Here is a 274,970-nt window from a genome sequence, read left to right as displayed (position 1 = left end):
CTATACATTGCCATCTTTTTGTAGTGTCCATCTTTGTTGCAGTCTCTAATTTGAGCCACTAGTTTTGTTGAATTGTATGGTAGTCATAACATTGTTCAAGGGGTTTCTTAACTTGCCTTACTGAGTGCTAAATAGTTGGTAATGTGTTCCATATGGTAATTGCCCTATACATATCTTATTCAGTTTTTTTTAAACTGACCCCTAGTTTGCCTGGTAGTGTGACTATGATCTCCCAATGTATTTGTGTACGGATGAACTGGTTCTTTATAAGGAAACCCACCAAACTGCAGGCTCTCTTCTACTCTGAGCCATGAATGACTGGCATGCTGCAATCTCAGTACTCACGCCTAACCTAATTTACGGTGCAGTGCAACTTCCAGCTAGATGGCTCTTATGCTATAATCAGAGTTGAGTAGGGACACGCTTTGATCTCGCCGCAAAGCAGGTGCCTATGGGATATAGTTCCAAACATTGCTCCTATGGCTGGAACTATCCCATTGAGATAGAATGAGCACTTCAGCATTCCATTGTTACAATGGGAGTCAACGCTAGTGTCGCCACTCTTACTATATTACTCTGGCTATAGTCAGATAATGTTAGATTCTGCTGGCAGCCTAAATGTCTCAGGGCGTGCTTGTCTTTTTAAATTGTAATTTATTTTGGTTTTGACCCCCTTTACGCCTTAATTTAATTGTTATGCTAATTGATCCTGTCCCTGCTGTTGTATATCCTACTGCCAGTGAGCTAGGAGCCCCCACCGGGGAGACGCCTTCGTCCCACCCAATACTCCCTGCTGACAGGTACCGCCCCAGCCTTTAGGAATACGTGCAATGACAATTAGCACCCTACCTACCCCTAACACGGGCACACTTGTGTTCATATAGAGATGCGCTGCAAAGCCGGATGCACCACAGAATCCACTTTTTTAGCTGTTCACATGTACGCAGCACTGTAATTAAAACGTTAAAGATATATATTTAGACCTGAGGACGATTCTACAAATGCCAGTTTTCTGAAAAACCCATCTGAAAATATGTTGTTCCAGGGACCCCCCCAGAAGCAAATATCTGAGTTTTTTTATTCAAAGATTTGTGCCACATTTTCACGATTTTTCTAAAATAGCAGCTCTACAAGCTCTGTGAGAGCTATGAGCTTGTAGATCTGCTATTTTTCAATAGCTAAAGTATAACATAATGCTTAAAACACCAAAAGGGGTTAATAAAGTCAAAAGTCAAGTCGGTGTTCACGGCATAACTATAACAATGGTGAACAATCTATAGTTATAGTAAACTTAAGAGTGGGTGAAAATCCGGATTAGAGAGGAAAGGAACATGCCGAACAGGTCAAATAACAGGAAGGCTGAGGCAAATATACAAAGCCCTTTATGCATAAGGGGGGGGGGGGGGGATATATAAGTTGCATCAAAATCAATTCCAAGATATTAATGCCATAGCACTCATTTACTGTACATGGCAATAAACACTTGCCCCCACTTGTACACTTTTACTTATGTGCAAACAATTAAGTTGCCAATAAATTGACCATACTTGAACAATTGAATAGCCAGCATTGATGTTTCCGCTTCACATTAACGCAGGACTTGATTTGAGGTGAGGTAAAGACGGCAGTAGCCAATGGCAGTGAGGGGGTCTGTCTGTCTTTCTCTCTCTCTCTCTCTCTCTCCCCCCTCTCTCATAATAAATTGGGAGGCAGGGTTTCGACAGGGAGTCTGGGAGGGAGAGCATGCACAGAACCCTGCAGAAAGATTCCCTGGATTCCACCACTACTCTCTGAGAGAATGCCGAGCTTTGACACCATGATACCTCTTAGTGCTTTCTTATCGTCACTGGTTCATCATACCTAAACTATCTTTGGAGCATTAAACCATGGGAATGAAAGGACATTTTATTCCATAGCTGGATCATCTCCACTTAGATCTGCAATTTGAAGATGGTGCTCACATCCTCAACAGCGGGTCCTGTATAACCATTTGAAGAGGGTCCAACTTCGGGAAGCCTCCAACAGCAGCCTTTAACAGCTCGGAGAGCCTACAGAAGGGGGAGGCTCTCTGAAAAAAGCCCATGCCCTCCCCCAGGAGATTCCTGGTGACCTCCACCTCCTTGCCCCTGGCGCTGAGCTGGGGCTCGAACTTCTGCCTGTACCTGGGACTGCTACTCCTTCTCCTCTTGCTCATGATTCTTTTGATCTGGATGATCGTCAGGCAGCTGAGCAACTCGGTCACCAACTGTTCCCTACAGCCAGTGCGCTCGATGAGAGAGCCTTGCTTTCGTCAGAGATGCCACATGCTGTGAAAAACTAAATGGATGCCAAGCAAAAGACAAAGACTTTTGAGACTGTGTGGCTTTAGGAGACAGCATGGTTTCCTGTAGTGATATTGGGGGATTGTTTGTGAAACACTGTGGCACAATTTGTGCCAAAAGATTGGTGGGTTGTTGGATTATGAATTATCTCTGGATGTGCCTCAGTGGGTTCACACAAGAACATATATTTGATTTGTCTATAAATGCAAGCACAATGTTAGAAATGAAATACATTAATTCAATGTTCAACTTCTTTTTTGTTGTTGTTGTGATGCTGTACTTTCTCTAAAGAGCTTGCCATGTAGTTACAGTGGGGTATATCTTATCAGTGATGAAGTACCCAGTCAACATGGAATCCTGTCCTGTATTTTCTTGCTGCTGTCTTTGCACTTGCTCATGTCTCATCTTTGAGATACATTTTACCCAGCACTATCTATAAACACAGTCTTATATTTCCGGTTAAAATAAATAGGCCCCATGCACGTTTATTCATGCTTATTAAAGCAATGCACATAAAGCAAGGGAACTCCTGTCATTTGTGAATTGGAGAGGGTGGGTGAGATTAACGGCACATCGTTGTAGAAAGCGAATTAGATAGACCCATGGGGGAAAGGTTAATAACAGCAGCACAAGACAGACGACAGTGTGTGTAACTGTAGCCTATGTGTGGGTGGTGGCTGTACAGCTCAATATACAAGCAGAAGACCCAAACAATGCATTCTTCTTAAGTTCTGTTTTTTTTAACACTTTCTCGAGTAATAGCATGCTGCTCTCTGTGCACATGATGTGGATATTCAAAAAGAAGGGCTCAGTATAGTTGGAAAATTAATTTAGTTTTCTTGTTTGTTTGTTTCTTCTCCCTCCTCCAGAAACTCCAGTCATTCATGCTAGGCGGAAAGGCTGTCATTGAATAGAATAGAATCGACCTGAAAGTAGGCCCACTAATCTATAGCCTCTTGTCCCCATGGGGTAAGTGTTCATTTATGGTTCAACGCCCTGACTTCAGTGTTACACAATAAAATGCACACAAAAAGCATTACATAGGAATGAATGCCCCAGCAATCGCCCCTTTTTATTTTATTCATCTATTTATTAAACTTTATTTTTTGCTAATCTTTCTTTTATTTGTGTATTTGACTGTTAGACGATACATTCTTTAACAGATTTGAGTTGCAACATCGAGTAGGCGTCCATTACTGTTTGTTGTTCCTAATTATTCATTGACATTTATTTTTCACTCCCATTTAAGTATATTTTGTTTCATAACTTATTTATACCTCATGCGCTCATGATGAATAGCCTACTTTCTGAACCGTTTTGCAAGGGTTTTGCAATCTATCTGCAGAATAGATGCATTTTTAAACTACAGGGACGTGACATGTGTTGGTCTGGCCCCGTTTAGCTACAGTGTCAGGATCTATAGATCAATAAGACCTGTGGATCTCTCTCACACACACACGCGCACACGCACACACACACACACACACACACACACACCCATTACTCTTCTCTGCATGGACAGGATCATTTTTCACCTGTTCATGTTTAGTGTGAACAGGCCGACACACTGGCTCCCCATAACAGCCCGCCTGTGGTGTAAAAAGTAACTGCATGTTTTTATAAGAAAAATTATCAATACTGAAATGTAGAAATACTCTGTTATAAGTAAAAGTCTGGATCTCCGGAAGTACAAAAAGTATGAAAATGCACTTAAAGTACTCGATATGCAGAATGTCCCATTTCACAAGCTTTCAAAAATACATTAATTGTATGAAGATCTTTTGAAAATAGCCGATTTACACGCTCACAATGCATCATGTTGTGTTGTGAGCTTGTAGATCTGCTATTTTCAAATGGACAAAATGTATATAGGGCTGATTATAGGACTATACATATCAGATACAGGTGATGGTATTCCTGCTGGGCATTGCTGCCTGACGCACCTCCCCCAGTGCCTTTTGAACAGGTGTGCTGTGCCACCTCACTGAACACCTCTGTGGGCCTAAACGGGTCATCAGCTGGGGACCACCATTCATCAATATAGTCATAGTCTTTTGAAAAGTTTTCATTTAGTTTTAGTCACCTGGAATGTGTTCTAGTCGACTAAAACTACAGTTGATTTAGTCGAACAAAATGTGCTCGTGATGACGTTTCTTTCCACTTGCTGAAAATAGCCGATCTACAAGCCCACAACGCGTCGCAGCACGGCACGTTATGAGCTAGTAGATCTGCTATTTTCAGCATGCAACCAAGTGTAAAATGACTTATACTGGATCTCTTGTCCACTAGTCCCTTCCTAACATTTTAGTCTAGTTTTTATTTCTTGACAAAATTGTCAGTATATTTAGTCTTAGTTTTAGTCATCATAGCTTAGTTTTCATTTAGTTTCCATTTAGTTTTCGTCAGTGGAAAAAGGTAGAGGTAGAGGAGAGAGAGAGAGAGAGAGAGAGAGAGAGAGGTGTGACATTAATGTCCTCTGTCACCACTTGGTCACCTGTGTGTGGCGCTTAATGGACTGGTTGACCTTTTAACACCAGCTAGCTCCTTTTATCACCTATAAAGAAACGCAGATACAGGAGTTATTAGGCTTGTCACAATTATTACATAATTGCCTAATCGCAATTCTATAAGATAATCACAATTATCTTTGCATAATCGATTCCATGTTGAAACATATATTTTCAAACATTTTCCAAAAGTGGAATTAGCAGATCTACAATCTCACAGCGCTCACGTGAGCTTGTAGATCGGCTATTTCCACTATTTAAAAACTGCCCCCTTTGTGGGTTATTTTGTCCTATCTGCCCTGCGCAACTTCAAAGCGTAAAAGCCAAGCAGAAATGTCATTTAATTGTATTGATAATTATGTTCCAGTCTTCAAAACACAATTAAATCGTTAATTGCAATTATTTTCGTGACAATTGATATAATTATATAATCTTGACAGGCCTAGGACCATGTTCTGTCATTGTACATTCATCATGAATAAAAAATCGAATTGATTAGGTTTCAAAGCTGATATGGAATTCAGACTAGCTTCAGGCAAATTAAAACTATACTATTTGAGAAGCAAGGAGCTGCCTTGAAATCTGCCTATTACACCAAACCTGAATTGAAAGTGTAAAACCTTTTATGTATATTGTGTTATGTCCTTTGCCAACCCACGATCTGTGGAGTCTTCCTAAATTTGAATCCAATATTTGGCATCCCATGTTTGGTTGAGATGCATACCCTGGGAATTTATGGTTTCATGAAAAGGTAATAGGCTACCTTCACCTTATTCTTTATTTGAAATACTAAATAGAGGAGGGTATGCGCATGCATAAAGTGGGTGGCAAAGTGAGTGGCAAAGTGAGTGGGAAACTGGCAAAGTGAGTTTAACGTTGTTTAATGCAATAGGATAGATAGGAGGACCTTTCTGTTTTTTTCCTTTCTGTTTGGAATAGTGTCTCAGCTGTATTGGAAACATCTTTACCGTAACAGACTGACACAACGTTCCAGATTGCTTATAGGTGCGTGTCAGTCAGTGGCGTAATTAGGCTGTATCAGCCATGGGTTCTTAGCAGTGTAGATTTTGGCAGCAAATTTCCATTTTAGTTTTAGTCATATAGTCTCTTGAATAGTTTTAGTCACATTTTAGTAACCTGGAATGTTTTAGTGTTTGTCTAGTTTTAGTCGAGTAAATATCATAAGATTTTAATCGACTTTAATCTACAGTTGATTTAGCCTTGATGCCGTTGTAATGACTGATTTTTCAATTGCTGAAAATAGCAGATCTAAAATAGCATATTTTCAGCATGCAACAAAGTGTAAAATGACTTGTCTTTTACTTATACTGGAACTCTTGTCCACTAGTCCCTTCCTAACATTTTAGTCTAGTTTTTATTTGTTGACGAAATTGTCAGTATATTTCGTCATGATAGCTTAGTTTTCATTTAGTTTCCATTTAGTTTTCGACAGTGGTCGACGAACATTTTTCGTTTTAGTTTTAGTCGACGAAAACAACACTGGTTCCTGTACACGCACGCAAACGTATAGCTTTACCTACTACAAGCTCATTCATTCATCAGCAGCATCACATGTGCTGCAGTGCAGAATGTGAAAGAATTAACTTTCATATCAGCAATTAGCCTACTCACCCAGTGCTGAAATGGACGGCCAGCCGTCGCTTCCTTCTCCCATTACTGACGGGAGGAGGAAACACCGGCCGCCGGGGGCCCCCTAGTGGGGGGGCCCATGGGTTGACAAAACCCACCAACCCTATATATGCAGAGTACCCCTCTGGTGTTGGGTCATCCATGTAGTCCATGTAGTTCGCATGTTTGCTAATGCTGTCTCATGTTTGCTATTTAAAAGATTGGCCCTTGTGTCAACGGGGAAGCTAGAGCTCTGATGAAACAGAGCTATTGTAACTGGATAAGCGGCGATAAGCTCACTCACTCACACTCTCCTCTCACAAGTGCTCACTTTAATTAAGACAGTGACAGTCATATACGTGACCGTCGATATGTGAGATGTATCAGCGACACACACTGTCAATGCCACCACCACACATTACATCATCAAAGATCTACTGTCTACCTGCCTCCACATCATGCTTCGTGCCAAGATTCACCCGGATCAGATAAGCTCGGAAACATGTTTGCTTTTCTTCAAAGGTGTATGCCTGTATGGCACTGAGAGACCCATGTCAACAGATAACAGACTCAAGTAACACACACACACACACACACACACACACACACACACACACACACACACACACACACACCCCTGACAAAAATGACCAAACACTTTGAGGTCACAAAGCTGTTTGAGTGACAGCAGGTGAAATAGAACACTGCATAGATCAGGGAAGTGTGACCAGAGGCTGCTTCCCGGACAGTTTTAGAGGCATTTTAACTCACTGAGTGTCCCGTCTGTCCTTCACCGCATCTCAGAGGAGAAAAGAAAACACCTGTCGGTAAGAAAACAGAAGTAAGTTCCACGGAGACCAAATTATATTTCCATTCATTTTGTTTACAGTGGATATAAAGTAGTAAACATAATATTGTTAGTACGTATAGACATAACGCTCCATGTTAGATTAGTTTGGCTGTTTATTTTTATATATTTTTTTTTTCAAAGACCTTACTCTTAACCTGTGTTGACATTTCTTGTGACTGTAGGATTATCACATCCGTTCCAAATCCCCAGTTTGGGCTGATTCATTCAACAAGAAGCATGGTAAGTGTTTCACCTTGCAGATATCTTGCAGAATTTCTTATGTGTCAGACGATATACACATGAGAAGAAATTGCTCTCTCTCTCTCTCTCTCTCTCTTTTGATTATGGATATTATCTGAAATTGTTTGTTTAGTATGACACAAATTCCAACATGCATATTATTAGCACATCTCCCAGAGACCCACAGCAACATACCTGACCTTCTGTTAATGGTCACTGGCTTTTCAAGCTGATTTTGGGCTTAAACAATTTACAATTTGTAATGTAGGCATTTAGCATTAGCGTAATCCAGAGCGATTTACAGTAAGGAAAACACAAGGTTATAAATCAAATGCATATAGAAATTGTAATCTACTGTAGGTCTATATAGGATCATAGGTGAACCAATAACCTATAATCAGTCTTATCTGTACATTGGAAACTATGCACACTGCCAGATCTACAAATGGCCTTGCAAGCAATATGTGATCAACAAAACCTGGTGATTACAGCAGTTATTAGATATCTTTTCCCTCCTCCTCTCCACGGATTTATTTGAAGTCTCATTTCATGGAAAAAAGATTTCTGTGAGGATGCATTCATTAGTAGAGTTGTATCCACCGGCTCACCCACCACGCAACACACGAAAACACGAAAAACAGCTTGATTTGATTACCCTTGATTCGATTCTTTCCCCCCTTCTCTGCCTCGTACAGACACAATATGCAGGTGGTTTTGATAAGGTTGATGATATCATTTAAAAAAACAAAGCGACAAGGAGCCCACATTGTCTCTGGGATGGTGGTCTATAATTTGTGCCATATTGTGTTACCGTTCACATGGAAACTGCTAGTTGCGTGCATCTCATTAGGATAGAATTTCATCAGGCGGATAGTGAGGACAGAATCTTTTCTTTCAGGTGTGTTAGCCGAGAAGATCAAAGCACATGCAAACTTAGCCTATAATGTAATCATTGCTCACAAAAATAAAAAATAAAAGATCAATTATTCTCAGTAAGATTGGTGGTACAACAAGGATATTCTATACATTTGGCTTTTTTAAAGTTTCTTTGAAATTGGAATACTCCCCTGGTCCCCCTCCAATAATGGCTCTTCTTTAACCCCTGACCTGTGTAGGGGCACTAGCTGGCCACCAATCTCCAGTGTCCCATTGACGATATTCAGTCCGTGGCCATCTTGCCAGCAAGGTGCTACCTAGGTGCAACTCCATTGACAGCCCATTCACCCAAACAGAAAAGTCCTATCTGATTGTATTAAACAACATTAAACTCACCAACATTGCAGCTGTGCAAAAAGCTTGAATTCTCCTCTTTCTATCAGCAAGTGTTTGTTTAATAAAAATCCACTAGCCTATAGACTTGTTATGAGATACTTCCTGTCAAGAAATTCCTTGCAGGTGATTTCTTTCCTATAAGTATTGGAGTTTGCAAGCAACCGCCTGCTGCCTCCTGCATTATGTGCAACTTCAAAACAGGTGGTACGCAGGGCTGTTGAGTGATATCCAACGAGCACTCCCAAACTCTGACACTTAGGAAAAAATAACCTGCACAGAATTTCTTGACAGGAAGTAGCTCATAACATGTCTACGGTGAATTTTTATGAAACAAAACCTTTGCCGTTGTTTAATATAATCAGATAGGACTTTTCTGTTTGGGTGAATGGGCTGTCAATGGGAAGTTGCTCCTAGTTAGCACCTTGCTATCAAGAAGGCCGTGGACTGAATATCGTCAATGCAGGCCTGGCCCTTGCATGAATTATATCACTTCCTTTTTTTTGTTTTTTTATATTTTTTTTATCCCACGATTTTGTAACCCATTTTTCACCCCTGTGTCAATCATCTAATGTGATCCTGGGCTCTACACACCCTCCACCAACCTATATCACTTCCTGTGTTGACATTCATTCAATTCATTTGAGTGATCTATAGTCGACATTAATGTGGGAACACAACCTGACAGAAATCAGAAAGGGTATACTCTACATTCTAGATTCTACAAGATCAACCTCCACACCATGCTGATTCAAATGAATGATCAATGGCTCTTGTCTTGACACCTGCACTTAGCAGTAGAGTAGCCTCCTGTCTTGTGTTTCATTCTGATCGCATGGCTGCTGCTGTGACACGTACCTGCTCTCTGCATTAAGTCAGTGCTTGATAATGAGGATTGGATGATCATTCATTTGAATAAGCTGTGTGGAGAGAGAGACCTTGTATAGAGTAAGTTGCTTGCTGCGTTTGACTGCCTGGCCTGCTCTAACTGTATACTGTAATTAAATGTTGAATTATATAATAATATATATAATATAACATATTTGACCCAAAGGCATTAACGATCACTATGCTTTTAACATAGTCTTTCCCCCCAATTCCTGTATAGCCTTTTCATACGCGCAACACTAAGATTGTCACCACGTGCCACGCGCCACACACATACACAATAATGGAGGGAGGTGTGATAATAATGGAGGTGTAATCCTCGTGGAGATGTGTTCCATTGAGTGATCATTTCTAGTTTTCACTGTAGCAGCAGCCGGTAGCTTGACAAAAGCTACATCACTAGTCGACGTAGTCGTGGAGGAACATCAACATCAAAATAGTGAGTTTGAGTGCAGTATATCCATCTCACAAATAAATAATTCGCCACCTTCATCCATTTGTAGCTTTCACAGTCCTGCTTTATTCAGTCACTCGATGAAATGTCCCCCTCAGCCACATATACCAACCATTACAAATTAGCTTCAATGTAGCTAGCTACTTTAAATAAGTAATTTGTAGTTAGTAGCTAGCTAGCTTCTTATTTAGAAAGAGAGTTTTAGTGTAGCTCAGTTACCTTTTATGAATAATAGTAGCCTACTACTAGCTTAGCTAGGTAGCCTACATTTTTTTACTACAGTATCTTGTAACATCTACTGAGTCCATTGGCCCCATGTGCATTTTTTGAGGGGCGCTAGCCCCTCCTATGCACAGCTTTGGCAGTGGAAGCCACGGGTGTCTTTCTCACAGAATTACCAGTCTGGTAACTGCCTTTCTGACAGAATTACCATCGGATTAATGCATTTCTGATAGAAATGCAGTGTGGTAAATGCATTCCTGAACCCTAACCCCTAACCTCACAGACTCTAAAACGTTATTTTATCATCAAATTTCGAAGAACTATACCAACAAGAAGTTTACTGCAGGAAATAAATATTCTGGTTTGAAACTTAATCAGTTTATGAAGCTTACAGACTAAAGATAAAGACCCCTTTGGTGCAAAATACATTTGAAAAAGCGAATACCTTTTTGTTTTATACTTCTATTGTTGTGCTGATGAAGCTCTAGTCTGATCTCTGTGAACCATTCATCATCATGAACAAAAGCAGAAAAGCATGAAAAGAAACAAACAGGAGAAAGAAAGAAAGAAAGAAGAAATTTAAACAGACATCAGAGAGGAGATTACAAGGGCGAAATTGAAGTTGAGGGGGGGAGAACACAATATTCCATGTGATCTCGCACCTGAGCAGGACTATATGAACGAAGCAAGCAAGGCAGTTGTTTTATTGCTTTTCCCTCAAATGATATTTTCCCTCGAGAGGAAGAATCCAAGTACCAGTGAGGAGAAGGACGATCTGGTGTGACATGTAGTGGTGAATCATTGTTCTCCCACTCCTGGGTTGCAGATGGTTCAGCACATGCATCACACACACACACACACACACACACACACACACACACACACACACACACACACGCGCGCACGCACACGCATACACATACACGCACACACACACATGACATGACCAAACACTTGAGGTCACGAACTTGTTTGACTGACAGCAGGTGAAAGAGAACACTGCTATAGTTTATAGTTACTGCAGTGATGTTTGGAGCGTGCGCTCTTCATCAAACAGAATTGTGACATCAGTCAGTGCCTGATTGATGTGTTGAAGCTGTCTGATGATGTCAACAGCTGCAATGCATCCTATGTGATCATGTTGATTGTTGCGACTGTAGGTCGCAGATTACTAGGCCCGACCCTACCTGGGCCCTCATCAAACCCTGTACACTCAAGACACTGCCCCTGCTGCCACCCTTAGATCTCCATATATGGAGTTGACCTGTTCTGACATTCCATATGTTGATCTGACCTCATCAAACCCTGTACACTCAAGAGACGCTCCATATATGGCCAGTACAGAATTCATTCACTATTGATCTGACCCCCCTCCCCATGCCGAAGCGGTCCAGCCCAGCAGTCTGCCATCACCCAGGCCCTCAGGGCGTCTTACTGGTTTATTTGCTTTCTACTCTCCAAATGACATGTCTCTCAATATACTGTGGAAGGTAATAATAATGAATTGCATTTTATAGCGCTTTTCCATGTGCTCAAAGCGCTTTACAATGGTTCATTGATTCATACATTGGGAGGTGAAGTGGAGAACAGTCGACGCCAGCGTCCTCACTTCCCACATTCACACACCAATGGTGGCGAGCTCACACCGACCGACTCATTGGAGGCAATGTAGGGTTCAGTGTCTTGCCCAAGGACACTTCGACATGTAGACAGGAGGAGCCGGGATTCGAACCGCCGACCCAGGGATCATGGGACGACCTGCTCTACCTCCTGAGCCACAGCCGCCCAGGTAGGCGAGGTAGGCTTCAAAGGGCGAGGTCGCTTCTCGCGACCCACAAATAAATCTGAGACCCACAAATGGGTTCCCGACCCTGATTGTGATTTAGGGATCACGATTTTCAACTTTATGTCTATATATTTGTTGTAAGGGCTAAGGACTGTAGGACTACAACCCTCTCTTCACTTCCCGGTTTTGAGCCACTACCCTCATGACAAGCAGGGTTGATAGAATGGTATCTATACTGTAGTAGGCCATATGGGTGTGTACCGTGTGTCAGTGACAATTGTTTCCCTTTTAACATGTGTTTTCTGTTGATCTTTCCTCTGTAGGCGGATAAGGAATACAGAGGCAGCGTTAGACCCTTTGTCAACTTCAACGCCAAGCACGATGCAGAGATCCTCCACAAGGCCATGAAAGGAATCGGTCAGTTATTTTCCTGATTTCCATATAGGCCACAACGTTTGTCATAAAGTCAGTCAGCATTTGTGAGGGTAGAACACTCCACGCTCATTCAACATTCTTATTATTATTGTGCAACGCTTACTCATAAATATACATCACTATCCTTTTGTTACCATGTGTGACTAGATTTGACTGAGAGCCTGCCATCGTGCAACCTCCAGCTATTCACCAGAGGAGGAAAAACTGAATTTATTTATATTTCTTCCACAATGAGTTAATAGCACAGGCAGACTCTTCACATACCAGAGCATGTCTGAAATAAATGTCAGAGCTGAAATCGACATGTACATTTATGAAATGAATGCTTAAACATGTAGCTATGTGTAATGTAATGTTAGAGTCCACAGAAGTGAACCTTTCAAGCCTGTTTTCTCAACTCGCTGTTTTCTGCAAGACATTACTAAATTAAAAAAGAAGATCCAATGGCAGTCCCTCAGTCAAATGTAGTCACATCTTTTTTATGCCTAACTGTATGCGGCTGCATAATGCAAGCCTGTTTGTTTCATTAATCAATTTTCATTAGTCCACTATACTCTGGTCAGGTCATTACCATCTATGTGTTCCACATTACACATTTTATATAAGTATAGATTATTTGGAATTTACCCAGACTTGCTGCACAAATTCAACCATGCAATCTAAGCAAAAATAGCATAACTTGCACCATCTGTCACAAGTTAACTGGCATAGCCTTGGGTAGGCAACCAGGACTGGGCGCTCAGAGGAGTGCACAGAAATCTGAGAATATTAGAATCAGGCACGTGCAGAGAGTGTTATAGAGAGGCAGGGGCTGAAATCCCATAAGAGGGCACTTGTGGCCCAAAATAGCGGAAATAGCAGATCTACAAGCTCAAAACGTGTCGCGCTGCGACGCGTTGAGAGCTTGTAGATCAGCTATTTCCGGGGCGCAACCCTGCACTCTTTATCTACTGGAGATGCGGTGTGTAACGACATGGATTTCGAAAACAAATTAGTTCAGGAGACTTCGGAGGAAAAAAACCTATTCTCCTGAATGCTGCCTTGTTTAATGGGCAGTTGTTTTACAGATGGGTAAAAGGGCAGGGGCTGAAGCCCCCTTTGATGTCTATGTGTGCACGTCCCTGATTAGAATATTCTATCCAACAACAATAGCAACAACGACACTGATATAGATGTACAACGACACTGATTGCTTTTATAGTGTTTGACCTCTGACCTCTCCATCTCTCAAGTGACCTAATGCCCACTACAGCATACAGAGTGGGAAAGCATAATTACAATATTTTGTCCTTTCACAGTTACTGTCAATCAGCTGGCCCCCCACGTAATCAATGTGGTATAGTTTTGAGTACATGCTAATTCGCAATGCAATGGTGCAGCCTATACTTATACTCACTGTTGGCAGACAATGGTTCAAACCCCATTAAGACCCAAAGCCAATTCTAAAACTATACTATATATCTTTCTGTGGCTCCAGATGATCCCTGTGCTTTAGAGTTTAGACCCACTGTTTACCTGTCTGTCTAGCATCAAATGTTGGATGAGTGAGAACCTTCTCAAGCTAAATGAGGATAAGACAGAAGTTCTCATAATCGGTTCTACTGAACAGAAAGAATCAATATTAAGCAGACTTGGCAACCCGACTGTAGAAAGTAACAGTACAGTAAAGAACCTGGGGGTTATTATTGATTCTGAATTGAATTTTAATTCACACATTAATCATGTTACCAAGATTGCCTTTTTTCACCTTAGAAATATTGCACGAATCAGAGCCTATGTGTCCTTGGACGATGCAAAAACGCTAATCCACGCCTTTGTTTTTTCTCGGCTTGATTACTGCAATTCAGGACTTTTTTCAGGACTGCCTAAGAAAACAACTGACAGATTACAACTTGTCCAAAATGCAGCAGCCAGAGTTTTAACTAGAACTAAGATGAGAGAACATATTACTCCAGTTTTGGCATCACTGCACTGGCTTCCGGTTGTTTTTAGGATTGATTTTAAAATGATTTTACTTGTCTATAAAGCTCTCAATGGTCTCGCACCTTCCTACCTACATGACTGCCTGCCTAAATATGTCCCAAACCGCCCGCTAAGGTCTTCCACTGCTGGCCTGCTCGCTTTGCCTAAAAAATACGGGGAAGCAGCTTTTTGCTTCTACGGGCCGTCGGCATGGAACAAGCTCCCACTGTACCTTCGTCAGGCAGCCTCTGTAGACATTTTTAAAGCTCAGCTCAAGACCCACTTCTACAACATTGCTTTTAATTGATCTTTTATTTTTTTATTTTTTGTTATTCATGTCCTCACTGTATTGCATTACTGCTTGTTTTTTTTTTATGTCGTTGCCTTGCTTTTCTTTTATTCTCCATTGTTCTGTAAAGCACTTTGAGCTGCATTTCATGTCATGAAAGGTGCTATACAAATAAAGTTTTATTATTATTATTATTATTATTATTATTAAAAATGTCTTCTAACAGTTTTGTGAGAGACTTATGTTGCTATATATCAGTGGTTGTCTCAAACCTTTTCATGTCAAGGACTCCAAGGAAAGTCTATATGTATTTGGCCCCGGAGTGGGGTATTTTAGTGACAGGAGCAAAGATTTGAATTAAAACAAAAAGAAAATTGGTTTAAAAAATAAATAATAATAATAATAATAATAATACTACATACTTATACCTATATCAATTACACACCCCATGAAACCTTGAATTGAATTCAATGAATTTTTGTTTTTGTCGAATTCCTAAGCCAATCTTTAGGAATGCAACAAAAACATCTGCATGAATTCAAGTCTTCATGTGGGGTGTGTGCTATAAAATAAGACAAACGACTCCTTTCACTGTGCTGGTCCATATGATCCAATCCCCTTGGAACCTTCTCCCCCACCCATTGTGAACTGTATCTCGTTGCTTACAACCTGTACTGTCAAACAACAGAGCATAAAGAAATCTCCAAAAGAAATCTGGAAGTGAATGGGAGAAGATTGCAATCAACCAGTGAGCTGCCTGTCTTTCTAGGCCTCATAACAGCGGTGTGACCCCCGGCGGTCTGACACGGTGGCTCTGTGGTATAATTATACCTTATGTAACGTATCAGTTTGACCCCCCTGGGGAAATAAATGACACATGGCTTGTTTTTTTTTCCTCCACTGTTCTTCAACAAAGGCGCCAGTGATTTTCTTATTTTAGGCACTATTGATTTCTACTGTAGATCATCAGTTTATCTCATCGTTTCACAACATGTTAGTCCAGGAGACTGCTTTCAGAGAGGTCAGGGCTTTGTTTAGATGTTGTGCACGTCAGTGTTGTTTTTGTCAGCAATTTTGGTTTTAGTCATATAGTCTTTTGAATTATTTTCCTTTTTTTAGTTTTCCTAGTTTTAGTCACATTTTTGTCACCAGGAATGTCTTAGTGTCTAGTTTTAGTCTACTAAATCTACGGCTGATTTAGTCGACTAAAATGTATTTTGGCGGGCCTTGATGCCGTCGTAATGACTGATTTTACACTTGTAGATCTGAAAATAGCAGATCTACAAGCCCACAACTCTGCTATTTCCAACATGCAATATTGTAAAATGACTTATACTGGATCTCTTGTCCACTAGGTCCTTGCTAACATTTTAGTCTAGTTTTTATTTGTTGACGAAATTGTCAATATATTTAGTCTTAGTTTTAGTCATCATAGCTCATTTATCAGATCGCTACAGTGTACTATAATACCCATAAGTACAGAATAACTATACATGCAACTATGATGTATTTATTGTGTAAGTATATGCATTGTTACTTTCTCCAGCATGCAGTTTGCCTGCTTTTGCAAAATGAGACGCAGGATTTAATGCCATTTAATGCCATTCCCCAACATCGATATCGTGTTGTAACACATGGGTCAGAGATGCTATATGCGAAAACAGACGTAAGATGTGTATAACATTTAGACAACAACATAATAAGACACACACAAGTATCCTGTGTGTCTCAGGAGGATCAGCGCTGGACAGCACCAAAGGTGGCTTTCAGTCCGATCAATATGTTCAGCACTGGACAGCGCTGAGGCAGCTTGATTCCAGACAAGCTCCCATATGTCATTGCCTCTCCATTAGGCCAAGGCTCAACAGAGACTGTATATTATCCAAAAAGCACACCACAACTGGAGATGCCAACACATTCAGCACAAACATACCGAATAAATAAATAAACAACAACAAAACAAAGGGTGTAGGAGACCCCAGCCAAAAAAAAACAATAGGACAAAGGATGGGGAAGCTAAATAAAACTTTCCCCATGTCCAACCAGATCAGAAAATAATTAACTACTCAAACTAATGTATGTGTCTGACATTGGGGGGGAGGGGTGCTATAGGTTGATGCAGTGGCTCAGAGAGAGTGCAGCACAGACGCACTTAATGTGGTCTGCAGGTTAATATCAGAATACTGATGTTATTGATTTCAGCTGTTCCAATTGCAATTCCAAACATGCGAACATGACACGCTTTAATTACTTCAGTCTAATGTGTTAATAGCTTAATGACTAGGGGTGGTTAGGGCGCCACCCTCCCCCCCCCCCCCCCCCCCCCACAAAGCAACCCCCGACTCTGTAGCTGCTACAAAATCTACAAAGCTACACAGTACAAGTTGAGCTGCCTTCAGTTCAACTGCATGCTTCAAAGCTACAAAATGACCACAATTCCTGCTTGTAAAGCAGCCAGTGTTCATTGTAAACCACCAGGGTTTATTTATTTAAAAAACAATTGCTCATCAGGCGAGCCTAATATTACATAATAAAAATAAAGCATTCCAGGCTGTGTTGATTTTGGCGGCAAATTTTGATTTAGTTTTAGTCATAGCCTTTTGAATGAAAAATATATAAAATTTGAGTAATATTAGTAATAATAGTTACTCATCTGATTTTTTTTTGTTACACAGTTTATTTTGTCGACTAAAATGTATATTGGCAGATTTTCACTTGGTTGCACGCTGAAAATAGCCGATCTACAAGCCATCTGCTATATTCAGAACGCAACCAAACATAAAAATTCCGTTAGTTCTGGATCTCTTCTCCCTAACATTTTAGTTTAGTTTTTATGTGTTGATGAAATTGTCAATATATTTAGCCGTAGTTTTAGTCATCATTTTAGTTTTCGTCAGTTAAAAGAGGTAGTCGACAAACACCTTTTGTCATATAGTTTTAGTCTACAAAATCAACTCTTCCATGCAGGGAGTGCAATGGCGCTTTATTCATCTCTGAACCTTAATTTAATAATGTACTTTTTTTTCTTTGCACCAATACATTTATATACCTTATTTTATTTCTCTCTCTCTATCATCAGGCACGGACGAAGACATGATTCTCATGATTCTGACCGCTCGCTGCAACGATCAGCGCCAGCAAATTAAGGCGGCGTACAAGAAGGCCTACGGAAAGGTAGGCTGCACCACCCGCTTGGGGACCGGAGCGGATCAATATACGGGCCACTCCTCCGCTCTCAATCTGCCACATGATGACGCATGCACGGCCCGAGGCTGCAGCATGGCGGAGGGCTCGGCCATCCATCCACGGAGGCTCGTTGTCCCATGTGGTGCGCTGCAGGGACGTGCAGAGAGTGTTAAGCCCAAACCACACTATTGCAACTCATTGAGTTGCATTAGTGTGGTCTACCTTAAAAACCGTTTTGCCCCAACCCGACCCTTTGGTGTGGTTTGGGCTTTAGAGATAGCCTGGCTCCAGCCCTGATTCGCTAGCCACGCCCATTAAGAAAATATGTTCTGGCGATTCAGGTCTGGACTCAGTCTCTGCCTATACGGCTGCGTCAAAAATCTGAACGCAGCAGCTGATTGGCCATCGGCCTCGTCACTCAACAGTGTCAGACAACAAACATGGCTGCCCCCACTGCAGTAACTCACGACTGTATCAATCTGGCTATTAAATCGACGTATGATACATAGTTTCAGACACGAGAGGTTTTATAAACAGATTTTACCGCTTTTCTTTACATGCTAGTTCAGTCAGACAACTCACGAATAGATTAAACAATATTTATTGCAGAATGAGTAATGAGTGTGCATATGATATTTGACTTGGCGTTCGGCTCTGCTGGATTTCTCCCTGCTCGGCATGATTAAGCAACATCATAAAACATAAGAGCAGGAAGATAGATATACAATAACCCCCCCATGGGGAGCATAGATAGCATAGCCCACCGGTGGTGCTGGGGTGGTGGTGGGAGAAAACATCACATACAACCGGGAACCATGAGCAGAGGAAGGCAGGAAGAGCATGGAGTCTAGTGAGCTTAAGTAGCCTGCCCACTTAGTCAGCTGACTGCCGCATCGGCGAATGACGTGTGAGACTTGCACACACGTATACTCCCACATAGTAATGCAGCATGTTAACCCCTTGAGCATAGTATGGGCCTTTGAGCATGACAAGAACCTCCCTTGAGGTTGACTGACTGAACTGACTCCGCCGCTCCGCGCGCTGCGTTTGATTAGCGCTCATTGGCTGTGTTTGTTTGGTTAGCAAACGGGTTAGCCATAGCCATAGCCATAGCCGCTTTGACGACACCCATCCCATAAACTGCTGCCGTGGGGAGGGCTTTCAGTCTGAATTATGAAGTGAAACAAATGAAATTCCGACTGAGTGTCAGGCTATAAAGAGGCAAGGGCTGAAATCCCCTAAGAGAGGGTACCATTGGACAAAATAGCTAAAATAGCTGATCTACAAGCTCTCAAGAGAGCTTGTAGATCAGCTATTCCCGGGGGCGCAACCCAGCACTCTTTATCTACTGGAGATATACGACATGGATTTCTAAACACATTTGTTCAACGCAAAATTCTGCGTTCAAGTTCAGGAGACTTCGGGGGAAAAAAGCAATTCTCCTGAACGCTGCCAATACATTTAAACACGTATGGCATGGAAAGGAAAGGAGTGGCGTTTGCAATTCTTTCACACCATCAGTAAATGCTGCATGCATGGTCTTGGGAGGGCAGTTGTTTTAAATACGGTTGAAAGAGCAGGGGCAGAAGCCCCCTTTGATGTCTGTGTGTGCACGTCCCTGTTGTGCTGCTTCCTCGCACTCCAGATGAAAATGCTAAAATGTAAAATAACACAGATGCTTTCCTGGCTTTAATGGTGACACCAGAAATGTTTGAATCACGGTTCTGCCTGGTCCGCTTATTTACACGCACGCACGCACGCACGCACGCACGCACGCACGCACGCACGCACGCACGCACGCACACACACACACACACACACACACACACACACACACACACACACACACACACACACAACCTGCCCCCCCCCAAATCAGTATTCACACTCACAACAAAAACACGTACTGTAAGTGCATGCCCTCATAGTACTGTACAAAGCTCCATGCATATACTGTAGGCCTACACATGCCAATATGAGCCACACAAGAATATGAGCACACACACACGCCCGCATGCATTCTATAGGGACACGTGATTCCTTCTCACTCTCTTCTTTGAGAACACTCAGGCCTCACCACCACCAGGAATGCCCAAATCTGTGATTAACTGCATAAAATCAATTTTAGACGCAGCCCTCAATGAGTGAGGTGATGCTGGGTGTATAGTTTATAGGGCAATACCCTATAGTAAATATTGTTAGGGGGCCATTTTCTAGGTTATGCTTGTCTTAGGGTTAGATGGAAGTACAAATGATGTCTGTCTCTCTGTCTCAATCTCAATCTCTCTGAGCTCTTTAAACCTCAAACCTCAAAACCCTTTGACTTTGGTTATTATCTTTTTTTGAACGATAGCGAAAGGATGCCTTGTCCTAGAACGTTTTAGAGACTGACTACTATTGGTTGTGCATTAAGGAATTGGTGGAAGGATGAAAAAGGATGTGATATTGTTGTACTTTTTCCACAAGTGATCCCATAGTGTCTCCTTCTCCTTCTGGGTAGTATGTGGTAGTAATAACAGCAGCTGTATTTGTGTTGCTATGTTACTATTACTTGTTTTATATTGTATTATATTTCTGCTGTCCGGAGGAAACCTCATAACTCCAAAACGTTCATTTTTCAGGAAATGAAAGATTATAATTTTTTTATAGAAATGAATAAAACCTTAGCCTATATATTTTTTAAACGTTGCAATACTGCCTCGTCAAAGTTGGTGTTGTGACATTAGATGTTATCAATTACTTGTATGAGAAGGAGAGGAGTGGTGGAGTTAGCTGTTTTAGCAGACAGTTTGTGTTTTTTACTACTTTCCATTGGTTCAATATTTCCGAAACAACACACGGACGTAATAGCACTGATTTATGGAAAAAAAACAAATAACCTAAAAAATTGAGTTATGAGGTTTCCTCCGGACAGCAACGCCATCATTAATTTGTCCACAGGATCTTGAAAAGGCTCTGAAATCGGAGTTAGGAGGGCTGTTTGAGGACCTCATTGTGGCCTTGATGTTACCGACCATCCAGTACGATGCTGCTAAACTGCACAAGGCCGTGAAGGTAACTATTTTTAGAGTAATGCTTGAATTATACTTAATTGCGTCATGGCTGTGTCACTCACGGATATAGCCATTCTACAAGCTCACAATGTGTTGATTGAGGCTTGTGAAGCGGCTAATTTTGGCGTTCTACGTCTCTTAATCAGGCTTATCATTATGTTCTTCAAAGTGATGGTCTTTTCCAGGACAAACACAGCATGTTGCCTTATTTCATTTAATGGAAAGATATAAATGAGTACAGGCCACAAATGAGTCCAAATCAAGACCTTCCGAGTAAGATTTCCAGAAAGGTGATAAGAAGATAAACATGACAATGACAACATTTCATTCATTAAATACTAATTTTAGTGTGGAGAGAGATGCAGGACAAATGGATCCCGGAGAACTCGCCAGTTTACCAAGTCGCCGTGGCGGAAATTCTTCATCAATATCTTCATCGTTATGCTAAGATGCTGTCTTCATGTCAAACTCACAGATGTTATAGTTCATTTCCAAAGTGATCAAATTATTAGGTGAATACCAGTATGTGAATACCAATGATAAGTAGGCCTACCATTTCAGGATATTGTTTACTAATGAATTTCATTGTTTCGGTACTTTTGTGTTTAAACTTTTAGCATTCCTATATGTTCTCTAGTGTTAACTCTAAACAACTATCCTCTCTCTCTCTCAATTCAATGCAATTGAAATGAAGGTGAAGTCAAACTAAAATGCACTAAATTAGAGTTGGTAAACTGGCGAGTTCTCCGGATATACCAGACATTGCGGACAAATACATGAAGGCATAATGTTTACAATACACTGCTGCATTGGCAACAAACAATGCAGCACAGTATCGTACATACAGTAGAGTCACAACAACAACAAGCAATATACTGTACGGGTGACGGCAGGATTTAATAATGATGACTTCCCTCTAGAGCACATTGTAATGACAGCCATTATTCATGTGCCTTCAGGACTATGCTGGGTTACAGGTCAGGGCAGTTTGTCTTTGAGCTGCTACAGTACAGTATATTGCCCTCCACTGTGTCCCAAACAGTGGCTCAGGACCCATTTGTGGGTCATGGTGGACACATTTTCTGGGTCGCGGGGCTAATTTCCCTTTATAATTTTGTTTCCCATTATATGTTTTGTTTTTAATTATTATTATTTGGGCGGGCGGGGGAGGAGAAAAGATTTTTCCAAAATAATTTCATGAATAAATGAAAAAAGAAAATCCATAGATAATAATATTTAATGAACAATTTGTATTATTTTGTATTAATTAATAAATAAATAAAAATAAACTTTAATAGTAGAAAATATCTGATCTACAAGCTCACAACATGGCGCAAAGCAACATGTTGTGAGCTTGTAGATCTACTATTTTCACTTTTGGGTCTTGAGCTAAATCATCAGGGAACCACTGACTGCACTGCTCTATTATTATCTCTGTGTATAGGTGGTACAGATGGGGATACCTTATCCAGCTCTGGGCGGGAACCCCATTTGGTGTTTTTAGCATCATGTTATACTTTAGATATAGAAAAATAGCAGATCTACAAGCTCATAGCACGGCACCGAGTGCCGCACTACGAGCTTGTAGGTCTGCTATTTTTTAAGTGTGGCGCAAATCTTTGAATATAATTATATTCTTTCAGAGTGAAGGTTTTTAACTCAAATCTTTGCTTCTGGGGGGGGGGAGGTCCGTGGAACATCATATTTTCAGATGGGGTCGGCGGCCAAATACATATATTTTTGGGCGTCCTTGACGTGAAATATTGAGAACCACTGACATAGAAACATGAGGTTTTTCAGAAAACTGTCAGGATTTAGAAGCCATTTTTTTAGAATCGTCCTCAGGTCTAAATGTGTTATTATGCGACGGTTGGTTTATATGTATTCATGAACTCCATGAGCATGATCCCTGCAGGGAGCTTAATTTGACAACTATGGACTGTATAAAGTCCTACTGTAAGGCCTCTTGTGTGGGAGACGACAGGGGCCAAAATAAAGCAAACAAATCAATATGCAGGTTAAAAGCTAATAAAAAAAACCCAACCATTTGAATGAAAATTGCTGGACGGATGAAAAAGAATGCGATGTTGTTGTAATGACAGCCATTATTCATGTGGCCTTCAGGGCAATGCTGGGTTAGGTCAGGGCAGCTGTTTGTCTTTGAGCTACTCTATTATTGTCTCTGTGTAGTCGATGGGACGGATGGGTTAGTTGGTTCAGTATACAGTATGTGTTTATGTGAGCCCTGGGAGGTACTGAGGATCTGAGGACGATTTTACAAATGTCTTTAAAACCTGACAGTTTTCTTGAAAAATCCACTTTCTATGTCAGTCGTTCTCATACATTTTCATGTCAAGGACCCCCAAAAATATATGTATGTGGCCGTCGACCCCCATCTGAAAATATGTTGTTCCAGGGACCCCCCAGAAGCTAATATTTGAGTTAAAAACGTTCGCTCTGAAAGAATATATATTCAAAGATTTGCACTATACATTTTCACAATTTTTCAAAAATACAGATCTACAAGCTCGTAGTGCGGCACTCGGTGCCGCGCCATGAGCTTGTAGATTGCTATTTTTTAATAGCAAAAGTATAACATAATGCTTGAAACACCAAAAGGGGTTCCCGTCATGAATGGGTTAAAGCATAACACACTGCATTGTCACACCCTATAATATCGCCCAATTTAATTAAACGTTGCATCGACAAACTCCCCCAGGCAGCACCTGAGGTCTTTTACATTTTATCATCTGAACATACAGTACATGATCTGTATATTGTTGGTACGGTATTAGGCAAGGAGGTTTTTTTTTAACAATGTAAAGAATCAGCCATCATGCAAACTCTCTTCTATGCCATTGCAATGTAATATGCAGTTAATTATTTGTTTGTTGCTTTCTACTCTCCAAATTACACGTCTCTCAATACCATTGTTGGCAGGGATTTCAAACTAGATTTCTCAAACTTTCTTTCATTCAACAACCGTGCTAATGTTGCAGGGAGAGAAAGACTGTAGCTCGAAGTCCCTGCCATTAACGGTGCATTTTCGAAGTTTCCGACTGCTCGCCTTCGAGACATATGCAGGTCAAATAAGTAGACAGAAATGGTGTCATCTATAGTAAGCATTAATGAGGACAGGACCGAAATATGGAGATGTGGTTGAAAAAAATATGCGTCACTCGTCTAGAAAAACATCTCGGCTGACGCTCTGCAGATTTCATCCAGATGTTCTGCTTGGTTCTCCAGGGAGCCGGTACTGATGACGAGGTGCTGATTGAGATTCTGGCCTCGAGGAACAATGAAGAGATCAAGAACATCTGCAAAGTCTACAAGAAAGGTACGCTTGTCTTGCGGCTCAGCAGAGGTGGAAAGTAACTAATTAAGCAAACATTAAGCAAAAATAGGCAAACATTTGGCAAAAATACAATCTCACAAGGTGTTGTGAAATTGTGGTCTTGTAGTTTGGTTATTATCAGCGTTTAATTTTGTGTACAGGGAAAAATGAAGTTAGGCCAATATAAACTCTACACAGGGTATATACCATATAGTCAACAACAGTATATAACTTAAGTTATATATATTACATATTATATATATATTAACTTACTTTTATCTTTAAGGGAAACTCTAATGCGTTTGATGTGCATTTCAGTGAATTGTTGATTGTTACCTATTAGAAACAACAATATTAATAGTACAATAATCCATGCAGGCATTTCCCTTTCTGTCTGTGTCAGCGTTTATCTGTGCTCCTACAATTCCCAGCATTGTGTGGGCAAGTATCGAACAAAGTAGTTTTGTCATCATTATTACGAGTGTAAATTTAACTGAGTGTAAAAACAGATAAGAGTTGTTAACCCATTCTGGACGGGAACCCCTTTTGGTGTTTTAAGCATTAAGTTATACTTTAGCTATTGAAAAATAGCAGATCTACAAGCTGGTCTGCTATTTTTGAAAAATCTTGAAAATGTGCCTCAAATCTTTGAATATATATTCTTTCAGTGTTTCAGTTTTTAACTCAAATCTTTGCTTCTGGTGGGTCCCTGGAACAACATATTCTCAGATGGGGGTCGGCAGCATATTACATATAGTCTTTTTTTTTTATGGTACGTTATCAGCACCCTTTTATTTTCCACTGGAATAGCTGAGTAGTTATGTACGTCACTGGCAAATCAAGTGTAATGAAAACCTCGACATTAGCATCTTGGGGCACTATCATAAATATTATATACCTTACGTAACCTGTATTGAATCATGATGAAAACAACATACGATACTGTACCATTGTGGGAACCGCTCTATGCTTTTATGTGACTGGGGGGTGGTGTGTGTGTGGGGGGGGGGGGGTACACAATTCATACTAGCAATGCAACAAGGCACGAGGGGCCAGAGCCAAAAAGACTATATGAGCCGGACAGAAGAGAAGGCCAGGCCATCCGCTAGCCTTGCTAATCGAATATGTGTGGTCGGTCGGAGACCTTCTGAAAAACAGAAGCTTGGCCCACTTGGGTCGATTGCAACCTTTGATGGTTAGTGAGAAGTGTAAGCAATCTTCCTTCCCTTCTTCTCTTGTTTCCTTCCCAGAGTATTCTAACAAGCTGGAAAAAGATATCTGCGGAGACACCTCAGGACACTACCAAAAACTGCTGGTGATCCTATGCCAGGTAAGGAGAATGTGACGACGAGAGGGCTGGGGGGGGGGGGGGGGGGGCAGGGGGGGGTAAGAGGGAGGGCGGTGGAAAGACGTATACGAGGCGGGTGACAGCGATTAAGTGAGAGAGAGGGCGAACAGGAGAGGACAGCTGGAACCACAGATCTTTCCTTTCCTGTTAATTAGAGTCTCTAATCAGGATGCCATTAGAAAGTCATTTGAGGTTTGGGTGGAAATTAGGGAATGAAGGAGAAGGGGGTTGGAGGAGTACGTGCCACTATAACTATGACACTGTAAATGTCAAGACAAGGTGGAAAGGGAGGAGGGGTAGGGAGGGAGTAAAGGGGGAACAGAATTATTAGGAGATGGCAGAGGAAACCTGAGGGTGATGGAGGGAGCAGGGGAGAGAGTGATGATGCACTATACAACCTCCACGTCTCAGGTGTAAGTTGGTATTAGAGGCAGAATGTAATCATGGGTCGTATGCCACTCAGTATAGTAATGTAATCTCCCTTTGGTCGCCTGATCTGACAAGCATGAGATCACTTCACCACATTTCCAATCACGTCTGACCTTCTGCTTTCTGTAGTACATCGGTCAATCTACTATGGTAAATCTGTCTGTTTGTGTCTGTCTGTCTGTCTGTCTGTCTGTCTGTCTGTCTGTCTGTCTGTCTGTCTGTCTGTCTGTCTGTCTGTGTATTGATTTCGCCATCAAGGGCAGCAGAGAGGAGGAGGTAGAAGAAGACAAGGTTGAGAAAGACGCCAAGGTAAGGACCTAAAGCGACACCGTTTTAAATTCAAATTCAGATTTTAGTTTAGCATTTTTCAATAATACTTAAAATGCAGGGGGACAACACAAGGCTTATTTCTTAGTTTTGCATAATCTGACTCATAAAGTCACTCATTATGGTTAAACAGTGCCCCCTGTCACTGTGAGAAACAATCGAACCTCAATGTGATGTCACCACCGCTCCCCCTTAGACCCCTATTAGCTGCTGTGAGGCTCTGCCTTTCAGTTCATTTTTGCTCTATGTCTTCTCGTTTGTGAAGAAACAATACATCAGTCGCTGCCTAGCTTAGATGCCTATAGCTTAACTGTCCCACTCTAAAACAGCAAAACAAAAAAAAAACTGCAGACCTTCTTGTCTGAACTTACGGTGGTCTGAGTTATGGCAGGCTGCTATCAAGACACATGCCCGTCTTCGCTCACTACCTAGGAGTACTAGAAATTGGATTGTATTTCCACCCCTTTGCTTGGTACCGGGATAGTAGGAGGCCAAGGAGCTGCATGGGATGGCTCAATATGCCCCCATCTAGGTCTCTGACTGTCGCTCACAGAGGGATAGTAGGAGGCCAAGGAGCTGGGATGGCTCAATATGCCCCCATCTAGGTCTCTGACTGTCGCTCACAGAGGGATAGTAGGAGGCCAAGGAGCTGGGATGGCTCAATATGCCCCCATCTAGGTCTCTGACTGCTTGGTACCGGGATAGTAGGAGGCCAAGGAGGCTCAATATGCCTCCATCTAGGTCTCTGACTGTCGCTCACAGAGGCCACCTTTTCTGCAAAGGCCGAGGGTTGCGACATGAATGAATGAGCCTGTATGCATATCAAGGCTTCACCTTGCTATATGACCTGCAGGTGTTAAGTGACGTGTGCGTGTGACTGTGACGTTTAAATAGCGTCCCACCAGAGGTCAAATCACCAATGCAACACTGTGAGAGTCAACTCGCAGCTAGTCGTCGCAACTATAGTCGCAAGTCATGTCACCTCTCTGTAATTTGAATTCATCCAGGACCATTATCCATTCCATTCTCTTTTGGACTGCTTCAGGACATATGACAGTATAGCCTATAGCCTATGCCTACAGACTACAACACTTAACAGGTCACACGTGGACCATTGATATGCATTATGCACAAGTCAGCAGCTTGGTAAAAGATGCGGATGGGACAGCCAATTGTTGTCGGAGGAGCAGATTACTTTTCTTACTGTACCTCCGTCTTTCAGCAGCCTAACCTGCACGGGTAAGAGCTCTATATTGACTGGCCCAGTTGCCCAACAGAGAACAGACGCTACGCTTCTGCTTGGCGTATCGTATGGGACGCGTTTACTTGTAAACGTGAGGCGTACGTGTGCGTGCGTGTGAAAAAAATACTGGGCCCACGCCATGGTAGAGAGCCCTCATCCTCAACTTTTGTTTGCGTCTATTCACCTTATTCTCGGCTCTTCTCCAGGGCGGTGCCATTGCCCTTCTCTATACAGCTTAATTAGACTGCAGGTGTAATGTGGGTATAGTCTGTTTGGTGCCAGATTTAGCAGGAAACTAGATATGTTGGAGACAGTGAGAGTGGGTTCATTATTAGGACTATTCGGATTATTACCTCCAAACACAGATGCTTTGCAATAGCTCCACATGCAAGAGAGAGAGCTATTTTAAAGAAAAGAAAGTATGTTTTAAAATTGCCATATAACGATGGCATGGCCAAAAATAATTAAATTGGAAACTCAAATTGGAAACTTTTAAAATGTCAACATGTTATCTTATCAGTAGTGCCAGCTGTTGCTGGAAGCTGGTCTCCAGAGAGCCATAGAGAGGCAAAGGCCATGGGAGCTCTGCATGGGCAGTCTTAGATTAATGAGAGATCAATAGATTTAGAGACGTCCTGATGGAATGGAAAAATTTGTTCAGAACCATTTCTGTGTTATTGAATTTTGATCTGAATACAAAATGTCCTAATTTTTCTATTTTTATATATATATTAGTTGTGCTGAAACATTTTCATTCCATGGGCCCCCAATTTTTATTTGGCTGTGGACCCCCATCTCAAAATAGTTTTTGGAACATGAGGCCGTAAACATTAATTAACTAAACACACAGTGTGTGCGTGTGTGTGTGTGTGTGTGTGTGTGTGTGTGTGTGTGTGTGTGTGTGTGTATCTGTGTTTGTTTCATTTCAGGACTTGTTTAAAGCTGGCGAGGGAAAGGTTGGCACAGATGAGGAGAGATTTGTCAACATCCTTGGCAACAGGAGCTTTGAGCATCTTAGATTAGGTGTGTGTGTGTGTGTGTGGGGGGGGGGGGCGGGGATGGGGGTTGTGCATTCATGTGTGCGTGCCTGACATTGATTGATTGAATAATTGACAGTTTAAGAGTACAGCAGTGTGTTTAAAAAAGCCAAATGCATAATCGCAAAAAAGCAAATTAAAGGCTTGTTTCCTGTGGCCCAGGTAAACATACAACATCAAGACAAGCAACAATACGAAAAAAACACATACAAAATAATATATAGAATATGCATTTCAGGGTCACAGCTAGAAGGTCCTGGGTTCGATTCCCGCTGGGGACGCTGTGGGCACTGGGGGCGTGTTTGTATGTTCTCCCCGTGTCCCCTAAGGTAGTACCCTCACAAAAACATTCAGTAATCCTGGTCTCTAAACTACCTCCCCCTGGCCAGCTGATGGAGGGGAAAGGAACTGGTCGGAATAACGTGTTCCTTCCACGTGCTACGTCCGGCCGGGGAAACTCCCTCCTGTCAGATGAAAAGAAGCAGCTTGGCCTCCTCATGCATAGAAGGAAGCATGAGGTCAGTCCGCTTCCCCCCCGGGTTGGCAGGGGAAGTGTAGCGCCCAGGATTACATTAGATAATTGACACTGGGTGAAAATCGTGATATAAAAAAATAATAATATGCATTTCAATCTATTCATGCCAGTATATAGTGGAGGACATTGTTTTGCTGCAGCTTCACTCTGGATGTGTCACTTATGATCACTTGTGTGGGATTTCACACATTTAGGACATTTTCAACAGAGCACGTTGTTTTTGTATCAGTATATCAAGTGTTCAATTTGTAAAAAATAAATAAATCGAAGGGGCACATTTTCTTCTCATACAACAAAAAACGAAAATAGCTGATCTACAAGCAAAAAAAAAGGAATTGAATTGAATTTTGAACGTTTTTTTCCCCTATACAGTATTTAACTTCCCTATTCTGGGATATGCGTTCAGCAACAAATAACAGTGAAGCTCACAACATGTTGCACTATGACATTGTAAACTTGTATATCGGTGGGACTTCAAAAGCAGAGGCATGAATTTCGCCCATCATCATCATCCATAGCGCATCAAAACCTCATAAGTGTAGTTTAGATCGCTGAGTTGGAATAACTTCCACAGTTCCACACCCGATTCATTGTCTCGTTTCCCCCACAGTGATGGCTGCCTACAAGAAGATATCTGGGAATGAACTTATAGATATTATTGAAGGCGAGACCACTGGGAACTTGGAGAACTTGATGCTTGCTATCGGTAAGACCGTTGTTGTACTACTAGGGATCATGGTAGAGCCATTTACGTTTGTATATTTGAATGAAATACTGCAACTACATTGTTAGCCATTTATTTTATTGGGGACAGTTAGGTCAGTCAGTTATCTGACAAGAAAATCTTTGCACATAATTATCGTCACCCTTTTTTTTTTTTTTTTTTTTACATCACAAAGCATCACAGAAACACATACATAAAAGCAACAACGTACACCCCCCCCCCCCCCCAAAGAAACAAGGACAAACAAAGCCACTTTCAACCCTGTCACAAACTTGGGCATGTTGTGATTTATTTTTTTAATTAGCAAAAAAGATCTACAAGCGTTGTGAGATCGTATAGATGAGCTATATAAGTCTCTACACTGTAGGTTAAAGAGAGGTCAACGTGGCAAACATTTCACATTCAGTATTAATATCGTAACAATGGTTCATTCATTCATTCATTTATCCATTCATTCAATCATTCACATTTCCCACAGTGAAATGTGCAAAGAGTGTCCCAGCCTATTTGGCAGAGGAATTACGTGCTTCTATGAGGGTAAGTATCTGTTTCCACACTATGTTCATATCGATAAGGCTACTATTATTGACCCACGACAAGTGCTAAAGTTGCTGCATTTGTTCCAAAGACAAGTTTAGTCTGATGAAGAGAAACAAAGAAACAGTTGCTGCTCACTCTCTGATTGCATAATTTATTGATTGTATTCACTCATCCTGTCTTCGTCTTATCAAGTATCAAACCAGAGCTCGTGTTAGGTTCAATAAATTATAGGAACATGAGAAGTGGTGTGGACCGTGGAGTGTAAAAGAAAATAATAATCTGTGATTAACGCTCAAAGAACAAAAGTGGAAGATAAGATAACCATGATGGATGATGGCATCAGCTTAGCTGAGTATAGTTAATTCAAGGGGGGGGGGGGGGGGGGGGTTAGGGTTCTTGAAGACTCGTACGCTGAGTTGGCGGTGCTCAGATTTGAACCCATGAACTTGTGATCCAAAAACGAGAGCTTCACCTACTGAGCTATGCAGACACAATCACTTGTTCTATGTTCTATTGTAAACAGCAAAATAATTCAGTGTTTTTAATGTCAATTGTATGTCTCCTGGTTTTGGGGATGTCATTATCCATTACTACAGTGTGTTTGCTGTTCATGTTTTCACACACAAACTTCTCTTCAACTGGGATTTCAGATAATGTTCCATTTATTGTGTATAGAACGTTTTACACAAATTGCTCAAAAATCCAGGCAGAATAAGCATTTTTCAAACTGCTCAAAATGGCGGAGGGCGGAGTTACTGGACAAAGTAACAGATGTGTTCCCCATGAGTCAAGGAACACGTGGGAACAAGACCTTTTGCCAAACGACTGGTTTTAGTGCTATTTGGCATGATCCTCTACCATACTCTAAAGTTTCATAAGTATGTGACGCTGCATGTATTATGGGCAGAAGAAGAATTTTCACAAAACAGCAATTTTCATTGGCTCATAAAACCTTCATTTATGCACTTAAAAATGTACTTTCGATTAGATGTAGAAACTTTCGTGCATTTTCATCAAAGATCCTGGGAGGAGATAGATTTGAACAGTTTTCCATATAATTTAAAATGGCGGGTGATCAAAGGTCAGAGGTCGAAAGCAAGAACACGATACTTGTCGGCATGAGGAGACGCGTGTTTGTATCGAAGTTTCATTGCCGACAGTCAAACGGTTCATGAGCTATGCGCGTTCAAAGTTTGCATCTTCAATTGAGTGCTATATCGCCACCCTTTGGCAAATGGTCCTTCGGGTATGGTCCCCTTAAAAATAAATCTGTTCACTTCTCTGACACTTGTCTTTTCTGTACTTTTCCTTTCCTGTCGATATGCCGGTACTGTCAAATAAAAGCTGCTTCCAGCTGCTGATGTTGTGTTTGTGTGCAGCGTGCCGGGACCGATGACGGCACTCTGATGAGGATCATGGTGTCCAGGAGCGAGGTGGACATGCAGGACATCAAGGCCTACTTCACAAAGACGTTTGGACAATCGCTCTATACCTGTATCAAGGTACTGTACGCCAGACCACAAAGTAATGATGGGTCTTACTCAAATAAAATGGTATGTAATCTCTGGGAATTTACCGAAAAAGTGAGTAATAATTGCAAATGGGTGTAGAATCTCTACTCCACCTCTTTCCCCCCCTCGACTTCCTTGACATCCATCATCTAACCCAATGCATTTCAAATCACTTGCTGGACATAATGGATATGCTTCAGTTCCACACCACTCATGTCAGAGCGGTGATGGAGAGAACAGTTGATTTCTTTCCAAAGCTTTGCTCAGATTTATTCAACAGATTTATTTGTTTTGCCCCCAAGATCAGTGCATAATTACTGTCTCCACCAGCCACGGCATGTGGAGAGTAGGCTACTCCGTCCGTGCGTGTGTACAGCTAATCTCCGGCAATATTAATCCAGTCCATGCCAACGGACGGAGTGCAAAACATACTCTCCCCATGCCTCGGGCTGGTGGAGACAATAAACAAACGCTTATAAAACACTAAAACACAGTTGTCAAAAGCCAATGAATCCAAGTGGAGACTACAAAACTCTCAAGCTGTATTAAAAGATACACGGTATAAACAACGTATGAAAAAATATCTAAAACGATCTTATAACAATATCATATTAACACTAAGATATTATAATAATATATTAACACTAGTATTTGCCCTATTCTTGCAACACTGATGACTCGATCTGTGGTAGTAATTACTTCATAAAACTAGTTCATATATATATATATATATATATATATACAGTATATATATATATATAGGCCTAACCTTATTGTAAGTCAACATTCCTTTATATTAACGTATCATTTCAGAATTCTAGCAGACATTTTTTGGGTGTCAGCTCCACAGTTAGTGTCCCTCTTAAACCTCAACATGTAATTGGTCTCTAAACTGCTTCCCTCTGGCCAGCCGGGGCGCCTGATGGAGGGGAAAGGAACTGGTTGGAATAACGTGTTCCTTCCACGCGCTTCGTCCAACCAGGGAAACTCCCCCCCTGTCAGGTGTAAAGGAGCAACTTGGACACTCAGGCATGAAGGAAGCATGAGTTCAAGTCCGTTGCTCTCCCCATGTCCCCCATATATGGGGAGTGGACTAGGTTGGCGGAGGGTGTGTAGAACCCAGGATCACATAAGATAATTGACACCGGGGTGAAAAATGGGTTTTTCAAATTATATATATAAAAAACATGTAATTGCTACATAAAACAATAAATGTGAAATGAAGAAGACAAGAAGAGGAGGAAGCCTTAAATTGCTTTCTCATTGACTTGTATCTTGAAATGATATAATAGGATGTTGTTAGCTGTCAACAGCCTACAGAGAAGGCCTCGACACATAAGTTGCCTTGTTTGTTTGTCCTGAATTCAAAGTAGAGAGAGAGAGAGAAAAACAAAACGCTGCAGATCTGTGTCCGTGATTACTATTTCTCGTCATAGACATACAAAGCCTCCTGGGACTCATTAGCTGAATCTGTGCCAGCCAGTACAATGGAGACTCAAAATATGTGACAGGTATTTTATTCGGGTCAGTTGCACTTGCAGCGCAGGTACAAGCACGTGAAGATTATGTATAGGCTGCACATTTTCTTTCCTAGAAATGCTGTCGATATGTGTACATATTAGTACATGTTTTTCCTTGGAAATAAACCAAAACTAAAAAGTTCATGACAGCTCGAGATTAATCATGTTGGCAGTCGATAGGTTGTCTGTCATAAATTCAGTTTGCGCTACTTCACTTCACTTCACAATTACCGGATGTTTTACCTCGGAAATAGAGATTAATTAGTACATACACCACTATGTATCAAAATCCCACTTTTTTTTGACAACTTGTCATAAGACCGACATTATTCTTGGAGCTGACAGCTCCTGGCCTGACAGTCTGTCTATCATGATATTTAAATGTTCTCCACAGTTGTTGAGGACAACATGCACTAGCATAGAAATAGTCTGGGTTTTTTGCATTTTTTTGCATTTTTTGCGGTTGACAGCATATCTGTTTGCCATGTAGTTGGCTCCCCTTATGTATCAGAACACGAAATGATGTGCTCCGCTGGAAAAAACAAACAAATAACAAATAGCCCTATCAAATACTAGTTTTTGTGTTTATTGATTTGGTCCGACATGCAGACAAGACGAGATCAAACAAAAACAGTAGACACAACACAATGTTTGTAAATACATACATCAAAGATGCGATTATAATTTATTTCTAATGGATGAAGCCTTGGCCTGGAAGAGAGGTGGTCTAGGTGGCACGGTGGCACAGTTGGTAGTGCTGTTGCCTCACAGCTAGAAGGTCCTGGGTTCGATTCCCGCTCGGGGCGCTGTGGGTGCTGGCGGCGTGTTTCCTCCTCCGCGTCATCAGTGCCCATACCCGAAGGCGGGGTTGGCGAAAGGGCCTTTCTGTGTGGAGTTTGCATGTTCTCCCCGTGTCCCCTAGGGTAGATACCCTCACAAAAACATGCAGTAATCCTGGTCTCTAAACTGCCTCCCCCTGGCCAGCTGGGACGCCTGATGGAGGGCAAAGGAACTGGTTGGAATAACGTGTTCCTTCCACGCGCTACGTCCAACCAGAAACTCCCCCCTGTCAGGTGTAAAGGAGCAACTTGGACACTCAAGCATGAAGGAAGCATGAGTAAAGTCCGTTGCTCTCCCTAGGTTGGCGGAGGGTGTGTAGAGCCCAGGATCACATTAGATGATTGACACAGGGGTGAAAAATGGGTTACAAAATCGTGGGACAAAAATATAAATTATAAAAATAAGAAGAGAGGTGGTCTCCAACCTTATTAGAGTGTTTCAACCCTCAACCACTACACTCTCCAGTTGGCGGGTCAGCAGTGATTGGCCAAGTCACTGCCCCTCTCCTCCAGGCTTCCAGCTATAGACGAATCAGCGGAGGGCCGCATCCTGCCAGCCAGGTGCAGCAAACCAGTGCTGACTACACGCCCCCGCGCATCCGCCCACTGTCCATTATCTCTCTGCCTTTTGTGTTCTTGGGGGACTGCAGGTACTGAGAGGTCTCTAGGACTATGGTTTGCCTCTACTCCTGCCTCCTGCCTGTCCTCCTACGTCTCACCAGACTGCGTCTGTGCGGTGTGCATGCGTCCATCCTTGTCCACGCTTGGCCTTACTCTGGTGTATTTGAGTCAAGGAAGCCTTCTCTGAGACTGTCACAGTCATTGTTGTTGTCGTTGAATCTGTCCTATCGAGTCTCTCTTCCTCCTCCTCTCGGGAGACTCTGGGGGTATTGCTCATTTGTACGTTCTGTAGCTTGCTTGGTGCCCTCTTGCGAGTCCAGCGTCACTGACCTTCCTCGGTTGCCATCCAGACTTTAAACAAATAAAACAAACAAACACGAGATTATGCATGATGAACTCAACATTAATTCATAATTATGAGGATGGTACCAGACACAATTCCAAAGTTGGGCACAATAACAATCAGCAGTCAATCGACAGTCAACACACAGGAGTCAAGATGACACTGAAGGACCCCAGATGTTCTCAAATATTGCTGAATTAGACCCAAAGTTCCTGAGAAGTGAATCTGCGTCTGATAATGTTTGTGTAAAGTGCTGACCCTTTCTGACCCTTTCATTTGGTGTTTTTCTCTTTCTATGGATTGGTTGAGTTACCGCTCCGAATGCGAGAATCCCAACGGTCCGATGCGGGACATGGCTATCTACGTTTAGCGCATGTTTTTATTTATTACTTTCAATCGCCTTTGTACACACCCGGACAATAGATCAAGCAGCCCCGATTCATCCCACAACACTCCGGTCAAAAAAAATTAAAGCCTCTCCCCCTCCCTTCCTGAAAACAGGACGGGAGGGGCGCATTGTGTAGAATAGTCTCTATCAGATAATGGCGGTGCCCATGCGAGCGTACTCCAGTCAACAGAATCAAACTGCATAAATTAAGATTTATTTTGAGGTATGCGGTGTGCTTCTCGCTATAAGAGAATATTTGCTGTCTGCCTTGGAAAAGGTTGGTCGTCCAATGCTATCAGCGTAGTGTCAGGCTGCGGTATCGTTAGCACGCGTTGGGAAAGTACATTTCTCCAAGTTCCAGTTACACCGGCTGAGTGTCGCCATTTCCTGTACCCGTCGTAAAAATAAAGGCTCTCCAGCAGTTCCTATACAGTCCAGCCATGTACAATTTAGGCATTTAATCCAGCTCGATTTACAGTACTCTACTAGGTTTTGACCTCTCTTGGTTTCTTTTCCCTGCAGGAGGATACAGATGGAGACTACTGTAAGGCTCTGTGCTACCTCTGTGGTGGACAGGATTTACAGTACTCTACTAGGTTTTGACCTCTCTTGTTTTATTTTCCCTGCAGGAGGATACAGATGGAGACTACTGTAAGGCTCTGTGCTACCTCTGTGGTGGACAGGACTAATGACCACACCTGGACATTACACGGTGCCTACAGTGTGATGGCCACTGCAAGACAAAGCTATATGTGAGATGAGGCTATCAATTCATAATTGCTAATACTCTCTTGAGTTTATGCTGTTGATTTAATAAGTTAAATTAGGTTGCTTGTAATTTTTGTTATTCATGTTATCAGTAGTTGGAGTGCATTCTATTAAACTCTCTTGATGTGTACTTTGTCTTAAAAATAAATCACTAAACCTGCTCTAAACATCTCTGGGAGAATCTGTTTTTAATATAGTTCAGCACTGTCATTCCAACTATAAAGAAAATTGAATGTTTATTTATTAGTAACATAACTAAGTTGTTTGGCATTCGTTCACTCATAAAGCTGCCATGGCTGCGGAACACTTAATTCCACAAGTAAATTGTTGCCTCAGCATATGCTTTATCAGCATAATGCTTTATCAATGCCTTTACCCCATTGCTATGTGCCTTCATAACACAATACCAAAACAATGTCATCACATTCTCTCTCTCACTCACACACACACACACACACACACACACACACACACACACACACACACACACACACACACACACACACACACACACACACACACACACACACACACACACACACACACACACACACACACACACACACACACACACACACACACACACACACACACACACACACACACACACACACACACACATTTTTGTCATATATTTAGTCAACAAAATTAGCACTGGCTGTTAGCATAATGAAATTAAACGGCTGAATTGACTCAGTTCATTCATACATCAATATATTTATGCATAGCCTACTATAAGGCTTCTCAATAATGGCTTGTACACTTTGTACTGTATGAATGCAATGTGTCAAATGCAAGTTGTTGAATTATTAAAAAACCTCATGTCAACACTGTTCCGGCCCTTCATTAATTACAAATGAAACCTGTCCCGACTTGATTTGCAGTGTGGCTGTCGGTGGTCAGGTCAATAAGTGATGAGATGCTATTTGAAATGGTTGTGCCTCAATTGGCTTCTATTGCCTCTAATCGGGGAGCTTTAGTTCAACTGATGTAAAATGACACTGCTTTATTGACGCAGTTACCACAAGGTGGCAGGAAAGTCTGAGGCAATCAAAAAGCATTTGCTTACTTGGATGTCCCCCATTTAGTGGGCAACATAGTCCAAGATAGTAGGCCTAACATGCTTGTTGTTGGACTAGCATTATGTTGAACATCTGTTTATCTCCACCCGGCCAGTATAGGCAGATACCGGTAATGATGTTTTCGGCTTTCCTTGTTCACCGTTCAAACTTGGACTGGTAAATGTAATATGTGCCTGCATGTGAACGTGTTGAATATGTACAGTGACTTTCGGATTTAAAAGCGAAGAGGATAGGTACAAAGGAAGCTTACCACACAATTAAGGCCTTATAAATAGATAAAATACAATGTTGCTCTCTACAACAACTGCGAGAGATGCAGATGCAGCGTTCAGCGTGGAGAGCGAAGTGTACAGCACATCACCATAGTCAAAGAGTCGCACACGGCACCCCATGTCATTTAAATATTACAATTTGGAGTGGGAGAATTTTGATAGTCCAGCAACACCATATCTTAGTCTATTCAGGAATTTTCAACAGTGCTATATCTTGAATGCATTGCATATAGCTCTGCTCCAGCATGGAGCTCCTCACTTGCATTTAGCCCCATTGTTGTTCTTGATGGATGTTTGCTCAGTCTTTCTTCCCACTAAATGGCTCTTTTCCAGTTTTCCTGCTTGCATGTGCTCGATGTTTCAAGGGAGGGTGACCCACCTTAGGGAGCTCTTTCAAGACTTTAGATCACTGGTTCCCACACACCGGGTACTACATTTGTGGGTCACAGACACCTTTTTTGTTTCCTGCATTTTGTTTTTAATTATTATTTCAAAACATTTTCCAAAAACAGGAAATCATGAATTAAAAACTAATACATGTTTTTTTTCATGAAGAAATAAAGAGAAATCAAAGAAATTTGAAAACAAATGTTTAAGAAGTAAATGGCAGATCTACAAGCCCACAACGTGTCGTTTAGCGCCGTGTTATGAACTTCATAGATCGTTTTCTTTTCATCGATTTCATCGATGGGGAAAAGTTGCAATGCGAAAATGGCAGCCATCGTTCTCACGATAATACAAATCTAAATATTAGTTTAAACTGCTCACAGTGCTCCTATGAGACACAGATTGAGTGGGGGAAAATGGTGGTATTTTATCATGAACATTAGTGAGGACCAATTATATGAAGATAAGTTGAAAAGTAGTGAAATGGTCCTTTAACACATGCCATAGTATATTATTTGAACACCCCAGCCTGTCTCCTCCGTGAGGAGGAAGCCCAAAAAAACCTTGGTGAGGCCTTTAGGAGGGCCATTATAATCCACCACTCCTGAATGAAGTGCCCATGGTGCTGGGAGTCAGAGCCAAGTCCTTCCACGCGCCAGAATCTGGTTCTCCCAGTCCTGGCAGAGTAGTTCCGGAGCAATGGATTATGTGGCCTTGGGTCTTTCCCTATAGTGGGACTGATCGAGGGTTGCTACTGGGACGTAAGTCGGGACTTGATCACCCCGGCTGGGTCACCTGAGTGAGGAGTGTGATGTTGCCAGACCCGAAACCCTGTTGACATTACAGTGTCATGTACAGTAACATCACTGAGGATACGTCCCAGACTCCCAGGTGCATCCATGCGATGTTTTTTAGTTATAAAATAAAGAGATATTAGACTACATGTACTTTTGTGGTAAAATGTTCCATAAATATACGTGATCTGTACGTAAATCCATAATGATTTGCTTGAATTGAACACTATTTCCAAGTGGGTTCTATTGCAAACCGTGAAGCGCAACTTGTGCTCACAAGAGAGAATGTCCAAAGATGTGGGGAATGCAGGTAGAGATTCCTGAAGAAGAGATTATTCAGAAACACCTGCCTATACAGTACCATTACATAAGTACTGTAGTTATTCCTACAAATGTTAAGGCTCAAGCTGGAAACTCCTTTCATGTTTTGACAGGAATCTTCTCCCTGTGGTTTTAGTCTAGGAGACAGCGATGTGATTCAGACAAAGTAATGTTTCGGAGGGGGGGGGGGGTGCTCTTTCTTGCACTCTTTATCCGTTTGTTTTCTGTGCTTGCCTTGTTATTGTTGTTTTGAATACTATGCTATCTATGTCTACTCAGGGACCCCACTTTGAGAAACATTGGTATGCAAGGGATAATGTAGTCATTGTTGAAAAATAATCACAGACAGGGTGATTGTGATTAACATTTTCAAATTTGAGAAATTTAGAATGGGGGTCAATGGCAAAGTTTGCACGTCAAAAAATCTGTTTCATCTAGAAACTCTATTCACACTTTTTATAGTTCAGCTTACTGTGGACACACAAGCTGGAACTTTTTACTTTGAAATGTTTTGTAGTTTCTGAGTTAATTAACTTAAACGCCCAATGCATTATCAATGGCAATAGCACAAACTGTGGCATGCTACTAGTCCTACATACTTACACCTATAGAAACCCCATTCAAACTTTGCTGGGTTCATATTACGGTGGACGTGTTTGCCTGAAAAGGAATCTTTGAAATGTTTCATAGTTTTAGAAATATAGTTCTTTCAAATCTGATACATTTATAATGGGGCTCAATGGCAGCTCTATGGCACGTCAAAAAGTCACTTTCACCTAGAAACTCCATTCACACTTTTTATAATTCAGCTTACTGTGGAGACACATGCTGGAACCTTTTACTTTGAAATGTTTTGTAGTTTCTGAGTTAATTAACTTAAACGCCCAATGCATTCTCTATGGCAATAGCACAAACTTTGGCATGCTACTAGTCCTACATATACTTACACCTAGAAACCCCATTCAAACCTATTTAGTTTCATCTTACGGTGGACATCCCAAAATCATGAAAATATGACATATGTACTATAGCATGCCGTCCGAAACCATGGACTATAGTATGTCATGTTTTTTCATAATTTTCATATTTTTTTCAAATCCTCGTTTTTCATCATTTTTGACCATGGGCTGTAGCCCATCTCAGACGGCATACTATAGCATGCCGTTTTTCATAATTGAGGATTTGAAAAAAAGACGAAAATCACTCCGAGACGATGGGAACGGCATGCTACTGTATAGTATGCCGTGTATAGTAAGCGTGACGAAAAAGCGTGATGAAAAAGCATGACGGAAAAGCGTGACAGAAAAGCGTGACGAAAAACATACTGTCTTTTTTTCAAATCCTCGTTTTTCATCATTTTTGACCATGAGCATCTCAGACGGCATACTATATAGCATGCCGTTTTTCATCATTTTTGAGGATTTGAAAAAATACTAAAATCACTCGAGACAATGGACTATAGCCCATGGTCTCAAAGTGATTTTCATAGACTTTACATAGATTGTGCATTACATTCACACATTCACACACCTTTACATAGATTGTGCATTACATTCACCTATTCACAGACCTTTACATTGATTGTGCATTACATTCACCCATTCACACACACATTCACACACCGATGGCGGCGGAAACCATGCAAGGCACCCCTATACTTCCCTCAGCCATGGTTTGAAAATAAATGAAACACTATATGGATCTGAGCCTGTATGGATCTGAGCCTGTATGGATCTGAGTCTGTATGGATCTGAGCCTGTGATAAATAAATGAAACACTATATGGATCTGAGCCTGTGTGTAAATAAATGAAACACTGTATGGATCTGAGCCTGTGTGTAAATAAATGAAACACTATATGGATCTGAGCCTGTGTGTAAATAAATGAAACACTATATGGATCTGAGCCTGTGTGTAAATAAATGAAACACTATATGGATCTGAGCCTGTGTGTAAATAAATGAAACACTGTATGGATCTGAGCCTGTGTGTAAATAAATGAAACACTATATGGATCTGAGCATGTGATAAATAAATGAAACACTATATGGATCTGAGCCTGTGTGTAAATAAATGAAACACTATATGGATCTGAGCCTGTGTGTAAATAAATGAAACACTATATGGATCTGAGCCTGTGTGTAAATAAATGAAACACTGTATGGATCTGAGCCTGTGTGTAAATAAATGAAACACTATATGGATCTGAGCATGTGTGTAAATAAATGAAACACTGTATGGATCTGAGCCTGTGTGCAGACTTTGTTTGAAATGTATCCATTCTACAAACTGAATAAAAATGTCAATCAATCAAACGCAACATACATTATAATTTGACGACTGGATGACACTATCTCCTTTTCAGACTCATGAAATTATGGAAACTGACCCCATGTATATTGTGTAGGCTTATATTTTATTTGAATCATTTACATATTTTGCAAGACAGTGTGAAGCATAACTGGGATGACCCCCATTATAAATCCTCAAATTTGAAAGCACTATATTTCTAAAACTATGGAACATTTCAAAGATTCGTTTTCAGCAGTGATACTTTTGCTATTTTCTTTTATTTGAATCCTGAGAAGTAGCAGGTTTCCACCCGCCCTTGACGATATACTAGAATGATACTTGTAAATTGTATTAAAACAGCAATAGAGCTAGAGTCTAGACCTACCATAAGAGATGTTCAAGTTGATCTTCCTTTTCGTGGCTTCTTTAGAGAGGACATCGCTCAGAATGGAAATAGTGGAGATGTTGTCTGGCCTGAAGTGGGCTTCTCCTTTGCTGATGCCACAAGAAAAACAGAGCTGACTTGTCAATAGGAATAGGAATAGGAAGAACTATTATAACTTACTATAAATAATACATTTAAAAAACAAACATTGACAAAATAAGAATGCACAAACGAGACACTCTTGTTAAGACACAACATTTCAAAATGGAATTGTGTGAATACAGACTTCATTTTTTGTTTCCATAAAGACAGAAAACTAAATGGTAAAAATGTTCAAATCACATCATTGTGCAAGATACAAATCGCAAGTGGTTGCAATTTATTTGTGCAAGCAATAATGTTTTGGGCTTCACCAGTGTTCTTGGTGTAAGTAGACTACGGTGAATAAATCAAGTATATGTCAGAATAAATCTTTCAATAATTTCAGAATGTGCATATGATAGCAAGTCTCCCAATTATTTTTAACTTTTTTTTTATGAAGCCTAAAAGCTTTTTTTTTTTAAAGCTTTTAGGCTTCATAAAAAAAATAGTTGCACAAGGCAGATGTGACTAATTATAGCCCTAAGCCTAGAATATCTGTTACATATACATTGCAGTATTTCACATACCAGAGCCTGCATAGATCAATGCTGTAGACTTGCGTTTGCAGCGGCAGAATGGCGGCATAAATGTGGTCGGCGCTCCGTGTGTACTCGCTCAATAAATGGATATAGATATGAAAGTTGAGAACCATATCTGACTCCCAAGACTTTGAAATAAAGACTTGGGAGTCCGATATGGTCCTCAACTTTCATGTTAATGTGAAAGTCATTATCATAAAATGTTTGTCAAATATCTCCACTTTTTCACAAGCTGCACCCCGAAGGCTAAGGCAAAGGCACTCGGAATGACAGCTGGACTTAATTTATCAAAACTTCTTTTGACCATCACAAACGTCAGGGAAACGCAAGTTTGGGGCACAATTGGCAGGTGGTGTGAATAATTACCCAGCACCTATTGCAACCCACCTGCCAATTGTGTGCTTCCCTGGTCAATTGGTGAAGGGGTGGGGCCGAGTGGGGGTGTGTTCAGAGTGGTTCAGAGGAAGATTTGGTAAATTCATCCAGCTGTCATTCTGTACCCACCCGGAGCGTGCGTGCGTGCGTTTGTGCGTGCATGCGGTTGAGCTGCGGTGCACGGGATGCGCATATTTAATTCCTCACGTCGCTCACGGCACGCCACCTTTTGGTAAAATCAACACCCACCACGCTGCTTAGTGTTTGCTACGAACAAGCCGTTTGTTGTAATGAATAACTGGTAACATAACATTTAATTGACATGGACATCGAGTAGGCCGTCCGTGTTTTTACCAGGCTGGTGAAAAACAACAAAAAAAGCTTCTACAAGAAGCTGTGGAAACGAAGTTTGAATTCACTCTATCAAAATCAGGTGAGTGCATGTTTGCACTTTGCAGGTGTTGGGCTACTGTTAGCTTATTTAATTAGCTCAGTGATTCTCAACCGTTTTCATATCAAGGAGCCTATTTATTCGGCATTTGAGCCACGGAACCACCATTTGATGACATTTAGCCTTTCAGACCCATTTGAGCCACGGACCACCATTTGATGACATTTAGCCTCTCAGACCCATTTGAGCCACGGACCACCATTTGATGACATTTAGCCTCTCAGACCCATTTGAGCCATGGACCACCATTTGATGAGATCATGAGAATTAGGCAGGCGGCGGGTGCGTTTTACCTTTGGGTAGGCTATAGAATTGCGTTGGGGGGGGATTCTCGCGGCCGAGCGGAGCGAGGCCGCCGCCGCGGATTTATTTATTTATTTATTTCCCAGATGGTCTAAAAATGAGTTATTTAGCATACTTTTACCAATGAATTAGCCTATACACAGACAACGACTTTTGGACGTCTTTTTCTCAAGTCTCGAGTCAGTCAGTCAGTGACAGTGTAGATTACCCGGCGGTGTTGGCGTGTTGCTGCCCCTCCGGGAGTCGCGGCTCATGGCTCTCCACAGACGGCACAGAGACAGCAGTCACTCCACTGAACGTGCCAGTGTTGCTGCAGTGGTGTGAACTGTGAACCGTGCGGGCACTGGCGCTGCTGAGTTCTGACACCTTCTATAATGCTGCGCACATATATTATATATATAAAAAAAATACCCAGCATAATTTTTGGGAAGGCTAAGCCTTCCCTAGCCTTATGCACCCGCCGCCTATATAGCCTATATAGTTTTGGGTCTGAGTAGCCTAATTTAGGCTACTCAGACCCAAAACTATATAGGCTATTAGAATGTTTTGTTGTCGTTGGATAAGATTGATTGAAGAAACAGTTTTGCAGCATGGGTACATTTCACACGAAAACACAACTCAATACAAAGACTGTTACTGTGAACAGCATTACATTAGATTAGATTAGATGTCTTTATTATCCACAAGGCAAAATAGTTTTGCTCAGGTCAATGCATAGGCTACATTCAGGACAATACATACAGGACAATAAATAATTATACAAATACAATAAAACACCCAGCAAAGCACTAGTAAATAGCTTTTTTAAAGCTATTTAAAAGAAAGCAAAGTCTCTCTCCACACCATGGAACTCATAATGTGTGTGTGCGTGCGTGCGCTCAGTCCAGTTCATCTGCCTGTGTGTGTGTGTGTGTGTGTGTGTGTGTGTGTGTGTGTGTGCGCGCGCCTGGCCCTGTCTGTGGCATTGACACAGTGTCCCCCCCGATTGAGTCTGGCCGCGCATGCGCAGACCGTCGCTTTGTATTCAGACAGTCTCAGAGGCACTTAGACTGTAAACACACCCCCCCCCGCTTGGAGTGCCCCCCCCCCCCCCGCTTGGAGTGGGTCCCCCACGCAGGACATGGGGGGACACCCTTGTCAAACATCAGAGAGTAACTGATTAAGTGAAGGTTCCCTGCTAAAGTAATGCTAGTGCTTCCATGCTAGTAAAGTCATTTGCTAAACCAATTTCGCGATAAAATCCGTTAATTGTAACCGATCGTTTTTGAAGATAATACTAGTATGGTACTAACTGGCTAACAGAAATAGCAGAGAAGGAAATATTAACAATGGTATTTTGTAAAAGTGTATTGGCCCGCCTAGCCTACAGAGCTACCGTCAACAACAAAAGATGTTGCCAGATTCTGCGAGAGAAATAAGCAACCAGTTGTGAAAACAACTTCAAGCAAAAATAATAACACAAATCTTATTTATATAGTGTTTTTATTTGTACTCATTTGGCACATTTACACAGGCCTAATGCATCTGAGACTGTTATTTTAATGTTTGTTTGTTCATACAAAATGCCAAATAAATACAGTAGACTATAATTTTTTAAAGGAGAGATAACAGGCAAACGATCAAAATGACAATGGTTCTACATTATCTAATTGTGTAGAAATTAAGTAGGCTAATCTATTATCTCTAATGCAACAACAAGTAACAACAACAATACTATTTGTGTTGTGTGCAGGCAGCTAATGTGTCTGTTTGGTGTGGGGGAAGTTCCGGGGAACCCTTGCTAACAAAGCCAACTACAGCTTCCATGCTAGTGCTTCCATGCTAGTAAAGTCATTTGCTAAACCAATTTCGCGATAAAATCCGTTAATTGTAACCGATCGTTTTTGAAGATAATACTAGTATGGTACTAACTGGCTAACAGAAATAGCAGAGAAGGAAATATTAACAATGGTATTTTGTAAAAGTGTCTTGGCCCGCCTAGCCTACAGAGCTACCGTCAACAACAAATGATGTTGCCAGATTCTGCGAGAGAAATAAGCAACCAGTTGTGAAAACAACTTCAAGCCCAAAATAAGCGAAAATAACAACACAAATCTTATTTATATAGTGTTTTTATTTGTTCTCATTTGGCACATTTACACAGGCCTAATGCATCAGTTTAGTTTTCCATTCCTAGGTGTTCATTAAGGGGTCTGGAACAATGATCTGAGCTATCAATCAGGCCATTGCTATTCCTATTTTGATTGTGGGATGTCAATGGGCCATTCACAACCATCTATCCAGGAGGAATGTAATGTCAATAAGCCATCTCTTGGGCAATTGTGGTGAATATGATTGCATTTTGTATCCAGAAATAATGACAAGAGCTGTAGTGTCACCCAAAAGTGCTTTTTGTGCAAAAGTAATGCTTTTACTGTAGTGAATTAAACAGAGAGGACTGGAGTCAATTGGGTTATATTATTTTTAACACGAATTTGAAGCTGTCAAAATCTGACGGCCATTGTCACGCCCACCTTTTGGTAACGCCCACTTTTTTACCACGCCCACCTTTTGGTAACGCCCACTTTTGGCCACGCCCACAAAAAGGACCCCCCTTGTCATTTTCCAGGCAGGCTCCACTGCGTGCGTGTGCCGGGGGCACTGGCAAGCAGGTCCAGTTGAGGTGAATCAGGTATTGGGGGTCTGTGTTTGTTAAGGAGCCTAATGGCAGAATCTCGATGCAGTGTATCTCCTACCCGAGGGCAGGACCTTGAAACGGGTGCTGAGGTTATGAGTTGTCTCTCTCGCGATCTTTCCTGCTTTCTTCACTGTCATTACACTTATTTACAATAGGGTCCACCATTTTCAATTCATCAGAACATTTAGACTAGAGACTAACAAATATACACTTCGATAAAAGATTTTGTTCTGTATTGATGTTGGTACCACCTATTAGGAGAGATGACAGGCAAACGTTGATCAAAATGACAATCATTCATTTAGCTGGGGACCACCTGGAAGGACCAATGGTGCACTGGCTTAGCTAATTAACTGCTTAAAGGAATTGATGGAATTGCCTGCAATTTCACTTTGATGTTTCTTGATAAAGCAGCTAGTAGTTAGTTAGAAGCATTGTTTTGTGTGATATGAAGCTTTTATTGGCGGAGTATTTCCCATTTTACTTTTGTACTCTAGTGTGTGTGTGTGTGTGTGTGGCGCGCTGCAATATTTGGACAGCTTGTAGATCTGCTATTTGTATGCATTTCTTACAAATCTCCCCCCCCCCATGGGTCCACAGTTGATATTGCTTAATGTGCAACATTGTGATTTGGATTGCACACACACACACACACACACACACACACACACACACACACACACACACACACACACACACACGCATACCTGAGTCAAAATGACTAATTGACATCACCAGCTGCTGGATTGGAAGCTTTGTGTTGCATATGTTTTATTCCTTGTGTACAACATATAGACCATGTTTAAGTAACAACACGAGAGAACTAAATTTTTTTTGAATCTGTTAATTTATTGACACTGTGCAGAAGCTAAATTATTTGTGGGTCACCGCCGTCACCGGCCTGTCTGATCTGCAGTGTTGCTGGCAATCCTGTTGATTGGGAAGGTGCCAAAGCACTGTAGAGGGGTGTTCCTGTTCATATTTGTTTGGTGTTTAGTCTTTTTGAGTGGTGCAACCGCGGCATTCTTACCATATAAGTTAATAGCAAGGTGCTAACAAGGTCAGTGTTGTTTTTGGCAGCACATTTCTATTTTAGTCTCTTGAATAGTTTTAATTTAGTTTTAGTCACATTTTAGTCACCCGGAATGTTTTATTGTTAGTCTAGTTTATACTGGATCTCTTGTCCACTAGTCCCTTCCTAACATTTTAGTCTAGTTTTTATTCGTTGACGAAATTGTCAGTATATTTAGTCTTAGTTTTAGTCATCATAGATAGTTTTCATTTAGTTTCCATTTAGTTTTCGTCAGTGGAAAAAGGTAGTCGACGAAACATTTTTAGTTTTAGTTTTAGTCGACGAAAACAACATTGAACAAGGTGAACAAACTTCCCATTGACAGCACATTCATCCAAACAGAAAAGTCCTCTCTGATTGTATTACACAACGTCAAATTCACCAACATTGCAGCTGTACGAAAAGCTTGAATTATTCCCTTTCTATCCTCAAAGTGTTTGTTTCATAAAAATCCACTGTATACATGTTATGAGCTACTTCGTGTCCTTGGAGGTGATTCTTTTTCTAAGTGCTGGAGTTTGGAAGTGCTTGTTAGACATCACTCAACAGCCCATGCGTACCACCTGTTTTGAATTTGCACATGAAATGCAAGAGGCTTTACTGAAAACGAGTGCTTCCAAACTCTGATGGCAAGATGGCAGCGGTCTGGTCAATTGACCTTTTGCAGATGCCATGTTTCCATCACAGTTTGGAAGCACTCGTTTTCAGTAAAGCAACGTCCTGCTGCCTCTTGCAGTATGTGCTAATTCAAAACAGGTGGTACGCAGGACAGTTGAGTGATATCTAACGAGCACTCCCAAACTCCAGTCCAGCACTTAGAAAAATAATCGCCTGCAAGGACACAAAGTAGCTCATAACAACATGTCTACAGTGGATTTTTATGAAACAAACACTTTGAGGATAGAAAGACGTTGTGTAATACAATCAGAGGACTTTTCTGTTTGGATGAATGGGCTGCCTATGGGAAGTTGCACCTTGTTAGCACCTTGACATTAACATATATGGTATTGTGTGTGTGTGTGTGTGTGTGTGTGTGTGTGTGGTGTGTTCACCACCAGGTGTCACTGTTGCACAGACAGATACAGTACAGTACAGTACCACTCACTTCAGACGGGTCAGATTTTACTTTTTAAGTGTTGGGAGTTTGGAAGCACTCGTTTTTGTTAACTGTCCATGCTGCTGCCTCCTGCATTATGTGCAATGGTATGCAGGGCCGTTCAGTGACTTCAACAAGCGCTACCTGCACATACTTTCTTGACAGAAAGTAGCTCATAATTAGAGATGCGCCGATCGATCGGCCACCGATCATGATCGGCCGATCATGCCTGTATCGGATCGGATCGGATCCTCAAAAGAAATCAAAATTGCCGATCAAAATGCCCGATCAAAACAGACAGTGGGACAGTGGCAAGTGTCCTTTAAGGGGGCGCCTGTTTTTGCAGCTCCGGTCGCTGTTGAGAGCTTGGGAAAAAATAAGAAATAAGTTACAGGTGGAGATGAAGTGAAGTTGGAACGGACAAGCAGATGCGAGCCAAGCTATTAGCTTGGCTTGTTAGCTTGAAGCTAACATCACAACCACTGGCTGGTGAGTGTTTTTAGCCACAGCAACATGTAGCCTGCCCAGTGCTCCTCCTCCTCCCCGGAGAAGTGTGTGGGAGCCCTGGAGACGGAGAGCACGGCCCCGCCCTGCACCCTCCGGCTCGCAGCCTCGCACTGAATGAGAAGAGCAGCCGGGCGATTCCCCGTCATTTGCATTTTGAACGGATCGTTCACGGAAGTGACCGGATCGGTTTCGTTCACCAAAAAGAACTAGTTCTTTTGATTCGTTCGTGACCGACTCATCTCTAAAGTCTTGCCTCCCCGCACCGTCGGAGGTTGGGAGTGCCGGCCCCATGCTGCTGCTGATCCACACAGGCTCTCAAGGCATCGCGTCCTGCCTGTTTCTGCAGCGCAGTTCGCTACGCGTTGAGAGCTTGTAGATCTGTCTATTTTTGCAGCGCTGGTGTCGGGGTTCGTTCACGTTGTCAATAAAAAAATTACTTAGATTAAAGGCGGAGATGAAGTTCAATCAGTGGGTTGAATCAGTAGCTACACGCTAATCTAAGCACTAAGCTAACGATCAGCGAGCCTATACAGTATACAAGTGCTAACACTAGCAGCCTGCTTTTTATTTTAGTCTGTACAGTGAAATGTTCAGTTGTCTGTGTCCGTGCACTGAACATGTACGGTATGTTATTATTATTATTATATTTTTGTATTTGATGAAAGAAGAAAGCTACAGTTTACTCTCCAAGTTGTCTCTAAGGGCGCTTTCACACCGGACATGTTTGGTTCGTTTAAAACGAACCATGGTCCGCTTACCCCTTTGGTTCGGTTGGTGTGAACGTGCATACGAACTCTGGTGCGGATCAAAGAAACGAACCATGGTCCGCTAAAAAAGGCCGGACTCGGTTCGCTTCCAAACGAACCACAGTGCGCTTCGTTACTGGTGTGAATGCATTCAGACTTTATAGAGGACCAAATACAGGACGATAGGCAAAATAGCCGTCGGGCGTCGGCAGTTGTGAGGCTGCATTAATAATTATAGTTATAAAAGCATGTATTTTTTTACGGGGATCATATGACAGCTGACAGTCTGATTTTAATAGTAGACGCATACAGTATATGTCGAGGCGCAGCGCAGCATACGAGGTTCACATGCGCAAAATGTACAAGTTATCGACATGGAATGGTGTACGGTATGGCACACGATGTAAGCTTGTAGATCTGTTTATTTTAAGCATGCGCCGGCCGCCGCCACGCAAAGTTATGACAAAGCATGCGAATCTGCGATGCATGAGTCTTCATGCGAGTTTCTCTTTCAACTCGTGTCCCCTCCTTTTTTTTGTGTGTGTGTGTGTGTGTGTGTGGGCGCGTGGGCGCGAACGCACATGAGGGGACTGGGGGAGAGACCCATATATTTATATGGGAGAGACGCAGAGACAGAGAAATATTTAAAATCATCCATGTCGCGCAGGCCGCAGGTATCGAGAAAAAGCCAATGTTAAATAAGCTATACACAGGTGGTCCCAAATGATTAATTGATTACATCACTATAGCAAAAGACGTAAAACTAGGTCAACTCAATTAGCTGCAGCGGAGCTGTTCTGACTTGAAGCTCAATAACCAACTGACCAAACCATAAGATGACATGGAAATGCCCGCCGGCGCCGATTTGATGCGCAGAAATAACATGGGTGAAGGTGCACACATGGAAGAAAAGTCCTTTTTATCGGGGATACCTTGTTGTAGGCTATAGGCCTACGTCTCCGTGAATTTATGCATCAGCATTCAGCAGCAAGCACATTTATGTTCAAACACCTGCTCCTCTGTTCATCTGTTGCTCTTATTTGGCTAATAACATAATTAATAAGAATGAATGCTATAGCAAGTTGTTGCTGCCTGTCATGTTGCTGTTCTCTTCTCTCTCTGTGTGACTGAAGGTTGCCCCAAAAATTGTAGACAGTGATTTCCCCTCATGTTCTTTTCCCCCTCACTATTTGGTTCGCTTAACATGTCCACGTGTCATTTGTTTACATATTTGGTACGCTTTACAAAGTCCAGTGTGAACACCAAACGGACCAAAATCAAAATGCAAATATTTGGTCCTTGGTCCTTGATCCGGACCTTCTAAGCGAACTTTGGGTGTGAAAGCGCCCTAAGACAGTGGTTCCCAAACCTTTTCACGTCAAGGACCCCCAAATTGACACTGATCACCAGCCCACGGACCCCCATTTGAAAAGATATGCCAGGGACCCCCATAAGAAGATTGTAGCAGTGATTCTCAAATTTCTCCACCAGTTTAATTTCAAGGACCCCCAGTTTGACTACGAACCCCCATTTAATGCCACTTCTATCTCTGAGACCCCAAATTATATTGTAAAATCAATGTTAACCCTGACGGGTCCATTTGGTTCCAAACTATCCTTTTAGCTGGGGACCCCCTGGAACTCCCTCAAGGACCCCTGGGGGTCCACGGACCCCACTTTGGGAACCACTGCATTTTGAGTCTCTACAGTTTACTCTGTAACCTCCAAGTTGTCTCTAAGAGAGTCTAGAGTGAAATATTGCACGTTGCCTCAGCTTGCAAAAAAACGTTCTCATCTCCTAATTTTTATACTTACAATGTCAATGATGTGTAAGAAGAGTACAGTAGAAACTACAGTAAGTATATATGCTACACAATGGAAAAAAATATGGATTTCACGACGCTGTGATCGGTCGGTATCGGCAATATCGGTATCGGCCTGTACTGTTTCCAGTGATCGGTGATCGGCCCCAAAAAACCTGATCGGAGCATCTCTACTCATAATAAATAACATGTCTACGCTGTTTTAAAAATTTGAAATCCGGACCATATTTCGACATGGAACTTGGAAGCATTGATACTTTTTCTTAAACGGATAGTTCACAATGTTTTAACTTGCTGTATGAAATACTTGCCTTTTAATATAGTTGTTGCAACTGTATTGATTGATTGCCAGAGTCTCGTGGTGGGAGTTCTACTCTGGTTTTGGTGAATATTAAAGGGACACTTCACCCTTTTTTGCAAAAACATAATATGTTAATGATTAGAAGATTTAGAACACTTTCCGTGGGGTCTTTGTGTGTAATATGTGGTTTTAATATTTGAGCAGTGGGCCCATTGTCTTTGATGGCATCGACACTGGGCTCACTTCCTTCCTGGACTACAATTCCCATAATGCTTTGTGCACCGCTCCTCCTTGTGGATAGAGGGAGGGCTGTCTTACTGAGACAACATGTAGTCCAGGAAGTAAGTGAGCCCAGTGTCCATGACATCAGAGACGCTGGGTTCACTGCTAAAATCTAAAATATCCAAAACCACACATTACACACATAAAGACCCCCAGGAAAGTGTTCTAAATCTTCTAAACATATATTGTTTTGCAAAAAGGGTGAAGTTTCCCTTCATTTTCCAGTCATTTTGTGGGGGGCACTGGGGTAAAAAATGTGTTTTCTACCACTGCCTTTTCGACCAATGACAAAGCTTCTAGGAACATCTTTGAATGCTGATTGTGGCCCCTAGATGTGTCAGAGAGACTTATCTTTTTTGAGCGTTTTACTCATATCTGTCTGTCTGAATATACAAAAAATATTAAATCAAAAACAGTCATTAAAATTTTGAGAAATATTGCTTCTAGCAGCTTTAATTCTCAGGGCTTCTTGGTAATCCAGTCCCAATGCGATGCCCATATATGGAGTGTCACGGCAGCCTCTGTGTCGCTCTGTTCTCGCTTGTGTCACGAGGCCTGACGGACTGATGCCCGTATATGGTGGAGTGACTGATGGGTCACGCCACGGGTTTTGCAGGTTTTCATAGTAATCTACGGTCGCAATTATTATGCAGAATGTCCCATTTCACACACGTTTTCAAATGTATAAATTGTATACAGATATTTTGAAAATGGCAGATCTATACAAACTCAACAATGTGTCACATCGCATGCTTGTAGATCAGCAATTTTCAAATGGCCGAAGTGTATATAGGGCTTAATGTGGTTGATGTGTGTTTTGTAGTAATGATCTAAATCAGTGGTTCTCAACCAGTGGTCCGGGGACCACCAGTGGTCCTTGAGAGGGTTCCAGCTAGGTGGTCCCCAGCTAAATGATGGATAGTTGGTACCCAAATGGACCCTTATAGAGTGTTGCAGTCCCGCCCCTTTCATGACGACGAGAGACCCGGAAAAGAATAACATTCATTTTCCTCATAGACTTTTCAAAAAGTATTTTTCAAGATGTTTAAGCCACGGACAAAGCCAACTCAAGTGGTCAGAAATCATGACAAACACAATGTTTTGGGCCGATCAAATAATTTGTAAGAAAAACAAAAAGTGTTTTTTCATGGTTTGTCACAACTCCAGGTGGCTTTGTCCACGGCGTAAACATCTTTTAAATGAATACTTTTTGAAAAGTCTGAGGAAAAAAATATATTTTCCGGGTCTCTCGAGGGAGCGGGACTGCGACGCTCTATAGATCTTTTAACTCTTGAGAGCGTAAAATTAAACCAAATATTTGGTTTCATTTTACGCTCTCAAGAGTTAAATTATTGTTAAACATCTGCATTACTACAAAAAGTCTACCCAATTAGATAATATAGAATTGTTATTTTGATCAACATCTGCCTGCTATATATCTCCTACAGTATAATGGTACCAACATCAATACAGAATGGAATGATGGACAAAATCTCATCCGACACCAAAATATTCTTTAGTTTTGGGTCTGAGAGGCTAAATATCATCTAAAAAATCACACCATTTGAGCCACGTGATTTTCTTTTTGAGGGCGGGAACCCCTTTTGGTGTTAAGCAATATGTTAGATCTACAAGCTCATGTGCCGCGCTATGAGCTTGTAGTTCTGCTATTTTTTTGAATAATTGTGGAAAATGTGGCACAAGTATTTTAATATATTATTTCAGAGCGAACGTTTGTAACTCAAATCTTTGCTTCTGGGGGGGGGGGGTCCTTGGAACAGCATATTTTCAGATGAAGGTCCTTGACATGAAAATGTTTGAGAACCACTGACATAGAAACATGAGTTTTTTCAGAAAACTGTCAGGATTTAGAAGGCATTTGTAGAATTGTCCTCGGGTCTAATCCTTTTTTCTTTATTTTTAAAGGAAAACGATGCCTGGTGCCCTTGTCTGGAACCCTTGTCTGGAACCCTTGTCTGGAACCCTTGTCTGGAACCCTTGTCTGGAACCCTTGTCTGGAATCCTTGTCTGGGCATAATGTACAGTACTGTTCACCTATAACGACATGCGACACATAATGTACAGTACAGTACGGCTCACCTATAACGACATGCGACACATAATGTACAGTACAGTACGGCTCACCTATAACGACATGCGACACATAATGTACAGTACAGTACGGCTCACCTATAACGACATGCGACACATAATATACAGTGCAGTACAGTACGGCTCACCTATAACGACATGCGACACATAATGTACAGTACAGTACGGCTCACCTATAACGACATGCGACACATAATGTACAGTACAGTACGGCTCACCTATAACGGCATGCGACACATAATGTACAGTACAGTACGGCTCACCTATAAGGACATGCGACACATAATGTACAGTACAGTGCGGCTCACCTATAACGACATGCGACACATAATGTACAGTACAGTACGGCTCACCTATAAGGACATGCGACACATAATGCACAGTACAGTACGGCTCACCTATAACGACATGCGACACATAATGTACATTACAGTACAGTACGGCTCACCTATAACGACATGCGACACATAATGTACAGTACAGTACGGCTCACCTATAAGGACATGCGACACATAATGTACAGTACAGTGCGGCTCACCTATAACGACATGCGACACATAATGTACAGTACAGTACGGCTCACCTATAAGGACATGCGACACATAATGCACAGTACAGTACGGCTCACCTATAACGACATGCGACACATAATGTACATTACAGTACAGTACGGCTCACCTATAACGACATGCGACACATAATGTACAGTACAGTACGGTTCACCTATAACGACATGCGACACATAATGTACAGTACAGTACAGTACGGCTCACCTATAACGACATGCGACACATAATGTACAGTACAGTACGGCTCACCTATAACGACATGCGACACATAATGTACAGTACAGTACAGTACGGCTCACCTATAACGACATGCGAAACATGTACAGTACAGTACGGCTCGTTATAGCCTGGAGTGAGCGTGGAAATATAGTGGCCCTCTGGAGTGAGTGTGGAAATATAGTGGCCCTCTGGAGTGAGTGTGGAAATATAATATAGTGGCCCTCTGGTGTGAGTGTGGAAATATAGTGGACCTCTGGAGTGAGTGTGGAAATATAATATAGTCAGGGCTGCACACAACTTTTTTAGTCTAGTACTAAGAGGAGTACCTGGAGGAGTTACTTGGTGCTCCTATTTTTTTTTTGCTATGACAGTAATACATGCAATATGGCCCTCTGGAGTGAGTGTGGAAATATAGTGGCCCTCTGGAGTGAGTGTGGAAATATAGTGGCCCTCTGGAGTGAGTGTGGAAATATAGTGGCCCTCTGGAGTGAGCGTGGAAATATAGTGGCCCTCTGGAGTGAGTGTGGAAATATAGTGGCCCTCTGGAGTGAGTGTGGAAATATAATATAGTGGCCCTCTGGAGCGAAGCGTGCACACGCACGCACACACACACACACACACACACACATGTAACCAAATGGATCCTTACAGATTCAACACTGTTTTTTGTTAATCATCGGATGAAATGTGGGAGGTCGGCAAGAAAAAGTTTAAAAAATCAAAGCAAATACCGGTAATTCGAAAATGTTATTTTTGTGCTTTTGTGTTTCTCTTCTTTATATATTACTTTACTGTTGAAATGTAAAATTTACATTTCAACGAAAAGACCTGTAAATGACAACACAAAAACTAAGGCACTGGTGTCGTACTTCTGGTTTACCGGAACGGGGTTCAACTCCCTGCAGTGCCCTGCTCAATGTGTTGTATTTGCATGGTTCATTGGTCCATGGTCTCAGGTCATTGAGCGGCACGCTATAGTGCGCGATTCTTCATCATTGTTGAGGATTTAAAAAAAGGTGAAAATCGAAGCGAAAGGCTATAGTCCATGGTCAAGGTCATTTATACTGGTCAAGGTCATTTATACTGGTCAAGGTCGGGTGAAGGTCATTTATACTGGTCAAGGTCATTTATACTTGTCAAGGTGATTAGTCCATGGTCTCGGAGGGCATACAATAGTATGTCGTTTTTGACTATTTATACTGGTCACGGTCATTTATACTTGTCAAGGTAATTTAGACTGGTCAAGGTCATTTATACTTGTCAAGGTCCTTTATACTGGTCAATGTCTTTTACTAGTCTTATGAAGGTCATTTATACTGCTCAAGGTCATTGATATTGGTCAAGGTCATTGAGAGGCGCGTTATAGTGCACGATTCTTCATCATTGTTGAGGATTTGAAAAAAGGAAAAGCAAAAGGCTATAGTCCATGGTCACAGTAAGCTGAATAATAAAAAGTGTGAATGGAGTTTCTAGGTGAAAGTGATTTTTGACGTGCCAATGTCTGCCATTGAGCCCCATTGTAAATTTGAAAGCACTATATTTCTAAAACTATGAAACATTTCAAAGATTCCTTTTCAGGCAAACATGTCCACCGTAAGATGAACCTAAGTAGGCTAGAATGGGGTTGCTAGGTCTAAGTATGTAGGACTAGTAGCATGCCAAAGTTTGTGCTATTGCCATAGAGAATGCATTGGGCGTTTAAGTTAAATAACTCAGAAACTATAAAACATTTCAAAGTAAAACTTTCCAGCATGTGTTTCCACAGTAAGCTGAATAATAAAAAATGTGAATGGAGTTTCAAGGTGAAAGTAATTTTTGACGTGCCAATGTCTGCCATTGAGCCCCATTGTAAATTTGAAAGCACTATATTTCTAAAACTATGAAACATTTCAAAGATTCCTTTTCAGGCAAACATGTCCACCGTAAGATGAACCTAAGTAGGCTAGAATGGGGTTGCTAGGTCTAAGTATGTAGGACTAGTAGCATGCCAAAGTTTGTGCTATTGCCATAGAGAATGCATTGGGCGTTTAAGTTAAATAACTCAGAAACTATAAAACATTTCAAAGTAAAACTTTCCAGCATGTGTTTCCACAGTAAGCTGAATAATGAAAAATGTGAATGGAGTATCAAGGTGAAAGTAATTTTTGACGTGCCAATGTCTGCCATTGAGCCCCATTGTAAATTTGAAAGCACTATATTTCTAAAACTATGAAACATTTCAAAGATTCCTTTTCAGGCAAACATGTCCACCATAAGATGAACCTAAGTAGGCTAGAATGGGGTTGCTATGTGTAAGTACGTAGGCTTCTCTGTTGTTAGCAAAACATGCTAATGTTTCTCATCCTCCGCAACACCAAATTCAAAAATTCCTAAAACGATGGGCTATAACCCATCGTTTTTTTTTCTTTTTCTTTTTTTTTCAAATCCTCAAAAATGATGAAAAAAGGCGTGCTATAGTATGCCGTACGATATGGGCTATAGCCCATGGTCCAAAATGATGAAAAACGAGGATAACTTTTTTTTCAAAATTTCAAAAAACGATGGGCTATAACCCATGTTTTTATTATTATTTTTTTTTTTTTCAAAACCTCAAAAATGATGAGAAACGGCGTGCTATAGTATGCCGTACGGTATGGGCTATATCCCATGTTCAAAAATGATGAAAAATGAGGTTAAAAAAAAATATCAAAATTTCAAAAAACGATGGGCTATAACCCATGTTTTTTTTTTTTTTTTTTTTCAAAACCTCAAAAATTATGAAAAACGGCGTGCTATTTTATGCCGTACGGTATGGGCTATATCCCATGTTCAAAAATGATGAAAAACGAGGTTAAAAAAAAAATCAAAATTTCAAAAAACGATGGGCTATAACCCATGTTTTTTTTTTTTTTTTTTTTCAAAACCTCAAAAATTATGTAAAACGGCGTGCTATAGTATGCCGTATGGTATGGGCAATATCCCATGTTCAAAAATGATGAAGAACAAGGTTAAAAAAAAATCAACATTTCAAAAAACGATGGGCTATAACCCATGTTTTTTTTTTTTTTTTTTTTCAAAACCTCAAAAATGATGAAAAACGGCGTGCTATAGTATGCCGTATGGTATGGGCAATATCCCATGTTCAAAAATGATGAAGAACGAGGTTAAAAAAAATATCAACATTTCAAAAAACGATGGGCTATAACCCATGTTTTTTTTTTTTTTCATTTTTTTCAAAACCTCAAAAATGATAAAAACGGCGTGCTATTTTATGCCGTACGGTATGGGCTATATCCCATGTTCAGAAATGATGAAAAACGAGGTTAAAAAAAAAATCAAAATTTCAAAAAACGATGGGCTATAACCCATGTTTTTTTTTGTTTTTCATTTTTTTCAAAACCTCAAAAATGATGAAAAACGGCGTGCTATAGTATGCCGTACGGTATGGGCTATATCCCATGTTCAAAAATGATGAAAAACGAGGTTAAAAATATATATCTAAATTTCAAAAAACGATGGGCTATAACCCATGTTTTTTTTTTTTTTTTTTTTCAAAACCTCAAAAATTATGTAAAACGGCGTGCTATAGTATGCCGTATGGTATGGGCAATATCCCATGTTCAAAAATGATGAAGAACGAGGTTAAAAAAAATATCAACATTTCAAAAAACGATGGGCTATAACCCATGTTTTTTTTGTTTTTTTTTTCAAAACCTCAAAAATGATGAAAAACGGCGTGCTATTTTATGCCGTACGGTATGGGCTATATCCCATGTTCAAAAATGATGAAGAACGAGGTTAAAAGAAATATCAAATTTTCAAAAAACGATGGGCTATAACCCATGTTTTTTTTTTTTTCTTTTTTTTCAAAACCTCAAAAATGATAAAAACGGCGTGCTATTTTATGCCGTACGGTATGGGCTATATCCCATGTTCAGAAATGATGAAAAACGAGGTTAAAAATATATATCAAAATTTCAAAAAACGATGGGCTATAACCCATGTTTTTTTTTTTTTTTCATTTTTTTCAAAACCTCAAAAATGATGAAAAACGGCGTGCTATAGTATGCCGTACGGTATGGGCTATAGCCAATGTTCAAAAATGATGAAAAACGAGGTTAAAAAAAATATCAAAATTTCAAAAAACGATGGGCTATAACCCATGTTTTTTTTTGTTTTTCATTTTTTTCAAAACCTCAAAAATGATGAAAAACGGCGTGCTATAGTATGCCGTACGGTATGGGCTATATCCCATGTTCAAAAATGATGAAAAACGAGGTTAAAAATATATATCTAAATTTCAAAAAACGATGGGCTATAACCCATGTTTTTTTTTTGTTTTTTTTTCAAAACCTAAAAAATTATGTAAAACGGCGTGCTATAGTATGCCGTATGGTATGGGCAATATCCCATGTTCAAAAATGATGAAGAACGAGGTTAAAAAAAATATCAACATTTCAAAAAACGATGGGCTATAACCCATGTTTTTTTTTTTTTTTTTTTTCAAAACCTCAAAAATGATGAAAAACGGCGTGCTATTTTATGCCGTACGGTATGGGCTATATCCCATGTTCAAAAATGATGAAGAACGAGGTTAAAAGAAATATCAAATTTTCAAAAAACGATGGGCTATAACCCATGTTTTTTTTTTTTTTCATTTTTTTCAAAACCTCAAAAATGATAAAAACGGCGTGCTATTTTATGCCGTACGGTATGGGCTATATCCCATGTTCAAAAATGATGAAAAACGAGGTTAAAAAAAAAATCAAAATTTCAAAAAACGATGGGCTATAACCCATGTTTTTTTTTGTTTTTCATTTTTTTCAAAACCTCAAAAATGATGAAAAACGGCGTGCTATAGTATGCCGTACGGTATGGGCTATATCCCATGTTCAAAAATGATGAAAAACGAGGTTAAAAATATATATCTAAATTTCAAAAAACGATGGGCTATAACCCATGTTTTTTTTGTTTTTTTTTTCAAAACCTCAAAAATGATGAAAAACGGCGTGCTATTTTATGCCGTACGGTATGGGCTATATCCCATGTTCAAAAATGATGAAGAACGAGGTTAAAAGAAATATCAAATTTTCAAAAAACGATGGGCTATAACCCATGTTTTTTTTTTTTTCTTTTTTTTCAAAACCTCAAAAATGATAAAAACGGCGTGCTATTTTATGCCGTACGGTATGGGCTATATCCCATGTTCAGAAATGATGAAAAACGAGGTTAAAAATATATATCAAAATTTCAAAAAACGATGGGCTATAACCCATGTTTTTTTTTTTTTCATTTTTTTCAAAACCTCAAAAATGATGAAAAACGGCGTGCTATAGTATGCCGTACGGTATGGGCTATAGCCCATGTTCAAAAATGATGAAAAACGAGGTTAAAAAAAATATCAAAATTTCAAAAAACGATGGGCTATAACCCATGTTTTTTTTTTTTTTTTTTTTTTTTCAAAACCTCAAAAATGATGAAAAACTGCGTGCTATTTTATGCCGTACGGTATGGGCTATATCCCATGTTCAGAAATGATGAAAAACGTGGTTAAAAAAAAATATCAAAATTTCAAAGAACGATGGGCTATAACCCTTTTTTTTTTTTTTTTTTTTTTTTTTCAAAACCTCAAAAATGATGAAAAACGGCGTGCTATAGTATGCCGTACGGTATGGGCTATAGCCAATGTTCAAAAATGATGAAAAACGAGGTTAAAAAAAATATCAAAATTTCAAAAAACGATGGGCTATAACCCATGTTTTTTTTTGTTTTTCATTTTATTCAAAACCTCAAAAATGATGAAAAACGGCGTGCTATAGTATGCCGTACGGTATGGGCTATATCCCATGTTCAAAAATGATGAAAAACGAGGTTAAAAATATATATCTAAATTTCAAAAAACGATGGGCTATAACCCATGTTTTTTTTTTGTTTTTTTTTCAAAACCTAAAAAATTATGTAAAACGGCGTGCTATAGTATGCCGTATGGTATGGGCAATATCCCATGTTCAAAAATGATGAAGAACGAGGTTAAAAAAAATATCAACATTTCAAAAAACGATGGGCTATAACCCATGTTTTTTTTTTTTTTTTTTTTCAAAACCTCAAAAATGATGAAAAACGGCGTGCTATTTTATGCCGTACGGTATGGGCTATATCCCATGTTCAAAAATGATGAAGAACGAGGTTAAAAGAAATATCAAATTTTCAAAAAACGATGGGCTATAACCCATGTTTTTTTTTTTTTTCATTTTTTTCAAAACCTCAAAAATGATAAAAACGGCGTGCTATTTTATGCCGTACGGTATGGGCTATATCCCATGTTCAAAAATGATGAAAAACGAGGTTAAAAAAAAAATCAAAATTTCAAAAAACGATGGGCTATAACCCATGTTTTTTTTTGTTTTTCATTTTTTTCAAAACCTCAAAAATGATGAAAAACGGCGTGCTATAGTATGCCGTACGGTATGGGCTATATCCCATGTTCAAAAATGATGAAAAACGAGGTTAAAAATATATATCTAAATTTCAAAAAACGATGGGCTATAACCCATGTTTTTTTTTTTTTTTTTTTCAAAACCTCAAAAATGATGAAAAACGGCGTGCTATTTTATGCCGTACGGTATGGGCTATATCCCATGTTCAAAAATGATGAAGAACGAGGTTAAAAGAAATATCAAATTTTCAAAAAACGATGGGCTATAACCCATGTTTTTTTTTTTTTGTTTTTTTTCAAAACCTCAAAAATGATAAAAACGGCGTGCTATTTTATGCCGTACGGTATGGGCTATATCCCATGTTCAGAAATGATGAAAAACGAGGTTAAAAATATATATCAAAATTTCAAAAAACGATGGGCTATAACCCATGTTTTTTTTTTTTTCATTTTTTTCAAAACCTCAAAAATGATGAAAAACGGCGTGCTATAGTATGCCGTACGGTATGGGCTATAGCCCATGTTCAAAAATGATGAAAAACGAGGTTAAAAAAAATATCAAAATTTCAAAAAACGATGGGCTATAACCCATGTTTTTTTTTTTGTTTTGTTTTTTTCAAAACCTCAAAAATGATGAAAAACTGCGTGCTATTTTATGCCGTACGGTATGGGCTATATCCCATGTTCAGAAATGATGAAAAACGTGGTTAAAAAAAAATATCAAAATTTCAAAGAACGATGGGCTATAACCCTTTTTTTTTTTTTTTTTTTTTTTTTCAAAACCTCAAAAATGATGAAAAACGGCGTGCTATAGTATGCCGTACGGTATGGGCTATAGCCCATGTTCAAAAATGATGAAGAACGAGGTTAAAAGAAATATCAAATTTTCAAAAAACGATGGGCTATAACCCATCTTTTTTTTTGTTTTTCATTTTTTTCAAAACCTCAAAAATGATGAAAAACGGCGTGCTATAGTATGCCGTACGGTATGGGCTATATCCCATGTTCAAAAATGATGAAAAACGAGGTTAAAAATATATATCTAAATTTCAAAAAACGATGGGCTATAACCCATGTTTTTTTTTTTTTTTTTTTTCAAAACCTCAAAAATTATGTAAAACGGCGTGCTATAGTATGCCGTATGGTATGGGCAATATCCCATGTTCAAAAATGATGAAGAACGAGGTTAAAAAAAATATCAACATTTCAAAAAACGATGGGCTATAACCCATGTTTTTTTTGTTTTTTTTTTCAAAACCTCAAAAATGATGAAAAACGGCGTGCTATTTTATGCCGTACGGTATGGGCTATATCCCATGTTCAAAAATGATGAAGAACGAGGTTAAAAGAAATATCAAATTTTCAAAAAACGATGGGCTATAACCCATGTTTTTTTTTTTTTCATTTTTTTCAAAACCTCAAAAATGATAAAAACGGCGTGCTATTTTATGCCGTACGGTATGGGCTATATCCCATGTTCAGAAATGATGAAAAACGAGGTTAAAAAAAATATCAACATTTCAAAAAACGATGGGCTATAACCCATGTTTTTTTTTTTCCATTTTTTTCAAAACCTCAAAAATTATGAAAAACGGCGTGCTATTTTATGCCGTACGGTATGGGCTATATCCCATGTTCAGAAATGATGAAAAACGTGGTTAAAAAAATATATCTAAATTTCAAAAAACGATGGGCTATAACCCATGTTTTTTTTTTTTTTCATTTTTTTCAAAACCTCAAAAATGATGAAAAACGGCGTGCTATAGTATGCCGTATGGTATGGGCTATATCCCGTGTTCAGAAATGATGAAAAACGAGGTTAAAAAAAATATCAACATTTCAAAAAACGATGGGCTATAACCCATGTTTTTTTTTTCCCATTTTTTTCAAAACCTCAAAAATGATGAAAAACGGCGTGCTATTTTATGCCGTACGGTATGGGCTATATCCCATGTTCAGAAATGATGAAAAACGTGGTTAAAAAAATATATCAAAATTTCAAAAAACGATGGGCTATAACCCATTTTTTTTTTTTTTTCTTTTTTTTCAAAACCTCAAAAATTATAAAAACGGCGTGCTATTTTATGCCGTACGGTATGGGCTATATCCCATGTTCAGAAATGATGAAAAACGAGGTTAAAAAAAATATCAAATTTTCAAAAAACGATGGGCTATAACCCATGTTTTTTTTTTTTCCATTTTTTTCAAAACCTCAAAAATTATAAAAACGGCGTGCTATAGTATGCCGTATGGTATGGGCTATATCCCATGTTCAAAAATGATGAAAAACGAGGTTAAAAAAATATATCAAAATTTCAAAAAACGATGGGCTATAACCCATGTTTTTTTTTTTTCATTTTTTTCAAAACCTCAAAAATTATAAAAACGGCGTGCTATTTTATGCCGTACGGTATGGGCTATATCCCATGTTCAGAAATGATGAAAAACGAGGTTAAAAAATATATCAAAATTTCAAAAAACGATGGGCTATAACCCATGTTTTTTTTTTTCCATTTTTTTCAAAACCTCAAAAATGATGAAAAACGGCGTGCTATTTTATGCCGTACGGTATGGGCTATATCCCATGTTCAGAAATGATGAAAAACGTGGTTAAAAAAATATATCAAAATTTCAAAAAACGATGGGCTATAACCCTTGTTTTTTTTTTTTTTCATTTTTTTCAAAACCTCAAAAATGATGAAAAACGGCGTGCTATAGTATGCCGTATGGTATGGGCTATATCCCGTGTTCAGAAATGATGAAAAACGAGGTTAAAAAAAATATCAACATTTCAAAAAACGATGGGCTATAACCCATGTTTTTTTTTTTCCATTTTTTTCAAAACCTCAAAAATGATGAAAAACGGCGTGCTATTTTATGCCGTACGGTATGGGCTATATCCCATGTTCAGAAATGATGAAAAACGTGGTTAAAAAAATATATCAAAATTTCAAAAAACGATGGGCTATAACCCATGTTTTTTTTTTTTTCATTTTTTTCAAAACCTCAAAAATTATAAAAACGGCGTGCTATTTTATGCCGTACGGTATGGGCTATATCCCATGTTCAGAAATGATGAAAAACGAGGTTAAAAAAAATATCAAATTTTCAAAAAACGATGGGCTATAACCCATGTTTTTTTTTTTTCCATTTTTTTCAAAACCTCAAAAATTATAAAAACGGCGTGCTATAGTATGCCGTATGGTATGGGCTATATCCCATGTTCAAAAATGATGAAAAACGAGGTTAAAAAAATATATCAAAATTTCAAAAAACGATGGGCTATAACCCATGTTTTTTTTTTTTCATTTTTTTCAAAACCTCAAAAATTATAAAAACGGCGTGCTATTTTATGCCGTACGGTATGGGCTATATCCCATGTTCAGAAATGATGAAAAACGAGGTTAAAAAAAATATCAAAATTTCAAAAAACGATGGGCTATAACCCATGTTTTTTTTTTCTTTTTTTTCTTTTTTTCAAAACCTCAAAAATGATGAAAAACGGCGTGCTATAGTATGCCGTATGGTATGGGCTATATCCCGTGTTCAGAAATGATGAAAAACGAGGTAAAAAAAAATATCAACATTTCAAAAAACGATGGGCTATAACCCATGTTTTTTTTTTTCCATTTTTTTCAAAACCTCAAAAATGATGAAAAACGGCGTGCTATTTTATGCCGTACGGTATGGGCTATATCCCATGTTCAGAAATTATGAAAAACGTGGTTAAAAAAATATATCAAAATTTCAAAAAACGATGGGCTATAACCCATGTTTTTTTTTTTTTTCATTTTTTTCAAAACCTAAAAAATGATGAAAAACGGCGTGCTATAGTATGCCGTACGGTATGGGCTATAGCCCATGTTCAAAAATGATGAAAAACGAGGTTAAAAAAAATATCAAAATTTCAAAAAACGATGGGCTATAACCCATGTTTTTTTTTTTTTTTTTTTTTCAAAACCTTAAAAATGATGAAAAACGGCGTGCTATTTTATGCCGTACGGTATGGGCTATATCCCATGTTCAGAAATGATGAAAAACGAGGTTAAAAAAATATATCCAAATTTCAAAAAACGATGGGCTATAACCCATGTTTTTTTTTTTTTTCTTTTTCAAAACCTCAAAAATTATAAAAACGGCGTGCTATTTTATGCCGTACGGTATGGGCTATATCCCATGTTCAGAAATGATGAAAAACGAGGTTAAAAAAAAATATCAAAATTTCAAAAAACGATGGGCTATAACCCATGTTTTTTTTTTTTTTTTTTTTTTTTTCCAAAACCTCAAAAATGATGAAAAACGGCGTGCTATAGTATGCCGTATGGTATGGGCTATATCCCGTGTTCAGAAATGATGAAAAACGAGGTTAAAAAAAATATCAACATTTCAAAAAACGATGGGCTATAACCCATGTTTTTTTTTTTCCATTTTTTTCAAAACCTCAAAAATGATGAAAAACGGCGTGCTATTTTATGCCGTACGGTATGGGCTATATCCCATGTTCAGAAATGATGAAAAACGTGGTTAAAAAAATATATCCAAATTTCAAAAAACGATGGGCTATAACCCATGTTTTTTTTCTTTTTCATTTTTTTCAAAACCTCAAAAATTATAAAAACGGCGTGCTATTTTATGCCGTACGGTATGGGCTATATCCCATGTTCAGAAATGATGAAAAACGAGGTTAAAAAAAATATCAAAATTTCAAAAAACGATGGGCTATAACCCATGTTTTTTTTTTTGTTTTTTTTTCAAAACCTTAAAAATGATGAAAAACGGCGTGCTATAGTATGCCGTACGGTATGGGCTATATCCCATGTTCAGAAATGATGAAAAACGAGGTTAAAAAAATATATCCAAATTTCAAAAAACGATGGGCTATAACCCATGTTTTTTTTTTTTTTTTTTTTCAAAACCTCAAAAATTATAAAAACGGCGTGCTATTTTATGCCGTACGGTATGGGCTATATCCCATGTTCAGAAATGATGAAAAACGAGGTTAAAAAAAAATATCAAAATTTCAAAAAACGATGGGCTATAACCCATGTTTTTTTTTTTTTTTTTTTTTCAAAACCTTAAAAATGATGAAAAACGGCGTGCTATAGTATGCCGTACGGTATGGGCTATATCCCATGTTCAGAAATGATGAAAAACGAGGTTAAAAAAATATATCCAAATTTCAAAAAACGATGGGCTATAACCCATGTTTTTTTTTTTTTTCTTTTTCAAAACCTCAAAAATTATAAAAACGGCGTGCTATTTTATGCCGTACGGTATGGGCTATATCCCATGTTCAGAAATGATGAAAAACGAGGTTAAAAAAAAATATCAAAATTTCAAAAAACGATGGGCTATAACCCATGTTTTTTTTTGTTTTTGTTTTTTTTTCAAAACCTCAAAAATGATGAAAAACGGCGTGCTATAGTATGCCGTATGGTATGGGCTATATCCCGTGTTCAGAAATGATGAAAAACGAGGTTAAAAAAAATATCAACATTTCAAAAAACGATGGGCTATAACCCATGTTTTTTTTTTTCCATTTTTTTCAAAACCTCAAAAATGATGAAAAACGGCGTGCTATTTTATGCCGTACGGTATGGGCTATATCCCATGTTCAGAAATGATGAAAAACGTGGTTAAAAAAATATATCAAAATTTAAAAAAACGATGGGCTATAACCCATGTTTTTTTTCTTTTTCATTTTTTTCAAAACCTCAAAAATTATAAAAACGGCGTGCTATTTTATGCCGTACGGTATGGGCTATATCCCATGTTCAGAAATGATGAAAAACGAGGTTAAAAAAAATATCAAAATTTCAAAAAACGATGGGCTATAACCCATGTTTTTTTTTTTTTTTTTTTTTCAAAACCTTAAAAATGATGAAAAACGGCGTGCTATAGTATGCCGTACGGTATGGGCTATATCCCATGTTCAGAAATGATGAAAAACGAGGTTAAAAAAATATATCCAAATTTCAAAAAACGATGGGCTATAACCCATGTTTTTTTTTTTTTTTTTTTTCAAAACCTCAAAAATTATAAAAACGGCGTGCTATTTTATGCCGTACGGTATGGGCTATATCCCATGTTCAGAAATGATGAAAAACGAGGTTAAAAAAAAATATCAACATTTCAAAAAACGATGGGCTATAACCCATGTTTTTTTTTTTCCATTTTTTTCAAAACCTCAAAAATGATGAAAAACTGCGTGCTATTTTATGCCGTACGGTATGGGCTATATCCCATGTTCAGAAATGATGAAAAACGTGGTTAAAAAAATATATCAAAATTTCAAAAAACGATGGGCTATAACCCATGTTTTTTTTCTTTTTCATTTTTTTCAAAACCTCAAAAATTATAAAAACGGCGTGCTATTTTATGCCGTACGGTATGGGCTATATCCCATGTTCAGAAATGATGAAAAACGAGGTTAAAAAAAATATCAAAATTTCAAAAAACGATGGGCTATAACCCATGTTTTTTTTTTTTTTTTTTTTTTTTTTCAAAACCTCAAAAATGATGAAAAACGGCGTGCTATAGTATGCCGTATGGTATGGGCTATATCCCGTGTTCAGAAATGATGAAAAACGAGGTTAAAAAAAATATCAACATTTCAAAAAACGATGGGCTATAACCCATGTTTTTTTTTTTCCATTTTTTTCAAAACCTCAAAAATGATGAAAAACGGCGTGCTATTTTATGCCGTACGGTATGGGCTATATCCCATGTTCAGAAATGATGAAAAACGTGGTTAAAAAAATATATCAAAATTTCAAAAAACGATGGGCTATAACCCATGTTTTTTTTTTTTTTCATTTTTTTCAAAACCTCAAAAATGATGAAAAACGGCGTGCTATAGTATGCCGTATGGTATGGGCTATATCCCGTGTTCAGAAATGATGAAAAACGAGGTTAAAAAAAATATCAACATTTCAAAAAACGATGGGCTATAACCCATGTTTTTTTTTTTCCATTTTTTTCAAAACCTCAAAAATGATGAAAAACGGCGTGCTATTTTATGCCGTACGGTATGGGCTATATCCCATGTTCAGAAATGATGAAAAACGTGGTTAAAAAAATATATCAAAATTTCAAAAAACGATGGGCTATAACCCATGTTTTTTTTTTTTTCATTTTTTTCAAAACCTCAAAAATTATAAAAACGGCGTGCTATTTTATGCCGTACGGTATGGGCTATATCCCATGTTCAGAAATGATGAAAAACGAGGTTAAAAAAAATATCAAAATTTCAAAAAACGATGGGCTATAACCCATGTTTTTTTTTTTTCCATTTTTTTCAAAACCTCAAAAATTATAAAAACGGCGTGCTATAGTATGCCGTATGGTATGGGCTATATCCCATGTTCAAAAATGATGAAAAACGAGGTTAAAAAAATATATCAAAATTTCAAAAAACGATGGGCTATAACCCATGTTTTTTTTTTTTCATTTTTTTCAAAACCTCAAAAATTATAAAAACGGCGTGCTATTTTATGCCGTACGGTATGGGCTATATCCCATGTTCAGAAATGATGAAAAACGAGGTTAAAAAAAATATCAAAATTTCAAAAAACGATGGGCTATAACCCATGTTTTTTTTTTTCCATTTTTTTCAAAACCTCAAAAATGATGAAAAACGGCGTGCTATTTTATGCCGTACGGTATGGGCCATATCCCATGTTCAGAAATGATGAAAAACGTGGTTAAAAAAATATATCAAAATTTCAAAAAACGATGGGCTATAACCCATGTTTTTTTTTTTTTTCATTTTTTTCAAAACCTCAAAAATGATGAAAAACGGCGTGCTATAGTATGCCGTATGGTATGGGCTATATCCCGTGTTCAGAAATGATGAAAAACTAGGTTAAAAAAAATATCAACATTTCAAAAAACGATGGGCTATAACCCATGTTTTTTTTTTTCCATTTTTTTCAAAACCTCAAAAATGATGAAAAACGGCGTGCTATTTTATGCCGTACGGTATGGGCTATATCCCATGTTCAGAAATGATGAAAAACGTGGTTAAAAAAATATATCAAAATTTCAAAAAACGATGGGCTATAACCCATGTTTTTTTTTTTTTCTTTTTTTTCAAAACCTCAAAAATTATAAAAACGGCGTGCTATTTTATGCCGTACGGTATGGGCTATATCCCATGTTCAGAAATGATGAAAAACGAGGTTAAAAAAAATATCAAATTTTCAAAAAACAATGGGCTATAACCCATGTTTTTTTTTTTTCCATTTTTTTCAAAACCTCAAAAATTATAAAAACGGCGTGCTATAGTATGCCGTATGGTATGGGCTATATCCCATGTTCAAAAATGATGAAAAACGAGGTTAAAAAAATATATCAAAATTTCAAAAAACGATGGGCTATAACCCATGTTTTTTTTTTTTCATTTTTTTCAAAACCTCAAAAATTATAAAAACGGCGTGCTATTTTATGCCGTACGGTATGGGCTATATCCCATGTTCAGAAATGATGAAAAACGAGGTTAAAAAAAATATCAAAATTTCAAAAAACGATGGGCTATAACCCATGTTTTTTTTTTCTTTTTTTTTTTTTTTCAAAACCTCAAAAATGATGAAAAACGGCGTGCTATAGTATGCCGTATGGTATGGGCTATATCCCGTGTTCAGAAATGATGAAAAACGAGGTTAAAAAAAATATCAACATTTCAAAAAACGATGGGCTATAACCCATGTTTTTTTTTGTTTTTGTTTTTTTTTCAAAACCTCAAAAATGATGAAAAACGGCGTGCTATAGTATGCCGTATGGTATGGGCTATATCCCGTGTTCAGAAATGATGAAAAACGAGGTTAAAAAAAATATCAACATTTCAAAAAACGATGGGCTATAACCCATGTTTTTTTTTTTCCATTTTTTTCAAAACCTCAAAAATGATGAAAAACGGCGTGCTATTTTATGCCGTACGGTATGGGCTATATCCCATGTTCAGAAATGATGAAAAACGTGGTTAAAAAAATATATCAAAATTTAAAAAAACGATGGGCTATAACCCATGTTTTTTTTCTTTTTCATTTTTTTCAAAACCTCAAAAATTATAAAAACGGCGTGCTATTTTATGCCGTACGGTATGGGCTATATCCCATGTTCAGAAATGATGAAAAACGAGGTTAAAAAAAATATCAAAATTTCAAAAAACGATGGGCTATAACCCATGTTTTTTTTTTTTTTTTTTTTTCAAAACCTTAAAAATGATGAAAAACGGCGTGCTATAGTATGCCGTACGGTATGGGCTATATCCCATGTTCAGAAATGATGAAAAACGAGGTTAAAAAAATATATCCAAATTTCAAAAAACGATGGGCTATAACCCATGTTTTTTTTTTTGTTTTTTTTCAAAACCTCAAAAATTATAAAAACGGCGTGCTATTTTATGCCGTACGGTATGGGCTATATCCCATGTTCAGAAATGATGAAAAACGAGGTTAAAAAAAAATATCAACATTTCAAAAAACGATGGGCTATAACCCATGTTTTTTTTTTTCCATTTTTTTCAAAACCTCAAAAATGATGAAAAACTGCGTGCTATTTTATGCCGTACGGTATGGGCTATATCCCATGTTCAGAAATGATGAAAAACGTGGTTAAAAAAATATATCAAAATTTCAAAAAACGATGGGCTATAACCCATGTTTTTTTTCTTTTTCATTTTTTTCAAAACCTCAAAAATTATAAAAACGGCGTGCTATTTTATGCCGTACGGTATGGGCTATATCCCATGTTCAGAAATGATGAAAAACGAGGTTAAAAAAAATATCAAAATTTCAAAAAACGATGGGCTATAACCCATGTTTTTTTTTTTTTTTTTTTTTTTTTTCAAAACCTCAAAAATGATGAAAAACGGCGTGCTATAGTATGCCGTATGGTATGGGCTATATCCCGTGTTCAGAAATGATGAAAAACGAGGTTAAAAAAAATATCAACATTTCAAAAAACGATGGGCTATAACCCATGTTTTTTTTTTTCCATTTTTTTCAAAACCTCAAAAATGATGAAAAACGGCGTGCTATTTTATGCCGTACGGTATGGGCTATATCCCATGTTCAGAAATGATGAAAAACGTGGTTAAAAAAATATATCAAAATTTCAAAAAACGATGGGCTATAACCCATGTTTTTTTTTTTTTTCATTTTTTTCAAAACCTCAAAAATGATGAAAAACGGCGTGCTATAGTATGCCGTATGGTATGGGCTATATCCCGTGTTCAGAAATGATGAAAAACGAGGTTAAAAAAAATATCAACATTTCAAAAAACGATGGGCTATAACCCATGTTTTTTTTTTTCCATTTTTTTCAAAACCTCAAAAATGATGAAAAACGGCGTGCTATTTTATGCCGTACGGTATGGGCTATATCCCATGTTCAGAAATGATGAAAAACGTGGTTAAAAAAATATATCAAAATTTCAAAAAACGATGGGCTATAACCCATGTTTTTTTTTTTTTCATTTTTTTCAAAACCTCAAAAATTATAAAAACGGCGTGCTATTTTATGCCGTACGGTATGGGCTATATCCCATGTTCAGAAATGATGAAAAACGAGGTTAAAAAAAATATCAAAATTTCAAAAAACGATGGGCTATAACCCATGTTTTTTTTTTTTCCATTTTTTTCAAAACCTCAAAAATTATAAAAACGGCGTGCTATAGTATGCCGTATGGTATGGGCTATATCCCATGTTCAAAAATGATGAAAAACGAGGTTAAAAAAATATATCAAAATTTCAAAAAACGATGGGCTATAACCCATGTTTTTTTTTTTTCATTTTTTTCAAAACCTCAAAAATTATAAAAACGGCGTGCTATTTTATGCCGTACGGTATGGGCTATATCCCATGTTCAGAAATGATGAAAAACGAGGTTAAAAAAAATATCAAAATTTCAAAAAACGATGGGCTATAACCCATGTTTTTTTTTTTCCATTTTTTTCAAAACCTCAAAAATGATGAAAAACGGCGTGCTATTTTATGCCGTACGGTATGGGCCATATCCCATGTTCAGAAATGATGAAAAACGTGGTTAAAAAAATATATCAAAATTTCAAAAAACGATGGGCTATAACCCATGTTTTTTTTTTTTTTCATTTTTTTCAAAACCTCAAAAATGATGAAAAACGGCGTGCTATAGTATGCCGTATGGTATGGGCTATATCCCGTGTTCAGAAATGATGAAAAACTAGGTTAAAAAAAATATCAACATTTCAAAAAACGATGGGCTATAACCCATGTTTTTTTTTTTCCATTTTTTTCAAAACCTCAAAAATGATGAAAAACGGCGTGCTATTTTATGCCGTACGGTATGGGCTATATCCCATGTTCAGAAATGATGAAAAACGTGGTTAAAAAAATATATCAAAATTTCAAAAAACGATGGGCTATAACCCATGTTTTTTTTTTTTTCTTTTTTTTCAAAACCTCAAAAATTATAAAAACGGCGTGCTATTTTATGCCGTACGGTATGGGCTATATCCCATGTTCAGAAATGATGAAAAACGAGGTTAAAAAAAATATCAAATTTTCAAAAAACAATGGGCTATAACCCATGTTTTTTTTTTTTCCATTTTTTTCAAAACCTCAAAAATTATAAAAACGGCGTGCTATAGTATGCCGTATGGTATGGGCTATATCCCATGTTCAAAAATGATGAAAAACGAGGTTAAAAAAATATATCAAAATTTCAAAAAACGATGGGCTATAACCCATGTTTTTTTTTTTTCATTTTTTTCAAAACCTCAAAAATTATAAAAACGGCGTGCTATTTTATGCCGTACGGTATGGGCTATATCCCATGTTCAGAAATGATGAAAAACGAGGTTAAAAAAAATATCAAAATTTCAAAAAACGATGGGCTATAACCCATGTTTTTTTTTTCTTTTTTTTTTTTTTTCAAAACCTCAAAAATGATGAAAAACGGCGTGCTATAGTATGCCGTATGGTATGGGCTATATCCCGTGTTCAGAAATGATGAAAAACGAGGTTAAAAAAAATATCAACATTTCAAAAAACGATGGGCTATAACCCATGTTTTTTTTTCCCATTTTTTTCAAAACCTCAAAAATGATGAAAAACGGCGTGCTATTTTATGCCGTACGGTATGGGCTATATCCCATGTTCAGAAATTATGAAAAACGTGGTTAAAAAAATATATCAAAATTTAAAAAAACGATGGGCTATAACCCATGTTTTGTTTTTTTTTCATTTTTTTCAAAACCTAAAAAATGATGAAAAACGGCGTGCTATAGTATGCCGTACGGTATGGGCTATAGCCCATGTTCAAAAATGATGAAAAACGAGGTTAAAAAAAATATCAAAATTTCAAAAAACGATGGGCTATAACCCATGTTTTTTTTTTTTTTTTTTTTTCAAAACCTTAAAAATGATGAAAAACGGCGTGCTATTTTATGCCGTACGGTATGGGCTATATCCCATGTTCAGAAATGATGAAAAACGAGGTTAAAAAAATATATCCAAATTTCAAAAAACGATGGGCTATAACCCATGTTTTGTTTTTTTTTCTTTTTCAAAACCTCAAAAATTATAAAAACGGCGTGCTATTTTATGCCGTACGGTATGGGCTATATCCCATGTTCAGAAATGATGAAAAACGAGGTTAAAAAAAAATATCAAAATTTCAAAAAACGATGGGCTATAACCCATGTTTTTTTTTTTTTTTTTTTTTTTTTCAAAACCTCAAAAATGATGAAAAACGGCGTGCTATAGTATGCCGTATGGTATGGGCTATATCCCGTGTTCAGAAATGATGAAAAACGAGGTTAAAAAAAATATCAACATTTCAAAAAACGATGGGCTATAACCCATGTTTTTTTTTTTCCATTTTTTTCAAAACCTCAAAAATGATGAAAAACGGCGTGCTATTTTATGCCGTACGGTATGGGCTATATCCCATGTTCAGAAATGATGAAAAACGTGGTTAAAAAAATATATCAAAATTTCAAAAAACGATGGGCTATAACCCATGTTTTTTTTTTTTTCATTTTTTTCAAAACCTCAAAAATTATAAAAACGGCGTGCTATTTTATGCCGTACGGTATGGGCTATATCCCATGTTCAGAAATGATGAAAAACGAGGTTAAAAAAAATATCAAAATTTCAAAAAACGATGGGCTATAACCCATGTTTTTTTTTTTTTTTTTTTTTTTTTTCAAAACCTCAAAAATGATGAAAAACGGCGTGCTATAGTATGCCGTATGGTATGGGCTATATCCCGTGTTCAGAAATGATGAAAAACGAGGTTAAAAAAAATATCAACATTTCAAAAAACGATGGGCTATAACCCATGTTTTTTTTTTTCCATTTTTTTCAAAACCTCAAAAATGATGAAAAACGGCGTGCTATTTTATGCCGTACGGTATGGGCTATATCCCATGTTCAGAAATGATGAAAAACGTGGTTAAAAAAATATATCAAAATTTCAAAAAACGATGGGCTATAACCCATGTTTTTTTTTTTTTCATTTTTTTCAAAACCTCAAAAATTATAAAAACGGCGTGCTATTTTATGCCGTACGGTATGGGCTATATCCCATGTTCAGAAATGATGAAAAACGAGGTTAAAAAAAATATCAAAATTTCAAAAAACGATGGGCTATAACCCATGTTTTTTTTTTTTTTCATTTTTTTCAAAACCTCAAAAATGATGAAAAACGGCGTGCTATAGTATGCCGTATGGTATGGGCTATATCCCGTGTTCAGAAATGATGAAAAACGAGGTTAAAAAAAATATCAACATTTCAAAAAACGATGGGCTATAACCCATGTTTTTTTTTTTCCATTTTTTTCAAAACCTCAAAAATGATGAAAAACGGCGTGCTATTTTATGCCGTACGGTATGGGCTATATCCCATGTTCAGAAATGATGAAAAACGTGGTTAAAAAAATATATCAAAATTTCAAAAAACGATGGGCTATAACCCATGTTTTTTTTTTTTTCATTTTTTTCAAAACCTAAAAAATTATAAAAACGGCGTGCTATTTTATGCCGTACGGTATGGGCTATATCCCATGTTCAGAAATGATGAAAAACGAGGTTAAAAAAAATATCAAAATTTCAAAAAACGATGGGCTATAACCCATGTTTTTTTTTTTTTCATTTTTTTCAAAACCTCAAAAATTATAAAAACGGCGTGCTATAGTATGCCGTATGGTATGGGCTATATCCCATGTTCAAAAATGATGAAAAACGAGGTTAAAAAAATATATCAAAATTTCAAAAAACGATGGGCTATAACCCATGTTTTTTTTTTTTCATTTTTTTCAAAACCTCAAAAATTATAAAAACGGCGTGCTATTTTATGCCGTACGGTATGGGCTATATCCCATGTTCAGAAATGATGAAAAACGAGGTTAAAAAAAATATCAAAATTTCAAAAAACGATGGGCTATAACCCATGTTTTTTTTTTCTTTTTCAAAACCTCAAAAATGATGAAAAACGGCGTGCTATAGTATGCCGTATGGTATGGGCTATATCCCGTGTTCAGAAATGATGAAAAACGAGGTTAAAAAAAATATCAACATTTCAAAAAACGATGGGCTATAACCCATGTTTTTTTTTTTCCATTTTTTTCAAAACCTCAAAAATGATGAAAAACGGCGTGCTATTTTATGCCGTACGGTATGGGCTATATCCCATGTTCAGAAATTATGAAAAACGTGGTTAAAAAAATATATCAAAATTTCAAAAAACGATGGGCTATAACCCATGTTTTTTTTTTTTTTTCATTTTTTTCAAAACCTAAAAAATGATGAAAAACGGCGTGCTATAGTATGCCGTACGGTATGGGCTATAGCCCATGTTCAGAAATGATGAAAAACGAGGTTAAAAAAAATATCAACATTTCAAAAAACGATGGGCTATAACCCATGTTTTTTTTTTTCCATTTTTTTCAAAACCTCAAAAATGATGAAAAACGGCGTGCTATTTTATGCCGTACGGTATGGGCTATATCCCATGTTCAGAAATTATGAAAAACGTGGTTAAAAAAATATATCAAAATTTCAAAAAACGATGGGCTATAACCCATGTTTTTTTTTTTTTTTCATTTTTTTCAAAACCTAAAAAATGATGAAAAACGGCGTGCTATAGTATGCCGTACGGTATGGGCTATAGCCCATGTTCAAAAATGATGAAAAACGAGGTTAAAAAAAATATCAAAATTTCAAAAAACGATGGGCTATAACCCATGTTTTTTTTTTTTTTTTTTTTTTCAAAACCTTAAAAATGATGAAAAACGGCGTGCTATTTTATGCCGTACGGTATGGGCTATAGCCCATGTTCAAAAATGATGAAAAACGAGGTTAAAAAAATATATCAAAATTTCAAAAAACGATGGGCTATAACCCATGTTTTTTTTTTTTTTTCATTTTTTTCAAAACCTAAAAAATGATGAAAAACGGCGTGCTATAGTATGCCGTACGGTATGGGCTATAGCCCATGTTCAAAAATGATGAAAAACGAGGTTAAAAAAAATATCAAAATTTCAAAAAACGATGGGCTATAACCCATGTTTTTTTTTTTTTTTTTTTTTTCAAAACCTTAAAAATGATGAAAAACGGCGTGCTATTTTATGCCGTACGGTATGGGCTATATCCCATGTTCAGAAATGATGAAAAACGAGGTTAAAAAAATATATCCAAATTTCAAAAAACGATGGGCTATAACCCATGTTTGTTTTTTTTTTCTTTTTCAAAACCTCAAAAATGATGAAAAACGGCGTGCTATAGTATGCCGTACGGTATGGGCTATAGCCCATGTTCAGAAATGATGAAAAACGTGGTTAAAAAAAAATATCAAAATTTCAAAAAACGATGGGCTATAACCCATGTTTTTTTTTTTGTTTTTTTTTTTCAAAACCTTAAAAATGATGAAAAACGGCGTGCTATTTTATGCCGTACGGTATGGGCTATATCCCATGTTCAGAAATGATGAAGAACGAGGTTAAAAGAAATATCAAATTTTCAAAAAACGATGGGCTATAACCCATCTTTTTTTTTGTTTTTCATTTTTTTCAAAACCTCAAAAATGATGAAAAACTGCGTGCTATAGTATGCCGTACGGTATGGGCTATATCCCATGTTCAAAAATGATGAAAAACGAGGTTAAAAATATATATCTAAATTTCAAAAAACGATGGGCTATAACCCATGTTTTTTTTTTTTTTTTTTTTCAAAACCTCAAAAATTATGTAAAACGGCGTGCTATAGTATGCCGTATGGTATGGGCTATATCCCGTGTTCAGAAATGATGAAAAACGAGGTTAAAAAAAATATCAACATTTCAAAAAACGATGGGCTATAACCCATGTTTTTTTTTTTCCATTTTTTTCAAAACCTCAAAAATGATGAAAAACGGCGTGCTATTTTATGCCGTACGGTATGGGCTATATCCCATGTTCAGAAATGATGAAAAACGTGGTTAAAAAAATATATCAAAATTTCAAAAAACGATGGGCTATAACCCATGTTTTTTTTTTTTTCATTTTTTTCAAAACCTCAAAAATTATAAAAACGGCGTGCTATTTTATGCCGTACGGTATGGGCTATATCCCATGTTCAGAAATGATGAAAAACGAGGTTAAAAAAAATATCAAAATTTCAAAAAACGATGGGCTATAACCCATGTTTTTTTTTTTTTCATTTTTTTCAAAACCTCAAAAATTATAAAAACGGCGTGCTATAGTATGCCGTATGGTATGGGCTATATCCCATGTTCAAAAATGATGAAAAACGAGGTTAAAAAAATATATCAAAATTTCAAAAAACGATGGGCTATAACCCATGTTTTTTTTTTTTCATTTTTTTCAAAACCTCAAAAATTATAAAAACGGCGTGCTATTTTATGCCGTACGGTATGGGCTATATCCCATGTTCAGAAATGATGAAAAACGAGGTTAAAAAAAATATCAAAATTTCAAAAAACGATGGGCTATAACCCATGTTTTTTTTTTCTTTTTCAAAACCTCAAAAATGATGAAAAACGGCGTGCTATAGTATGCCGTATGGTATGGGCTATATCCCGTGTTCAGAAATGATGAAAAACGAGGTTAAAAAAAATATCAACATTTCAAAAAACGATGGGCTATAACCCATGTTTTTTTTTTTCCATTTTTTTCAAAACCTCAAAAATGATGAAAAACGGCGTGCTATTTTATGCCGTACGGTATGGGCTATATCCCATGTTCAGAAATTATGAAAAACGTGGTTAAAAAAATATATCAAAATTTCAAAAAACGATGGGCTATAACCCATGTTTTTTTTTTTTTTTCATTTTTTTCAAAACCTAAAAAATGATGAAAAACGGCGTGCTATAGTATGCCGTACGGTATGGGCTATAGCCCATGTTCAAAAATGATGAAAAACGAGGTTAAAAAAAATATCAAAATTTCAAAAAACGATGGGCTATAACCCATGTTTTTTTTTTTTTTTTTTTTTTCAAAACCTTAAAAATGATGAAAAACGGCGTGCTATTTTATGCCGTACGGTATGGGCTATAGCCCATGTTCAAAAATGATGAAAAACGAGGTTAAAAAAATATATCAAAATTTCAAAAAACGATGGGCTATAACCCATGTTTTTTTTTTTTTTTTTTTTTTTTCAAAACCTAAAAAATGATGAAAAACGGCGTGCTATAGTATGCCGTACGGTATGGGCTATAGCCCATGTTCAAAAATGATGAAAAACGAGGTTAAAAAAAATATCAAAATTTCAAAAAACGATGGGCTATAACCCATGTTTTTTTTTTTTTTTTTTTTTTCAAAACCTTAAAAATGATGAAAAACGGCGTGCTATTTTATGCCGTACGGTATGGGCTATATCCCATGTTCAGAAATGATGAAAAACGAGGTTAAAAAAATATATCCAAATTTCAAAAAACGATGGGCTATAACCCATGTTTGTTTTTTTTTTCTTTTTCAAAACCTCAAAAATGATGAAAAACGGCGTGCTATAGTATGCCGTACGGTATGGGCTATAGCCCATGTTCAGAAATGATGAAAAACGTGGTTAAAAAAAAATATCAAAATTTCAAAAAACGATGGGCTATAACCCATGTTTTTTTTTTTGTTTTTTTTTTTCAAAACCTTAAAAATGATGAAAAACGGCGTGCTATTTTATGCCGTACGGTATGGGCTATATCCCATGTTCAGAAATGATGAAGAACGAGGTTAAAAGAAATATCAAATTTTCAAAAAACGATGGGCTATAACCCATCTTTTTTTTTGTTTTTCATTTTTTTCAAAACCTCAAAAATGATGAAAAACGGCGTGCTATAGTATGCCGTACGGTATGGGCTATATCCCATGTTCAAAAATGATGAAAAACGAGGTTAAAAATATATATCTAAATTTCAAAAAACGATGGGCTATAACCCATGTTTTTTTTTTTTTTTTTTTTCAAAACCTCAAAAATTATGTAAAACGGCGTGCTATAGTATGCCGTATGGTATGGGCAATATCCCATGTTCAAAAATGATGAAGAACGAGGTTAAAAAAAATATCAACATTTCAAAAAACGATGGGCTATAACCCATGTTTTTTTTGTTTTTTTTTTCAAAACCTCAAAAATGATGAAAAACGGCGTGCTATTTTATGCCGTACGGTATGGGCTATATCCCATGTTCAAAAATGATGAAGAACGAGGTTAAAAGAAATATCAAATTTTCAAAAAACGATGGGCTATAACCCATGTTTTTTTTTTTTTCATTTTTTTCAAAACCTCAAAAATGATAAAAACGGCGTGCTATTTTATGCCGTACGGTATGGGCTATATCCCATGTTCAGAAATGATGAAAAACGAGGTTAAAAAAAATATCAACATTTCAAAAAACGATGGGCTATAACCCATGTTTTTTTTTTTCCATTTTTTTCAAAACCTCAAAAATGATGAAAAACGGCGTGCTATTTTATGCCGTACGGTATGGGCTATATCCCATGTTCAGAAATGATGAAAAACGTGGTTAAAAAAATATATCTAAATTTCAAAAAACGATGGGCTATAACCCATGTTTTTTTTTTTTTTCATTTTTTTCAAAACCTCAAAAATGATGAAAAACGGCGTGCTATAGTATGCCGTATGGTATGGGCTATATCCCGTGTTCAGAAATGATGAAAAACGAGGTTAAAAAAAATATCAACATTTCAAAAAACGATGGGCTATAACCCATGTTTTTTTTTTCCCATTTTTTTCAAAACCTCAAAAATGATGAAAAACGGCGTGCTATTTTATGCCGTACGGTATGGGCTATATCCCATGTTCAGAAATGATGAAAAACGTGGTTAAAAAAATATATCAAAATTTCAAAAAACGATGGGCTATAACCCATTTTTTTTTTTTTTTCTTTTTTTTCAAAACCTCAAAAATTATAAAAACGGCGTGCTATTTTATGCCGTACGGTATGGGCTATATCCCATGTTCAGAAATGATGAAAAACGAGGTTAAAAAAAATATCAAATTTTCAAAAAACGATGGGCTATAACCCATGTTTTTTTTTTTTCCATTTTTTTCAAAACCTCAAAAATTATAAAAACGGCGTGCTATAGTATGCCGTATGGTATGGGCTATATCCCATGTTCAAAAATGATGAAAAACGAGGTTAAAAAAATATATCAAAATTTCAAAAAACGATGGGCTATAACCCATGTTTTTTTTTTTTCATTTTTTTCAAAACCTCAAAAATTATAAAAACGGCGTGCTATTTTATGCCGTACGGTATGGGCTATATCCCATGTTCAGAAATGATGAAAAACGAGGTTAAAAAATATATCAAAATTTCAAAAAACGATGGGCTATAACCCATGTTTTTTTTTTCCATTTTTTTCAAAACCTCAAAAATGATGAAAAACGGCGTGCTATTTTATGCCGTACGGTATGGGCTATATCCCATGTTCAGAAATGATGAAAAACGTGGTTAAAAAAATATATCAAAATTTCAAAAAACGATGGGCTATAACCCTTGTTTTTTTTTTTTTTCATTTTTTTCAAAACCTCAAAAATGATGAAAAACGGCGTGCTATAGTATGCCGTATGGTATGGGCTATATCCCGTGTTCAGAAATGATGAAAAACGAGGTTAAAAAAATATCAACATTTCAAAAAACGATGGGCTATAACCCATGTTTTTTTTTTTCCATTTTTTTCAAAACCTCAAAAATGATGAAAAACGGCGTGCTATTTTATGCCGTACGGTATGGGCTATATCCCATGTTCAGAAATGATGAAAAACGTGGTTAAAAAAATATATCAAAATTTCAAAAAACGATGGGCTATAACCCATGTTTTTTTTTTTTTCATTTTTTTCAAAACCTCAAAAATTATAAAAACGGCGTGCTATTTTATGCCGTACGGTATGGGCTATATCCCATGTTCAGAAATGATGAAAAACGAGGTTAAAAAAAATATCAAATTTTCAAAAAACGATGGGCTATAACCCATGTTTTTTTTTTTTCCATTTTTTTCAAAACCTCAAAAATTATAAAAACGGCGTGCTATAGTATGCCGTATGGTATGGGCTATATCCCATGTTCAAAAATGATGAAAAACGAGGTTAAAAAAATATATCAAAATTTCAAAAAACGATGGGCTATAACCCATGTTTTTTTTTTTTCATTTTTTTCAAAACCTCAAAAATTATAAAAACGGCGTGCTATTTTATGCCGTACGGTATGGGCTATATCCCATGTTCAGAAATGATGAAAAACGAGGTTAAAAAAAATATCAAAATTTCAAAAAACGATGGGCTATAACCCATGTTTTTTTTTTCTTTTTTTTCTTTTTTTCAAAACCTCAAAAATGATGAAAAACGGCGTGCTATAGTATGCCGTATGGTATGGGCTATATCCCGTGTTCAGAAATGATGAAAAACGAGGTAAAAAAAAATATCAACATTTCAAAAAACGATGGGCTATAACCCATGTTTTTTTTTTTCCATTTTTTTCAAAACCTCAAAAATGATGAAAAACGGCGTGCTATTTTATGCCGTACGGTATGGGCTATATCCCATGTTCAGAAATTATGAAAAACGTGGTTAAAAAAATATATCAAAATTTCAAAAAACGATGGGCTATAACCCATGTTTTTTTTTTTTTTCATTTTTTTCAAAACCTAAAAAATGATGAAAAACGGCGTGCTATAGTATGCCGTACGGTATGGGCTATAGCCCATGTTCAAAAATGATGAAAAACGAGGTTAAAAAAAATATCAAAATTTCAAAAAACGATGGGCTATAACCCATGTTTTTTTTTTTTTTTTTTTTTCAAAACCTTAAAAATGATGAAAAACGGCGTGCTATTTTATGCCGTACGGTATGGGCTATATCCCATGTTCAGAAATGATGAAAAACGAGGTTAAAAAAATATATCCAAATTTCAAAAAACGATGGGCTATAACCCATGTTTTTTTTTTTTTTCTTTTTCAAAACCTCAAAAATTATAAAAACGGCGTGCTATTTTATGCCGTACAGTATGGGCTATATCCCATGTTCAGAAATGATGAAAAACGAGGTTAAAAAAAAATATCAAAATTTCAAAAAACGATGGGCTATAACCCATGTTTTTTTTTTTTTTTTTTTTTTTTTCAAAACCTCAAAAATGATGAAAAACGGCGTGCTATAGTATGCCGTATGGTATGGGCTATATCCCGTGTTCAGAAATGATGAAAAACGAGGTTAAAAAAAATATCAACATTTCAAAAAACGATGGGCTATAACCCATGTTTTTTTTTTTCCATTTTTTTCAAAACCTCAAAAATGATGAAAAACGGCGTGCTATTTTATGCCGTACGGTATGGGCTATATCCCATGTTCAGAAATGATGAAAAACGTGGTTAAAAAAATATATCAAAATTTCAAAAAACGATGGGCTATAACCCATGTTTTTTTTCTTTTTCATTTTTTTCAAAACCTCAAAAATTATAAAAACGGCGTGCTATTTTATGCCGTACGGTATGGGCTATATCCCATGTTCAGAAATGATGAAAAACGAGGTTAAAAAAAATATCAAAATTTCAAAAAACGATGGGCTATAACCCATGTTTTTTTTTTTTTTTTTTTTTCAAAACCTTAAAAATGATGAAAAACGGCGTGCTATAGTATGCCGTACGGTATGGGCTATATCCCATGTTCAGAAATGATGAAAAACGAGGTTAAAAAAATATATCCAAATTTCAAAAAACGATGGGCTATAACCCATGTTTTTTTTTTTTTTTTTTCAAAACCTCAAAAATTATAAAAACGGCGTGCTATTTTATGCCGTACGGTATGGGCTATATCCCATGTTCAGAAATGATGAAAAACGAGGTTAAAAAAAAATATCAAAATTTCAAAAAACGATGGGCTATAACCCATGTTTTTTTTTTTTTTTTTTTTTCAAAACCTTAAAAATGATGAAAAACGGCGTGCTATAGTATGCCGTACGGTATGGGCTATATCCCATGTTCAGAAATGATGAAAAACGAGGTTAAAAAAATATATCCAAATTTCAAAAAACGATGGGCTATAACCCATGTTTTTTTTTTTTTCTTTTTCAAAACCTCAAAAATTATAAAAACGGCGTGCTATTTTATGCCGTACGGTATGGGCTATATCCCATGTTCAGAAATGATGAAAAACGAGGTTAAAAAAAAATATCAAAATTTCAAAAAACGATGGGCTATAACCCATGTTTTTTTTTGTTTTTGTTTTTTTTTCAAAACCTCAAAAATGATGAAAAACGGCGTGCTATAGTATGCCGTATGGTATGGGCTATATCCCGTGTTCAGAAATGATGAAAAACGAGGTTAAAAAAAATATCAACATTTCAAAAAACGATGGGCTATAACCCATGTTTTTTTTTTTCCATTTTTTTCAAAACCTCAAAAATGATGAAAAACGGCGTGCTATTTTATGCCGTACGGTATGGGCTATATCCCATGTTCAGAAATGATGAAAAACGTGGTTAAAAAAATATATCAAAATTTCAAAAAACGATGGGCTATAACCCATGTTTTTTTTCTTTTTCATTTTTTTCAAAACCTCAAAAATTATAAAAACGGCGTGCTATTTTATGCCGTACGGTATGGGCTATATCCCATGTTCAGAAATGATGAAAAACGAGGTTAAAAAAAATATCAAAATTTCAAAAAACGATGGGCTATAACCCATGTTTTTTTTTTTTTTTTTTTTTCAAAACCTTAAAAATGATGAAAAACGGCGTGCTATAGTATGCCGTACGGTATGGGCTATATCCCATGTTCAGAAATGATGAAAAACGAGGTTAAAAAAATATATCCAAATTTCAAAAAACGATGGGCTATAACCCATGTTTTTTTTGTTTTTTTTTTTCAAAACCTCAAAAATTATAAAAACGGCGTGCTATTTTATGCCGTACGGTATGGGCTATATCCCATGTTCAGAAATGATGAAAAACGAGGTTAAAAAAAAATATCAAAATTTCAAAAAACGATGGGCTATAACCCATGTTTTTTTTTTTTTTTTTTTTTCAAAACCTTAAAAATGATGAAAAACGGCGTGCTATAGTATGCCGTACGGTATGGGCTATATCCCATGTTCAGAAATGATGAAAAACGAGGTTAAAAAAATATATCCAAATTTCAAAAAACGATGGGCTATAACCCATGTTTTTTTTTTTTTTCTTTTTCAAAACCTCAAAAATTATAAAAACGGCGTGCTATTTTATGCCGTACGGTATGGGCTATATCCCATGTTCAGAAATGATGAAAAACGAGGTTAAAAAAAAATATCAAAATTTCAAAAAACGATGGGCTATAACCCATGTTTTTTTTTGTTTTTGTTTTTTTTTCAAAACCTCAAAAATGATGAAAAACGGCGTGCTATAGTATGCCGTATGGTATGGGCTATATCCCGTGTTCAGAAATGATGAAAAACGAGGTTAAAAAAAATATCAACATTTCAAAAAACGATGGGCTATAACCCATGTTTTTTTTTTTCCATTTTTTTCAAAACCTCAAAAATGATGAAAAACGGCGTGCTATTTTATGCCGTACGGTATGGGCTATATCCCATGTTCAGAAATGATGAAAAACGTGGTTAAAAAAATATATCAAAATTTCAAAAAACGATGGGCTATAACCCATGTTTTTTTTTTTTTTCATTTTTTTCAAAACCTCAAAAATGATGAAAAACGGCGTGCTATAGTATGCCGTATGGTATGGGCTATATCCCGTGTTCAGAAATGATGAAAAACGAGGTTAAAAAAAATATCAACATTTCAAAAAACGATGGGCTATAACCCATGTTTTTTTTTTTCCATTTTTTTCAAAACCTCAAAAATGATGAAAAACGGCGTGCTATTTTATGCCGTACGGTATGGGCTATATCCCATGTTCAGAAATGATGAAAAACGAGGTTAAAAAAAATATCAAAATTTCAAAAAACGATGGGCTATAACCCATGTTTTTTTTTTTTTTTTTTTTTCAAAACCTTAAAAATGATGAAAAACGGCGTGCTATAGTATGCCGTACGGTATGGGCTATATCCCATGTTCAGAAATGATGAAAAACGAGGTTAAAAAAATATATCCAAATTTCAAAAAACGATGGGCTATAACCCATGTTTTTTTTTGTTTTGTTTTTTCAAAACCTCAAAAATTATAAAAACGGCGTGCTATTTTATGCCGTACGGTATGGGCTATATCCCATGTTCAGAAATGATGAAAAACGAGGTTAAAAAAAAATATCAAAATTTCAAAAAACGATGGGCTATAACCCATGTTTTTTTTTTTTTTTTTTTTTCAAAACCTTAAAAATGATGAAAAACGGCGTGCTATAGTATGCCGTACGGTATGGGCTATATCCCATGTTCAGAAATGATGAAAAACGAGGTTAAAAAAATATATCCAAATTTCAAAAAACGATGGGCTATAACCCATGTTTTTTTTTTTTTTTTTTTTCAAAACCTCAAAAATTATAAAAACGGCGTGCTATTTTATGCCGTACGGTATGGGCTATATCCCATGTTCAGAAATGATGAAAAACGAGGTTAAAAAAAAATATCAAAATTTCAAAAAACGATGGGCTATAACCCATGTTTTTTTTTGTTTTTGTTTTTTTTTCAAAACCTCAAAAATGATGAAAAACGGCGTGCTATAGTATGCCGTATGGTATGGGCTATATCCCGTGTTCAGAAATGATGAAAAACGAGGTTAAAAAAAATATCAACATTTCAAAAAACGATGGGCTATAACCCATGTTTTTTTTTTTCCATTTTTTTCAAAACCTCAAAAATGATGAAAAACGGCGTGCTATTTTATGCCGTACGGTATGGGCTATATCCCATGTTCAGAAATGATGAAAAACGTGGTTAAAAAAATATATCAAAATTTCAAAAAACGATGGGCTATAACCCATGTTATTTTTTTTTTTCATTTTTTTCAAAACCTCAAAAATGATGAAAAACGGCGTGCTATAGTATGCCGTATGGTATGGGCTATATCCCGTGTTCAGAAATGATGAAAAACGAGGTTAAAAAAAATATCAACATTTCAAAAAACGATGGGCTATAACCCATGTTTTTTTTTTTCCATTTTTTTCAAAACCTCAAAAATGATGAAAAACGGCGTGCTATTTTATGCCGTACGGTATGGGCTATATCCCATGTTCAGAAATGATGAAAAACGTGGTTAAAAAAATATATCAAAATTTCAAAAAACGATGGGCTATAACCCATGTTTTTTTTTTTTTTTTTTTTTTCAAAACCTCAAAAATTATAAAAACGGCGTGCTATTTTATGCCGTACGGTATGGGCTATATCCCATGTTCAGAAATGATGAAAAACGAGGTTAAAAAAAATATCAAAATTTCAAAAAACGATGGGCTATAACCCATGTTTTTTTTTTTTCCATTTTTTTCAAAACCTCAAAAATGATGAAAAACGGCGTGCTATTTTATGCCGTACGGTATGGGCTATATCCCATGTTCAGAAATGATGAAAAACGAGGTTAAAAAAAATATCAAAATTTCAAAAAACGATGGGCTATAACCCATGTTTTTTTTTTTTTTTTTTTTCAAAACCTTAAAAATGATGAAAAACGGCGTGCTATAGTATGCCGTACGGTATGGGCTATATCCCATGTTCAGAAATGATGAAAAACGAGGTTAAAAAAATATATCCAAATTTCAAAAAACGATGGGCTATAACCCATGTTTTTTTTTGTTTTGTTTTTTCAAAACCTCAAAAATTATAAAAACGGCGTGCTATTTTATGCCGTACGGTATGGGCTATATCCCATGTTCAGAAATGATGAAAAACGAGGTTAAAAAAAAATATCAAAATTTCAAAAAACGATGGGCTATAACCCATGTTTTTTTTTTTTTTTTTTTTTCAAAACCTTAAAAATGATGAAAAACGGCGTGCTATAGTATGCCGTACGGTATGGGCTATATCCCATGTTCAGAAATGATGAAAAACGAGGTTAAAAAAATATATCCAAATTTCAAAAAACGATGGGCTATAACCCATGTTTTTTTTTTTTTTTTTTTTCAAAACCTCAAAAATTATAAAAACGGCGTGCTATTTTATGCCGTACGGTATGGGCTATATCCCATGTTCAGAAATGATGAAAAACGAGGTTAAAAAAAAATATCAAAATTTCAAAAAACGATGGGCTATAACCCATGTTTTTTTTTGTTTTTGTTTTTTTTTCAAAACCTCAAAAATGATGAAAAACGGCGTGCTATAGTATGCCGTATGGTATGGGCTATATCCCGTGTTCAGAAATGATGAAAAACGAGGTTAAAAAAAATATCAACATTTCAAAAAACGATGGGCTATAACCCATGTTTTTTTTTTTCCATTTTTTTCAAAACCTCAAAAATGATGAAAAACGGCGTGCTATTTTATGCCGTACGGTATGGGCTATATCCCATGTTCAGAAATGATGAAAAACGTGGTTAAAAAAATATATCAAAATTTCAAAAAACGATGGGCTATAACCCATGTTATTTTTTTTTTTCATTTTTTTCAAAACCTCAAAAATGATGAAAAACGGCGTGCTATAGTATGCCGTATGGTATGGGCTATATCCCGTGTTCAGAAATGATGAAAAACGAGGTTAAAAAAAATATCAACATTTCAAAAAACGATGGGCTATAACCCATGTTTTTTTTTTTCCATTTTTTTCAAAACCTCAAAAATGATGAAAAACGGCGTGCTATTTTATGCCGTACGGTATGGGCTATATCCCATGTTCAGAAATGATGAAAAACGTGGTTAAAAAAATATATCAAAATTTCAAAAAACGATGGGCTATAACCCATGTTTTTTTTTTTTTTTTTTTTTTCAAAACCTCAAAAATTATAAAAACGGCGTGCTATTTTATGCCGTACGGTATGGGCTATATCCCATGTTCAGAAATGATGAAAAACGAGGTTAAAAAAAATATCAAAATTTCAAAAAACGATGGGCTATAACCCATGTTTTTTTTTTTTCCATTTTTTTCAAAACCTCAAAAATTATAAAAACGGCGTGCTATAGTATGCCGTATGGTATGGGCTATATCCCATGTTCAAAAATGATGAAAAACGAGGTTAAAAAAATATATCAAAATTTCAAAAAACGATGGGCTATAACCCATGTTTTTTTTTTTTCATTTTTTTCAAAACCTCAAAAATGATGAAAAACGGCGTGCTATAGTATGCCGTATGGTATGGGCTATATCCCGTGTTCAGAAATGATGAAAAACGAGGTTAAAAAAAATATCAACATTTCAAAAAACGATGGGCTATAACCCATGTTTTTTTTTTTCCATTTTTTTCAAAACCTCAAAAATGATGAAAAACGGCGTGCTATTTTATGCCGTACGGTATGGGCTATATCCCATGTTCAGAAATGATGAAAAACGTGGTTAAAAAAATATATCAAAATTTCAAAAAACGATGGGCTATAACCCATGTTTTTTTTTTTTTTTTTTTTTTCAAAACCTCAAAAATTATAAAAACGGCGTGCTATTTTATGCCGTACGGTATGGGCTATATCCCATGTTCAGAAATGATGAAAAACGAGGTTAAAAAAAATATCAAAATTTCAAAAAACGATGGGCTATAACCCATGTTTTTTTTTTTTCCATTTTTTTCAAAACCTCAAAAATTATAAAAACGGCGTGCTATAGTATGCCGTATGGTATGGGCTATATCCCATGTTCAAAAATGATGAAAAACGAGGTTAAAAAAATATATCAAAATTTCAAAAAACGATGGGCTATAACCCATGTTTTTTTTTTTTCATTTTTTTCAAAACCTCAAAAATTATAAAAACGGCGTGCTATTTTATGCCGTACGGTATGGGCTATATCCCATGTTCAGAAATGATGAAAAACGAGGTTAAAAAAAATATCAAAATTTCAAAAAACGATGGGCTATAACCCATGTTTTTTTTTTTCCATTTTTTTCAAAACCTCAAAAATGATGAAAAACGGCGTGCTATTTTATGCCGTACGGTATGGGCCATATCCCATGTTCAGAAATGATGAAAAACGTGGTTAAAAAAATATATCAAAATTTCAAAAAACGATGGGCTATAACCCATGTTTTTTTTTTTTTTCATTTTTTTCAAAACCTCAAAAATGATGAAAAACGGCGTGCTATAGTATGCCGTATGGTATGGGCTATATCCCGTGTTCAGAAATGATGAAAAACTAGGTTAAAAAAAATATCAACATTTCAAAAAACGATGGGCTATAACCCATGTTTTTTTTTTTCCATTTTTTTCAAAACCTCAAAAATGATGAAAAACGGCGTGCTATTTTATGCCGTACGGTATGGGCTATATCCCATGTTCAGAAATGATGAAAAACGTGGTTAAAAAAATATATCAAAATTTCAAAAAACGATGGGCTATAACCCATGTTTTTTTTTTTTTCATTTTTTTCAAAACCTCAAAAATTATAAAAACGGCGTGCTATTTTATGCCGTACGGTATGGGCTATATCCCATGTTCAGAAATGATGAAAAACGAGGTTAAAAAAAATATCAAATTTTCAAAAAACAATGGGCTATAACCCATGTTTTTTTTTTTTCCATTTTTTTCAAAACCTCAAAAATTATAAAAACGGCGTGCTATAGTATGCCGTATGGTATGGGCTATATCCCATGTTCAAAAATGATGAAAAACGAGGTTAAAAAAATATATCAAAATTTCAAAAAACGATGGGCTATAACCCATGTTTTTTTTTTTTCATTTTTTTCAAAACCTCAAAAATTATAAAAACGGCGTGCTATTTTATGCCGTACGGTATGGGCTATATCCCATGTTCAGAAATGATGAAAAACGAGGTTAAAAAAAATATCAAAATTTCAAAAAACGATGGGCTATAACCCATGTTTTTTTTTTCTTTTTTTTTTTTTTTCAAAACCTCAAAAATGATGAAAAACGGCGTGCTATAGTATGCCGTATGGTATGGGCTATATCCCGTGTTCAGAAATGATGAAAAACGAGGTTAAAAAAAATATCAACATTTCAAAAAACGATGGGCTATAACCCATGTTTTTTTTTTCCCATTTTTTTCAAAACCTCAAAAATGATGAAAAACGGCGTGCTATTTTATGCCGTACGGTATGGGCTATATCCCATGTTCAGAAATTATGAAAAACGTGGTTAAAAAAATATATCAAAATTTCAAAAAACGATGGGCTATAACCCATGTTTTGTTTTTTTTTCATTTTTTTCAAAACCTAAAAAATGATGAAAAACGGCGTGCTATAGTATGCCGTACGGTATGGGCTATAGCCCATGTTCAAAAATGATGAAAAACGAGGTTAAAAAAATATCAAAATTTCAAAAAACGATGGGCTATAACCCATGTTTTTTTTTTTTTTTTTTTTTCAAAACCTTAAAAATGATGAAAAACGGCGTGCTATTTTATGCCGTACGGTATGGGCTATATCCCATGTTCAGAAATGATGAAAAACGAGGTTAAAAAAATATATCCAAATTTCAAAAAACGATGGGCTATAACCCATGTTTTTTTTTTTTTTCTTTTTCAAAACCTCAAAAATTATAAAAACGGCGTGCTATTTTATGCCGTACGGTATGGGCTATATCCCATGTTCAGAAATGATGAAAAACGAGGTTAAAAAAAAATATCAAAATTTCAAAAAACGATGGGCTATAACCCATGTTTTTTTTTTTTTTTTTTTTTTTTTCAAAACCTCAAAAATGATGAAAAACGGCGTGCTATAGTATGCCGTATGGTATGGGCTATATCCCGTGTTCAGAAATGATGAAAAACGAGGTTAAAAAAAATATCAACATTTCAAAAAACGATGGGCTATAACCCATGTTTTTTTTTTTCCATTTTTTTCAAAACCTCAAAAATGATGAAAAACGGCGTGCTATTTTATGCCGTACGGTATGGGCTATATCCCATGTTCAGAAATGATGAAAAACGTGGTTAAAAAAATATATCAAAATTTCAAAAAACGATGGGCTATAACCCATGTTTTTTTTTTTTTCATTTTTTTCAAAACCTCAAAAATTATAAAAACGGCGTGCTATTTTATGCCGTACGGTATGGGCTATATCCCATGTTCAGAAATGATGAAAAACGAGGTTAAAAAAAATATCAAATTTTCAAAAAACAATGGGCTATAACCCATGTTTTTTTTTTTTCCATTTTTTTCAAAACCTCAAAAATTATAAAAACGGCGTGCTATAGTATGCCGTATGGTATGGGCTATATCCCATGTTCAAAAATGATGAAAAACGAGGTTAAAAAAATATATCAAAATTTCAAAAAACTATGGGCTATAACCCATGTTTTTTTTTTTTTCATTTTTTTCAAAACCTCAAAAATTATAAAAACGGCGTGCTATTTTATGCCGTACGGTATGGGCTATATCCCATGTTCAGAAATGATGAAAAACGAGGTTAAAAAAAATATCAAAATTTCAAAAAACGATGGGCTATAACCCATGTTTTTTTTTTCTTTTTTTTTTTTTTTCAAAACCTCAAAAATGATGAAAAACGGCGTGCTATAGTATGCCGTATGGTATGGGCTATATCCCGTGTTCAGAAATGATGAAAAACGAGGTTAAAAAAAATATCAACATTTCAAAAAACGATGGGCTATAACCCATGTTTTTTTTTTCCCATTTTTTTCAAAACCTCAAAAATGATGAAAAACGGCGTGCTATTTTATGCCGTACGGTATGGGCTATATCCCATGTTCAGAAATTATGAAAAACGTGGTTAAAAAAATATATCAAAATTTCAAAAAACGATGGGCTATAACCCATGTTTTGTTTTTTTTTCATTTTTTTCAAAACCTAAAAAATGATGAAAAACGGCGTGCTATAGTATGCCGTACGGTATGGGCTATAGCCCATGTTCAAAAATGATGAAAAACGAGGTTAAAAAAATATCAAAATTTCAAAAAACGATGGGCTATAACCCATGTTTTTTTTTTTTTTTTTTTTTCAAAACCTTAAAAATGATGAAAAACGGCGTGCTATTTTATGCCGTACGGTATGGGCTATATCCCATGTTCAGAAATGATGAAAAACGAGGTTAAAAAAATATATCCAAATTTCAAAAAACGATGGGCTATAACCCATGTTTTTTTTTTTTTTCTTTTTCAAAACCTCAAAAATTATAAAAACGGCGTGCTATTTTATGCCGTACGGTATGGGCTATATCCCATGTTCAGAAATGATGAAAAACGAGGTTAAAAAAAAATATCAAAATTTCAAAAAACGATGGGCTATAACCCATGTTTTTTTTTTTTTTTTTTTTTTTTTCAAAACCTCAAAAATGATGAAAAACGGCGTGCTATAGTATGCCGTATGGTATGGGCTATATCCCGTGTTCAGAAATGATGAAAAACGAGGTTAAAAAAAATATCAACATTTCAAAAAACGATGGGCTATAACCCATGTTTTTTTTTTTCCATTTTTTTCAAAACCTCAAAAATGATGAAAAACGGCGTGCTATTTTATGCCGTACGGTATGGGCTATATCCCATGTTCAGAAATGATGAAAAACGTGGTTAAAAAAATATATCAAAATTTCAAAAAACGATGGGCTATAACCCATGTTTTTTTTTTTTTTTTTTTTTTCAAAACCTCAAAAATTATAAAAACGGCGTGCTATTTTATGCCGTACGGTATGGGCTATATCCCATGTTCAGAAATGATGAAAAACGAGGTTAAAAAAAATATCAAAATTTCAAAAAACGATGGGCTATAACCCATGTTTTTTTTTTTTGTTTTTTTTTTTTTCAAAACCTCAAAAATGATGAAAAACGGCGTGCTATAGTATGCCGTATGGTATGGGCTATATCCCGTGTTCAGAAATGATGAAAAACGAGGTTAAAAAAAATATCAACATTTCAAAAAACGATGGGCTATAACCCATGTTTTTTTTTTTCCATTTTTTTCAAAACCTCAAAAATGATGAAAAACGGCGTGCTATTTTATGCCGTACGGTATGGGCTATATCCCATGTTCAGAAATGATGAAAAACGTGGTTAAAAAAATATATCAAAATTTCAAAAAACGATGGGCTATAACCCATGTTTTTTTTTTTTTCATTTTTTTCAAAACCTCAAAAATTATAAAAACGGCGTGCTATTTTATGCCGTACGGTATGGGCTATATCCCATGTTCAGAAATGATGAAAAACGAGGTTAAAAAAAAATATCAAAATTTCAAAAAACGATGGGCTATAACCCATGTTTTTTTTTTTTTTTTTTTTTCAAAACCTTAAAAATGATGAAAAACGGCGTGCTATAGTATGCCGTACGGTATGGGCTATATCCCATGTTCAGAAATGATGAAAAACGAGGTTAAAAAAATATATCCAAATTTCAAAAAACGATGGGCTATAACCCATGTTTTTTTTTTTTTTTTTTTTCAAAACCTCAAAAATTATAAAAACGGCGTGCTATTTTATGCCGTACGGTATGGGCTATATCCCATGTTCAGAAATGATGAAAAACGAGGTTAAAAAAAAATATCAAAATTTCAAAAAACGATGGGCTATAACCCATGTTTTTTTTTGTTTTTGTTTTTTTTTCAAAACCTCAAAAATGATGAAAAACGGCGTGCTATAGTATGCCGTATGGTATGGGCTATATCCCGTGTTCAGAAATGATGAAAAACGAGGTTAAAAAAAATATCAACATTTCAAAAAACGATGGGCTATAACCCATGTTTTTTTTTTTCCATTTTTTTCAAAACCTCAAAAATGATGAAAAACGGCGTGCTATTTTATGCCGTACGGTATGGGCTATATCCCATGTTCAGAAATGATGAAAAACGTGGTTAAAAAAATATATCAAAATTTCAAAAAACGATGGGCTATAACCCATGTTATTTTTTTTTTTCATTTTTTTCAAAACCTCAAAAATGATGAAAAACGGCGTGCTATAGTATGCCGTATGGTATGGGCTATATCCCGTGTTCAGAAATGATGAAAAACGAGGTTAAAAAAAATATCAACATTTCAAAAAACGATGGGCTATAACCCATGTTTTTTTTTTTCCATTTTTTTCAAAACCTCAAAAATGATGAAAAACGGCGTGCTATTTTATGCCGTACGGTATGGGCTATATCCCATGTTCAGAAATGATGAAAAACGTGGTTAAAAAAATATATCAAAATTTCAAAAAACGATGGGCTATAACCCATGTTTTTTTTTTTTTTTTTTTTTTCAAAACCTCAAAAATTATAAAAACGGCGTGCTATTTTATGCCGTACGGTATGGGCTATATCCCATGTTCAGAAATGATGAAAAACGAGGTTAAAAAAAATATCAAAATTTCAAAAAACGATGGGCTATAACCCATGTTTTTTTTTTTTCCATTTTTTTCAAAACCTCAAAAATTATAAAAACGGCGTGCTATAGTATGCCGTATGGTATGGGCTATATCCCATGTTCAAAAATGATGAAAAACGAGGTTAAAAAAATATATCAAAATTTCAAAAAACGATGGGCTATAACCCATGTTTTTTTTTTTTCATTTTTTTCAAAACCTCAAAAATGATGAAAAACGGCGTGCTATAGTATGCCGTATGGTATGGGCTATATCCCGTGTTCAGAAATGATGAAAAACGAGGTTAAAAAAAATATCAACATTTCAAAAAACGATGGGCTATAACCCATGTTTTTTTTTTTCCATTTTTTTCAAAACCTCAAAAATGATGAAAAACGGCGTGCTATTTTATGCCGTACGGTATGGGCTATATCCCATGTTCAGAAATGATGAAAAACGTGGTTAAAAAAATATATCAAAATTTCAAAAAACGATGGGCTATAACCCATGTTTTTTTTTTTTTTTTTTTTTTCAAAACCTCAAAAATTATAAAAACGGCGTGCTATTTTATGCCGTACGGTATGGGCTATATCCCATGTTCAGAAATGATGAAAAACGAGGTTAAAAAAAATATCAAAATTTCAAAAAACGATGGGCTATAACCCATGTTTTTTTTTTTTCCATTTTTTTCAAAACCTCAAAAATTATAAAAACGGCGTGCTATAGTATGCCGTATGGTATGGGCTATATCCCATGTTCAAAAATGATGAAAAACGAGGTTAAAAAAATATATCAAAATTTCAAAAAACGATGGGCTATAACCCATGTTTTTTTTTTTTCATTTTTTTCAAAACCTCAAAAATTATAAAAACGGCGTGCTATTTTATGCCGTACGGTATGGGCTATATCCCATGTTCAGAAATGATGAAAAACGAGGTTAAAAAAAATATCAAAATTTCAAAAAACGATGGGCTATAACCCATGTTTTTTTTTTTCCATTTTTTTCAAAACCTCAAAAATGATGAAAAACGGCGTGCTATTTTATGCCGTACGGTATGGGCCATATCCCATGTTCAGAAATGATGAAAAACGTGGTTAAAAAAATATATCAAAATTTCAAAAAACGATGGGCTATAACCCATGTTTTTTTTTTTTTTCATTTTTTTCAAAACCTCAAAAATGATGAAAAACGGCGTGCTATAGTATGCCGTATGGTATGGGCTATATCCCGTGTTCAGAAATGATGAAAAACTAGGTTAAAAAAAATATCAACATTTCAAAAAACGATGGGCTATAACCCATGTTTTTTTTTTTCCATTTTTTTCAAAACCTCAAAAATGATGAAAAACGGCGTGCTATTTTATGCCGTACGGTATGGGCTATATCCCATGTTCAGAAATGATGAAAAACGTGGTTAAAAAAATATATCAAAATTTCAAAAAACGATGGGCTATAACCCATGTTTTTTTTTTTTTCATTTTTTTCAAAACCTCAAAAATTATAAAAACGGCGTGCTATTTTATGCCGTACGGTATGGGCTATATCCCATGTTCAGAAATGATGAAAAACGAGGTTAAAAAAAATATCAAATTTTCAAAAAACAATGGGCTATAACCCATGTTTTTTTTTTTTCCATTTTTTTCAAAACCTCAAAAATTATAAAAACGGCGTGCTATAGTATGCCGTATGGTATGGGCTATATCCCATGTTCAAAAATGATGAAAAACGAGGTTAAAAAAATATATCAAAATTTCAAAAAACGATGGGCTATAACCCATGTTTTTTTTTTTTCATTTTTTTCAAAACCTCAAAAATTATAAAAACGGCGTGCTATTTTATGCCGTACGGTATGGGCTATATCCCATGTTCAGAAATGATGAAAAACGAGGTTAAAAAAAATATCAAAATTTCAAAAAACGATGGGCTATAACCCATGTTTTTTTTTTCTTTTTTTTTTTTTTTCAAAACCTCAAAAATGATGAAAAACGGCGTGCTATAGTATGCCGTATGGTATGGGCTATATCCCGTGTTCAGAAATGATGAAAAACGAGGTTAAAAAAAATATCAACATTTCAAAAAACGATGGGCTATAACCCATGTTTTTTTTTTCCCATTTTTTTCAAAACCTCAAAAATGATGAAAAACGGCGTGCTATTTTATGCCGTACGGTATGGGCTATATCCCATGTTCAGAAATTATGAAAAACGTGGTTAAAAAAATATATCAAAATTTCAAAAAACGATGGGCTATAACCCATGTTTTGTTTTTTTTTCATTTTTTTCAAAACCTAAAAAATGATGAAAAACGGCGTGCTATAGTATGCCGTACGGTATGGGCTATAGCCCATGTTCAAAAATGATGAAAAACGAGGTTAAAAAAATATCAAAATTTCAAAAAACGATGGGCTATAACCCATGTTTTTTTTTTTTTTTTTTTTTCAAAACCTTAAAAATGATGAAAAACGGCGTGCTATTTTATGCCGTACGGTATGGGCTATATCCCATGTTCAGAAATGATGAAAAACGAGGTTAAAAAAATATATCCAAATTTCAAAAAACGATGGGCTATAACCCATGTTTTTTTTTTTTTTCTTTTTCAAAACCTCAAAAATTATAAAAACGGCGTGCTATTTTATGCCGTACGGTATGGGCTATATCCCATGTTCAGAAATGATGAAAAACGAGGTTAAAAAAAAATATCAAAATTTCAAAAAACGATGGGCTATAACCCATGTTTTTTTTTTTTTTTTTTTTTTTTTCAAAACCTCAAAAATGATGAAAAACGGCGTGCTATAGTATGCCGTATGGTATGGGCTATATCCCGTGTTCAGAAATGATGAAAAACGAGGTTAAAAAAAATATCAACATTTCAAAAAACGATGGGCTATAACCCATGTTTTTTTTTTTCCATTTTTTTCAAAACCTCAAAAATGATGAAAAACGGCGTGCTATTTTATGCCGTACGGTATGGGCTATATCCCATGTTCAGAAATGATGAAAAACGTGGTTAAAAAAATATATCAAAATTTCAAAAAACGATGGGCTATAACCCATGTTTTTTTTTTTTTCATTTTTTTCAAAACCTCAAAAATTATAAAAACGGCGTGCTATTTTATGCCGTACGGTATGGGCTATATCCCATGTTCAGAAATGATGAAAAACGAGGTTAAAAAAAATATCAAATTTTCAAAAAACAATGGGCTATAACCCATGTTTTTTTTTTTTCCATTTTTTTCAAAACCTCAAAAATTATAAAAACGGCGTGCTATAGTATGCCGTATGGTATGGGCTATATCCCATGTTCAAAAATGATGAAAAACGAGGTTAAAAAAATATATCAAAATTTCAAAAAACTATGGGCTATAACCCATGTTTTTTTTTTTTTCATTTTTTTCAAAACCTCAAAAATTATAAAAACGGCGTGCTATTTTATGCCGTACGGTATGGGCTATATCCCATGTTCAGAAATGATGAAAAACGAGGTTAAAAAAAATATCAAAATTTCAAAAAACGATGGGCTATAACCCATGTTTTTTTTTTCTTTTTTTTTTTTTTTCAAAACCTCAAAAATGATGAAAAACGGCGTGCTATAGTATGCCGTATGGTATGGGCTATATCCCGTGTTCAGAAATGATGAAAAACGAGGTTAAAAAAAATATCAACATTTCAAAAAACGATGGGCTATAACCCATGTTTTTTTTTTCCCATTTTTTTCAAAACCTCAAAAATGATGAAAAACGGCGTGCTATTTTATGCCGTACGGTATGGGCTATATCCCATGTTCAGAAATTATGAAAAACGTGGTTAAAAAAATATATCAAAATTTCAAAAAACGATGGGCTATAACCCATGTTTTGTTTTTTTTTCATTTTTTTCAAAACCTAAAAAATGATGAAAAACGGCGTGCTATAGTATGCCGTACGGTATGGGCTATAGCCCATGTTCAAAAATGATGAAAAACGAGGTTAAAAAAATATCAAAATTTCAAAAAACGATGGGCTATAACCCATGTTTTTTTTTTTTTTTTTTTTTCAAAACCTTAAAAATGATGAAAAACGGCGTGCTATTTTATGCCGTACGGTATGGGCTATATCCCATGTTCAGAAATGATGAAAAACGAGGTTAAAAAAATATATCCAAATTTCAAAAAACGATGGGCTATAACCCATGTTTTTTTTTTTTTTCTTTTTCAAAACCTCAAAAATTATAAAAACGGCGTGCTATTTTATGCCGTACGGTATGGGCTATATCCCATGTTCAGAAATGATGAAAAACGAGGTTAAAAAAAAATATCAAAATTTCAAAAAACGATGGGCTATAACCCATGTTTTTTTTTTTTTTTTTTTTTTTTTCAAAACCTCAAAAATGATGAAAAACGGCGTGCTATAGTATGCCGTATGGTATGGGCTATATCCCGTGTTCAGAAATGATGAAAAACGAGGTTAAAAAAAATATCAACATTTCAAAAAACGATGGGCTATAACCCATGTTTTTTTTTTTCCATTTTTTTCAAAACCTCAAAAATGATGAAAAACGGCGTGCTATTTTATGCCGTACGGTATGGGCTATATCCCATGTTCAGAAATGATGAAAAACGTGGTTAAAAAAATATATCAAAATTTCAAAAAACGATGGGCTATAACCCATGTTTTTTTTTTTTTTTTTTTTTTCAAAACCTCAAAAATTATAAAAACGGCGTGCTATTTTATGCCGTACGGTATGGGCTATATCCCATGTTCAGAAATGATGAAAAACGAGGTTAAAAAAAATATCAAAATTTCAAAAAACGATGGGCTATAACCCATGTTTTTTTTTTTTGTTTTTTTTTTTTTCAAAACCTCAAAAATGATGAAAAACGGCGTGCTATAGTATGCCGTATGGTATGGGCTATATCCCGTGTTCAGAAATGATGAAAAACGAGGTTAAAAAAAATATCAACATTTCAAAAAACGATGGGCTATAACCCATGTTTTTTTTTTTCCATTTTTTTCAAAACCTCAAAAATGATGAAAAACGGCGTGCTATTTTATGCCGTACGGTATGGGCTATATCCCATGTTCAGAAATGATGAAAAACGTGGTTAAAAAAATATATCAAAATTTCAAAAAACGATGGGCTATAACCCATGTTTTTTTTTTTTTCATTTTTTTCAAAACCTCAAAAATTATAAAAACGGCGTGCTATTTTATGCCGTACGGTATGGGCTATATCCCATGTTCAGAAATGATGAAAAACGAGGTTAAAAAAAATATCAAAATTTCAAAAAACGATGGGCTATATAACCCATGTTTTTTTGTTTTTTTTTTTTTTTTTTCAAAACCTCAAAAATAATGAAAAACGGCGTGCTATAGTATGCCGTATGGTATGGGCTATATCCCGTGTTCAGAAATGATGAAAAACGAGGTTAAAAAAAATATCAACATTTCAAAAAACGATGGGCTATAACCCATGTTTTTTTTTTTCCATTTTTTTCAAAACCTCAAAAATGATGAAAAACGGCGTGCTATTTTATGCCGTACGGTATGGGCTATATCCCATGTTCAGAAATGATGAAAAACGTGGTTAAAAAAATATATCAAAATTTCAAAAAACGATGGGCTATAACCCATGTTTTTTTTTTTCATTTTTTTCAAAACCTCAAAAATGATGAAAAACGGCGTGCTATAGTATGCCGTATGGTATGGGCTATATCCCGTGTTCAGAAATGATGAAAAACGAGGTTAAAAAAAATATCAACATTTCAAAAAACGATGGGCTATAACCCATGTTTTTTTTTTTCCATTTTTTTCAAAACCTCAAAAATGATGAAAAACGGCGTGCTATTTTATGCCGTACGGTATGGGCTATATCCCATGTTCAGAAATGATGAAAAACGTGGTTAAAAAAATATATCAAAATTTCAAAAAACGATGGGCTATAACCCATGTTTTTTTTTTTTTCATTTTTTTCAAAACCTCAAAAATTATAAAAACGGCGTGCTATTTTATGCCGTACGGTATGGGCTATATCCCATGTTCAGAAATGATGAAAAACGAGGTTAAAAAAAAAATCAAAATTTCAAAAAACGATGGGCTATAACCCATGTTTTTTTTTTTTTCATTTTTTTCAAAACCTCAAAAATTATAAAAACGGCGTGCTATAGTATGCCGTATGGTATGGGCTATATCCCATGTTCAAAAATGATGAAAAACGAGGTTAAAAAAATATATCAAAATTTCAAAAAACGATGGGCTATAACCCATGTTTTTTTTTTTTCATTTTTTTCAAAACCTCAAAAATTATAAAAACGGCGTGCTATTTTATGCCGTACGGTATGGGCTATATCCCATGTTCAGAAATGATGAAAAACGAGGTTAAAAAAAATATCAAAATTTCAAAAAACGATGGGCTATAACCCATGTTTTTTTTTTCTTTTTCAAAACCTCAAAAATGATGAAAAACGGCGTGCTATAGTATGCCGTATGGTATGGGCTATATCCCGTGTTCAGAAATGATGAAAAACGAGGTTAAAAAAAATATCAACATTTCAAAAAACGATGGGCTATAACCCATGTTTTTTTTTTTCCATTTTTTTCAAAACCTCAAAAATGATGAAAAACGGCGTGCTATTTTATGCCGTACGGTATGGGCTATATCCCATGTTCAGAAATTATGAAAAACGTGGTTAAAAAAATATATCAAAATTTCAAAAAACGATGGGCTATAACCCATGTTTTTTTTTTTTTTTCATTTTTTTCAAAACCTAAAAAATGATGAAAAACGGCGTGCTATAGTATGCCGTACGGTATGGGCTATAGCCCATGTTCAAAAATGATGAAAAACGAGGTTAAAAAAAATATCAAAATTTCAAAAAACGATGGGCTATAACCCATGTTTTTTTTTGTTTTTTTTTTTTCAAAACCTTAAAAATGATGAAAAACGGCGTGCTATTTTATGCCGTACGGTATGGGCTATATCCCATGTTCAGAAATGATGAAAAACGAGGTTAAAAAAATATATCCAAATTTCAAAAAACGATGGGCTATAACCCATGTTTGTTTTTTTTTTCTTTTTCAAAACCTCAAAAATGATGAAAAACGGCGTGCTATAGTATGCCGTACGGTATGGGCTATAGCCCATGTTCAAAAATGATGAAAAACGAGGTTAAAAAAAATATCAACATTTCAAAAAACGATGGGCTATAACCCATGTTTTTTTTTTTTTCATTTTTTTCAAAACCTCAAAAATGATGAAAAACGGCGTGCTATTTTATGCCGTACGGTATGGGCTATATCCCATGTTCAGAAATGATGAAAAACGTGGTTAAAAAAAAATATCAAAATTTCAAAAAACGATGGGCTATAACCCATGTTTTTTTTTTTCAAAACCTTAAAAATGATGAAAAACGGCGTGCTATTTTATGCCGTACGGTATGGGCTATATCCCATGTTCAGAAATGATGAAAAACGAGGTTAAAAAAATATATCCAAATTTCAAAAAACGATGGGCTATAACCCATGTTTTTTTTTTTTTTTTTTTCAAAACCTCAAAAATGATGAAAAACGGCGTGCTATTTTATGCCGTACGGTATGGGCTATATCCCATGTTCAGAAATGATGAAAAACGAGGTTAAAAAAAATATCAAATTTTCAAAAAACGATGGGCTATAAACCATGTTTTTTTTTTTGGGCTATGTTCAGAAATGATGAAAAACGTGGTTAAAAAAATATATCAAAATTTCAAAAAACGATGGGCTATAACCCATGTTTTTTTTTTTTCATTTTTTTCAAAACCTCAAAAATTATAAAAACGGCGTGCTATAGTATGCCGTATGGTATGGGCTATATCCCATGTTCAAAAATGATGAAAAACGAGGTTAAAAAAATATATCAAAATTTCAAAAAACGATGGGCTATAACCCATGTTTTTTTTTTTTTCATTTTTTTCAAAACCTCAAAAATTATAAAAACGGCGTGCTATTTTATGCCGTACGGTATGGGCTATATCCCATGTTCAGAAATGATGAAAAACGAGGTTAAAAAAAATATCAAAATTTCAAAAAACGATGGGCTATAACCCATGTTTTTTTTTTTTCCATTTTTTTCAAAACCTCAAAAATTATAAAAACGGCGTGCTATAGTATGCCGTATGGTATGGGCTATATCCCATGTTCAAAAATGATGAAAAACGAGGTTAAAAAAATATATCAAAATTTCAAAAAACGATGGGCTATAACCCATGTTTTTTTTTTTTCATTTTTTTCAAAACCTCAAAAATTATAAAAACGGCGTGCTATTTTATGCCGTACGGTATGGGCTATATCCCATGTTCAGAAATGATGAAAAACGAGGTTAAAAAAAATATCAAAATTTCAAAAAACGATGGGCTATAACCCATGTTTTTTTTTTCTTTTTCAAAACCTCAAAAATGATGAAAAACGGCGTGCTATAGTATGCCGTATGGTATGGGCTATATCCCGTGTTCAGAAATGATGAAAAACGAGGTTAAAAAAAATATCAACATTTCAAAAAACGATGGGCTATAACCCATGTTTTTTTTTTTCCATTTTTTTCAAAACCTCAAAAATGATGAAAAACGGCGTGCTATTTTATGCCGTACGGTATGGGCTATATCCCATGTTCAGAAATTATGAAAAACGTGGTTAAAAAAATATATCAAAATTTCAAAAAACGATGGGCTATAACCCATGTTTTTTTTTTTTTTTCATTTTTTTCAAAACCTAAAAAATGATGAAAAACGGCGTGCTATAGTATGCCGTACGGTATGGGCTATAGCCCATGTTCAAAAATGATGAAAAACGAGGTTAAAAAAAATATCAAAATTTCAAAAAACGATGGGCTATAACCCATGTTTTTTTTTTTTTTTTTTTTTTCAAAACCTTAAAAATGATGAAAAACGGCGTGCTATTTTATGCCGTACGGTATGGGCTATATCCCATGTTCAGAAATGATGAAAAACGAGGTTAAAAAAATATATCCAAATTTCAAAAAACGATGGGCTATAACCCATGTTTGTTTTTTTTTTCTTTTTCAAAACCTCAAAAATGATGAAAAACGGCGTGCTATAGTATGCCGTACGGTATGGGCTATAGCCCATGTTCAAAAATGATGAAAAACGAGGTTAAAAAAAATATCAACATTTCAAAAAACGATGGGCTATAACCCATGTTTTTTTTTTTTTCATTTTTTTCAAAACCTCAAAAATGATGAAAAACGGCGTGCTATTTTATGCCGTACGGTATGGGCTATATCCCATGTTCAGAAATGATGAAAAACGTGGTTAAAAAAAAATATCAAAATTTCAAAAAACGATGGGCTATAACCCATGTTTTTTTTTTTGTTTTTTTTTTTCAAAACCTTAAAAATGATGAAAAACGGCGTGCTATTTTATGCCGTACGGTATGGGCTATATCCCATGTTCAGAAATGATGAAAAACGAGGTTAAAAAAATATATCCAAATTTCAAAAAACGATGGGCTATAACCCATGTTTTTTTTTTTTTTTTTTTCAAAACCTCAAAAATGATGAAAAACGGCGTGCTATTTTATGCCGTACGGTATGGGCTATATCCCATGTTCAGAAATGATGAAAAACGAGGTTAAAAAAAATATCAAAATTTCAAAAAACGATGGGCTATAACCCATGTTTTTTTTTTTTTTTTTTTTTTTTTTCAAAACCTCAAAAATGATGAAAAACGGCGTGCTATAGTATGCCGTATGGTATGGGCTATATCCCGTGTTCAGAAATGATGAAAAACGAGGTTAAAAAAAATATCAACATTTCAAAAAACGATGGGCTATAACCCATGTTTTTTTTTTCCATTTTTTTCAAAACCTCAAAAATGATGAAAAACGGCGTGCTATTTCATGCCGTACGGTATGGGCTATATCCCATGTTCAGAAATGATGAAAAACGTGGTTAAAAAAATATATCAAAATTTCAAAAAACGATGGGCTATAACCCATGTTTTTTTTTTTTTCATTTTTTTCAAAACCTAAAAAATTATAAAAACGGCGTGCTATTTTATGCCGTACGGTATGGGCTATATCCCATGTTCAGAAATGATGAAAAACGAGGTTAAAAAAAATATCAAAATTTCAAAAAACGATGGGCTATAACCCATGTTTTTTTTTTCTTTTTTTTTTTTTTTTCAAAACCTCAAAAATGATGAAAAACGGCGTGCTATAGTATGCCGTACGGTATGGGCTATAGCCCATGTTCAAAAATGATGAAAAACGAGGTTAAAAAAAATATCAAAATTTCAAAAAACGATGGGCTATAACCCATGTTTTTTTTTTTCAAAACCTCAAAAATGTTGAAAAACGGCGTGCTATAGTATGCCGTACGGTATGGGCTATAGCCCATGTTCAAAAATTATGAAAAACGAGGTTAAAAAAAATATCAAAATTTCAAAAAACGATGGGCTATAACCCATGTTTTTTTTTTTTTTTTTTTTTTCAAAACCTTAAAAATGATGAAAAACGGCGTGCTATTTTATGCCGTACGGTATGGGCTATATCCCATGTTCAGAAATGATGAAAAACGAGGTTAAAAAAATATATCAAAATTTCAAAAAACGATGGGCTATAACCCATGTTTTTTTTTTGTTTTTTTTTCAAAACCTCAAAAATGATGAAAAACGGCGTGCTATAGTATGCCGTACGGTATGGGCTATAGCCCATGTTCAAAAATGATGAAAAACGAGGTTAAAAAAAATATCAACATTTCAAAAAACGATGGGCTATAACCCATGTTTTTTTTTTTTTCATTTTTTTCAAAACCTCAAAAATGATGAAAAACGGCGTGCTATTTTATGCCGTACGGTATGGGCTATATCCCATGTTCAGAAATGATGAAAAACGAGGTTAAAAAAATATATCAAAAGTTCAAAAAACGATGGGCTATAACCCATGTTTTTTTTTTTTTTCATTTTTTTCAAAACCTCAAAAATGATGAAAAACGGCCAGCTATAGTATGCCGTACGGTATGGGCTATATCCCATGTTCAGAAATGATGAAAAACGAGGTTAAAAAAATATATCAAAATTTCAAAAAACGATGGGCTATAACCCATGTTTTTTTTGTTTGTTTTTTTTTAAACCTCAAAAATGATGAAAAACGGCGTGCTATAGTATGCCCTATGGTATGGGCTATATCCCATGTTCAAAAATGATGAAAAACGAGGTTAAAAAAATATATCAAAATTTCAAAAAACGATGGGCTATAACCCATGTTTTTTTTTTTTTCATTTTTTTCAAAACCTCAAAAATTATGAAAAACGGCGTGCTATAGTATGCCGTATGGTATGGGCTATATCCCGTGTTCAGAAATGATGAAAAACGAGGTTAAAAAAAATATCAACATTTCAAAAAACGATGGGCTATAACCCATGTTTTTTTTTTTCCCATTTTTTTCAAAACCTCAAAAATGATGAAAAACGGCGTGCTATTTTATGCCGTACGGTATGGGCTATATCCCATTTTCAGAAATGATGAAAAACGTGGTTAAAAAAATATATCAAAATTTCAAAAAACGATGGGCTATAACCCATGTTTTTTTTTTTTTCATTTTTTTCAAAACCTCAAAAATGATGAAAAACGGCGTGCTATAGTATGCCGTATGGTATGGGCTATATCCCGTGTTCAGAAATGATGAAAAACGAGGTTAAAAAAAATATCAACATTTCAAAAAACGATGGGCTATAACCCATGTTTTTTTTTTTCCATTTTTTTCAAAACCTCAAAAATGATGAAAAACGGCGTGCTATTTTATGCCGTACGGTATGGGCTATATCCCATGTTCAGAAATGATGAAAAACGTGGTTAAAAAAATATATCAAAATTTCAAAAAACGATGGGCTATAACCCATGTTTTTTTTTTTTTCATTTTTTTCAAAACCTAAAAAATTATAAAAACGGCGTGCTATTTTATGCCGTACGGTATGGGCTATATCCCATGTTCAGAAATGATGAAAAACGAGGTTAAAAAAAATATCAAAATTTCAAAAAACGATGGGCTATAACCCATGTTTTATTTTTTTCCATTTTTTTCAAAACCTCAAAAATTATAAAAACGGCGTGCTATAGTATGCCGTATGGTATGGGCTATATCCCATGTTCAAAAATGATGAAAAACGAGGTTAAATTTTTTTTTCAAAATTTCAAAAAACGATGGGCTATAACCCATGTTTTTTTTTTTTTCATTTTTTTCAAAACCTCAAAAATTATAAAAACGGCGTGCTATTTTATGCCGTACGGTATGGGCTATATCCCATGTTCAGAAATGATGAAAAACGAGGTTAAAAAAAATATCAAAATTTCAAAAAACGATGGGCTATAACCCATGTTTTTTTTTTCTTTTTTTTTTTTTTTCAAAACCTCAAAAATGATGAAAAACGGCGTGCTATAGTATGCCGTACGGTATGGGCTATAGCCCATGTTCAAAAATGATGAAAAACGAGGTTAAAAAAAATATCAAAATTTCAAAAAACGATGGGCTATAACCCATGTTTTTTTTTTTTTTTTTTTCAAAACCTCAAAAATGATGAAAAACGGCGTGCTATAGTATGCCGTACGGTATGGGCTATAGCCCATGTTCAAAAATGATGAAAAACGAGGTTAAAAAAAATATCAACATTTCAAAAAACGATGGGCTATAACCCATGTTTTTTTTTTTTTCATTTTTTTCAAAACCTAAAAAATGATGAAAAACGGCGTGCTATTTTATGCCGTACGGTATGGGCTATATCCCATGTTCAGAAATGATGAAAAACGAGGTTAAAAAAATATATCCAAATTTCAAAAAACGATGGGCTATAACCCATGTTTTTTTTTTTTTTTTTTTTTTTTTTCAAAACCTCAAAAATGATGAAAAACGGCGTGCTATAGTATGCCGTACGGTATGGGCTATAGCCCATGTTCAAAAATGATGAAAAACGAGGTTAAAAAAAATATCAACATTTCAAAAAACGATGGGCTATAACCCATGTTTTTTTTTTTTTTCATTTTTTTCAAAACCTCAAAAATGATGAAAAACGGCGTGCTATTTTATGCCGTATGGTATGGGCTATATCCCATGTTCAGAAATGATGAAAAACGTGGTTAAAAAAATATATCAAAATTTCAAAAAACTATGGGCTATAACCCATGTTTTTTTTTTTTTTTTTTTTTTCAAAACCTCAAAAATGATGAAAAACGGCGTGCTATTTTATGCCGTACGGTATGGGCTATATCCCATGTTCAGAAATGATGAAAAACGTGGTTAAAAAAATATATCAAAATTTCAAAAAACGATGGGCTATAACCCATGTTTTTTTTTTTTTCATTTTTTTCAAAACCTCAAAAATGATGAAAAACGGCGTGCTATAGTATGCCGTATGGTATGGGCTATATCCCATGTTCAGAAATGATGAAAAACGAGGTTAAAAAAATATATCAAAATTTCAAAAAACGATGGGCTATAACCCATGTTCTTTTTTTTTTTCTTTTTTTTCAAAACCTCAAAAATTATAAAAACGGCGTGCTATTTTATGCCGTACGGTATGGGCTATATCCCATGTTCAGAAATGATGAAAAACGAGGTTAAAAAAATATATCCAAATTTCAAAAAACGATGGGCTATAACCCATGTTTGTTTTTTTTTTCTTTTTCAAAACCTCAAAAATGATGAAAAACGGCGTGCTATAGTATGCCGTACGGTATGGGCTATAGCCCATGTTCAAAAATGATGAAAAACGAGGTTAAAAAAAATATCAACATTTCAAAAAACGATGGGCTATAACCCATGTTTTTTTTTTTTTCATTTTTTTCAAAACCTCAAAAATGATGAAAAACGGCGTGCTATTTTATGCCGTACGGTATGGGCTATATCCCATGTTCAGAAATGATGAAAAACGTGGTTAAAAAAAAATATCAAAATTTCAAAAAACGATGGGCTATAACCCATGTTTTTTTTGTTTTTTTTTTTTTCAAAACCTTAAAAATGATGAAAAACGGCGTGCTATTTTATGCCGTACGGTATGGGCTATATCCCATGTTCAGAAATGATGAAAAACGAGGTTAAAAAAAAATATCCAAATTTCAAAAAACTATGGGCTATAACCCATGTTTTTTTTTTTTTTTTTTTCAAAACCTCAAAAATGATGAAAAACGGCGTGCTATTTTATGCCGTACGGTATGGGCTATATCCCATGTTCAGAAATGATGAAAAACGAGGTTAAAAAAAATATCAAATTTTCAAAAAACGATGGGCTATAAACCATGTTTTTTTTTTTGGGCTATGTTCAGAAATGATGAAAAACGTGGTTAAAAAAATATATCAAAATTTCAAAAAACGATGGGCTATAACCCATGTTTTTTTTTTTTCATTTTTTTCAAAACCTCAAAAATTATAAAAACGGCGTGCTATTTTATGCCGTACGGTATGGGCTATATCCCATGTTCAGAAATGATGAAAAACGAGGTTAAAAAAAATATCAAAATTTCAAAAAACGATGGGCTATAACCCATGTTTTTTTTTTTTTCATTTTTTTCAAAACCTCAAAAATTATAAAAACGGCGTGCTATAGTATGCCGTATGGTATGGGCTATATCCCATGTTCAAAAATGATGAAAAACGAGGTTAAAAAAATATATCAAAATTTCAAAAAACGATGGGCTATAACCCATGTTTTTTTTTTTTTCATTTTTTTCAAAACCTCAAAAATTATAAAAACGGCGTGCTATTTTATGCCGTACGGTATGGGCTATATCCCATGTTCAGAAATGATGAAAAACGAGGTTAAAAAAAATATCAAAATTTCAAAAAACGATGGGCTATAACCCATGTTTTTTTTTTTTTTTTTTTTTTTTTCCAAAACCTCAAAAATGATGAAAAACGGCGTGCTATTTTATGCCGTACGGTATGGGCTATATCCCATGTTCAGAAATGATGAAAAACGAGGTTAAAAAAAAATATCAAAAGTTCAAAAAACGATGGGCTATAACCCATGTTTTTTTTTTTTTTCATTTTTTTCAAAACCTCAAAAATGATGAAAAACGGCCAGCTATAGTATGCCGTACGGTATGGGCTATATCCCATGTTCAGAAATGATGAAAAACGAGGTTAAAAAAATATATCAAAATTTCAAAAAACGATGGGCTATAACCCATGTTTTTTTTGTTTTTGTTTTTTTAAACCTCAAAAATGATGAAAAACGGCGTGCTATAGTATGCCGTATGGTATGGGCTATATCCCATGTTCAAAAATGATGAAAAACGAGGTTAAAAAAATATATCAAAATTTCAAAAAACGATGGGCTATAACCCATGTTTTTTTTTTTTTCATTTTTTTCAAAACCTCAAAAATTATAAAAACGGCGTGCTATTTTATGCCGTACGGTATGGGCTATATCCCATGTTCAGAAATGATGAAAAACGAGGTTAAAAAAAATATCAAAATTTCAAAAAACGATGGGCTATAACCCATGTTTTTTTTTTTTTTTCAAAACCTCAAAAATGATGAAAAACGGCGTGCTATAGTATGCCGTATGGTATGGGCTATATCCCGTGTTCAGAAATGATGAAAAACGAGGTTAAAAAAAATATCAACATTTCAAAAAACGATGGGCTATAACCCATGTTTTTTTTTTCCCATTTTTTTCAAAACCTCAAAAATGATGAAAAACGGCGTGCTATTTTATGCCGTACGGTATGGGCTATATCCCATGTTCAGAAATGATGAAAAACGTGGTTAAAAAAATATATCAAAATTTCAAAAAACGATGGGCTATAACCCATGTTTTTTTTTTTTTTTTTTTTTTCAAAACCTCAAAAATGATGAAAAACGGCGTGCTATAGTATGTCGTATGGTATGGGCTATATCCCGTGTTCAGAAATGATGAAAAACGAGGTTAAAAAAAATATCAACATTTCAAAAAACGATGGGCTATAACCCATGTTTTTTTTTTTCCATTTTTTTCAAAACCTCAAAAATGATGAAAAACGGCGTGCTATTTTATGCCGTACGGTATGGGCTATATCCCATGTTCAGAAATGATGAAAAACGTGGTTAAAAAAATATATCAAAATTTCAAAAAACGATGGGCTATAACCCATGTTTTTTTTTTTTTCATTTTTTTCAAAACCTAAAAAATTATAAAAACGGCGTGCTATTTTATGCCGTACGGTATGGGCTATATCCCATGTTCAGAAATGATGAAAAACGAGGTTAAAAAAAATATCAAAATTTCAAAAAACGATGGGCTATAACCCATGTTTTATTTCTTTCCATTTTTTTCAAAACCTCAAAAATTATAAAAACGGCGTGCTATAGTATGCCGTATGGTATGGGCTATATCCCATGTTCAAAAATGATGAAAAACGAGGTTAAAAAAAATATCAAAATTTCAAAAAACGATGGGCTATAACCCATGTTTTTTTTTTCTTTTTTTTTTTTTTTCAAAACCTCAAAAATGATGAAAAACGGCGTGCTATAGTATGCCGTACGGTATGGGCTATAGCCCATGTTCAAAAATGATGAAAAACGAGGTTAAAAAAAATATCAAAATTTCAAAAAACGATGGGCTATAACCCATGTTTTTTTTTTTTTTTTTTTTTCAAAACCTTAAAAATGATGAAAAACGGCGTGCTATTTTATGCCGTACGGTATGGGCTATATCCCATGTTCAGAAATGATGAAAAACGAGGTTAAAAAAATATATCCAAATTTCAAAAAACGATGGGCTATAACCCATGTTTTTTTTTTTTTTCTTTTTCAAAACCTCAAAAATGATGAAAAACGGCGTGCTATAGTATGCCGTACGGTATGGGCTATAGCCCATGTTCAAAAATGATGAAAAACGAGGTTAAAAAAAATATCAACATTTCAAAAAACGATGGGCTATAACCCATGTTTTTTTTTTTTTCATTTTTTTCAAAACCTCAAAAATGATGAAAAACGGCGTGCTATTTTATGCCGTACGGTATGGGCTATATCCCATGTTCAGAAATGATGAAAAACGTGGTTAAAAAAATATATCAAAATTTCAAAAAACGATGGGCTATAACCCATGTTTTTTTTTTTTTTTTTTTTTTTCAAAACCTTAAAAATGATGAAAAACGGCGTGCTATTTTATGCCGTACGGTATGGGCTATATCCCATGTTCAGAAATGATGAAAAACGAGGTTAAAAAAATATATCCAAATTTCAAAAAACGATGGGCTATAACCCATGTTTTTTTTTTTTTTTTTTTTTTTTTTCAAAACCTCAAAAATGATGAAAAACGGCGTGCTATAGTATGCCGTACGGTATGGGCTATAGCCCATGTTCAAAAATGATGAAAAACGAGGTTAAAAAAAATATCAACATTTCAAAAAACGATGGGCTATAACCCATGTTTTGTTTTTTTTTCATTTTTTTCAAAACCTCAAAAATGATGAAAAACGGCGTGCTATTTTATGCCGTATGGTATGGGCTATATCCCATGTTCAGAAATGATGAAAAACGTGGTTAAAAAAATATATCAAAATTTCAAAAAACTATGGGCTATAACCCATGTTTTTTTTTTTGTTTTTTTTTTCAAAACCTCAAAAATGATGAAAAACGGCGTGCTATTTTATGCCGTACGGTATGGGCTATATCCCATGTTCAGAAATGATGAAAAACGTGGTTAAAAAAATATATCAAAATTTCAAAAAACGATGGGCTATAACCCATGTTTTTTTTTTTTTCATTTTTTTCAAAACCTCAAAAATGATGAAAAACGGCGTGCTATAGTATGCCGTATGGTATGGGCTATATCCCATGTTCAGAAATGATGAAAAACGAGGTTAAAAAAATATATCAAAATTTCAAAAAACGATGGGCTATAACCCATGTTCTTTTTTTTTTTCTTTTTTTTCAAAACCTCAAAAATTATAAAAACGGCGTGCTATTTTATGCCGTACGGTATGGGCTATATCCCATGTTCAGAAATGATGAAAAACGAGGTTAAAAAAAAATATCAAAATTTCAAAAAACGATGGGCTATAACCCATGTTTTTTTTTTTTTTTTTTTTTTTTTTCAAAACCTCAAAAATGATGAAAAACGGCGTGCTATAGTATGCCGTATGGTATGGGCTATATCCCGTGTTCAGAAATGATGAAAAACGAGGTTAAAAAAAATATCAACATTTCAAAAAACGATGGGCTATAACCCATGTTTTTTTTTTTTTTTTTTTTTCAAAACCTCAAAAATGATGAAAAACGGCGTGCTATTTTATGCCGTACGGTATGGGCTATATCCCATGTTCAGAAATGATGAAAAACGTGGTTAAAAAACATATATCAAAATTTCAAAAAACGATGGGCTATAACCCATGTTTTTTTTTTTTTCATTTTTTTCAAAACCTCAAAAATTATAAAAACGGCGTGCTATTTTATGCCGTACGGTATGGGCTATATCCCATGTTCAGAAATGATGAAAAACGAGGTTAAAAAAAATATCAAAATTTCAAAAAACGATGGGCTATAACCCATGTTTTTTTTTGTTTCATTTTTTTCAAAACCTCAAAAATTATAAAAACGGCGTGCTATAGTATGCCGTATGGTATGGGCTATATCCCATGTTCAAAAATGATGAAAAACGAGGTTAAAAAAATATATCAAAATTTCAAAAAACGATGGGCTATAACCCATGTTTTTTTTTTTTTCATTTTTTTCAAAACCTAAAAAATTATAAAAACGGCGTGCTATTTTATGCCGTACGGTATGGGCTATATCCCATGTTCAGAAATGATGAAAAACGAGGTTAAAAAAAATATCAAAATTTCAAAAAACGATGGGCTATAACCCATGTTTTTTTTTTTTTTTTTTTTTTTTTTCAAAACCTCAAAAATGATGAAAAACGGCGTGCTATAGTATGCCGTATGGTATGGGCTATATCCCGTGTTCAGAAATGATGAAAAACGAGGTTAAAAAAAATATCAACATTTCAAAAAACGATGGGCTATAACCCATGTTTTTTTTTTCATTTTTTTCAAAACCTCAAAAATGATGAAAAACGGCGTGCTATTTTATGCCGTACGGTATGGGCTATATCCCATGTTCAGAAATGATGAAAAACGAGGTTAAAAAAAATATCAAAATTTCAAAAAACGATGGGCTATAACCCATGTTTTTTTTTGTTTCATTTTTTTCAAAACCTCAAAAATTATAAAAACGGCGTGCTATAGTATGCCGTATGGTATGGGCTATATCCCATGTTCAAAAATGATGAAAAACGAGGTTAAAAAAATATATCAAAATTTCAAAAAACGATGGGCTATAACCCATGTTTTTTTTTTTTTCATTTTTTTCAAAACCTAAAAAATTATAAAAACGGCGTGCTATTTTATGCCGTACGGTATGGGCTATATCCCATGTTCAGAAATGATGAAAAACGAGGTTAAAAAAAATATCAAAATTTCAAAAAACGATGGGCTATAACCCATGTTTTTTTTTTTTTTTTTTTTTTTTTTCAAAACCTCAAAAATGATGAAAAACGGCGTGCTATAGTATGCCGTATGGTATGGGCTATATCCCGTGTTCAGAAATGATGAAAAACGAGGTTAAAAAAAATATCAACATTTCAAAAAACGATGGGCTATAACCCATGTTTTTTTTTTCCATTTTTTTCAAAACCTCAAAAATGATGAAAAACGGCGTGCTATTTTATGCCGTACGGTATGGGCTATATCCCATGTTCAGAAATGATGAAAAACGTGGTTAAAAAAATATATCAAAATTTCAAAAAACGATGGGCTATAACCCATGTTTTTTTTTTTTTTCATTTTTTTCAAAACCTCAAAAATGATGAAAAACGGCGTGCTATAGTATGCCGTATGGTATGGGCTATATCCCGTGTTCAGAAATTATGAAAAACGTGGTTAAAAAAATATATCAAAATTTCAAAAAACGATGGGCTATAACCCATGTTTTTTTTTTTTTTTCATTTTTTTCAAAACCTCAAAAATGATGAAAAACGGCGTGCTATTTTATGCCGTACGGTATGGGCTATATCCCATGTTCAGAAATGATGAAAAACGTGGTTAAAAAAATATATCAAAATTTCAAAAAACGATGGGCTATAACCCATGTTTTTTTTTTTTTCATTTTTTTCAAAACCTCAAAAATTATAAAAACGGCGTGCTATTTTATGCCGTAAGGTATGGGCTATATCCCATGTTCAGAAATGATGAAAAACGAGGTTAAAAAAAATATCAAAATTTCAAAAAACGATGGGCTATAACCCATGTTTTTTTTTTTTTCATTTTTTTCAAAACCTCAAAAATGATGAAAAACGGCGTGCTATAGTATGCCGTACGGTATGGGCTATAGCCCATGTTCAAAAATGATGAAAAACGAGGTTAAAAAAAATATCAACATTTCAAAAAACGATGGGCTATAACCCATGTTTTTTTTTTTTTCATTTTTTTCAAAACCTCAAAAATTATAAAAACGGCGTGCTATTTTATGCCGTACGGTATGGGCTATATCCCATGTTCAGAAATGATGAAAAACGAGGTTAAAAAAAATATCAAAATTTCAAAAAACGATGGGCTATAACCCATGTTTTTTTTTTTTTTTTTTTTTTTTTTCAAAACCTCAAAAATGATGAAAAACGGCGTGCTATAGTATGCCGTATGGTATGGGCTATATCCCGTGTTCAGAAATGATGAAAAACGAGGTTAAAAAAAATATCAACATTTCAAAAAACGATGGGCTATAACCCATGTTTTTTTTTTCCATTTTTTTCAAAACCTCAAAAATGATGAAAAACGGCGTGCTATTTTATGCCGTACGGTATGGGCTATATCCCATGTTCAGAAATGATGAAAAACGTGGTTAAAAAAATATATCAAAATTTCAAAAAACGATGGGCTATAACCCATGTTTTTTTTTTTTTTTTTTCAAAACCTTAAAAATGATGAAAAACGGCGTGCTATTTTATGCCGTACGGTATGGGCTATATCCCGTGTTCAGAAATGATGAAAAACGAGGTTAAAAAAAATATCAACATTAAAAAAAACGATGGGCTATAACCCATGTTTTTTTTTTTCCATTTTTTTCAAAACCTCAAAAATGATGAAAAACGGCGTGCTATTTTATGCCGTACGGTATGGGCTATATCCCATGTTCAGAAATGATGAAAAACGTGGTTAAAAAAATATATCAAAATTTCAAAAAACGATGGGCTATAACCCATGTTTTTTTTTTTTTCATTTTTTTCAAAACCTCAAAAATTATAAAAACGGCGTGCTATTTTATGCCGTAAGGTATGGGCTATATCCCATGTTCAGAAATGATGAAAAACGAGGTTAAAAAAAATATCAAAATTTCAAAAAACGATGGGCTATAACCCATGTTTTTTTTTTTTTCATTTTTTTCAAAACCTCAAAAATTATAAAAACGGCGTGCTATAGTATGCCGTATGGTATGGGCTATATCCCATGTTCAAAAATGATGAAAAACTAGGTTAAAAAAAAATATCAAAATTTCAAAAAACGATGGGCTATAACCCATGTTTTTTTTTTTCCATTTTTTTCAAAACCTCAAAAATTATAAAAACGGCGTGCTATTTTATGCCGTACGGTATGGGCTATATCCCATGTTCAGAAATGATGAAAAACGAGGTTAAAAAAAATATCAAAATTTCAAAAAACGATGGGCTATAACCCATGTTTTTTTTTTCTTTTTTTTTTTTTTCAAAACCTCAAAAATGATGAAAAACGGCGTGCTATAGTATGCCGTATGGTATGGGCTATATCCCGTGTTCAGAAATGATGAAAAACGAGGTTAAAAAAAATATCAACATTTCAAAAAACGATGGGCTATAACCCATGTTTTTTTTTTTCCTTTTTTTTCAAAACCTCAAAAATGATGAAAAACGGCGTGCTATTTTATGCCGTACGGTATGGGCTATATCCCATGTTCAGAAATTATGAAAAACGTGGTTAAAAAAATATATCAAAATTTCAAAAAACGATGGGCTATAACCCATGTTTTTTTTTTTTTTTCATTTTTTTCAAAACCTAAAAAATGATGAAAAACGGCGTGCTATAGTATGCCGTACGGTATGGGCTATAGCCCATGTTCAAAAATGATGAAAAACGAGGTTAAAAAAAATATCAAAATTTCAAAAAACGATGGGCTATAACCCATGTTTTTTTTTTGTTTTTTTTTTTCAAAACCTTAAAAATGATGAAAAACGGCGTGCTATTTTATGCCGTACGGTATGGGCTATATCCCATGTTCAGAAATGATGAAAAACGAGGTTAAAAAAATATATCCAAATTTCAAAAAACGATGGGCTATAACCCATGTTTTTTTTTTCAAAACCTCAAAAATGATGAAAAACGGCGTGCTATAGTATGCCGTACGGTATGGGCTATAGCCCATGTTCAAAAATGATGAAAAACGAGGTTAAAAAAAATATCAACATTTCAAAAAACGATGGGCTATAACCCATGTTTTTTTTTTCATTTTTTTCAAAACCTCAAAAATGATGAAAAACGGCGTGCTATTTTATGCCGTACGGTATGGGCTATATCCCATGTTCAGAAATGATGAAAAACGTGGTTAAAAAAATATATCAAAATTTCAAAAAACGATGGGCTATAACCCATGTTTTTTTTTTCTTTTTTTTTTTTTTCAAAACCTCAAAAATGATGAAAAACGGCGTGCTATAGTATGCCGTATGGTATGGGCTATATCCCGTGTTCAGAAATGATGAAAAACGAGGTTAAAAAAAATATCAACATTTCAAAAAACGATGGGCTATAACCCATGTTTTTTTTTTTCCATTTTTTTCAAAACCTCAAAAATGATGAAAAACGGCGTGCTATTTTATGCCGTACGGTATGGGCTATATCCCATGTTCAGAAATTATGAAAAACGTGGTTAAAAAAATATATCAAAATTTCAAAAAACGATGGGCTATAACCCATGTTTTTTTTTTTTTTCATTTTTTTCAAAACCTAAAAAATGATGAAAAACGGCGTGCTATAGTATGCCGTACGGTATGGGCTATAGCCCATGTTCAAAAATGATGAAAAACGAGGTTAAAAAAAATATCAAAATTTCAAAAAACGATGGGCTATAACCCATGTTTTTTTTTTTTTTTTTTTTTTCAAAACCTTAAAAATGATGAAAAACGGCGTGCTATTTTATGCCGTACGGTATGGGCTATATCCCATGTTCAGAAATGATGAAAAACGAGGTTAAAAAAATATATCCAAATTTCAAAAAACGATGGGCTATAACCCATGTTTTTTTTTTTTTTTTTTTCAAAACCTCAAAAATGATGAAAAACGGCGTGCTATAGTATGCCGTACGGTATGGGCTATAGCCCATGTTCAAAAATGATGAAAAACGAGGTTAAAAAAAATATCAACATTTCAAAAAACGATGGGCTATAACCCATGTTTTTTTTTTTTTCATTTTTTTCAAAACCTCAAAAATGATGAAAAACGGCGTGCTATTTTATGCCGTACGGTATGGGCTATATCCCATGTTCAGAAATGATGAAAAACGTGGTTAAAAAAATATATCAAAATTTCAAAAAACGATGGGCTATAACCCATGTTTTTTTTTTTTTTTTTTCAAAACCTTAAAAATGATGAAAAACGGCGTGCTATTTTATGCCGTACGGTATGGGCTATATCCCGTGTTCAGAAATGATGAAAAACGAGGTTAAAAAAAATATCAACATTTCAAAAAACGATGGGCTATAACCCATGTTTGTTTTTTTTTCATTTTTTTCAAAACCTCAAAAATGATGAAAAACGGCGTGCTATTTTATGCCGTACGGTATGGGCTATATCCCATGTTCAGAAATGATGAAAAACGTGGTTAAAAAAATATATCAAAATTTCAAAAAACGATGGGCTATAACCCATGTTTCTTTTTTTTTTTTTTCAAAACCTCAAAAATGATGAAAAACGGCGTGCTATAGTATGCCGTATGGTATGGGCTATATCCCGTGTTCAGAAATGATGAAAAACGAGGTTAAAAAAAATATCAACATTTCAAAAAACGATGGGCTATAACCCATGTTTTTTTTTTTCCATTTTTTTCAAAACCTCAAAAATGATGAAAAACGGCGTGCTATTTTATGCCGTACGGTATGGGCTATATCCCATGTTCAGAAATTATGAAAAACGTGGTTAAAAAAATATATCAAAATTTCAAAAAACGATGGGCTATAACCCATGTTTTTTTTTTTTTTCATTTTTTTCAAAACCTAAAAAATGATGAAAAACGGCGTGCTATAGTATGCCGTACGGTATGGGCTATAGCCCATGTTCAAAAATGATGAAAAACGAGGTTAAAAAAAATATCAAAATTTCAAAAAACGATGGGCTATAACCCATGTTTTTTTTTTTTTTTTTTTTTTCAAAACCTTAAAAATGATGAAAAACGGCGTGCTATTTTATGCCGTACGGTATGGGCTATATCCCATGTTCAGAAATGATGAAAAACGAGGTTAAAAAAATATATCCAAATTTCAAAAAACGATGGGCTATAACCCATGTTTTTTTGTTTTTTTTTTTCAAAACCTCAAAAATGATGAAAAACGGCGTGCTATAGTATGCCGTACGGTATGGGCTATAGCCCATGTTCAAAAATGATGAAAAACGAGGTTAAAAAAAATATCAACATTTCAAAAAACGATGGGCTATAACCCATGTTTTTTTTTTTTTCATTTTTTTCAAAACCTCAAAAATGATGAAAAACGGCGTGCTATTTTATGCCGTACGGTATGGGCTATATCCCATGTTCAGAAATTATGAAAAACGTGGTTAAAAAAATATATCAAAATTTCAAAAAACGATGGGCTATAACCCATGTTTTTTTTTTTTTTCATTTTTTTCAAAACCTAAAAAATGATGAAAAACGGCGTGCTATAGTATGCCGTACGGTATGGGCTATAGCCCATGTTCAAAAATGATGAAAAACGAGGTTAAAAAAAATATCAAAATTTCAAAAAACGATGGGCTATAACCCATGTTTTTTTTTTTTTTTTTTTTTTCAAAACCTTAAAAATGATGAAAAACGGCGTGCTATTTTATGCCGTACGGTATGGGCTATATCCCATGTTCAGAAATGATGAAAAACGAGGTTAAAAAAATATATCCAAATTTCAAAAAACGATGGGCTATAACCCATGTTTTTTTGTTTTTTTTTTTCAAAACCTCAAAAATGATGAAAAACGGCGTGCTATAGTATGCCGTACGGTATGGGCTATAGCCCATGTTCAAAAATGATGAAAAACGAGGTTAAAAAAAATATCAACATTTCAAAAAACGATGGGCTATAACCCATGTTTTTTTTTTTTTCATTTTTTTCAAAACCTCAAAAATGATGAAAAACGGCGTGCTATTTTATGCCGTACGGTATGGGCTATATCCCATGTTCAGAAATGATGAAAAACGTGGTTAAAAAAATATATCAAAATTTCAAAAAACGATGGGCTATAACCCATGTTTTTTTTTTTTTTTTTTCAAAACCTTAAAATGATGAAAAACGGCGTGCTATTTTATGCCGTACGGTATGGGCTATATCCCATGTTCAGAAATGATGAAAAACGAGGTTAAAAAAATATATCCAAATTTCAAAAAACGATGGGCTATAACCCATGTTTTTTTTTGTTTTTTTTTCAAAACCTCAAAAATGATGAAAAACGGCGTGCTATAGTATGCCGTACGGTATGGGCTATAGCCCATGTTCAAAAATGATGAAAAACGAGGTTAAAAAAAATATCAACATTTCAAAAAACGATGGGCTATAACCCATGTTTTTTTTTTTTTCATTTTTTTCAAAACCTCAAAAATGATGAAAAACGGCGTGCTATTTTATGCCGTACGGTATGGGCTATATCCCATGTTCAGAAATGATGAAAAACGTGGTTAAAAAAATATATCCAAATTTCAAAAAACGATGGGCTATATAACCCATGTTTTTTTTTTTTTTTTTTTTTTTTTCAAAACCTCAAAAATGATGAAAAACGGCGTGCTATAGTATGCCGTACGGTATGGGCTATAGCCCATGTTCAAAAATGATGAAAAATGAGGTTAAAAAAAATATCAACATTTCAAAAAACGATGGGCTATAACCCATGTTTTTTTTTTTTTCATTTTTTTCAAAACCTCAAAAATGATGAAAAACGGCGTGCTATTTTATGCCGTACGGTATGGGCTATATCCCATGTTCAGAAATGATGAAAAACGAGGTTAAAAAAATATATCCAAATTTCAAAAAACGATGGGCTATAACCCATGTTTTTTTTTTTTTTTTTTTTTTTTTCAAAACCTCAAAAATGATGAAAAACGGCGTGCTATAGTATGCCGTACGGTATGGGCTATAGCCCATGTTCAAAAATGATGAAAAACGAGGTTAAAAAAAATATCAACATTTCAAAAAACGATGGGCTATAACCCATGTTTTTTTTTTTTTCATTTTTTTCAAAACCTCAAAAATGATGAAAAACGGCGTGCTATTTTATGCCGTACGGTATGGGCTATATCCCATGTTCAGAAATGATGAAAAACGTGGTTAAAAAAATATATCCAAATTTCAAAAAACGATGGGCTATAACCCATGTTTTTTTTTTTTTTCATTTTTTTCAAAACCTTAAAAATGATGAAAAACCGGCGTGCTATTTTATGCCGTACGGTATGGGCTATATCCCATGTTCAGAAATGATGAAAAACGAGGTTAAAAAAATATATAAAAATTTCAAAAAACGATGGGCTATAACCCATGTTTTTTTTTTTTTTTTTTTTTTTTTTTCAAAACCTCAAAAATGATGAAAAACGGCGTGCTATAGTATGCCGTACGGTATGGGCTATAGCCCATGTTCAAAAATGATGAAAAACGAGGTTAAAAGAAATATCAACATTTCAAAAAACGATGGGCTATAACCCATGTTTTGTTTTTTTTCATTTTTTTCAAAACCTTAAAAATGATGAAAAACCGGCGTGCTATTTTATGCCGTACGGTATGGGCTATATCCCATGTTCAGAAATGATGAAAAACGTGGTTAAAAAAATATATCAAAATTTCAAAAAACGATGGGCTATAACCCATGTTTTTTTTTTTTTTTTTTCAAAACCTCAAAAATGATGAAAAACGGCGTGCTATAGTATGCCGTACGGTATGGGCTATAGCCCATGTTCAAAAATGATGAAAAACGAGGTTAAAAAAAATATCAACATTTCAAAAAACGATGGGCTATAACCCATGTTTTTTTTTTTTTTTAATTTCAAAACCTCAAAAATGATGAAAAACGGCGTGCTATTTTATGCCGTACGGTATGGGCTATATCCCATGTTCAGAAATGATGAAAAATGTGGTTAAAAAAATATATAAAAATTTCAAAAAACGATGGGCTATAACCCATGTTTTTTTTTTTTTTTTTTTTTTTCAAAACCTCAAAAATGATGAAAAACGGCGTGCTATAGTATGCCGTATGGTATGGGCTATATCCCATGTTCAAAAATGATGAAAAACGAGGTTAAAAAAAATATCAACATTTCAAAAAACGATGGGCTATAACCCATGTTTTTTTTTTTTTCATTTTTTTCAAAACCTCAAAAATGATGAAAAACGGCGTGCTATTTTATGCCGTACGGTATGGGCTATATCCCATGTTCAGAAATGATGAAAAACATGGTTAAAAAAATATATCAAAATTTCAAAAAACGATGGGCTATAACCCATGTTTTTTTTTTTTTCATTTTTTTCAAAACCTCAAAAATGATGAAAAACGGCGTGCTATAGTATGCCGTACGGTATGGGCTATAGCCCATGTTCAGAAATGATGAAAAACGAGGTTAAAAAATATATCAAAATTTCTAAAAACGATGGGCTATAACCCATGTTTTTTTTTTTCAAAACCTTAAAAATGATGAAAAACGGCGTGCTATTTTATGCCGTACGGTATGGGCTATATCCCATGTTCAGAAATGATGAAAAACGTGGTTAAAAAAATATATCAAAATTTCAAAAAACGATGGGCTATAACCCATGTTTTTTTTTTTTTTCATTTTTTTCAAAACCTCAGAAATGTTGAAAAACGGCGTGCTATAGTATGCCGTACGGTATGGGCTATATCCCATGTTCAGAAATGATGAAAAACGTGGTTAAAAAAATATATCAAAATTTCAAAAAACGATGGGCTATAACCCATGTTTTTTTTTTTTTTTTTTTTTTCAAAACCTTAAAAATTATGAAAAACGGCGTGCTATTTTATGCCGTACGGTATGGGCTATATCCCATGTTCAGAAATGATGAAAAACGAGGTTAAAAAAATATATCAAAATTTCAAAAAACGATGGGCTATATAACCCATGTTTTTTTTTTTTTTTTTTCAAAACCTCAAAAATGATGAAAAACGGCGTGCTATAGTATGCCGTATGGTATGGGCTATATCCCATGTTCAAAAATGATGAAAAACGAGGTTAAAAAAAATATCAACATTTCAAAAAACGATGGGCTATAACCCATGTTTTTTTTTTTTTCATTTTTTTCAAAACCTCAAAAATGATGAAAAACGGCGTGCTATTTTATGCCGTACGGTATGGGCTATATCCCATGTTCAGAAATGATGAAAAACGTGGTTAAAAAAATATATCAAAATTTCAAAAAACGATGGGCTATAACCCATGTTTTTTTTTTTTTCATTTTTTTCAAAACCTCAAAAATGATGAAAAACGGCGTGCTATTTTATGCCGTACGGTATGGGCTATATCCCATGTTCAGAAATTATGAAAAACGTGGTTAAAAAAATATATCAAAATTTCAAAAAACGATGGGCTATATAACCCATGTTTTTTTTTTTTTTTTTTTTTTTTTCAAAACCTCAAAAATGATGAAAAACGGCGTGCTATAGTATGCCGTACGGTATGGGCTATAGCCCATGTTCAAAAATGATGAAAAATGAGGTTAAAAAAAATATCAACATTTCAAAAAACGATGGGCTATAACCCATGTTTTTTTTTTTTTCATTTTTTTCAAAACCTCAAAAATGATGAAAAACGGCGTGCTATTTTATGCCGTACGGTATGGGCTATATCCCATGTTCAGAAATGATGAAAAACGAGGTTAAAAAAATATATCCAAATTTCAAAAAACGATGGGCTATAACCCATGTTTTTTTTTTTTTTTTTTTTTTTTTCAAAACCTCAAAAATGATGAAAAACGGCGTGCTATAGTATGCCGTACGGTATGGGCTATAGCCCATGTTCAAAAATGATGAAAAACGAGGTTAAAAAAAATATCAACATTTCAAAAAACGATGGGCTATAACCCATGTTTTTTTTTTTTTCATTTTTTTCAAAACCTCAAAAATGATGAAAAACGGCGTGCTATTTTATGCCGTACGGTATGGGCTATATCCCATGTTCAGAAATGATGAAAAACGTGGTTAAAAAAATATATCCAAATTTCAAAAAACGATGGGCTATAACCCATGTTTTTTTTTTTTTTCATTTTTTTCAAAACCTTAAAAATGATGAAAAACCGGCGTGCTATTTTATGCCGTACGGTATGGGCTATATCCCATGTTCAGAAATGATGAAAAACTAGGTTAAAAAAATATATCCAAATTTCAAAAAACGATGGGCTATAACCCATGTTTTTTTTTTTTTTTTTTTTTTTTTCAAAACCTCAAAAATGATGAAAAACGGCGTGCTATAGTATGCCGTACGGTATGGGCTATAGCCCATGTTCAAAAATGATGAAAAACGAGGTTAAAAAAAATATCAACATTTCAAAAAACGATGGGCTATAACCCATGTTTTTTTTTTTTTCATTTTTTTCAAAACCTCAAAAATGATGAAAAACGGCGTGCTATAGTATGCCGTACGGTATGGGCTATAGCCCATGTTCAAAAATGATGAAAAACGAGGTTAAAAGAAATATCAACATTTCAAAAAACGATGGGCTATAACCCATGTTTTGTTTTTTTTCATTTTTTTCAAAACCTTAAAAATGATGAAAAACCGGCGTGCTATTTTATGCCGTACGGTATGGGCTATATCCCATGTTCAGAAATGATGAAAAACGTGGTTAAAAAAATATATCAAAATTTCAAAAAACGATGGGCTATAACCCATGTTTTTTTTTTTTTTTTTTCAAAACCTCAAAAATGATGAAAAACGGCGTGCTATAGTATGCCGTACGGTATGGGCTATAGCCCATGTTCAAAAATGATGAAAAACGAGGTTAAAAAAAATATCAACATTTCAAAAAACGATGGGCTATAACCCATGTTTTTTTTTTTTTTTAATTTCAAAACCTCAAAAATGATGAAAAACGGCGTGCTATTTTATGCCGTACGGTATGGGCTATATCCCATGTTCAGAAATGATGAAAAATGTGGTTAAAAAAATATATAAAAATTTCAAAAAACGATGGGCTATAACCCATGTTTTTTTTTTTTTTTTTTTTTTTCAAAACCTCAAAAATGATGAAAAACGGCGTGCTATAGTATGCCGTATGGTATGGGCTATATCCCATGTTCAAAAATGATGAAAAACGAGGTTAAAAAAAATATCAACATTTCAAAAAACGATGGGCTATAACCCATGTTTTTTTTTTTTTTTTTTTTTTTCAAAACCTCAAAAATGATGAAAAACGGCGTGCTATTTTATGCCGTACGGTATGGGCTATATCCCATGTTCAGAAATGATGAAAAACATGGTTAAAAAAATATATCAAAATTTCAAAAAACGATGGGCTATAACCCATGTTTTTTTTTTTTTTTTTTTTTTCAAAACCTCAAAAATGATGAAAAACGGCGTGCTATAGTATGCCGTACGGTATGGGCTATAGCCCATGTTCAAAAATGATGAAAAACGAGGTTAAAAAAAATATCAAAATTTCTAAAAACGATGGGCTATAACCCATGTTTTTTTTTTTCAAAACCTTAAAAATGATGAAAAACGGCGTGCTATTTTATGCCGTACGGTATGGGCTATATCCCATGTTCAGAAATGATGAAAAACGTGGTTAAAAAAATATATCAAAATTTCAAAAAACGATGGGCTATAACCCATGTTTTTTTTTTTTTTCATTTTTTTCAAAACCTCAGAAATGTTGAAAAACGGCGTGCTATAGTATGCCGTACGGTATGGGCTATATCCCATGTTCAGAAATGATGAAAAACGTGGTTAAAAAAATATATCAAAATTTCAAAAAACGATGGGCTATAACCCATGTTTTTTTTTTTTTTTTTTTTTTCAAAACCTTAAAAATTATGAAAAACGGCGTGCTATTTTATGCCGTACGGTATGGGCTATATCCCATGTTCAGAAATGATGAAAAACGAGGTTAAAAAAATATATCAAAATTTCAAAAAACGATGGGCTATATAACCCATGTTTTTTTTTTTTTTTTTTCAAAACCTCAAAAATGATGAAAAACGGCGTGCTATAGTATGCCGTATGGTATGGGCTATATCCCATGTTCAAAAATGATGAAAAACGAGGTTAAAAAAAATATCAACATTTCAAAAAACGATGGGCTATAACCCATGTTTTTTTTTTTTTCATTTTTTTCAAAACCTCAAAAATGATGAAAAACGGCGTGCTATTTTATGCCGTACGGTATGGGCTATATCCCATGTTCAGAAATGATGAAAAACGTGGTTTAAAAAATATATCAAAATTTCAAAAAACGATGGGCTATAACCCATGTTTTTTTTTTGTTTTTTTTTCAAAACCTCAAAAATGATGAAAAACGGCGTGCTATAGTATGCCGTATGGTATGGGCTATATCCCATGTTCAAAAATGATGAAAAACGAGGTTAAAAAAATATATCAAAATTTCAAAAAACGATGGGCTATAACCCATGTTTTTTTTTTTTTTCTTTTTTTTCAAAACCTCAAAAATGATGAAAAACGGCCAGCTATAGTATGCCGTACGGTATGGGCTATAGCCCATGTTCAAAAATGATGAAAAACGAGGTTAAAAAAAATATCAAAATTTCAAAAAACGATGGGCTATAACCCATGTTTTTTTTCTCCAAAACCTTAAAAATGATGAAAAACGGCGTGCTATTTTATGCCGTACGGTATGGGCTATATCCCATGTTCAGAAATGATGAAAAATGAGGTTAAAAAAATATATCAAAATTTCAAAAAACGATGGGCTATAACCCATGTTTTTTTTTTTCAAAACCTCAAAAATGTTGAAAAACGGCGTGCTATAGTATGCCGTACGGTATGGGCTATATCCCATGTTCAGAAATGATGAAAAACGAGGTTAAAAAAATATATCAAAATTTCAAAAAACGATGGGCTATAACCCATGTTTTTTTTTTTTTTTTTTTTTAAACCTCAAAAATGATGAAAAACGGCGTGCTATAGTATGCCGTATGGTATGGGCTATATCCCATGTTCAAAAATGATGAAAAACGAGGTTAAAAAAATATATCAAAATTTCAAAAAACGATGGGCTATAACCCATGTTTTTTTTTTTTTTCATTTTTTTCAAAACCTCAAAAATGATGAAAAACGGCCAGCTATAGTATGCCGTACGGTATGGGCTATAGCCCATGTTCAAAAATTATGAAAAACGAGGTTAAAAAATATATCAAAATTTCAAAAAACGATGGGCTATAACCCATGTTTTTTTTTTTCAAAACCTTAAAAATGATGAAAAACGGCGTGCTATTTTATGCCGTACGGTATGGGCTATATCCCATGTTCAGAAATGATGAAAAATGAGGTTAAAAAAATATATCAAAATTTCAAAAAACGATGGGCTATAACCCATGTTTTTTTTTTTCAAAACCTCAAAAATGTTGAAAAACGGCGTGCTATAGTATGCCGTACGGTATGGGCTATAGCCCATGTTCAAAAATGATGAAAAACGAGGTTAAAAAATATCAAAATTTCAAAAAACGATGGGCTATAACCCATGTTTTGTTTTTTTGTTTTTTTTTCAAAACCTTAAAAATGATGAAAAACGGCGTGCTATTTTATGCCGTACGGTATGGGCTATATCCCATGTTCAGAAATGATGAAAAACGAGGTTAAAAAAATATATCAAAATTTCAAAAAACGATGGGCTATAACCCATGTTTTTTTTTTTTTTTTTTTTTTTAACCTCAAAAATGATGAAAAACGGCGTGCTATAGTATGCCGTATGGTATGGGCTATATCCCATGTTCAAAAATGATGAAAAACGAGGTTAAAAAAATATATCAAAATTTCAAAAAACGATGGGCTATAACCCATGTTTTGTTTTTTTTTCATTTTTTTCAAAACCTCAAAAATGATGAAAAACGGCCAGCTATAGTATGCCGTACGGTATGGGCTATAGCCCATGTTCAAAAATGATGAAAAACGAGGTTAAAAAAAATATCAAAATTTCAAAAAACGATGGGCTATAACCCATGTTTTTTTTTTTCAAAACCTCAAAAATGTTGAAAAACGGCGTGCTATAGTATGCCGTACGGTATGGGCTATAGCCCATGTTCAAAAATGATGAAAAACGAGGTTAAAAAAAATATCAAAATTTCAAAAAACGATGGGCTATAACCCATGTTTTGTTTTTTTTTGTTTTTTTCAAAACCTTAAAAATGATGAAAAACGGCGTGCTATTTTATGCCGTACGGTATGGGCTATATCCCATGTTCAGAAATGATGAAAAACGAGGTTAAAAAAATATATCAAAATTTCAAAAAACGATGGGCTATAACCCATGTTTTTTTTTTGTTTTTTTTTCAAAACCTCAAAAATGATGAAAAACGGCGTGCTATAGTATGCCGTACGGTATGGGCTATAGCCCATGTTCAAAAATGATGAAAAACGAGGTTAAAAAAAATATCAACATTTCAAAAAACGATGGGCTATAACCCATGTTTTTTTTTTTTTCATTTTTTTCAAAACCTCAAAAATGATGAAAAACGGCGTGCTATTTTATGCCGTACGGTATGGGCTATATCCCATGTTCAGAAATGATGAAAAACGAGGTTAAAAAAATATATCAAAAGTTCAAAAAACGATGGGCTATAACCCATGTTTTTTTTTTTTTCCATTTTTTTCAAAACCTCAAAAATGATGAAAAACGGCCAGCTATAGTATGCCGTACGGTATGGGCTATATCCCATGTTCAGAAATGATGAAAAACGAGGTTAAAAAAAAATATCAAAATTTCAAAAAACGATGGGCTATAACCCATGTTTTTTTTTGTTTTTTTTTTTTTAAACCTCAAAAATGATGAAAAACGGCGTGCTATAGTATGCCGTATGGTATGGGCTATATCCCATGCTCAAAAATGATGAAAAACGGCGTGCTATAGTATGCCGTATGGTATGGGCTATATCCCATGTTCAAAAATGATGAAAAACGAGGTTAAAAAAATATATCAAAACTTCAAAAAACGATGGGCTATAACCCATGTTTTTTTTTTTTTTCATTTTTTTCAAAACCTCAAAAATGATGAAAAACGGCCAGCTATAGTATGCCGTACGGTATGGGCTATAGCCCATGTTCAAAAATGATGAAAAACGAGGTTAAAAAATATATCAAAATTTCAAAAAACGATGGGCTATAACCCATGTTTTTTTTTTTCAAAACCTTAAAAATGATGAAAAACGGCGTGCTATTTTATGCCGTACGGTATGGGCTATATCCCATGTTCAGAAATGATGAAAAATGAGGTTAAAAAAATATATCAAAATTTCAAAAAACGATGGGCTATAACCCATGTTTTTTTTTTTCAAAACCTCAAAAATGTTGAAAAACGGCGTGCTATAGTATGCCGTACGGTATGGGCTATAGCCCATGTTCAAAAATGATGAAAAACGAGGTTAAAAAATATCAAAATTTCAAAAAACGATGGGCTATAACCCATGTTTTGTTTTTTTGTTTTTTTTTCAAAACCTTAAAAATGATGAAAAACGGCGTGCTATTTTATGCCGTACGGTATGGGCTATATCCCATGTTCAGAAATGATGAAAAACGAGGTTAAAAAAATATATCAAAATTTCAAAAAACGATGAGCTATAACCCATGTTTTTTTTTTTTTTTTTTTTTTTTAACCTCAAAAATGATGAAAAACGGCGTGCTATAGTATGCCGTATGGTATGGGCTATATCCCATGTTCAAAAATGATGAAAAACGAGGTTAAAAAAATATATCAAAATTTCAAAAAACGATGGGCTATAACCCATGTTTTGTTTTTTTTTCATTTTTTTCAAAACCTCAAAAATGATGAAAAACGGCCAGCTATAGTATGCCGTACGGTATGGGCTATAGCCCATGTTCAAAAATGATGAAAAACGAGGTTAAAAAAAATATCAAAATTTCAAAAAACGATGGGCTATAACCCATGTTTTTTTTTTTCAAAACCTCAAAAATGTTGAAAAACGGCGTGCTATAGTATGCCGTACGGTATGGGCTATAGCCCATGTTCAAAAATGATGAAAAACGAGGTTAAAAAAAATATCAAAATTTCAAAAAACGATGGGCTATAACCCATGTTTTGTTTTTTTTTGTTTTTTTCAAAACCTTAAAAATGATGAAAAACGGCGTGCTATTTTATGCCGTACGGTATGGGCTATATCCCATGTTCAGAAATGATGAAAAACGAGGTTAAAAAAATATATCAAAATTTCAAAAAACGATGGGCTATAACCCATGTTTTTTTTTTGTTTTTTTTTCAAAACCTCAAAAATGATGAAAAACGGCGTGCTATAGTATGCCGTACGGTATGGGCTATAGCCCATGTTCAAAAATGATGAAAAACGAGGTTAAAAAAAATATCAACATTTCAAAAAACGATGGGCTATAACCCATGTTTTTTTTTTTTTCATTTTTTTCAAAACCTCAAAAATGATGAAAAACGGCGTGCTATTTTATGCCGTACGGTATGGGCTATATCCCATGTTCAGAAATGATGAAAAACGAGGTTAAAAAAATATATCAAAAGTTCAAAAAACGATGGGCTATAACCCATGTTTTTTTTTTTTTCCATTTTTTTCAAAACCTCAAAAATGATGAAAAACGGCCAGCTATAGTATGCCGTACGGTATGGGCTATATCCCATGTTCAGAAATGATGAAAAACGAGGTTAAAAAAAAATATCAAAATTTCAAAAAACGATGGGCTATAACCCATGTTTTTTTTTGTTTTTTTTTTTTAAACCTCAAAAATGATGAAAAACGGCGTGCTATAGTATGCCGTATGGTATGGGCTATATCCCATGTTCAAAAATGATGAAAAACGAGGTTAAAAAAATATATCAAAATTTCAAAAAACGATGGGCTATAACCCATGTTTTTTTTTTTTTTCATTTTTTTCAAAACCTCAAAAATGATGAAAAACGGCCAGCTATAGTATGCCGTACGGTATGGGCTATAGCCCATGTTCAAAAATGATGAAAAACGGCGTGCTATAGTATGCCGTATGGTATGGGCTATATCCCATGTTCAAAAATGATGAAAAACGAGGTTAAAAAAATATATCAAAATTTCAAAAAACGATGGGCTATAACCCATGTTTTTTTTTTTTTTCATTTTTTTCAAAACCTCAAAAATGATGAAAAACGGCCAGCTATAGTATGCCGTACGGTATGGGCTATAGCCCATGTTCAAAAATGATGAAAAACGAGGTTAAAAAAAATATCAAAATTTCAAAAAACGATGGGCTATAACCCATGTTTTTTTTTTCAAAACCTCAAAAATGTTGAAAAACGGCGTGCTATAGTATGCCGTACGGTATGGGCTATAGCCCATGTTCAAAAATGATGAAAAACGAGGTTAAAAAAATATATCAAAATTTCAAAAAACGATGGGCTATAACCCATGTTTTTTTTTTTCAAAACCTCAAAAATGATGAAAAACGGCGTGCTATTTTATGCCGTACGGTATGGGCTATATCCCATGTTCAGAAATGATGAAAAACGAGGTTAAAAAAATATATCAACATTTCAAAAAACGATGGGCTATAACCCATGTTTTTTTTTTTTTTTTTTTTTTAACCTCAAAAATGATGAAAAACGGCGTGCTATAGTATGCCGTATGGTATGGGCTATATCCCATGTTCAAAAATGATGAAAAACGAGGTTAAAAAAATATATCAAAATTTCAAAAAACGATGGGCTATAACCCATGTTTTTTTTTTTTTTCATTTTTTTCAAAACCTCAAAAATGATGAAAAACGGCCAGCTATAGTATGCCGTACGGTATGGGCTATAGCCCATGTTCAAAAATGATGAAAAACGAGGTTAAAAAAAATATCAAAATTTCAAAAAACGATGGGCTATAACCCATGTTTATTTTTTTCAAAACCTCAAAAATGTTGAAAAACGGCGTGCTATAGTATGCCGTACGGTATGGGCTATAGCCCATGTTCAAAAATGATGAAAAACGAGGTTAAAAAAATATATCAAAATTTCAAAAAACGATGGGCTATAACCCATGTTTTTTTTTTTCAAAACCTCAAAAATGATGAAAAACGGCGTGCTATTTTATGCCGTACGGTATGGGCTATATCCCATGTTCAGAAATGATGAAAAACGAGGTTAAAAAAATATATCAACATTTCAAAAAACGATGGGCTATAACCCATGTTTTTTTTTTTTTTTTTTTTTTAACCTCAAAAATGATGAAAAACGGCGTGCTATAGTATGCCGTATGGTATGGGCTATATCCCATGTTCAAAAATGATGAAAAACGAGGTTAAAAAAATATATCAAAATTTCAAAAAACGATGGGCTATAACCCATGTTTTTTTTTTTTTTCATTTTTTTCAAAACCTCAAAAATGATGAAAAACGGCCAGCTATAGTATGCCGTACGGTATGGGCTATAGCCCATGTTCAAAAATGATGAAAAACGAGGTTAAAAAAAATATCAAAATTTCAAAAAACGATGGGCTATAACCCATGTTTTTTTTTTTCAAAACCTCAAAAATGTTGAAAAACGGCGTGCTATAGTATGCCGTACGGTATGGGCTATAGCCCATGTTCAAAAATGATGAAAAACGAGGTTAAAAAAAAAATCAAAATTTCAAAAAACGATGGGCTATAACCCATGTTTTGTTTTTTTTGTTTTTTTTCAAAACCTTAAAAATGATGAAAAACGGCGTGCTATTTTATGCCGTACGGTATGGGCTATATCCCATGTTCAGAAATGATGAAAAACGAGGTTAAAAAAATATATCAAAATTTCAAAAAACGATGGGCTATAACCCATGTTTTTTTTTTTTTTTTTTTTCAAAACCTCAAAAATGATGAAAAACGGCGTGCTATAGTATGCCGTACGGTATGGGCTATAGCCCATGTTCAAAAATGATGAAAAACGAGGTTAAAAAAAATATCAACATTTCAAAAAACGATGGGCTATAACCCATGTTTTTTTTTTTTTCATTTTTTTCAAAACCTCAAAAATGATGAAAAACGGCGTGCTATTTTATGCCGTACGGTATGGGCTATATCCCATGTTCAGAAATGATGAAAAACGAGGTTAAAAAAATATATCAAAAGTTCAAAAAACGATGGGCTATAACCCATGTTTTTTTTTTTTTTCATTTTTTTCAAAACCTCAAAAATGATGAAAAACGGCCAGCTATAGTATGCCGTACGGTATGGGCTATAGCCCATGTTCAAAAATGATGAAAAACGAGGTTAAAAAATATATAAAATTTTCAAAAAACGATGGGCTATAACCCATGTTTTTTTTTTTCAAAACCTTAAAAATGATGAAAAACGGCGTGCTATTTTATGCCGTACGGTATGGGCTATATCCCATGTTCAGAAATGATGAAAAATGAGGTTAAAAAAATATATCAAAATTTCAAAAAACGATGGGCTATAACCCATGTTTTTTTTTTTCAAAACCTCAAAAATGTTGAAAAACGGCGTGCTATAGTATGCCGTACGGTATGGGCTATATCCCATGTTCAAAAATGATGAAAAACGAGGTTAAAAAAAATATCAACATTTCAAAAAACGATGGGCTATAACCCATGTTTTTTTTTTTTTCATTTTTTTCAAAACCTCAAAAATGATGAAAAACGGCGTGCTATTTTATGCCGTACGGTATGGGCTATATCCCATGTTCAGAAATGATGAAAAACGAGGTAAAAAAAAAATGATGGGCTATAACCCATGTTTTTTTATTTTTTTTTTTTCTTTTTTTTCAAAACCTCAAAAATGATGAAAAACGGCGTGCTATAGTATGCCGTACGGTATGGGCTATATCCCATGTTCAGACATGATGAAAAACGAGGTTAAAAAAATATATCAAAATTTCAAAAAACGATGGGCTATAACCCATGTTTTTTTTGTTTTTTGTTTTTTTTCAAAACCTCAAAAATGATGAAAAACGGCGTGCTATAGTATGCCGTACGGTATGGGCTATAGCCCATGTTCAAAAATGATGAAAAACGAGGTTAAAAAAAATATCAACATTTCAAAAAACGATGGGCTATAACCCATGTTTTTTTTTTTTTTTAATTTCAAAACCTCAAAAATGATGAAAAACGGCGTGCTATTTTATGCCGTACGGAATGGGCTATATCCCATGTTCAGAAATGATGAAAAATGTGGTTAAAAAAATATATAAAAATTTCAAAAAACGATGGGCTATAACCCATGTTTTTTTTTTTTTTTTTTTTTTTTCAAAACCTCAAAAATGATGAAAAACGGCGTGCTATAGTATGCCGTATGGTATGGGCTATATCCCATGTTCAAAAATGATGAAAAACGAGGTTAAAAAAAATATCAACATTTCAAAAAACGATGGGCTATAACCCATGTTTGTTTTTTTTTCATTTTTTTCAAAACCTCAAAAATGATGAAAAACGGCGTGCTATTTTATGCCGTACGGTATGGTCTATATCCCATGTTCAGAAATGATGAAAAACGTGGTTAAAAAAATATATCAAAATTTCAAAAAACGATGGGCTATAACCCATGTTTTTTTTTTTTTTTTTTTTTTTTTCAAAACCTCAAAAATGATGAAAAACAGCGTGCTATAGTATGCCGTATGGTATGGGCTATATCCCATGTTCAAAAAAGATGAAAAACTAGGTTAAAAAATGTTATCAAAATTTCAAAAAACGATGGGCTATAACCCATGTTTTTTTTTCTTTTTCATTTTTTTCAAAACCTCAAAAATGATGAAAAACGGCGTGCTATAGTATGCCGTACGGTATGGGCTATATCCCATGTTCAGACATGATGAAAAACGAGGTTAAAAAAAAATATCAAAATTTCAAAAAACGATGGGCTATAACCCATGTTTTTTTTTTTTTTTTTTTTTTTTCAAAACCTCAAAAATGATGAAAAACGGCGTGCTATAGTATGCCGTACGGTATGGGCTATATCCCATGTTCAGAAATGATGAAAAACGTGGTTAAAAAAATATATCAAAATTTCAAAAAACGATGGGCTATAACACATGTTTTTTTTTTTTTTCATTTTTTTCAAAACCTCAAAAATGATGAAAAACGGCGTGCTATAGTATGCCGTACGGTATGGGCTATATCCCATGTTCAGAAATGATGAAAAACGAGGTTAAAAAAATATATCAAAATTTCAAAAAACGATGGGCTATAACCCATGTTTTTTTTTTTTTTTTTTTACCTAAAAAATGATTAAAAACGGCGTGCTATAGTATGCCCTATGGTATGGGCTATATCCCATGTTCAAAAATGATGAAAAACGAGGTTAAAAAAAATATCAACATTTCAAAAAACGATGGGCTATAACCCATGTTTGTTTTTTTTTCATTTTTTTCAAAACCTCAAAAATGATGAAAAACGGCGTGCTATTTTATGCCGTACGGTATGGGCTATATCCCATGTTCAGAAATGATGAAAAACGTGGTTAAAAAAATATATCAAAATTTCAAAAAACGATGGGCTATAACCCATGTTTTTTTTTTTTTTTCTTTTTTTTCAAAACCTCAAAAATGATGAAAAACAGCGTGCTATAGTATGCCGTACGGTATGGGCTATAGCCCATGTTCAAAAATGATGAAAAACGAGGTTAAAAAAAATATCAAATTTTCAAAAAACGATGGGCTATAACCCATGTTTTTTTTTTTTTTTTTTTTTTCAAAACCTCAAAAATGATAAAAAACGGCGTGCTATTTTATGCCGTACGGTATGGGCTATATCCCATGTTCAGAAATGATGAAAAACGAGGTTAAAAAAAATATCAAATTAAAAAAAAACGTTCGGCTATAACCCATGTTTGTTTTTTTTATATTTTTTTCAAAACCTCAAAAATGATAAAAACGGCGTGCTATTTTATGCCGTACGGTATGGGCTATATCCCATGTTCAGAAATGATGAAAAACGAGGTTAAAAGAATATATCAAAATTTCAAAAAACGATGGGCTATAACCCATGTTTTTTTTTTTTTTTTTTTTTTTTTTTAAACCTCAAAAATGATTAAAAACGGCGTGCTATAGTATGCCCTATGGTATGGGCTATATCCCATGTTCAAAAATGATGAAAAACGAGGTAAAAAAAAATATCAACATTTCAAAAAACGATGGGCTATAACCCATGTTTTTTTTTTCCCCATTTTTTTCAAAACCTCAAAAATGATGAAAAACGGCGTGCTATTTTATGCCGTACGGTATGGGCTATATCCCATGTTCAGAAATGATGAAAAACGTGGTTAAAAAAATATATCAAAATTTCAAAAAACGATGGGCTATAACCCATGTTTCTTTTTTTTTTTTTTTTTTTTTTTAAACCTCAAAAATGATGAAAAACGGCGTGCTATAGTATGCCGTACGGTATGGGCTATAGCCCATGTTCAAAAATGATGAAAAACGAGGTTAAAAAATGTATCTAAATTTCAAAAAACGATGGGCTATAACCCATGTTTTTTTTTTTTCATTTTTTTCAAAACCTCAAAAATTATGAAAAACGGCGTGCTATTTTATGCCGTACGGTATGGGCTATATCCCATGTTCAGAAATGATGAAAAACGAGGTTAAAAAAAAATATCAAAATTTCAAAAAACGATGGGCTATAACCCATGTTTTTTTTTTTTTTCATTTTTTTCAAAACCTCAAAAATGATGAAAAACGGCGTGCTATAGTATGCCGTACAGTATGGGCTATAGCCCATGTTCAAAAATGATGAAAAACGAGGTTAAAAAAAATATCAAAATTTAAAAAAACGATGGGCTATAACCCATGTTTTTTTTTTTTTCATTTTTTTCAAAACCTCAAAAATGATGAAAAACGGCGTGCTATTTTATGCCGTACGGTATGGGCTATATCCCATGTTCAAAAATGATGAAAAACGAGGTTAAAAAATATATAAAATTTTCAAAAAACGATGGGCTATAACCCATGTTTTTTTTTTTTTTTTTTTTTTCAAAACCTCAAAAATGATAAAAAACGGCGTGCTATTTTATGCCGTACGGTATGGGCTATATCCCATGTTCAGAAATGATGAAAAACAAGGTTAAAAAAAATATCAAATTTTCAAAAAACGATGGGCTATAACCCATGTTTTTTTTTTGTTTTTTTTTTTCAAAACCTCAAAAATGATGAAAAACGGCGTGCTATTTTATGCCGTACGGTATGGGCTATATCCCATGTTCAGAAATGATGAAAAACGAGGTTAAAAAAAAATATCAAAATTTCAAAAAACGATGGGCTATAACCCATGTTTTTTTTTTTTTTTTTTTTTTTTCAAAACCTCAAAAATGATGAAAAACGGCGTGCTATAGTATGCCGTACAGTATGGGCTATAGCCCATGTTCAAAAATGATGAAAAACGAGGTTAAAAAAAATATCAAAATTTCAAAAAACGATGGGCTATAACCCATGTTTTTTTTTTTTTCATTTTTTTCAAAACCTCAAAAATGATGAAAAACGGCGTGCTATTTTATGCCGTACGGTATGGGCTATATCCCATGTTCAAAAATGATGAAAAACGAGGTTAAAAAAAATATCAAATTTTCAAAAAACTATGGGCTATAACCCATGTTTTTTTTTTTTTTTTTTTTTTCAAAACCTCAAAAATGATAAAAAAACGGCGTGCTATTTTATGCCGTACGGTATGGGCTATATCCCATGTTCAGAAATGATGAAAAACAAGGTTAAAAAAAATATCAAATTTTCAAAAAACGATGGGCTATAACCCATGTTTTTTTTTTTTTCATTTTTTTCAAAACCTCAAAAATGATGAAAAACGGCGTGCTATTTTATGCCGTACGGTATGGGCTATATCCCATGTTCAAAAATGATGAAAAACGAGGTTAAAAAAATATATCAAAATTTCAAAAAACGATGGGCTATAACCCATGTTTTGTTTTTTTTCATTTTTTTCAAAACCTCAAAAATGATGAAAAATGGCGTGCTATAGTATGCCGTATGGTATGGGCTATAGCCCATGTTCAAAAATGATGAAAAACGAGGTTAAAAAAAATATCAAAACTTCAAAAAACGATGGGCTATAACCCATGTTTTTTTTTTTTCTTTTTTTTTTTAACCTCAAAAATGATGAAAAACGGCGTGCTATAGTATGTTGTACGGTATGGGCTATATCCCATGTTCAAAAATGATGAAAAACTAGGTTAAAAAAATATATCAAAATTTCAAAAAACGATGGGCACCCATGTTTTTTTTTTTTTTTTTTTTTTTTAAACCTCAAAAATGATGAAAAACGGCGTACTATAGTATGCCGTAAGGTATGGGCTATATCCCATGTTCAAAAATGATGAAAAACGAGGTTAAAAAAAAATATCTAAATTTCAAAAAACGATGGGCCGTTTTTCATCATTTTTGAGGTTTTGAAAAAAATTAAAAAAAACATGGGTTATAGCCCATCGTTTTTTGAAATTTTGATATATTTTTTTAACCTCGTTTTTCATCATTTTTGAACATGGGATATAGCCCATACCGTACGGCATACTATAGCACGCCGTTTTTCATCATTTTTTAGGTTTTGAAAAAAAAGAAAAAAAACATGGGTTTTGGCCCATGGCCATGGGCGATGGCCCATCGTTTTTTTTTAATTTTGAAAAAAAAAATGGGCTATAACCCATGTTTATTTTTTTAATTTTTTTCAAAACCTCAAAAATGATGAAAAACGGCGTGCTATTTTATGCCGTACGGTATGGGCTATATCCCATGTTCAAAAATGATGAAAAACGAGGTTAAAAAAAATATCAAATTTTCAAAAAACTATGGGCTATAACCCATGTTTTTTTTTTTTTTCTTTTTTTTCAAAACCTCAAAAATGATAAAAAACGGCGTGCTATTTTATGCCGTACGGTATGGGCTATATCCCATGTTCAGAAATGATGAAAAACAAGGTTAAAAAAAATATCAAATTTTCAAAAAACGATGGGCTATAACCCATGTTTTTTTTTTTTTCATTTTTTTCAAAACCTCAAAAATGATGAAAAACGGCGTGCTATTTTATGCCGTACGGTATGGGCTATATCCCATGTTCAAAAATGATGAAAAACGAGGTTAAAAAAATATATCAAAATTTCAAAAAACGATGGGCTATAACCCATGTTTTGTTTTTTTTCATTTTTTTCAAAACCTCAAAAATGATGAAAAACGGCGTGCTATAGTATGCCGTATGGTATGGGCTATAGCCCATGTTCAAAAATGATGAAAAACGAGGTTAAAAAAAATATCAAAACTTCAAAAAACGATGGGCTATAACCCATGTTTTTTTTTTTTCTTTTTTTTTTTAACCTCAAAAATGATGAAAAACGGCGTGCTATAGTATGTTGTACGGTATGGGCTATATCCCATGTTCAAAAATGATGAAAAACTAGGTTAAAAAAATATATCAAAATTTCAAAAAACGATGGGCACCCATGTTTTTTTTTGTTTTTTTTTTTTTTAAACCTCAAAAATGATGAAAAACGGCGTACTATAGTATGCCGTAAGGTATGGGCTATATCCCATGTTCAAAAATGATGAAAAACGAGGTTAAAAAAAAATATCTAAATTTCAAAAAACGATGGGCCGTTTTTCATCATTTTTGAGGTTTTGAAAAAAATTAAAAAAAACATGGGTTATAGCCCATCGTTTTTTGAAATTTTGATATATTTTTTTAACCTCGTTTTTCATCATTTTTGAACATGGGATATAGCCCATACCGTACGGCATACTATAGCACGCCGTTTTTCATCATTTTTTAGGTTTTGAAAAAAAAGAAAAAAAACATGGGTTTTGGCCCATGGCCATGGGCGATGGCCCATCGTTTTTTTTAAATTTTGAAAAAAAAAATGGGCTATAACCCATGTTTATTTTTTTAAATTTTTTTTCAAAACCTCAAAAATGATAAAAAACGGCGTGCTATAGTATGCCGTAAGGTATGGGCTATATCCCATGTTCAAAAATGATGAAAAACGAGGTTAAAAAAAAATATCTAAATTTCAAAAAACGATGGGCTATAACCCATGTTTTTTTTTCTTTTCCATTTTTTTCAAAACCTCAAAAATGATGAAAAGCGGCGTGCTATAGTATGCCATACGGTATGGGCTATAGCCCATGTTCAAAAATGATGAAAAACGAGGTTAATTTTTTTTTTCAAAAATTCAAAAAACGATGGGCTATAACCCATGTTTTTTATTATTTTTATTTTTTTCAAAACCTCAAAAATGATGAAAAACGGCGTGCTATAGTATGCCGTACGGTATGGGCTATAGCCCATGTTCAAAAATGATGAAAAACGAGGTTAAAAAACAATATCAAAATTTCAAAAAACGATGGGCTATAACCCATGTTTTTGTTTTGTTTTGTTTTTTTCAAAACCTCAAAAATTATGAAAAACGGCGTGCTATAGTATGCCGTACGGTATGGGCTATAGCCCATGTTCAAAAATGATGAAAAACGAGGTTAAAAAGAAATATCAAAATTTCAAAAAACGATGGGCTATAACCCATGTTTTTTTTTTTTTCTTTTTTTTCAAAACCTCAAAAAGGATGAAAAACGGCGTGCTATAGTATGCCGTACGGTATGGGCTATATCCCATGTTCAAAAAGGATGAAAAACGAGGTTAAAGAAAAATATCAAAATTTCAAAAAACGATGGGCTATAACCCATGTTTTTTTTTTGTTTTTTTTTCAAAACCTCAATGAAACTCAGGGGGCACGGTGGCACAGTTGGTAGTGCTGTCGCCTCACAGCTAGAAGGTCCTGGGTTCGATTCCCGCTCGGCGCTGTGGGTGCTGGCGGCGTGTTTCCTCCTCCGCGTCATCAGTGCCCATACCCGAAGGCGGGGGTTGGCGAAAGGGCCTTTCTGTGTGGAGTTTGCATGTTCTCCCCGTGTCCCCTAGGGTAGGTACCCTCACAAAAACATGCAGTAATCCTGGTCTCTAAACTGCCTCCCCCTGGCCAGCCGGGACGCCTGATGGAGGGGAAAGGAACTGGTTGGAATAACGTGTTCCTTCCACACGCTACGTCCAACCAGGGAAACTCCCCCCTGTCAGGTGTAAAGGAGCAACTTGGACACTCAAGCATGAAGGAAGCATGAGTTAAGTCCGTTGCTCTCCCTAGGTTGGCAGAGGGTGTGTAGAGCCCAGGATCACATCACAGGATGATTGACACAGGGGTGAAAAATGGGTTACAAAATCGTGGGACAAAAAATATAGGAGTAAAAAAGAATATCAAAAAACCATGGGTTATAGCCCATCGTTTTTTGAATTTTATTTATCCTCGTTTTTCATCATTTTGTATGTAGGACTACTAGCATGCCAAAGTTTGTGCTATTGCCATAGAGAATACATTGGGCGTTTAAGTTAAATAACTCAGAAACTATAAAACATTTCAAAGTAAAAAAGTTCCAGCATGTGTCTCCACAGTAAGCTGAATAATAAAAAGTGTGAATGGAGTTTCTAGGTGAAAGTGATTTTTGACGTGCCATGTCTGCCATTGAGCCCCATTGTAAATTTGAAAGCACTATATTTCTAAAACTATGAAACATTTCAAATATTCCTTTTCAGTCAAACATGTCCACCGTAAGATGAACCTAAGTAGGCTAGAATGGGGTTGCTAGGTGTAAGAATGTAGGCTTCTATGTTGTTAGCAAAACATCATCATGGGTGTTGCGGAAAATGAGAAACAGTTTCTCATCCTCCGCAACACCCATTCTTATACACCGCTATACTTTTAAGTATGTTGCGGTAGAGAACGTCATCATTTTGGACCATGGGCTATAGCCCATATCGTACGGCATACTATAGCACGCCGTTTTTCATCATCTTTGAGGATTTGAAAAAAACTCAAAATTCAAAAAACATGGGTTATAGCCCATCGTTTTTTGAATTTTTGATTATTTTTACCTTGTTTTTCATCATTTTTGAACATGGGCTATAGCCCATACCGTACGGCATACTATAACACGCCGTTTTTCATCATTTTTGAGGATTTGAAAAAAATGAAAAATTAAAAAAACATGGGTTATAGCCCATCATTTTTTTTAATTTTTTATATATTTTTTAACCTTGTCTTTCATCATTTGTGAACATGGGCTATAGCCCATACCGTACGGCATACTATAGCACGCCGTTTTTCATCATTTTTGAGGATTTGAAAAAAAATGAAAAATTCAAAAAACATGGGTTATAGCCCATCGTTTTTTGAATTTTATTTATCCTTGTTTTTCATCATTTTGTATGTAGGACTACTAGCATGCCAAAGTTTGTGCTATTGCCATAGAAAATGCATTGGGTGTTTAAGTTAAATAACTCAGAAACTATAAAACATTTCAAAGTAAAAAAGTTCCAGCATGTGTCTCCACAGTAAGCTGAATAATAAAAAGTGTGAATGGAGTTTCTAGGTGAAAGTGATTTTTGACGTGCCAATGTCTGCCATTGAGCCCCATTGTAAATTTGAAAGCACTATATTTCTAAAACTATGAAACATTTCAAATATTCCTTTTCAGGCAAACATGTCCACCGTAAGATGAACCTAAGTAGGCTAGAATGGGGTTGCTAGGTGTAAGAATGTAGGCTTCTATGTTGTTAGCAAAACATCATCATGGGTGTTGCGGAGGATGAGAAACAGTTTCTCATCCTCCGCAACACCCATTCTTATACACCGCTATACTTTTAAGTATGTTGCGGTAGAGAACGTCATCATTTTGGACCATGGGCTATAGCCCATATCGTACGGCATACTATAGCACGCCGTTTTTCTACATTTTTGAGGATTTGAAAAAAATTCAAAATTCAAAAAACATGGGTTATAGCCCATCGTTTTTTGAATTTTTGATTTTCTTTTTACCTTGTTTTTCATCATTTTTGAACATGGGCTATAGCCCATACCGTACGGCATACTATAGCACGCCGTTTTTCATCATTTTTGAGGATTTGAAAAAAATTCAAAATTCAAAAAACATGGGTTATAGCCCATCGTTTTTTGAATTTTAGATTTTTTTTTGAGGATTTGAAAAAAATGAAAAAATGAAAAAAATGATGGGTTATAGCCCATCGTTTTTTGAATTTTATTTATCCTCGTTTTTCATCATTTTGTATGTAGGACTACTAGCATGCCAAAGTTTGTGCTATTGCCATAGAGAATGCATTGGGCGTTTAAGTTAAATAACTCAGAAACTATAAAACATTTCAAAGTAAAACGTTCCAGCATGTGTCTCCACAGTAAGCTGAATAATAAAAAGTGTGAATGAAGTTTCTAGGTGAAAGTGATTTTTTGACGTGCCAAAATCTGCCATTGAGCCCCATGTTAAAAGTCTCAAATTTGAAAGCACTATATTTCTAAAACTATGACACCTTTCAAAGATTCCTTTTCAGGCAAACATGTCCACCGTAAGATGAACATAAGTAGGCTAGAATGGGGTTGGTAGGTTTAAGTATGTAGGACTAGTATCATGCCAAAGTTTGTGCTATTGAACTTTCTCAAACTAAAATAAGACAGACGTTCTCATATCTGTTCTGGGTCTAGTGAACAGAAATCATATGTAATAAATAGACTTGGTAACCTAACTGTAGGGAGTACTAACACAGTAGAGAAAATGGGGTTTATTATCTATGAAAAGTAGAGCTGGGACTCGATTAAAAAAATTAATCTAATTAATCAGAGGCTTTGCGATTAATTAATCTAGATTAATCGCATTTTAATCGCATATCAATATTCAACCCGAGAACAGCGAGAAACCTTTTTTTTAAATGTTTTTTGGTATCCCAGTGAATCAATGAATAGTGATACCTCTCATTTTCAACATTTTACTGTCATTAATATACCTGTTGTGGAAATCATAATAAAAGTCACCCCATTCTGTGTTGCCTAGAACTGGAGGTCTGAAAAGAAATTAGTAACAGTAACAAGTACATCTCAGTGACATCACAAAGCTGTACTTACTTCATATTGTTACTGTTTTTTGTCAGACCTCCAGTTCTAGGCAACACAAAATGGGGTGACTTTTTATTATTTCCAGTTTTCAGTACTATAGAAAAGCGCCCAGTGAGAAACGTTCCGCGGTGAAAAAAAAGATTAATTTATCTGTAGTTAATCGCGATAAATTTTTCTGTAGTTAATTAATCTAAATTAATCGCAATTAGTCCCGGCCCTAATGAAAAGGTAACACAGCAGAAAATTAAAATAAACCATGTAAATACAACAAATTGAGCAGAGCACTGCAGGGACTCGAACCCCGTTCTGGTAAACCAGGAGTACCACACCAGTGCCAGTTTGTTCTGTTGTAATTTACAGGTCCATTATTTTCATCTTTTTCTCAAATCCTGCAAAATCATGAAAAACGGCATGCGGTCCGAAACCATGGACTATAGTAGTAGTTTTTTAGACTTTTTTTTCAAATCCTCAAATCATGAAAATCACACCCGTGTGAAGTAAGTGGTGCAACTCCGTGTGGGGGTCCCCAGGGGGGTCCCGGGGGTGGGGGTCCCCGGGGGTCCACAGAACTTCCAGACCCAGGACTTCTGGACACCCAGGGCAATGCCGTGACTGACTGGCTGGCAGGCTGGCTGGCTGGCTGGCTGGCTGGCTGGCTGATCTAGAATGGTTTGGACATATAATAATAATACAGCAAATTAATGATATATGTGATTGTTCTTTATAGCAATTTTATGTTTCATGTATTTTTATTTTATTTATTCATAATCCATCCATCTTCAACCGCTTATCCGTAGTCGGGTTGCGGGGGCAACAGCTCCACCAGAGTGCTCCAGACTTCCCTCTCCAGAGCAACATTAGTGACTTCATCCTTGGGGATTCCGAGACGTTCCAAGGCCAGTGAGTCGATGTATTTCTTCCACCTGCACCTTGGTCTGTCCCGGGGTCTCCACCCAGTGGGACGTGCGTCGAGGACCTCCCTACCTAGGGAGGCGCCCAAGAGGCATCCTAACCAGATGGTCTCCTCCTAATGGGACATGATTCTTGGTCTGCCCCGGGGTCTCCTCCCAGTGGGACGTGCTTCGAGGACCTCCCTAGGGAGGCGCCCGAGAGGCATCCTAACCAGATGCTCGAACCACCTAAGCTGGCTCCTTTCCAGGTGAAGGAGCAGCGGCTCTACTCCGAGTCTCTCTCGTGTGACTGAACTTCTCACCCTATCTCTAAGGGAGATGCCAGCCACCCGTCGAAGAAAACTCATTTCGGATTAATATTAATAATTATTTGAATAAATGGTCACCTTTTACTTTGAAATGTTTTGTAGTTTTTGAGCTATTTAACTTAAACGCCCAATTATATTTGTCAATAGCAATAGCACAAACTTTGGCATGCTACTAGTCCTACATACTTACACCTAGAACCCCATTCAAACTCTAATAGTTTCATCTTACGGCGGACTGCTGAAAACGAATCTTTGAAATGTTCCATAGTTTTAGAAATATAGTGCTTTCAAATTTGAGGATTTATAATGGGGGTCATCCCAGTCATGCTTCACACTGTCTTGCAAAATATGTAAATGATTCAAATAGAATACAATATACAAAACATGGGGTCAGTTTCCATCATTTCATGAGTCTGAAAAGGAGATACGTGTCATCCAGTCGTCAGATTATAATGTATGTTGGGTTTGATTGATTGACATTTTTATTCAGTTTGTAGAATGGATACATTTCAAACAAAAAATACATTACATACATTTAAAAATAGTCTGCACACAGGCTCAGATCCATATAGTGTTTCATTTAGAGGGAAGTCCGCACACAGGCTCAGATCCATATAGTGTTTCATTTAGAGGGAAGTCTGCACACAGGCTCAGATCCATATAGTGTTTCATTTATTTATCACAGGCTCAGATCCATACAGTGTTTCATTTATTTATCACAGGCTCAGATCCATATAGTGTTTCATTTATTTACACACAGGCTCAGATCCATAATATGTTTCATTTATAGCGCATAGAAAAGCGCTATAAAAATGCAATCCATTATTATTATCCCACCCTCCGGTTAGTTCCGTACTTGGCTCAGTGAAGGCCTATTCATAGTCTGGATTTTCGGTGGTGAGGTGACCACCGCTCCGGTGGTGAGCTGACCACCGGAGCTGAAATAACGTTGAGCGGTGGTGAGTAAAAACAGAAAGAAGGGCTGGAGCGGTGGCGGTGGTTTGCTCTTCACCGCGGCTCGTGACGTCATGTTGTAGTTCGGTGGTCACCTAACCACCGTAAATCCAGACTATGTATGAGCCTTAAAACAGCCCTCCTCCTACAGTGCACCAAAGCATTATGGGAATTGTAGTCCAGGAAGGAAGTGATCCCAGTGTCCATGACGCGTGATTATGAATCCCACCAACGTTCCAGGGTAGACCCGCCTCACCGTGTGTCTGATTGGCTCCCGGGAACGCATAGTTTTACTGAGGTTAGGCCGTTCAGGTTAGGTTTAGGGGGGTGAATACTTAGTTTAGACTATAGTCATTGGTTAGACATGGATTAAGGTTATATGGCCTAGCAGGTTTACCAGTAGAATTAAGCTTGGAACTTTGACTATTGAACCCACCTGCCTTAAGAGCTCCCATTTCTAAACTCTCGGCTGTAATTCCCAGACCATATCAGGCTCTTGATTTAGAGCCTCGGTTACAACCACACAAAAACACCAGGAAACTGTTTCTTGTCTCCCAAACATCATTAAATAAGAAAAAGACAACTTTAATCGAAAACAAGTAAAAAAATAAATAATAAAATGTAAACATGTAACAAGTTAAAAACACATCAGCTAGGGAATGCAATTTTGAACAGGTGGGTTTTACTATTTACAATTTAGGCATTTAGCAGACGCTCTTAATCCAGAGCGACTTACATTTAAGCAAGAACAAAAGCATGGGAATACATCACATAAAAGCATTTATCAATATCATGAAACATGCGTAAGCTAAGAAAGTAACAGTGGAATATCTATATAATGAAACTATACATACACTATACATATAAACTATACATATTTACTACTATGCTATACATATGTACTATGGCGTGCTATAACTATATACAATACAATTATAGTGCTGTCTACATAACATGCTATAAGTCTGTGTCAAATGCTATCTAAGCCAACAGAAATGCTATCTAAGGGGTTAGGGTAAGTGCTATGGGCCATGATGGAGTCTGAAAAGGTGGGTTTTCAGGCTACGGCGGAAGATTGGGAGTGATGCTGCAGTTCTGACTGCAATGGGAAGTGCATTCCACAGTTTTGGAGCCAGAAGGGAGAAGAGTTTGGGACGTGTGGAGCGTTGGCCCGGCGTTTTCAGTGCGGTTTTGAAGGTGGGGAGTGAGGGGGCATCTCGGATGTGTTTGGGGAGAGTATTCCAGAGGGTAGGGGCGGCCACAGAGAAGGCCCTGTCGCCCTAGGTTTTGAGCCTGATCTTCTTGGGGATCACAAGGAGGCCGGCGTCACTGGACCTGAGGGAGCGGGATAGTGTGTGTGGCTCGAGGAGAGCAGAGAGGTATAGCTAGACACTATAACATTAATTTTGACACTCAGGTTGTTAAAATAACATTACTGTGTAGTGTAGTGTAGTGTAGTGTAGTGTAGTGTAGTGTAGTGTAGTGTGTAGGTGCTAGCAAAAATAATGATTACTTCATGTAAGCACTTGTCTGAGACAGGGTGGGGTTATAGCAGAGGTATTTTTAAATTAAGACACCAAACTATGGTGAAAATGAAAGATTACATGGGCTGTCAAATAAATCTGCAATGTTCTTTTTTTCTCCAACAGTTATATCCCAAATCCATCATCATGTATATTAGAGGAGGTTCATACTTTGGTGGATTGTGGATTAGCAGTGGGTGGATGGGATAACGCCGGCTACATGGAAATAACGGTTCACAACAATAAAGACAAGACTATATTTTCATTTATACGTTTCAATGATTCACTATTCCTCATTCATATAAAAATACCCATACTATCCAGTCATTCCAGTGTAAGTTATTGATTAAGATAGCCGTTTTTTCTTCCCCACACAGCTTCTGTACACATTTGTAACTGGAAGCTTCCCAGGCCAGTAACCATCAGAGCCATTAAATAGAAGAGTTACGATATTGAGGGGGCAGAAACCGAGCGCTCGAGCGCTGTTCATGCAGCCTGAACTGAGACAAGCTGGAGTTGGAAATACATTGTTTTCAACGAGGGCGGCGCAAATAAGAGATATTATTACAGTCCTTTTAACAATCTAAAATAAAGGGATTTAAGATCATTAAAGCTGGGCTGTTGCCTGAGACCAGTGCATTTCTGCCTACTTCCGGTCCAGGACTTGTTGGTTGTCCCCATGCTCAATAGAAGTCTATGTAGGAGAGACGCCATTGGACTGGCCCCATGAAGTGAATGCAGTTTGCGTAACTCTGTCTATATCTAAGGCTGTGGTAACCATAATCCCCCCCCGCCCCCCTCCAGTCAGTGTTTTGATATCTGTACAGTACAGTTATCAAACAGCACTCAGCATTCCTCCAACTCATATATCAGTCAGCTACCAGGTGGCTAATTGGCATACATGAAAATGTCCTGGAATTGGACAGCTGGTCTACCCAACAGGTACAGGCCATGTTGACTGCTGTTACTGTAACGTGTTCATGCTATTATGACACAGTGACATAAAGGATATACATTGGCAGCAGATGACAACCGCGTATAAGTAGCCTACAGTAATAGATTTGGTCCCATTAAGACCTGAGGTCGATTCTACAAATGCTTTCTAAATCAGTACTGTAGTTCTCACACTTTCAAGATTTTTCAAAAATGTTCGAAAATAGCAGCTGTACAAGCTTGTGTGAGCTCAAAGACTCTTAACGGGGTTAGACATGTTGACCAATTTAGGTTGAACCATTTTGAACTGAACCTATACTGTTCTTTCTTACTTATTATACAACAGGTCGTTTCGGGGAATCAATCTGTTTGGTTGAAACAGCCATCTAGCCGTGGTTCAAACGAGCACCACTTCCCAGAGCGCAGCAAACTCAGTGGCTAGGCTAGCTAGTTTCTTGGGACATTTGTGGTCGTAGTGACCATAGATATATATAAAGTCTAGATGGCTCAAGGCGGAATCTCTGACGTAGTTCACCCGGTGGCCATCTTACTTCGGGGCTACAGTAGCCTACAGTATGTTCTATGGCAGCTCAAACAAAATATCATATTTTCGATCAAATCTTGATGGATTTACAAACGGTTTGGTTTATTACAAATGTTGTCAACGTGGCTATGATTCAGGACGCGTATCTGCTTAATTATGTTTTTTTATATGAACGTCGTATAAAAGTACATGCCCCATAGACACAATGTTATGTGGCCCTGAGGTAAGATGGCCGCCACGTAGCAACGTCACTCTCCATTGGCCAGAGCACGGGTGAGCCATCTAGCTTTCTTATATATATCTAGTGACTGTCATATATGGTTTTTTTGCGATTTTCTTAGTTTTAAGGGTAACTGTTGTATAATTGCAATATTACACTCAAGGGTGTGGTTCAACGTGATTATTGTCACTTCAGTGATGCTTGTGGAACTCGACTACGTCTCGTTCCTGGTTTAATGTGATTATTGCCACGACAGTGATGCACACTGTCGTGGCAATAATCACGTTAAACCACACCCTCTCTTGTAATATTACTTAAGTGAGATCCATGCCACAATAGATCAGAAGTATAGACTACAAATATTGACCACATCAACCTATATTATAAACATAGCAGAGCATGTCTAGGCTGCTAGCCTAGGTATTAAACATGGCACCCATAGCGAATGTGGATGCCAAAGGTTCATTGGTGCCAAGGAATGTGTTAATTCTTCTACTGTGTCATTTTCCAACATGCTCTAACTTCGAATCTATTGGCACACAAGTCTTCTGTGCAATTGTAACAGACAGTCAAGGCGAGGGAGTGCTTTCTTTGAAGGATGATGGAAAATTAGGATGGACGGACACACGGACTGGTGGAGACAATACATGGGTACCGAGGCTAATACAGAACGGACACATTATAAAATTAGAATTAGCTTGAAACATTTATTGAGGTAGAACCAACCACCATTACCGCCTCTGGTCCAGAGACCAGAGCTACATTACCATTATGATGAAATAATGCATGCATGTGCACAAAGCTGAACGTTGTTTTCAACTAAAAATATGTATATCCCCAGCAGCAGGAGGCTAACATGCCCACACAATGAAACCCATCATTGCTGTAGATCTGATGGACAGTGGTGTAAAATAATTAACTGTAAGTAGGCCTACCTACATTTACTCAGGTACTTACAGGCTTGTACAGTTTTATGTTTTTTTTTTTTTTGTTACTGGAGTATTTCCAATTTGCAGTATAGTAAAGGCATTTTCTTTTTACCTTTATTCCACTACAATTATTATAAAACGTTATAGTTAGGTCTACTAGTGTAGATTTCGATTATACACATATGCGAAAACATACATCTTCAGCACTACATTTCGGCCATTTGAAAATAGCTGATCTACAAGTGAGCTTGTAGATCTGCTAATTTCTAAAGATTTTGTATACACTTTTTACATGTGAAGTAAATGGGATATGCTGCATATTCCCCAGGCACAGGGATTTCAACACATGTTAATTCGGATGTGTCTGACATGATTGCCATTGGGGGGAGGTGTGCTATTGATGCAGTGGATCAGAGACACATACTTCCCACAGATTACAACCACACACGGAGATTTTGAAAACATGACCAAAAACTCCCATATCTGCTGGGCGAAGTACAACAATGTGCAAACACAGCAGCAAGATTTGTGAGTTGCTGTGATAGGAGGAGGATATCAAATGGAACACAACCACCCCAAAGACTAATCATTGTGTATATTCCTGCACTACCTGCATCGAGTGATCTTGGTACATAGAATTTGATCTATTGAAGATTCTGACCTTCAAATGTACATAATGTTTGTTTTGATTGTATTGCTGTATTGTTGTATTGTTCTTTCTGCTTTGGCAATGTAAACGTATGTTTTCTCATGCCAATAAAGATGCCTTTGAATTTAAATTGAATTGGATCAGAGAGTGGCCTGAACTGAAGAATGTAATCTCTGAGTTCACTTAATGTGTCCCGCATGTTAATATCGGAATCGGAATACTGATATGTTCAATTCCAAACATGCAAACATGACCCGCTTACATGACTTCATGCCTATATTAGTAGCTTAATGACAGGCTACTAGTCTTTTTTATGTCCAATGTATTTGCATTTAAATTCATAATCGTAATTTCATAAAGTTAACATAACATATAAAACTAAAAAAAATGTAACTTTTCAGGATTCCAATTAAAAAATAGGTAAAAAAAATATTCAGGATTCCAATTAAAACAAATAGCAAAACCAAATCAGATCAGATCTACAAGCTCAAAATGCATCTCACTGTGACACGTTTTGACCTTGTAGATCAGCTATTTTTGACTATAGGCTATATATACACAGCATACTACTTTTGGTACATTTTGTTACCAGTAGCCTAGGCTACTTTGAGTATGTTTTATTATTATTCTGGACCACTGCTGATGGGACAGCCATCGCCTATTTCTTTCAGCAGTCACCATTCTGCACCATGGAAAACAAGAACACACACAAACTCGACCACGACCCGTTGCAGTGTTCCTCTGCTAGTTTCTTAGAGTCTGTACAAGCCTTCAGCCCTGCTGCGGGTCGCTGGGGAGAAGTCGGTGTGGTGGTGGTGCCGCCGGTGGCGGTTCTCCTCCTGCCGGGTGCATTGTTCAGTCTGAAATGAGCATCCTCGGGAGCTTTTCTGCACAGCCCGGCTTTCACCAGAGCGCCGCTGTCTTGGCACAGCTTCCTCTGTTTGCTGAGAGCCCGTGAGATTTGCCTCCAATATAATTTCGGGTTTGAAACATACTGGGGACACGCGGCCGGTTTATTGGCGACGTACTCGCAGCTGTAACTCTTCTTGATGCTTTTCTTGCAGGTCACGCCGAGGGTCAAGTCGTGGATACCTGTCGCGACCCACGTACACTGTGACTTGTCTTTGGCGGTGAATTTCCCCTTGACTGGCGACTTGGTGGTGGGACTGTCGCCGCCGGTGTCCTTTACTTTCTCTGCTGTCGCCCTTCGTGAGACGTTTTGACAGCTGGCCAGCATGAAGTGCTGGGAAGCAAGGAGGATCAATAAGGTGGTTACAGTCGTGAGAAGCGCCATGAATGAAGTCTCTCCCAAAAATCTATAGTTGCAAGGAGTAGGAAAAAGTAAATTAACATGTTAATATCCAAAGCTCCTCCAAACCAATGCATTTGATTGAGTGTTTGTTTATAGTTCAGTAGAGTAGCTAAAGTGCAATGCACCTACCTGTTTTTTTTGTGTGCTGTAAAAAACTATTTTATGTTCTGGTCCTTAGGGGTTGACTTTGTACAGGATACTTTATATCGTGCATCCAGGTTCGTTCCCCTGCTTGGATACGTTTTTTCTGCAAGAAATGCTCCTCCCCTTCTTTTGTACACACACACACACACACACACACACACACACACACACACACACACACACACACACACACGCAACAGCACGGCCAGGCTACACCAGGCTTTTCGCGCACGTTTTGTGCGCGTTTATCCTAAAACGCGAACCTCGCGTACGCGCACTTAAAATAGGACTGGACCTAAATTTGCGCGTGCGCGTGTGTGGGTATTCGCGTAAACGCACACTGAAAAGCCTGTTCCCTGACCCTAGCTGGACTGGTAACAGGTCATCTCGCGGCTCTCGCCCCTTTGCCAACTCGCCCCCGCGAAAAGTGAAGTCGCTCGCCCCGGAATTTCGGAATTCCGAATTTCGACTGCTCGCCCCAATAGCTCGCCCCCAACGCGTGGATATCTCGCCCCATGTTTATTTCATGTTTATTTTACCTTATTTCTCATATTAGAACATTTAGAATCAATGTTGTTTGTCAAATGTTGTTCTGGAAATCCATTCTGGAAAGGTGTTCCATTCCTCCATTGTTACTGAAATTAGTTGTTGTTGTTAGAGTTAAAGATTTAGCTAGGCTACAGCGCCACCAACAGGTGGATTTTAAAAAAGGACTCGAATCAAATCATGAAGGCAGCATGCAATTTACGTGGAATCTTTCACAGACTTTCATACTGAGGAATGTATCCCACCCTTTTCACATTGGCCAGTTACAGCGCCACCAACAGGTGGATTTTTGAAAATGACATCTAAAGTGCATGTCCCAGTGACCACTGTCGCTGTCCCAGTGACCACTATACGTGACACTGAAGACCATTTCCATTATCTTTTTGCTGGACTTTGAAACTAACCTATGGGACACTATTTTTTTGATGCTAGTATTTTAGTAGTGTTGTATTTTTGTTCAACTTTTTCTTCTAGTATTGAAGAAGCGTTGTATATATATTTTTTGTTCAACTTTTTTTAAAGTGGCATCTGTATATATTAACTATTATTTCCCTCAAATAAATGGTTACATTCCTACAGTTGATCTGTTGTTGTTCTTGTTGTAGTAACGACCCAGCACACTCAAACAAAAGAGGCTGATGACCCCCCCATTGGGCTTTACTCTCTCTCTCTCTCTCTCTGTATCTGTCTCTCTCTCTCTCGCTCGCTCTCTCTCTCTCTGTTTAAAAGTACAGGTAAAAAATATAGTAGCCTAGCCTAGGCCTACAGGTAAAAATCTCTCTCTCTCTGCTTGGGGCGAGTTGGAAAAGGGGCGAGCCGTCTCGTATTCGGCTAGCCTACATTTCAAAAGCATGTTAATTGTATTGGCTTTTTAGTCTGTCGATGGCTGTGTTTTATTTTTCGTCCATATATGCCTAAAGCGTAGGCCTATTCGATAAATCTAGCTAGCACGCCGCCGTGAGATAGGCGATAATAAATCAGAAATCCAATAACAATCGACGTGAAATAAAATGTCACTAAAGGCGGCATTCAGTTAGCTAGGTTGCCGATACATATTGTTTTAATAGCCTACGATTTAACAATGGGGGACATGTAGACCTATTTATTTTAGTAGCCTACAAAATAACAATATTAAACAACCATAAACCAGGGGGTAAAGTTATACACTTATCCAGAAATGTTTTCGTTTAATATATTCTACACAACATTGCCATCCACTGGCCAGAATAAAATGCTACACTTTTCTCCTAGCATGTGCCACCCTTCCCTTCAACGTCTTTTTTCCCACCCTCCACTCCATGGAAAACAAAATCAATATAAACACACAGCAATTAAGAACACATGTTTATTCATTGAATAAAAAAAATTCTATATTTGTGTCAAACACTCTTTGCTCAAAATGAAAATAATTGGAAATCATTCTCAATAACATAGGCTATAGCTATAGGCCCATGGCTTTTGTATGATCCAATATAATATATGTTAGCCTATACATACAAAAATAAAACACAATAGGCCTACAAAACACAATAGGCCTACATTTGGTGTTTGATTTTGGTTGGTGTTTGGATATTTCTTTCCAAAATGTCCCCCCCTCCCAATAAAAATAATGATAATGATAATAAGAATAATAATACATTTGGCAAAAAAAGTATAGGCCTAAAGTGTTATTAGGCAACATTCGATAATAAAATTGCTCCAAAACCTGTATAGGCCTAATGGCCTTATATATATAGGCCTATATTCAGTGATTTGGGGGAATAAACAAGAAGTTGAAGGATAACATTTAGTCTAATGTATAATGGATGATAGTTCACTTTTACTTAAGATCATTTTTCATTTTGGACAAAGTTTATTTTGACTATATTACATCGAGTGCATGATGTCCATCCGACTGAAACAGCAGCCTATACAAACTCGGCTAGGCCAAAAGAATAATAATAATAATAAAAAACATGACAGTACCCCAGGTAGTACATTTGGAATGATATTCTTACAAGCATCAGGCTTAATATAGTTCTCAATAACACAGTTTTGAAAACAGCTCGGTGTACATAGGCTAATGGTTGCTTTGGCATTCATCCATGGTTAGCCTATGTCATACATGGGCAACTGGTGGCCTGGGGGCCACACGCGCCCCCCCAACCATCACTTAATGCGGCCCGTAGGTTAATATCAGAATAGTGATATATTATTGATTTCACCGGTTACATGACCCACTTTAATTACTTCAGTCTATATGTATAGCTGTTTTTTTCGTCCAATGTATTTGGATGTAGTTCACAAAGTTAACATAACTATAACTAAATGCATTTGAAATTTGCTACTTTTCAGGATTCCAATAAAAAAAAAAAAATCAGGTTTTCAATTCAAATGTAGCAAAAAAATTGCTGGTGTACAAGCTCAAAACGCGTCGAAGTGCGACGCGTTTTGAGCTTGTAGATCGGCTATTTTTTGCTATGACAGTAATATGCAATGTGGACCTCTGGAGTGAGTGTGGAAATATAGTGGCCCTGCATTGTCAAAGTTGCCCACCCCTGGCCTATGTTAAACCGTCCCCTGTAGGGCCTGTAGGGGTCGCAAGAGCTCTTCGATTCACCAGCAAGCTCCTTTGAAAGGAGTTTCTCTCCGGGCATGGCTCTACCTCCAGTCGCAATTCTGAAGTCATCATCTCCAAAAGAAACGCAATCTGTGGGGAAACGCATGGAGATAAGTGGACCGTGGACGCCATAAAAACACAAGAGGAAAAATATATAGAAATTAGACCAATTATTGAAATTTTACAGTTTTAACTTTTAAATGATCATCCTAATGAAGGTGTCAAGGACCCCAAAGGAAACAAGCCATAGGCCTATATGCTTGTGTTTAAATCACTTTCCTGTGCTTTCTTCTGCCAACAGTTAATAGTTTATAGGCTATTCATTCAATCAATCATCAACACTTCGCTTAATTGCATTGGACTATTATCAGTGGTGCATGGGCAATGTAGGCTATGATAGCCTGGTCAAATATTAGGATATAGGCGGCCTATACTCAACTATGAAACAATACATCAGATGAATTGAGTTAAATAGCCTGCAACAAGACAGGAGCATTCCATTCGCCTTATTCAAAAGTACCTACATGCTTTTTAACTTTACCATAGTAGAAATTGAAATGTAGTGGGTAACTATAGCCCCCAGGGCTTTTTCCTTTTTGTGTTATCATTTTAGCACCATTGTAGGCCTATAATCGTACCTTTAGACTACTAGGCTACTATAGTTGCAATTTTGCAAACATGTTAATAAAGTAAAGTAATCAGGTCTATATGCTATAGCCTAGGCTATACTCAATTTTTTTTTAGCCTATAGCGGAGGCAATACCTATTTACTGCTCACCTTCATCGCTAATTTTTAAAGAAACCGATGACATAGCCGCAGACGCCTTTGAGGGACCGCCAGCAGTACTTCTCGGCAATCTTTTTGGCCCCACTCGGGCCCGCCGGGGCAGCAGCGGTGGTGGTCGTCATCGACTTGGGTGTTGTTGCTGTAGTAGCAGCAGTAGTGGGCTTAGTTGTTTTCAGTCGCAGCGTTCTCCTTCTCGGAGGAGTGGGTTTCACAACCAGCTGCTTCTTGTTCTGGCGAGAGTTGGCGCTCGGTTGCGCAGGTGCTGATGGCGATGATGTGGAGGACGAGACCGACGAATAGGCGAGGACCATGCGCGCGTCTTCGGGCGCCTTCCTGCACATCTGAGGCTTGACCACCCGGGGCCCCTGGCACGCGTTCTGCAGCTTGCGCAGGCCCCACATCATCTGCGAGAAGTAGTGGCGCGGGTTGTTGTTGTAGGTCCGACACGTCTGCGGCTTGCCCACGTAGTCGCAGTAGTAGGTGCGCTGCTTGCCCCAGCACGAGATGCGCAGGCGGGTGGTGTCGCCCTGGCCCGTGACGGTCATCGTGCAGTAGTCGTTGGCCTTGCTGCTGAACTTGATGGGCTCGTTCCAACCCTGCGCCTTGACGACGACGGACGCCGGGAGGAGACAGCAACAGGCGAACAGCAGCAGCGGTTGGACGGTGAGCTGAGTCCACAACATGATGGCTGGGGCTCTGTGCTGTGCGTATAGTGGATGCTGAAGAGAAGAGGAAAGTATACCGGAGAGACTCCCGATCCCTCCCCGCTATTTATCGTCTGCATGCCCTCTTTTTTTCTTTACAAAGGACGGAATTCAGGTGGGGGGGGGGGGGGGGGGGGGGTCAGACTAGAAAAGGCTTCCTATAACAAGCAAACTAGTTCTGTCAACCCCACACACACACACACACACACACACACACACACACACACACACACACACACACACACACACACACACACACCCCTTTTCCATGTCAAGGTCAGGACCCCTCGCATTTGAAAATATTTTGTGGCCAGGGAACACCATGGGGATTCATTAGGTTCCAATTTCGAAATTTCAAAACAAAAAAAACCTATTCATAATTGCAGCTCAGATTGGTTATTTTTTTGGTTACACCGATTTTGCTGCTATTTTTTTTTCACAGATAGGGGGACCCCTGCATGGCTGGACCCTCCTTAAGGACCCCATGCGGTGCCCAGATCCCACTTTGAAAACCACAGGCCTATAGGCTATATACTGTACTGTCAGCAGTATGAAGCTGCAAAACGTTAAATTAGAGCTTTTTCCTTTCTTTTTGCCATGCTTATGTGATTGGTAGTACACCGTTTCATTCAAGATGCTTAGAATAAGTTAATGTATGCAGACTGCCCAACTGCATGCTGAATGATGCAGCCTACAGGGCTATACTTTCCCCTCAGAAACTTTAAAATACTCGACCACGAAGTGACATGTTTTAAAACCGGTTGCCCTTAACATACAGACAGGGGCAATCACTGCTGAGTTTGAGGAAGTAATTACCGTGCTAATTAAGCCAGAACAAGGAACAGAGGCGTCTACGAATGTGCCACACTTGAGCCAGAGTGTGTGTGCCTGCATGGAACTAACACAGGCGTGCGTGTGTGTGTGACTGTGTGTGTGTGTGCGGGCCGTGGGGTCAGTAGGCTATACATGTCTTTGGCAGCTTTATTTTCACAGCAATTAAGTCATAATGAGAGGAAAGGGGTCTCATTGTGAGCGACGTGGGGGGACGGTGGGGGTCAGTGAAAGAAGTTATGGCGGGACTCCGGGGAGTGAGTCTAGATAAGAGAACTTTTTCATCAGACAAGACACTTTTTTAAAAGCCAGTCTGTGGACGACCACTTCCTCATGGTATGAGGCATAGTATGAGACGACTCACTTCCTCATGGTATATAGGCCTACCCCTCTTAGTTTGCTTTAAAAGCCAAGCCGATTTAGATGTGATGAATGAGTTGGTATATGAGGTTTCTGTGGCTGTGTTTTTTTGTTTTGTCATTTCATGGGTATAGCTTGCTGCAGTGGAGAAACCTCAGAGCCGCGCTTAGGCTACACAGAATAAGATAATCATCTCCTATTGAAAATAGCAACACACCCATAATGCAGTACTGTGGGTCCTGCCCGCCGATGGCAGCACACCATAACAGAGAAAAGAATGCGCGGTCTTGAGTTATAAATTCTCATACGCCGCCCCATGCGTATGCCAGCTGTCATATGGTCAAAGCTGTTAGGGGAACTTCTATAGGACTGGTTTTGCCCCCCCCCCACCCCCACCCCCACACACACACAGCCCTAAGCTATACATCTCACTCTTTCGCTATGCATATATGGCTATGTCTGTAAATGCACAACTGTATGTGCACACACACCAATAGTATTGTTTTTTGTTGTCTGTCATGTTAATAATTAAATCTAAATTCTAATCATGTCACCCCCAAAACAAACTCTCATTGGCGATTCAGTATTCTCACAAAACATATTGAAAGTGTGGAAATAAAAAGGCATAAGAGAGAATTCAATTGAAATTGAAAGTATATTCACAAATTGTACACAGTTTTCCACCACATAAAAAATAAATTCTCTCCATCCATGCCAATGCCACAGTTCCACTCATTTACCATTGCCTAATAGTGTCCAACTGTCCATTGATAAAAGTGTGTTTTCAAGCACTTGGTAATGAGTAGAAATTGTACATTTTCAGGGTCTTATGAAGACAATGTAAAGTACTACATCAACGATAGTCCTGTCAAAGTGTGCACACAGGGGAAGTTAAGTACATTTGCTGATCTTGATCAAGACAGAAAATCTGTTCGGTAGAATCTGGCACTGCGATTATATTACTGCCAGTTCCCAAAGCAACCCAACTTCTTTGAGGCAATTTTCTTGCATAAAAAGGGGTATTCACTGTATACTTGATAACCTCTGAACTTTTTTCACGATTTCCAAGAAACGTATATAAAACATTACCTAGATTTGTTTTTCATGATAAAAAGAAAGCAGAGTTTAAGAATCAAATGATCATCAAATCTGAAATTACAACGGTAGATATGTCTTAATGCATTTTGATTGACGACATATTTGGCTACTTGTCCCAAGTATGAGATTGTCAAATGTTTTCTCATTATTATTCTGCTGACAGTGATACTGTGATAGTGATATATTTTAGTCTGTAAAGTGAGTGGAAGATGGGTTAAGTCCTTGGAATGGTCTGTCCAGTGTGTCCAGAGGACATTGTTAGCGAATAATACACAATATCACATAATAGCTGCTGAATACATTCATCCTTTTCATGGCTTAAAATGTATCCATAGCGGGGATTGCAAAAAAAGCTGAAACAATATATACAGTATGTATATAATTGAAAGACAACTATGACCTGAGACCTACGGTAAAAATAAAATTTGGCTTGGAAAAAAGTACTTCTCCGCTTGAAAAAGTTTGACATTATCAAAGCAAGAAATATCTTGATTAAAAATGCCTTGTTAGTGAGATTAACATGATATTTTGTGTTACCGTTAATCGATGAAACACCTACAGAACGCGCTTCGCTTCTGACACTGGTTGTCGTGTGGTTAGAGCCTTTCGGCTCCAAATCGAAATGTGGTTTGAAATGTGTGAAGGGCCACATCGATTGAAATGCTACGGTAGACAAGACATACTCTGAAAGGCATCCAGTTGTTTGCTTTGTGCCCTGAAACCAGCAAAGATAACAAAACCCTGGCTGTCGTACAATACTGTCAACATAAAAAAGCATGTTATATTTTTGAAAGTTTCTTTCAAATGATCCCCTTCTGAGCTCAGCTGTAGCACGCAGCTCTCAGCTCACTACACCTTACTGTCAGAACAACTTTGTTTGACCTTTTTAAGACAAAATAACATATAGTCACAAACATATTTCATCACTATATGTTGCGATAGCCAAGAGTGACCATCCCACAACGTACAGATTTTGTTCCAGGTGTCCTAACAAATTGTCCTTCGGCAACACAAGACTCCCACTTGCTCCTCGGGTACAACGAGGAAAATATCCAACATGGGGGAAAATGCATTCATGTTGCATTGAAAAGTCCCTCAAATGTGTGCTGCTCCGAACTATAATGTCTTCTTGTGTCTGAAAACGACACACAAAATGGTCAAGTCTGTCCTCGGTCAATTTGCCATGACCCCGCAGCCACTGTTTCCACAGCACAAACAAGTACAAAAAGTTAAAAAGAGCCTTGATGCGTATTTAGAGTTTTGTCATGTCCTCGCACTGAATGTCTTCTCGGCCTCTTATTGTGTCCAAACTTGTAAACACAGACACCACAGTCTCTCTAAAATAATTAAAAATTGTGTAGAGGACCACTGGCTCAGATTAATTCCATGGAGGGTGTTGTGGGGGTAGAGTGATGGGTGACAGTGTCCAGTGTCCGGAACCTCTTGGGGAGAAATGGGCAGGTGTACTACAATGTGATTTTCTTTTCTTTTTATTATTGAAGACAGTGGAGAGAGAGAGAGAGAAAGAGAGCGCAAGCAAGGGACCAGCAGCAGAAAAGTGGGTTTGGGATCGTCTTCTGCGGACTGGGTGGGTTGTTCTGTAGAATCATCATCCGGTGTCATGGTTTTAAAATGGTAATGGGGAGAAATGGCTTTGGTTAATAAACCCGGAAACACACTTTTTTTTTTTTACAGACTATTTTATACTATTTTATTCTTTGTTTGCGAAAAATACTGTTTTCCTTTGTAAGCGGACAACTGGGAGAGTGAACACTAAATCCTGAATGTTCATTTCATTCTGAACCACAGGAAAGTAAGACCAGTTCAACTCTACATACTCCATACAACCACCTTTTTAGTTAACCACTTTGACCCTGGAGTCCATATTTTGGCCATGTTGTCAATATCGAGGCCACAATTATTTAAAGAATTATTTGCTGTGTGTTTGGTTTTGGTCATGTCTATTATAAACATGTATTGTATTTTAAGCACAGCTGTAAACCACATCTCATTGGGATAATACAATCCTAAACATGAACTAGACAAAATGACAAGAAAAGCTTACCTTCCAGTTTCAGTTCCAGTCTTCGAGGACACTGTGGTATGGCGAATTGTGGGTAAAAACAAAAGACACAACAATTTAATCACCTTCATATTTCAGAACATTGTTGCCCATTGCTGTATGTAATGACACAGTTCTGGCTGGGCTATGAAGATGAAACATATGAAAGTGCAGCGAGTTATTATGCGTTAGTATTGAGAGGGTTTTCCAAGGAGAACATTCTTATTCCCTACATTCTTATTCGCTACACAAATCACTACTGTGTTCTACAGTAAACCCTTTTTTATTTTTAAGATTGTTCAGTATTAAATCGGTTTTGGGAAGAAGCTTTTGTGGTTTATTGTTTAGGATTGTATCTGTATAATTTAGGTTATTACTTGTTATGGAGAACCTTTAATGACAGGCCTTTAGCTTTGCGACAGAAAGGAACATTAAAAGTAAAAAAAACAAAAATTCAAACAAAACAGTTCCAAGGTTTTTGGTTTTGTTTTTACTTTCCTCAGTCACTTCTTAAGCAATCATTAGAATAGGCTTCAAAATGGTCCCTGTAATATTTTTGGTTGCAATATTACTTCAGTTATACGTAGGTTTATTTGACAACGACAAGACGGAAAAAAGAAAAAGAAATGATGTTTCATGCAAAAATATGAGTTGCACTGTATCCATCCATCTATCTATCTGACCCTAACCTCGGAGACCACAGGCGTTTTAATCTGACCCTAACCCTATCCAAAGCACTGTATATACATCCATATCTGACCATAACCAAAGCACTGTACAGTACATCCATCTGACCTATCCAAACCCTATCCAAAGCAAATCCTAAAGTCAGAACAAACACAGGACCAATTATTATACAGCACCATGAGAGAAGAGTCACGAGGGCTCAGACAAACTGTAAAGAAAGGTTAGAAGAACAAACATAATGGGAAGGGGGGAGGGGGGGGGGGGGTCATAAGCATATAAGTACAAAGATACCAAAACAAATCAGGAGATAATAGGTATCCATGGAATGAAGAAAGGCTGATGACAAACAGCGACATGAGACGAGAGCTGTGTGAATAAAGTACGGAGTAGGTGAGTAGTGAGTACAGACAGACAAGACACACACAGACATCAAGTCATTATTAGGGTGATGGTGGTGATGCAGGCAGATGTGGAGAAAAGGAAAACAGATCCCGGTGTGAGTGAGTGACGACGACGATGGCGCAGTAGTAGTTTCTTTAAAGTACCTTTCCGGAGCGGATGTAAAAGGAACGACTCTCTCTACTGTCACCAGTCAATATGCCTTGGTGGAGCAGATGCCCGAGGGAACCTGTTCATAGTGTCATAGGCAGGGATGCTACGGTTGTAACAGACAGACACACACACACACACACACACAGACACACACACACATACACACAGGGGACACTGTCATCATCACCAGCCAGATAGGGCATTCATTCATTCAACTGAACTGCCTTGATTGTTTTGTTAGGGCAACAGTCATGTGATAATTGTACCAGGCAGGGGAAATTGTTCCAACGACTATGTCATGTGTCGACATTCTGAAATGTCAATTTGTTTTTTGTTTTTTTGGCACCTGGGACAATTTTCACATTACACACACCGGCTGCTCTCCCATGAGCCTCAGCATGGCGCAGTTGTTATAGGGCGTGCACAGCAGTCGTAGCCATTTTGTGGTGCCACAAATCAAAAGGTCATTTTTCCCCATAGAGATTTCTGAAAATATTTATACATTTATTTATAATAATTATTTTAAGCCTGGAACCAAGCCACTCAGCCTCTTGGTGAATTGTGGCCATAACACATTTGATTCTGTGTCACCAAAATATTTGAGCCTGGGTGGCTTGTTTCCAAGCTTAAAATAAGTAATGATACAGTACGTAGCTTGCAGAGTTAGTTCATTCAGATATGCCCGAGGGGTTTCATGCTGTGCTCAAAGGGCGCATACATATACTCAAGAGGATAATATGCTGCATTACTCATTCGCTGATGTGGCAGTCAGCTGACCAATTGGGTGGGGTATTTAAGCTCACTAGACTGCATGCTTCTTCCTGCCTTCCTTCTGCATATGGTTCCTGATTGTTATGTGATGTTTGCTTGTTATTTCTGTTCCCCATGGGGGGGTTGTTATTGTAAATCTAGCTCCCTGCTCTTGATTTTGTATCGCATCGCTGAAAAAAATGTAGATGGTTGTACTGCTAGCTAAAGGCTGTGGGCTGTGTTGTTCCACTTCCGAAAGCTCCCACCTTCCTGTTTAACCCGGAAACAAATCAATCTCCGTAGCATCGGAGTGAACCAGCAGCAGAGACTCAGTCAAAGTATTTGAACACTAGATGGCAGTAAAGAAGTTAATTGTGCCGAGCAGGGAGAAAAATGTAGCAGAGCCGAACGCCAAGATAAATTATTATATGCACACTTATTGTATTCTCATTCTATAATAAATATTGGTTACATCTATTCGTGAGTTATCTGACTGAACTATCAATATTTTCAGAAATCTATTGAGAAAAAATAATGGGCTTTCGTTATGTGGAACCACAAAATGGCAGTGCTATGCCCTATAGACAGGTCAGAGAGCAGAACACCTGGTCTCTCTATTCCAAGGGCTTAAGAGTGGTTAAACAGCACCTAATTCAAATTGGAATTATTTTGAGGGTATGCCATGCAATTAGGTTTCATTCCAAAATGCCATACTCTGTACTCTCAAATGCCCCGAAAATGAAAGGCAAAGGTTGCAAGAAGAATCCAAAAGTACCCCCCAACACCACAACCACCACAACTTTCCATCAGAGCAGACATTGTGGAACAAATCACATCAATCCATGCAATAAAACAAAAATGTCAAAACGTCCAATTAGTCGAAGTGATGGAATATAATTATGGGAACAAAAAGCATCTAGTGACTTGGTTTCCTCAGACATTTTCTGTGTGTGTTTTTGCTCTCTGCCTGCCTGCCTTCAGAGTAATTTGTCTAATGATGCTTAGACAGCCTGATCCAAAAAAAAAAGAAAAACATGTTAGAACAAGTAGACAAAACAAGCCGGCATTTTAAGTTGTCACACCAAAGCATTCAGACATGCTTGCCTCTCTCTGAATAAAAGGACCAGGTGTACATTCATTGGAGTTTCAGTTTGCCTGACTCTGGACAAGAGGAAAACAGGAGGATCGAATTTCATTCCACGTGCAGAGCGAGCATGCAGTGGGTTAGTGATGCAGCAAAGACCCCAATACACACTTAATCGATTTTTGCAATGACATATTTGGCAAAACTGAAAAAGGTGATTGTCAGACCAAAAAAGTGGGCCAACTATAAATTCATAGCAAAAACATGCCATATACTGTGGGAGTGTAGTGCGATATTTTGTACAATAACTAAAGAAAATACCAGGCTCGTCGCCAAAGAAAAACACTGGCATGTACGTGTCTGCAAACAACAGATACATTGAATGTATGTTGACTTTTCTGGATGTAAAAGAATGGTTGCATATCAACATTTCCACACATGTCGACTCAATCCTAGATGTCTATATCGCGTACTACTGTATGTGCCATTTCAAAATAGATTATACAAACAAAGTACATTTACTGTACTTGAACAAGAGTATCTGCATTTTACTTTAGTATTTTCTTTGGGGGGGAAACAAGACTTTCACGTTTCAAATACAAACATTGTATTCTGAATTGACGGCACCCCCGATACCAACACTTACATAAGACTAATGACTTGCAGCCATATATATAGGAAATAGTAGATCTATAAAGGTCACAGCGTGTCACATCGCGAAACGCCAGCTTTGAAACCCTGAGGATCAATGTATCTGTGGTTTGAAATGAATCAATACACATACAGTGGCAATGTTTCTTCTGTGGCATTTGGGTTGGAAAATGAAAAGCAGACACCGTTTTCTCATCGGGGGGGGGGGGGGGGCAACTGTTACTTTTTATAGTCTGAGTGTTCCATGGTTACAGCTGTCTTATTGTTCCATGGTTGAGGAGTGAATAAGGATGCAAAACATCGCGCTGACCTCCAGATGTGTGTGTGTGTGTGTGTGTGTGTGTGTGTGTGTGTGTGTGTGTGTGTGTGCTTGCGTGATTAGTAAACCCCCTGTGGGCATGCATTGTTTGTGTATTCATCTGACTCATTAACCCATAAATAAGACCCGAGGCCGATTCTACAAAATGTCTTCTAAATCCCAACAGTTTTCTGAAGTACATATATGTTGACTCAATACTCAAACAATTTCATGTCAACGACCGCCCAAAGCATTTGGCCACGGACCCCTCCACGGCCATATGTTGTTCCAGTGACCCCCCCCTCCACGGGGTGGGGGGGTCACTGGAACAACATATTTTCAGATGGTTTCAGATGGTCCTCAACATGAAAATGTTTGAGAACGACTGATGTTTGAGAACATGGGTTTTTCTGAAAACTCTCAGGATTTAGAAGACATTTGTAGAATCGTCCTCAGGTCAAAATGGGTCAACACATGGCCGATCCCCAAACTATCATGCATGCCCCCACTTCCAAACAACACGCATGCAACTCCATTATACTATAGTATTTACCTTGTTGATTATCAGATTTGGGACACCTTGTTGTAAAGGCTTATTATGATAACCATTATTACCAATTTCCATACTGAAAACACAACATTGTATACAAAAAAAGGGAATGAAAGAAATGCATGATATATGGCATGCTGTCAAAGCTTCTTTTTTTCTTCTCCTTTAAAAAGCACTATAGTACTAGTATCAAGTGTCAGGACATAATAAAGGACATTTATAAAGCCTTTAAATATAATCTATAATATAAAATAAAATAAAAATCTTACACCATCTTACAAAGACAGGCGGATATGGTGCTTTCGTAAGGTAATTATGATTATAAGAGCCCTTGTTGAGTTCAGTAAAGGGGGCACCTTTTCCAAAGATAGCAAACGACAAGAAGCCAAACCACCCACCCAGTTAAGAGCAACATTACTGTAGCATAGAAAACAAAGACATTAAGACCAAGACCAGCACCAAGAAGAGAGGTTCAGTAGTTCTATGTACAACACACAACACACCCAGAGAGAGTACGAGTCACTGACGCAACGAGGCGCAAGAACGGAAGCAGAGAGAGATAGAGGGAGTTGGAAATCGTTTTAACAAAGCTTACGTTTTCATGGGTAATGTCTCAATGCTATAATGATACAACAAAAAAAAGAAAAAAAAAGAGATGTAAACATGAGATGTTCAGTGACAGACGTCATGTACTACCAACACATGTTGCTCTGATGTGCAGCAGTATTGATCCCGTGACAGGGAAAGACGTCACGGATCAGCAGGTGACGTCTCCATTGCATTTGTGCACCGGGGGGGGGGGGGGGGGGGGGGGGGGGGGGATTGGAGGGCCGAGGGAGGGTCAACTGCAGCAGGAGGACCCATGATGATAAACATGCAAATCCATCAACTCCTTTCTTTCTTTTTATAAAGTGCAGAGTGCTTTTGAGAGAGAGAGGAATGAAACAAGAACAATATGAATGCAAAAATAAATAAAGCCACGTCGGATGGAAGATGGAACCGGTAAAAAATGGTTATCACAAAGTGAAATGCCACGTCCCCGAAACAGAGGAACTACAAAGAAGAAGAGTGGAGGAGAGAAGAGATTAAAAAGAGTATACCAACACGTCTACATGGTACACACACACCTACATCAGTGTTTCCCAAACCATTTCATGTCAAGGACCCCCTAATTGACACTAATTAGCCCTGCGGACCCCCCATTTGAAAAGATATGCCAGGGACCACCCATAAGAGATGATTTCTAGCAGTGATTCTCAACCCGTTTAATTTCAAGGGCCCCCTGTTTGACATGCATTAGGCTACGGACCCCCATTTAATGCCAATTCTATCCCTGGCACCCCCAATTTATATTGTAAAATCACTGTTAATTTACAGTTACAGACCCATAAAGGTCCATTTGGGTCCATTTAGCTGGGGACCCCCTGGAACTCCCTCAAGGACCCCTGGGGGTCCCCGGACCACACTTTGGGAACCACTGATCTAGATAACATCATCGTCGCCAAGCAGATTCTTTTTCTGCAAAGCTTGTATAGATCTGCTATTTTCAACTAATGTTCCCCTCAGAATAGGGATGCGAGGGTTCAAGTGAACCCTCGCATATATATTTTATCAAAATAAAAAAAATCGATCACACAAATATTTGGCGGCCACCCTCTCAGTATCTCTGAGGACCCCCAAGGGGTCCCGGGACCCCCTGTTGAAGACCCGTGGTATACACCAACCACTGCCTCCATCTAAAGAACTCATTCATATATTCATATTTTGGATAACATGAACTGTTGATCTACTGTACCTATTATGTATGTACTGTATGTACGATTGTACGTTAGAGTATGAAGCTGGACTTTAATTGCCAAATTGTTTTTTTTGTTTGGACAAAAGTGCAGTCTAAGCCAGTGGTTCCCAGAAAAATCTGCCATTAGGATGGCATCAAGGCCCGCCAAAATACATTTTAGTCGACTAAATCAACTATAGATTTAGTCGACAAAAATGTTATTTAGTCGACTAAAACCTAAAACACTAAAAACATTCCAGGTGACTAAAATGTGACAAGAATAAATGAAAATGTTTCAAGAGACTATGACTAAAACTAAAATAGAAATTTGCTGCCAAAAACACTGGGTCCAGTGTAGCGTATTCATTTACAAAAGAATTAACATGGAAATATGGATATTAAGTTTCTTTTCAACAGCGACGATATAATATTATCACTGAAGAAAGATAGGTAGAGTGAATGCAACTTACTCGTCGTAAACATCCTCCGTGTCCATTCGGCGGTAGTACTTGGCTAGTTTCACTCCCAGGATGATGCTGGGCAACAGGAACAGAGTACTGAAGCCCAGGCCCATCCAAAATGTATTCTGTTACAAAAAACATACACACACATAAAGATGATGACACAAGTGACATGAATCATGATGCCCTCTCGTCGTACAGTATAAGGCCTCACTCACACCTAAGACACACGCAAGACACACTTGTGTCCTGTGTGTCCTGTGTGTTCTGTGCGTCATGGCCGCCTCAATGCATTTCCAATGGGAGTCACATGGTTTGGGGAGGGCAGAAGACATCCATGCAACAGCCACGCAACAAGGTTGTGTCATGAAACCATGTGACTCCCATTGGAAATGCATTGAGGCGGCCATGACACAGGACAAAGTGTGTCTTGCGTGGCCCAAGGGCTCCATTTTCGTCACCCCTAAACCCCTTATCCCTTCAACTTCTTTGCCTTTTTTACTATTTTGAAAAGCATTTTTGAATAGTTCAACTAGCCATGTCATGTCATCCACCTCTTTCACGTATCTACAATGTACTGTCTAATGAAGCACTTTACTTTTTTTATAAATCAATAAATCAATGTGCACATTTATGTCAATTCATATTTCAAATGTTATATCTGTCAGAAACTTAAATATAAGCCGTATAATTAGTTCTTGCAATATAACACAACAGCTTCTGAACCATCTGTGTAAATTACTGGTTTTGTCTTTAGAAGGATTGCTTTGTGGTTTTACAGACACATTCTGTTCCAACTCAATGTCAATTAGCCAGAGGTGGGATCTGTAGGGGCTGGAAGAGGAGGGGGTTTAATGAGCAGCTTCCTGACTCTGTAGACCCCCCCGGTCTACAGAGTCAGGTCTGGGCCCAGGTCTGGGCACCACTTATCTAGGAGGTCTCACAAATCTAGGAGAATTTTCCTGCAGAGCGCTAATAAGAACAAACTGCATGAGGACAAACTGAGCAAAGGGCAGGTAAAAATAAATATAGTCTGCACACTGGAAAGTGACTTTCTCCCGGTCGGTTGAATAACATTTAATTCAACCCACATATATGGGGTCTTCACCAGAATTCTGATGACGACCCCATGCGGGTCGAAATGGCAATAAACTGACCGTGAGCGAGTCACTTCCTTTCCAGTATGTGTGGACTCCATTTCTTTTTACCACCCGCTAAGGACTTGACCCCTTGACTTGCAACTTGACATAAAGCCAGGGCCATTTTACATAACACTTAAGTTAACTGGCTAAGGAAGGAAGCTCTCTCTGTTTATGTCTGCAGTGTGCATAATGTATGTACGTATGCATGTGTTCGTAGGGAGGACATGTGTGGAGAAAGTGTGTATATATGTGGTCCAGAGTAGAGGTCAAAATGTATAGAATCTATTCTGCGCTTTCTCTGTAAGCAAGCAGTGTGTGCTTTTCTGGGAGGGAAACCCCCTTATCCGTCTCTCAAACCACACACCACACATACCATACATACATACAGTACAGTACATACATACTGCACACAGACAATCAGCTTGCAGACACTTTGTGATTTCCACACTAACTGTACATGCAGGAACCGACCCATCTTGGTTTTAAAATATAACATAACATTACATAGGCATCTACTTAACCTATAGTTTCTTGTTACCATATCTGGCTAGGACATTTGGAGGTAAACCATGTGTGTGTGTGTGTGTGTGTGTGTGTGTGTGTGTGTGTGTGTGTGTGTGTGTGTGTGTGTGTGTTCATGTCTGCAGAATGTACATGTGTTATGTCTGGACCTGTTGTTGGAACATGCTGTACTGTACATACAGTTTGAACCCTCTCTAGGAGACTTGTGCCTTTGACTTAAAAACACACAACGCCTCCCGTTACCATAGACGGCGATCTGGGGGCCAGTGGAAACAGAATGCACGAAAAAGGCAGCGAAGAAGAAGAAGTGCGCACACACACACACTTGATGTAATTTTAACGTTTTATGACTGATCATAAACACAAGAACATTGAAGTGGACACAACAAAGCACAACACATGCATTCCTTTCCCTTCTAACCACTAGCAAATCTGTTACTATTCTGCGATCCAACCAATAGCACCGCAATATAAGTCATTTAGACTGAGTGACTATCAGTGTTGTTTTCGTCAAATAAAACTAAGACGAAAAATGTTCGTCGACTACGTTTTTCCACTGATGAAAACTAAATGGAAACTAAATGAAAATTAAGCTAGACTAAAACTAAGACTAAATGTATTGACAATTTCGCGCTGCGACGTTTTGTAAACTTGTAAGATCGGCTATTTTCAGCAAGTGTAAAATCAGCCATTACGAGTTACGACGGCATCAAAGCCAAAATACTTAGTCGACTAAATCAACTGTAGATTTAGTCGACTAAAATCTTATGATATTTAGTCTACTAAAACTAGACTAACACTAAAACATTACAGGTGACTAAAATGTGACTGAAACTAAATGAAAACTATTGAAGAGACTATGACTAAAACTACAATAAAAAAATTGCTGCCAAAATCAACACTGGTGACTATAGAGCTGTGGTTCTAGAAGTTGGGATTCAGAGGATCTCTGAGGTCATTAATTATTATTACCATGGAATCAACCAGGAAGCTGCAGGCTATGATCTCCACCGTGTCCATCATGTTGCTCAAAGGCTTGCAGGCTGCCACCTCCATAGCAAGCTGGAGCAGAACAGGGAAGAGAGAACAGGAGAACAGTCATACTGTATATATATAATGGACATAATATTTTGTGCAGAAGTGTGTTGTGATGGATTTCTAGTGTAACTGTACTGCATGAAAGTCCTGTTTTGGTATTTGTCATTATTCCTACTGCATACCAGACCACGTTAATGGTTTCATGACATTCATTTTCATTTCTTTAAAATTTTCATTTTTCTTTTAGGTTGTATGACCTCAATTACACCCAAAAACCTGAACTGCTGAACATTCAGTGGATTTTCTGTGGTCTGGAGCTTTCTCTGGGGTTTGGAAGCATTTTGAGCTGCAATGAAAACAGGCAAAACAGTGAAAACAGTGACATCTGCTGGCAAATCCCATTGACATAGGATTTGCAGGCTGTGGCATCACAAACAGCAGGAAAATCAGAGCACTCGTTTGTTTTTGGGTGCAATTGAGCTGAGAAAACCTAAAAAAAAGAAAAGAAAAATTATAAAAGCTTTCTCACAATCCCTTTAATTTCTTCGACTAAAAGCATGATAGCTGACTACTTTTTTTCAATGACGAAAACTAAATAAAAACTGAGCTACGTATGACGACTAAAACTGAGACTAAATATATTGACAATTTCGTCAACAAATAAAACGTAGACGTAGAGTAGACTAATGTTAGGGAGGGACTAGTGGAGAAGAGATCCAGTAGAACTAAAAGACAAGTCATTATATGTTTCGTTGTACTCTGTTGTTGTGGTCTGGAAATGGCTGATCTACCAGCTCACAGATAGCTTCGGCATGCAAGTGTGAATCAGGCATTACGACCCCATCCATGCCTGCAAAAATGCATTTTAGTCAACAAAATAACTGTAGATTTACTTTAAAACAATTAACAAACATGTTTTTATTCAGACTACGGCGATTGTGTGCACATCTCAATGCCTATATTTAGGCTGCTGGATGTCAGGCATCAAGGCAAACATCAAGGAAGAGAAAGTTCCTAGAGCTCAGAGACTTACTTTATTTAGAGGCAACAAATTGCAACGTTTTGACCTACAAGGCAAATATCATAGTCATCATTATCATATTTATTTGCCTGATGAAGACTTAGTAGGTGGAAACGTTGCAATTTGTTGCCTCTAAATAAAGTAATTCTCTGAGCTCTAGAAACTAGTGAACTAGGATGTTCTTTTTCTTCCTCAAAGTGAACACTGTTACCAAACCAGTCCTATACTATGGACAAAGCGTGGATTCTGTGAGGTTGAGCGTGCCGCTTTCTCCCCGCAGACAATTGCCTGCAAACTTGGCACAACGTCGGTCATGGACTCATGGTCAAACTGATTACACATACTGACGGATTCATTCTATACCCCAGAACAACTGAACGGCGCAAATATCTTCTGGGTAAACAGCTCAAGATGGCCTTTTTTCAGATTTGTTTTGCATTTTTGCAGCAGGATTTAGCAGAAACCATCATGCCACAAAGCCAAATTCCTGGACTTTATAGAGAGTGACATTGTTATTGGCCTCACTCTATATTTATGCCCAAACATGCAAAGCAGAGGGCGTTTCCAGGAATTACATGTTGGGCAGGCAAGATGTGTTATCGTCGTCGTCTTCCCCCACAATCAAAAGCACTCAAAGAGTGCTTTTGATATATACCTGCCAGACAAGTACGCTACAAAGGCTGAAAGGCATGCATTTGCATTCCAATGGGTGATTGAGGGTCGTGCTCTACGCACAACGGCCAATCAGCTGCCCGATAATAGTTCTCAGGTCTGGTGTTTGTCCTCTCTTTTTTCTCAATGTATGGATTTTGGCCAGGCAGAAATGGATTTGGTCAGGCGGCCACCTGTCGTCACCTTATTGTAGATACGCCACTGATGCAAAGCTCTTTTACCACACAACACACAGACGTGCTATATTCCAGTAATCTGTGGGCACAACATGCATGTTGTACATCTTTTGTGTCGTTATACAACATCATAGCTAGGCCTGTCACAATTATTATATAATCGCCTAAACACAATTATTTGAGATACAGTAATCACAATTATTTGACGTTTTCCATTTTGAAACATTTTCATATATTTTCAAACATTTTCCAAAAAAGATTGCAGAAATATCAGATCTACAAGCTTAGCTCATAGATTAGCTATTTATGCTATTTTTAGATTTGTATAAATGTAGTTACATTATAGTCATATCTGCCCTGTGCAATTTTTGATTACGAAGCCTAAAAGGCAAATATATTTTATTAATTTGTTCCAATGACCAACGCCAAAAAACACAATTAAATCGTCAATCGCAATTAATTAACCACAGCCTGCTTTGTTAATTAATTACTACTCCTGGTCTCTATACTGCCTCCCCCTGGTCAGTCGGGGCACCTGATGGAGGGGAAAGGAACTGGTTGGAATAACGTGTTCCTTCCACACGCTACATCCATCAAGGGAAACTCCTCAGGTGTAAAAAGGAGCGACTTGGACACTCATGCATGAAGGAAGCATGAGTTCAAGTCCGCTGCTCTCCCCAGGTTGGCAGAGGGTGTGTACTGTAGAGCCCAGGATCACATTAGATAATTGACACAGGGGTGGAAAAATGGGTTACAAAATCGTGGGATAAAATTGATTAGAAACGAATTAATTACTACTAGATACTTACAGAGGTCATGACCCAGTCTACGTATTGACGGAAGTAGCCACGGATGGTCTCTTTGTATTTCCCTGTTTCCTGAGGAAGATTGGGAAATATATCAGTGTTGTTTTTGTCGACTAAAACTATGACCAAAAGATGTTCGTCAACTACCTTTTTTCACTGACAAAAACGAAATGGAAACTAAATGAAAACTAAGCTATGATGACAAAAACTGAGACTAAATATAGTGACAATTTTGTCACTATATAGAATAAAATGTTAGGAAGGGACTAGTGGACAAGAGATCCAGTACAAGTCATTTTACACTTGGTTGAATGCTGAAAATAGCCGATCTAAAAGCTCACAATGGTGAGCTTGTAGATCCGCTATTTTCAGCAAGTGTAAAATCAGTAATTACGACGGCATCAAGGCCCGCCAAAATTAATTTTAGTCGACTAAATTAACTGTAGATTTAGTCGACTAAAATCTTATATTTAGTCGACTAAAACTAGACTAAACACTAAAACCTTCCAGGTGACTAAAATGCGACTAAAACTAAATGAAAGCTATTCAAGAGACTATGACTAAAACTAAAATAAAAATGTGCTGCCAAAAACACAGAGTTAAGACTTTATCCCTGCATTGAATGGAATCATTCTTTACTCCGAATCAATCATACCTGGTTGATCAACTGTGTTGCATTTTGAGAGATGAGATACTGGGCGGCATCGATGGCATTGAGGACGACCAAGACCTTATTCTGGAAAATGTAATAGATGAAAAAGATAATTATGTCTGTGTTGACCTTAAAGGAGTAGCCTTCAAAATCGCCTTGAATTAATGGCGATTGTTTTGTTTTTGTCATATTCCTAAATCAATAATTTGAGGTCATCATCGGTCAATAGGAGACTCAGTAGGAGACTCAATGTATGCGAGTCAATTTATTATAATCAAATTATTGGCTTATAGGAATGCAACAAAAATAAAAAAACATCTATGTGAATTCAAGATGTCATGGAATGTGTAATTGATAAGAAATAAGTCATTTTAAGCATAATAAACTATAGAAAAGTGTTGGGAATTTCTTTATCTCCTACTTTTGGAATTATGTTTGATGATGATGTTTACTTAAGCAATATTACACGAGAGGGGGTGGTTTAACGTCATTAATGCACGCCTGCGATGCAGCAGGAACGAGCCCGCAGAAGTGAATTAACATAATCGGTGCCGGGATGCCTTCAAAATAGGAGCTCTGGGGTGCCGGAAAGACATGGCCGCCCCCTTAACCCATTCTGACATGAGATCAGATTCACATGAGGTTTTCACTGGACACACACTGGTCTGATTAACCCATTCTGACCTGAGATCAGATTCTAGAAATGTCAGTCGCTCTTCGATTTTTCAAAAATAGCAGACCTACAAGCTCGTAGCGCGCCACTCGGTGGCGCGATATGAGCTTGTAGATCTGCTATTTTTCAATAGCTAAAGCATAACATGATGCCGACACCAAAATGGGTGCCCGGTCAGAATGGGTTAAAACTAAGAAAATCGCTGATTAAAAAAAATAGACAGATGTAGTCACTACGACCACAAATGTCCCAAGAAGCTAGCTAGCCTAGCCACCAAGTTTGCTGCACTCTGTGAGAACAGAGCAGCTGAATTCTTTGTTTTGATTAGGTGTGGAGTGGTGCTCGTTTGAATAGGGTTGCCACCTTTGAGATATTGAAATAAGAGACACTCTTTACGCCTGCCGCGGCCTTGCGGCGCAGGCGTGTGTGGCAAGGCCGGCAATAAGTTGAAGCAATACATTGAAGCAATACGTTGAAGCAATAAATTGAAGCAATACGTTGAAGCAATAAGTTGAAGTTTCCCTTCAACTTATTGTTTATGGTATGCTATCCACAACTTTTGAAGTAGAATTTTGTTTTCCAAATGAGCATAACAACATCAGCAGCCCATTATAAAATATATGCCAGCGACCCCCATAAGAGAAGATTTTTACACAGTGATTCTCAACCCATTTAATTTCAAGTACCAGTTTGACATGCATTAAGTATACGGACCCCCATTTAATGGCATTCTATCTCTGGGACCCCCAATTCATATTGTAAAATCAATGTTAATTTAACTCTGATGGTCCATTTGGTTCCATTTGTACACTCTCAGAGTTACAGACCCATAAGGGTCCATTTGGTTCCAAACTATAATTTAGCTGGGGACCCCCTGGAACTCCCTCAAGGACCCCTGGGGGTCCCCGGACCTCACTTTGGGAACCACTGGTTTAGGCTACTTTAGGTAGTGTGTGCCTCCCGCTAGAACAATTGTGCTGACTTTAATATTTCCTGTGTTTTGTTTTGTTCATTATTGTTAAATTCAGTGTTGACGTGTAGGGGCTATTTAGGAAAATAAGGAACAAACTGCGTTCCTTATTGGTTCAATAAGGGACGCATCATATAATTCTCAAATAAGGGACGATTCTGTATTTTAAGGGACGGGTGGCAACCCTACGTTTGAACCACGGCTAGAAGGCTGTTTCAATCAAATCAGATTGCTTCCTCGAATCGACCCGTTGTATAATGTACTGTATATATTATTTTTGCACAATGAATTTCACACTAACCGGAAGATCTGAAGCAGTCCTCTCCAGAAACCTCATGCTCTGGTTCAGTGTGCTCTGTAAGAGGACATCATGAACAAAAATAATGCAAATGAACATTACATTAGACCTGCTAGGGAAATTGATGGAAGGAAGCAGTACTTCTCACATTCTCTTAAAAGGATCCCTGGCTAATAAGACAAATATACCTTAAAACATTATACTCGCCCTACAACAAAAATACAATAATAAAAACACCTTAAATATTTTATTTCTTTCATAAACAAAGAATCTTTCACTCAATAGGAACCGCTCCCGTCGCAAGTTGATGTCATATGCCCATTATGGTCTAGTCCTATGGAATGAATGTGCTAATAAAAACAACTTTAATACTTCCTAAGGTTAATATGAGCATCAAAGCAATATTGTAAATGCTTTTTATTAGCATGTGCATTCCAGATATTCCATAGAGCTGGACTACGCATGGACATATGACATCATCAACTTGCGACAGGAGCAGTTCCTATTGAGTGAAAGATTCTTTATTTATGACAGAAATAAACCATTTTGTAATTTTAGTTATAGAGGGTATAATGTATAATGTTTTAAGGCATATTTGTCTCATTAGCCAGGGATCCTTTTAAAGTCAGCTTTCACTAAAGACATGTAGAGCAAAACCCGTTTCTGGTTGGTTCCAATAATGAGGGACTTCCCGTACACATGCTAATTGGTTTCATGCAAACACAAAATACAGCACAAGACTACATCGTACAGCACAACTGTCATATTGTACTGTATACCTGTACATAGTGTAGGTTTCATTATGCAACACACGGTGGAGGGATTACATAATGGAATGGAGGGGACACCGAACACAGTTTGACTCAGGATAGAGCTGCTTACCCTCGCTCTGACATATTTCTGGATGTCGGAATGCGGTTTTAGCAAATAACAGAAACAAACAAAGAAAACATCTGAGATGCAATGCAAATGTTGAAGTCCGTAACTACTTAAACCCTATATATGTGAGCTTAAATAACTTCAATTTCCTCCAAATGTTTGCCTATTTTCGCAAACAAGATAGTGGAAGTATTACAGACCCCTCGGAGATGTCGCTTTTCGGGGACAGACCCACGGAATGAGAAACCCATCTTAGAAGTTAAGTCAGACTTAAAGAAAAGCGGATTACTGATAGGTCCGGACACAAACAGTGGTGGAAAGTAACTAAGTACTTTTACTTAAGTACTGTACTGTACTGTACTTAAGTACAATTTTGAGGTATTTGTACTTTACTTGAGTTTTTCCAGTACTTTTACTTCTACTCACAGAAGTAAAACAGAGCCAAAATGTGTACTTTTACTCCTCTACAATTATTTGAAAACGTTTCTTTGGAGATTTTAATTTTGATTAGAAAACATACATTAACCACTTGGACCCTATACATTTCGGCCATTTGAAAATAGCAGATCTACAAGCTGTGAGCTTGTAGATCTGCTATTTTCAATAGATTCTGTACACATTCTGAACTTGTGAAATGGCACCTTTGTACTTTTACTCAAGTGCATCTTCAATTCCGTACTTTTACTTGTAACGAAGTTCTAAATTGCAGTATTGGTACTTTTACTTAAGTAAAAACAATTGAGTACTTTTTCCACCACCGGACACAAACATCTGCCCTTGTACGAGCTATTAGAAGATTGATTATTGATTACCATGGCCTTCTCCATCGGGAGGACCTGATGACTGTGGATCTGCCGCAAGCTGTTGGCATGGTCCTTCAGAGCGCTCTGCAAACTGCCCTTGGGCTGTCAATACAAAAACACACACACACACAGACACACATACACACACACACGCACAAACACAGTTCATGTAATTTTAACGTTTTATGACTGATCATAAACACAAGATCATTCAAGTAGACCACAACAAAGCAACAACAACATGCATTCCTTTCCCTTCTAACCACTAGCAAATCTGTCACTATTCTGCGATCCAACCAATAGCACCGCAATATACGTCATTTAGACTGAGAGACTAGAGAGCTGTGGTTCTAGAAACGTGGGGTGCAGTGCAGGGACCCTAACGAACTAGGAAACTAGATGAAAACTAAGCCACGATGACTAAAACTAAGACTAAATATACTGACAATTTCAACTAAAATGTTAGGAAGAGACTAGTGGACAAGAGATCCAGTATAAGTAATTTTACACTTGGTTGCATGCTGAAAATAGCCGATCTACAAGCTCACAACGTGTCGAGCTTGTAGATCGGCTAGTGTAAAAACAGCAAGTGTAAAAACAGTCATTACGACGGCATCAACTAAAACTAGACCTTAACACTAAAACATTCCAGGTGACTAAAATGTGTCTGAAACTAAATGAGAACTATTGAAGAGACTATGACTAAAACCAAAATCAAGATTTGCTGCCAAAAACAACACATGGATCCTTGATGGGGGTTCCAAATGCACCCTTTACTCTCAAAGTTATAGTGGGTCCCCTGGGGTCAAAGTTGTTGCCACTGCTATGCCACCAGAATGTGGAATGCCTTACCAACAGCTATAAAAAAGTGTGACACCTAAGCAGTCACACTTTTATATGAGTCCTTTATACTGATAGCTTTTGTTGTTCATTGTTGGTTTGTGAATGGTACGACATGTTCCATCTACGTCTAGTAGTCTACTATAGTTCACATTTACTCTGTCACCCATATTTGCAGGTCGTTCTGAACTCTAAACATTGTCTCACTATCTCGTTTAGATTGTTTTTTCACTGTTGCCCCAGAAAAGTTCCCAGTCTTTGAACACATGTTTTTGGCACATACATGTATCCAGTGTGGCAGCACATTTTGATTTTAGTTTTAGTCATAGTCTCTTCAATAGTTTTCATTTAGTTTCAGTCACATTTTAGTCACCTGGACTGTTTTAATGTTAGTCTAGTTTTAGTCGACTAAATATCATAAGATTTTAGTCAACTAAATCTACAGTTGATTTAGTCGACTAAATTGTATTTTATCGCAATGTAATGTATCGTAATGACTGTTTTTACACTTGCTGAAAATAGCTGCATCTAAGTGTAAAACGACTTATACTGTATCTCTTGTCCAGTGGTCCTTACTGTACTTTAAGTACATTTTGATGCCGATACCTTTGTACTCAAGTACATTTTCAATTCCGTACTTTTTACATCTTGACATTTTTAGATTGGAGAACTATACTGGACGAGAGGCCATGCGGGCCAGGGGCAGATGGACAGCAGATGGACGCCAGCAGGGCGTAGAGGTATAGGGGAGGATGAGGACGAGGAATGAAGAGTGGAGGACACACTTTGAACAGGGAGGGTTAATAGCCCTGACAGGACCCTCGCTCTGGACTCAAAACGACTTCAGGAAATGAACCAGTGCCGTGTTTGTTGCCCCCCCCACCCCCACCAGTGTCACCAGCCCTGAAGGCACGGAGCATTCAAACTGCTCCCAGAGATTAGGTCTGCTTTCCGGGCAGTATACAGCAGTACAGATCACGGAGGCACATCAAGGACCCCCACATTGACCCACGGGGTCAAATACATACTGTGGGAAACAACATCAATCTTCTCTTTTGGGTGTCCTCGCAACAAAATCTTTTCAGAACGGTTCATGCCAAAACACATGAATTTGGGGGTCCTTGACGTGCAAATGGTGGGCAACCACTAGGCTTACACCATCCATTACATGCACACCCCCAAGTTAGTGCAGAAAAGAGGTTTGTTTGGTAACAAGGTGGTCTCACCATGAGGTCTGTCTGAGCCTCTAGCTCATTGGCAAATGACAGCAGGTCCACCTCTGTGACTCCTTTGTTGACCTGGATAAACATTGGAAATAAAGCAGAAACAGGTCCATTTTAGTTTTAGTCCACACAGTGCAAAGAGAGAGCAGCACATTCACACACGTTCCAACATTTGACCCTACAGCAGTGTAGCTTTCGTCGACTAAAACTATGACGAAAAATGTTCGTCGACTACCTTTTTTCACTGACGAAAACTACATGAAACTAAATAAAAACGACAACTAAAACTATGACTACGTATACTGTCGATTTTGTCAACAAATAAAAACTAGATTAAAATGTTAGGAAGGGACTAGTGGACAAGAGATCCAGTATACCGTAAGTGAAAGACACAAGTCATTTTATACTTGTTTGCATGCTGAAAATAGCCGATCTACAAGCTCACAATGCGTCGCAGCGGGACGTGTTATTTTCAGCAAGTGTAAAATCAGTCATTACGACGGCATCACCTGTATCACCTGTAGATCACCTAAATCACCTGTAGATTTAATCTTATATGACCATGACTAAAACTAAAATAGAAATTTGCTGCCAAAAAACAACACTGCCCTGCAGTACCGTATGTGTCAAGGTGGCCACTTGAACTTTAGCAACAAACCATAGCAAAAATAGCAGATCTTGTGAATCGGCTACACTTTCGACAAAGATATAAAAAATAAAAAAAAACCCAAAACATTTTATTTAGTTTCATCCACCATACTCTCACCCTGAAGTGGGAATGAAAGGGTCAAGATTTCTGAAATTTTCTGACATTTTGTTCTATGAACAAAACTACCGTATACCAAACTATACATGTCCCTGTGTCATAGCACAGGGAGTGACAAGTCCCTCCCTGCCCAGTCTGGTCATACAGTATGCTCTCTTTGCTTTGGCAGAGATATACTTTTGGATATAATAATCACGTGTCAGCATTCGTGGACACATGGCAGTGTTGCTGCAGCATGATGCAAGCTGACGGGACGCAGAGCATGTCTAGTGTCTGCTGTGTGTCAGTGGAACTGACATAATGCAGTGATCAGTCACTGGAACTGACAGAATGCAGTGTTCAGTCACTGGCAGGCCTGCTAAAGAGCATGAATTTTAGTGACCTGTCCTGTACCACTAAATGGGCTGTAAGTTGGCACAAGTTGGTGTGTGTGTGTGTGTGTGTGTGTGTGTGTGTGTGTGGCAGTGTTCATTTTGACAGCAGATTTAGATTTATTTTAAGTGTACAGTAGTCATAATTTCTTTTCAATAAAACGTTTTAGTCATGTTCTATAGTCATCTCGAAATCAACACTGGTGCGTGTGTGTGTGTGTGTCACCTCCTCCAGGTAGTCTGCGTAGTTGATGTCGGACAGGCCGGCGTCAGAGAAGGCCAGGAGGTTCTGCCTGCCCTCTGCCTCCAGCAGCACGATTCCCCTCAGATCCACCCTGATCCCATCCAGCCGAGCCACCACATCCCTGGTGAACTGGACACATACCACAGACAATCAGTCATTACTTGATGATTAATTGCCATACTAATTAATTAATTCATTAATTGCAATTAACAATTGAACTGTGGGCCTTTTAGGCCTTGTAAACGATAGGTATAACGCGGTAGATATGACAATAACTTAAATACACAAAGAGGTTACTGACAATGACCGATACCAATAATTAAAATAAATATATATATTATGGCCAAAATACAACAGGTCCATATTGAATATTTTACACCTGAAATATGCGTAAGAAATAGTGGGAGTAAATAGTGTAAATCTACAAGCCCACAATGTGTTGCTTCTCTTCTGTGGCAGAAGAGCATAAAGCCAAAGAACACCTCGGTAGTCGTGTTGCACAGATCTACAACGCCACAGGTCGTTAGCCATTCTTCTTTTTGGCAACAAAACAAATAGAAACCTCGCCCCGTGCTTAACCATTTAGACCTGAGGACCATTATGCAAAAACGCCTGAATTGTAAATTGTTAAATTGTACGGCAAGTCACAGGCTGACCAATTTGACTGACTAAGCGATATGCAATTTCACCACACACACAAACAAAACATCAGTTTCCTTTCCCCACAATAGAAAAGTCAGCCCCCGAGTCAGGTTTTTGCCCGACACTATAAAGAGAAAAGAACAAAATGTTGGCATCAGTTGTTATTTACTTAGATGACAGTGTTGTATAACCCACGAGTCATGCACTGCAATTCTTTTTACAAGCCGCCAATTAAATATCTTCTACCACATGTACAAATCGTCTGAAACGTCCACTTTGCAGAAACCCTAGCAGCAAAGATGAAGCCAATGGCCTAAATGCAGCACAGCAGGGGTCCTCGACAGGGAGTCTGGGACCCCTAGGGGGTCCACAGAGTAACTACAGGGGGTGCACCACGAAAATAGACGTTCTACCTATAAGCTCGGCTATTTTCGGACAGTTGGTAAAAGGAGCAGATCCAAGTACAGAGCCAACGGTCAAGTTGACTAAATCTTGGGAGGGTTGAAAGGTTAACCGTCTGAAAATACACATCAAAGCACTGGGGGATGCACAGTTGTGAACACCGGCCCGCATAACTATAATACAATCTCCACCACACATTATGATAGTGGAAATGACGGGAGCCCACAGCAACTCTTGCACCCAGCGCTCCCTCGGGCAGTCATTTCGTCAGGGCATAGGGCTCACATTCTTCAAGTTGTAGGTTGTTCTGGCTTCGGAAAACAAAACTCCTCATATGTCATGTGTATAAACCGATGACAAATGACCAGTGTTGACGTAGCATCAGAAATGCCAGCCGTTAGCTATGACTCTGTATAACCAACCGAGACATTTTTTAGCAGACGGTACTATCGACTGGCGTCCTTTACAATAACAGAGGCTGGATAATATTTGCAAACTGGCAAAGACCGTTGCTAAACGTCTTTGGTGAACAGATTAGAGCTGGCTTTGAGTCAAGTAAACACTCTAATGAGAGTGTGAGATTAAGAGGTGAAGGTAATGCTATAAATGTTTGTTGTTTTTGGCACCAAGGAGCTGTTAATTCATCACCAGAGACAAAATGGAGAATGTTGTCTGACTCACAGATGGTGCCTGTTGATTATAATACTTGTCTATACTTTCACCCTGCTGTCCATTTCATTGAAGGTGTACACATATTAACCCATTTAAAAAAAGTCTTCTAAATCCTTAAAAGTTTTCAGAAATGTTTCTGTCAGTGGTGCTCATCCTTTTTCATGTCAAGGACCCCCAGAATTATATGTAATTGGCCGCGGACCCCGATCTGAAAATATGTTGTTCCAGGGACCTCCCAGAAGCAAAGATTTCAGTTAAAAACGTTCACTGAAAGAATATATATTCAAAGATTTGTGCCACATTTTCACGATTTTTCAAAAGAAAATCTATTGCAAAATAGCAGATCTACAAGCTTGTAGATCTGCTATTTTCCAATAGATTTTTAAAAGACGTTTAAAAGAATGGTTAAAACACCAAAAGGGGTTCCCGGTTAAATATTTTAATCAATTCAATCAGGCTGGCAAAAGAAGAGAAGCAAACAGCGCCACAGTGCATGGGAGCAAGTGCTAGTCACTGCTCAGAACTATGCACCGTGGGGGTCACGGTGGCACAGTCGGTAGTGCTGTCGCCTCACAGCTAGAAGGTCCCGGGTTCGATTCCTGCTGGGGACGCTGTGGGCGCTGAGGGCGTGTTCTCTCCCCCGCGCCATCAGTGCCCATACCTGAGGCGGGGTTGGCGAAAGGGCCTTTCTGTGTGGAGTTTGCATGTTCTCCCCGTGTCCCCCTATAGGGTAGGTAGTAGGTACCCTCACAAAAACATGTAGTAATCCTGGTCTCTAAACTGCCTCCCCCTGGCCAGCCTGATGGAGGGGAAAGGAACTGGTCGGTAAATAACGCTACGTACGGCCGGGGAAACTCTCCCAGGTGAAAAGAAGCAGCTTGGACTCCTCATGCATAGAAGGGAGCTGCCCCCCCAGGTTGGCAGAAGAAGTGTAGCGCCCAGGATTACATTAGATAATTGACACTGGGTGAAAAAATGGGTTACAAAATTGTGGGATAAAATATATAAATATAATAAAGAAAAACTACGCACTGTGTGTGTGTGTGTTTCACTGACCAGTGTAGCATTGAGGAAGGAGGAGATATTGAAGATCTTGTCCAGTCGCATAGCTGAGTAGATACCTTTGTTCTCCTTGCAGTCACTGAGAATGGCACGTGCACACACACACACACACACACACACACACACACACACACACACACACACACACACACACACACACACACATAAATGATAACAGAGAGAAAGCATTGGTAGTTTCCATATCTGCCGTTGTATTGTAGTCAAATATCTGCTGCCACCCAGTGGACACACAGAATACACTACAGGCATAATTATGATCAAACCATTCTGTCATAAAAGAGCAGAATACACTAGTATGATGAACTTTGACCCCAGGTTATAATAACTCATTACTGAATAACTGAATCCGAATAACTGGTGCGGTAATCATACAAGCAGTATTAATTCCATTGTTAATTAAACATCACACATCCAAACTTTAGTGCTGGTGTCACGCATAAATGCACATCTGGGCCTCCTATGCACAGTGGTATAAATGTTAGCGTTCCTCTGTAAGTGATGACAGAAGCACAGTGCAGAAGCACAGTGGTATAAATGTTAGCGTTCCTCTGTAAGTGATGACAGAAGCAGACTCATTATTTCTCGTAGATGAAATGAAAGATGCTCGGTCACTGTAAGCAGCCTATTAATCCAATTCCTAAAGATGAATATATTTGACATAGGGAATATTAATTAAGTAGTCCCTATATGTCACTGTATTACGACTGGAGCTAGTCTCATCTAAATGTGTATTAAACCCATTCTGGGCGGGAACCCCTTTTGGTGTTTTAAGCATTATGTTATGCTTTAGCTGTTGAAAAATAGCAGATCTACAAGCTATGAGCTTGTAGGTCTGCTATTTTTGAAAAATCGTGAAAATGTGGCGCAAATCTTTGAATATATATTCTTTCAGAGCGTACGTTTTTAACTAAAATCTTTGCTTTTGGAGGGGTCCCTGGAACTACATATTTTCAGATGGGGGTCGGCAGCCAAATACATACAATTCTAGGGGTCCTTGACATGAAATAGTTTGAGAACCACTGACATAAAAACATAGGGGTTTTCAGAAAACTGTCAGGATTTAGAAGACATTTAGAATCGTCCTCAGGTCTAAATGGGTTAATTTATTTGGACAAATACAAGCGCCTTCTCTCTGTATGTGTAAAGTATTGGATAATGATATGTCCATACACAGTACAGTGTGTTTGTTAACCCATTTAGAACTGGTACCTAATACGTTGTTGTTATACGTTTTCATTGTTGTTGCTGTTATTGGACAGAAACCTCACATCTCCAATTCTCCATCATTATTCTAACTTTTTGTGTTTTTTCGAAAATGCGCTCGGAACGCGGTGTGAGCTTGTAGACCTGCTACGTTTGATGATTTTGTGTGACGCTGTAGTAGCTTTTTTATCCCATTTAGACCTGAGGACGATTCTACAGATGTCTTCTAAATCCTGACAGTTTTCTGAAAAACCCATGTGTCTATGTCAGTGGTGCTCAAATTGTCATGTCAAGGACCCCCCAAGATTATATGTAATTGGCTGCCGACCCCCATCTGAAAATATGTAGTTTGCTATATTATATAGCAAACATAATTCTTCACACACACATAAATGATAACAGAAAGAAAGCATTGGTAGTTTCCATATCTGCCGTTGTATTGTAGTCAAATATCTGCTGCCACTCAGTGGACACACAGAATACACTACAGGCATAATTATGATCAAACCATTCTGTCATAAAAGAGCAGAATACACTAGTATGATGAACTTTGACCCCAGGTTATAATAACTCATTACTGAATAACTGAATACGAATAACTGGTGCGGTAATCATACAAGCAGTATCGAGAAGAATCAACTTCCATTGTTAATTAAACATCACACATCCAAACTTTAGTGCTGGTGTCACGCATAAATGAACATCTGGGCCTTCCGAAAACTTGAGTTGCTACAGTATATTACATACAGTACATGGATATATTTGGACGATAGCTAGCACAATTCTGTTTGAGTGTATTATTGGATATCAGCTCCAGTGCTACAGTATTATGTTCAGGTAAATGGGACACTGAATCTGACCTGTACAGACTCTCTAGTGTCAGCTCCAGATCAGAGTCGTTGTACATGTATCCAGGGACAAAGTTCCTCCACCCAGGTTGCACCATATATGGAGTGTCCACCACCTGGGAGGAGGAGAGAAACAGAAAGAAGATGTCAGGTGGCTTACCTGACCTTTATCAAAAAGGTTCCATTAACAACAGATCATCATCACCCTTGCTGAATAGAGCAGCACTAGTTAGGTTGTATTTAGCAGACGCTCTTAACCCAAATTAAAAAAAAAAATCTTCTAAATCATGACAGTTTTCTGAAATACCTACTGTATGTTTCTATATCAGTGGTGCTCAATATGTCATGTCAAGGACCCCAACATTTTTCTGTATTTGCCCCCCCCCCCCCCCCCCCCCCCCCGAAGCAAAGATTTGAGTTAAAAGCTTTTGAAAGATTTGTGCCGCATATTCACTTGCCGCATTTGAAAAAAATAGCAGACCTACAAGCTCGTAGCGCGGCACTCGATGCCGTGCTACGAGCTTGTAGATCTGCTATTTTTCAATAGCTAAAGTGTAACATAATGCTTAAAACACCAAAAGGGGTTCCCTCCCAGAATCCAGAGCGACTTGCACGTAAGCAAGGACAACACAAGGCAATACACCAAATGCATAGAAGTACAGTAGTAATCTATATCATATAGGTAAACCAAGAACCCATCATCAGTCTAGAAACAGTATACTATCGAAAAATCTATAATCTGTTCATTGAAACTATACACAGTGACTATAGGATGCCAGGTCTACAGATGACCTGGCATCTGTCTAAAAAACATGCTATCTAAGTTACATTTTAGCCCTTTGTATAAGCCTGCAACACACACGTTGACTGACATGACTTATACTGGACTCTTGTCCACTAGTCCCTTCCTAACATTTTAGTCTAGTTTTATTTGTTGACTAAATTGTCGGTATATTTAGTCATAGTTTTAGCCATCATGGCTTAGTTTTAATTTCGTTTTTATGTCGTTCTTGTCAAGTGAAAAAAGGTAGTCGACGAACATTTTTCGTCTTAGTCGACGAAAACAACACTGCTTTGAAGCTCTGGTAACCTGCCTGGAAGAGCTGCTTTGTGTGGAACGATTCACACACCAACTTCTCCATGTTGCCACCGACCAGGAAGATGGCCGTCACCACTCCCATCAGCACCCAGGAAAATATGAAGCTGAACCCCACACCGCTGCGGGGATACAAATGCACAGATATGGACCCTAATTAATACATTAAAATGTGCTATATTTTAAATACGTTTGACATGACTTGACCATTATGCATGCGACAAACCTCATGGATCAAAGGATAGCTGAGATCTAGTTACTGTAAGATGTCTCCCAAAATACATGCTTAACCTTTTATCTTTTTAATCTAGCACTTATCTTTTATTGATATTGATTCTTTTTTCTTACTTGATAAAGTTGGCTCCATCCTTTTCTATACGTGAAGCGACTTTGGGAAAAGCGCAATATAAATCTGAGCAATTACTATTATGCTCTTTAGTTTAATTAAACACCGGATTTCCCATGTGTAGTGATACTTTCAACGGATTTATGAACTGTACTGTAGCCTGTTTGCAGAAGTCTGTTGAATGTGTCTACTGAGTTATGTAAAATCTTATCATAATAAAAAAACAGAAATCCCTCTTGTAACTTCTAGTACAACCACTAGTCAACCTTGTTGGTACTAGTTGATAAAAAATAAATAGAATAAAAATCTCGATTTTGTAGGACTCAAGATCAGGTAGATTAATGTACACACACTACATAATAGGTAGTTCGACTAGTCAACTAGTCAAAATGACTAGAAGTGAATGCCCTATAACTCACGCCATGATCAGTGTTCCCCCCGTGTTGGAGATGCAGCCTCTGGTCGTGGGCGAGGCGTGCTTGTCGTATCCCAGGGTGCCGCAGAGGAGGCCCAGGTAGTTGAAGGCCAGGACCAGCACCACCATGCAGCAGAGAGCGATGCACCCGATCCACCTGTGGTAGCACAGTAGCGCACAGTGTTTTATCTTTTGCCAGAAATGTTAAAAAACGGTACTTGAAGAAGATCCACATATTTACCTGTAGAAGTCTATCTGGTCGATTTCCGGATAGTAGTCTTCGATGGTGGAGTGAGTGTGGCTGATGAAGACTGTGAAGTTCCCCAGGCAGCGCTGCAAGGGGAAGACCCTGGTGACGTTGCCGACGTTACCGCCAATGTCCTCGACCAGTTCCCGCACACCTGGGAAGACATGGAGGAGACGGGGGACAGACAGACGTCCATGGGCGGGGGGGACGGGGGAGAGGAGGAGAGGGACGGAGACAGAGAAACAGATGGAGAGAAAGAAAGAACGAAACAGATGGGGGTTGGGGATAGAAAAATAAGGGGGGAAAAAAAGAGGAGAGTTAGTACGAGAAACAGACAAGATTGTGCTCCGAAGGTTTATCTCCGCTTAATTTCAGACTGGAAGGCTTTCTTACCTTTATTTGTAGTTGTTACGTCCCCACCAAAGAGGTCCAGGTGTTATTTTGTGCAAAAGCGCATTATTGGCTGTTTCCCTGAATGAATTGAATTGCATTGAATTGAATGGGGCATTGGGGTGTTGTGCTAATTCGCGTATTTCCATCGCTCAAAAATCTATTTACACTTTACTACTTATTTAGATGGAAATAAGCAAATTAGCAAAAAAAACAACCCCCATCAAGGGCTTATATTAGAGGAAATAGCCAATAATGCACTTTTGCACAAAATAACAACTGGACCTCTTTGGTGGGGACATAACTACAAATAAAGGTAAGAAAGCCTTCTAGCATGGAATTCTCACAAGTTGTTAGATTAAGTGTCAAATTTCCCTAAACACATTCCCTCCCGTTAATATCGTGAGGCCAGCGCCAGTGTAATGCAGGAAATACGCAGAAGAAGAGACCACTTCCGCCCGACCAAGGTTTATAAAATCAGGTTAGGAAGCGAAGACCGTATGGTGGACTCCAAGGAAAGAAACATGAGCAATTGAGACCAGGAAATAGATATGGCACAAATGGCCCAGCAGATGGCGTGATGCCACTGAAAGGAGGGATGCTTGTACATATGTCACGTCATTAACCTAATCAATCATTGCATTTTACCTTTTATATTAAAGTTTTAACAGCAAGTGGGTAAGTAAGGCACAGCATGGATCATCACACAGACAGTAATGTTGGTCGGTACATGACGGGACATATGTACGCCATCTGCTGGGCCATTTGTGCCATATCTATGATTTGTGCATGTACAACTTCCTGGTCTCAATTGCGCATGTTTCTTTGCTTCCAGGGAGCAACATGGAGTCCACCGTACAGTCTTCACTTCCTAACCTGACAGTACAGTACAGCACCACTCACTTCAGACTGGTCTGATTTTATTTTTTGAAGCACATTGAGTCTGAGCTTGTCTTGTGAAATGTGCTGCTATATATAAATAAATGTGACGTGACTTACCTCCCGCAATACTTCTGGTCTGGTCAGCCACCATGGTCGGGGTGTCGTTTAGAGAGGAGTAGCCCTGTGGTGTGTACAGAAGGATATCCACATTAATGTGCTGCCAGGACGGCTAATTTAATGCAGAGATTAAGGATTAATAATTATTTAATGTTGCATAATGTCTTTGAGCTAGACTACACACTATTTGTGGGACTTAAAAAAAATAAGTTAACCAGTATTATCTGTTCTGTCCTATGTGTTTTTGTTCTTTAAGTATAGGGAGACCAATTCTGTTATTCCCCCATAGTTAACATAATGTAATATTTCCCCCCATCATCATGCATGTTTTTGTTTTTTTTATGATCAAGGACTCAGTCATTTCAGGTTTTTCTTGCAGTGTGTGCAACGCCTCACCTTCTGGATGATACTGGACAGGTCAGTCCTCAGGAGGTCAGTAACTCTTCCCAGCTGAGTGTTCAGGTTGTCTAACTGAAACGCAAAACACACTGGTCAGTAGGGATGGAGCTCCATAACTGATAAAAACCCAATAACAAGCGTATTGAGGACCCGGTATCAATAAGCTTTGGGCTCATCAAGCCTGTTATCGAGCATAATGGCCCATGACGTCATGCTTAAACAATCAAGACAAGTCTGAAGAGGCGATCAACAAATAAATGTAATCATCCATGCTGGCACAACCATGTCGGTCTTAACCCATTCTGACCTGAGATCAGATTCTAGAAATGTCTATTACATCCTGACAGTTTCATTATGAATCCATTCTGACCTGAGATCAGATTCTAAAAGTGTCTTCGATTTTTCAAAAAAAGCAGACCTACAAGCTCGTAGCGCGCCACTCGGTGGCGCGCTATGAGCTTGTAGATCTGCTATTTTTCAATAGCTAAAGCATAACATGATGCTGACACCAAAATGGGTCCCCGTTCAGAATGGGTTAAAGTGTATTGATACCTGCCAACCAGCGCTGTCCGGGTAAACACAATTACGCTTTTAAAGTGACATATTAACCAGTTAACAGTTTCTTTAATAGTATTTTATTGGTAAAAAGGTCAAACAAAACCATGGCAAGACATTTTCAGGGACATTCATTATGTTTGTTAGACATCAGTCATTGTAGCATTGATTGTACCATCTGTTGTATATGTCATTGTTAACATTGATTTGATTGTAATTTGTTTGTTGCACAGTGAGGTAATAGTGGTCATTTTCAGAATATTTTGATGGTCAATCAATCGATTGTGTGTTCCGGCTTGGATCAATGGAACTAACGTGGCATACTTTAACCCATTAAAACTGACATTTTAAGATTTTAGCTTTTAAAAAAGTTTGCAAATCTTTGAATATATATATATTAAGTGAACAACATTTCAAGTCTGGGGGTTCCTGGAATGAGATCTTTTTAGATGGGGGTCCGCGGCCAAATATATAATACCACTGATAAATCAACAAAAAATCTCTCATTTTACATTATCATTATTATTATTGTTATATTATCCATAAAATCTTTGTTTATTGCCAAATATTTGTGGGCCCACTTGCAATACCCTCACAGCCCCAGTGTTGTTTCTGGCAGCAAGTTTTGATTTTAGTTTTAGTCATAGTCTCTTGAATAGCTTCCATGTTGTTTTAGTCACATTTTTAGTCACCTGGAAGGAATGTCTTAGTGTTAGTCTAGTTTTAGTCAACTAAATATCATTAGATTTTAGTTGACTAAATCTACAGTTGATCAACCTGCAGTTGATCTTTCAATCTTTCAGCATGCAACCAAGTGTAAAATGACTTATACTGGATCTCTTGTCCACTAGTCCCTTCCTAACACTTTAGTCTAGTTTTCTTTTCTCGACGAAATTGTCAGTATATTTAGTATTAGTTTCAGTCGTCATAGCTTGTTTTTTATTTAGTTTCCATGTAGTTTTTGTCAGTGGAAATTGGAAAAAGGTAGTCGACGAACATTATTCGTCTTAGTTTTAGTCGACAAAATCAACACTGCACAGCACTTTTCCATCGATCCTGTGGAGAGTGCATTGACATTTTGTTTTGTTTTCTGTTATGGCTCATTATCATTGGTCAATAAGAACAAACTCCATAAAACCATCAACGTGTCCAGCAAAATAGCTGGGGTACGATTTGATGAGACCAATGTATGAGACCCGGGTACTCAGGAAGGGGAAAGCTATTACTAGGGACAATACACACCCATTACACAGCCAATACCATCTTTTACCATCAGGGCGACGGTACATGGTACCTTCTCTGCAGGCTAGAGCCTCAAGATCGTTTGTTCCCATAAGTATAAGACTTATGAACAAGCAGGCCCCATCTTAGTTCTGTGCATAAAGTGTGATGTGATGCCTCTTGGAACTATGACTGGTGGCCTTCTGTTGGCATTGTTTCTTTATTGTCAATGTACTGTGTGATCTGTTTGTTTGTATATGTTTTCTGTATCCTGATGACTGCTGTGCACAAGACACATTTCCGAAAGGACAAATAAAGTATCTGCACAGCCCACAGGTTGTGTGAATGACTGCTATAACAGCTTGCTACGTGAACTGTACCACTAGCAACCCTGCAGTGCCGTTACCCGGGAGAAGTTGGCACCGATGTGGAGCTCCTCCAGCGAGCGGCGGATGCCGTTGCAGAGCTGGGCGGTCGTGGTGTCCGACTCCTCGTCGCGGCAGCCCGAGTCGTTGAGGGTGCGGCTCAGGCTGGAGCGCAGTACACTCAGGTTGAAGTTCAGCTTCCCCGTCACTTCCTGGAGAAGCTCCAGGGACACGCTGGCGTTCTCCAGCGCCTCGTTGCTCTCTCGGATGGCTGCACGGCACGGGAAAGTGTTACTTTATAATGAATGATGATCACATTATACATGTTTCCTTTGTGGCTTCAAGACTTTTCTTTGCAACTGCATTCGGACGGAAAATTATAATTATTATCTCACAACACATCATTATTATTATTATTATGTTTTTTTATTATTATATTTTTTCTGGGCAGGGGGGCAATTTCTTGAAGAAACATTACTTTCGATGGGACCTGAATGCAGTGAGCTGCCACAAAGCAATGCATAGTGAGCAAAGACAAGAGAAAGAGGGAAGGAAAGGGAAGGAGGGTAAAAGACAGACTCAGTAGATTATCCCCCCCCCCCCCCACACACACACACACACACACACACGTACGTCACGCACGCAGGTACACACACCCTCTAACAAACACACAATAAACAACCCGCAAACACACACAGATGCACATAAACCTTAATTAATGCGTTATTTACACTTAGTGGTACGACGCGGTCGCAATGTCATTTTGTCGACTAAAACTAAAACTATGGCGAAAAATGTCCGTTGACTACCTTTTTTCACTGACAAACTACAGAAAGATCTAAGCTATGACTAAAACTAAATATATTGACAATTTCGTCAACAAATAAAAACTAGCGCTGCAACAGCAACGTGCCGTGAGCTAGTAGATCTGCCATTTTCAGCATGCAACCTAGTGTAAACTCATCAGTCATTATGACACCATTAAGGCCAAAATACTTTTTTGTCCTCAAAATCAACTGTACATTTACGGTAGTCGATTATTACAGATGACTAAAATGTGACTGAAACTAAATGACCTTTTTATTCAAAAGACTATGACTATAACTAATTAAAAATGAACAGCGTCGTACAACAAAGTTGAAATCCGGCATTAAAACACCACAGAAGGGTAGTACAACTGGGGGCTGGTAGAGAGGGTCTGGCGTGTCGAGGTCATTGTGTGGTGCTATATTTATAGTTCATTGTTGTGTGGTGCTATATTTATAGTTCATTGCTTTGTGTTGCTATATTTATAGTTCATTGTTGTGTGGTGCTATATTTATAGTTCATTGTTGTGTGGTGCTATATTTATAGTTCATTGTTGTGTGGTGCTATATTTATAGTTCATTGCTTTGTGTTGCTATATTTATAGTTCATTGTTGTGTGGTGCTATATTTATAGTTCATTGTTGTGTGGTGCTATATTTATAGTTCATTGTTGTGTGGTGCTATATTTATAGTTCATTGTTGTGTGGTGCTATATTTATAGTTCATTGTTGTGTGGTGCTATATTTATAGTTCATTGTTGTGTGGTGCTATATTTATAGTTCATTGTTGTGTGGTGCTATATTTATAGTTCATTGTTGTGTGGTGCTATATTTATAGTTCATTGTTGTGTGGTGCTATATTTATAGTTCATTGCTTTGTGTTGCTATATTTATAGTTCATTGTTGTGTGGTGCTATATTTATAGTTCATTGTTGTGTGGTGCTATATTTATAGTTCATTGTTGTGTGGTGCTATATTTATAGTTCATTGTTGTGTGGTGCTATATTTATAGTTCATTGTTGTGTGGTGCTATATTTCGGCTAGATCTGGTGATGCCATGAACTTAATGTGGAAAGAAATGCCTGGCGTGCATTAAGATGGCACAATGGGCTCTGATAGGCCCCGTCAGCCTTAGGGGAAAAACCACACGGGAAACCAATCACAGCGATAGCACTAGGTGTCAAAGGTCACAAGGTGCAGAGGGGATGACAGGTCACTGTTCCGTGACTGTTATCGTGTCGTTACCTTTCAAGGCACTCTGCAGTTTTCCTTTTTTGTTTGTATTTTTTAAAACCACAAAAAAATTATTAGGAAAAAGAATGAAAAAAAGAAACGTGGACATTTCTGCATTCCGTAACTCAAATAAAACAGTGGTTCTGAACCTTTTCAGACCCCCCCCATTTTTTTAAATAATAATCATACTTGAACTGGGTACCCCCCAACCTGACAAGGGTTTGACTCGGTTCCACAGATAGATATTTTGAAAATAGCTGATCTATACAGATCGGCAAATTTTCACAAAATTGGCCTCTTTCTTATATTAATTGACAATTTGGACATGTCTTTGGACAAAGTTTTTATAGTATACCCCTCCTCCCCCAATCAAATCAACCCACAGGCTGAGAACCACTGAAATAAAGAATAAGCATAATATGAATAAGTATGGAAATGTAGAGACTTCGTTAACTGTGGCGGTACAGTACCTCCAGCTATACTGAGTGCTCCTTCCAGGGCGGGCAGCACTTCCTTATCCAACTGGTCCTGTATCCTTCCGCCCAGTACTGGACCTATATCTGTAGAATGGGAAAAATCTCGTCTTTAGCAAGGACGTAACATAACGGCAAAAACACACATGCATGCCTAATTATTTTGGGGGGTAATACCCCCCACAGAGGCTGAAATTCACACAAATAAAAAATCTTGTGATCATTAGATGTAATTTTTAATTTATTGTTATTTTAATAATTATAAATGTGCATACAATTTGAAAAAAATAATAATATATTTTTGACATAATTTCCTCTGATAAGTCCTAGTAGTAAAACGTAGTAGTAAGGTTGAAATCTCTTTTTTGCAATTAGAAATTAATCCGGGTTTTACAGGGTTAATGATTATATCTGCTTTGAGTATTCATTTATGATTTATTGTCTCTAATATTAAGGTTATTTCTGTAGTCAGTTTGTATTGGGGCGGGGCGTTTCCGGAGGTCCCCAGCCAAAAACGTTGAGAACCTCTGGGCTAAGGCACCCTGGGCAAGACCTACACTGTAGAGGCTATAATTTCTTTGGGGTGGAAGTTGCGGGATTTTAGCGGAAGTATCGCCCAAGGAAATGACGTTGATGCTTTACAAATCAGTTTTTCTCCACGAAAGTGCTGTGATTGGTCGGAAAAGAATATCGTATCCGAAGGGAAATACAGCTGACGGATGTTCCGGATGATACATCCGCCCATAACTTCTCTGCCTTACGTCGTGACCAGGTTTTTCTTTTCGCAGATAAGTAAGCCTGGGCGGCGGCGGCGGTTCAGGGGTAGAGTGGCTGGATGGTATCCGGATGGTAACCGTTAAGGTTGCCAGTTCGAACCCAGGCTCCCCCAGAGTTAGTGTGGAAGTGCACTTGAGCAAGACACCGAACCCTTAATTGTCTCCACCAGGCCGAAGGCATGGGGGTAGAGTATGTTTTGCACTCCGTCCGTCCGTCCGTCCGTCCGTCCGTCCGTCCGTGTGTGTGTGTGTGTGTGTGTGTGTGTCCGTGAGCAGCTAATCTCGGCCACCGTTAACCCGGTCGATGCCAAATTTTGCACACACACTCCCTGGATGCCAACGATGAACCTCTGCCCCAAACTTTCCAGAACGGCCTGTTATAGTGCCACCAGGAGGCCGCTTTGTGCAAAACAAGTTTTTGCACAGTACACCTACAGATTTTGTCCAAACATCACGCAAATTGGTACACAGTCTCTCTAGAGCCATTCAACGAAACCGGTCTTTCAGATTTCTCACACTCCATCCTGATTGGTTAAGATTGGCTTCCAAAGTTCACAGGAGTGCTCAGTTTCAAACAAAATGCTGCAAATCATGAACACATCGCGTGATTTCCGTGAAATTGTGCACCCACATTCCCACTAGGCCGAGGACGAAATGCCACATGAACAATTTCAACACAGCCTCAAGGTGGCGCTATAACTGGCCGAAAAGTGTTTTTACCTCTAACTGCACGGATCTGTGGATAACTTTGTATGCCAACTCCCTAGAGGCCAAGGAAAAACCTTTGTCTGGAATTTTTCACATCTGCTCTTTATAGCGCCACCAGGAGGCCGACATATGTAAAACACATTTTCTATTATTACTCCTTCAGATTGTATCCAAATTTCACGCAAATCGGTACACATGATCTCCATAGTCATGTGATCAAGACAGGTTTGTTTGATTTATCATATTCCATCCTGATTGGCCACGATTGGCTCCTACAGTTTTCAGGAGTAGCCCGCTTTGTACAAATCGCCACAACTCCTCAACGCAGCGTCCGATTGCGATGAAACTGTGCACGCATATTCCCACTAGGCTGAGGAAGAATCCTGGTGGAGACCTGTGCCCAGAAGGGCACTTTTTCTAGTTGCTCCTGATGTGCTGGTTGGTGCCTTGCATGGTTTCCGCTGCCTAGGTGTATGGATGGGTGTGTGAACGGGTGAATGTAATGCACAATCTATACAAAGCGCCTTGGATAAAGGCGCTATATAAATGCACCATTAACCATTTACATGATTCAAAAAACAGTGGCAGTGCCCCGTCAGTACTTACTATCAAGGTCATATATGACTTGGTCCCGCGCAGTGGCATATTGGGATATTAGGTAATCGATTTGCTGTAAATCAACACAAGAAAAACAGAGCAAAACAGGGTTTAATGATCGACAACGTTGAATAGTTCTGTTGTTAAGAGGCATCTGATTTGCATCCTCTAGTCTACAGTATTAACATGTATACACACACTTCAAACATGTCGACGCAATACAGGCTGAGCCTGCTTTTCACTCTCCCATGTGCCATTCAGACAAACAGGCGGACAGAAAAACATGACGCACAATACTAAAACAAAATGCAGGGGTCTTCAACAGGGGGTCCGGGACCCCTAGGGGGTCTGCCAAATATGTGAGATTTTGTCTCTTTTACTTTTACACTAACCATGCACTTGAACACCAGCATCCCTATTCTGGGGGGAACATTCACAGGAATAAGCAGCTCTACAAGCTGACAGCATGTCACATGCGTGATCTACATTGTAGATCGGCTTTTTTTAGGGAAGAAATTTGATGTAGAAAATAAATAAATAAAATACAAACACCAAGTACAGAGCCAATGTCATGTTTACAAAGTATTGAGGTTTTATAGGTGGTTAAATATAAATACACATTAACATGAATCTAAAATATATATAAACACATAGATTTACACAACACTGATGATAGTGCTGTCAAACAGGTCTATGAAGCCATCTAAAAAGTTTAATCTGCAACACAATTTTATACAATATGCAGTGGGGGTTCCTGGTTCATCGCTCTCTCAGCTAAGGGGTCGTTAGTCTGGCTGAAAAGACATTGAAGACACCTGGTCTAAAGGATTCATCACATTTTAGTGTACTTGAGTGAACTTGTTGCACTTTTTATTTTGTCTTTTTGAGTGGTGCAACCACTCCTATAGACAGTGTGGCTGGCTGTGTCCGAGCATGAAAATAGTGTTCTAGCGTTTGTTCACCAACAAGTGTCACTGTTGCACAGCCTACCAGACAGACAGACAGACAGACAGACAGACAGTACAACAAGTGAGTACAACTCACTTCAGACGGGTCTGATTTTTTACAACCAAATTGGATTACTGAAAAACTATGGAGCCCCTCCTTGCATGTACGTATAAATGATAATGAACCTTTGGATTTATGATCGATTATTCTGGTATGGGTCCCCTGCTGTCATCATTAGCACCATATGGCCTGGAAGGAAAGCATTACTGTGCAGGGAACATTCATACCATCTGAAAATATATTTAAAAAAAAAAGGCAATACTGAAAATAGGGAAGCCCGGGCCAGGCCGTACCATTGGTGTGTCGTTGGCGAACGTATGCAAATCTCTCATGTTGGTGTTGACCAGTCTTCTTATGTTTCTCATCTGAGAACTCAGGTTCTGGTTGGCAGAATACGCAATTAGCACTCCGATCCTGCACACACACACACACACACACACACACACACACACACACACACACACACACACACACACACACACACACACACACACACACACACACACACACACACACACACACACACACACACACACACACACACAGAAAAAAGAGATCAAAAACAGGTTACATTTACCTCAATTCCTCTTCACAATAATCTCAATCATAAATCCTCCAAAACTACTAGGACTATCTGGAGCTGATCCATTTGTCTGAGGTTTAAGAGAGTTAACAGTTGAATTCAAACCTCAAAGCAGCAGCGAGGAGGCCGGCCTCCTATTCCATGTGGTGTTAAATACAGTTCAGTGAAATCATGATGCAAACCAACAGCATGTGGTCCTAAAGCCTCTAGCAGGAAACACTGCTGGTGAATAAATGGAAAGGTTTCCAGGTCACAGAGTTGTACTTATTATGACACACAAACAATGGTGCAGTGCAGTCCATTCACCAGCAGAGATCAGCATGCACCATCACACTAAAACTCCCCAAAACCACCTGTTCGTCCTGCCTAGAGAAGGATGAATCACACACACACACACACACACACACACACACACACACACACACACACACACACACACACACACACACACACACACACACACACACACACACACACACACACACACACACACACACACACACACACACACAACAGCAACATTCATTACCACCTATATCCACTTCTCAGAGGAGAATCCTATCTCACATGCACTACAATAACAGGCCCTTGAGCTGTTACTGCTGGGCGGCTGGATGAAGGATATGCGCCGCTTCATCTGGACCAAAGGGAACCTGCGCTCCCGAATCATTCACAGTGAACACACATTGATATATGTGACTCTTTTTGATACAGAGAGTCACGGCGGCAAGAGAGGAGAGGAGAGGAGAAAAACTTTTTTTTTTTTGTTTCTTTTATTCCCTGCTTTCATATGACATGAAAAAAACAAAATAGAATAATAATCCAATGACTGCATGTCTCCCATTCATGGTGGGTCACATATTTGATTTATTTTCAATAAGTCGTGTTGACATAACACTAACATTATCCCAGACTGTCGGCAAGTAATCATAGATTTTTTTGTTTCGATATACAGCAGAAAAGGTAGTCAGGGAAAAAAAAAAAATAGTTTAGTTATTGCTGCTATCTGTAGAATCCAAAGCCCCTGAGAGAGTGAACACATTCAAATGAAATGCAGACACAAATGATTGCATAATGCACGCCATTAAAAAAGGGCTACACTTCAAACGGACCTGGGAAGCTCGATCGCTGCATTGGCTTAATTAGCTTCAACAACATCAAGGGAGAGAAGACAGCCCATACTGGTAAGCAGTTTCTATGACTCACACTCTCCCCCATCCCTGATCCCAGCCCAGCACCACCTCCCAGCCAGTGCTTGCTTGCGTGGTGCGCGTTTGTGAGTGGGTCCGTCCGTAGGCACTAGGCAGGCACATACCGCATACTTTAAACTAAGCATTTAAAGTATGAGGTATAAAGTACAGCAGCCTTGCGTTCATAAAACAGAAAGATTGGGTATTAGGTAAGACTGACGTTATGTATCTTTCAGGACCTTTCACTGCTTCGTCTCAACCATTACTCAATGGCTCTGGTCTCAGCCACCGCGGTGGATATTTTGACATTCAGTTTTTTTCCGTTAGTAAAAAGCAGGTACAGTAAAAGAGTAACGTTTGAGGCAGACAAACATCAGTCACTCTGCCGTTCACTATAGTAGAAGAGGTGCGCCTGGTGAGGGTTTAAACCAAGGGGCCAGTGAGGCTTTCCAACGTTGAAGCACGGGGCCCTAGTGGTAAGAGGAAGGACTGCAGGCGGACCCGTGGATTCATGACGAGGAAACCCCGTGCAGCTGGGCTTTAACATTGAGTGCTCGGTTGCACTTCCGCATTTGGGCACCAAAATTTGGTGTCCAAATGCTGAATCGGCGAAAAAAGGCGGAAGTAGACGGTCCTTCCGGGTGCTTCAAAACGCCACTGAGCAACTTCCACTGACATGAATAGCGAGAAGGGGGGGGGGGGGGGCGGAGCTTCGCGCCATATCAGTCTCTATCCTATTTTAAACCCCACAGCTACGTCGAGTCCGCCTACAGGAAATACGTAAGCTGCGACCATGAGACCCGTTCCTGGATTCGTATATAGGCCCTAGGCAAAAAAAAGGTGAAAAGCTGCCTCATGGTGGCGCTTTAACAGGCCGTTCTGGAAAATTTGGGGCAGAGGTTCATCGTTGGCATCCAGGGAGTGAGTGAGTGCGTGCGTGCGTGTCCCCTTCAATGCCTAATTCTCTGTGTTACATATGCTCTGTGACAAAACTTAAAAATGAAAAAAAAATGATGCACAAGACACATGAGTAATAGATACCTATTCCAGGCACGTGAATCTATTCTACGTCCGAGCATAGACATGGTAACGCCCCGCCTGCCTCTGATTGGCCTACCGACACTGTCCGTCTTGCCCCCATGGTCTCGCCAGACTGTCCTGTCCTGTCCTGTCCTGGCACGCGCAACAGGCTGCTGCAGCCTTCTAACTCTGGTAACTTTTATTTTTGTAGAAGAGGCAAACTAATGTTGTTTATGCCGTTTGCTTTGATTGAATAATTGATTGAATAGTGTTGTTTATCGTGTATTAATCCAATTATAGTAAACGAATACCATTATCCTAAAAAAGATAAAGAATCAAGGGAAAAGAGACCTTACAGTACAATAATGTTTTCAAGTTTACACATACAAATAAATTACACAATAATCAACAAACTTTATTTATATTAGTAGTAGTACACACAATCAATTATTCCATCAAAGCAAACGGCATAAACAATATTAGTTTGCCTCTTCTACAAAAATAAAAGTCACTGTCGCACGTGCCAAGCTGTCATTCTCTTGTATTAAATTGTACTTTAATATCGTATTATTTCCCATTCCCACCACAGAGTAAAAGTAACCTGGCGGCAGACTATCCTCCACCTCGGAGGAAGGTCTGGTGCGCGGTGCGGCCGGCAGTGTCGCTAGGCCAATCAGAGGCAGGCGGGGCGTTACCATGTCTATGCAGATCTGCTACTTTGTATACTTTTGTGCATTGTTTGAGCACGATCCAGTTGGCATTAATTTACGATGAAAAAAACGGAAAGTTACAAATTATGGAGATAAACCAACGATAAATGATGGTTTTGTGATATGCTTGCCTTGTTTAACAGGATGACGCTCACTTCTGGAGATGCTGAGTGGAATAAGCAGCTTTATGAATTATGTCAGATGACGCACAGACAGGAATAACAATAGCAATGACTCAGGCCCCATTGGGGCTTTGGAAAGCGTAGATCAATTGGAAGATGAATCATTGTGTATGTAAACAAGGTTTAAGTATGCTTGTTTGTGCATGTCATTGCAATAGGGGGGGGGGGGGGGGGGGAGTGAAACAGTTAATCAAAGGAATCAATTAAATCGATTATGACATGTATATTCAATGTTGTGAGCTTGTAGATCGGCTATTCGATTTGTCAGTGGCGGCAGTGGCTTAGGGGTAGAGTGATGATGTTTATAGAACCTGTCGTTTCTGTAAAGAAACCATTTATCATTTGGTCGATTTAATAGCCAGATTGATACGGTCGCGAGTCACCGCAGTGGGGGCAGCCATGTTTGTTGTTTGATGCCAGTGGGCTGACGGCCAATCAGCTGCTGTGATCAGATTTTCGATCGAAACTGACGCCGCCATAGACAGCGTAACCAGACCTGAATCGCCAGGACATATTCTTTTTAATGGTAGCGATTCAGGGCTGGAGCCAGGCTAGCAGTTTATCCCTTTAAAGAATATGTGTCATTTATTTGAGATATTACCTATAGTATAGCACATTGGTTAGATAGTTGAAAAAATAAGTTTTTCAGAAAACTGTTAGGATTTAGAAGCCATTTTTAGACACCGGTTCAGGTCTTAATGGGTTCAATTGATTATTTATTTTGCCCCTATACAACACGAAATAGGCCTTGCCTTTTGCCAGGGTGCATTGTGTGTGTGTGCGTGGTGTGTGTGTGTGTGTGTGTGTGCATGCGTGTCTAATTTCATTATGTAAGTGTGATGTGTAAGTGTGTGTGTGTCGGTGCGAGTGTGTCTATAGGGGTGTGTGTGCAGGACAAGCAGAGTGCAAGGCCAGTTGATTCACACTCACATGTGTGTTACAACGATAGAGCCATCATTCACAGAGCGTTGCTGATGCTGAGGTTTTTACTTTTCAGTTTTCACACCCGTAGACTAACTTGACGCCACTGCACATTTAAAAAAGCATAACATGACTGTCGGGTGGAAACCTCATATGTCCAAAACGGTTACGTTTCAGGAACTTGGGAGAGGTCGCACAACTCGTAGTCCTGGTGCCAAAAAAGACATTTAATTGACCTTTGTCTCCCGTGGTCAGCGCCTCCCTACTCTAGGTGTGTGCTCCTACCTTTTTGTTTGCTTTGATGATTTAGTTACAAGACACAAGTTCTAGTTATTACTTTTTACTGGTTAAATATTTATAAAACCCACAGACAGAATTAAACTTGTAAATGTAAATATGAAATAAATGCTTAAACATGTAGCTACGTGTAATGTTAGAGACCACAGACGTGAACCTTTCAAGCCTGTTTTCTCAACTCGCTGTTTTCTGTAAGAAAGCCACATCTCCAAAACTGGCGGGTCAAACTGAACAACCAATATGTCAATTTGAAGCTATGATTCCCTGCTTTCATATGAAAATGTAATTAATTAATTGATGAATTAATTAAAAACAAAAATCCAATCACAGTCCCTCATATCTGGTCAAAAACTGTATGATGCTAGAGAGAGATGGTAGTATAGCAGTGTTCATTTTCACAGCACATTTTTTAATCAGCTTAGAGTTTCAGTCATCTGAAAAGTTTTAGTCGACTAAATATCGTACGATTTTAGTCCGTCTCGACAAAAAAATATTTTGACAGTGCCGTGACGGCGTAGAATGATGCCAGACTGTACACGTTGTTGCATGCTGAAAATAGCGGGCGTACCGTACAAGTTCACAATGCGTCACATGTTGTGAGCTTGTAGATCTGCTATTTTCAGAGAGAGCACAACACCCAAGCAGTAGGGTTTCTTGGAGCAGTGCGTGCAGTGCGTGGGCCCCACACCACAGCCAGGCAGCCATGCAGACACTGGAGTGGAGCCATCCCCGTCAGGGCACAGAGGCAACATGGCCGCCGCACAACAAAAAGACTATTGTGAGCTTTTTCTGTCCCCCTCTCTCACATACACACACAGACGCACTGCATACAAACACATCCAACAATCACACTCTCAGCCATCGTCTTTTCCTGTCACACACACACACACGCACAAACCTCTCTCTCTCTCTCTCTCTCTCCCCCCCAGAATCAGGCACGCCGAGTGGAATCTGCTGTGAAACAATGGCTCATTGAGGAGGTGCGTGTAACTACAGTAGTTGTTCCTTTAGTACAGTTACATACAAGTAAGACGCACAAAGCGAACTCAGCTCGTAAAAAAACAACAACAATTAGAATAAATGACGTACTTTTTTTTAAGTTGTATTTGTTGTATTGTGTGTGTGTGTGTGTGTGTGTGTGTGAGTGTGTGATCTGCGCCCTCTGGTGGTGGGTGCCCTCTGGTGGCGGGTGGGTGGTGTCACAGCGTGACACACAGACAGACAGACAGTTCTGCCTGGGTTATATAGTAATCGCTCACTGATTTTCGCAATCAATGCATTCGCAATTACACTCGTATTTAATATACTACCATAGACTATAATAAAAGTGAAATGATACAAAACAATAAAATAATAAATGCAATGGAACTAGAGCCTGGGTGGGTGGCCTACCCAGGGCTACGAGCTTGTAGGTCTGCTATTTTTGAAAAAATCGTGAAAGACATTTTATAAATTTCGACGTCAAATAGTAAATGCGTTAATCCTTCATCTGTAGCTGACAACTGATTTGCTCAGCCATATGGAGTTATAGGTGCATGACTATAGCTGCTGGCTGTTGATCTTAATAAGTGCCCAAGGGAGTTCCTCTACAGCAGGTCGCTCAACGACAACAGACCGTACTCCCAGAAAGGAACTTGACACATTTAGATGGAGGTATAGGAGGTCTGTCTGCTCATTGCTTTATTTTATTTTAATATGAACTACTGTACTTGAACCCTCGCATCCCAATTCTGGGGGGCGAACATTAGCCGGGGGAAAAAAACAGATCTACAAGCTCACAAGTTAACGCATCTGGCTATTTTCTGTGAAGAGGTTTGGTGTAGAGAGAGGAAAGAGTACCGACTGAGCCAAGTGGTCAAGTATTGAGGTTTTAACTGGTTAAATGTCTGAAAACACACATTTAACATGAATCCAATATGTAGTCCCTGTTTCATCTCCTCTCTCAGCTTAAGGGTTCTTGGCCTGAAAAACATTGCAGAGCACTGATCTAGACTGTCAGTGTCCAGTTTGATCCACTGATCTAGACTGTCAGTGTCCAGTTTGATCCACTGATCTAGACTGTCAGTGTCCAGTTTGATCCACTGATCTAGACTGTCAGTGTCCAGTTTGATCCACTGATCTAGACTGTCAGTGTCCAGTTTGATCCACTGATCTAGACTGTCAGTGTCCAGTTTGATCCACTGATCTAGACTGTCAGTGTCCAGTTTGATCCACTGATCTAGACTGTCAGTGTCCAGTTTGATCCACTGATCTAGACTGTCAGTGTCCAGTTTGATCCACTGATCTAGACTGTCAGTGTCCAGTTTGCCACAGCCATATTGCACCGTGGCTGCCCACTTTTGCGTGCCCAGTGTTGATTTTGTCGACTAAAACTAAGACGAAAAATGTTCGTCGACTACCTTTTTTCACTGACGAAAACTAAATGGAAACTAAATGGAAACTAAGCCATGGTGACTAAAACCAAGACTAAATATATTGACAATTTCGTCAACAAATAAAAAACTAGACTAAAATGTTAGGAAGGGACTATAGTGGACAAGAGATCCAGTAAGTCATTTTACACTTGGTTGCATGCTGAAAATAGAAGATCTACGCGTCGCGCTACGCGTCTACACGTCACGCGACGCGTTGTAGATCGGCTATTTTCAGCAAGTGTAAAATCTGTCATTACAACGGCATCAAGGCCCGCCAAAATACATTTTAGTCAACTAAATCAACTGTAGATTTGGTCGACTAAAATCGCATGACACATAAAACTGAAACATTCCAGGTGACTAAATATGACTAAAACTAAATGAAGACTAATATGACTAAAACTAAAATAGAAATTTGCTGCCAAAAACAACGCCGTTTGCGTCCAACACTGGCGCACTTAAAATTTATATAGCGCCTTTATCCAAGGGGCTTTACATAGATTGTGCATCAATTCACCCATTCACACACACATTCATACACCGATGGCGGCGAAAACCATGCAAGGCACCAACCAGCACATCAGGAGCAATTTGGGGTTCAGTGTCTTGCTCAAGGACACTTCGGGGTTCCCGCCACTCTACCCCTGAGCCACCACCACCCCACTTAACCCATTCTGAACGGGAACCCATTTTGGTGTTAGCATCATGTTATGCTTTAGCTATTGAAAAATAGCAGATCTACAAGCTCATAGCGCGCCACCGAGTGGCGCGCTACGAGCTTGTAGGTCTGCTATTTTTCGAAAAATCGAAGAACGACTGACATTTTTTAGAATCTGATCTCAGGTCAGAATGGGTTGATCAGACCAGTGTGTGTCCAGTGGAAACCTCGTATGAATCTGATCTCAGGTCAGATTCAGAATGGGTTAATAGGTACGCTTTATTTAATGTCTCTTGCAGCCAGTGTGGGGACTATGATCCGAATCATATTCGGGCATCAGTGCTGCTCTGACAACTTTGAGAATTCTTGAATGAATGCCCACAACATGGCACACGAAAACTCTGCACACAATACCTTCAGCATCCAAGCCAGAGCAGCCCCCCTCACCCAGAATCTAGGCCACCAAACTGGAGGCTGGGTACTGTTACATGGTCTGGTGGGTCCATAGCTTTATTTGCCAACGCTATAACAATGGCCTGCATTCAGCTGGGCCGCTACTCTGTAGGTCAGGACAGTGTGCTGACTGAGTGGCCGTTCCACCACCTCTCACACTGCTGCAACAGGCCAACTGTTCTCTCACTCTCAGGAGGAACATTGTCGTAATCCCATTGACAATTACAGTATGGGGCTGCAGCCAGTGATTATCTTGCCAACTGTTTTTTTTTTTGTATTATTTGATTACAGGTAAATACCGTAGGCCTACTGTATGCGTCTAATTTAGACTCATTTAGAAAATAAATTCAAAGCATTTTTTCCAAAGAATAAAATGAACCCATTTAGACCTGAGGACAATTCTCCAAAATGTCTTCTAAAACATGACAGTTTTCTGAAAAACCTGTTTCTATATCAGTGGTTCTCAATGTCAAGGAGCCCCAGAATTATCTGTATTTAGCCGCCGACAACCCATCTGAAAATATGTTGTTCCAGGGACCACCAAAGAAGCAAAGATTTGAGTTAAAAACGTTCACTCTGAAAGAATATATATTCAAAGATTTGCACCACATTTTCAGCTAAAGCATATCATAATGCTTGAAACACCAACAGGGGTTCCCGCTTAGAATGGCTTAAGACAATCAAAAGAAATTCCATAAATTCAACAAATCTACAAGCTCAAAACGCTGTGAGATCTGCTATTTTCACTACTGTAGCTTGGGTACCGGGAGACATCAAATTTGTCTTTTTGGTCACAGGCTAAAACGTTTGGGAACTACTGATAGACTACAGTACAAAATGATAGTAAAATGCACTAATAAAGTGCAAAATGATGGTAATGTCCATCACATGTTATCAGAGACCAAAGACACATCTTACAACCTCATTAACAACCAAAGCTATATTTAAATCATTTTCAAAAGGAGCCGATCTCTCTACAAGTGTGCAACGTGGCTTCGAAAATTGGGGGGGGGGGTGACATTTTTGCCTATAATGACATAATAAGGGATATAAAAATAAGGATGCCAGATTGAAAGTGCAACATTGATATATGGGCCTAGACGGTTAGCTCAACCGACTGGGCACCCAGTCTGAGTGAAGAGTACATAGTTCATCTTTGTCTGAATCTTATGCATGGCATACTTTTTTGTGCATTTTGTGTGAAATACATTCCAGCAGAAGAGTGCATATTTTGTTTAATAATAGTAGCAGCAGGCCTGGGCTATGGCTCAATGGTCCAGGCACCTTGGCTGGTAATCCAGTCTGGCAGTGTGGCCGCGGGTTCGACTCCCGATCCCGACGGCCTTTACTGCATGTCTTCCCCCCCCCCCATCTCTCTCCCCATTTCCTGTCAGCCTACTGTCTGTCCCTCCATTAAAAAATATAAAATAAAGGCGAAAGCCACAAAAAGAATAGTAGCAACCATGAGAAAGCTGTAGTTAATAATATAGCAGAACTCGCATCCAAAGTTAAAATGGAGGATAATGTTTCAGCACTCACAACTTAAGCAATACAAGTCACAAAGCTTTTATTGTATGCAGGTGGACAACTGAGACACTTGGCCTGTCTATATACCACAGAAATACTTGCACACAATTGATATTCACGGTCATGGAATAGCTGTGCTTCAAGCATCAAAAATGGAAAAGGAAGTAATAATCAATCCATGGGGTCCTCTGAGATCTGTTTGTTCAACATTGAAGATGCATTGGTTATGGCAGCGGTGCCCAGACTTTTTTGACTGGAGAGCTACTTTCAAAATGACCAGCTCAACAAGATCTACCCACCGAAAAAAAGATTCTACCATTGCTGACAATAGTTTTATGTATCTGAGGGGACTTTGGAATAGCAGAGCTGGTGTTCCATACAAGACAAATGCAGTTGGAATGGGGGAAATAGAGGGGGATAAATGGAATATGTTGAGTTTTTTGTATTTATTTTTGTATTTGTGATGCTACCAACGTTTTTGTGCACAACAACACCCTTGAAAACAAAATATTGTATTGTGGGTTTGAGCTAACAGGCCCTTTTGATGTCAATCAATGTTTTTACATTTAAATTAAATATTCTTCAGGGGCATGTCATGTGATCTACCTGCACAGCCTTTGTGATCTACTTCTCGCGATCTACCTTTTGGGCACCCCTGGGTTATGGTATCCAATAGCAATAAGCTGGGTCAGCAATTAACTGAACACAACCAGTGTGCTGCCGATTACAAAATGTATTGTTGTCTGGTTGAACCACTGTATAATTATTCCCCGTAGCAACCTTTTTTTGAACTGGCAGCAGTTAAGATTACATTGGCCTTAAAAATGCATTGCATGGTGATGCGCTGTGAGGCTGTACGTGCCCGGGGGCCCCCGGACACCACTTTGAGAACCAGTCTTTTAGAACACTGGGAAGATTAGGTCATTAAAAAGTGTTTCTCTTTCATAGCATTTTAGACGGTGTGATTTCTCAAGTCATATCGGGTCACACAGCCTAAACGCCTTGCCTTCAGTGTACCATCGTCTCCTATTAAGAATTCAACTGGTGGACATGGATGCATAATTTAGCTTGAGCCTTTCCGTTTGGACACAAAATAACTATTTAAGCCCCTTGGCAGTTGGCACAGTGCCACACGACGAGGATGCCGAGTATAGCTTGTTGTCCGTCCTCCTTCTGTGTGGTAGCTTGACTGGAGACATTAAACCCATTCTGACTTGAGATCAGATTCATAACGAGGTTTCCACTGGACACACACTGGTCTGATGAACCCATTCTGACCTGAGATCAGATTCTAAAAATGTCAGTCGCGCTTCGATTAAAAAAAAAATAGCAGACCTACAAGCTAGTAGCGCGCCACTCGGTGCCCCGCTACGAGCTTGTAGATCTGCTATTTTTCAATAGCTAAAGCATAACATGATGCTAACACCAAAATGGGTGCCCGTTCAGAATGGGTTAAACCCACAATGCACAGCCCAGCACTGACGTGAATACTGACTTCTATACAGATTTAAAGAAAATGTCTTCTAACAGTCTTCTGAGAAACCTACTGTATGTCTCTCATTCTGTCATCAGGACACTCAAGAATCTGGGAGAAGCTGTTCTCAAACCTGTGCTTGCTCAAACCTTTTTCATGTCAAGGACACCACTAAATTATATACAGTATTTGGCCGCCGACCATCTAAAAAAAAATTGTTCCATGGAGCCAGAAGCAAAGATTTTAGTTAAAAATGTTCGCTTTAAAAATATATGTATTCAAAGATGTACACACATTTTCACAATGTTTTAAAAAACAGCAGAGCTTGTATATGCAATTTTTCAATAGCCGAAGTAGGCCTATGCTAAAGTGTGTTATCTAAAATTCCCCGTCTGAAAGGGTTAAAACGTCCTGGACATTAAGAAGTAACTGTCTGTATTCATTGATTGACCGAGTCCTGTGGGAGTTGTGCTCTGGTTTTGGTGAATATGAAGAAGTTCCGGTCATTTTGTGGGGGGCACAGGGGGCCACGCATTATTTTTGTTCATGATAAATGGATACAATTTAAGTTGAAAAAAGAAAAAGTAAATTAATCCACAAAACTAGCGTCATTTGTGTTGATGGCCTATATTTCTAAAATATGAATGCAACTTTCACTCAATTTGACCACTCTATCACAAGGAACTATTTACTGGGCGTAGTGATATGGACACAAAAAACATACAGTTCTGTGTGACAGAGGAGTAAAAAATGAACGACATTTGCACTAATATTTTAGAAATAGGTCAACAATACAAATGACGCTGGTTTTGTTAATTAATTTTGAACCAAATGCATTGTTGCAAACGTGCATTTGAGTTTAATTACCGGTAGGTATATATTCATTTTCTTTGTTTAATGGACAGTTGAAAACAGTTTTTGCAAGAGCAATACTTTCTAGTATCTTGAGATGTTATTTATTGCTGTCGAGGCGTGTCAACGATGGAGCTTGCATAAAAACTTTTTTGCACCTGTAAACCTGTGATGTGAAAATAAAGCAGATTCTGAGTCTGTCGTTACTTTGGTTTCTATCTGCGGATGTGACGTTTTTCATTCATTTATTTATTTATTATCATATTTATTATTTGGTATGCAAGAAATCTGTTCCTCTCATGCTTCTGGGCACATGGAGGAAGATTGTTGTTATATGAAATAGAATTATAATAAAGCAAGGCATGGCATTGCAGAAATACTAGTAATTATTTTGTAGAGTAAATCGTAGTAGACTGTATTTATAGGCAGCAAAATCACCAAGTTATCTCGAGGAGTTTTTGATGTAAAGTTCAGTACTGTAGGTGTAGACAGGCTACTTTTTAATGGGAGAGGCGGGCATATATCATGTTAAACTAGGTAGGGATCTCCCAATCAAATCACCCAAAATATATAACTTAATTTCAAATCTACTGTAACATACTCTTTTGGCAACTCTAAGTACTGTACTGAACATGTCTGTGATTTGAAGACAGTATTAGTTTCGAACGGTGCAAGCTTTGTTGGCATCGGAAATTGACGGCTTAACTATTATTTGGACAGGATTGGATATCAAATGGAACACCATCTTCATTGTTCAGACATCAATAATAATACTAATAATCCTACTAATAATAATGGTCACCTTTGAGATGAACAAAGTAACAGTACAGTGCATCGATTTAATCTATTATCTTACTTCTTTCATACACCAGCCAGACACTGGTATAAATTCTAAAAACATTGTTTCAGAGCATAATATACAGTACATACTTGAGTCTATGCCAGCAATAAAATCAACAGTCTTTGTGAGAATGAGTCCTGTTCCACTTGGATGGGCGCTCTCTTTGCCTCCCTCAGGCCTTGCATTAGCAGGTCACGTCCAGCCACAGTGACATGTATACGGTCGGTCAGTCGCGGTGGATTCTTCACTGACAGACTGAGTTAATGCTCATCACAGTGTTAAGAATCACACTCTAAATAACCCTGCATGGAATGACTCCCTGGGGTTGGTGCACAGGAAACGCTTCACAACTTTCTACCTGGCGTCCCGATTTGAGCAAAATTAGCAGATCTGCGTGTGCACGGAAAAGCTGGCGTGCTAATAGCTTCATACTTGCACACACATGAAAGCATACACAAACACATTATTGGCATTACACTATAGTGCAGTGGAGAGGACATTGCTTTCTTTTAAAAACTAGTTTACATTTGATAGTTACATTTGACATTGCTGGGTGTTTTAATTACGGTGTTTATTTATGTATTGTCTTATGTTGAATGCATGCATTGACCAAAACGATTCCCCCTTGTGGATAATAAAGACAGCAGATATATTAAGCACATTGTATTGTGAATGCATTGTGAACTCGTAGATACACCATCATACAGCAAATTATAAAATAGGGTTAATGTGAAAGTGTATGGCACTGTATGTGGTGTGGGCATGTGTGTGACAGGGAGAGGCATGTGCAAGATAAATATTGCATGTTTCTATCTGTGCGGGCGGGCGTGCAACCGCATCTCCGCATGCACACTGTACATCGTCACTGTCGGGTGGAAATCTTGTACATACAAAAAATAATAATAATAACTGAAATCATGAGAATAGACAATCTATATTGACTGTGGAGCTTGTAGATTGGCTTTCACTACTTTTGTGAGACACTCTTGTACGATGAAGCAGGGCATTCATTTACACGAACATCTGAAACATGGGACATACGAGATCTCTGCCCGACAGCGGCAATATATTTGATTCCTGACACCGTGGCCGAGTCAGCACTCTGTACTCCGACGGAAAACCTGCTTCCATTAACTTTAAGTGAGTCACATTTGATTTGAGTCGCATTCTGTTAAATATCCAGAGCTATTCAAGCTCTAACATGTCATTTATATAATCACAACAGCTAAAAACTCGGCATCGTAATTAAAGATTACACACACACAGTCACTCACTGTTATATTAAATAGTAAATATAGTGTTGCCATGACTCACAGTGCTGGCTCTGCTGTCACTGAGACAGCCCCGTGTAGCATTATTACTTCTGCCCATATGATTAGTATTACTTCAGCCCATATTGTAAGGACCCCTTTTGTGCTAATAGCATTAGACACTTCAAAGACGGAAATAGACCGAGTGAAATGCACGCTGGGTAATGGCATGAGGCAGGGGTCTCTCCTCTCAGCTGTAACAAAGAGAGGGATCTTCTCACTGTCATCTTATCTTTATAAGTCTGCGTGGGGGCTAGGGCGAATCAGAGCCCTTTTCTGTTGGGACAAAAATAGGCTCCCCCACTATTCTTTTTGAGTGGTGCAAACCACTCCTACAACCAGCTTGCAATGTCCTTGTACTTGTTTGTTTGTTTGTGTGTGTGTCTGTCTGTGTGAGCATGAGTATGTGACTTAATAATAGCAGTAGGGGGCGCCAGAAACAGTGAGAGGGGTAGTGACTCTAATGAGAGAGAGTGAGAGAGAGAGAGAGAGAGGGGGGGGGGGGGGGGGGGGGAATTGCACCACTCAGTTCACACGTGTGTGATTTTAATGATGTGTGTGGCTTTTTACAATGGCTGGCAGGCACAATGTTGCACGTCCATGTGTACTCTAAAAAGTGTCTGCGAGTATGGATGATGTTAACACACAAGTAAGACTCGCGAACACGGCTTGTAAATTGCAATAACAACACACACGTTAGACGTTAGTAGTTAGACAACAAAGCGCTGTTGTGGCAGTCTGACACCGACACACACACACATGTTAGACAGCTACACACGTTAGACAGCTAACTGTGCACACGTTAGACAGCTAACTGCGCACACGATAGACAGCTAACTGTGCACACGTTAGACAGCTAACTGCGCACACGTTAGACTGCTAACTGCGCACACGTTAGACTGCTAACTGCGCACACGTTAGACTGCGAACTGCGCACACGTTAGACTGCTAACTGCGCACACGTTAGACTGCTAACTGCGATGTTCTGCCTGGCTTCCATAGTAACTGCGCCCTCTGGTGGCGGTGTCACACCGTGACACCGTTACACAGACAGACAGACAGACAGACAGACATGTTCTGCCTGGCTTCCATAGTTAGGGCTTACTGAATATAGACTTAGCTGCCATATGACATAATTTTCCAAGGCTAGCGCCCCTCAACACGATACAACACCATCACTGGCTCTTGTAAGAGTGCTGTTGGTTTCAAGTCTGTGGCGGGCTGGACATGGGTGTGCACTGTTTTAAAGCCCATCGTTCCCCTTTGAATTCTTCTTTACAGTGTGGAAGCAATCGGTTCAATGGCAGTACTCTTGGGGAGTGACAGGGGAGGGAGGGAAGAAGGCACACTGGCATAGTTCAATCCTAGGCCAGTAGGAGTACTAGTCTGTACTGTACAGTATATGTGTGGTACTGCTGGAGACAAGCCTTCAGTCAAATTCACAGTTCATCTGTGCTAGACTTCACATGACTGGTTTCTAACATCAAAGTCGGCAGATTCATACATACCCTGGCTACCAGTGTGTGTCATTGTGTGCCCACTGTCATGTATTAGGCCTATAGGGTAATAGGCCTGATACATGACAAAATAAGCTTTTCAGGAATCAAGTAAAGAATGCTTATACAAAAATACATGCAAGTCAGTGAGAATATTATCGTCTCACTGACAGTGAAACGCAATATCAAAAATTGCAGTCAGGTGGTTTTCTACATGGCAGTGCCAAAACACTGAAACAGAACTAACTCACATTCTGCATGATGAGTATGTTTTTTTTTTGTATTTTAAGTACAGTATATTCTGATGCCAATACTTTTGTACTTTTACTCAAGTACATTTTGAATTCCGAGTATGTCTCTATATTGCAGTATTGATACTTTTACTTAAAAATACAGTTCCGTCTGATATGCAGGACTTGTTTGACATCATGTAAGAGCTACTGAAACACAATGCCAGGCGGGTACTAGCCTGGCATGGCCAGACCAATATCACTGCTGGGCCATTATTTTTTATTATTTTTCAGTTCTGGCAGAATCGTCTGGTTTCTAGGCCAGGCGTGTACTCTGATGCCCCAGCGATGCGGGCTCATAAGAGACGAGCGTTGCCCGAGATATTTCTCTGTGAATCAAACCAACTTTGGTTCAAGACGGCGCCCTTCAGTCACTGCTGTTTCCTCGTCTTCCCTCATCCTCCCCTTCTGCCCACCCTGTGTTTATCAATACGATCTCCTCATTCCTCTGAAATATAAATACCACCCCCCCCCCCGTCTAATTTGTCTGAAAAGCAATCTCATCCTGGAGAAGTCTGAGCTGTCAGGTGTCGACTACATGGGGTGTGAAAATCAAACCTTCCTGGGCTTGGGGCTCTCTTCTGCTCATCTTTCGTCCTGCCCTGTAACTGCTTTATTACAAGTGCTGCAGTGTCCTGCATGTGTCTGGGCCTGGTCGCCGAGGGAGATTAATAACAAGCAATGTAAAGCAGAGGCTCACAGGCCATCGGCGGTCTGGGCGGCTAGGATATTGCTGTGGAATTTCTAATAAAGCACCATCTGAGCGATAAAGACTTGACAGCACACGGTGTCAAGCTAAAAGTCCTCTGTCTAGGATCTAGGACTGGACCTGGGGGTGTTTAGCCCTTCAGAAATCCCTCCTCTGTGTGCTGGAGCACTCGTGAGAGTCCATAAAACATGTGGACACTGTGTGGGATTGAGTTTGCCGAAGCCCCGGCTACCTCTCTGAGTGATGGCCTTTTAATGGGGCCGAGGAGGACAGAGGGAGGTGATGGAGTGAATTTGTAAAAGGGCAGACTGTAGAACAGTGGAACCGAGCTTAAATGCTCCTGCACCACTCCACTTAAAATACTGGAAAAATCTGTTGAAATCGGGTTTGAAAATCATATTATTTTCGCCAAGTGACGGTCACATGACGGAGTCTAAATTGGGCTTCTCTCCCCTCGCAGCCGTTGCAGGCCCACCTGGCACGTAATATCATTACATTTTCTTCCTGGATCTCTCAAGTCTTTGCTGAGCGAGCGTTCATGTATCACAGGCTATGTCTTTGCCTGACATACAACAGCCCCGTTTAGAACAACGACCTATAGGCCCCACACTTTGAGAACCGCTGTTCTGCAGCATAATATTATGACGTCTAAATCCCCACAGAAACAATTGTGTCTCAAGTGATGCGTTGGAAACGCGCCTTGTCTCTGCGGGATACTGTGTGATGATGTATGACGGTTTCTGCCACATACTGTACTGTCTCTACTGTATGACTTTACTATATATAGCGAGCAGTAAGCACCCATGGGGGATGGGAGCATACAGCATGATGGTTGTGTGTGTGTGTGTGTGTGTGTGTGTGTGCGTGCGGTTCTAACAGCACGCACACACAATATACGTATGTATTTGAGGACACACACGCATGTATGTAGCACGTGTTTGCGTGCACGTGTGTGTGTGTGTGTGTGTGTGTGTGTTTTGACTCACGTGATCAGCAGGGAGGTGGCGAAGAGCAGCGTGCCCAGCAGGCCGCGCTGGCAGTCGGCGTTCTTGCGCTGCCGCTGGTGCATCTCGCCGCCGCAGTTGTCGCAGCAGCGACACATGCAGAAGAACAGCCCCACGATGGGCAGGATCACGGCGAACAGCAGCCCCAGCACCGCGCACACCAGGAAGCCTATCTCATAGTAGATGGCCTAAAGGGGGGGGAGATACGGAGGGGGTCAGAGCGGAATGGGAGACGTGAGATTAAAAGGAAGAACAGGGAAAAGGGACATGAAGAGAAGAGGAGGGGAAAGGAGTATTGGGATGGAGAGGAGAAAGATAAAAGAGGATAAGAAACGACAGGATTTTTTTTAGATTGGGAGACGAAGCAAGGAGCCAGGGCGTACGGGGAGCAGGATTAGATTGGCCTCGTGTCAACCAGGTTTTCCCACATGGAGTTTAAAGGTATATTCAGTGATTTCACTTAATTCAAATATCACTTATTTTTTTGTTTTGTTGTGATAATCCTCTCTACTATAGAGTGTGCTGACCATATAAGGAGTTCCTCCCTGTCCCCAGTTAACCCCTGGGGGTCAAAAAACCTTAGGTTTCGTTTTTGGCTCTCTATCCTGATTGGATGAAAGGCTTAGGTCCCAGCCAAAAACGAAACCTAAGGTTTTTTGAGTGAAATCACTGAATATACCTTTAAGCCTGGGTTTTCATTCCAAACTGGCCGGTGTATATGATCGGGTCTACAGGTCGAACCCATCTAGAAGGTTAAGTGGTGGTTTCTGGTTGGATCAGCTTTGGGTCGTTTGCAATTTGAAATAAACTGCAACAAAAAAAGACAGAGGCAGGACGACGAGAAAACATCTATAGAAAAGACACATGCTTTTATCCATGATCGGATATTGTGGCGATCGAGGCCTGCACAGTAGTATTATGCAAATGTAATGCAATCAAAATAAATACATGTGCACTTCAGGAGAGACTACGCCAAAAATATATACTGTCTGGAGCACTCGACTGGTCTGCATGTTTTGCAAAACGTACGTCAGCCCTGGGCCCTGCAAACACAATACAACACGTGTTCTCTGATTCAAGTTGTGCCTGTTGAGGCCCTTCTAGCTTCTACTGGCTGAAGCATGCTGGACTTATACTGGAAAATAATGTTACAGACCGCTTCAAATCATTTAGCTGTATTAAACTATTGTTTTACTTGTTTCAAGACAATGCAACCCAATACAAATGCAACTTCATCCGACGATATCATCGATAGCCTATACAATACAGTACATGACTGCATCCACTTGAAAATATAATTGTTGCTGTTGCAAATTCTATGAACAAAATGTTGTGTGTCTTTGAAACAAGTGAAACACACGCTAGCAGTTCTGTGAAAAGTAAGATTGTACCGTCCGGGGACAGTTCCGATGATATAAGTCTTGACAATGAGTAAAAGCTATTTTCCGCTTTGTTGCACGCTTTGTTGGAGTGCTGCTACATTTTCAACGCCGGCCAATAATATTTTTCTGTTGAACATTATGGCCTTTTTGTCAAGAGGCATTTGTCGAAAACAAAGTATTGACCTTTATAGGGCAGAAACGAGAGTTAGGCAGTCCTTACTATGAGCTTGGACAGTAAAGGGGACGAAAGGGAGTGTAAAATGAGTAGACATTATGGTTTTACCCCATGATTCTGAACACTTTACCGAGGAGGCTGAATGCAGTTCAGTTACAGCATAGTTACAATACACAGAGCAAAAGGACATTAATTAAGTTTCACTAAATAAAATTAGTGTGGAATGTTTTAGTGTTAGTCTAGTTTTAATCTACAGTTGATTTAGTCGACTAAAATGTATTTTGGCGGGCCTTGATGCCGTCGTAATGATTGATTTTACACTTGCTGAAAATTGCTGATCTACAAGCTCACAACGCGTCACAGTTGTGGGCCTGTAGATCTGCCATTTTCAGCATGCAACCAAGTCCACTAGTCCCTTCCTAACATTTTAGTCTAGTTTTAGTCATCATAGCTTAGTTTTCATTTAGTTTCCATTTAGTTTTCGTCAGTGAAAAAAGGTAGGCGACGAACATTTTTCGTCTTAGTTTTAGTCGACAAAAACAACACTGGTGGTTGATTCCCTCCCGTTTATCTCGCTCGCTAAAGAAAAAGATACAAAGAGAAATGGTCCGCAAAAACAAAAAGGATTACTGTCAGCGACTGACAGCTTTGGTGTTAGATCTATTCTACAGTAGTGTCGACTGCACCACCGCTATCCATTATTTATCAGAGCTCAGACAATCCGTGACTTTGATTGAACGCGAGAAACATCCCACATGACTCGACGAGAATTCCAAAGGCCCCCAGTCTCATAAAATATTACATAAATTCCCCTACCCATGAGAGCTCAACCGCAGCCAGTTTGTGGCAGGTTCTCAGGAGCATGTGACACCTCCTTCCGTCATGTTCCCCCAACACGCACACACCCTCTTCCCTTAATCTTCTCCTGTCTGAACCAGCTCGGCAGGGGCTTTGGAAATTGGTGAAATTGAAAAGGGGGATTGGTCCTTCCCATGGCATATGTATACTGTAGGTTGTCATAACAATGTTTTAGTGGTTTCTACTTGTGGATGGGGATCAAAGCTGGGCTATGCTATCATCACCACACACAGTGAATGGACCCACTCAGTCTCTCTCTCTCTCTCTCTGGCCCCTCTTCCATTCCCGATGTGCATCACCACTTCCTGTTCATTTGAACAAATCTTTGTGCAAACGTTACAATCTGCAGCGGTGCGGGATGAAATCCAGCGTGCGAAGCCGCCGTTTGGCTGAATAAGACTCTCACAACATGGCTGCCTGTCAGGTAGTTTACAACAACAGACAGGCGTTATTCTTCCTAATTAACCAGGACGGGTACAGTAGGCGGACTGAAGAGGAAGAGGGGGGGTAGAGTATAGAGAGAATGTATTAGGCACCATCATAACTCGCACATCATGTCCGCAATATCAACCATACCCCATACGTATGGGTCCAGTTGACACTTTCAGAGTCAAAAAAGAAAAGAAAAAAAAAGGTGCTAAATTAACATTTATGATTTTGGTGTTAACCGCTGGTAGAGGTATAGTACAGTTGACGATGTACTGTACCTTAAATGGTTGCCTTGTCCGTGTGATGACAGTTCCTGCATTCACTACAAACTGCTCCTCCTCACCTACAAATCCCTCCATGCCCTTGCCCCACAGTACTCGACTGACCTCCTCAAGGACTATACACCCCTGAGCGGAACCTGAGGTCTTCGGACATGGAACTCCTCACCATCCGTCACGCAAAGCGGCGGACTCTCGGCGATAGAGCCTTCTACGTGGCAGCCCCTGCCCTCTGGAACTCTCTCCCCTTGGAGATCCGCCAGACTCCCACATTGAACTCTTTCAAGTCTGCACTGAAGAGACATTTGTTCACTTTGGCTTTTGGCAACTAGTTTTGTTTTTTAGTTTTTTGTCTTGTTAAGCGTCCTTGGGTTTCTTGAAAGGCGCTATAAATCCAAGTTATTATTATTATTACATGATTGCTTCTATAGATGATTTTGGATTACGGTATATTTTTGAGTGGTGCAACCACTACTATAGACAGCTATGTGTGTGGCTGTGTCCGAGCACGAAAATGTGTGTGGCTGTGTCCGAGAACTTACATTAAAGTTGTCTAAATCTAGCCAACTGCTAGACAACAAGGTGTTCCGTACCACATTAAAGTTGTCTAAATCTAGCCAACTAACATAAGGTATGTTAACATACCTAATGTTGCCAACATGGTGTTCCGTACCACACATCTAGCGCTATGAGCATCATCTCTGCATGTGAATATGGCCTGTTTTTCTGAATACATCCTTGGAGATTCTCTGTGCAGAATGTAATATCTGAGATTGCATATAGGCTGTAGCAAGTGCTATATAAATCACTGCAGGCTCAGGTCAGTTTCATGGGAATTACATTACAGGGAGGATTCTCGGCGCATCAGCACACCCAAGATCAAGTGTGTGCATGTGTGTATATACGTGGCAGTGATCTAAATGCATGTGCGTCTCTCTGCTGTGTGTGTGTGTGTGTGTGTGTGTGTGTGTGTGTGTGTGGCTGCGTCCGCAAGCTTGGTTCATTTCAACGGCGCATTAAGCGGATATTAGCCAGAAATGCAGCTGAGTAATGTCCTTTAGCATAAATGAGCTAGTATAGCTATACATACCGTTACCCATATACAGCAGTACACTATGTTTTTTTCCTGATTATGTTGGCTCAGTTTGTTTTGGCATGAAAGAAGTCACCTTGGCTTAAGAAAAGACATCCTGGCTAATAGACGTGTCATCCTTTATTCACCTAGAAAATAATTAATTCTCAACTAGAGGACTGGGACCCTTTTATTTTATACATGAATTATTTAACTGCAATTGATTAATTTCCCTCTCTTCCTTGGCTTCTTTTATATGGTCATCTCTTGCCTACAAGTTTCTTTCCCAATAATGTTTTGTAAGTATTGTTTATTATCGTACATGTTTCTATAAGTATATTCTCCCCTCAGGGCTAGCGGCTGGGTGGGTATGTGTTATTTTCTTATAAAAAAAAGAAAGAGAAGAGGATGCACAGCTCGTAGTCACGATGCTAGAAACTTTAATAAAGCAACGTTTCGGCAAGCACATCTTGTACTGTACCAGAGAGCTGACATAGAAGCCCAGATTTACACATTGCTCTCCAACACAAACAGAACCTATCATTGGAAATCTATAAAGGCCTGATTTATGCTTAGTTGGCAGTGACAAGGAAAGTTGATCTACAAGCTCACAATGTAGCACGATGTGACACATTGTAAGCTTGTAGATCAGGTATTTCTGGTGTTACTGTACTGTATGTTGGCAACAAGAATAATTAAAATCAGGCAAAAACGGAAGCTCATACTGCATCATAACCATGTTTGGACCAGTACAGTAGCAGAGCTATACTCTTGGGGTATAGAAAACCTCAAATCAGGTTTAAAATGCTTTGCCTGACGCCATAACATTCAGATTACCGTACATTTTTATTGTGTTCTTCAAAAAGCCAGAACATCTTGAATTATGTCCTACTAACTTGCCTTTTACTGTTGTCATAGTGACTAGAAACTCACGTTTGGCTCATTACCATGCCTTGTGCTTCCCCTGTCTCGCTCTCAGCCTTACTGCTGTTCTGTTCTCATCTCACACAGAACATACAAATCCAACTCAGGAATGTAATGCATGATATATCAGGGCGGCTGTGGCTCAGGAGGTGGTAGAGCATGTCGTCCAATGATCCCTGGCTGGGTCGGCGGTTTGAATCCCGGCGGCGGCTCCTCCTGTCCACATGTCGAAGTGTCCTTGGGCAAGACACTGAACCCTACATCGCCTCCAATGAGTCGGTCTGTGTGAGCTCGCCACCATCGGTGTGTGAATGTGGGAAGTGAGGACGCTTCACCTCCCAATGTATGAATGAACCATTGTAAAGTGCTTTGAGCGCTATAAAAATGCAATTCAAACCTCTCATCTCCATATTCTAACTTTTTGTGGGGGTTTTTCATACAGTAAATAAGCATTTCATACAGATCATACTACAGCGATTTGGCACGGTTCAAGCTTGTACATCTGCTACTTTTGAATTTGAATCATGAATCCTTGAATCCTTTTGGACATCCAGTATGAGGTTTACACCCGACAGACTATATAATAATAATAAATTGCTTTATTTCATTCATACATTGGGAGGTGAAGCGGTGAACAGTCGACGCCAGCGTCCTCACTTCCCACATTCACACACCAATGGTGGCGAGCTCACACCGACCGACTCATTGGAGGCAATGTAGGGTTCAGTGTCTTGCCCAAGGACACTTCCACATGTGGACAGGAGGAGGAGCCGGGATTCGAACCGCCGACCCAGGGATCATTGGACGACCTGCTCTACCTCCTGAGCCACAGCCCGGTATATAGTACAAGTAAGACGTGCAAACGTGGGAAGCAAACGCAGCTCGTAAATTGCAATAACAATAAGATTTTTTTTTTAAAGTTATTTTTTGTGTGTGTTTTACGTATTTAGTTAGGTCATAACTTTTTGTTTCTTAAAAAAATAAATACACAGCTTGGACACGGCACATTTCCGCAAATCTTCCCCAATTGCGGAGTTCGTCAAAGTACAGTAGTATGTACAGTACACGTCTCCATTTGCTGCAATCACACATGTGAAACACAACATACACAGTATAATGGCTGCATTACATTACATGGGGCATTCTAGAAGGGCAGGTGGGAGTTGTGAAAGGAAGGGCAGGGACGTGCAGAGAGTGTTAGAGGGGCAGGGGCTGAAATCCCGTAAGAGGGCACTTTTGGACAAAAATAGCAGATCTACTAGCTCACAACGCATCACGCTGCGACACGTTGAGAGCTTGTAGATCAGCTATTTTCGGGGCCCAAACCCAGCACTGTAGATCAGCTATTTTCGGGGCGCAAACCCCACGCTGAATGCGGTCTTTCGGCATGGCATGGAAAGGAGAGGGAGGGGCATTTCTTTCAACATAGTGAATGCTGCATTCATTCGTGGTCTGGGAAGAGGGCAGTTGTTTTACAGACGGGGTAAAAGGGCAGGGGCTGAAGCCCCCTTTGGTGTCTATGTGTGCACGTCCCTGTGATTAGGACACTAGAGGGATGATGGTTAAAGATGGCGGGTTTGTAGTTAGGGCATGGGTCTATTGGGGAGGTCAGATGAACGAGACTTTACCTGAAGGCTCAGCACTATGTTCTCTGGCTGTGTGTGAGGGCAGATCAGATCAGAATCAGATGGAAGAGGGCATGCAGAAGACAAACGCAACGCAGAGTCAAAGAAAGAGCAAAAAAGGGAGAGAAAAAAGCCACAGATTCAAAAACATACAGTACGGATTAAATTAATAAAACAAAAAAAACGAATTAACACAGTCCCGACATGCATGCCCATAATACTAGGCATGTAACGATTCATTGTACTTTTCAAATCAATTAAAATCAATTCTAACTGGTTTAAAAGAAATGCAACAAAAAATGCGATACAAACAGCAGCTCTGGGCGCATAAAAACCAAAAAAAAAAACTGTATTTTAAAAAATAAACAAAAGAAGAAAATACTGGATTTGTGTAAGAGAAAATATATATATATATATTTTAAATCATATAGTGAACCTACAGTATATAGTATCGTGATTGGAATCATATTGGGTGTTGAGTGAATCGTTACATGCCTGCCAGATACCAGTGCATGGAACATAGCAGTGCACACAGAGAAGACAGCACAAATACATAAAGCTCTCATGCACCGTGCTGCTGTGTGTCCGAGTGTTTGTTTGTATAGTGGACAATAGACTCAGAGAGCAGGCTGAGAACAACCATGGTTGTCATTTATTTCTCCATCCACTAACAACTCTCTCTGCAGCCAGCTGTCACCTTCTAGTCTTTTTAAAGGTAGGTCTGTGCTGTGGAAGAAGGTTACAGAACTTCTAAAGTCTAAATGGTGGCAATTCGAGCTCCAACGGAAATAAATGAAACATCTCGCAACTAGTCTGTCACCATCTCATTCATTGTGTTTGTTCACAGCCTCTCTTCACACATTGTGCCGGAGAAAATGACTATTTCATGTGCTCTCACCTTGGCAAGTATTTACTATTTACACACTGCTTCAAAAGCAAGCTGCATAGTATTGATGGGGGAAAGTAGACCCTTTAAGCAGTTACCATTCCTTTAAGAGTGTGCACCCGAGCTGTGCGCATGCAAGGTCACGGAGTGACAGAGAAATTCCTATATAGTGTCTGGAAAAAAGTAGGGACACGTCACAATTCTCCAGGTCAGACAACCCTCTGGCCTGCGCTTCAAGGGGCGCCCCGATCTGTGGACTGATATGATCTAATCCGATTCGGGATGTAACAGGTCGTATCTGCTTTCATATGTGTCTTTGCTGTTCATATGTATATCACATAACCATTCAATTTGGGATAAATATGGGCAATCAATAAATGCCAGATCTTGTGAATGCATGATAATACATTTTCAAGTCGTACCTTTTGATATTCGGTCTGGAGGGCTCCAAACCTATCCTTGGCCAGGTTGGTAATAAGGTCTGTAAAAAGAATACAAAATAAACACATTAAGAGCCATGTTGTTACTGGTGGTTATGGGTGACTAATCATGTCAAACAATGCATATCACGTACTTCACTCCCACCATTTAGAAGCTTTCATGTTGAAATAGTGCCATTAGAGTGCAAGCAATTGCGTCGATGGCGGTTTCCCGCGTCTGAATAAAATGACCACTTTTCTCTGACACGCAACATGATTTGTATTGACCTGGAACCAGTGAAATCAACAATGCCTGGAACCATAATAATATGAATATATACTGGATATACCTCGGTAAGATTTGTATATGCCAGTTGTTTTGCACCCCACACCATTAGAAATAATTATAGCTAATTATTTTCTCCCCTGGCAAAACACATAAATGATTTTTTTTGGTCACTGTTTTGCGTTTCTTCAGACAAAGTCATTTTACACTTGGTTGCATGCTGATAATAGCCGATCTACAAGCTGAGGTTGTAGATCGGCTATTTTCAGCAAATGTAAAAAGAGTCATTAAGACGGCATCAAGGCCCGCCAAAACACATTTTAGTCGACTAAATCACCTGCAGATTTAGTCGACTAAAATCTTATGACATTTAGTCGACTAAAACTAGAACAACACTAAAACATTCCAGGTAACTAAATGAAAACTATTCAAGAGACTAGGACTAGGACATCAAAATGTGCTGCCCAAAACAACACTGTGATAAAATCCTCATTAGAAAACAATGAGCCTACAGTATTTCTGGTTGGGTTCATGTCCTCATCATGCATGGTGTTCCCCACTGTCTGCATGGTATAATAACACAGCCAGAGACAGACATACTTCTCAGGGGTGAGAGGCTTTAGAAGAATAAACATACAACACACTAGAGGGCTTTGCTCTCAGGAACACATGACAGCATTGTCTTTTTGATATTCAAAGCATGACATTTTGTATTAGGAAGAATGTCCAAAAGCTAGGGGGTTGCTGTGGTCGTTTGGACATTTAAAGCATACTCCTTTTGCTTCATGGAGACTCTAGAGAAAGGGATAGTGCTCATTAATTTAGGAAACAACCAGTCACATCCATTTATGCAGAAGCCACCATTACGTGTCGTATCAAATGTTTTGTCTCTCTCAGACTTAATGTACAAGTGATGTAATGAGTCAGGAGATGCTTACGGCTAATTTACTACAAAAACAAAATCACACGTGTGAAATCAAAGTGATGCAACTCCATGTGGGGGTCCCCGGAACTGCAGTGTGAAGTGTGCAGTGTGAAGCAGTGTTGTTTTTGGCAGCAAATTTCATTTAGTCGGCTTAAATGTATTTTGTTGACGAAATTGTCAATATATGTAAGTCATAGTTTTAGTCATCATAGCTTAGTTTTCATTTAGTTTCAGAGCCACTCTGACATAACAGTCAGTATATGAGAAGCATTTACTTTGGGAGATAAGTCCAGGATCATTTTGTTTTTGAAGGATGAAAGCAGCGCTGCTCCTGGAACAGGCCGCTTCACTGACAGCTCGGAATACCCTCGGACAGTGTTGTCTGCTCATTATAAAAAATCTGGCATCACTGCCCCCAGAACTTCCTCAAACCTCCAACTGAACCCGACCAGCGAAGGAATGCTGACCAACAGAACCAAAAACAGCGGAAACCCCAACAGCCTTTTAGTTACACAAAACAGCTCTCTGTCTTTGAGGGGCTAGGAGGCTCACTTCAAACGGCAGTACATAAATTAGAATCAGATATCATCTTAAAATATCCCTAAAGCAGCACTGTTTTTCTCCAAGCACACACATTTCAAGAGGTGTTCTTTTATTCATGATGTGCTAGCTGTGTCAGTCAGAGGAAGAGACGGAATGCTAAAACATAGCGGGTGACGGCGGGGGGAGTCATTTAACCCATTCTGACCTGAGATCAGATTAAAAAAATGTCAGTCGTTCTTCGATTTTTCAAAAAATAGCAGATCTACAAGCTCATATCGCGCCACTCGGTGGCGCGATATGAGCTTGTAGATCTGCTATTTTTCAATAGCTAAAAGCATAACATGATGCCAACACCAAAATGGGTGCCTGGTCAGAATGGGTTAAAACATACTGGGTGACAGCGGGGGGGGGGGAATTAAAAAACTTCAGTGCACTGTGCAAGGAATAAATGCATTCGCCATGTATCCGAAGGAAGTCTGATCCAATCACTTTTAGATTTCTCCACAACAAGTTTTGTTGTGTTCAAGATCTGATTTTAGGCATGTTTAAGCCTCCAGGAAAATCCGTGTTGAGGTTCTTAATCCACTGTTTTTCATTAAAACGTCTTTGTCCTACTGTCCAGTTGGGATTGTGTTGAAGTCCAGCGCATTTTAGAGCTTCAATGCCGTGAGCCATGAAATGTTGCACAAACCTTGTGGTTGTTCTTCAATCAAACCTCTCTCTCTTCCCACAGCAAGGCGCCTACTAGCTTTTACACTTTTGCAAAACACATATTTACTAATACAGAGGAGGATGATGATGGACCCCCGTCCTGGATATACACCTGGCGTGGATTGTAAGGAGATAAGCCGATGCGTGCGAAATAATTTGATAAAGGTGTTTAACTGGTTCAGACCGTATACGTGTGGGCACGTCATAATGTGCCCACACACACACAATGTGCCAACACGTCCTAGCGACGACGGGTTGCTAGGACGTGTTGTGTACACTTCACATCATTTTTTTGAGTTGGCCTCCAAGTCCACCATACTCCTTGCTCTTCGCTTATCCTTGGCGGTCCTGTGCGTTGTGATTTAGTTTGACCAACCATGTGGTCCCTTAACCCATTCTGACCGGGCACCCATTTTGGTGTCAGCATCATGTTATGCTTTAGCTATTTAAAAATAGCAGATCTACAAGCTCATATCGCGCCACCGAGTGGCGCGATACGAGCTTGTAGGTCTGCTATTTTTGGAAAAATCGAAGGACTGACATTTTTAGAATCTGATCTCAGGTCAGAATGGGTTGATCAGACCAGTGTGTGTCCAGTGGAAACCTCGTATGAATCTGATCTCAGAATGGGTTAAAAATCACTAGGTGGCGAGTGATGTTTCAGTCGAGTCGCAGAGAACAAGATGTCACCATGAGGCAGTGTGTCACACGGCAACTTCTGAATTTAACCCATTCTGACCTGAGATCAGATTCATACGAGGTTTCCACTGGACACACACTGGTCTGATTAAACAATTCTGACCTGAGATCAGATTATAAAAATGTCAGTCGTTCTTCGATTTTCTAAAAAATAGCAGACCTACAAGCTCGTATCGCGCCACTCGGTGGCGCGATATGAGCTTGTAGAACATGCATCTTGTTGCACAGTATATAATTGTGGATAGACGTCAGTCTATCTTTTTTTTTTTTTTTTAGGTTTGTTTTTGGCTTTTCTGCCTTTAGTGATAGATACAAGTGAAGAATGTAATGGAAAGAGGGAGAGAGAGAGAGAGAGACATGCCGCAAACGGGACTCGAACACGCGACGCGCTGTCAGGCCAGAGCCTATGATGTGGCATGTGACTGGACCGCTATAGGCCAGCGGGCGCCCCGGAGATATCAGTCTATCTGACAAAGTAGTTCATGGTATCAAGGGTTTCAATTATGCTTACGTAGATGAGTGATTCACCACATGTATACATGGGTCAGGCAGATAAGGTCATAATTCATGACAACCAGTCCATGACATCAGTCATCAACAGCACACACACACACACACACACACACACACACACACACACACACACACACACACACACACACACACACACACACACACACACACACACACACACACACACACACACACACACACACACACACACACACACACACACACACACACACACACACACACACACACACACACACACACACACACACACACACACACACACACACACACACACACACACACACACACACACACACACAGTCAATGGGTGGTGCTCATACATAAAGACAGACACGGTGGTGCTCATATACATAGACATACTCACAAAGTCACTTAATGGATGCTGTGGCTCTGTAAGAGGCTAAACATCTATGAGGTGTGTGTGTGTGTCATCAAATATGTGCCCTTTTGGGGGGGGAAATATATATATATATATTTTGTACAGCGTACAGTATGTTGACCATGGTGACATTGATCAATTCTTGATACAAAGCTTCTAATATATTATTTATGCGGCTGCCCCAAAATCTATAAATCTCACACTAAGGCACACAAGGGTGCCCTCATTTTTTCACTTTTTGCACCTGCCCCTCTAAATGTCTGTGCACGCCACTGTACCATAGATACATGGATAAGATGTTCTGTAATTCTGTGGTTGGTAAACATGATCAAAAAGCTGTTATATAGGACAATTACCTAACTTTTCATTCAAGTCTCAGACCAGTAGGTCACCCCTCCCTCCACCCTGCATTTATCTTTCAGTAGGTTAGCAGCCATACCTTCAAACGGCCTGCGGCAAAAGCTATTGTGCGTTAGTGGGTCAGTGCAAAGCGATGCAGACATTCGCAGAAGAAAATAAACAGGCAACGTAGACAATAGAAGGCGTACTAATCTGAGCACTTTTCGGGTCGGGTTCCATTCATTCTGGGCGGGAACCCCTTTTGGTGTTTTAAGCATTACGTTATACTATAGCTATTGAAAAATAGCAGATCTACAAGCTGCTATTTTTCAATAGCTATAGTGCTGCACTACGAGCTTGTAGATCTGCTATTTTTGAAAAATCTTGGAAAAATGTGGCCGCACATCTTTGAATATACATATATTCTTTCAGAGCCAACGTTTTAAACTCAAATCTTTACTTCTGGTCCCTGGAACAACATATTTTCAGATGGGGGTCGGTGGCCAATTACATATATGTTTGGGGGTCCTTGACGTGAAAATGTTTGAGAACGACAAATATGGGTTTTTAAGAAAACGGTCAGTGTCCCCCCACACGGGGAGAATATATAATATCCACACAGAAAGGCCCTTTCACAAATCCCACCTAGGTTCCCCCGGCGGGAATTGAACCTGGGACCTTCTAGCTGTCGAGACGACAGCGCTACCGTTTTTATTTTCTATCAATTACACAGCCCATGACGCCTTGAATTCAACTCATTAAACTACTCCTATAAGTCCTAGCTATCCTATTAGCAAGACTTTATCTTATCTTTATCTTCATACAAGACGATAAAGAACTACAACAGACTAAAGCATGATGCCTGATGGGTAATCCTCTCAACAGGCCCCCTGGGTGTCCATGCGCGGGCGGGGTTAATAATTGATTTGAGCAAAGCATCCATGCAAGCCCACGCATTGAGATAAAATACAACTTTAAATACCTTTTTTTAATGCCTGTGATGATCGAGTCACAACATTGCTCGTAACATTTTCTGCTCTTAAAAGAGGCTGGTCTGTTCCCCCTCATTGAGAAAGAGGTGCATAGACAAAAGTCTCTGGGTTGGATTCAATTCTAGGCAGTGTCTAAAACCAAGACGAAAAATGTTTGTTTTTTTCACTGACGAAAACTAAGCTATGATGACTAAAACTAAGACTAAATACGTCGACAATTTCGTCAACATAAAAGTAGTAGAGTAAAATGTTAGGGACTAGTGGACAAGAGATCCAGTATAAGTAGTCATTTTACACTTGGCTCCATGCTGAAAATAGCAGATCTACAAGCTCACAATGTGTCGCGCTATGACGCGTTGTGAGCTTGTAGATCGTAAATCTTCAGCAAGTGTAAAATCAGCCATTACGGCAGCATCAAGGCGCGCCAAAACACATTTTAGTCGACTAAATCACCTGTAGATTTAGTCGACTAAAACTAAGTCAAAACTATTCAAGAGACTATGACTAAAACTAAAATAGAAATTTGCTGCCAAAAACAACACTGATTCTAGGCCATCTCGCAGCTTTGTGGATTTAGACGGGGCCCTGCAATATAGTGTCTCTAGGCACCGACTAAGCCAACACCATTATCACCGTCTGACTAACGAGTCAGCAAGTGGGGGCGCAGTATTTGCCTTTGGACATGCCATGACACATGGCTGTACGTGGTGGAGAATGGACATTCCATGACCCATGGCTGTACGTGGTGGAGAATGGACATGCCATGACACATGGCTGTACGTGGTGGAGAATGGACATTCCATGACACATGGCTGTACGTGGTGGAGAATGGACATTCCATGACCCATGGCTGTACGTGGTGGAGAATGGACATTCCATGACCCATGGCTGTACGTGGTGGAGAATGGACATGCCATGACCCATGGCTGTACGTGGTGGAGAATGGACATTCCATGACCCATGGCTGTACGTGGTGGAGAATGGACATGCCATGACCCATGGCTGTACGTGGTGGAGAATGGACATTCCATGACCCATGGCTGTACGTGGTGGAGAATGGACATTCCATGACACATGGCTGTACGTGGTGGAGAATGGACATTCCATGACCCATGGCTGTACGTGGTGGAGAATGGACATGCCATGACACATGGCTGTACGTGGTGGAGAATGGACATTCCATGACCCATGGCTGTACGTGGTGGAGAATGGACATGCCATGACACATGGCTGTACGTGGTGGAGAATGGACATTCCATGACACATGGCTGTACGTGGTGGAGAATGGACATTCCATGACACATGGCTGTACGTGGTGGAGAATGGACATTCCATGACCCATGGCTGTACGTGGTGGAGAATGGACATTCCATGACACATGGCTGTACGTGGTGGAGAATGGACATTCCATGACACATGGCTGTACGTGGTGGAGAATGGACATTCCATGACACATGGCTGTACGTGGTGGAGAATGGACATTCCATGACCCATGGCTGTACGTGGTGGAGAATGGACATTCCATGACACATGGCTGTACGTGGTGGAGAATGCGTTGGTTCCTTCTTTGTTTTGAGTGGTGCAACCACTCCAAGGAACAGCAATGTCCCTATGTCCCGATGTCCCGATGTTTAGAGTACCAGTAGGGGCATAAGTGGCGCTGTTGTGCTAGAAACAGAGAGAGAGAGAGAGAGAGAGATGGTGTTGCACTGTTGCCTGTTAATTACAGAGAGAGAGAGAGAGAGGTGTCTGCTACATGCTAATTCCCCCACACAGTAACTCTGTCATTTCGGGAACCGGGCTGGCACGCTGGGCACGTTCCTGAGGGTCTGGAAGTTCCGGGGACCCACCGGGGACCCCCCACACAGAGTTGCACCACTCAGTTCACACGGGTGTGATTATTTCTTTAGAGGATGGACTCTTCAGCTTCATCCAACAACCACTCATTGAATTACAGATTTTCCAACAGAAAAATGCATCACAGAGGGAGTATAAGAGGACAGCCCCTGTATACGCCCTGTGGAAGACACTGTGTTGTCGAAACCGGTCAACGTCTAGTGGAATTTCATTGCTTTTGTACTATGTATAGTTGTATACTGTAGTACCCTGTCAACCTATATTAACCCATTTAAACCTGAGGACGACAAAAAAAAAAGTCTTATGAATCCTAAAAGTTTTCTGAAAAACCCTCATGTTTCTATGTCAGTGTCAGGGACCTTCCAGGAGCAAAGATTTTAGTTAAAAAATGTTCGCGCCACATTTTCACGATTTTTCAAAAGATAGCAGACCTACAAGTTCGTAATGAGCTTGTAGATCTGCTATTTTTCCACAGCTAAAGCATAACGTAATGCTTAAAACGCCAACAGGGGGTTCCCCGCCCTGAAGTCCTTGCTCGAGCGTGCTTGAAGTTTGACCGTTTTTAACCTCTTCCGTTCTTTTTTTTCTTTTTTTAGATATTTTTTTTGCGGCTTACGCCTTTTATTGGTTTTTTTGAAGGGACAGACAGTAGGCTGACAGGAAACGGGAGAGAGATGGGGGGGAAGACATGCAGTAAAGGCCGTGTCGGGCTCGGGAGTCGAACCCGCGGCACACTGCGACTGGGGTTCCCAGACGGTTACGCCACCGCCTGGGCACCTCTTCTGTTCTGACTTGTGTGACATGTGAGCACCTCATCAACAACACCTGGACTGGAGTCGTCACCCATGTGAACTCTACGAAGCACACTCCAGCGCTCACCTTTGTTTGCTTGAAAATGCATCAACTGAGTACTATGCGTTACCCTTTAAGTCTCTCTAGGACACGTGACTAAGAGATGACGGACATGACTCGCGCTAATCCGGAGCCGCAGGAACATTGGGATATACAAAGTGCAGGAAAGTCTCAATGATAACATCACTTTAACTACAGAAATCCAGACGTATCACACCACGCAGCCTTAACACATTCTGGACGAGAACCCCTTTTGGTGTTTTAAAGCATTATGTTATACTTTAGCTATTGAAAAAATAGCAGATCTACAAGCTCATAGCGCGGCACCGAGTGCTGCGCTATGAGCTTGTAGGTCTGCTATTTTTTTATAAATCGTGTGCCTCATATCTTTGAATATACTGTATATTATAGAGTGAACATTTTAACTCAAATCTTTGCTTCTGGGGTGGTCCCTGGAACAACATATTTTCAGATGGCGGCCCGGCGGCCAAATTAATATATTTTTGGATGTCCTCGACATGAAAATGTTTGAGAACCACTGATGCATGTTTTTCGGAAAACTGTCAGGATTTAGAAAGCATATTGTAGAATCGTTCCCAGGTTCAAAATGGGTTAAGGGGAAAGCTTATCACCTTTTCCGACAGGAGATTGGAGAGCTTCCTCTAATGGATACTACCAAGATGTCATCTCTTAATGCCTGCCGGGGGTCAACCGGGGAGGTGTCATCATGTCATTATTCCGACGGCCACATTTGTCCCGACATCCTGTTGGTCTGACTAACCCCAGTATAACGAACACTAACCTCACACTAACCTAATGGTCGGAACAATGGGAATTATGAGTCCGGATGGGCAACGTGTGAGGAGTTATAAGGATGGACTAGGACTGACAAAACAACAAACCAAAGATCTGCAGTATAGCACAAACAATCTCAAATACAAATAACCATCTTACTTCATTTTCAAGGTATATTCAGTGATTTCACTAATTCAAATACCACTTTTTTATAATGTATAATTTATCCTTACTATAGTGTGTGCTGACCATATAAGGACTTCCTCCCTGTCCCCAATTAACCCCTGGGGCCAAAACACCTTAGGTTTCTTTTTTGGCTAGAGGGCCCAGCCATCATCCAATCGGGATGAGAGGGGCCTTCCTCCAATCATGAACAAATGTTCTCCGTTATACATGTTTATTCTGACCTCAGGGACCGTGTTGAAAACAAATGTTATTCTGACCTCAGGGACTGTGTTGAAAACAAATGTTATTCTGACCTCAGGGACCGTGTTGAAAACAAATGTTATTCTGACCTCAGGGACCGTGTTGAAAACAAATGTTATTCTGACCTCAGGGACCGTGTTGAAAACAAATGTTCCCTGTTATACATGCCTTGGATGTGTTGTCTTATTCAGCCATAATATCAAAAGATAAAATCAATCAGACTTAGATGGGAGTGACTAGATTACAGCACACACACACTATCTGCAATGTAGTCATCTGGGTTAGAGTCAAGCGTGCGCGCGCGCGCGCACACACACACACACACACACACACACACACACACACACACACACACACACACACACACACACACACACACACACACACACACACACACACACACACACACACACACACACACACACACACACACACACACACACACACACACACACACACACACACACACACACACACACACACACACTAGTCTGGAACGTTTATGTGGAAGATACAATTCCAAGGAGTGGTTATACAACTGAATAGTGGGCTCCGATTGGTCACCCACAACTCTGGGATGAGCCTAATGTAAAGTGCCAGATCGACCAATCAGCCCAGGGCTACATCATGATTCGTCTGGTTTCCAGGCCATATGGCAGGTCACCAACATCGTCATCAGTGAGTGACAGATGGAGTGAAGTGGCAGCAGTTGGTTGAAATGTCAGACTCATTAACCCATTCTGAACGGGAACCCCTTTTTGGTGTTTTAAGCATTATATTATACTTTAGCTATGTCGCGCTATGAACGTGTAGGTCTGCTATTTTTGGAAAATCCGTGAAAATGTGGCACAAATCTTTGAATACATTCTTTCAACGTTTTAACAAAAATATTTGATTCTGGGGGGGGGGGGGAGACCGGGAGAGAGATGCTACAACATTGATGAACAACCTTCATTTCCCTTTTTTGGGGTTGTCGTTGTTGGTGATCTGCTGAATTGAGGATTAGCACCCGTACGTAGCACAGTAAATCACTGGGAGACAGCAGCAGCTAAATGCTTATTCGGCCGTAAGGTCCTACGTGCTGAGATAGTACGAAAAACAGAACAAATGAGCAAACTAAAGACTTTAGTCACCCTAATGAAGGCATTGTTGCTGCAATGCGTAGGTGTATTCATTTCATTCTTGCTATGCATTAACCATACAATAGGCTTTTACATTTTTTTCCCACAACAGTGCCTTGGTCTCATCGCTTTCTCTTTGAATAAATATATATTTTAAAGCGAACAATGACATTTCCCTAGTATACAATATTTTGATATAGGGGTTGGTGGGCAAATACATATCATTTTGGGGGTCCTCGACATGAAAAGGTTTGAACACATAAGTGATGTATAGCAACAAAAGTTTCTCAGAAAACTGTTTTTTGGTAGAATCAGCCTCAGGTCTTAAACTCAACAGCTAATTACACCCATAAGTGCTGCTAACACAGGAGACGTTTTTTCTCTCCTCAGCGCAGAATGAAAACTGTTCTTGTGCCTGCAAGGTTCCTCCTCGAGTGCACTCAAAAACACCTTCACAAAAGGTAAACACATTGTTGCCACGGTACCCGTAGCTATGGAGACGGGAATCAAAGCTCAACTTTACACCCGCCGCCAGAGATGGAGAGGGTGGGGTCAGGGGAGACTGGAGTGGAGTGCACCAGAGAGAGAGAGATAGAGAGACAAAGAGAGTGAGAGAGAGAGTGCTTGGAGAGAGACGATAAGATAGACTCCTCTGCATTCATGCTGCTGCTGCAGCTTAATAAAAAAGGTATTAAGTGGTCAAGCCGACTTAAACTTATTAAACCCAGTGAGAAACGAAGCCCAAAACATTTCAATTAACAAGGTGTTGATATGCTTGGAGGAGAAAAGGTTGCTGCATGCTGAGATAATATGGCATCGTTAATCTTCTTCTGGGGACATATTGCTGTGCAGATGCAATGTAGTAGTAGAGCTTCTGGTTGTGCTTAAGGACATCATTCTAGTGTCCCAGATTTGCGTTTGCGCATGTGCGTGTGTGCATATACGTGTGTGTGTGTGTGTGTGTGTGTGTGTGTGTGTGTGTGTGTGCATGTGCGTGCGTGCGTGTGGAGCCCCATATGGGTTTCGCATGCATTTGTGTATACACATGCACATGAATAGAATATCTTCTTAGTGATTATTGATTCTATAAATCGAATAATTGAGAAGTGAACAATAAAAAAATATACATATTATTAGCGATTCAATGCGAAAAGATAAAGCACTATTTTATACTGTAACGTACAACTGTGTCAGCAAAAAAAAGGCCTATCTACAAGCTCACATCAACACATCGCAAGAATGTTATTTTATTATGTTCTTTTTTGTATCGATTATTTAATTGCAGAGGAACGTTAACCCATTCAGAACGGGCACCCATTTTGGTGTCAGCATCATGTTATGCTTTAGCTATTGAAAAATAGCAGATCTACAAGCTCATATCGCGCCACCGAGTGGCGCGATACGAGCTTGTAGGTCTGCTATTTTTGAAAAATCAAAGACACTTTTAGAATCTGATCTCAGGTCAGAATGGGTTAATAGGGATAAAACATTTCGGTCAGTCGGACCTTGACGAAAACTAAATGGAAACTGGATGACTAAAACTATGACTAAACTATACCGTCTACTTTTTTTAGTCAACAAATAAAAACTAGACTAAAATGTTAGGAAGGGACTAGTGGACAAGAGATCCAGTATAAGTAAAAGACAAGTCATTTTACACTTTGTTACATGCTGAAAATAGCAGATCTACAAGCTCACAACACATCACAGTGAGCTTGTAGATCTGCTATTTTCAGCAAGTGTAAAATCAGTCATTACGAGGACGATCAAGGCCCGCCGAAATACATTTTAGTCGACTAAATCAACTGTTGATTTAGGCAGCGTTGACTGTGTTGGTAGATTCCACTGGTGAATGGTGCCTGCTTGTATGCAAGTTACATAGTCTACAGAAGTTACAAATGCATCCATGTACCTACTACATTGACGATGGTAGTTACAGCAGAGCAGTTTAATGTCATGCCCCAGGACGCACGCACACACACACACACACACACACACACACACACACACACACATGTTGACCCGGTCATATAGTACTTTAATTTCCACAGTCATTCACACAGAGTTGTAAAATGAGGCTCACAAATCCAGGACGTTTAGCATTCCCTGCCTGTAGGCTATAAGCCTGACCATGCATTTAGTCTCAGAGTAGAAACATTTACACTTGGGATTTTGCAGTTTGTGCTGAACATACAGTACATTGCATTATTATAGCATATTCTTAGTTTGTTTGTAGATAATGTATCATCGTATTGGTGTATTTCATTTTAATAGCCAGGCTAATAAATTGCTTTACTGAAAGATTAATGACAAGTATTAAAAAGCAACAAACATCTTCATGCTACTGCCGCTTGCCAGGACAAACTAGTCAACAATGCTTCCACCCTGGCTATCCCAAAATGATACATTTATTAGAGTTGTTGTTCTACTATGGACCCACAGTTCTGTTCATTTTGCCAAACACAAACTATTACTCATGGTCTGTCTTAACAACCCATTTTGGGCGGGAACCCCTTTTGGTGTTTTAAGCATTACATTATACTTTAGCTATTGAAAAATAGCAGATCTACAAGGTCATAGCGCGGCACCGAGTGTCGCGCTACGAGCTTGTATGTAGGTCTGCTATCTTTGAAAAATCGTGAAATGTGGCGCAAAGCTTTGAATATATTCTTTCAGAGCGAACATTTTTAACTCAAATCTTTGCTTCTGGTGACGTCCCTGGATTAACATATTTTCAGATGGGGCTCGGCGGCCAATTACATTTTTGGGTCCTTGAGATGAAATATTGAGCACCACTAATTGTCAGGATTTAGAAGACATTTTTTTTAAATGTTGACGTCCGGTCTAAATGGGCAAATTCACTACGATGGCCCAGTTATAGCCGCTTCCTCGGCAACCTGACAGAAGGCTATTATTTTTAGTGGCATCTTGAAGTGAGCCAATTGGGTCGGATAAATCGTGTTTCATTCATGTGAAATCAAATCAATAAACAGGCTACCATCTGGTGTGAACATGCCAACATTACATTTTCCTATATAAGTTCCAGCAACAACAAGGAAAACGTTTATTTTCACACTATCACCTGGTAAGGGTTAACTCGATAGAATAACTTATATAATAATGACTATTATACAACAGGTCGTTTCGAGGAAGCTATCCGATTGGTTGAAACGGCCTTCTAGCCGTGGTTCAAACGAGCACCACTCCACCTAATCAAAACAAAGAATTCAGCTGCTCTGTTTTCCCAGCGCGCTCCACATGCCCCAACATTTTATTTACCTGCCATAGTGTCAACCCCTTATACCTGTGTCGGATCTGTGGTTAGACTGGCATATTTGCCGATACCGATATGACCAAATAGAGGGCCGATCCAATACTTCTTCTGATACCGATACAGTATCGGGACATCTCTTAGTCAGAAGAATAAGTGTCCGCTCTGAAACCATGTCTGCCAGATGTGTTTGGCTATTAGTGAACCCAGAGAGGACTGTCCGCTGCAGGTAAACACTCTCCCTGATTACCTTATCAGCTTACTGTGGCTAAAGCCATGCTGCCATGGCGACAATGACAGACTGATCACATGACCCGCTGACGGAGGAGGAGAGGAGACTATTCAACCAGACGTGGTGCTGCTGAACGGTGTTTTTGCCAGCAAATTTCTATTTTAGTTTTAGTCATAGTCTCTTGAATACTAGTTTTCACTTAATTTTTGTCACCTGGAATGTCTTAGTGTTAGTTTAGTTTTAGTCGACTAAATGTCATGAGATTTTAGTAGACTAAATCTACAGGTGATTTAGTCGACTAAAATGTATTTTGGCAGGCCTTGATGTCGTTGTAATGGCAGATTTGACACTTGCTGAAAATAGCCGATCTACAAGCTCACAACGCGCCGTGCTGCTCTGAAGATCACTCAAGGGTATCCAATCCATCCATGCTTGCCGTTGGTCTTGGTGGCTCAGTCAGTCAGTCAGTCAGTCAGTCAGTCAGTCAGTCAGTCAGTGAGCGAGTGCACGAGACTGCATGAGCGCACACTCAACATGCCACATCTCGGCTTCTTCTAATATGGCGTATTGGTACACACATCAAGTGGGTACTGAGACACGTTTGACATTTTTGAAATACAAAATTCAACAAATAAAAAACTGTGACCCCCCCCCCCCCCCCCGCCGCCCAAAGCCAAAATAGTTTGAGCAAATGAAAACTCTGGCCCGGGAGATTCCTAATTAAACGCAGCTCCAATTTCCGTTGAACTGCATCCCAAGCTCATAGCATTTGCTATGAAATACATGTTGACAGTGCCTGTGACTGTAACGCCTGGAGAGAGGGAGGTTTCTCACGCTTCAAGCTCATCCATGTAGGCATCATGCTCAAGGCCAAGGGGGGGACGGGACTGTCAGCTCTTGCTCAGATCTCAATATAGATCACTGGACAAAGACAAAGTCATCAGAGCGCAGTCCTAACACATACGAGGCTGCAAGTTGCAGAGAGGCCGGGACATCAGATTGAATAAACTGTAAATCTTTTTTAACATGTTCAACAGAAATAGTTTATAATATAAATATTTTGTATACATTCAGTGATTTGGGTGATTTGGAAAAACCCCCGGTCCGCCCCGGTAACAAGTTGTGCACATGCACAAGCTCTACAGTGGGGAAGGGGGGGGGGACACAACAAGGCCCCACTCGATCATGATTGGAGGAAGGCCCCCAGACACTTGTAATTCCAAAGATAATTGTTTAAGCTGTTTTTAAGTTTTCTGTGTGGAGCTCTCCATGGTGCTGAAAGTGCACCTAATGCGTTTAAGTCTGATTTGTTTCTCCGTTTGTGGGGGAGGGCAGCTAATGTGCGCTTTACATTCACCCATTCACACACAAACACACACACATTCATACACCGATGGCGGAGGAAACCATGCAAGCCACCAACCTGCACATCAGGAGCAATTACGGGTTCAGTGTCTTGCTCAAGGACACTTCGACACCAACTCTGGGGGAGCCCGGGTTCGAACTGGCAACCTTGCAGTCGAAATGAACCACCGGATCTCCCCCCCACACACACACACAAATATCAGTAAAGCAACCTCCTGCTGCCTCCTGCATTATGTGCAAATTCCAAACAGGTGGTACGCAGGGCTGTTGAGTGATATTCAACAGGTGGTACGCAGGACTGTTGAGTGATATTCAACGAGTGCTTCCAAACTCTTGACACTTGAACGGTGGATTTTTTATGAAACAAACACTAAATCAAGCTTTTCGTACAGCTGCAGTGTTGGTGAGTTTGACGTCGTTTAATACAATCAGAGATAGGACTTTTCTATTTGGATGTATGGACTGCAAACAGGTTTTCAATGTAATGAGTCCCGGGATGCAGGGGTGGTCTTTTAGATGAGTCCCACTCCCAGGGACATTTTATGAGTGCCACTTCAACAACGTTAGAAGTCATATTTTTGCCATTTTTACAAATTGCAGCATTTAACTCCCATTTCATTTTATATGGTTATAATAACCATTTCTGCTTCTGTTTTCTACATGAATATAACCACATTATAACTAAAGCTAGCAAAAATAAACTAGAATAAAAATCACACTTGTGTGAACTGAGTGGTTCTCTCTCTCTCTCTCTCAGCAGGCAACAGTACAGCACTATCTCTCTCTGTTTCTGTACCACAGCGCCCCTACTGGTACTAGTCATACTCATGCTCATTAACACATACATAGGCGGACGACACATAGGCCGCGGTCTGCATAAGGTCAATAGCAGCTAACCGTGTAGTTTGATGTTTTGCTCAGAACACTGGCAACACATTATGATAAGGATCCATCCTTCAGTTGCAGGTCGGTGTCTGTTCTAACCACCACGGGGTGTCCAAGTGCATCATTTAAAATCACGATGGGCTCAAGAGATAGCATGGATCCTAAACCACTTAGCATTAATGGCTGGTATCTAGACTAGAGGCCTGTTACAGCTCCAGTCGATCGGCAAGTGCCGAATTACTCACCCTCGACTCCGTGCTGCCCTCATCCCCGTGACACTCGTTCCACTCAGGTGGGAGAAACATGGCTCTTAAGTGCAGAAAAGGGCCTGGTTTCTCTGACTATGTGGCAAGACGAGTGGGTTTGAGGCCAAAAGCCACCTTGAATTAAAGACCATGCAATGGCTACTTCTGGTTAGTGATGGGAGATTAATCGGCAAACACATTGGTATCGGCCAATTTGAGTTGTTTTTTAGATTTATCGGCATCGGTTTGATTAATCAATCAGACCGATTAATTAACCGGTCTGATCAATCGGTCCGTCTTTACAGATAAACAAGCCCAAAGTAACAGCTTGAACAGATCTACAAGCTCACAATATTAAATATAAAAAGGTATTTCAGTTAAATCTGACTTGCCTAGAAGCCTGCAGTGCAGCAGATACCCTTTTACATGTATTTTTTTCAGAATGGACAAAATTACTATAATTTTTCAATACGGAATGAGATCATATCGACATCGGTAATATCGGTTATCGGCAATTGATTATATCGGATATCGGCCAAAATGTCTCATCAGCACATCCCTACTTCTGGTACGTTGGACCCGACCCGTTGTTGACAGCAACATTTTTATCGTCATATTTGAGTCACCTGAAATGTGTTAGTTTTAGTCTAGTTTTAGTTGACAAAATAACATTAGAGAAACATTATATTTTAACATTATTTAAAATTAGACAAAAACAATATTTTGGCGACCCATGGCACTCATGTGCAGCAAAGCATTTAAGCAGTTGTCGTCTTAGGGCCGATTCATACTCCTATTTTATTCGGCGCTGTAGTGCCGAAATGATTTCGGCTCGTCAGAAATTTTCAGTAGCACCGAAGAGCCGACTTTAGGACGGTACCCGCCCCCCCAAACCTCAAATGACGTCAAATTGTAGGCTCTACAGCGCCGAACCGACTTTTATTCGGCTCTAAAATAGGAGTATGAATCGGCCCCTAGTTCTACTGGCTCTATTCAACTCCATAACTTTTGTGTACTTACATTTTTGACAAAATAGTTTGTCTTAGCTTTAGTCATTATATAGCTTAGTTTTTGTTTTGTTTTCATTCCGTTTTTGTCAGTGAAAAAAGGTAGTCAAAGAACATCATCACTGCTTGGACCATGAGACGTGTTAGCTTTGAATTTGGTCTGCTGTCTACATTTCTAAAGTCTCCCGTTTGAAGGAATCTGTATCGTCCTGGACTCCTGGTGCACCATTATGTAAAATGGTAAATGGTGCATTTATATAGCGCCTTTATCCAAGGCGCTTTACATAGATTCACCCATTCACACCCACACATACATACACCGATGCCGGAGGAAACCATGCAAGGCACCAAACTGCACATTGGGAGCAATTAGGGGTTCAGTGTGTTGCTCAAGGACACTTCGACACTAATAATAATAATAACTTGCATTTTTATAGCGCCTTTCAAGATACCCAAAGCGCTTTACAACACAGTACAACAAAACATAATTAAATTCCAAAAGCCTGGACGAACTAAATCTGGGGGAGCCCACAGGGTTCAAACTGGGAATCTTGCGGTTTCCATCCGGCCACTCTACCCCTGAGTCACCGTTCTGGGCTACAGGCAGAGTTAACTTAACCTCATCGTTCTCAAACAAAGTATCTTTGACTCTGATCTGAACCTGTATCACGTTCTTGCTGTGTGTCTCCACGTGCAGCCACTGGGGACTACCAATGAAGCAGGACAAAAGGCCGGGGAGTGGGGATGCATGACTTGTCATCCATTCACGAGGACAGAGGATATTCTGTCTTGGCTTCATTCGCCAATATCACTGCTCCAGTCCTGCTTGGCTACCCAGGCCTGACCCAAATAACATGCCCCAAAATATGACACTGTACTGTAGCTTTAGTTTTAGTAGCAGCTACTTCCTCTCAAAACAACCCCCATGCCTTTGACGTCTTTGTTTCTTAAATAATCTTTTATCTTTTAGTTTTTTCTTTTGCCCCATCTTGCTCCTGGAATCTTTAGATTTTCTCCCATAGCCCAGCAAGGCCCCCTGCGTGCTTCCATTCCCTCTGGATGGATTTATCAGTGTTTCTCTTGCCTGCTCTGTCAGATAGCACAGAACCCTAAGCTGGCAGTGGCATTATAATATTACCTTGAAATGTCTAAAACGTTAAAGCTATCTTAATGCCACGGCACTTATCTTCCCTTTCTCGCTCAGCCGGCCTCTGTTAAAGCAGGCTTTGTTAATGATATGCAGTGCGTGCCTCTGTGAGCATCTCTCTGTATGACTCCAGAGAAATGCCTCACTAACCGTTGAACTCCTTTCCCCTTTTAAAGAGTACACATCAAGGTACAGATTTAGTGGCCTTCTTGGTTCAGGGCTTGGGGTGTAGTGGGTGGTGGTGGTTTGGTTATGCAACACATTCCAGGAGACAATTAGCAGTCTGTCAGAGCCCCTCTGCATTCACAGCTTTCTTTTTGTCTTTTGGATAATTGTAGCCTGAAGTCTGTGTAAAATAATTAAAAACAGTACGAAATGGATGTTTGAGAATAGGTGTTTTGGCTGCCTTCCACGACGAACTAACACTTGTTGAGCCGCAAAAAAAAAGGGAACTGTCGAACATCACAAGGGACGATGCGAATGTCGATAAGCTAACCTGCATTTGACGGAGCATCATTTGAAAGAAGCAGCGAATAGACTGAACGAGACTAGTCGAGAATGTTTCCCCCCCCCCCCCCCCAAGGAGACAATAATACCATCAGTCTTGTGAGAGTTCCTCTGCATATTAAAGAAAATATGGCAGCAGGCAAGCATTAATGTACTGTATTTGCAAGTAAATTGTTACTTTCAGTTGCGATTGATTGAAATAAACATCAAATGTAAAAGCTGTAATTGTTTCGACTGGAGGCTGGGCTGCAGTCCAGGTCTTTAACGAGAGAACGAATACGTTCCGAAAATATATGGCAAATGAACAGGATTGCCTAGTGCTTAGATGTTAATTCATTAGAAGTTTTTTTTCATAAGAGCAAAGAGCATCAGCTAAGGGTAAAATTCTAAGTGAAACTAATTTCACTTGGGTAGGAAAAAAACAACATTTTTTAATCAATCCAAGTGTAACTAAATGTCATCTCGGGAGCAACACAGAGACGCCAAGAGGCTCCTAAGAGCTGATGCACACTAATGGCTCAGGAAAAGGACAATCAATGTCACGGGCCATAATTCAGGACATTTCCTCAATTTGTTCAACATGCTACCCAGTTAACCATTTAAATGTCACATAAATCATCTTATCCTCCACTTTGGTTGTCCTTTATCTAAGGCAGCAGCGACTGGCCAGTGGCCATGCACACTTTGTTTTTGTAATTCAAGTACAGCGACTACTTCCCTGCTGATTAGCGGGGCTGTCAAACAACATTTAATCCTTGGTTTGTGTGTGGATCCATTTAAAATGCAACATTTGTTTAAAGCATATATATTTTAATATGCGTTCTCAGGCTTGGAGAGAAGGGAAATAAGTGCATTCGATACGTTATATATATTAGGGATGTTGAAAAAAGTTGAAAATCGACTCGATTTTCGACTCATGCCTCCCGCGACTCAAAACGTATGAGTCGAAAAATCGTTTTTATTTGTATTATATTTTTTTTATAATGTAAAATGTTATAAACGTTGCCTTTTCAAATGTTTTCCAAATGGGAGAGGTACGTGTTTGTCTGTGTGACACTGCTGTGCTGCGCCTGTCAGTGGCTCGTCACATGCAAATTAACTTTGAGCAGAGCGCTGTGGCTCTGAGTTTGAGAATAGACCCCATCGTCCAAGGGTGTGTGTGTGTGTGTGTGTGTGTGTGTGTGTTTGGTGGGGGGTGGTATCTTAGCAACACTGAATGATCTGTCCCATTGGTCGTGTGCTCGTATCATGAGCCAATGGCTGCAGCTCTGCTTCCCAGACCCAGACCCAGGTTCACATCTCATATACAGTCTACACATGCCGTAAAGTGAACTGACAGCCACAGGTCTGCTACGATATTAGCAGCGGTGAGCGCTCTTCTCTCGTGAAGAAAGCAGGACAGAGTTGTCAAATAAATCCCGCCGTCATTCATACTGTATTTATTCTCCGACCCGACATTAAAATACGGAACAACGTGCGTTCATTACGGGGCTCGTGACAGGCTGCAGACACTTGAGAGTTGGGACTACTAGCAGATAGCACCGCTGCTCCTTTACAAAATAAAGTTTATTTTTTATTATTGGGATTTGATCATTGATGCAAATTCTAAACATATGGATGCAGCTGCAGAAGTTGTGTTGCTTAAAGGAATGCATAGTTGCGTTCTCCTCAACTGCTGCGCAGCAACAACAAAAATATAAAAAAAATGAAAAAAAAATGGAAAAAAGTCGTTCGACACGTCGATTTTCGGCCTCGATTCGTCGATTGGCCAAATATGAGTCGTTTGGCATCCCTAATATATATATATATGCACAAATAGACAATAATGGTTGGCAGCTATTGAAATGACTCATTCATTAAAGTTTCGACATTATTTCCATGTACTTTCAGTTAGTGAGGGGGCTGTTATTTAATGTTCTCATCATTTAGGGGATGTCATAGTATTGCAAGGCATCAACAATGATTCAGCATATTTTACTGATATCTTGACTATTTTCAATTGGCAGTGAAAATGAATGCTATCAAATATGCCAGACACAGTACTCAAACAACAGTGACATATACAATTACATGCAGTACACTTAATTGGTGCAGCAGACAGCCCTAGAAATATATGATAATAAACGTCTGTGTCAGTGACCGTGCATGCAGTCTCTCAAGCCAGCCTATCTGCTCTACAATCTTCAAATGCTCTCTAGAGAAAGCCTTGTACAGTAATTCAGCCCGTTTCATTTGAGAAGGACGCTGTCATCTTCCAAAGGAAAAGCTATTTAGACCGCAAGGTATTCGAACAATCGTGACATTGTGTTCCCGAAAATGTATTTTAAAACATTGTATATTTAATCAGGAGGACGTCGTCTGTCCCCTAGCAAAGTAGGCAGCTGTGAGCATGGAAATAGGGCGCACACAGTGGTGGAAAGTACATTTACATAAGTACTGTACTTCATTATAATTTTGAGGTATTTGTACTTTACTTGAGTATTTCCAATTTCCTTTTACTTCTACTACACTAGAAATCTCTGATCCAAATATTGTACTTTTACTCCACTACATTTATTTGAAAGCAATTTAGTTACTAGTTACTTTGTAGATTTTGATTATTATTACAAAACATACCCATATCAGCCCTAAATATAATTTGGCCATTTGAAAATAGCTAATCTACATGCTCACACAATGCTTGTTGGATGGGCAATTTTCAAAGGGTGCATTTTGAGTTCCGGAACTTTTACTTGTGACCGAGTATTTCTATATTGCTATACAACTGGGCGCTCAATCCGCTCATGACTCATCTATACAACTCCACTCCAACAATCTTCGTCTTGAGCTCAGTCATTTCCTAAACTAACAAATCTGTGGATTATTAATTATCATCACAAATTGAAGCAGCTGTGTCATTAAAAACAGATCTTAAATAATACGAGTTGTTTAAGCAACTGCAATATGTGGTACTATATGGAAGTGGGAAATGACAGGATATCTGCCATATTTAATTTATTACTTGTGTTCAGAGCTGCACAATTACAGATGGGTAGGCGGGCGGGCGCCGGCGGAAGCATTTGTGAATTGCAGGAGAAATGTGCCTGTCTGTCTGCACATGACATTATATCCATCGCAAATGCAGTTGTTTAAATATGTGCACAGACGTGTAAATTGTGAGCAATTGCAACGTCTGGCTGTGAAAGAATATATATTCAAAGATTTGCACCACATTTTAATGATTTTTTTCAAAGAAATAGCAGATCTACAAGCTCGTTATGAGCTTGTAGATCTACCATTTTTTTTCAATAGATAAAGTATAACATAATGCTTAGAAACACCAAAAAGGGGATCCCGAATCCCGTCCAGATTGTTTTAAGACCCTGGTACATTTTGGCCTACTCTAAGACTGACATGTTGCCTTTGGTGATCATCACTGATCAGCCAGCATTGTGTTGAGGAGAGAAGGGCCATAAACCCTATGGGTGTCCGGGAGCAGTTGCAACAGCCCACAGGCATCACAGTCACCACGCTGACTTGACTTTGTGTGACAGTCAGCTCAGATACACTGCAGAAGAGAACACTTAGTAATAGGGCAGACATTTCTTTATCTAGTCTTTTAAATCGCTTTTTTTTTCCTCCGTAAAATCGACGCTCCCTACCGCACGGAAGTAGCAGATTCAGCATGCACGACAACGTGCTGCGAAACGTGGTCGCGAAGCGTCGCGTTTTGTAGCTTGTAGATCTGCTATACTATTGCATTTGAAATTGCCTTGGGACACGAGAGGAACACTATACATCCATGTCTCACAAGGATGCAGGGACGTGCAGAGAGTGTTAAAGAGAGGCAAAAGGCTGAAATCCCGTAAGAGGGGCACTTTTGGACAAAAATCTACAAGCTCGCAAACCCAGCACTCTTTAGCTAGTGGAGATGCAGGTGTTACGACATGGATTTCTAAACAAATGCGTTCAAGTTCAGGAGACTTTGGGGGGGGGGAAGCTATTCTCCTGAATGCTGCCTTCCTTCCTTTCGTGGTCTGGAGAGGGCAGTTGTTTCACAGACGGGGTAAAAGGGCAGGGGCTGAAGCCCCCTTTGATGTCTATGTGTGCACGTCCCTGCATGGATGCTACTAGGGATGCTCCGATCAGGTGTTTTGGGACAGATACCGATCACCCATCGCTTTTCTCATGATCGGCTGATACCAATAGGACAGATACCGATCACCCATTGCTTTTCTCATGATCGGCTGATACCAATAGGACAGATACCGATCACCCATTGCTTTTCTCATGATCGGCTGATACCAATAGGTCCGATACCGATCACCCATTGCTTTTCTCATGATCGGCTGATACCAATAGGTCCGATACCGATCTTGTGAAATGTTGCAAATTTTTATATTTCCAAAATTATTATATGTCTAAACTGTTCCCGTGTGTGGAAGGAAGGTGGAGAATGTTTAGGCCCGTCACAAAAAATGCAAAATGATATTATGCTTATGTGTAAAAGATTTCTCCCAGATAAGTTAAATTGCCGATCACAGGTAGGGTAAATGCTGATTACTGATCAGAGTGAATATCGGTCGATATGGCCGATTATCGGAGCAGCATTCATCAAGTGATTGTCCATATACCATGTTATATACAAAGGAACCCCCTCTCTCATAATGTAACCTAATTTCATGCTATTGAGTAACAGATGGAAGAGGGGGGGAATACATGATCAAATATTAAGGGCATGGGTGCCTTTCTAACACAGGCAGACATGTTTGAGCCCCAAGGCAGTGGGTTGCTGCTAGTAACAGTTTATGGGAGATGTTGAGACTCTGCTTCCTTGCTGAATTAAATTAAAAACCACACACACACACACACACACACACACACACACACACACAGTCACACACACACAGTCACACACACACACACACACACACTTGGTACAAAACAGTTCGACTAATAATCGCATTGCCTCAACTGGCTTCGGTTTAATCTAGTATGGATAATGTTTCCGTCATCTGAATTACTGGAAGGTTCCAATTAATTCTGCATGCAGCAGCATGCATCTTAAAGCAAAAATAAATGACTCATGACTGAAAAGGTTTACTTTAGATGTCCTTATGTGTGATTGTGGCTTTAACCATTGCTTCTATAATATCGGAGACGTTAGGATTTTGTGGAAGATGCTTCTGAACATAATTATCGTTAGTTTGACCACTTCAAAGGGCCGATTCATACTCCTATTTTAGAGCCGAATAAAAGTCGGTTGGGTTCTGTAGAGCCTACGATGTGACGTCATTTGAGGTTCAGGGGGGGCGGGTACCGTCCTAAAGTCGGCTCTTCGGTGCTACTGACGAGCTGAAATCGACTGAGAACTTAACCCATTTAGGCCCGACGTCGACATTTAAAAAATGTATTCTAAATCCTGACAGTTTTCTGAAATACCTAAGATTCTATATCAATGGTGCTCAATATTTCATGTCAAGGACCCCCAGAATTCAAAAGCTAAAGTGTAATATAATAATGCTTAATTCCATGAGCATGCCTCAGAAGACATCATGGAATCCTACACCAGCACACACAAAGTTCACAAACTAATTAATTTACAATAGTCTGAGCCCATCAATGAAACAAACTAATTTAGCTGACAAAGCGAGTCATTGGTGTATTCCCCTATCAGCAGAGAAAAGATTTAAAAAAAACATAATTAAGTCTTTTGGGAAAATAAGAACAACTGTTCCCTATGGTGGTTGTTCCAGCTGGTTTTAGCATTACAACTCTTAATTAGGAAATGTGGCAGCAAACTGCTTGGCATAATGATGGAAGATCAGCATTTGACCCATTTCAACCATGGACCATGGATAATAAAAACGGGGGGGAAAATAAATAAATAACAGGTCAAATATTGTTTCAGAGTGCACCCCTTCAAGCAGTCGTTTTGGTGTGCGCGCGCGCACACACACACACACACACACACACACACACACACACACACACACAATCACCAATATATCGTTGATCGCAATTATTGTATGCAATTTTAATATCGTCCCACACACACACACACACACACACACACAGCTGTCGTCGTCAGTGAGGTCAACCAAAATGAGCCAGCAATGATGGCTGCTGCTGGGTTTCCCTGGCAACCACTGCTTGTCTGAATCAATGTTACAGCTATACAGTATACAGTGTTGTTTTCATCGACTAATACTATGACGAAAAATGTTTGACTACCTTTTTTCACTGACAAAAACTACAAAAAACTAAAACTAAGCCATGATGACTAAAACTAAGATTAAATATATTGACAATTTCGTCAATTTCGACAATTTCGTCTAACAAATACCACAAGTGAGCTTGTAGATCGGCTATTTTCAGCAAGTGTAAAAACAGTCATTACGACGGCATCGAGGCCCGACAAAATACATTTTAGTCGACTAAATCAACCGCAGATTTAGTAGACTAAAATCTTATGACATTTAGTCGACTGAAACTAGACTTCACACTAAAAGCATTTCCAGTTGACTAGTAAAATGTGACTGAAACTAAATACAAACTATTGAAGAGACAATATGACTAAAACTAAAATCAAAATGTGCTGCCAAAAACAAGACTGCAGCACACCAGCCTTTTCAGAACGTGTCCAATCACATCCCATCATCAGGCAGGTGAGCGAGGTCTACACAACCATTTGGCCAGAGCCAGTATTGAGCCAGTATTGACCTACCAGGGCCCAGGAAACGATTCCCCGTTCATTTTCCTCATAGACATTTCAAAAAGTATTAATTTAAAGACGTTTTAAGCCTCGTACAAAGCCAACTCGAGTTGTGAGAAATCACGACAGTAAACACAATGTTTTGGGCCAAACAAAGAATTAGAAAGAAGAAAATAAACGGCAGGTTACAACACTTTTTGTGTTGTTTTTATTCTTTGTAATTATTCGTTTGGACCAAAATATTGTGTTTGTTGTCATGATTTGTCACAACTCGAGTTGGCTTTGTACGACCTAATTACCTCAAAAAAGTGAGCGACACCCACAGCCACAATACTGGAGGGAGCAAGAACACCGATCTGGTAGCACCCACTAAATGATCCTTCTACAGCACTGCCGCCCAAGAAGTGTGGAATATGCCCTGACCCCTTCCATCAAAAAATGCAGATCACTGGCTTCCTTTAAAACACCTTTCAGTAGACAGACCCTCTTTACACCTCTTTTCTTTCACTCCGTATACATAGTGTTGTCATCATGTGATGACATTGAATTTGTTGTTATTTTTCATCTCATGTTTATGAGACGTGGCGCATTTATAGTAAGACTAGACCTGTGGTGCCCGTCGCAGTCGGCTACTTGGGAACGATGCAACTTGGGAACCTAATGATCAGTGGTGTCATGCTCGTAGAACGCAGTACCACGCCGTGGTACCAGTACTTGTTTTGACGGGCACACACAGGGACGGAACGGAACGGTGCACATGCGTGCACGCTGTAACGCGCCCCCCCTAGATTCAAGAGAAGTCACCACCAAGACCAAGGCTATGCACTCCAATGTTGAAGCGCTGGGCCCTAGTGGTAAGAGGAAGGACTGCAGGCGGACCCGTGGATTCTTGACGAAGAAACCCTGTGCAACCGAAAGCCCAGCTGCACTTCCGCATTTGGACACCAAAATGTGTCCAAATGCTGAATCAGCGAAAAAATGCGGAAATAGACGGTCCTTCCGGCAGCCTTCCGGGTGCTTCAAAACGCCACTGAGCAACTTCCACTGACATGAATAGCGGAGGGGGCGGAGCTTCGCGCCAGTTCAGTCTCTATCCTTTTAATACTCTATGACCAAGACGCACCATGAAGTACCCAGTGGTCTAGGTATACTGGCGCCCACCTCCCGCTATTTTCACACTGTGTCAAGTACCGTGCCGAATTCAAATGGCCACTACTTTGCATAACAACAGCTTTAACTGTTTATACCTGAGCGGTGACTGTATGAGCGCATGTAGCCTATAAGGTAAGCATGCACACTTGACTTACAGCAGTGTGGACTGCTATGGCTCCAGTAGCAGGCTACTGCTGGTGGTGTTCTCCTCCAAAGCAAACTTTTTTGTTTCGCTACCTGATGACTGATCAAGGGTAGCTACTGGGACGTAAGTCGGGTTTTGATCAACCCCGGCTGGGTCACCTGAGTCAACCCCGTTGACCTCAGGAAACATCACTGAAGATACGTCCCAGGTGCATCCAATTGCCATCTCTCAGTGGTGGAAAAAGTACTCAATTGTTTTACTTAAGTAAAAGTACCAATACTGCAATTTAGAACTTAATGTATGTTTTCTAATCTAAATTAAAATCTCCAAAGTAACTAAAGTTTTCTAATAAATGTAAAAGTACAAATTTTGTCTCCGAGATGTAGTGGAGTAGAAGTAAAAGTACTGGAAATTGAAAAGTCAAGTAAAGTACAAATACCTCAAAATTAAATGCAGTACTTAAGTAAAAGTAAAAGTGGAAGTTACTTTCCACCACTGCCATCTCCACTGTGCTCCAGCAGTGATCACCCACAGCGGAGGCTACTGTACCATCTACACCCAAATGACTGGAAATATGGTATAATAAGGACAAGACGAAAGAAACAGAGAAGCTGCTTGTAATTCAAATCACTACTTGAATGACTATACATCACTTTGGATTGTATGTTATAAAAAATAAAAAAAACTAATGTTGGAATCACTGGGTCTCTTGTCAAAGCAAAGCCTCACTCTCTCTGTGCGTGTGTGTGTGTGCGTGCGTGCGTGCGTGCGCACACACACACACACACACACACACACACACACACACACACACACCGGCAGGGAGGATGTTGAGTCACCCACACACTGAGCGATAAGAACAGCAAGATATACAGAATACCACAACATCCGCTGTGTCCTTGACTCCTTCAATTACCATGGCATAGTGTCCTTGAGACAGGACCCAGACCCAAGGCTCACTTTGAACCACTCTGGCATAATACCAGCAAAATGCCTAGAAATATAAAACATGGAATTTCTGCATTTTAATACAGAGGTTTTTAATGTACAGTGAGGCACCAATAATATAGTCTACTGTATGTCAACGTTGAGGGGTGTAAGGTCTACATCGCTTTGTGGCGTGTGTGTGTGTGTGTGTGTGCATGCGTACATGCATGAGAGTGGGTTGTTGCTAACAGCTCTTGCAGGCTTTAACTCAGCAGAGAAACAGAATAATCATTGGAATATGCCACTGTTCATTTGTGGGTGTATCGGTGAATAAGTGAATAGTGATGATAGGCATCTGTTGCTTCACACAGCTAACTAATGCCTCCTACGCACCGCCAGCCGAGGCAGCACACTTCACAGTCTGTTTGATGCCAGAGGCAGCATCAAGCCATGCTGAGATTTTTTTTTTCTTTTTCACAATTTAGGCAACACACACACACACACACACACACACACACACACACACACACACACACACACACACACACACACACACACACACACACACACACACACACACACACACACAGCATTTAGCAGACACTCTTAATCCAGAGCGACTTACATTAAGCAAGAACAAAAAGCATGGCAATGCATCACATCATACGTAAGCTGGTGGAATATCTATATAAAGAAACTATGCATATATACTATATAGTGCTATGTCTACATAAAATGCTATCTAAGTTACATAAGTTGAGCCTTTGCATACGCCTGTAAGGTCGTCGGGCACACACACCCCCGGTCCATAGCTCTGATGCCTTATATAGAGCTATGGGACTGTTCTCTACTACGCTCGCATGAACTGCAGACCAGCCTCTCGTCTGTAGCGGAAATATAAAGAACGTTTTACCTACTCACCAATACAAAGGCGGCTTGTGTAATTAGAAAGCCTACTTTCCTTAGTGGACGCACTTTAAACCCCACCACCAAACGTATACAATGCACTTTTTGGCCAGAAACAAGGGATTGTTTTTTCACCCGAAGGAGAAGTCTATGAGACTCTCTCTTGGCAATATCGGTAGAGGGCGCAGTGGAGTAACTAAAAGTATATATATTATTTTTTTATTCTATACGTGTGGTGGTGGGGCTCAGAGTGCGTCCACTAAGGAAAGTAGGCTTTCTAATCACACAAGCCGCCTTTGTATTGGTGAGTAGGTAAAACGTTCTTTATATTCCCGCTACAGAGGAGGGGCTGGACTAGAAGCAAAGAGTGGCAGAGCCTTAATGCAACGGCAGCAAAGAGCATTAGGGCTATGGACCAGAGCAAGCAGCACCCTAGCTCTGGTCCATAGCCTCCTGCACTTTACTGCCGTTGCATTGAGGCTCTGCGACAGCTCCATTTCCTGGCTCGCATGAAACGTGGACCAACCTCTCCTCCGTTACAAAAATAAAAAGAACGTTTCACCTACTCACCAATACAAAGGCGAGTTGTGTCATTAGAAAGATTACAAAAATTAAAAATTTTGGCCTTAAAGGGATTTGTTTTCCAACGGAAAAAAATACTTTGTTACTCCACCGTGCCCTCTACCGATAGCCAAGAGAGAACCCTCATAGAGAAACAATTTCCTCTGGTGAAAACAAATCCCTTTCTGGCCAAAAAAGTGCATTTTTACATTTGGTGGGGGGCTCAGAGTGCTTCCACTAAGGAAAGGCTTTCTAATGACACAACCCACCTTTGTATTGGTGAGTACACCTGTGAAACGTTATTTTTATTTCCGTAACAGAGGAGAGGTTGGTCCGTGTTTCATGCGAGCCAGGAAATAGAACAGTCACATAGCCTCAATGCAACGGCAGGAGTAATGTGCAGGAGGCTATGGACCCGAGCTAGCTGCACCCTAACTATTCCCTCAATGGCTGCACACTTGTGCACAGCCTCCTATTAGTATATCCACATATATCCACCTGACAACAACCAACGGGGCCAGATTGACACCCCTGGGGGTCCCTGGGCACTGAGGCTCCAGAGGGCCCCCTACTACGTACATGCAACCGTACAAGCACACATGCACGCACTCACGATTTCCAATCTTAATCATTTTGAGCTTGCAATCAGGTGTATCAATAACCAAATCCAGACCAACTATTGCTCATTCTGCAGTCCAGCTGAGCAGATATGCTTACGTATACGACAGTCTAGTATACAGTACAGTCCAGTGGTGGCAAACTACAGTAGAAAACAAAAGGGCAGCAGCATATGGCAGGTGGAGAGTTTATATAATAAGATTACCTCATTAACAAGGTGACTGAGAGAGCTACTAATCCATGTTCCAATTGAGTACAACAGAGAGACCAATACACATACAGCAGTATACTATACATTTTAAATGTCCACGACCCATGCAGTGAAACACACCTCACATGGACAAGCAATAATAAAGCAGAGCACTGCTGTAATTGTAAACTCTAATTGCATTAAATAGCTACATAGTTGAGCGGGCAGCAGTGCGCAATGGGCTCCACTATGGCTTGTGGGCTGCCATATGCCTACATAGTGATCAGACATCCATTCTCATTACTTTAGTGTTGCTAGGACTTGCCAGCATTGATTGGACATGGGGTAATTATTCTGACATGGCGTGCAGCCGTGCACCACACACAGTATGTATGAGGCGGACTGCGACCGTCATGAAGTGCATTCTGCATTGTCAGCTAAACTCCGCGCGCAGATCATAAACTTCAGGTGGAGAGGAGACTTCTACAAAATATGCGCGGTTTTTACGCATTAGGGTGCATGGTGGTAGCCCTTTATTAGTGTATACTAGGCTACAGTTTCAACACCTGTGTTGCTTCAGGCTTAATTATGTTCAGACAGAAGATAAACTGACGTCTAGAAGATACTGACGTTTCGTATAGTGACAACGAATATTCACCTCCGAGATTCAAACAAATAAGACACTATAGTTCCAGACCGGAGGAGGAAACTATAGCCTAATAGGCCTATCAGAGCCTTGTAGGCTATTGGAAAATAGTGTACATTTCTATTTCGGAACACAGACATGATTAGAACCCCATAGTTATCAAACCAGCTTAGAATCTGAAAACGACCCGTGCAATTATAGCTACATTGGCCTATAGTAACAGCCTCAGCTGTCTGACGATTGGTCCTTGAATGTATCATTAAATATATATATAAATCATATCATTATTGTAGTTAAGACTAATCATTGCGGATTCTTTGAGACCCGATGATCATGGCCTCACCTTGGGGGAAATGGTTGGGTTGCACGACGTGCAGAAACGCGTGCACCATGTGGAACAGGATCCCGATCGGTCCCGGTTCGTAGTGGGTCACGGTCTCGTAAACTCCCGCGGGCACGTAGCCGAAATCCAACTTTCCCGGCGACGGTGGCGGCGGCGTCTCCGGCGGGGGTCTCCTCCGGGACTCCTCCGTTTGTTGCTGCTGTGTGTGTCCGGAGTTCAGCCCCGCCATGCAGAGGAGGAGGAGCAGCAGGACACCTGTCTTCTTCCACATGCTTCCAGATCCAGACGAGGAGGACATCATGGTGGTTGGTGCGTCCCAAACGATACAGGGTTAAATAGACGAGGGAAACACACACAAACTGTCTGTAGATATTCTTTCTTTAGCCCTATAAACCTATCCCTAATGGGACATAAATGAAAGGGAGGGAGGGGAAGAAGAAAGGGGGCGAGACAAATAAAAGTCCCAAAAAATAAAAGGGACTGATTGAGTCTTTTTTAGGTCGGGCTTTCCGGGGAAACACTCGTTAGGATCATCATCGTTCCCACCGCGGCGATTATAGCTCCTGATGGACGCGATCAAAGCACGTCCGTCCGTCCGTCCGTCCGTCCTCTCTCACTCCTATTCTCTGTGTGTGTGTGTGTGTGTGTGTGTCTCCACACAGTAGGATGAGATGAGGAGCGCTACTAAAGCCTGGGTACCGAGGCTAGAGAGAGCGCTACTGACTGCCTGGCTCTGGCTGGCTGGCGCGTCAACATGTGCGCGCAGGAAGGAAGATGCGCGCCTCGATCGGGACCGCGCGAACCGATGTGAACGCAACACGCGCGGCCGGCTGGCCATGACAGGTCGAAGGAAACACAACTTGTGTCCAGTTAGGAAGGAATAAGCGCCGAAGCGCTCCTCCTGCCGGGGAGACGGCCGAATTATCCCCCCCAATGATAGCCAGTGTTGGCAGCAAATTTTGATTTGAGTTTTTAGTCATAGTTTTTTGAATAGTTTTTTCATTTAGTCTTAGTAACATTTTAGTCACCTGGAATGTTTTAGTGCTAGTCTAGTTTTAGTCGACTAAATGTCATAAGATTTTAGTCGACTGAATCGCCTTTTTGCCGTCGTAATGAGTATGACTGATTTTACACATGCTGAAAATAGCAGATCTACAAGTGAGCTTGTAGATTGGCTACTTTCAGCATGCAACCAATTGTAAAATGACTTATACTGGATCTCTTGTCCACTAGTCCCTTCCGAACAGTTTGTCTAGTTTTTTTAGTCTAGTATTTGTTGACGAAATTCTCAATACATTTATTCTTAGTTTTAGTCATCGTAGCCTAGTTTCAATTTAGTTTTCGTCAGTGAAAAAAGGTAGTCTACTAACATTTTTCGTCTTAGTTTAAGTCGACGAAAACAACACTGACAATAGTCAAACTTAATTGCATGCAGAGGAGATTGAAATTGTATTATACAAAATGAATGAATGCATCTCATTAAACCAGCTGGTTTTCTGTCCAGGGTCCGACCAGGGTCCGGGGACCCTCAGGGTTTATTAGCGGAGGTTCCAACTTCCAAACGGGTCTGACTCTGTATAACTCTGAGATGATGACTGTACGTTATTTAAATTTCAGACACAATAGGTCCATATAAAACACAGAGATAGATACAAAACAGACAATAACACTTGAGAGTTGAGTACCAGACTGATAGTGTGAGAGCGTACAAAGGGTAGCTTTCTCATAAAGCTGTACACTCTCACACTATCAGTCTGTGACGGTCCTTGAAATGGAAAAGTTTGAGAACCACTGCATTAAACTAGTGGTATAGAGTCTATAGACTCCTTTGTTTTAGTTTATTCCAGCATGGCACAGTGTAATAACCTCCTCCAATAGCATAGCACAGCCAGGAGGAGGACACAGGTGCATGCTCTGCATCTTCCCCATGACCACACTGACCTGGCTAACAACCTGCCCTGAAGGCTGGGACGACAAGTCAGACAAGAGGACACTTGTCACGGTCCCATGGCGGGGAGCTGTGATCGGAGGAGCGGAAGAACAGAGGACAGGTGGGGTTCACATTTTGAGGAACTATACAGGCACAATGAGGACTTTGTGTATATGCAGGCTATATTAGAACACACAGAGGGGCTTTGCTTGAGCCCCCCAGATGGGAATTCTCTGTGTGTGATACATATCACACACAGAGGCTTTTTTTCCCTGATTAGACCTGCTATGGCTGGAACCTTACATCAGCAAGGCCATAGGCACGTGCACACATAAAGGGGGCTTTTGGCCCCTGCCCTTTTACCCCTTCTGTAAAACAACTGCCCTTAACCAGACCACGAATGCAGCATGGCGAAAGAAATGCAAATGCCCCTCCCTCTCCTTTCCATGCCATATATACCGGAAGGCAGCATTCAGGAGAATTTAAATATTTATGTATTTATTTTTAACTCATTTGTTTCGAAATCCATGTTGTATACAGTTACACGGCATCTCCAGAAAATAGCTGATCTGCTATTTTTTGTCCAAAAGTGCCCTCTTGCGTGATTTCAGCGCCTGCCTCTCGAACACTCCCTGCACGCCCCTGAGCAAGGCTGTGTGTACAGATGGTGCTTCAGCACCGTTGTTGTGGTGTTGGTGGTAGACTAAACATGAACGCTTCAGAGTGGATGAGAACATGGGGTTTTATACCAGAGCTTGCTGAAGAAATGAAAAATTTATGGGGAATTTCCTAAAACCTAAACAATCCTTTCACAGATACCAGAAAAGGAATTTGCAACAATACAATTTAATCAGTTTGTTTTCTCAATCAAAGCTTTTTTTTGTTTTGTTAACCTTAGGACTATCATTTATGATTTTTTTCTGGCCATTTTCATCCTTGTTCATTTTAACTGGCATTTAGTATATTATTCATATTTCTTGTCATCTCCATCATCTGTTGTAATTATTTTAGTTTCGGGTAAGAGTATGTTCTGTTTCAGGTGAGACTATATGTTATTTTTAAACTATATACACACACCGGTAATCCGGTATATAGATTATTTTCCTCAGTATATCATTTAAAATTTCTCTCAGTTCTGTTTCATTTATATGTGCATTTACAGTACACACAGTGGAATATCACTCATAGTAGTAGTAGCGGAGTAGAGAATCATCCTCATATCATCCTCAAAGCCTGTTATTGACCACGGTTCAGACTACTACAGGCTTACTATACTCAAGTCTACACTACAGAGGAAGGGCTATTCTTATACTGTACGTTTGTTAAGGCAGTTTACCGGAAACTCTCAAGTGAGAAAGGTACGACAGGTCTCAGTGATAAGGAGCTTATAGTCCTGTGTGACAGTCAGACAGATTTACTCCACCTTACCTCACCTCAAGAGTTATCCCTCCCTTCTCAGGTTACCACTGGAGTGAAGCACAGCTACAACAAAAGAAAATCGCTTTATATTCAGTCAGATACATATTGATCCTGGCATCTACAATTTTACGATTTAAGCATTTGCCAGACATTCTTAACCAAAGTGGCTTAAAAAGTGCAAAATCAAATGGCATGAACCCTAGTCAATAAACGACAGGTTAAATTGTCACAGAATTAATTAGAGTGCAAAGAAAACAATTAAGCCCACGCGAGGCAAAAATAATTATAATGCCTGATAAACGTCAAACCTAGTAAACAACAAACAAGTAAACATGCAATTGTATCTCAAATGTAAACATTCTTAGCCTTTGTAGTCCAGAAAGATCTGCATAACTAGCGCCAATCAAAAACAACAGCAATAATAATATTTGGCACAATACAATTCTGAGTTTTAACAATGAGAGGGTAAAAATGTACCCTTGGTACCCATGGTCATTTTATATTTTGACTTATTAAAATGAGTTCGGTCCAGTGTTGATTTTGGCGGCACATTTTGATTTTAGTTTTAGTCATAGTCTCTTGAATAGTTTTCATTTAGTTTGTCACATTTTAGTCACCTGGAATGGCTTTGATTTTAGTCGACCAAGTCTAGTTTATTTAGTCGACTAAAATGTATTTTGTCGGGCCTTGATGTTGTCGCAATGACTCCTTGTACACGTGCTGAAAATAGCCGGTCTTGTAGATCTGCTATTTTCAGCATGCAAACAAGTGTAAAATGACTCTGGATCTCTTGTCCACTAGTCCCTTCCTAACATTTTAGTCTAGTTTTTAATTTGTTGACGAAATTGTCAGTATATTTAGTCTTAGTTTTAGTCATCATAGCCTAGTATTAATTTAGTTTACATTTTTAGTTTTAGTCGACGAAAACAACACTGGTTCGGTCCATCTCTTCCAGATTTATACTTTTCCAAACCTTACATTACAATATCAGACAACGCTTAAAAAACAACAACTTTAATTAATTCAAACTGGGGGCCATTCCATACAATATAAATAGGAGAATAAAAGTTATGAACCAAAAGTGATTAAATAAAACAAGTATAGTGCAGTGATCCATCATTTCCTTATACATTCATCAAGAACACTTCAACCTCAACTCCATTGGCTGTGTTTAGCCCAGCTAGTGTTGTGTACAGTTCCATCAATAACGTTTAGTGTGCTATGGGTATATGGAACATAGTCTGGTAGTACCTGCTACTGTATATTGTACCGTCAATGCCATATAGATTGCTATGGTATGAAACAGACTGGTACCAGCTATATTGTACAGTACCATCATTGCCTTATGGTATGGTATGTACTGTAGCATAGTCTGATAAGGCATGTCAGAGTTTCTCGACCAGCGGGCTGGAATCCCAAATAAGTGGGTGTGGCATTTCTGGCAGAATCGGGACTTAATATCCCCCTATATTAAGTTAATTACTTAAATGTTTGAGAAACAAGAAACCAATTGAGAGCCACTGGTATGATGCGACATTTGATATTTTGCAGGATTTGTGTAGGTTCCCATTGCCAAGTGGTTGGCCCAGTTATTTATTTTTTTGTGCCCAAGGTTTTAAATACAGATCACAGCATGGTAAACACTGGCCACTGGAGACGAGATATATGACAGAAAACTACATGTAGGCAGAGTGGAGATCATGCACAGATTATTATATTTTGACATATTATTTATAATTATTATAGCCTATTATTATTACAACTGGCAGCTCAAGATAGCCTACTATTATTACAACTGGCAGCTCAACAAATATAATTGTCTTTTTATTACAATGTAAAGAGAATGTAGTTTTCCAAAATAAAATAAAAGGTTTTGCAATAACAACATCACATGCCATTATTGATTTCTATCAAATAACTGAAGCTAAATTAACTTATACTGAATTAGAACACAGACATGTGCATACGTGGCAGGCAGCTCCAAACTTATGAACCAGCATTAACTGGCATCTAAAAATGTGATGCAATTGATACATTTGTCAATGTTTTGTATATTACTTTCTTGTACATGGTCATTATACACTACAGATCATCAGCAAACAAAGTCAGCGAATGAAACGTCTTTAAAACAAAACAAAACAAAAAAAGGCAGAAGGCCAAAGGGCATGTGATTTTGGCAATATTGCTTCTGTATTCATAACATGTAAACATTTAAAACATTACTGGACATTAAACGAACGTACACGGCTACTCTGTAGCAAATGCTATGCTACCGCACATAGCATGTTTAAGACAACGTGGTCCATCAGTGCAAAACATTCAAGACAAATCCCAGCAGGTTATGTTAGACAACGAAGGGGTTTTGTCCTGCCGACATCACCATCTAAAATGTATTGAGAGTAATTAGTTTGGTATAAGTATAAGGAGATCTTCAGATATACTCCCATTTTCTTTTTCTTTTCTTTTTTTGTTTTTGGGGGGGGGGGGGGGGGGGGCTCTTTCTCTTACAAAACAACAGAAAACACAATAATACAAATTATGGTCACAAGGATGAGAAATTCTGTACATTATTCATTGATAAAAGAAACACTTTTTTGCAGACCGAATCAGTCTAGATTGTCGACATATTGAATAAACTAAATGAAATTTTGAAATGTACTTTTTGAATGCATCATATAGTGAAAAGTAGGTACAGTTCACTTTTCCCCATACAGTGGCCACTGATGTCATTCTAAAATTAACCAGCAGCCACCGATACTATTGTACAGTATTTGCAATAAATCTTGATGATGGTTAAGCACTTAAAACCAGAGTCACCCCAGGCAGGGCTCTATATTAGGTCCCCCTCCTGTTTTCACTCAACACTGAAATCTCTTTTCAGAAAAATCTACAAGCTCACAATGACCTGCCATTTTCACCAAGAGTACAGCTGCAACTCAAGTTCGTTTGTATAGGGCTGTCACAATTATTACATCATCTTGAGATAATAATTCACAATAATTTAGCATAATCATCGTAATCGTTTCCATGTGAAAATTCATTTTCCAAAAAATAGTGAAAATATATAAAATCTAAGAGCTTGGACGGGTCGTGAGCTCATGTACTGTATATATCGGCAATTTCCAAAATAGTTTGTCAGACAAAGCTTAAAATGCCCGAACAGAAATGTTATTTTTATTCATATATTCCCCGCGTTCAAAGACAGAGAAAGTGTCAATTATTTTGTGTGACAAATTAATCGTCATGTTAAAATGTCATAATGGTGACAGCCCTATCCGTTTGGCTATAGTATGGTTTGTACTTTACTGTATAGGATGGTTTGTACTTTACTGTATAAGGTAAGGTGGTTATTTAAATCACCTGCCAGTGTTCAGTAGCTGGTGACACAGCAGGAAAACTCACCAGTTCACCTGCTGCATCTGGTCGTTGCTTGGCTGATGAGAAGCTCCCCTGATGATATTTATTTTTCCACTGCAACTGGCTCTCACACTGAAATGTACTCCAAGAGGAAAAACAAGCTGCGAAACATTCTGCAGTGGCGACACCCGTTTGCTGTGGAAATGAAGGCTCTCTACTTATATTAAGGCTCTATTTCAAATGCAGCTCATTAAAACAAAGACCCCCCGGGGGAACACTTCTTTGTGTCCCCCTGCACGAGTACAAATTCTATTTTACGAGACATGCATGTTCTCAATTGCTGTTAAAGAGTTGGAAAATAACCAGGAAATCAAGAGAATACGGGTAAGTGGACTGTAGTCATGGGACACGTTAGGGCTGGAGTTGAGAGCCGTAGTTCCGCATTACAGGTACTGTATTATCTGTCCGTGTGGCGCATGCTGACAGCAGCTGTGCAGTAAAGACAGTCAGACAGACTATCAGTCTTCAGCTGTCGATTATTCTTCACAACAAATAGGACAATGGTCCGCAAACTGCATGAAGCACGTAGTATTTTCTAATAGACACTGAAAATTATAATTATTAATATTTCCGCCATACTTTTACAAGAGTTTTCATTTTGCTTAGCAGTTGAGCTGGTTGTGAACCTATTCACTCATGGTCCAAGTAGTACTGCTCATACAGGAAGTGCTTGTGTGCTCTCTCTCACTCTCTCACAGACACACACACACACACACACACACACACACGCGCAGCAGCTGCCTCATGTGCTCACAAGAACAGTTCGGCAGATACATAGATACTCACACAATAGCCATATGAGGCCATGTTGCCATAGAAACACACTCCCTCTCTCAAACCATAGCTGAGGCCGTCATCACCTTGCCAACCCCAACCTTGGGAGAAAAAGGAAAAGAAAACAGCAGGATCGCCTGATGCAGCTCAGTCCACAAATAACGTAACATATTATTGTCAATAAATATTCTGCTTTCTGCATGCTCTGGCTGCCAGAGCTGGGCTTGAGGTATAGGCAGTCGACTCGCTGCAACTCCTGAGTGGTTATCGCTGCACTGTCAAAGAACCAAAAAGAAAAAAAAACCCTAAAAAAAGTCAAAGGGCGTGCAGGCAGAGGGGCCCCGCTGCTCACCGAGGAGTTAGTCAATGCGATTCCCGCAGATTGTGAAGCGGTCGATTTCCAGCAGGTCCTTTTTGGGAGTTCTGTGTTTGAGATCGGTGCCCGCCGCAGAGACCAGCCCATCCCCCCCTTCCTCCTTGTCCTCCTTTTCGGAGGTGGAGGAGGGCGCGGAAGGCTCTGGTTCTGGCTCGGGCTGTGGGCTAGAGGGCCGGCTGGTGGGTGGAGTAGGGGCACAGGAGGCTGCGGTGGTGGTGGTGGTGGGTGAGACGTTGGTGGGGGACCCACCTGGTAAAGTGTCAGTCCTGCGTGCAGGCTGGGCAGTCACAGACGAAGAGGACGAGGGTGACGACGAGGAAGAGGAGGTTGTCGGGCAGGGTGCAGCAGGTGTCCGTTCCTCCCCGGGTTCATCTGAAGAGAAAAGATTGCTATTGCAAAGTGTTTGTCCATAGACGGGCTTCATTATTGCAGTTCTGTGGTACAAACTCAACAGTTTGTGTCCATCAGTCACTTAATTAAACCCTATACTTAGTTGTCCCTCAGGGCTCCTCTATACCTAAAAGAAAAACATATTTCCCAATTCCTATGGTTAAAAAACCGTCTCAGGCAGACAGGGTTCATGCCTTCTTCAACAGGCTATTTTTGGCGAATGTTTGCCACTGATTGGGGAGGCTATGGTTCAAGTGGTTAAAATCAAAACAAATACAGAAATGTGACAGGTGAACCTAATCGACTAGCTTCAAACAACCTACTCCGCATCCTACACCTGCAATTGACCTGCATAGATTTAAAGTGCCGTGATCCCCCTTAAACATGATCATGATTATACTAGGAGGAAGATTTATTTCAAAAAAGTGTACAGAAAGTGTTCAAATTATGTTTTTATGTGGCCACACCCACTAGTTCATTAAGTATACATGGTTTTCACCTCATCACCACCCACCTGAATTTAAGCCTCGCCCACAGCTGTTGTTGTATGATAATGTGGGAGGGGTTAGGCTTATGATATCACTAAAATTGTGTTGTTTTGATTGGGTTAACATGAAAAACAGAAAAAGTACAAAAATCACGGAACTCCATCTTTAAGGACGTGTCAATAGAGAAGTTAGGGAACATACAGTAAGTATGGCAGATGGTCTAATCATGGATTATATCAAGACTCAAGAGACTCTTAATATAATCCTCTCTTGGTAGTGTTTCAGACCCTTGTTTCTGGAACACATACTGTACTGTACTCCATCCCCCAGAGTTTGTTCTGGTGTTCCTTTTCTCTAATTCAGTTCCCTCTCTTATATTTTCCACCATCTGTAGAGAAAACCTTCATCTCTTGCATAGTAGGTGGAGGACGACATTAGGGGGAGCTGACCAAAGAGAATAATTCATAATTCCCTATATCCTATATAATTTCCTCTGGAGTGAAGAGCACTGCATTGAATAATTATATAAACACTGTGGTTCTACAGGATAGCACAGTTGCAGCATGAGGACAACTTGTACACCTCCAATAGCAGGCATAGCTTCACTGACAATACTGTACCGTATAATACAGGATAACTGCAATCTATTGCATTTAGCATACAGGTTGGCGTGTTTAGCAGTGATGTATAAGGTTAGTGCTATATATTTAGGGAAATAAATGCACTGGACAAAAAAAAATGAGTAGATAGTTGTCACATTGCAACAAACAACTAGAGTGCATGTTTGTGTGTTTCTGCGTTTGAAGTTGCTTTTGTTCTCCACAAAGCCCTGCAGCAACATCCCGACTAGATTCTGGGTTCAATGCATTCTAATAGGATTCTCTAGTCGATTCTTTGCTGAATTATTCAGACTGAACCGAGGGCAAATATGCTCTTCGTGCAACCCAAAGATGTGTTATAATGTGACGCTCTGTTGGCCTGCAATGTCTATGTTTTTTCCATTTCCTCTAGAAAGTTCTATTTATACTGTATATATATTCAGTTAATTTAGTTGATTATGTCCGGGTGGCACAGGGGTAAAGTTCCTGTGCACCACTGTGTATTCTGGGGTTCGATTCCTCCACGGAAAATCTGGCACAAAATGATCTGAGGGGAAGCCGGAGGGGAGGGTGTTCTCTGTCCTCTACATGCAACTACACATTCCTCACTCTTCATTTCCATTTTCCTTAATGTCAGGAATTCAATCTGTTACAAATAAATAGTGTTTTTCAAATTGGCTTTTTAAGGATCACTCTTTTTAGAAAGCTGTATCCCATACTGTAGCCCAGAAGAAGACCAATATCTGCTGCTGGCTGAGCAGTAGCAATACAGTACACACATTTGGGGCTCTTTTAGGATCCGGTTTCCCGGTGGGGGAGAGGTCAAAGTTGGGTGAATAATATTGAATGATATAATATTATGTGCCGAGTAGCCCTGAAACACAAGCCTAAAGGGCCTTGCAAACGGCGAGCGATAAAACGCACCTATAGTTCATTTTCAATGAGACCTGCGTTTTTTGCTCGGAGAAGTCGCGGTGCGTGAGCGTGGTACCGTGAAATTGTTGCGCGCGTGCACCTTACACACACACGCCCGCGACTCACCAGACCTGGATTCTGTTTAGCTTTTTTTTAAGCTTTGGTTGTTGTGTCCCTCTTGAGGAGACCTGGAGGAGACCTGTGTTGATGCAGGCAACAACGCCTGCATTCCTCACTTTTTTGCATGAGCAGTAGATGATGATTGGTTGGTTAAACATGTCATGTGGCAGACATGAATGCAGGTGGTTACATACAGTATATCGTTGTTGTCGGGCAGAAATCTTTCATGCCCAAAACGATTACTTTTCAGGAAATTGAAAAAGGAACCTGTGTTCCAATGTGTTTATTATCATAATCGGCCTTTATTGTCACATTTTCAGTTTCTGTTCCAGTTTTGTTTCATCACAAGGTATCTGACAAAATAATGTCAGTATTAATAAGATAGGAACTCAAAGGACTTTGAAATGAAGGGTCTTGCTGGCGGCCCCGTTAAGGTATAATTATATTAGCTATTCTTAGCCAGGCAAACCAAATACACAACCATTCTGTGTCACTTTCATCCAAATGAGAAATATCTCTGTTGCTTCCATCGGCAGGGAACAGGTGGCCATGCATAGATACTGTACTTCTCAGTACAGTATGTACTGAGAAGTACAGTATGTATGCATGCCGATATAAAAGCTTGTATAGATTTGCCTCCCTCGAGTCCCTCCAATGCAATTAATCTTGAATAATGTATAGCTAAGCACTATGACATACAGTACTGTATGTAATGGACAACGTATACAGCATTGCACATAGCGACAACGAGAAGTCCTGCACGATCAGTTTCACCACATGGACATTATGTAAACAAGGGGGGGTTTATTACGATGACGATCATAAACGGTGACAGAGAAAACATGCAGCTCACATGAACTTAATACTAATAGACGCTCAGCTAAGCTGCATTAGTATTAGAACACAATACAACTGTAAAGGATTCTAATATCAACCCACGGTTATAATTAAAGTGTGTCTTAAGTCCAACACATATTTACGAATGACGAGAACACAACAGCTATATAGTAACACCGGTCGCTTACAAGCTACCGTTTGGCCGCCAGGATTTATGAATAACTTCGATATAATTCATGCCAGCATTTTCCCCAGTTCAACCCTTATTTTGAAGAGCCAAAATAATCTGCGACCGGATTTTATGTGCGCGTGTTGTCGCATATCACTTCTGGTCTCCTGCTGGACGATCAGAAAGGGCCGTGGAATAAAGCTTGTTTTGACCAGAAATGCCATCTGGGACAAGGAATTGGGAGATAAAGGTGATGGAATAAATAGAACAAATAGAACGGGTGTGGGTCAAGGGGCCAGTGTAGGCTTTCTAACGTTGAAGCACTGGGCCCTAGCGGTAAGAGGAGGGACTGCAGGCGGACCCGTGGAAGTATGACAAGGAAACCCCGTGTAGTAATGCTAACGTAAGTAGCATTACGACTTGATCAATCAAAAGTACTATAAAAGACCAATTGCCGAAGATCTCCCGCAATGGCCTTAATGGACTATTTAAAAAAACAATAACAAAATAAGATGGCAGTGAGAGTTGACAGGGGGAGGATAAGTCAGTTTGGTGTGTAGGGACCTTAAAGATGGCGTGCCGTGATTTTAGATTTTTTTTGAGTGGTGCAACCACTCCTATAGACAGTTATATGTGTGGCTGTGTCCCTGGCTGTGTACGAGCACGAAAATAGCATTAGTTCACCACCAAGTGTCACTGTTGCACAGCCTAACACAGGCCAGGGCTTGTACAGTACAGTACAGTACAGTACAGTACAGTACAGTACAGTACAGTACAGTACAGTACAGTACAGTACAGTACAGTACAGTACAGTACAGTACAGTACAGCTCAGCTCACTTCAGACAGGTCTGATTTTTTCCTGTTTTTCATGTGTTGGCATGAGGTGACAGTATTTCGTTAGACTCCTTGGTGTGGTTGTTATGTGCAATGGCATGAAAATGTTGAGAACAACTGACATAGACACGGGTTTTTCAGAAAGCTGTCAGGAATTGTGTGTGTGTGAACAGTGTGTGTGTGTGTGTGTGTGTGTGTGTGTGTGTGTGTGTGTGTGTGTGTGCGCGCGCGCGCATGCGTGTGTGCACGTGCAGCTGTGCGCATGTGTGCGTGCGTGTGTATCCATTTGCGCTAGTGGCAGGCAGTTTGTCAAAGTATTGACACAGGTCTAGTGCTGACACAAGTATTAAAAATAAATGAAAGGACTTTCCTCAAGAACATTTGTATGCATATCTCAATCAAAATGATTTGAGGTATCCTGGTTCGTGTGCGTACTGTATAACGAAGACGGACCCAAATGTTTAGTCAAATCTCTAACATTGCGTATATGTGTGCAGTCCGTGCACAGCAAACCATCACTGGATAAAATAAATTAAAGCAGAGATGCCATGGCTTACCAGAGGGAGGAGGGCCTTTGGTCTTCTCCGGTCTACTGGGACTCTTGGCCGAGGAGGACGAAGAGGAAGAGTTGGGGGGCCTTTCAAACAGCTTGTCCTCCATGTGGGCTCTCTTGACATAAACACACGACTTTCCCAGCAGCACGATGCTGTTCAGCACCTTCAGAGCCACCAGCCTGCATAGACAAAAGACCAGGACCATGAGTTATAGGGCTGTGTCACAATTATGACATTCTATTCTACGATTGGCAATTAATTGCCATACAAATAATTGCGATTAATGATTTCATTGCGTGGCTTTTAGGCTGTGTAAAGAAAAATCGCACACTGCAGAAATTATATGATATGACAAACAATAATCAAATCAAATTACGCCAAATTTCATATTTTATACTCAAAATGCGTTACAAAATCGTGGAAATAGTCTCGAGCTTATATATCTGCCATTTCCACAATTCTTTAAAAATGTTAAAAAAAAAAATACGAATATGAACCTTTCGGCGGCCAATTACTAATACATTTTGGGGTCCTTACCTTGACATGAAATATTGATTGATTGGATTTAGAAGACTTTTTATTTTATTTCGACGTCAGGCCTAAATGGGTTAAGATAGAGGTTCAAAATAAATGGACAATACTACTATCCACTAGGCGGATTTGGCTGACCCCCTGCAGTTACTGGTACTGTAACCACTGTAAACCCAATATACTTTGTGCCAAATTTAGAGGGGAACACGGTCAGAAGATCTCCCCCTGGTATTATACATGTGAAGATCTCCCCCTGCTATTATACATGTGAATATCTCCCCCTGGTATTATACATGTGAATATCTCCCCCTGGTATTATACATGTGAAGATCTCCCCCTGGTATTATACATGTGAAGATCTCCCCCTGGTATTATACATGTGCCCATAAAAATAAAAATAAAACTCAGTTCCCAACAATCTGCTGAAATGAAATCATTCAACCACATGTGTTGTGTTCTCCTTATCCCACCAATGGAGCCCTGCTGTGTTTGGAGGCCTAGGGTGTGTGTGTGTGTGTGTGTAGTAGATAAGTTACGCTCATTACAACAAGTGCAGTAAATAAGAGGAAAAAAAGGTGACATGCTGGTGTAACTGCTCATCCCCGTCCTATAAAATAACCATATTTACATCCCGTTACACAGTATAATGAAGCCACAGTATATTAATAATCAAGACTATAGTCTTACCCGAGATAAAAGAGGAAGACACACGTTGACGACAGAGCTCCCTGAACCTTGACCGAACTCATCACCACACGGATCAGCTGTGAAAACACACAACAGTGAAACACAGAACTACTGTAATCCCCCTCAAGTTCATTTGAAGGCATAACCAAATATGCATTTAGTTCGGCAACATTACGTGCCGTTAAATGGGGAGTTCATCATGGCAAAATGTGTCTTTCCCTGGGGTTCTGGTCGCTGGCATCAAATAGACGCACGTTAGATGCATTATCCGCCCGTTGTCCAACCGCACCATCCTATTTATATTAACTGCAACCATCCGCCAACCGCGGTTACCCAGCGGCCAAGTCCGCCATCTACTGGCCTGGGACACCACAATGGAAATATATGACGGCGTAACTCATAACTCACCCACCGCATTCATTATATCATCCTATTTATATTAACCGCACCATTCACCAACCACGGTTTACCCGCGGCAACCGCGGCTAAATCCGCTAAAACCTTTTGGCTGGGGACCCCCGCCCTCCCCCCTCCCTACCACCAATACAAGTTTGAGTGCCACAATTTTTGTATTTTTCCAGTCATGAGTCTATGAGGTGACAGTACTTCATTAGACACTCTGGAGTCCTTTTTATGTGCAATGATGTCTTCCCTTTGTATTTGGGGTTTCTTCCTGGAGGCTGAACCCTTTACAGTCAAACGTGCCAATGAAAAAAAACATGAGTAATATAGTGACATCACATCCCCTTCCCGGCACTAGCTTAGATCTCCTATTTTTCAACAGCTGAAGTATAACATAATGCCAAAGGGGGTTCCCGTCCTGAATGTGTTTTAAGAGGTACACCAGAGTTTTACACATACGTCTGTCTTGACATTACTGACATAGCTTTGCCACACTCTTGATAAGCATACTGTAAGCATGTTAAGAATACAATGTTGTGATAAGGCTATAATTATAGTTTTGCATTTTTCATTCGTTTTTTTTTTTTATAAAGCAGATTTTGCTAGTTTAGTTTTCTATATTTGTTTTATATTTTTTTAAGGTTTCGTTTTTATTGGTTTAGTTGAGAAATATATATAGAGTAAAGTTAAATGGGGTATTTTCATATATATTTCATAAATATTATGAAAAACAAGACATCATACGATTAAAATAAATATACATGGTTAAAAATGGCAAAGCTAAAAAAAAAAGGGTAGACTTCATAGACACTCAAACTACTCGGCTTATATGAACAAAAAAATGACAAAGATGGACATTTTCATGGACAAAGATGGACATTTTGACAGCTTGTTTTTTTTTGTCAGTTCTGTAAAGAGTTTTCAGTTGACAGCTTGCAGTCTCCCTTACCAGAACAGCCAAAGGCAGAGGGATGAAGCCCATTCGTCTTGCCACAGAGTCACTGTAGTCGGTACAGGCCTATGCACAAACACAGGCACAGAAACTTACTGTATTAACCCTGAACAAGTATAAAAGGCTGCTTATAAAGGACTGTGATATGGACAAAAACAGAACTGGTGCCTACGTTCTTCTGTCGACTGCTGACGAGCTCGAAGGCCAAGCTAGCTCTGTACTCACTGTACACCTGGAGAGAGAGAGAGAGAGAGAGAGAGAGAGAGAGACCTTGTAAATGTTTGTAGAGTAGATCAGGCTGGTTTTAACCCATTTAGGCCCGACGTCGAAATTTAAAAAATGTCTTCAAAATCCTGAGTTTTCTGAAAAACCTCATTGGTGCTCAATATTTCATGTCTTGTCAAGGACCACAAAAATGATATGCAATTGCCACAGACCCCCATCTGAAAATATGTTGTTCCAGGGACTCCCCAGAAGCAGAGTTACCAGAAGAACCAGAAGATTTGAGTTAAAATGTTCACTCTGTAATCATATATATATATATTGAAAATTTTGAGGCACATTTTCACTATTTTTCAATAGCTAAAGTATAACAAAATGCTTTAAAACACCAAAAGGGGTTCCTGCCAAAAATGGTTTTAAATTAGCAGTGACCGATGAACACTGCAAGGTGTTTAGAAGCTCGCCTCCGTAGCTCCACCCGCCACTATGGGCCTGTGTGTGGTGGTGCTGTAGAATCCTTAAGAGTAGACCATACCAATTTTGTAAAACGTGTGTGAATTACTACAGCAAACTTGCAGCACGTTTACATTTAATGTTCTATACAAACACAAAGGGGCGATGTATACAGTACAGTATGTATATTAACCTATTCTGAGCGGGAACCCTTTTTGGTGTTTTACGCATTATGTTATACTTTAGCTATTGAAAAATAGCAGATCTACAAGCTCATTGAGCTATTTTTGAAAAATCATGAAAATATGGGACAAATCTTTGAATATATATTCCTTCAGATCGAACATTTTTAACTCAAATCTTTGCTTCTGGGGGGGTTGTCCCTGTAACAACATATTTTTAGATGGGGTCGGCGGCCAATTACATATAATCTTGGGTGTCCTTGACATGAAAATGTTTGAGAACGACCGACATAGAAATATGGGTTTTTCAGAAAACTGAATTTAGAAGACATTTGTAGAATCGAACTTAGGTCAAAATGGGTTAAAGCCCTAACCACACCATGCAACTCCTTGTGCCCAAACGGTTGCAAGGAGTTAACGCGAAAACCGCCTCGACCCTTTGGTGTGGTTTGGGCCATTGAATTCCATGGGTTGAATCACTAGAGTCAACGTGGGTCAACGTGCAACGAGACATATAACACCGCAGGGACAACACTAAAACCACCTTGACCCTTATGGTGTGCTTAGGGCTTTAGGCAAAGAGAATTGGTGTAGAGGTAAAAAGCGGTGGACTAAGGCTTTAGTTCCTCCACCAAAACATCACATTTTGCACACAATAATGCAAAACATGTTATGGCACACTAAAGAGAAGCATGGACATGTGTGGATTTCAGACTAAACACCAAAACACTATTTGCTGCTTAAGCCGCCATGAAATCAAGTGACAGACAGCCAACAGCAGAAACTAATCCTTTGGAAGGGAAGAGTGTTGTTGAACCCACACACTTCAATCACGACATACGTTTCTTGTCTGAATCTCAAGTACCGGTAGTATCTCGTGTAACCCACTCCATCATGTAAATCACATCCGTCTCCCATATACAAGGTTGCAAGCTTTAGGTGCTCCAACATGCCCTTGCCTTAGGTGAACTCAATTCACTTCACTTCCCTCCTTGATACTTTGTCTATTCAGTGACAACTGGATTGTTGTCAGTGTGATAAGATCTAAACAGATTTTTCATTTTACAGAGATCAGTCAGTCAGTTACTGCCATCGCCGAGTCCAGAGCATATTTGGCAGGCAGTTGGTGGCAAATTTCCCCTACATTCCAGGAAGTGTGAACATTTGAATGCACTAGGCTACTAACCAAACAACTGGGGGGGGGATTATTTGAAAACGAACAGTTCGGTCCTCAAGAGTGCAGATCTCCGGCAGGCCAGGTTGCCTACCCAGAGTTGAGTCAGTCTGTAATCTAACAGATTCCGAGAAAAGCGGTATTTCCGTGTTAGACATACAGAGACAAACATACATACACACATTGGTCCTAATTCATTAAAAATAAATACGCCGTTACACTGTGGCGGAAACAGATATCGTATTTATCCGTCCGATCAAGCTACGTTGAGAGGACGTGCTATTCAGAGAAGCTGGTGTAATCACTTCATTTGTGCGGATCGCCGAGTGTATCCTTTCCGCATTTTTCCCAAGCGATTCGCCTGGTGTCGCCTGGTTAGTTGGAACATCAACGCCTATTCTACACCATATATGGGCAACAGGAAATCTCGAAATACGTCATCATAGCCTGCACAGAGGATTTAAATTCTATACAACAGCGCGATGAGCTTGTAGAGTAGTTCATTTTGACAGGAGGTTCTCTGCACGGACAGATCTTCAAGCAAACAGCGCGAGTTATATGTATATAATTATAAACGAAACTTGCCAACTTGGAACGCAAGTTAACTGATGTTATAGTTACTTTCACATAATGAGAAAGAAGTTAATTTGTACTGTTCACCACACGACCAAATGCTATATTACAACTCGGCAATGATAAAAGCCCTTACTGATGAATGCACTGCAGGGTTATAAAAAAAAGAAAGGCACACTCGCCTGCAGAAGTAAAGAGATATCAAATATATATTAAATCAGAGCTGCAACCTGCATTGATTAATTCGGGGAATAGATTAATATCATCTCACTGTCAGGCTGTCAGCTGTCTGAATGCATATGTGGAGAATGGATTTGTTCTGAGCATGGACATGTAGGCATAGCTATTTAGAATTTCAACCATATACAGCGGGAAGCCTATATCCTCTTTGTCAGATGTAAGTGCATGGTTCATTTCATGATGTCATCATATTAAAATGATTCGCGGGAGTCGGGACACTTGGCAAACTTGATTGATCTCATGATGAGATCAATGTAGTAGCCTACAGCCTACACAGCTACAACGTTGCCCATATTATAATTAATTAAGGTGAGCTGGCTTAAAACTGACTGGCCAAATTGCACACGCTGATGCCATAATGTGGATTTATAGGGCTAATTAGCCCTCGTGACTGCTGTCTGTCTGTCAGACCGGCATGTCTGTGAACCATAGATAGAATGCCATAGAGTAGGCCTAGACCATAGAATGCCTGTCGGGCCGGGCCGTGTTCTGTCCTGGCCGGGCTCACCGCGCCGTTATATTAATTCTCCAATGTAAATTTCACCCAGATTGGACTCGGTTCAGCGGCAGCATGCTGCCCCACACACACACACACACACACACACACACACACACACCGACAGTCAAGAGAACTGACTCACTAAACAATACACTAGTCTAACACACACTAAACAACGTTGGATTCGTACAGTGCAAAATGCAGATAAGTGTAAGCCTATGTTCTTATTATAATTGTGAGTTTGCTTTTTAACATGCGGTCCGTGAGAGCCGATCTACAAG

General features: G+C 38.4%; 5 protein-coding genes across 9 annotated transcripts in view; 1 reads left to right on the top strand and 4 right to left on the bottom strand.

Annotated features, from left to right (window-relative positions):
• Nucleotides 1-12,555: 12,555 nt before the first annotated feature.
• On the top strand, nucleotides 12,556-38,336 carry anxa5a (annexin A5a; the record flags this gene model as incomplete). Its single annotated transcript, XM_083786222.1, has 13 exons — nucleotides 12,556-12,583; nucleotides 17,932-18,026; nucleotides 20,979-21,092; nucleotides 24,338-24,428; nucleotides 25,676-25,755; nucleotides 26,461-26,511; nucleotides 28,702-28,795; nucleotides 29,955-30,050; nucleotides 30,547-30,605; nucleotides 31,988-32,110; nucleotides 36,353-36,414; nucleotides 36,460-36,582; nucleotides 38,318-38,336. Exons 1-13 carry the CDS (start codon nucleotides 12,571-12,573, stop codon nucleotides 38,334-38,336), a joined length of 1,020 nt encoding a protein of 339 aa, XP_083642348.1. The 5' UTR covers nucleotides 12,556-12,570.
• Nucleotides 38,337-152,507: 114,171 nt separating this feature from the next.
• On the bottom strand, nucleotides 152,508-157,225 carry fgfbp1a (fibroblast growth factor binding protein 1a; the record flags this gene model as incomplete). Its single annotated transcript, XM_083786221.1, has 3 exons — nucleotides 152,508-153,083; nucleotides 156,487-156,531; nucleotides 157,220-157,225. The coding sequence occupies 3 exons, from the start codon at nucleotides 157,223-157,225 to the stop codon at nucleotides 152,508-152,510; spliced, it is 627 nt and encodes a 208-aa protein (XP_083642347.1).
• Nucleotides 156,237-157,978, bottom strand: fgfbp2a (fibroblast growth factor binding protein 2a). Its single transcript, XM_083785196.1, has 2 exons — nucleotides 157,220-157,978; nucleotides 156,237-156,531 (listed from the first exon to the last, which is right to left on the bottom strand). The coding sequence occupies exon 1, from the start codon at nucleotides 157,909-157,911 to the stop codon at nucleotides 157,228-157,230; it is 684 nt and encodes a 227-aa protein (XP_083641322.1). The 5' UTR covers nucleotides 157,912-157,978; the 3' UTR covers nucleotides 156,237-156,531; nucleotides 157,220-157,227.
• Nucleotides 157,979-159,789: 1,811 nt separating this feature from the next.
• prom1a (prominin 1a) lies at nucleotides 159,790-256,529 on the bottom strand (the record flags this gene model as incomplete). Of its 5 annotated transcripts, XR_014570490.1 has the most annotated exons (27): nucleotides 255,952-256,529; nucleotides 224,655-224,713; nucleotides 223,350-223,376; nucleotides 216,586-216,791; nucleotides 198,966-199,086; nucleotides 197,674-197,737; nucleotides 195,581-195,670; nucleotides 193,114-193,343; nucleotides 190,929-191,003; nucleotides 190,533-190,596; nucleotides 189,138-189,297; nucleotides 188,901-189,053; nucleotides 188,134-188,257; nucleotides 187,052-187,155; nucleotides 184,962-185,046; nucleotides 182,172-182,318; nucleotides 180,812-180,883; nucleotides 178,755-178,847; nucleotides 177,067-177,120; nucleotides 175,126-175,206; nucleotides 174,474-174,542; nucleotides 171,730-171,819; nucleotides 169,103-169,218; nucleotides 167,451-167,474; nucleotides 163,516-163,625; nucleotides 162,287-162,317; nucleotides 159,790-161,819 (listed from the first exon to the last, which is right to left on the bottom strand). XR_014570490.1 is itself a non-coding variant. In XM_083785843.1 (24 exons), the coding sequence occupies exons 1-24, from the start codon at nucleotides 256,250-256,252 to the stop codon at nucleotides 167,447-167,449; spliced, it is 2,613 nt and encodes an 870-aa protein (XP_083641969.1). In that variant the 5' UTR covers nucleotides 256,253-256,529. The 5 variants fall into 5 exon arrangements, 2 of the variants coding, with proteins under 2 accessions (XP_083641969.1, XP_083641970.1); XR_014570491.1 differs by lacking the exon at nucleotides 167,451-167,474; XR_014570492.1 differs by lacking the exon at nucleotides 223,350-223,376.
• A 5,252-nt stretch (nucleotides 256,530-261,781) lies between these two features.
• Nucleotides 261,782-274,970, bottom strand: part of tapt1a (transmembrane anterior posterior transformation 1a) — a gene marked incomplete at its 5' end in the record, with an annotated part of 36,438 nt that continues 23,249 nt past the window's right edge. Inside the window, 5 exons of the mRNA XM_083785635.1 lie at nucleotides 261,782-264,239; nucleotides 268,778-268,953; nucleotides 269,993-270,069; nucleotides 271,344-271,412; nucleotides 271,519-271,578. Of these exons, the coding sequence (XP_083641761.1) occupies nucleotides 263,851-264,239; nucleotides 268,778-268,953; nucleotides 269,993-270,069; nucleotides 271,344-271,412; nucleotides 271,519-271,578 (771 nt within the window). The 3' untranslated portion in view covers nucleotides 261,782-263,850. The remainder of the gene's footprint in view (nucleotides 264,240-268,777; nucleotides 268,954-269,992; nucleotides 270,070-271,343; nucleotides 271,413-271,518; nucleotides 271,579-274,970) is intronic.

This window comes from Protomyctophum parallelum (assembly GCF_964188405.1).
Source record: "Protomyctophum parallelum genome assembly, chromosome: 16".
In the NCBI taxonomy this organism is placed as follows: Eukaryota; Metazoa; Chordata; class Actinopteri; order Myctophiformes; family Myctophidae; genus Protomyctophum; species Protomyctophum parallelum.
Note: the sequence above shows the minus strand (reverse complement) of the source record. Positions and strands in the feature narration are given on the sequence as shown.

Excerpts from the sequence above, each read along its gene's own strand:
- fgfbp2a (XM_083785196.1), bottom strand. The coding sequence starts at position 157,911 with ATGTTGTGGACTCAGCTCACCGTCCAACCGCTGCTGCTGTTCGCCTGT.